Consider the following 288,358-nt stretch of genomic DNA (forward strand, 5'->3'; position numbering starts at 1 on the left):
ATAGAGTGTGTGTGTGTGTGTGTGTGTGTGTGTGTGTGTGTGTGTATACACTTGTAAGTATACAGAATATTTCTGGAGGGACATCCTCCAGGGCTTCAAGGTAAGAACTGGGAGGATTTTTTGTGGGGATATTATCTACTCAAAATTTATTTTGTTCAAGCAGATAAGTTTTCAAGGCGTTATGACACCTTGAAAAAAAGTAACTCCTGAAAGGTGTGCTGTATATTTAATACATATTCATATTTACTGATTGCCTACTAGATGTCAATCACTGTGCTAGAGGCTGGGGCAGAATGGAGAATGAGGTATAGTCCCAGGCTTCAAGCTTTTCTTTTCCCAGGTAACACGAATTATAGCAATAAAAAATATTTTCAGTTTCCAAATTTCTCTTGTCCTTGACCTTACCATCTCAAATTATGTGCAGAAGTTGAGGGACGATAAGGGTATTATCTTTTTCTTTCTAGGGTAGGAAAAACTGAAACAAAACCAGGCTTTGGGGCTCACAGTAATAGCTTCCATCTATTTAGGTTTTTTTTTTTTTGCCTTTTCTAGGGCCGCTCCCGCGGTATATGGAGGTTCCCAGGCTAGGGGACGAATCAGAGCTGTAGCCACTGGCCTATGCCAGAGCTACAGCAATGTGGGATCTGAGCTGAGTCTGCAACCTACACCACAGCTCACAGCAACGCCGGATCCTTGACCCACTGAGCAAGGCCAGGGATCGAACCCGAAACCTCATGGTTCCTAGTCAGATTCATTAACCGCTGTGCCACGATGGGAACTCCACCTTCCATCTATTTAGTGATGGACCTTGAAACAAAATTGTTATATATTTGTTTTTTATAATTACAAATGAGATGTAAACTCATATTAATTCAAACATTACAGATACACATACCAAAAGATAAAAATCTCCCATTAATCTCATTCTTCAGAGATACCTGGTTAACAGTTTGGTGAATTTCTCCAGCTTCAATTTCTGTATTTACTAAAATGTGTATTTTTATTCACAAGGTAATACTTTTTTTTTTTTTTTTTTTTTTTGTCTTTCTAGGGCCATACCCACAGCATATGGAGGTTCCCAGTACTAGAGGTTGAATTGGAGCTGTAGCCACAGGCCTATGCCTCAGCCACAGCAACTTCAGATCTGAGCCGTGTTTGCGACCTATGCCACAGCTCACAGCAACACTGGATCCTTAACCCACTGAGTGGGGCCAGGGATTGAACCCAAGTCCTCATGGATACTAGCTGGGTTCGTTACTTCTGAGCCACAGTAGGAATTCCCAAAATAATACTTATTTTGTGCTTTTTCACTTAACAGTGTATCTTGGCCAGTTTTCATTTTACTTTGTATTTTATTGCATTTTATTTTTAAAAAGCAGATTTTTAAAAGAATTTTATTATAGTTGATTTACAATGTTCCCTCGATTTCTGCTGTACAGCAGTGACCCAGTTATACATATATATTTTTTCTCATATTATCCTCCAGCATGTTCCATCACAAGTGTTTAGATGTAGTTCCTTGTGCTATACAACAGGACCTCATTACTTATCCACTCCAAATGCAATAGTTTGCTTCTACTAACCTCAAACTCCTAGTCCATCCCACTCCCTCCCCATCCCACTTGGCAACCACAAGTCTGTTCTCCATGTCCATGAGTTTATCTTCTGTAGACAGGTTCATTTGTGCCATATGTTAGATTCCAGATATAAGTGATATCATATGGTATTTGTGTTTCTCTTTCTGACTTCAGTTAGTATGAGAGTCTCTAGTTCCATCCATGTTGCTGCACATCTTTTCATTTTAATACATACACATCTACTTCATTCTTTTTAATGGCTACTGAGTCCTCAGGTACTCCATTGCATAGATCTCCCATGGTCCATTTTCCCTATTAGTGGGCATTTGCATTGTCCCTATTATTATATGAACATTGCAATGGATACCTTTTTTTTTTTTTTTTCTTGGCTGTGCCTGTGGCATACAAAAGTTCTGTGGCCAGGGACTGAACCCTCTCCACAGCTGTAACCAGAGCCATGGCAGTGACAACACTGGATCCTTAAACTGCTGAGCCACCAGAAAATTCCTGCAGTGGATACCCTTGTACATTTCTCTGGGCACCTGTGGAAATGTTTTGTGGGATAAACTCCTCAAAGTATTAGAAATATAAATGCTCAGTTATAGGCTATGGATGTACAGAATTTTAATAGGTATTGTCAAATTACACACTAAAAAGATTATAGCAATTTGTGCTTCATTCCTGTTTTTCATTTGTTTGTTTGTTTTTTATGGCTGCATCCCCAGCATATGGAAGTTCGTGTGCCGGGGATTGAATCTGAACTCCATCTGCAGAACTCATGCCTCAGCAGTGACCCAAGCCTCCGCAGTTGGATTCCTAACCCACTGTGCCACAGTGGGAACACCTCATTCCTGTTTTTTTTTTTAAACAGTGTTACCAATATAAGTTACTTTCAATCTCTGAAATGCTTGTTGAGCAAAAAAGAATATCTAAGTTTTTAAAAACATTGCATTTCCCTAAATGCTATGGTATTTTAACTTCTATTGTTTACACATCTTTTGTAGATTTCCTGCACCCATCCTTTTCCTTCTTTTGATTGGGCTATTCATCTTATTGAGTTGAAGAAGACATATATATAGACATATTAAAATATATTTTTACATATAACTTTTGCGATTTGTGCTGTTCCCGTTTCCTATCCTCTGCCACTCTCACTCCCTCCCACGGCATGTGCAAGTTCCCAGGCCAGGGATCAGAACCACGCCACAGCAGCAACCCCAGCCACACCAGTGGCAACACCAGATCTTTAACTGGCTGAGCCACAAGGGAACTCCATTACTCCCTCACTTTTGAATCTGCTCTTTGTCAACATCAGCGCCCAGATTTCAAGCCTTTTCTTAGCCTAATAACCTCTTTCTGGCTTCTCTTGTTTCCCTGACCAGTCTCATCCCTTTCCACACACTTTTTTTTTTTTTTTTTGTCTTTTTGTCTTTTGTCTTTTGTTGTTGTTGTTGCTATTTCTTGGGCCGCTCCCGCAGCATATGGAGGTTCCTAGGCTACGGGTCCAATCGGAGCTGTAGCCGCCAGCCTACACCAGAGCCACAGCAACACGGGATCCGAGCCGCGTCTGCAACCTACACCACAGCTCACGGCAACGCCGGATCGTTAACCCACTGAGCAAGGGCAGGGACCGAACCCGCAACCTCGTGGTTCCTAGTCGGATTCGTTAACCACTGCGCCATGACGGGAACTCCCTTTTCCACACACTTTTAATTGTCATTTTAAAAATTAATTTTTAAAAATTAAAGTACAATTGATTTACAATGTTGTGCCAATTTCTGCTGTATACAAATATGCTAAGTGACGCACACACTCTCTCTCTACACACACACACACATTCTTTTTAATGTTCTTTTCCATCATGGTATATCCCAGGAGATTGGATATAGTTCCCTGTGTTATTCGGTAGGACCTTGTTGTCTATCCGTTCTAAATGTAATGGTTTACATCTACCAGCCCTAAACTCCCAGCCCATCCCTCTCCCTCCCCCTCCCCCTTGGCAACCACAATCTGTTCTCCATCCTCATTTGTGCCATGTTGTAGATTCTACATATATGTGATATCATATGGTATTTGTCTTCCTCTTTCTGATTTACTTCACTTAGTATGAGAATTTCTAGTTGCATCCATGTTGTTGTAAATGGCATTATTTCATTTTTTATGGCTGAGTAGTATTCCATTGTATATATGTACCACACCTTCTTAATCCATTAATCTGCCAATGGACATTTAGGTTGTTTTCATGTCTTGGTTATTATGAACACTGCTGCTATGAACATAGGAATGCATGTATCTTTTTCAATGAAAATTTTGTCCAGAAGTGGGATTGTTAGATCATATGGTGGTTCTAGTTTGTTTTCTGTTTTCCATAGTGTTTTCCATAGTGTTGCACCAGTTTACATTCCTACCAGCCACGTAGGGGGGTTCTCTTTTCTCCACACCCTCTCCAGCATCTGTTATTTGTAGACTTATTAATGATGGCCATGCTGACCAGTGTGAGGTGGTAGTTTTGATATGCATTTCTCTAATAATTAGTGATGCAGAACATCTTTTCATGTGCCTACTGGCCATCTGTATGTCTTTGGAGAAATGTCTGTTTCAGTCTTTTGCCCATTTTTTGTTTGGGTTGTGTTTTTGTTGTTAAATTGTATGAGTTGTTCCACTCCACGCACTTTTAAATTTTGTTTCTTCTGCAGCTCTAGAATTGTCCATCTCCAAGATACTGATCTAATTTGTCAATCACTTCACCAATCCTGGGTAAATTGTTCTGTTCACTTTCTTTCCTCAGGCTTCTGATTGGCAGAAAAAGTAATAACAATGCTCCATAGTTTCATGAAAATTTATGCCTTCTCACCTTGGACCCTCAGAGCATTTGACAATCTTTGCTTTGTTTGTTGTTGTTGTTTTGCTTTTTAGGGCTGCACTGCACCCACAGCATATGGAAGTTCCCAGGCTAGGGATGGAATTGGCCACAGCCACAGCCAGGGTGGGATCTGAGCCACATCTGCAACCTTATACTACAGCTCATGGCAACACCAGATCCCTGACACACTGAGCAAGGCCAGGGATCAAACCTGCATCCTCATGGATTCTAGTTGGATTCATTTCCCTTGTGACACGAAGGGAACTCTTGACAATCTTTGTTTTCATACTTTTTATTCATATACTTCCCAATCAGTTGCCTACAGTTGTACAGCTATATCTAACACCATTTCTGCCGTTTACTCTCAGTGGAAGTTTCAGCTATTATTTCTCTTTGAGAATCAAAGCCATTGAACATGAGTTAAATTCTCTTCTAGTTCAAACAAAATGTCTATACATTTTCAGTAAAATGTTGCCTTGGTCTTCCTTTCTTCCTTCCTTCCTTCCTTCCTTCCTTTCTCTCTCTCTCTCTCTTTCTTTCTTTCTTTCTTTCTTTCTCTGCCCTGAGGCATATGGACTTCTGGGGCCAGGAATCAGATCTGAGCCGCAGTTGAGACCTAAACCGTAGCAGCTGCAATGCTGGGTCCCTAACCCACTATGCTGGGCCAGGGATCAAACCTGCATCCCAGGGCTCCCAAGACATCACCAATCCCATTGTGCCATAGTGGGAACTCCTGCCTTGGTTTTTCTGAGAGTAACATTTCCATATGCAGCCCTAACCTATCTTCTTGTTCCTGCTAGGACCAGTCCTACTTGTTTTCTTCCTTCATTTCTACCTTTCTTTCATTTAATTTAATTAAAAAATTTTATTGGAATAATGTTGGCTTACAAAGTAGTGTTGGAGTTCCCGTCGTGGCTCAGTGGTTAACGAATCCGACTAGGAACCATGAGGTTGTGGGTTCGATCCCTGGCCTTGCTCAGTGGGTTAACGATCTGGCGTTGCCATGAGCTGTGGTGAAGGTCACAGACATGGCTCGGATCCCGCATTCCTGTGGCTCTGGTGTAGGACAGCGGTTACATCTCTGATTTGACCCCTAGCCTGGGAACCTCCATATGCTGAGGGAGTGCCCCAAGAAAATGGCAAAAAGACAAAAAAAAACAAAAACAAAAAACAAAGTAGTGTTAATTTCAGAAGTTCCTTACTTATTTTCTTGATCACATATATTTTGTTGCCTTTTTTTTTTTGGCTGTACCTGAGGCATGTGGAAGTTCCCAGGCCAGGGATCGAACCCATACCACAGTTGCCACCTGTGTCACAGCTGTGGCAATGCAGGATCCCTAACTTGCTGCACCACATGGGAACTTCCTATTTTATTGCATTTTTAAGTTGCCTCTTTCCACAAGTTCAATCTATAGATATATTTTTCTATTTCTACCCCCACCCTGCTCTCACCCCAGTTCCTGATCTATTACTTTCTCTTCATTGCCATACTTCTTGAGAATGTGGTGTATGCTAACTACCTGCCTCTATTTACTCACTTTCTGTTCACGTCTCACTCATTTGAACTATGGTTTTCACTCTCTCTACTCAGATTTGTTCATTCTCACCTCTGAACGTTATGCTGTTCTTAGACTCTTTTGTTTATTTATTTGTTTTTTTGTCTTTTTGCCTTTTCTAGGGCCGCTTCCCACAGCATATGGAGGTTCCCAGGCTAGGGGTCTAATTGGAGCTGAAGCCTCTAGCCTATGCCAGAGCCAAAGCAACGCAGGATCCAAACTGCCTCTGGACCTACGCCACAGCTCACAGCAACGCCGGATCCTTAACCCACTGAGCAAGGCCAGGGATCGAACCTGCAATCTCATGGCTCTAGTCGGATTCGTTAACCACTGCACCATGACAGGAACTCCCGACTCTTTTATTTTGAAACTCCTTTGGCTTCCATTGCCCTGCTCTCTCCAGGTTGCCTCTTCCTTCTTCCTTAACACCAAACAGGCATTTCTTGAGGCATTCTTTGCGTCCATTTCTTTTTCTTTTCTTTTTTTTTTTTTTTTTTTTTTGTCTTTTTGCTATTTCTTGGCCTGCCCCTGCGGCATATGGAGGTTCCCAGGCTAGGGGTCAAATCGGAGCCATAGCCACCGGCCTACGCCAGAGCCACAGCAACGCCAGATCCGAGCCGCGTCTGCAACCTACACCACAGCTCATGGCAACACCAGATCCTTAACCCACTGAGCAAGGGCAGGGACCGAACCCGCAACCTCATGGTTCCTAGTCAGATTCGTTAACCACTGCGCCACGACGGGAACTCCTTTGTCCATTTCTTTATCTCTTTTAGTTTTGGTGCTATCTTTCCTGCAACCACAAGTCTCTTGCAGTTGATGCACAAATTTAGGTCTAGGTCCCATTCTTTTTTGGGGGGCAGATGCCCTATGATTCCATTTGCTTAACAAGCATTTTTTACTTGGTTGTCCCACCAACCAATCCAACAAGTGAACTTCTACTGAAGAGAGCTGATCTTTCAGTTAGCACTCGCCTCTGTTACCGATATCATGCAAAAGCCTTCTTTCCATCCCATATACAATTACATAGTAAGTCTTGTTGGTTGTTCTGTCATAACTGTACTCGTGGCACTCGTTTTTTTTTCTGTTACATTGACCTATGTCAAGTACTTATAATATAATCCCCTGGATTTCTACAGTAGCTGTTTACCTAAGTGGATTTCCTGCTTCTAGTCTATCCCCTCTGCAAAACAACCTGGATCAGTGTTACTTAAAATTTTAATCTCCAGGAGTAGAGTTTCCAGATAAAAGATGAATTTTTTTTAGTATAAATATGTAATATTTGGAACATACACTAAAAATTATTTGTTGTTGATCTGAAGTTCAAATTAACTGGCCAACTTATACTTTTATTTGCTAAATCTGGCAACGGTATCTGGAGAAACTTAATAAAACTGATGGATCTGCAGACCATCATTTTAAGTAATTAAAAAGACTGGCTTACCATAATGATTAAGGTAACCAAAAAACTTGAGACAGTTTAAAAATTAATACTAGGTGTTTCCGTCGTGGCTCAGTGGTTAACGGATCCAACTAGGAACCATGAGGTTTTGGGTTCGATCCCTGACCTTGCTCAGTGGGTTAAGGATCTGGTGTTGCCATGAGCTGTGGTGTAGGTTGCAGACGCGGCTCGGATCCCAAGTTTCCGTGGCTGTGGCGCAGGCTGGCGGCTACAGCTCCTGATTAGACCCCTAGCCTGGGAACTTGCATATGCCGCCAGTGCGGCCCTAGAAAAATACAAAAAAAAAAAAAATTAGTAGTAGCAATGGTAACTGTTTAATGTGGTCAAGATGAAAATGTGTAATAATTCAGGCTTCACAATCAACCTCTTAATTTTTATTTAAATCTGAATGCACAATGAGCTTGTCAGATACTGCAATGAGTTCTTGGCAGCTACCAGATAATTTTGACTGTTGGATCTGAAATAGATCTAGTATCCTGGGGAACTTCTAATTGAAGACAGCTTTCAAGCATGTCAGATCCCAAGGAGAAGAGCATGTGGCAACCTCAAAAGTTGAAAGTTTCTACTTGGAAGAGTGCAGGATTTGTATTCAATTGCATGGGTTGCATTCATTACTGACGAGCATTTTTTTTACACTCGGTTGCAACATTTGGATGTGGTTTAAAAGATGTTTAATAATGTGTCATCCATTTTTTTCCTCTGATGAAGAAAGAAAATTTTCATGTATTGGGAAATAAACTTTTGGCAGTTAAGGCATCTGCATAACAGTCTGGTTTTCTTACAAAATCCTGATACTTTTTCTTAACATTAAAAATCATGGCCAGAGTTCTGGCTGTGGTGCTGTGGGTTAAGGATCTGGCGTTGTCTCTGCAGTGGGTTGGATCGCTGCTGAGGCGCAGGGTCTATGCCTAGTCTGGGAACTTGCATATGCTACGGGCACAACTGAAAAGGAAGAAAAAAAAAATCATGTCATTTAGAATTTGAAGTAATAAGTTCAGGTTAATAAATAATGAAAATAGGAGTTCCCGTCGTGGCGCAGTGGTTAACGAATCCGACTAGGAACCATGAGGTTGCGGGTTCGGTCCCTGCCCTTGCTCAGTGGGTTAAGGATCCGGCGTTGCCGTGAGCTGTGGTGTAGGTTGCAGACGCGGCTCGGATCTGGCGTTGCTGTGGCTCTGGCGTAGGCTGGTGGCTACAGCTCCGATTCAACCCCTAGCCTGGGAACCTCCATATGCCGCGGGAGTGGCCCAAGAAATAGCAACAACAACAACAACAACAACAACAATAACAACAACAACAAAAAATAATGAAAATATTGCTCAGCTAAGGCATTTGAATAAGCCTATTTAGGAAAATAAAAATAGTTTTTGTTAGTATTATCTGTATAGTAAAATGGGATTTTTACTCCAGCCCTTATTTAGAAACCTTCCTCATTACTGGCCTCCATACTTCATTGTGGAAAAAGCAGTCTTCTATTATTCGCCTGTTTCTTCTTAAAGATTATGCTTACTGGCTGCTATTTACTATTCGTACAGTTTGCACTAATTTGTTCTATGTTGAATCATAATCAGAATTATTGTTTGACTACCAACTGTTCTCTGAATAAAACAGAAAGTAGACTCATCTTTCGTTCATTGTAGGAATAATATCCTTTGTACATCCAAAGCTACAACTCCATCAGTTTTGATCACAAGCTACCTTTTTCAGATTTCGTCATACCTCATAAAATATTTTTTTTCCTTTTTTTTCGGCTGCACTCAAGGCATGGGGAAGTTCCTGGGCCAGGGATCAAATCCATGCCATAGCAGCAACTGGAGCCACAGTAGTGACAAGAGATCCTTAACCTGATGAGCCACAGGAGAACTCCAACAATAATTTATTTTTTCTTTTTAGGGCCATACCTGCAGCATATGGAAGTTCCCAGACTAGTGGTCAAATCAGAGTGGTAGCTGCTGGCCTATACCACAGCCACAGCAATGCCAGATCTGAGCCACAACTGTGACCTATACTGCAGCTCACCACAATGCTAAGCAGGTCCAGGGATCGAACCCTCATCCTCATGGATACTAGTTGTGTTCTTTACTCCTGAATCACAACAGAAACTCCCCCGAAGTAATTTTTTTTAATGAAAAATTTTCTAAATGAAAATTTCTTCTGCGGTAATTTGAATTTTTAATAATAAACCAAACAGTACGTTTCTGCGCATTTCCCCCTGCATATACACTGTGAAATTATTCATATTGTGTACATCAGTTGTGTCCACTCATATTTCAAAAACTTTTTTTTTTTTTTTTTGTCTTTTTGCCATTTCCTGGGCGGCTCTCATGGCATATGGAGGTTCCCAGGCTAGGGGTCCAATTGGAGCCATAGCCGCCAGCCTACACCAGAGCCACAGCTTCACAGGATCCAAGCCGCGTCTGTGACTTACACCACAGCTCACAACAACCCTGGATCCTTAACCCACTGAGCAAGGCCAGCGATCGAACCCGAAACCTCGTGGTTCCTAGTTGGATTCGTTAACCACTGAGCCACGAAGGGAACTCTGACAAACAACTTTTTTAGCAAGTGTTGGGCTGATATAGCCCTTTCATGTTGTATAGCATGATTTCATATGATATTTGATTAGGGATTTTTGCTAATAGTTCATTATACTTTTTCCAAGGAAAACATTTGCTATTAACTTTGTAGCAAGTATTTCTGAAAAAAAGTGACTTTTACTTTTTTTTTTTAATGAGGGCTGGAGTTCTGGTGCAGTAGGTTAAGAATCCCACTTCAGCTGCAGCAGCATCCCTGGCCCTAAGCAGTGGGTTAAAGGATCTGGTGTTGCTGCAGCTGTGGCTCAGATTCAGTCCCTGTCCCAGGAACTTCCATATAGTGCGGGTGCTGTCATAAAAAAAATTAAAAATTAAAAAAATGAAGCCCATAACTTGCTATTTTTCATCCACAAATTCATCTGTTTCATTCTGGAAAACACTACTTTGCATTTGTTCTGGAAAAGTGTATTTCTTGGCAGTGAGGTTATTGTATTTGGGCCAAAATTGACTTGAAAGTTTTGATGTCTTTCTAAGTCACTGGCAAAATTTCCCAACAATCAAGGTGTAGTGGGCAATGGAGAAATGGATGGTAGCCCAATAAAACCTATGTTTTTGATATTCATGGTCATACTTACTATTTACTTAAAATTTTGTTGTTTTTGTTGCTTGGATGAACTTACCACATTTAAAGGCACATAATAATATATTCTATATCGGCACTGCAGTCTTTTTAAGAGCTAGCTATCTTTAAGATGTAATTTTATTTTTTCTTTTTTAGGGCCACATCTGTGCCATATGAAAGTTCCCAGGGTAGTGGTCAAATCAGAACTGCAGCTGCTGGCCTACACCACAGCCACAGCCGTACAGGATCCTTAACCCACAGAGTGAGGCCAAGGATCAAACCTGCATCCTCGTGGATATCAGTAAGGTTCATAACCTGCTGAGCCACAATGGGAACTCCTACAATATAATTTTTTTTTTTTTCTTTTTAGGGCGGCATGTGGAAATTCCCAGGCTGGGGTTGAATTGGAGCTGCAGCTGCTGGCCTACGCCACAGGCACAACAACAGCAACGGCAACGTGGGATCCGGGCTGCATCTTCGACCTACATCACGGCTCATGGCAATGCCAGATCCTTAATCCACTGAGCGAGACCAGGGATCGAACTCATGTACTCATGGATGCTAGTCGGGTTCATTAACCACTGAGCTGGGACAGGAACTCCCTACAACATAATTTTGAACTGAAGTAGTTTTTACTTTTTTCACCATTACTTTTTGTTTGTTTTTGTTTTATTTTTTTATCGTGACATACGTTTAGATTCACAGAATTACAAAGATAGTACAAGGAGTTCCTGTATACCCTCACTCAGTTTCCCCTAATGCTAATATCCTGCATTATAACGTTACATTTACAAAACTAAGAAATTAACATTGGTACAACTCTATTTAACTAAACTATATACTTTCCTTTGGATTTCATCAAATTTTCCATTAATGTCCTTTTTGTTTTTTTTGATCCAACCCAGGATCTTGTAAGTAGTCCTCATGTCCTCCAAACTATGACAGTTTTTCTCTTTGTTCATTTTCTTTTCATGATCTTGGCAATTTTAAAGAATACAGATCAGGTATTTTTGCAGACCATACCTCAGTTTGGGTTTGTCTGATGTCCTCCCATGTTTAGGCTGAGGCTATAGATTTGGTGGAAGAACACAACAGAAGTGAGGTGCCCTTCTCATCGCATCATGTCAGGGGTATGTGAAACAAAATACTGACTGCCATATCAGTAAGCAAAGGATTTCACAGTCATTAGCAATTGCAGCCACCTCCAAGGATGAGCCAGTGAACTCTGAGGAAAATTAGGATGTGAAACTGGCCCTATATCAAAGGAATGATTTCAGTGAGCCCAGACCTTTGTATCTTCCCATACACAGAAAAGCTCTAAATTCCTTAATTTCAGATATCTAGTTTTCTGTTATTAACAGTAATCTTTTGTTTATACTAGGTAGGTAGATAGTTCCTACTACTTGCTCTTTGTTGCAAAACTCCTCTATGTCCTAGCTCCTCCCAGCCTCCTCAGAGCAATTTTCTCAGGGTTACTTGAGATGCTGCCTCCAGGGCTTTGGAGTTCTGTCCACCGAATAAAATATAACAATCAACTTTTAGGATGTGCAGATATTTATTTAGTCCTCAATACATAGTTTTAATATAACTTACTATTGGCGAAGTTAACCTTGATTATTTGGGAAAGATGGTATCTGTCAGTTTTCTTCACTGTAACATTACTATTTTCCCCTTTCCATATCCTATTCCTTAAAAGCAAACTCCTAAGCCAAATTCACAATCAAAGGAGGAAAATTAGGGAGTTCCTATTGTGGCTCAGTGGTTAAGGAACCCAACTGGTATTCATGAGGATGTGGGTTCAATCCCTTGCCTTGCTTGTTGGGTTAAAGATCCATCGTTGCTGTGAGCTGTGGTATAGGCTGCAGACACGCCTTGGATCCTGCATTGCTGTGGCTGTGATGTAGGCCGGCAGCTGCAGCTCTTGATTCAACCCCTAGCCTGGGAACTTACATATGCCAAGGGTGTGGCCCCAAAAAGACAAAAAAAAAAAAAAAAAAAGGAGGAGAATTAAGCTCTATCTCCTTGTAAATTTTCACTGCTACTGGTTACACTTCAAGGTACTTTTTTCATCAATGCATTTCTTTTGAGTGAGTGATTTTTCTCTTTTTGGTGAACTGGAAATACAACACAACAAACTGATAGCAAAGAAAATTTTAATTTTAACAAATGTAACAATAATATTCAAAATATGTTAAAATACCTTGGCTGAGTTAAACTATACTGTTAACTGAGAAAAGTGGATCTATGTAATCTTTGTAGGATACATACAAGAATTCAAAGATGCTCAAGAGTGTAATGGGATTTCTGTTAAAATTAGAATTAAATTTCTAATAGACAATTTGTGAAAGATATGTGAAACGGCAGTATGTTGCAGTGCTACACAAAGGGGATGAAGGGAAAATATTCCCAGAGTCAGACTTCTTCAGTTTGCCTCCACCGCTACTTACCAGCTGGGTGTCCATAGTTTAACCTCTTTGCTTCTGTTTCCTTATCTGCAAAACGGAAAAAATAACAGAATCTACCTCACAATGTTGTTATGAGGATTAAATGAAATACTATAAAACGGTTTGGACAGTGTCTGGCCCGAAGTGCTCAATGCTTCCTATTTTTTGAAAATAAATTTGTGCAATATTCATCTTATCAGTTCTCTGCTAAAAACCCGTCACCATGTCCCTTTCATTGATCAGAGGAAGTTATCCCACTCTTAATCAAAATATTTTCTTTATACATTGCCTCTTGTTTTGGCTGCCGATATCTCCCCTACCACACCACAAGCGCCCAGATACTCGAACACCACCAGTTCCATAAAAAGCATTCAAAACTCACTTATCTAACTTTTTTCAGCAGGTACAAAGGTCCTTGAAATAGGAAAAAACTAGGAAGGATTGCAAATCACTAAGTGAAGTTTAAACATATGAGCACCTGAAGAAGATCTACAAAAAAAATTGTCTGCAGAGTGGCCAGCCAGGCGAATCCACCACCCAGCGAAGCTTTTTAGTAAAATTGTTTTTCACTGACGTCACTGGATCTCTGACCTCTAACGCACTAGAGGCGGGATTAAAGAGACAGCTGGACTTCTTCCTTGCCCTCTCTCCTCCTCCGGACCCGCTGGCGGCTCAGTGGCCAGCCCGCCTCCGGTCGATTTGGCATTTCCATTGGCCAGTTTTCCAGAGGAGGCGGGCCTTGGGGGTGACCACGCCTCCTGGGCGGGGTCTCTCCGCCGTAGGGGTTGGGGACGGTGGGGGTTGCTGCAGCCGCCATCTTGGATTCCGCGGTAGCGGTGGCGGCATTACGGCGCCGCGTCTGGGGAGTGGCTCTCCCCTCCCCCTCCCCCCGGTTCGGTGGCGGCGGCTCCTCCCACTGGGGGGGTGGTACAGCGGCGGTGGCATCTGCGGCCATGGCGGCGACTACTGCTAACCCCGGTGAGGAGACGGAGGACTGGTGTGCCTCTAAAGAAGGAGGGGCTGAAGGGGTTGGCAGCTGGGGAGACCCAGGGCTGAGGGGCCGTAGTTGGGGTGAGAGCGCTGGGACGCGCGTAGGCGGTTAGGGGACAGTGGGGGAAGGGAGTGACCTGGGGGAGGGGCCCGACCCTGGGGCACTGGGGAGACCCGAAGTGGAGGGAGGGAGCAGGCGGGTGAGAGTTGGGGAATCCTTGCCCCGAGTTCTGTTGGAGCGGCTCTTGGCGCGGGGCTGGCCCGCCTCCACTCTTGTGGCGGCGTTCTGCTGTGTGGTGTGGTCCTCTTTCAACCCTCTGCCCACTGTGGACCTGCTTGATGCCGAGTAACTGTGGGCAGAGTGGCTCTTTTTACTTTAAAAGTGGTTTGGACTCTTAAGCACTGGACCACGTTGTTGTTTAGCTGAGGTGTGCTTCCAAACGTTTAGGTTATAAAGCCTTGAATTATACTCAATTTCTCTTGAAAAATAAAAAAGCTGTGCCCCTACCCCTCGCCCCGGGGGCTGTCCTTTGAAACTTACATTTGTGTATTAAAGATGCCTCTAGTGTCTGAAGGCGGAGGTTTGTGTAATGCTTGAGTTTCAGGATGAATCTTGCCAACAGCAAGCATCCAGGACCCAAGTTTAATTTGTTAGATGTGGGTCGAAGCAGTTCCCATTCTTTAAGAAAAGTTCAATTTATGCTATATCTCAATGAATATCTCTTCTAAAAGGAGAGCTTGAACATTTCGAAAAAATCTAGTCAGTCATGTCTAAGAGATGGAGTGGCGTGTAGTGCAGCATGTCTAGACAGATCAGGTCTTCACATTCCTAGTCCCAGTCCTCTTTCCACTATGTTACAGTTATTTCTCCCTGGGAAGTATTTCATTTTAGGGATCCCAGTTTACCTTGCTGACCTTGGCCATTTTCCAGAAATCCCTGTCTTTAATAGCCTTAAAAAAGAAGCCAGAGGTGGGGATGAATAATTTGGAAGTACCTTAGTGGGAGGGATTCACTGCCATTCCCTTGTTGAAATTTAAATTTTTTTCCGTGTCTCTGAAAGGGAGTATTATTTTGCAATACCAGGTTTTGCTATTACAGTTGAATCACTGTGAAATTTACTGTCTTTCCTACCATGTTTCTGGGAACAGAGCTATTTAAAGAAGTTAATTTGTCACATGTCAATATCATATTTTTAAATCTTGTTAATTTTTTAGAGGAAAAGGAGATAAAATTAATGGCTAAAATTCCATTGCAGAAAGTGCTGAGTGATGGAATAAAATTGAAAAGATGCGATGATTATGGCAAACCTGACCTTGGAGTAAAATAACCTGTTAACTAGGGAGTAAATAAACAAGATTTTAAACTGATAACACATTGCAAAATACTTACATAACCCTAGTCAAGTCGCAAAGCATTTCTCCTGTTAAGAGGTGGCCTGGGTAAACAAGTTTAGTGCATATGTCAGAAGTTTTTTTTCTAGCAGTGTGGGTGGGGTTGCTTTATTTTGTTTTGTTTTTTAAACAACAGTTACCAGAATGACAATTTCTTGACCACATTTTTATTAGCTGATCGATATCAACTTAAATCTGTAAGCAAAAAATAGCATTTATTTGTATAGAATCTTTGCTAATGATGAAACAGTTACTTTGTTTATTGCCCTTTGGCAGCCTGCTTTCTGCAACTTTTAGATTTCTTTTTTGATGTTGGAGAATTCTCCTATCTCTTCCAAGTTATTGATTCCAAGTTCAACACATGATAATTAAGTTAGAAAGTGCATTTACTTCCTTCATTTCTCCTTATGCCCCTTTGTATCACATGAAAGAGATCATGGGTGGACTTTTGGTAGCCTGTTGCATTTTGGGAAATGAGGACCAAGAATGTAGGGACACAGGGTGGAAATGTACTGTGCTCAGTGAAGAGAAAATAAATGATTTTCAGGTCAGAATTCTTCGTTGCGTGGTCAAACCTTTCTTCTTTTTCAGCTGCACCGGGGGCACTCGGAAGTTCCCAGGCCAGGGATCTAATCCGAGCTGCAGCTTAGACCTATACCACAGCTGCAGTAAATCTGGATCCTTAAGCCACTGCACCACAGCAGGAACTCCAAAGCTTTTTTTCTTTAGAGTCAGTTTAGGGACTGGGGCCATCATACCTATTTCCTTGAGTTTTTTTTAAATTTTATCTTTTTGCTAGTTAAGTTTTCCTGTAGTTCCTGTTTGTTCTGTCATATGTCTGCAAAGGAAATTTAACTCTTCTAAGCTTCATTTAAGCTAATTTTAACATTAATAATACTTGATGATCACTTTAGTTGTGTTTAGAGTATGATTTAGAGATTGTTGGTAGTCCTTCAGTATCTTGCAGGGGACTAGCAAGATTTCTTGCATTTTTCACTGTCTTAACATGGTGTTGGATCAAAAGAAGAGTAAGATATGGTTTATACTCCATTCTCCAGGAGTTATATTGAAGTAATATTTCTGGAGTTCCTGTTGTGGCACAGCAGAAACGAATCCGACTAGGAACCTTGAAGTTTTGGGTTTGATCCCTGGCCTCGTTCAGTGGGTTAAGGATCCTGTGTTGCTGTTAGCTGTGGTGTAGGCTGGCAGCTGTAGCGCCTATTCACCCCCTAGCCTGGGAACCTCCATATGCTGCAGGTGTGGCCCTTAAAAAAAAAAAAAAGTCATAGTTATAATGTGGTAGTGGCTTTCTTTCTGCATAATTGATAATTCTTCATATTCTATTGAATTTCACTACTTCTCCTTACCATTGGCAAGTAGAAGTGGGTGGGTAGGTGGTCCATGAAATATTAAGCTGTATCTTTCTTTTCTCTGGAGTGCTAACAATATTGGGAAACACATCTTAAATTGCATGTGTGATTTGTATGCATTGGCTAAGGCACTGGTTGGAAACATTAATTCCTTGATTTGTAATTCAGTATTCAAGCCAGAAACATGAATGCATTTATTGGAGTGCAGGTTTTTCCTCCCTTGATTTTGTAGAGACCTCTTTTTCTTCTATTAGATATCATTTATTCTGGATGGAGAATGGGTAGAAGGCAAAAGAAAGAACACTTGTTTGGGTTTGTAAGGCTGACATTTAGGAAAACTTGTTTGTTTGTTTTGTTTTTTGTTTTTAGTTTTTGACTGCACCCATGGCATGTAGAAGTTCCCAGACCAGGGATCAAATCCATACCACAGCAGTGACAGTGCTGGATCCCCAACCTGCTGAGCCACCAAAGAACTCCTAGGAGGACTTTTTCTTTTCACATAATTTTTACCTTCATAAATTATATTTTAAAGCATCAATTAACAAAATTCTTACCCATTACCTTTACTTACCTTCTTTGGATATGGGAAGATAGGCATTTATGCAGTATATAAAATTACTATGACAAGATACTTTAAAAATTGTGTTCTATTGCAAAACTTTTTTCAAAAGTGTTTACATATATTTTAGTAATTCATCAGTTGAAATATAATTAACATTTTGGGAGTTCCTGTGGAGGCTCAGTGGTAACGAACCCAACCAATGACCATGAGGGCTCAGGTTTGATCCCTGCTCTTGCTCAGTGGGTTAAGGTTCCATCCAGCATTGCTGTGAGATGCTGTGTAGATCACAGATGTGACTTGGTCTCAAGAAGCTGTGGCTGTGGCGCAGACTGGCAGCTACAGTTCTGATTCGACCCCTAGCCTGGAAATTTCCATGTGCCATGGGTGAGGCCCGAAAAAGACCAAAAGAAAAGAAAAGAAATATAATTAAAATTTTGGAAAAAGACCCTTAATCCACATACTATTTATGCTATTCAATTTGTGGTACCAACCTGAATCTTTTCTGTATTCTTAGAAATTAAGAAGTAGATACTTCTGCATTCTTGGAACTCTAGTTTTGTTTTTGTTTTGAAATAGTTGTCTCTCACTTTAGTTTTTTTTGCATTCCAGTCCTACTCCTCTATTCATTCAAACAAGCCACTAACAGATGAGAATAATATGTTGTTTTATGTATGTTTTGTGAAAGTCTTTTGTGGTTCTCGCTATGGATGACTTTCTTCTAAGGCAGTAACAATAGAGATTTCCATAGTGCCAAGAGGTGATTGATCTTCAAAAACTAAATTGCAATACTCAAGGAAACTAAACCCTTTCTCCTTCATTTTACTTAGTCTGTGACATTTGGGGAATATTTAATTTCAAAACTAGTGAAATTTGAATCCTTGATTGTGGAAACTGTCTTTGGAGCCATCTTTTTTCCCCTTCAGGCTATTTACTATATTTATTTTAAATGTTGATTCTCTGGTGGTATAGTTCTGTATAAGGGTGCAAAGGTGACTTATCTGTTGATGTACTTCAATGTCTCTGTGGTTGTATAGCTGATTTCATTTAGGTATTTCAGTGAAGGAACATTTAAAGCACTTGGGAAATGCAAGGCCTGAGGAGTGGAGTCTATTTGGGCCCATCTTCCATACCCAGTGATAGGCTCGGCTTGTAGAACCATCTGTTTTTAAGAATGCTGCCTGGGAGTTCCCGTCGTGGCGCAGTGGTTAACGAATCCGACTAGGAACCATGAGGTTGCGGGTTCGGTCCCTGCCCTTGCTCAGTGGGTTAACGATCCGGCGTTGCCGTGAGCTGTGGTGTAGGTTGCAGACGCGGCTCGGATCTGGCGTTGCTGTGGCTCTGGTGTAGGCTGGTGGCTACAGCTCCGATTCGACCCCTAGCCTGGGAACCTCCATATGCCAGGGGAGCAGCCCAAGAAATAGCAAAAAGACTAAAAAAAAAAAAAAGGATGCTGCCTAATATGCCACGATGACTTTCATAAGTAAATATCAATAAATGTTGGATTTGGAGAAAAGATAACCTCTTTCAGTTTTATACCTAAGAAATCAAACAGACAGAGGAACGGGCACAACTATTAAATATCTATTAAGTTCCTACTATATGCCAGGCAATATACTTTGCTGTTTTGTTGGTTATTCCATTTGTTAGAAACCATTTCTCAGTTTCCAAATAAATTCTCTAAATTTTCATCTCTTTTCATCATTTCTTCATTTTGTATTTTCCCCTTCACATTTTCACTGTAGTTGAGTAGACAAGCTAAGTTTTAATGACTTTAACAACCTAATTAGAATTTAAATTCCTTGAGAGCAGGACCTTTATCTCCTTTGTTCACCACAGCACGCCACTGCTCACAGAGGTGCCTAGTATATAGGACTAGAGTTCAGTAAATATTTGTTGAATAAGTGAATATTGTAAAATCTGGCATCGGAGGTTCATATCTTTATGCACTGTTAACATTAAAATACCTTTGAAAGGATAGCACTAATTAAGCCTCCCTCTCTTTGCCCTTTGGTAGTCATAAGTTTGTTTTCTATATGTGTGTCTGTTTCTGTTTTGTAAATAAGTTCGTTTATGTCATTTTTGTAGACACCATGTATAAATGATAGCATGTGATATTTGTCTCTTTCTGACCTCACTTAGTATGATAATTCCTAGGTCTGTTCTTGATGCTGCTAATAGCATTATTCTTTTTATGGCTGCGTAATATTCGTGTGTGTGTATACATACGTACATACTTATATACATATACTATATCTTCTTTATCCTTCATCTGTTAATGGACACTTAGGGTGCTTCCTTATCTTGGCAGTTGTAAATAATGCTGTTGTGAATATTGGGGTACATGTAACATTTCAAATTAGTGTTTTCATTTTTTTTGATAAATACCCCGGAGTGGAATTACTAGGTCATATAGTAGTTTTATTTTTAGTTTTTTTGAGAAACCTCCATATTCTTTTCCATAGTGGTTACAACACTGTATATAACATTTTGTATTTCCTCTAACAGTGTGTGAGGGTTCCTGATTTTCCATATCCTCACCAACATTTATTATTTGTGGTCTTTACACGGTCAGTATTCTTAATTTCTACATCGTAAGATTTTCTCCACTGTGACCTAAAGTCACTTCCTACAGAAATGTAGCACAATGTATATATACTTTTTGAGAAGGAGGAGGGTGGGGTGTTATCTTTTTTTGGTAGATGAAGAAGGTGAAATGCTGCCTCGGGCAGCCAGGATGGCACAGTTGTTTGGATGGAGAGGTGAGCGTATGTTGGTAAAAAGAGCTGAAAGTATTGCAGTTCCTAAAATCTTTTCTATAACTTGCTATATTCTTCATATTTGTTTTCAGCTCTTTAAATAACTTTTAAGGTTTTTACTGGAATCCTTCTCCTAGTTCTTCATACTCCATAGTTGTGCTTTCTTGAATTTGACTCCAAAGACGCTGCATTGCTTGTTTTGTCTAACTGACTTAGCTTTTTGTCCCTTTGGCCTGCTCATTTTCATTTTCTTCTTCCTTATGCTTCTCCTTTTCTGGTTTCACTCCTGGGGCTGAAATTCATAATTGATTAATTAATTAGTAAGTCAATCAGCTTCCTTTCCATTTTCTCACCTATCTGGCAATAAATTAAACATTTATTTGTTAACTACTGTATCTCCTTTCCTTCATTTATGTTTTATATATTGAAGACTCTAAAATTTTTATTCCTGTCTTCTCACTTAAGTGTCTTTTTAATGTTTTCATCTATTAGGGAAAAAAACCTCTTTAGGCATTCCCATCATAATTCAACAGTTAACGAACCCGACTGGCATCCCTGAGGTTCTATCCCCGGCTCAGTGGGTTAAGGATCTGCTGTTGCCTTGAACTGTGGTGTAGGTCGCAGACATGGCTCGGATCCCACTTTGCTACTGGCTGTGGTGTAGGCTGGCAGCTATAGCTCCTATTCGACTCCTAGCCTGGGAACCTCCATATACCATGGGTGTAGCCCTTAGAAGACAAAAAATAAAATAAAATGGTGCATACTGAATAAAGCTGATGTATATTAAAAAAAAAAAAGACCTATATTTAAAAGCTATGAGTTTTCAAATTGAAGGAGCCAGATCAGGAATTTCCTAGAGGATGAGCTTTACTAGTAGGAGAGAGTAAATTAAGAAAGGAAACAATGGAATATAGGAAAGAGGCAATACAGCATGATGTATCTATTTTGTATACACTGGTATTAGTTTCCTTGTTTTTAGTATGGTACCCTTACTTTCAACTTTGCCAGATGTTCCCCAGATCAGAGGACCTTTGGATTTCACTCTCTGGAGAATAAGTTGGTCTTTTAACTGTAAGGTGGAGAAGGAGGCACTTTTCCTGCTGGAAGGAACAGGGAAAGGGTCTGCTTAAACATATATTGAACAAATCTTTTTTATTTTAGCTTTCATTTGCCCTGCCTGTACACTCCCCCACAGAAGTACCTAGAATCACCAGTTCCTCAGATTGGAGCATTCCTGTGTGTAAATAGGGTTGATTTTCTGCTTTTTTCCCTCCTGCTGGCTTAGAATTTGGTTCTTACGGGTCTCCCAAGGCAGTGGTCCCTGTTTCCAAAAATTTATTGTTCTTTTCTTCCTCCCATTTTGTTCTGTTTACGTGGTTTCATATCTTGTATAAAATTGTTTTTCTTCTTAATATAATTTTGGGAGGGGCAAAAGCGAATAAAAGCAGAGTATTAGGGAGTTCCTGTTGTGGCTCAGTGGTTAACGAATCTGACTAGGAACCATGAGGTTGCAGGTTCGATCCCTGGCCTTGCTCAGTGGGTTAAGGATCCGGCATGGCCGTGAGCTATGGTGTAGGTCACAGACGCAGCTCGGATCCCCCGTTGCTATGGCTCTGGCGAAGGCTGGCGGCTACAGCTCCGATTATACCCCTAGCCTGGGAACTTCCACATGCAGTGGGTGCAGCGCTAGAAAAGACAACAACAACAAGAACAAAGAGTATATAGGTAGGCGCTAGAAAAGATAACAACAACAAAGAGTATATAGATTTAATATATTCTCCTTCTTCAGAAATTGCATAGTTGAATTTTTTAGAGATTCCTTTACCTTTTCATTTTGCTATCATATTAATTTAGGCCTTTATCACCTCATTTTTGGTTAGTCTAATTCATTTCCCTGTTTCTGTTCAGATTTTAAATCTGTCAGGTTCATCTTTTAATTTACATTTTCTTCTCGTCATTCTGACTTAAAGGGATATTTTGCCTTTCAGCTGCTTATTGAATCACATTTAAGATTTCATCTTGGGAAGTTCCTCTTATGGCTCAGTGGAAACCAACCTGACTAGTATCCATGAGGACGAAGGTTCAATCCCTGGTCTTTCTCAGTGGGTTAAGTGTCCGGCATTGCTGTATGCTATGGTGTAGGTCGCAGATACGTTGCTGTTGCGGTGGCTGTGGCTGGGGCCAGCAGCTGTAGCTCCAGCTAGCCCTCTTAGCCTGGGATCTTCCATATACTGCAGGTGTGGTCCTAAAAAGCAAAAAATAAAATAAAATTAAATTAAATTAAAAAAAATAAATAATAATCTTGTTATTCAAGGCCTTCTTACCTTTGGCTAGCATTTGACATCTTATATTTTCTCTGAAGTACAGACTGTGCTCTTTATAGGCCTATTTCCCTACAGCTCCTCACAGCTAGTTTCATATTTTCATACCTCCCTCTACGATTTGCTCATGTTCTTTTGTCTATGTGGAAAGCCTGTTTCCTCTCCTTTACTTTTTCCACGGCCCAGCTTGACCTACCTTTTTGAAACTTGCTGGCTGGTTGGCTGGCTGACTGCCAGCTTTGTTTCCTTTAGTTTTTCCTTCCTATTGAGTACCTTCTCTGTGCTAGGGACTGTATCAGATCTTAATTTAAGCCATCTAAGAATTAATTTTCTTTTTCTAAATTCCTGTCTCAGTTGCCATGTAAACCTAAAAGTATACAGTTTATTTTTAATAGGAAATTAAAATTTTTTTTCTTAGGAAATTTGCATATACTATTTAAAATTTATGGGTGAACTAGAAAAGGTTAATAGTAATAACTTATAAAATATACTCAGTCTTACTAATAATAGAGAAATCCACATCAAACCAATAATGATAATCATTTTATACCTAGAAAATTCATAAAAATCTGAAGGATTGCCAAGATCCAGTGCTTTTTGGAGGTATGGATAACTTGATACTGTTAGTGATGTTCTTAATTGGTATGACCTTTTTGTAGGGTAATGGGTGAAGTTTCCAATGTGCTCCCTTAGATCCAGCGAGTCATTTTCAGATTTTTTTTTGGTGGTAATAGTGGCTCAGTGCTTAAATATATTCAATTGATATTCATTGAAACATTATTTATGATAGTGATAGATTAAATGTCGTAAATATATACATTTCTACTATGAAATATTGTATAACTATTAAAGAGTTAATGGTGTTTATTGACATGACACACCTTCCAAGATATATTGTTATATGGAAAGAAATAGAAGTTTCAGAATAAATATATGTAGTCCCTCCCCTTGGTTGTGTAAAAATTACTAAAAGCCTGTAATATTCGATGTATATAAGAAGATCTGGAAGGATCCATATCAAAATAGTAACAACAGTTTCCCAGTTGCGGTGTATGTGTGGAGGATTTTACTTTTAACTGTTTGCCTCTGTATTGTTTGAAAATTTTTAGAGACTTCTAAATTTGATTTTTTGCATATCCATATTTTAATATATTACTTTTGTAATGTAAAAATTAGTAATGGCAAAATCAGTTAACATTCTGGTGTTTGATATATTTATATTTAAGGAATACTTAGAGTATGTCAGGCACTATGCTAAGCACTTTTCACATGCAGTATCTAATTTAATCATCACCAAAGGTAAGTGCTCTTATTAGCTACATTTTACAGATAAACTCTGAGAGATTAAATAATTTGCCCAAGTTCACACATGTAGTATATGATAACCCTAGGTTTGGAATCTAGATTTATCTAACTTTAGAGTTTGAGCCATATACTTTCACATTTTTCTTTTCTTTCTTTTTTTTTTTTTTTTCTTTTTTGCCATTTCTTGGGCCGCTTCCGAGGCATATGGAGGTTCCCAGGCTAGGGGTTAATCGGAGCTGTAGCTGCCAGCCTACGCCAGAGCCACAGCAACGCAGGATCCGAGCCGAGTCTGCAATCTACACCACAGCTCATGGCAACGCCGGGATCGTTAACCCACTGAGCAAGGGCAGTGATCGAACCCGCAACCTCATGGTTCCTAGTCGGATTTGTTAACCACTGCGCCACAACGGGAACTCCTACTTTCACATTTTTCAGTGCATGCCACATACAGGCATACACATAAATTTTCTTTTTAAAAAATTGGATTTTCTGGTTGTAAAAGTAATATATGCTTAATATAAAAGACAAACAAAATTTGTGTAGAAAATCAAATGTAGAAGTCTCTGAATGCCATCCTAGAGATAACCATTGTTAATAGTTTACTGTGTAACGTTTGCTCACTCCATTCCAGCCACCATGTTATCCACACTATTCCTAGAATTTAACAGGTATGCTCTCACCTCCGGGTCTTTGCACTTTGCCTGGAGTGCATTTCCCCTAGATACCTGCATAGTTTATTCCCTTACCTTCTCTGACCTTTCCTTAAATGTTACATTTTTAGCAAGGTCTTCCCTTACTATCTAAAATTGCTTGAACCTTTATATACTTCTGAGTTGACTTCCCTTAGTTTATTTTTCTCCACATTTATCTCTCTATATAATATATTGTTAGGTCAAACCAAATGAAATTACTGTTTATCCATTTTTTTAACCTATGTCAGTTACATACTGTCAAGCCATTTTATATTATTTCTCAAATTTTTTTCCACTGACATGTAAAATTCATAAGGGTTAGCATTTTTGTGTTTTCTATTTATTACTTTATCTTTAGGACCTGCAATAGTGGCATGTAATAGGCATGCAATAAATATTAAACGAATTCTTCTAGGCTTTTGTTATGTATATAAACTTCTAAAAGTATTATATGTAATTTTCCGTAGCTTATTTTTCCATTTGCCATTATGATATATGGTGGATAACTTTCCATTTCAATGATGTAGATCCACCTCAGAATTTTTTTATATATTAAAATTTATTTTATTGTGGCAAAATATACTTAACATAGAATTTGCCTTTTTGACTGTTTTTGAGTGTACAGTTCAGAGGCATTAGTAGTGTCACATCTTTGTGCTGCCATCACCACTATCGACCTCCAGAAATTTTTTCATCTTGCAAAATTAAAATTATACCTTTAAACAATTTCCACTCCCACATTTTCCAATCCCTTCAGTGTAATATTTTCAAGGTTCATCCATACTGTAGCATATTGCATACTTTCCTTCTTCTTTTTCTTTTCTTTTCTTTTTTTTTTGCTTTTTAGGGCTGTACTCATGGCATATGGAAATTCCCAAGCGAGGGGTCCAATCAGAGCTGCAACTTCCGGCCTATACCACAGCCACAACAATGGAGGATCTGAGCCGCATCTGCGACCTATACCACAGCTCATGGCAATGTTGGATTCCCAACCCAATGAACGAGGCCAGGGATCGAACCCACATCCTCATGGATACTAGTCAAATTCATTTCCATGGAGCCACAATGGGAACCCTTTTTTCCCCTTTTCTTTCTTTTTTTTAACAGCCACAATGGGCCATACCTGTGACAATGCCAGATCCTTTAACCCACTGCACCGGGCCAGGGCTTTAACCCAAACCACTGCAGTCAGATTCTTAACCCAATGTGCCATGGCAGAACTCCCAGGTCCTCATTCCTGACCAGTGGAAATGAAAGTTCCAGGACCCTCCTTGGCCTTCTCTGATGCCAGAGGTGTTTTGTTTGTTTGTTTTTAAGAGTTGAGCTCCAAAACCTTAATTTCTTCAAAGTAGTTTGCAGATAGTTGAGTGTCTTTCTATGTACAGTAGTTTCAGGAGCTAAATGGAAAGTCATCCATTTGCATATATGGTAATTTTTCAGCAAGATGCCACGTTCATTTTAATTTGTCTTTGCTGATACTAACCCTTTGATGTTCAAGATACATGTCTGTGGGCCAGCAGCACACACTGACTTTATCTGAATGTCGGAGACTGTTAACAGGACCTGGCCTCTCTGAGGTAGGGCTCTGAATCATGGATATGGAGCAAGTTTGTGCTTTGATGTCCACTTTCTTCCAGAAGGAGAGCACTAAACAAATGTCTGAAGAGTCTCTCATTTCTTCCCTCTGCAGCCAGATGTGCAAACCATGGAACATGATCCAGAAACTTTTAACTGTTGAATGTTCCTGTTTGTTCTCTAATCTGTTTATCGGTTAATTTTATCAAGTGGTTCTTTTTTTTTCATTTTTTATTTTTACTTTTTAATTTTTTTTTTGTCTTTTGTCCTTTTTAGGGCTGCGCCTGTGACATATGGAGGTTCCCAGGCCAGGGGTCCAATCAGAGCTGTTGCTGCCGGCCTACGCCAGAGCCATAGTAACGCCAGATCCGAGCCGCATCTGCAACCTACACCACAGCTCATGGCAACACCAGATCATTAACTCACTGAACGAGGCTAGGGATTGAACCCGAAACCTCATGGTTCTTAGTCAGATTCGTTCCCATTCGCCGTGATGGGAACTCCTTTTTCATTTTTTAAAGTTTTATTGAAGTATACTTGATTTACAAGGTTGCGATCATTTCTGCTGTACAACAAAGTGATTCAGTTATGCATATACACACATTCATTTTTTCAGATTCTTCTCCCACATAGATTATCAGAAAATATTGAGTAGAGTTCTCTGTGCTATACAGTAGGTCCTATACCACAGCCACAGCAATGCCAGATCCGAGCTGAGTCTTCGACCTACACTGTGGCTCACAGCAGTGCTGGATCCTTAACCCACTGAGCGGGGCCAGGGATTGAACTCATATCCTCATGGATACTAGTTGGGTTCATTACCGCTGAGCCACAACAGAAACTCCTGGAATTCTTTCCTATTAGATAATTAAAATCCTATTATTTTCAAAAGTGTTCACTATTGACATAGGGGCAGGAAAATATATTAATACAGAATAGAAGTATAGAAAGATCAGTTATCTATAGACACCTAAAATATAATAAAGGAGTCATTTCAGATAAGTGAGGAAAGGATGGACTATCCAGCAAAGGATATTAGAATAATCAGCTGTCCATTTGCAAGAAAATGTTCAGAGTCCTGTCTTATGCCAGGTTGGCATATGTAATAAATTCCAGAAGGTTTAAAAATCTATGGAGTTCCTGTGCGGTGTAGCAGTTTAAGGATCTTGGCATTGTCTCAGCTGTGGCGCAGGTCACAGCTGTGGTGTAAGTCTGATCCCTGGTCCAGGAAGTTCCACATGCTGCAGGTGAGGCAAAAAAAAAAAGAAAAAGAAAAGAAAAATCTAAATGTGAAACACAGAAGTATTATAAGAAAATACAGAAGTAATCTGGAGGATGGATAGCTTTCCTAAACAAGATAGAAATTGAACTATTTAGGAAAACTGATAAATTTAACAACATAAAAATGCAAAATGTATATTTAAAGGCTAACATAGGTGATAATAAGTACTTGTAATACATAATAGGCATATATTACCCTTTAATATACTGATAGGTCCTACAGATTTATTAGACAAAGACTTCCAGTGTAAAAATATCAGAGGTATGAAGAGCCAACTCAGTGATTTCAGGTGACTAATATAAAAAGACATAATGAAAATTAAAACAGGAGTTCCCATTGTAACTCCCTGGGTTAAGAACCCAACACAAGTGTCCATGAGGATGCAGGTTCGATCCCTGGCCTCCCTTAATGGGTTGAGGGTCCAGTATTGCTGCAAAGCTGTGGTGTATGTTGAAGGTGCAGCTTGGATCTGGTGTTGGTGTAGCAGTGGTATAGCCAGACACCTGTAGCTCCCATTGGACCCCTAGCCTGGGAACTTGCACATGGCATGAGCATGGCCAAAAACAAGATAAAATGAGGAGTTCCCATTGTAGCTTAGCAGGTTAAGAACCCAACTAGTATCTATGAAAATGCGGTTTGATCCCTGGCTTTGCTCGGTGGGTTAAGAATCCAGTGTTGCCACAAGCTGCAGCATAGATCGTGGATGCAGCTTGTATCTGGCATGGCTGTGGCTGTGGCGTGGGCTGGCAGCTGCAGCTCTGATTTGACCTCTAGCCTGGGAACTTATATGCCACAGGTGTGGCTCTAAAAAGAAAAAAGAAAAAGATAAAATGAGCTTAACTGTTAACAGTGATTACTTCTGGGGGATGAGATTGAATTGAAAGCAGAAAAGGATACAAAGGGGGCAGGAAAGGGAGTCATAATGAGGGACTTAGAGTTTCACTCTATATGACTGTTCTTTTTAATTTTTAAAATTTATCTTTATTTATATTAAATAAATAATTTTTTAAAATTTATCTTTATTTATATTAAATAAATTATTTTTGGCCGTATCCTTGGCATGTGGAAATTCCTGGGCCAGGGATCGAACCCATGCCACAGCAGTGACCTGAGCTGCCACAGTGATAGTGTGGGGCTCTTAACCTGCTGTGCCACAGAGAACTCCTGTTTTTATTATTTATTAAAGCATAGTTGATTTACAATGTTGTGTCAATTTCTGCTGTATACCATAGTGACCCGGTCATACATATATGTACATTCTTTTTCTCATATTATTTTTCATCATGTTCTATACAAGAGAGTGGATATAATTTCCTGTGCTATACAGTAGGACCTCATTAGTTATCCTTTTTTTTTTTTTTTTTTTTTGTCTTTTGTCTTTATAGGGCTGCACTCGTGGCATATGGGTGTTCCCAGGCTAGGGGTCTAATTGGAGCTACAGCTGGTGGCCTACACCAGAGCCACAGCAACGCCAGATCCCTGCCATGTCTGCGACCTGAACCACAGCTCACGGCAACACCGCATCCATAACTCACTGCGCAAGGCCAGGGATTGAAACTCGCTACCTCGTGGTTCCTAGTCGGTTTCGTTTCCACTGCGCTACTTCGGGAACTCCGACTTATCCTTTCTAAATGTAGTAGTTTGCATCTACTAACCCCAAACTCCACATCCATCCCACTCCCTCCCCGCCACATTGGCAACTGCTCGATTTTTTTTTTTTTTTTTGAGTTTTGAAATATAGGTGATTTTATATGTTGAGGTTTTTTTGTATTTTCCAAATAAAATAAATCAGAGGAGATGAGTTATATGTATCTGTTGCATGAGTGGAATATGTAAACCAATTTGTGTTTTAGATTAATATTATGTTACTATTACAAGCTTTTAAAAGTGAAGACTGCAGACTATAGTATCTCTTCAAACCTGTATGACGTCGGGGGAACTGAAGTTTAGGACAATCTTTTTTCAGTCTAAGAATTCAAGAAAAGCAATCTGGACATGAGCATTTGGGTTTTCTAGCAAACTATTGAGATCTTATCCCCAGCTTGAGCCTTCCTTTTTTTTTTTTTTTTTTTTTTTTGTCTTTGTTGTTGTTGCTATTTCTTGGGCCGCTCCCGCGGTATATGGAGGTTCCCAGGCTAGGGGTCGAATCGGAGCTGTAGCCACCGGCCTACGCCAGAGCCACAGCAACTCGGGATCCGAGCCGCGGCTGTGACCTACACCACAGCTCACGGCAACGCTGGGATCGTTAACCCACTGAGCAAGGGCAGGGACCGAACCCGCAACCTCATGGTTCCTAGTCGGATTCGTTAACCACTGCGCCACGACGGGAACTCTGAGCCTTCCTTTTCTAGTCAATTTGATGATGATGATAAGCAAGGACAGTCTTTTTATTTATTTATTTATTTATTTATTTATGCTATTTCTTGGGCTGCTCCCATGGCATATGGAAGTTCCCAGGCTAGGGGTCGAATCGGAGCTGTAGCCACCGGCCTACGCCAGAGCCACAGCAACTCGGGATCTGAGCCGAGTCTGCAACCTACACCACAGCTCACGGCAACGCTGGGATCGTTAACCCACTGAGCAAGGGCAGGGACCGAACCCGCAACCTCATGGTTCCTAGTCGGATTCGTTAACCACTGTGCCATGACGGGAACTCCAAGGACAGTCTTTTTAAAATCCGTATTTCTGTTTTTCTTTGACAGAAATGACAGCAGATGTACCATCACTGGGTCCAGCCATTACCTCTGGAAACCCTGGGCCTGGGATTCAAGGTGGAGGAGCCATTGTTCAGAGGGCTATTAAGCGGCGACCAGGGTATGTTTAACCAGGGTGGTGTCATGAATGTCTCTCCTTTGTACCAGACTGATTTTGTTAGTTGCTGGACCCTCTATTCTAACTCTGTCACCTTTTCTGGCTATTTACTACACTGCTGTTAGATAACTTTCTTAAGTCCCTGGATTTTTCTTGTTTGGAATTGATGTTTTTATCTAAGTTTCTTATAAGCATTTTTTTTTTAAACCAAAAATCTCTGCAGTGTAAAGGAATATGGCTAAGCCTAAAGATTTCACTGCTGCTGAAAATTTGCTGCTTTCATTAAACTTTATATCTGCATTCTCAAAATCTTTTTGGGAGGCTTCTTACTTTTCTGGATTTAGAGAATGCTAAACTCTAGAATATTTCTCTTCTAAGTTATTGATCTGTCGCTTCATTTGGAATCTAGATTCCATTCAGTTCCAAAATTATTTATTAAATGCCTAATTAGCATAAGGCATTGTGCTGGTTGCCGCTAGGTAAATAAGGCACAGTCCTTGTGTCTGAGTTGTTTATGTTCTGAAAGGGATAATCATTACACAGATAAATATAATTTAAGATAGAATACTCCAGGTTTGCTAAAAGGAACTACTGATACAGTCCTCTGTGTTTTAATGTGTAGAAATACCATTATTGGTTGGTAGAGGTTAGGAAAGACTTTAGGAAAGAGGTTGCTTTGGAAAGGCCTGGAGGAATGGGTAGTATTTGACCTGCTTGTTGGTATTTTTATTTTTTCTTTCTTGTTTTTAAAAATTATGTAGCTAATGTTATAGCTAGTTTTTAAGCTTCCTTCTACCAGTAGTAATGCAAGAATGATCCCTGGGTTAAAGTGGTAACATGAGTAACATATTAAGACTTGATTATCTCTGTGGGTTCTCTCTCTCCTTCTGCATGTTGCAGGTAGGGTGAATAAGTAACTTATGCAGGGTTCTAAAGCCAGTAAGTGGAAGATCTATGATAGGCACTTTGGGAGGTTAGCTTTAGAGTCTACTCTCTTAAACATGGTGTTGTGGTTATATATACTCAATATTAATTAGAAGCAATATTAATATCTAAATTAGGGGATTGGTTAAGTTATAGTATATTGAAAATGGAATACTCTACGGCTATTAGAAGTGAAAATATGTATTGGTATAGAAAAATGTTCATAATATATTGAGAAAAGGGGTTACAATACATGTAAACCAACTCTGTCAGAAAAAAATATGTGTAATGTGTGCATAGCAAAAAAACTGAAAGGATACTTACCAGATGTCTAGTGATGGGGTTATGGAAGACATTTGTTTCTGTTTTTAATTATTTCCAGATTTTCTAAAGCGAGTATTTTTGGTAGTCAGAAAAATATATTAAAAGAAAAAATACATGTTTTTTAAAAGAAAGATTGGTATGTCCCATTGTGGCACAATGGAAATGAATCTGACCAGTATCCATGAGGATGTGGGTTCAATCCCTGGCCTCGCTCACTGGGTTAAGGATCCAGTCTTGGCCATGAGCTGTGGTGTAGGTTGCAGATATGGCTCGGATCCCACGTTGCTGTGGCTATGGTGTAGGCTGGCAGCTGTAGCTCTGACTTGACCCCTAGTCTGGGAACTTCTCTATGCCTTGAGTGTGGCCCTAAAAAGCAAAAAATATAAAATTAAATTAAAAAAATAGGAGTTCCCATCGTGGCGCAGTGGTTAACAAATCCGACTAGGAACCATGAGGTTGCGGGTTCGGTCCCTGGCCTTGCTCAGTGGGTTAAGGGTCTGGCGTTGCCATGAGCTGTGGTGTAGGTCGCAGACGTGGCTCGGATCCCGCATTGCTGTGGCTCTGGTGTAGGCCGGTGGCTACAGCTCCGATTCGACCCCTAGCCTGGGAACCTCCATATGCCGCAGGAGCGGCCCAAGAAATAGCAAAAAAAGACAAAAAAAAAGATTGGAAAATATAGAAATTTATAAAGAAGAATAAAGTAGCAATAATCCTACTATACAGCCCATCTCCCATTATTTTTTTTTAGTGTATTTGCTTTATTCTTCTTTAAAATAATTATAATCATAATTAAGTAGGTTTATATAACCTGGTCTGTTCACTTAATTGTATAAAATAACCTTTTTTCATATTCTTATGTATTTTATGGGAACATAATATTAAATAGTTATATAGAGGGATGTATTTAATTCCTGTTTGGAGACATTTATTTATTATTTATTTATTTATTTATTTATTTATTTATTTTTGCTCTTTAGGGCCATACCCGTGGCATATGGAGGTTCCCAGGCTAGGGGTCAAATTGAAACTGCACCTGCCAGCCTGCGCCACAGCCGCAGCAACGCAGGATCCAAGCCATGTCTGTGACCTAAACCACAGCTCATGGCGACACCAGATCCTTAACTCATTGATTGGGCTTGAAACCTCATGGTTCCTAGTTAGATTTGTTTCTGTCGCGCCAGGACGGGAACTCTGTTTGGAGACATTTAAAATGTTTTGAAGATTTTGCTGTTTAATGATCAATGAATATCTTTGTATGTAATTTTTTTCTCTACTTCTAGTTATTTCTTTAGGATAGAGTTTTAGAAATGGAGTTATTAGGTAAATAGGTTTTGACAGATGATCGGGGCTAAGGGAGGAAGGGAAATGGACGTTTTCAGGATTGATGCTGTATACTTCATATATAACTCATTAAGAGGCTCATGATTGCACTAATAAAGATGCCACAATCACTGCATTAAGGTGATAAGTGAGTAATGTTTTAGTTTAGTGGAGTATGGAGATTAATGGGAGATTGGCCTATCTTGTTACGTATAATCTTCTCTAATCCCTAGAAATGAAAGTCACCTCTGCTTTTACTAAATGTTTGTAGCTTATTGATTGTGCTCCTCATGTGGCACTTTCTCATTCTCACTTATTGTATATTTGTATTTGTCTAGGCAAAGAATCCCTTGAAGGCAAGTCTCTTGTTATCACCTCACCTAGCACAGTATCTGGATTATAGTATATATTACATGTTTATTAGATGAATGAAGGAAAGAAATATTATTTAACAACCTTCGGAGGTCTTGAAGTTACTCCTTTATGGAACATCACTGTTTTGAGAGATGTTTTTAGAGAACTGGTAGCATAGCCTAGAGTAGACTGTACAAATGAGAAATGGACCTGAATTATTCATACTAATTTTTTCTTATCCTTTTTGAGTGGATTCCTGGTCCTTTTGTAGGGGTTGTACTGTGATATAAAACTTTGGCAAAGGTGGATATCTACCCTGAGAAAATGAAAGGTAGCAGCAAGGGGTACTCTCTTTTGATTATCCAATATCTGTGACCTGTTTGGTACAGTAAGGAAGAGGTAATATAGCTTTGCTTATGTCCACTTCCTCTTTTCCTTCTTCCATGAGTGGGTGTTCAGATAGCTTATGGATTTAGAATTTTAATTTTTTTAATGTTCTGTATTATCAGTAGGCTTACAGTATTTTTGTTGGCTTTCTCCAGATTGGATTTTGATGATGATGGAGAAGGGAACAGTAAATTTTTGAGGTAAGATCTTGAAAAACTTTCTCTGGATTTTTGATATTAAAAATAAGTTCATTATATTTCTTATTCATAATATTTTTGTCTGTAGGCCTAAGAAGAGTCTTTCATCCTAGAACTAAAATTTGTATTATATTATACCTCATAAAAATTTCAAGCATTCTGGTAATAGCTCCAGAGGAAGGAGCTCAATGAGGAGAGGGCATTTATAAGACCTCTATATCAGTTCTCTATTGTGTGGGTTAAAAAAGAACAATGATTTATTATTTCTCACAATTGGATTGACAATTTCTATGGATTGACTAGATGATTATTCTGCTGACCTTGCCTATACTTACTCATAAGACTGCCTTCAGCTGCCTTATCATCTGAAAACTAGGCTCATATGGCTGATACGGTATCTCTTTGTGGTCTTTTATCCTTAAGGAGGCCAGACTGAATTTCTGTACATGGTGATGGCTATAATTCAAAGGGCAAGTCCTGTCTAAGTGTTTATCAAGCCTCTGCTTTGCATTGACATTTGCTGTTATTCCATTGGCCAAAGCAAGTCATATGTCCAAGTCCAGACTCATTGTGGGAGCAGGCTGCACCAGGTAGTGAGTACTTCGAGGTGTAATTAGTTGGAAGGGGGATATTAATGTACTAATCTTTCATGCCCTCTAATAGCCATTGTCTTCTACAGAGCCAGAATTGGAATTTGTCTCATAGAGTAATGAATCTTCTAGAGCAGTGAAAATGGATTTTTCACTGTATTGATGGAGTTCTTTCAGAGAAGGGAAATTTTAATTCTTATTTAAGACCAATTACTTGGCTTTATTTTTAAGTAAGGAAAGCAGTAAGAGTCAAAGAATAGAAGATAACCTTTTTTCTTTTCACAGTTGAACACATTACCTAGGTAGTATCTACATTGCAGAGTAACAAATAATTGAGAAATAAAGGAGTCCTATTTTCACTTTATTTTTAATTTTTTTTTTTTTTGGTCTTTTTTTGCTATTTCTTTGGGCCGCTCCCGCGGCATATGGAGGTTCCCAGGCTAGGGGTCGAGTTGGAGCTGTAGCCCCTGGCCTACGCCAGAGCCACAGCAATGCAGGATACGAGCCGCGTCTGCAACCTACACCACAGCTCACGGCAACGCCGGATCCTTAACCCACTGAGCAAGGGCATTGACCGAACCCGCAACCTCATGGTTCCTAGTCGGATTCGTTAACCACTGCGCCACGACGGGAACTCCTATTTTTAAATTTTTTAAACCTTATTTTATCTTTTTTTTTTTATTTTTTAAAGTATAGTTGTTTACAGTGTTGTGCTAATTTCTGCTATACAGCATAGTGACCTAGTTTTTTATATATATTCTTTTTCTCATACTATCTTCCATCATGTTCGATCCCAGGAGATTGAATATAGTTCACAGTGCTGTGCATTAGCACCTCATTGTTTATCCATTCTAAAGGGAGCCCTATTTTTTTTGTCTTTTTTTTTTTTTTAGGGCCGTGCCCTTGACTTATGGAAGTTCCCAGGCTAGGGGTGGAATCAGAGCTGTAGCCGCTGGCCTGTGCCACAGCCACAGCAACTCCAGATCTGAGCCACGTCTGCAACCTGTGCCACAGCTCACGGCAATGCCAGATCCCTAACCCATTGAGTGAGGCCAGGGATCGAACCTGTGTCCTCATGGATACTAGTTGGGTTTGTTAACCACTGAGCCATGACAGGAACTCCCCACTGCCATATATTCTTGAAAACAACTGTGATTTGGCCACCATAAAAAAGAATTGTAGGAGTTCCCTTCATGGCTTGGCAGAAATGAATCTGACTAGCATCCATGAAGATGCAGGTTCAATCCCTGGTCTCACTCAGTGGGTTGAAGATCTGGTGTTGCCATGAGCTATGGGTGTAGGTCGAAGATGCGTCCAGGATCTGGCGTTGCTGTGGCTGTGGTGTAGGCCAGCAGCTACCGCTCCGATTTGTCCCTAGCTTGGGAACCTCCAGTTGCCATGGGTGTAGCCCTAGAAAAACAGACCAAAAAAAAAAAAGTTGCAAAATTTTGGAGAAAACAATTCTCTAAGAGAGATCTTGAGACTTAATGAGTGTCAACAAATGTGAAGAGGGGAAGAGATTTCAATTTCTGCAAAAGAATAGACTTTTTTAACATAGTTCTGTTGGGAATTCCTCCAGTTGGGAATCCCTAATTATAATGATAAATATTGTTAGTAGAACTGTGTTGTACTATGAATGGGGATAGTTTTATTTATATCTGTCAGTTAGCTGTAGCCCTGAGTCTTTGCTTCCCTCTTCCATTTCTGCAAAATCTAGTAGTCAAACTATATGCAAATCTAAAAAGTTTCATTTGTCCTTTCCCCAACCATTAAAAAAAAAAGATTGTCAGAATTCAGAATTCATCTTAACATGTAGGTCATTATGCCTGAGAGAGGCATCACCAAATTTTTCAATTTGATCATCAGTACTTTTTTTTTTTAATGCCTTTTTCTGGGGCCACACCCCACCCAGGCTAGGGGTCTAATTCGAGCTGTAGCCACCGGCCTAGGCCACAGCCACAGCAATGCGTGATCTGAGCTGCATCTGCAACCTGCACTATAGCTAATGGCAACACTGGATCCTTAACCCACTGAGTGAGGCCAGGGATCGAACCTGCAACCTCATGGTTCCTAGTTGGATTTGTTAACCACTGAGCCGTGATGGGAACTCCAGTACTTTTTTTTTTAATTTGAATTTTCTCACTTTGGTTGATGAGTGAGTCTTACTTGCATTGTATTTGTAAACCAATATTAAATCTCTTTGGTGGATGCTACTTTGATGCTTTTTATTACCTCTTTTCATTACTTTATTTAAGTGTCGTTTTGTTATATTCTCCAGACAGCATCTATAAAATAATTTTCAAGAACATTAAGGCTTTGAGGAGTTCACGTTGTGGTGCAGCGGAAACAAATCTGACTAAGAACCACGAGGTTCTATCATGGCCTCACTTGGTTAAGGATCTGGCGTTGCTGTGAGCTATGGTGTCAGTCGCTGATGCGGCTCAGGTCTGATGTTGCTGTGGCTGTGGTATGCCGGCAGCTGCAGCTCTGATTTAACCCCTAGCCTGGGAATCTCCATATGCCGTAGGTGCAGTCCTAAAAAAAAGAGAGAATATTAAGGCTTTGAAATTCAAAGTACAATATCAGAGTTACTAGTATCTAAAATAATGCTTCCAAAACTCAAACACATGCATTCACCGGGTGTTCTTGATAAGATGAAGATTATAATTCATTAGGTCTGGGGTAGTGCCGAAGATTCTGCATTCTAATAGATTGCTAAGTAATGTTGCTGCTTCTGGTCCACTGACCACACATTGAGTAGTAGGATCTAGAAGTTTCATTCTTGAGATTCACAGTTATCTTTCTCTCTTTCTCTTTTTTCAGGGCTGCACTTACGGCATATCGAAGTTCTTGGGCTAGGGGTTGAATTGGAGCTGCAGCTGCTGGCCTGTACCATAGCCACAGCAATGCAGGATCCTTAACCCACTGAGCAAGGCCAGGGATCAAACCTATGTCCTCATGGATACTAGTCAGGTTCTTAACCCACTGAGCCACAACAGGAACTCCCAAGATTCAAAATTAATACGTGAAGTATAGGCCTTTTTTTTCAGCTTAGGTAATTTCTTTTTCAATAAGAATTTGTAGCATCTGGTCTGTAGTATATTTTGTGTCTTAAACGATTTGTCCTTGAGCAGAAATTCCACCATACCTCCATGTTTGCCTTTCATTCTACTTCTGCTCTCCAGTTATTTTCAAAAACTTTTGAAAATTGTTGGGGTCAGATTAGTTGAGGATTTATAACCTATGAAGGAGCAGTATAAATTCTGGCTCTAATTTATTAACTGGTTTAACTGCAAAATTTGTCAGTCTTACCTATCTCCCTAAAGCACTCTCTGCCCAAAGTTGATAGATCTTTGCTATATCCTGTGGTAGTGAGAGGAGGAAAATTTACATCACCCAGAGAGTAGAGTAGTGTTTTTTTGTTTTGTTTTGTTTTTTCAGCTGTACCCATGGCATGTGGAACTGTCTGGGCCAAGGATTGAACCTGTGCCACAGCACTGACCCAAGCTGCTACAGTGATCACACTGGATCCTTAACACATTGCACCACAAGGGAACTCCTAGAATAGTGTTTTTTTTTATTTTATTTTATTTTTTTTTTGTCTTTTTAGGGCTGCACCCGTGGCATTTGGAGGTTCCCAGGCTAGGGGTTGAATCGGAGCTGTAGCCTCCAGCCTACGCCATAGCCACAACAACGCCAGATCCAAGCTGCATCTGTGACCTACACCTCACCTCACAGCAACGCTGGACCCTTAACCCACTGAGTTAGGCCAGGGATCGAACCCTCATGTTCATGATACTATTTGGGTTTGTAACCCACTGAGCCACAAGGGGAACTCCTCAAGTAGTGTTTTTAGAGTTAGGTTTTCCTCCTTCACCACATCCTCCTTTGTGGTTTCTGTAAAAGCAAACAGAATTTATCAGCTTGTTAAATAGAAGTTGTTGAGATGAATGGATTGTGTTTCCTTAATCAAAAGTATAACGTTCATTGCTAAATCATAATTTAAGACTATCTTTTAGAAAGTTTTGCACATCAAAGAAAACAGTGAAAAGGTAACCCATGGAATGGAAGGAGGTATTTGCCAGTCATATATCTGATAAGGGGCTAATATCTATTATACTTTTTTTTTTTTTTTTGTCTTTTTGCCTTTTCTGGGGCTGCCCCCTCGGCATATGGATGTTCCCAGGCCTATGCCAGAGCCACAGCAATGCCAGATCCGAGCCAAGTCTGCGACCTACACCACAGCTCACGGCAACGCTGGGTCATTTAACCCACTGAGCGAGGCCAGGGATGGAACCCACAACCTCATGGTTCCTAGTCGGATTCATTAAGCACTGCGCCACAACGGGAACTCCAAGGGGCTAATATCTATGATACTTGAAGAACCCGTATAACTCAGTAATAGAAAGACAACCTGATTAAAAAATGGGCAAGGGACTTGAATAGACATTTCTCCAGAGAAGATACACGAATGGCCAAAAAGCATATGAAAAGATGCTCAACATCACTAATCATTGGAGAAATGTAAATTAAAACTATGATAAGTAGGCCATTAGGATGACCACCATCAAAACCCCCAGAAAATGGAGTTCTTGTATGGCTCAGTGGGTTAAGTACCCAACACTGTTCGTAAGGATGTGGATTTGATCCCTGGCCTTGTTCAGTGGTTTAAGGATCCAGTGTTTCTGCAAGCTGTAGTGTAGGTCACAGATGTGCCTTGCATCTGGTGTTGCTGTGGCTTTGGCATAGGCTACAGCTGCAGCTCTGGTTTGACCCCTAGCCCAGGAACTTCCACATACTGCAGGTATGGCTGTAATAAGAAGGAAAAAACCCCCAGAAAATAACAAGTGTTGGTGAGCATATGGGGGCTTTGGAACTCTTGTGCACTGTTGGTAGGAATGCAGAATGGTATGGCTACTTTGGAAAATAGTAAGGAGATTCCTCAAAATATTAAAAACAGAATTATCATATGATCCAGCAGTGCCACTTATGACTATATATCCAAAAGAATTGAAAGCAGGATCTTGGAGAGATATTTATAGACTCATGTTCACTGCCCCATTTTTTGCAATAGCCAAGAGGTGGGAACACCCTAAATATCCATCAACAAATGAATAAAGAAAATGTGGGAGTTCCCTGGTGGTGCAGCAGGTTAAGGATCCAGTGTTGTCACTGCTGTGACTTGGATCCCTGCTGTGGTGCGAGTTCCATTCCTGGTTTGGGATCTTCCTCGTGCCACAGGTACAGGGAAAAAAAGGTGTGTGTGTGTGTGTGTATGTATATATATATATATATATATATATATATATATATCCAATGGAATATTATTCACTCTTAAAAAAGAAGGAAATTCTGTTGCATACTATAGCATGGATGAACCTTGATGTCATTATAATAAATGAAATAAGCCAGTCACAAAAAGATAAATACTGTATGATTTCACTTATATGAGGATCTAAAGTAGTCAAAATCAGAAAGAAAGTAAAATAGTTGTTGTCAGGAGCTGGGGGATGGATGGGGGTGGGGGTTTGGGAAGATGGTATTCGGTGGCTATAGAGTTTTCCAAGATGAAAAAGTTTTAGAGATCTTTTTGTACAGCAGTGTGACTCTAGTTAGCACTACTGAACTGTATACTTAAAAATGGTTAAGATGGGGGAGTTCCCGTCGTGGCGCAGTGGTTAACGAATCCGACTAGGAACCATGAGGTTTCGGGTTTGGTCCCTGCCCTTGCTCAGTGGGTTAACGATCCGGCGTTGCCGTGAGCTGTGGTGTAGGTTGCAGATGAGGCTCGGATCCCCCGTTGCTGCGGCTCTGGTGTAGGCCGGCAGCTACAGCTCCGATTCGACCCCTAGCCTGGGAACCTCCATATGCCGCAGGAGCGGTCCAAGAAATAGCAAAAAGACAAAAAAAGAAAAAAAAAAAAATGGTTAAGATGGGGAGTTCCCATCGTGGCGCAGTGGTTAACGAATTCGACTAGGAACCATGAGGTTGCGGGTTCGATCCCTGCCCTTGCTCAGTGGGTTGAGGATCCGGCATTGCCGTGAGCTGAGGTGTAGGTCGCAGACGCGGCTCGTATCCCGCATTGCTGTGGCTCTGGCGTAGGCTGGAGGCTACAGCTCCGATTGGACCTTAGCCTGGGAACCTCCATATGCCAGGGGAGCGGCCCAAGAAATGGCAAAAAGACCAAAAAAAAAAAAAAAAAAAAAAAGGTTAAGATGGTAAATTTTATGTTATATGGGTTTTGTGGCTTTTTTTTTTTTTTTTTGGCTGTAATTAAAGAAAAATGAAACAAAACTATCCCTAACTTCAGAGTGGTATTGACAGGATAGTCAGCCGTGCCCTCATTAGATCACCATCTTTTTTTGGAATGTCTGATAAGTAAGAGTAAAGGAGACATTAGAACCCTGACAAATGATAGTCATGGGTTTTTAAGTTCTATGGAATACTGTTATTATCTCTATTGCTTTGTGGTACCTTTTCATTAACTTTTTTTTGTGGAATATTTTTACTACTTTCTAGTTTTCCTTTAGGAGTGAAATAGATATAACAAGTGTAATGCTTTGGACTAATCCTTTTTTTCCCTCTTCAGGTGTGATGATGATCAGATGTCTAATGATAAGGAGCGGTTTGCCAGGTAATGTAGTAGAGCATCTTGGTCCTTGTCGTGGGACCAGACAATTCAAAAGTACTGAATTTTACCTCAGTGAGAGTTAGTTTCTCTATTCAGTCTCTTTCTTATTCTGAAAGCTGGTGAAACTTAATGTTGCAATTATCATTTATGTCCAGGTAACATAGCTTCAAACTAATGGTATATTTTACATAGTGTTTTTTATATACATCATAGATGCTATACAGTGTGCTTGCTGGGTGTCCACATGAACACCAAACAATATGAACTTTTTGGTTGCACTTTAAATAGATCTGCAAAAATCTATATAGATAATGGTTTTATTCTTCTAAAAATGACCAAGGAAAATTTATATGAAGGCTGGTGTTTTTGTTGAAATAAATTTGTTTAAATTATCTGTCAAGATGAAAAATACTTTGCTTTTTATTAAATCCTTCTCAACTCGAATATCAGTTTTTAGAAAGTTTATTCTACATATTATTAAGCAGTAAATTATTTGTTTTTTAAAAATTGAGTTTGCAGCCTCTTCAAAAATGAATAATCCAAAATCCAGTGTTTAAGCATATACTGTTTATTCATTGCTGATGCTGCTGGTCTGGGGCCTATATATTGAGAACCATTGATGTAGAGGGCTAAGAAATAGCAAAGTAGTTTTAAACTACTCTGAAGAGTGAGATGCCATCATAAGACTAGAATGAGATGATAATATGTAAAATGCATATGGGATTTTTTTTCTCTAGTAGAATTATATTGGAATGATTGGAGAGATGCACTATAGTGAGGGAGGTAGATGAGAAGCTGTTGAAACAGTAAGATAGCTATAAAATCATGCGTAACTGGGCTACAGTGGTGGCAATGGCTGAATGTACTTAAAAAATTTTTGAAGAATTTGGTTATTGAAATAGATACTTGTAAACACTTTAGGATGTGAATTACCCCTAAAATGAGAAATTAATGACAGCCATTTGGGGAGTAGTTTTTAAAAAGCTGCTTTAGAAAATGAAGCCATCAAATCGTGGTGGTGGTGTAGTTCATAGTCTCTTGACTGAAATTCCAAAAAGCTATGAAAACATGACCTGGACTGTCTTAGTCTTCATTTGTCCTGCTTATTTTGAATATTTTTACATTCATATGTTCCATTTGGAAATATTAGAATGGATAAGGAACTGTGGATCTGTAGTGATAGAAGTAAAAGGAATTTTAGATATTTAACTTTCTTTCAAACAACAGAACTCATTCCTTTAAGATATGATTTGTTAAGCTATTAACCTCCCATATCCTCTTTTGGAATTCAGTTAGAGGGTCTTCAAAAGCTGAATGAATTTTCCCAAGTTTTTGAATTATAATAACCTAATGAACATGAAACTTCACTTGTAGTGAAGGAATTATAACCCAGTGAACATGAAACTTCACTTAATTTCACTCAGTTTTCTTTCTCTTCTTGTTAATATACTTAAGTTTTCACATGGTTCTCATTATTATTGTGTTATTTTTGGTCACTTTTTTTTCCCCCGTTGACCATTTTATAGAAACTTTCTGATATATTGATAAAGTCATTTACTTGACATTTTAAGTAGTTAAGTAGCCTTTCAGCCTGTTAATATGTCATACTTAGACATGTTATTCTTTATTTATTCTTAATCACTTCATATATATTTAAGATAGAATTGATTACTGCTAAACTGGCCTACCAACACGTTGATGTTTCTTCAGTTGCCACCAACACATATCCAGTTTTCCAGAGAAACTTAGTGGTAACGCTTTATAGCCCCCTCCAGGGAAGGGGGGAGTTGGTACTGGGATCCAGCAATGTTGTGGCTTTATTGCAGAGAAATGGGAAAGTGACTGAATAGAAATTTACTACTTCAGGATCAAATCACTGATAGAGGCTGTACCAGAAAACTAGCTTTTAGTTTTGTTTATATAATTTCTCCAGTGAAGCCTGGTTGGTTATTTTGTCTGCACATGCATGTGTGCTATATGTGTGTTATTGAGAGATTGTATTTGTGATCCGTTGTTTGATGTTTTTGTCATGATTTACTGTTTGCCTTTTCCATTATAGAATAGCGTATGTGGATATCATTTTCTTTCCAGATTGGTAGCAGTGTGTGAGAATGGTCTTCCCTTGTTTGGTTCTTGTTCAAACTGTATATCCTTGGTCTCTACAGAGAATGATTGGCAAAATACTTTCTGTGCTCAGATTATGTTAATTTACAATGAATATTGGTCTTGCTTTTATGTTGACCTTTTTCCTGTAAGTTACTTTCTCTTTATCCTAACAGATGGTTTTGTAGAGTTACAGGCAAGGTTCTTGTTCATATTTCCATTTCCCCCTCTCTTCTCTGCATCAATTTTGTTCTATTTATTTTCCTCTCCTTTTTTCTCTGCCCCATTCCTTCCTTCCTCCCTTCTTTCTTTTTATTTTAATTTTAGCTTAGTTCATTAATTCTATTTTTAGGTCGGATGATGAGCAGAGCTCTGCGGATAAAGAGAGACTCGCCAGGTAGGAGAACGGTGTCTTTTTTAGCATGATGAAGCAGATGCTGCTGCTTTTTCTATCCTTTTTCTTATTCTACCCCTTTCTTCTCCTTTCTCTTCATGTTTTTCCTTGTGTGTGGCAAGAGAGGACAAGATTTTTAGAAGTTTTTGTGTAACAGAAACTTTGGCTTCCCCATTAGAAAGTGGGCGAGTTGAGGAACCTTTACTTAGTAATTTAAGAAATTTCTCTTAGTTTTATAGTTTTTTCAGCTTTGCCTTAGCATAAGTTTCACAGAATAAAAGCCTTTTAGAAAATGTGCAGTGTGCCAGTTGGTGCTTTATCAGGGAAATGCACTTTTATCAGAAAACCAATATATAGATATATCTGTGTTTACAATTAGTTTCCGATCTTTAGGCCTTATAATTTACTCCACATCTCTCTAGAAAGCTCACCCTTACTTTCCTATGTAGACTCACAGCCTAGATAACTTTGTCATAGCAGTACTGGTGGTGCTTTGGTGATTGAGTCTTTTGTGGTTTCCCAGTAAAGTTTAGTAGGCTTGATGTGTCTATTTAAAAGATCAGACTTCTGGATTTCAGTGTCAGAAATATTTCAGATAGTGGGAAAATGGGTGCTTTATGTTTGAGAGTAGAATTTTATGTTTCTTAGGCAAAGTAACTAGGAATGCACTATGTTGTGAGACCTTTTTACTAAAGGAGACTGTAGAGTTCTCTGTGGAGACTGTTGTCGATAATGTAGAAATACTGCAGAAGAAATACTGTGCCCAAATTTTCCTGTTTTTTTGGTCTTTGTGATTTGGGATGACACAGTAGAAGATAGATCACTGATACCAACACCTGTTTTTACTACTTCTCCCAGTCTTACCTCTTTCAGTGGGGCCACAAGCTCATTTTGCTGCTGTTTCAACTTATGCCTCCTACTAACTCTTTCACTCTTCAGAAAACTGATTGGTGTGGTATGGTGGGAAGAACATTGCATTCATTGGGAATGAGGGCAGGCAGCCCTTGGAAAAGTCACTTAACTGCTTGACCTTAGTTTGCTGTTATCCTTAAAAAGAAATTTATATTAGATTAGTTGTTTTCGTTTTGTTTTTTGTTTTGACAGAGAAATTTTATTTGAATAGAATCCTTAAACAGTAATAGAAGTCAAAAAAGATAAAGCGAAGCTGCTCAAATAGAAACAGAAATGCAGCAAGTTGTTTGGGCCTCTCCTTGAAGCATCTGCACAGAAGACACTGAGGAACTATTAGGCTTTTCAGAAATCCAATTTGAAAATTACTGGATTATTATTTTTTTGGCCATGCCTGTGGCATGTTAAAGTTCCCGGGCCAGCGATCAAACTTGCACCACAGCAGTGACCCAAGCTACTGCATTAACGACTGAATCCGTAATCCACTGTATCACAAGAGAACTCCTGGATTATCATTATTATTTGCTTTTTTAAGGACTGCACTTGTGGCATGTGGAAATTCCCAGGCTAGGGGTTGAATTGGAGCTGCAGATGCTGGCCCACACAATGTAGGAGCTGAGCCGCATCTGTGACCTACCAGCAGCTCATAGCAACCCCAGATCCTTAACCCACTGAATGAGGCCAGGGATCGAACCCACATCCTTATGGATACTAGTTGGGTTTGTTACTGCTGAGCCACAACAGGAACACCCCTGGATTATTATTTTTAACAGTGGTATTCTCTTTGATTTTGAGGAATTCAGTATTTGAGATGTGTTCTACTTATCCTGCTGAGATCCAGAGTGTCGGTTTTCAGGCATTTAAATATCATCCTCTCTATTCCACTCCTATCCTCCAATGTACTTTATCCCAAAATGAGCACCTACAGGGGACCTCTAGTAGATGGTATCTTATAATCTCTTGAGCTCAGTGCACTAGCACCACACCCAGGTGGAGAAGGGGCTTCGTCCATTAGTGGGGTAGATAGAACTTCCAGTTCTGTCTTCTAGTTTTGAGAATAGGAGAGATGCTTAGAACAAGCAACATTTTAGAGACCAAGAGAATCTATATTACTAGTTTTTTTCCGTGCACCCATGGCGTGGACAAGTTCCTGGGCCAGGTATTGAGCCTGAACCATGGCAGTGACACTGCTGAATCTTTAACCACTAGGCCACTGGGAACTCTCTGTACTATCAATTTTTGTATTTGCTCTTGAGCAGCATACTTGAATTGGAAAAACTGGTTATTTTTTGTGTTTTCAGCTTTCAGAAAGTTAATAAACATGAAGTCAGCCAAGCTGAGGAACTTAAGTGAATAAAATCAATAGGGAGTGGTAATTTATACAGGAAGTGAAGTTTCCAGGAATTAGAATTGCTATATCTGTTTATTTTCTATCTTGTTAGTTTCTATTCCATGCTTGCTCTGCATGAGGAGGTTGGCAAACCTTACTCTTAACTTTTGAGACTTTAAGCACCACTAAATCTAAATACCACATTTCTTCAGCAGCTCACTTGGTATTCACATCATTCTCTCTGTTCCCAAACGGCCAGATGTGACCACATGGATGGGGCTTCTCCTTTCTCTCTCTCCATGCAGGGAAAATCATAGTGAAATTGAACGGCGGCGACGGAACAAGATGACAGCCTACATAACAGAACTGTCAGACATGGTACCCACCTGTAGTGCCCTGGCTCGAAAACCAGACAAGCTAACCATCTTACGCATGGCAGTTTCTCACATGAAGTCCTTACGAGGAACTGGCAACACATCCACTGATGGCACCTACAAGCCGTCTTTCCTCACTGATCAGGTCTCTGGGAAGCACAAGCAAGAAAGTCTAGAATTTTTTGAAAATTTTGACCTTTTTAGGGTAGATGACCATAGTCCTGAATAGTGCATTATATTGGGAGTCAGAGAAGAGCTGATTCTGTAGATTCTTTAAAGGACAAGAATTCAGCTCTGAAGGAAAAATTCAGACCATGTGAAAGTGAGCTTTGATCCCTGAGTATAGCATTTATTAGCTTTGAAACAATGAGAAGTAGAAAAAAATTGTGAAAGCTTTTAGCAAGCTTATGGGTATTTTAGAACTTTACTCGTTGATCCAGCCTACAAGGTAGAAATAGAGCAGTGGAATCACAAGAAGAAGAGATGATGGAGTTCCCATCGTGGTTCAGTGGAAGTGAATCTGACTAGTGTCCATGAGGACACAGGTTTGATCCCTGGCCTCGCTCAGTTGGTTAAGGATCTGGCATTGCTGTGAGCTGTGGTGGAGGTTGCAGACGTGGCTCAGATATGGCGTGGCTGTGGCGTAGGCCAAAGGCTACAGCTCCAATTGGACCCCTAGTCTGGGAACCTCCATATGCCATGGGTGAGGCCCTTAAAAAGAAAAAGAAGAAGAAGAGAGGACTATGTCCATGAAACCAGTCCTTTTCCTTGGCTTTAGGGTTATAGAAGATGGAAGAAGTGTATTTCTTATTCTGTTTTTTTTTCTTTTCTTTTTTTTTTTTCTTTCTTTCTTTCTTTTTTTTACGGATGCACCTGTGGCATGTGGAGTTCCCAGGCTAGAGGGCAAGTCAGAGCTGCAGCTGTTGGCCCGCACCACAGCCACAGCAATGCCAGATCCAAGCTGCTTTTTGCAACCTATGCCACAACTTGTGGCAGTGCTGGATCCTTAATCCACTGAGTGCGGCTATGTATTGAACCTGCATCCTCATGGACACTGTGTTGGGTTCTTAACCCTCTGAGCCACAATGGGAACTCCTATTTCTTATTCTTTTTTTTTTTCTTTTGTTTTTTTTTTTGTGCTTTTTAGGGCCTCACCTTTGGCATATGGAGGTTCCCAGGCTAGGGGTTTAATCAGAGGTACAGCTGCCAGCCTACACCACAGCCACAGCAATGCAGGATCTCAGCTACGTCTGTGATCTACACCACAGCCTTTGGCAATGCCAGATCCTTAACCTACTAAGCAGGCCGGGGATCGAACCTGCAATCTCATGGTTCCTAGTCGGATTTGTTTCTGCTGCGCCATGATGGGAACTCCCTATTTCTTATTCTTGATGCAGCTTCCACTTTTAGTGATAAAAAGAGCCTCACAGGCAGTTGATGTTATTTAGAGATGTGCTCTTTTCATTTGATGCACTATGAGATAAATAGAGAAGTTAAAAGCATATCCACCCTTTCAGGAACTCAGTCTGAATATGGATATGTGAGTGGCAGGATACACACATAAATGAAAAATGACAGGAAAATGGATACAGAGAGGAAATGCCTCAAAAAACTTGTTAATAATTTATATAGGACTATATAGATACATACTGGAGGAATGACTGGCTAAAGTGAATAGAATGACCAGCCTTGAGTGAGAATTCAGCAAAGACATCGAAGAGTAAGGAAGCTGTGTTCTGTTTTGAATATTAAAAATAGCACTTAGGGAGTTCCCATTGTGGTGCAGCAGAAACGAATCCAACTAGGAACCATTAGGTTGCGGGTCCGATCCCTGGCCTTGCTCAGTGGGTTAAGGATATGTGCTGCCGTGAGCTGTGGTGTAGGTTGCAGATGTGGCTCAGATCTGGCCTTGCTGTGGCTGTGGCCTGCAGCTGTAGCTCCTATTAGACCCCTAGCCTGGGAACCTTCGTATGCCTTGGGCATGGCCCTAAAAAAGCACTTGGTGATGGCAGAAAAATTTGGAAAACATAGGAAATATAAGGAGGAAAAATATTGACCTGTAATGCCACCCTTTTATTTAGAGGATTAGAGGAAGGAATGTGGTTTGGAAGAAAACAATAAGAATTTTCCAAATAGGATGGTCTTTATGAAAGCACATGTAGCACAGATTTTAGATGTATATATATGTAGATAGGTAGATAGCTAATCAATTTGTTCTAACAGAATACATACAGATATTGATTCAACAACTCCAGTTATGTAACTTTTGTGTGCTTCGTGCTATGAGAAATTTAAAAGAATTGTAAGAGATAGTCACTGGTAAAAACAGACATATAAATAAGTAAATCATAATATAAACAGAATCAGTTCTGTAGTAGAGGTACAGTAATAAGTCCTATAGAAGTGCAAATATGGAAAGCAAAAAATAGAATAGTGTTGCAGTATTGGAAATAATTTGATCAAAAGCATAGTGAGATTGGTGATGATTGGGTTATTCAAGGAAAATCAGGGAGTTTAGCATGTCTTGGAAGATAATAATAGGAAGGTTGACTGGGACTTGATGGAATATTTAGGTGTTATGTTAAATAATTCACATTTTAATTTTTAGTCAATGGAAAACTATAAAAAAATATGGTAGCATTTTAAGGATGGATTGGAGAGAGTGAAAACAGGGAGACCATTAGTTTTAGCATGAGATGACTTGGGCAGTGACACTGTATTTGAAAATAGAATTGTTAAAACTGAATTATCTCTGGAGTGTAAGAGAGAGTAGTTACATTTTTGAGGCCTATAGCCTTAGAGAAAGGGGATACTTTTTGGAGGGGAAGATAATGAGATGTTAAAATTGAATTTCTGATAGAATATCTATTTGGAAATCCTTAATAGATTTTAGGCAAGTTTAGAGATGTAGACTTGGGTATTGTTTCATAGTGGAGAAGTAGAGATGATTTCTCAGGGAGAAAGTATGTATTAAATAGAGAAGAGAACTTAAGATAGAACCTTGGAAATGCCTACACTTGAGACTTAAACAAAGGAAAGAGAGCCTGAAGCAGAGAAGGGACATTTGGAAAGGAAATAAAAGTTGGAGTGTGGTGTCTTAGAAGCTAAGGAGAAATAAATTTTAAAGGCTAAAATGAACAACACTATCAGATTCTGTAGCAAGATTGGTATAGAGCCCAGGAAAGAGGGCTTGAGTTGTCAGTTAGGAAGATGTTAGTAACCTGAAAAAAACATGAATGTTGTAGCTTAGAGAGGATGACAGTGGGATGGAGAAATAAATGAAAGATTAAGTAGAGCCAGTGAGTGTAACATTATTCTTAGTTTAAGCTTGGCCCTGAAAGTTGAGTTGGGCAAAGTTGAGGGATGATGTGTCTAAAATTGAGAAAACTTGATCATGTTTAAGATACCAGGGGAAAGAGAGAGAAATGGGAATATTCGTAGAGCAAGATCCTAAAAAGAGACGAGAGAGGGTGAGTTTAAGAACTCAGTTATTGTTAGTGGTAAGCCTTTTTATTCCCTATCTTGAGTTCTCAGGGTTTTTTGGTGGTGGTTTTGTTTTTGGCTTTCCCGAGTCATATGGAGTTCCTCAGCCAGGTTCCTGAGCCACAGTTGCTAATTGCCTACACTGCAGCTGTAGCAACACTGGATCCTCTAACCCGCTGTGCAGGGCCAGGGAATATGTGTCCTGATGCTGCAGAGATGCTGTTGATCCCATTGTGCCACATCGGGAACTCCTCCCATCTTGAGTTCTGAGGAGGAGGTGGCTGGTGACGTAGACACACTGAGGAAATATCTGTTGGAAAAAACTATCTTGTCAGTTAAGGTGATTACATTTAGGGTGCAAAGCTGTGCCTGTGGATCAGACAGAAGCCAGCATTTGCTTATGGAGAGATACATATGGCTTTAAGTGTCTTACTTCTTTCCATTTTTGGTTTTTTCTGACTTCAGTATTGAGTTGTATTTCTCTTCTTTGGACAGGAACTGAAACATTTGATCTTGGAGGCAGCAGATGGCTTTCTGTTTATTGTCTCATGTGAAACAGGCCGGGTGGTGTATGTCTCCGACTCAGTGACCCCTGTTTTGAACCAGCCACAGTCTGAATGGTTTGGTAGCACGCTTTACGATCAGGTGCACCCAGATGATGTGGACAAACTTCGTGAGCAGCTTTCCACTTCGGAAAACGCCCTGACAGGTATGAGTTATGTGGATGGAAAATGAATGGGAAGTCCTTTCTTCTTTTTTTCTGAGACAGAAGACGTGTTTTTAACTCTAAATTTTTTTATTGAATCTGGCAAAGCTTATAGAATTTTCTCCATTAATGAATGTAATTGTTCTTTTATCCATATGCAGGTAATATGTTTTGTAGCTCATCCTTAGAAAATGTGCATTAATGACAATGCTCATATAAAGTTTAATCTTAATATTAGTATAATTACACAGTAAAAGCCAAACCTACGATGCCCCCTCATTATAAAAGAGTTAAATTATCCATGTTTCTGTATCATTTGTGTAGGTACTTGCCTAGTATTTTTTTTTTACCCACTTATGCTTGGCTTTGTACCAGGTTCTGTGGTAATAGATTTTCGTTTTAGAGGGAAGTGGTTTTCAGTCAGTGTATAAGGGTTTTTTGTTTTTTGTTTTTTTTGTTTTTTTGCTATCTGTGCTATTTTTCTGTTTTGTCTTTGTCCCAACCCTGTTTGCCCCTCCCCCAATTTAGTGTTATTCAGTCCTTTTGCCAGAGTTTGGCTAAAGGAAAAAAGTCACATCTGCTCCCAAGCAATCTGGAAAAAATTTTAATGTGGAAGCAAATTAAACAATCAATTAAATCCATTATGGTCATATTAATTTTTTAAAAAATTACTTAATGAATTTTATTACATTTATGGGTGTACAACAATCATCACAACCAAATTTTACAGCATTTCCATCCCAAATCCTCAGAGCATCCCTTCACCCCCCAACCTGTCTCATTTGGAATGGTCATATTAATGTTGATATTTAACTTTCCCTTCATTTATGTTTTTATGGATTTCATTTTTCTAGTTCTTCTTTTTCCCCAAAAGTTCTCGTTGGTTTCTATATAATAAAGGGAGGAACACTTTTAGCATGAGACAGGTGGCTGTTTCTATAACATATAAAATTGTTTTTATCTATTTATTTATTGATCTTTTTAGGGTCGCACCTGTGGCATGTGGAGGTTCCCAGGCCAGGGGGTGAATGGGAGCTGTAGCCACCAGCCTACACCACAGCTCACAGCAATGCCGGATCTTTAACCCACTGAGTGAGGCCAAGGATTGAACCCACGTCTTTGTGGATGCTAGTCAGGTTTGTTACCCACTGAGCCATGATGGGAACTCCTAAAATTGTTTTAAACCAGTGATACTCATTTCATGTTTGTGTGCATGTGCATATGAATGCATGTGTACAACATTAATCAGACCTAAGAATATATAATCTTGCTTGCCAACTCTACCTACTTCCACTCCTGTCTTCCCTTTCACAAGGTTATTTCCAGTGCTGCCTTTGAACTGAGTAGTAAGATTCATTGATGGGAATCAAGGTGCTTTAGGCTTGGGAAAAAAAAAATACATCTCCTACTTGGCTTATTCCGTCGTAAGCAAGGAGATTGGAGAGCATGAATAGGCTATGTATCTTTGCTTCCAGTATCTCTCCCCCTTTTCCCCACACACAAGAATGCATTCCAGACTGCTCTTCACATCCTTCTTCAGGGCGTATCCTTGATCTGAAGACTGGAACAGTGAAAAAGGAAGGTCAGCAGTCTTCCATGAGGATGTGTATGGGCTCAAGGAGATCGTTTATTTGCCGTATGAGGTGAGTGTCTGGAGGATTGTAATTTGCTGTAGGAAGAATTAAGAGCTGATCATCTCATTTCTGGTCAGAGGAGTTAAACTTTTAAATCCAAGCTTCGTTTAGGTAAAATTTAACTCTCAAGACCCACATGGGTTGTAACAGAATAAAGTGATAAGGAAACTAACTGAATTCTTTCTATGCCACACATTATGATAAGTACTTTGGGTCTGTCATCGCATTTCCTACAACTGTTCTGTAGGATAGAATTCATGGTTACTATTTTGCTGATTAAAAAAAAAGCCCCAAGCAAGAGTTCCCACCGTGGCTCAGCAGTAACAAACCGGACTAGTATCCATGAGGATATGGGTTTGATCCCTGGTCATTTACAGAAAAAGTATACTGACCCCCAGTAGAGAATCTGCATTTGAAGAGCATTTAGAATATTTTGACTTACAATTCTGGGACAGTTACAAGTTTTAGAAATACCAAACCTGACTTCTTTATTCTTGTTAGGAGCATTGTTAGCAATTTTCTCTGTGACATTGTATCCAGAGCCTGTAATCTGGCTGTTAACTGATGGCAACAACTTTGCTAATTACTATTAATCTCTCCATTCATTGAAACAGGTGTGGCAGTAGTTCTGTGGACCCAGTATCCATGAATAGACTGAGCTTTGTGAGGAACAGATGCAGGTGAGATTCTAAGCAGTGAAAAGCCAAAGGGATGGCTAAGTACCTATAGAGTTCATCTCATTTTCAACTATCTTACTTTAGTACTTCCTTCAGCAGCCCTCACCCTCATCCCTTACTTCCCAGTTACTTTTTTTTTTTTTTCTGGCAATATTTTTCTCAATTTCTACAGCTTCTTTTGCTCATTCTGTTTAAGGAAGTTGTATTACCACTTTACCTACTTTCTTCCTCCTGCAGAACAGCCTTTTAGTTGCTTTACTTTGACAAGTGTCAAAAATATGATGGTCACTTTTGGGTGGGAAGGGTCTGAGTACAGTCATTCTGTGTTTCAAACACCCAAGAGCCTAAAGTTAAAGTTACTAAGTTAGCATTGCCTTTTAAATGTTATGGGGTAGGGTTTTCTCCTCACACTTGTAATTTTTCTAGGAATGGACTTGGCTCTGTGAAGGATGGGGAACCTCACTTCGTGGTGGTCCACTGTACAGGCTACATCAAGGCATGGCCTCCAGCAGGTAGGAATGTTGAATAGTGATTTTTCTCTTTGGTACAGCAGGTACCTCTCAGAGTCCAAGAAAGTTAGCTAACGTTTATCATATAACTATTGTATATGAAATGTACTTTGGTATAAACTGTAAGAAAACAGAAAGAAAAAGCAATTCCGTCTCTCCCTTATGTATCTTATATTCCAGTTAGGGAGATGGATTATTTAGACTTGAAAATGACTCAGTGTTGGCTGTGGCACAGACTGTAGTTTTAAAATATGGGAATAATAATGTATACTAAATGCCTGTGCCTAAGTAATTGTGTGCAGAGAAACAGTTGGCATTGAATGCAGTTGTTTGGGAAAGCTTTCTAAAGTAGGAGCAAGACTTGGATGGAGAAGAGGAAAATGGCTTGATTGTAGTAACTTATAAGGGGGATATTCTCTGCAAAAGCTTTATTTTTTATTTATTTATTTATTTTTTGTCTTTTGTCTTTTTAGGGCCATACCCACAGCATATGGAGGTTCCCAGGCTAGGGGTCAAATCGAAGCTGTAGCTGCTGGCTTACACCACAGCCACAGCAACTCGGGATCTGAGCCTGGTCTGTGACCTACACCACAGCTCACAGCCATGTGGGATCCTTAACCCATTGAGCAAGGCCAGGGATTGAACCTGAGTCCTCATGGATACTAGTTGGGTTTGTAACCACTGAGCCACAACGGGAACTCCATCTCTGCAAAAGCTTTAAATCAGGATGTGAGCAGATTAGCTTTGCTAGAATGTGAAGTCAAAAAAGGAATGTGAGAAAAGTAGTTGGGGTATAAGGATCAGCTTTTTAAACTGGCTCATCAGAATTTCCAAATTTTAGCACTTTGTTACCTCCCCGCTTGATTGGTAATGACTGGGAAGTAGGGGTTGTAGGGAGACAGAAACTAAGAGAGGCCAGGTGGTATATTTTGATAAGGTTACACTTTGTATTTGTGAAAACCTGGGTTTGATTTTGGCATTGTTATTTAATAGGGGTATGTAACTTAGGGTAAGTTGCTTGATTTTTATTAAAAAAAAAAAACACCTCAATATTCTCATCTATAATTTGGAGATAATGTGTGCTAAATAGTTATTGGGAGGGTTAGATTTAATGTGAGAAAAGCATCCAGCCTAGTGTCTGGCAAATGGCAGGCCCTCAGTAAATAGTAGTTAAATGTAATTAGGAAAAACTAATTTGAAATTATAGTGATGTTTGAACTTTTTCGTATATGTACTGTGTAAACCATGCATTTGAGATATACATGGTCTTTTATATCCCTATATGGTTCTCAAAGAAATACTGTTTTCCTTGTTAAAAAGTAACTATGCAAACAGTAGGGAGAAAACCTTTTTTCCTTTCCATATAAAACATTGAAACACTGGCTTCTGTCTTTTCCACAGGGCATAAATAACTATTGGTGTTTCATTGAAATATATTTTTGTTTGTCTACATACCTTGAAAGTCAAAGGTTGACAAGACACCTGTTCTTTGCCTGTGACATGGTCACAGAGTAAATGGCTCTCTTCATATGTGTTTGGTTTGGCCAGCATAATCTTTTAGAATACTTAGGGTGAGACCTGTACCCAGCTTGTTATAATTAATGTGAGTAAAATATATGAATAATATGTATGTAAATAACTTAAAACAGTACCTGATCTATTTGGTAAGTTTTTTGGGTTGTTTACCTTTATTCTTCGGGCATTCTCCTGTTGTTTTTAATAAACAAGATTTCTCACAAGAATAGAATTTGCCCCCAAATGGAAAAACTACATGTTGTTTTTTCTTTCTTTTATTGTTTTATACCTAGTCTTTTCATATCTACATGTATTTTAAGTCTTTATACGTACCTGGCTTTTGAAGGTATTTGAGTTTGAGATCCCTGTTAAACCTTTTAACTTCACCTTCCTAAAGGTGTCTCCCTCCCAGATGATGACCCAGAGGCTGGCCAGGGGAGCAAGTTTTGTTTAGTGGCCATTGGCAGACTACAGGCAAGTATGAATTTTCCACATCTATATCACCCCTTTTCATTGAGAAGAAACCCCTTCAGATATGTTCATGTAATTTTTTTCTTTTACTCTCTGAATATAATTGAAGAATTCTATACAACTCCAAATATTTGGGGGAATAGGTATTCATAGTTAACTTTGCTTCACTTGGATTTAGCAGAAGCTGAAGAGGGTGAGAGAGATGGGGAGATCTTTCTTTGATATTTTTACCTTTGCAATGTCAAATTTTCTGTTTTCAACTAATTTCTTTTGCTCCTATACAATAGGAGAGAGGTGTCTTCATTTTGTCATTACATTACTAACAATAGATAAGTGGAATTATTTCTATTTTCTTTATAAGTAAAGAAGTTTCTTGGTTACTTGAAAGTATAGTTTCCCTATCTGAGTAATGAACACAGCTTGGCTAAATGAAAATAGGTGGATTTTGGGTTGAATGAATTTTTATCTTTCTTTACAAAGTTCATAAAGAGTGCATGTGTAGGAATGGAGCGAGGCCTCGTGCCTCTCTGTAATTATCATTTTTTCCCTTTCTAGATGAGATATGAAGGTTTAGAAATTCCTAAAATTGTGAACTTCATGGGAAATGCATCTGTAAAGGATGGTGTGATTTTTATCTCATTTTTATCTCTTTACTTTCAGGTAACTAGTTCTCCTAACTGTACAGACATGAGTAATGTTTGTCAGCCAACAGAGTTCATCTCTCGACATAACATTGAGGGAATCTTCACTTTCGTGGATCATCGCTGTGTAGCTACTGTGGGCTACCAACCACAGGTGAGGAGCTTGAGCTATTAGACCACTGATATTTAGGCCTTTGTTTTCCCTTGGCTGTGCTGATATTGTTCAGTCATGTAATTCTGACTGTAATTCAGAGATAGCCAAAATATATATGTATGTCTGTCAGAAAAAGGTATGATCCTATTCTATCAGGTTGGTTTTTTTTTTGCTTTTTAGGGCCGCACCCATGGCATATGGAGGTTCCTAGGCTAGGGGTTGAATTGGAGCTACAGCTGCCGGCCTGTGCCACAGCCACAGCAATGTCAGATCGTAGCCGAGTCTGCGACCTACACCACAGTTCACAGCAACGCTAGATCCTTAACCCACTGAGCGAGACCAGGGATCAAACCTGAAACCCCATGGTTCTTAGATTCTTTTCTACTGCACCATGAAGGGAACTCCCTATTCTATCAGTTTAATATCAGCCTCCTATCAAGGTTATCATCTATTCTAGAAAAATAGGGACTTATGAAACCAGGTGGGAACAGTGGGTACAAATATGTATTTCTTTTTTTTGTTATTGACATTAATACAGAAAATGATACAAAAGTGCTTATTTTAACCAGTTATAATGATATGGCCACCTTTAGTTAATTCATATAATTATCTAGTTGCATAGTAACCCATAAAATATGCAAATTTAACACCAATTATGATGATTTATTTAGATAGCTTGTTCAGCATACCTGGTAACTATATCTGAGTTGAGAAGCAAGTCGTTACATAAACTTTCAAAATTACAGCCACTAGGAGGGACCTCTGGCTGTGGCTGTGTAAAGACGATGGTGAGGGAGTTCCTGTCATGGCTCAGTGGGTAACGAACCTGACTGGTAACCATGAGGACACAGGTTTGATTCCTGACCTTGCTCAGTGAGTTAAGGATCTAGCGTTGCCATGGGCTATGGTGTAGGTTGCAGATGCAGCTCACCTCCTGCGTTGCTGTGGTCATGGGGTAGGCTGGCATCTGCAGCTCGGATTTGATCCCTAGCCTGGGGACTTCCATATGCTGTGGGTTCAGCCCTAAAAAGACAACAACAACAAAAAAAAGGCTGGTGAAAAAGAGGTCTTGAAAAAGAACAACAAAGTTGGAGCATTTACACTACCTGGTTCAACACCTTTTACAAAGCTCTTGTTACTACAACATGTGGCATCAGTGTAGGGATATTTATATAGATCGTTAGGCCAGAAGGGAGGGGTTCCTGCTGTGGTGCAGTAGGGTCAGCAGCATCTCTGTAGCACTAGGGTGCAGATTTGATTCCCAGCCCAGCACAGTGGGTTAAAGGATCTGGCATTGCTGCAGCTGTGGCATAGGTCTCAACTGTGGCTTGTATTTGCTCCCTAGCCAGGGAACTCCATATGCGATGGAGCAGCCAAAAAAAAAAAAGGAAGAAATAGATGGAAATAGTCTCTTCTCACATTTACAGTCAACTGATTTTTAACAGAAATGTTGAGACAGAAGACTTTCCAACAGATGGTGATGAGACAATTGGATATTCATACTCAAAACAAAAAGATCTTAGATTCTTATTCACACCATATACAGAAATCAACTTGAAGATGTAAAGGTGTAAAACTTCTAGAAGAAAATAGAAAATCTGTGATCTTGAGTTAAGCAAAATTTTTTTTTATATAACACTAAAAGTATGATTCTCAAGAGAAAAAATTTGGTAAGTTGGGTTTCATAAAAGTTAAAATTTTCCCATTAAAAGGACATCATTAAGAAAGTAAAAAGAGGAGTTCCCGTCGTGGTGCAGTGGTTAACGAATCCAACTAGGAACCACGAGGTTGCGGGTTCGGTCCCTGCCCTTGCTCAGTGGGTTAACGATCCGGCGTTGCCGTGAGCTGTGGTGTAGGTTGCAGACGCGGCTCGGATCTGGCGTTGCTGTGGCTCTGGCGTAGGCCGGTGGCTACAGCTCCAATAAGACCCCTAGCCTGGGAACCTCCATATGCCATGGGAGTGGCCCAAGAAATAGCAACAACAACAACAACAACAGCAACAAAAAGACAAAAAAAAAAAAAAGAAAGTAAGTAAAAAGAGGAGTTCACATTGTGGCTCAGCAGTAACGAACTCGACTAGTATCCATGAGGATGCAAGGTTTGATCCCTGGCCTCACTCAGTGGGTTAAGGATCCTGCGTTGCTTTGAACTGCAGTGTAGGTCACAGACAAGGCTCGGATCCCGTGTTGCTGTGGCTGTGGTGTATGCCAGCAGCTACAGCTCCAATTGGACCCTCTCCTGGGAGCCTCCATATGCCATGGGTAAGGCCCTAAAAGACAACAACAACAACAATAAAAGACCAGCCACAAACTGGTAAAAAATATTTGTAAATCATATATCTGAAAAGAGATTTGTATGCAGAATATGTAAGGAACTTTTATAACTCATTAAGACAATCAGCCAATAAAAGGGTACAAAATTTGAATAGACATTTCATTGAAGAAGAAATATGAATGGCACATAAAAAGATGCTCATCATCAGTAGTCATTAGGAAAGTACAGATTAAAACCCTAATGAGATACCACTGTGTGTCTATTAGAATGACTATAATCAAAAAATATTGTCAACATGGAGAAACAGAACTTTCACGCGTTGTTGGTAGACAAACAAAAATGGTATTACTATTTTGGAAAGACATTTTGTCAATTTCCTAAGAAGTTTAATATACACTTACCCTACAGATTAGCAGTTCCACTCCTAAGTATTTAACCCAAGAGAAATGAAAGTGTATATTCACACGCAGATTTATATACAGGTGGTCATAGCTATAATATTCATAACAGCCATTAAGTGAAAACAGTCTAAGTGGCCATTAACTATGGATACTAAATCCATGTTAGAATACTTACAAGCAATAAAAGGGATATACTATTTTTTTTTAAAGTTTAATTTTTTTTTAAATTTTAATTTTTATTCTTTTTACTTTTTAGGGCCGCATTCTTGACATATGGAGGTTCCCAGGCTAGCGGTTGAATTGGAGCTACAGCTGCCAGCCTGTACCACAGGTGCAGCAACGAAGGATCCGAGCTGCATCTGCAACCTACACCACACCTCACAGCAATGCCCTATCCTTAACCCACTGGAGCGAGGCCAGGGATTGAACCTGCAACGTCATGGTTCCTAGTCGGATTCATTAACCACTGAGCCACAACGGGAACTCCCCAATATATACTATTGATACATGAAACAGCATAGATGAACTTCAGAAATATTATGTTAAATGAAAGAAGCCAAACCCAAAGACTACCCATTATATGATTCCATTTATAAATAATTATAGGAAAGGCAAAACTAAAGCAGAAATCAGATCAGTGGTTGGCTAAGGGATTGGGAGCGGGGATTGACTACAGATGGACACAGGGAACTTTTGGGGGCAGTAGACATGTTCTGAAACTGAATTGTGGAAATGGTTGTACAAATACATAAATTTATTATAGATCATGAAATTAGAATTAGAAAATTCACTAGAAATTAGTGAATTTATCTAAGTTATACCTCAGATTGTAAAAAGTACAGTTAAAATAAATGTACGATATCCTGAAAAAGAAAAATGCTCTGGAGATAGTTTAGCAGATTTTATCTTTTTGTTTGTTTGTTTCTATCTTTTTATTTCTTCCACTCTTATATATAATCCTAGAATAAAAACAGAAAGAAATAAAATTCCAAGTTCCCTGCTAATGGGCCAGGAAAGTTAGATAATCACAAGAGTGTCAGTTTTACTCTTTTAAAAAAAATTACTGAGGTATAGTTAATTTATAATATGTTAGTTTCAAGTGTACAGCGGAGTGATTCAGTTATACATACGTATATACATACACATACATATATATATATATATATATATTTTTTTTTTTTCCCCCTCTTTTAGGAACTCTTAGGAAAGAATATTGTAGAATTCTGTCATCCTGAAGACCAGCAGCTTCTGAGAGACAGCTTCCAACAGGTAACTTTTTTCCCTCGTTTGAGTCTGAATAATATTTTTGTCTAATACCTATTGTCTCATTCATTCTACAAATATTTATCGACCACTGATTAATTGAGTACTGTGGCAGGCCCTGCAATTTTACTATCTTTAGTACTTGTGTTTTTTAAGGAATAGAAAAGATCCAATACTTTGAAACTATGGATAGTGTTCAAGATATTTTTGTTTGGTTTTGGCTACTCACTGTCTTATCTGAACTATTTAAAATATACATTTCAAAACCGGATAGTAGTGGAAAATTCATTTCACTGTTCTTTTCTTTCTTTTTTTTTTGGCCACACCTGCAGCATGTGGAAGTTTCTGGGCCAGGGATCAAACTCGAGCCATATTAGCAACTGAAGCTACTGCAGTGACAATGCTGGATCCTTAACTTGCTGCACCACAGGAGAACTACCACAGTTCTTTCATAAATAAATGAAAATTGATTCTTAATTGTTACCTAACTCTTGTAATTTTCTGGCTCTAGGTCCTAAAAGCATCTGGTGAATTTAATTTCAGGACAGACTTGACTTAGGAGTTCTTTCTTTATATTAGACTGGCTCATTTCCTTCTTTAAGACTCATTAGTGTTTTAATGATACAGCAGGTATATGAGATAAAGTATTTAAAGCACACAGCCCAAATTCTAGAGGAAATGAGACAATGGCAATAAAAAGTCTCTCTGTCTATTGATTCCATAGTATCACCTATTCCATCTGCTGAGAAGGACCACATTCCATGTATATGTGGTCTTAGAAAAGCTATTTTGACTCCTATTAAAACCATTCAGAGCCAAAGGTATGACCTTAGGCAGTGTGAGAAGATATTGTACAGTATATTTTAAATCCATGAAATTCATAATTCTGATGCTTTTGACCTCAGAGTATCATTTCTAGAAAATGTTTATTCCAAAGCAGCTTTAATGGGCCATATAATAACCTCTGTAATTTCAAGGTTTTTATTCTGACATCCAGTTGCTGCTATGATTTTAGAGTACATAAAGCAAGGGTGCTTTTTAATGTGTGGACTAGCTGCTTGCCTAGTTGCTTATTTTTAGATTTTGATGTTTCTTAAGTCTAGATGGATTTATATTTCTTTTTGCTTTTCAGTACATAAATTTAGTTACTATTTACTTTTTTTTTCTTTCTTTCTTTTTTTTTTTTTAGGGCTGCACTTGGGGGCATATAAATGTTCCTGGACCTAGGGGTTGAATCAGAGCTGCAGCCACTGGCCTACGCCATAGCCACAGCAATGCCAGATCTGAGCCACATCTGCAACCTGCATTGCTGCGCATGGTAGTGCTGGATCCTTAACCCACTGAGCAAGGCTAGGTATTGAACCCACATCCTCATGGATACTTGGGTTCTTAACCTGCTGAGCCATACCAGGAACTCCTAGTTACTATTTCTAATGAAGCTTATTTTCCTTCCCATTTTGGTTATTGCCATGCTTTGTTTCACATTTGATTTGTAAAAGTTTGATTTATATATTTAAAATATGCCATTTTATTATTGCTGAGTGAAGTATGTCTCATTTTCTGCTGTAATTATTTCTCAGTCAGATTGTAATGTCAGCAGTTAACTGCCACACTCTTGTCAACTTAAAAATGTTATCACATAGCTTTTCCTTAAAAAGCAATTTAAAGTGTAGGTATTTTGAATTGCTGGGCTTATACTTCAGTGGCATGGATATATATAGCAATAAGCAGGTTTTCAAATCCAGTACTTAGTTTGCATACAAATGTAATTGTATTCACAGTGAATACATATAGGTATTAAAGACTGCTTACTATTGTTTAAATGCAAATGTTCGTATCTTGTTTCTTTTTTATAATGTTATATAAAGGATACTGTTCCTTATAAAAAGAAAAGCACGTAGCCTTGCACTTGATGTGTAGTAAATACAAAATAAACGTTAGCTGATAATATATTTTTTTTTTTTTTTGCTGTTAAGGGGAATTCAAAAGATTGTTTTGTATTCTATGAGATTAGGAACTAAAATAATCTAAAATTACTTAAAAAAAAAAAAAACAACAAAAGCAGGAGTTCCCTGGTGGCTCAGTGGGTTGAGGATCCAGCTTCGTCATTTCCATGGTTCTGGTGACTGCTGTGACATGGGTTCCATCTCTGGCCTGGGAATTTCCACATACTGCGGGTGCAGCCAAAAAAAAAAAAAAGAATCTCAGGGTTGTACATGTCTGAAGAAAATTATTTGTGGGTTGCAACTGATAGCATGAAAACTTTTTCAGGTGGTGAAATTAAAAGGCCAGGTGCTATCTGTTATGTTCCGGTTCCGGTCTAAGAACCGAGAATGGCTGTGGATGAGAACCAGCTCCTTTACTTTCCAGAACCCTTACTCAGATGAAATTGAGTACATCATCTGTACCAACACCAATGTGAAGTATGTACCAAGAAGACCTTTTCCAATGTTGAGATTTCTCATAGGCTAAGTCTTAGCAAGTTACCTTCTCTTCTATTTTTCTTGTAGTAGACACCATTAGTTCCTCATCCTCCAGCTTTTTAGAATTTGGGGTCGTTCATCTGGCTAGTAGCTTGGAGACTAGATTCTGAAATGTGAAGTGTTTGTTCAGTTGACCCGTGAACAACATGAGTTTGAACTGTGTGGGTCCACTTACACTCAGAATTTTTCAGTAGCAAATACTGCAGTGTACTACATGACCCGCATTTGGTTGAACTGTGTATACATGGATGGCCGACTGACTGTAAGTTATACTCAGATTTTTGACTCATCAGAAAATCAGCACCCCAATCCCTGCATTGTTCAAGGGTTAACTATATTTCATTTGTATGTTTCAAACCTTTTGCTTATCTATTTATCAGTTGATGGATATTGAGTTGTTTACACTTTGGGCTATTAAGAATGCTGCTGTGAACATTTGTTGACTAGTTTTTGTGTGGATATGTTTTTATTCTCGAGTATATACATAGGAGTAGAATAGTTGAATCACATAACTCTTATGTTTAATCTTTTGAGGAACTTCCAAACTGTTTTCCAAAGCTGCTATACCATTTTACATTCTTATCAGCAGTGTATGAGGGTTTCACTTCTCCACATTTTTACTGTCTTTTAAAAATTGTATCTGTCCTTGTAGGCGTCAGTTGTCAAGGTACTTCTTTTCTATTTAATCTGTTTAGAATTGGCCTTTAACCTATCTCTTGAAGATCTCATAAATAATTAGCCAGTGTGAAAATATCTGGTGACAACATTGAATCTGTATCCTCCAGTTCAACTTTTAGGGCTTGTAAAATTTAATTCTTTGCTAATTAACTCAGTGTATAACAGAGTGGATTGAATTAAAAATTTTCATTAACTGAGGACTCAAGTCATTGTAGTTTGTTTTTTTTTTTTTGTTTTTGCCTCTTTATATTGCAGAACAGTTGTTTTGTGTTTTTGTTTTGTTTAAATTGAAATGTTTAAGTGTTTTTAAATACTCGTCTCTGGAAATAATGGCTTTTCCCATTTTTACATACTACAGTTTTTCCTACCACAGTTAGTTTAATTCATTCTTAATGTTTTTTTTTGTAATATTCTTCATAGAAAATTTGCAAAGTATTAAAAACAATAAGGAAAAGGAAAAATTTTTTCACTGCACAGAAATAGTCTTTGTTAATTTTTAGTACTTTTTTTTTTTTTGGTCTTTTTAGGGCTGTACCAACAGCATATGGAAGTTCCCAGGCTAGGGGTCTAATCGGAACTGTAACTGCCGGCCTACATCACAGCTACAGCAACGTGGGATCCGAGCTGTGTCTGCGACCTACACCACAGCTCACAGCAATGCCAGATCCTTAACCCACTGAGTGAGGCCAGGGATGGAACCCGCATCCTCATGCATTCTAGTCGGGTTTGTTACCGCTGAGCCACAATGGGAACTCCTGTACTTTGTTTTTTATTTACACTTTTAAAAAACACAGTGTATTGACATGCAACACACACATACACAGCAACTAGGTATTGAACACCTAAAAGGAATTAGAATCCAAAGAGGATGAACCTTGTGCCATGAAACATAGTTTCTGTTTGTACCACGTTGTCCATAGTGTGAATTATTTGTTGAATCTGAGGTTATAGGTTACTTATAGAATTGGATTGGAAAGGGGAATTTATCAGTAATTACCCACCTACAGGTGAATCTGTAGAGTTTTATGTGCAGAATCAGATACTTTTTGTTTTCTTTGTTTCCTCTACTCTTCATTTTCCCAGGAACTCCAGCCAGGAGCCACGGCCTACACTGTCCAACACAATTCAGAGGCCACAGCTAGGTCCCACAGCTAATTTATCCCTGGAGATGGGCTCAGGGCAGCTGGCACCCAGGTGAGAAATGGTGGGAAAATCATTTATTGAGCAGTGACTGGCCTGGGGGTTGGCAGTCTATGTTCTTTCTCATTTTTTATTTATTTCCTTGTTTGTTTTAAGCTCTTTCCCCAAAAATGTTTTTTTTTTTTTTTTTTTCCCCCCGATTTCTCTCTTCACTTGCCTTTAACATATAGGCAGCAGCAACAGCAAACGGAATTGGATGTGGTGCCAGGAAGAGATGGACTAGCTAGCTACAATCATTCCCAGGTTAGTATGTCTTCTTTGATGGATGGTGAGCATTTCCTTAACAGATGTCTGCCAGAGCCAATTAGAGTGTATGTGTGTCCTTATATGGATTTTAGGGTTATTGAATTGTCATGTTAAACCTTTCATTTTTATTTTTATCATTGTGTTCCACAGGTTTCTGTTCAGCCTGTGACAACCACAGGGCCAGAACACAGCAAGCCCCTTGAGAAGTCAGAGGGTCTATTTGCCCAGGATAGAGATCCAAGATTTTCAGAAATCTACTCCAATATCAATACAGGTATGTTTCTTCCTCATTCTCATTTTAAATTCTCATTTTGATCACTTACTGATGGGCCTGCAACTGCCCAATCAATAGTCTCCCAGCATATTTCCACTTAATTCTAATACCTCATAAATAGGAACTTGCTGAACTAATATACTACAGCCCCTTGACTGGCCCTCCCCCAACTCCTTTTGGTCCACAGATCAGAGTAAAGGCATCTCCTCCAGCACTGTCCCTGCCACCCAACAGCTATTCTCCCAGGGCAACACATTCCCTCCTACCCCCCGGCCGGCAGAGAATTTCAGGTGAGCCCCATATGTGTGTGCTGCTTTATAGGGCAATTGAGGGATTCAGTTACTGAATCCAAGTTTTTTTCTTCCCTAGCTTTCTCTGGTTATATCAGACAAAGCTGTGGAACTTGTAGGACTAGGATGAGACAAGTTTGCTTTTTGTCCCCCTTTTTCTTTGCACCTGTCCTGTTGCCATGTTCTAGGTTCCATTTCTGTGTATTCTGATCAGTGTGTGACCGTCAGTCTTTCTTGTCTTTTCCAGGTTGCGTTATCCAGTTTTCCTTAACCCCAGGGAGTCAAGGGAATCTAGGAATAGCTAGATTGTCCTGCAATTTCTGGATTTTATGATAAACCCATCTTTTTAATCCTTTACCTCACTATTTGTTCACTCCTAGAAATAGTGGTCTGGCCCCTCCTGTAACCATTGTCCAGCCTTCAGCTTCTGCAGGGCAGATGTTGGCCCAGATTTCCCGCCACTCCAATCCTACCCAGGGAGCAGCCCCAGCGTGGACCCCTAGCACCCGCCCAGGCTTCTCTGCCCAGGTAAACCTTTTCATTTATCTGTCCTTCGTGTATTTTGTTTGTTTGATTAGGTTTTTTTTGCACATGTGAAATTATTGTTGTCTGTTTTAGACACCTTCTCCCCACCCCATAGCCCCTACCTTCCAATTTTTATTTCTGTTGGGAGCAATTAGATAATTAAAAATAATCCAGATATCTCAAGAGTCTGTGGTTTTCACATTCACCTTAAATTAGAATTGCTCACAAACATATTGATTAGGTTTGAGTTCCGCATTTGTTTTGGAGTAAATCCTAAGAAATTTTAGACTTTGGTTGGGGCCACAAAATAGACCAGGGAGAAAATTAATTACTAATTTATATACAGTGATGTCTACGAAAAAAAATTGTTGAAAAATCTTCACAAAATGTATAATATTTAACATATGTTAAGGTTAAAGCTAATATCCTTTCGTATGTTGATATATACTTATATTGCATAGATTTTATAAATATATATATATATATATATTTTTTTTTTTTTTTTGGTCTTTTTAGAGCTGCACTCGTGGCATATGGAGGTTCCCAGGCTAGGACTCAAATCAGAGTTGTAGCTGCTGGCCTATGCCACAGCCACAGCAATACCATATCTGAGCCACATCTGCGACCTACACCACAGCTCATGGCAATGCCAATCCTTAACCCACCAAGCGAGGCCAGGGATGGATCCTGCGTCCTCATGGATACTAGTCAGATTTGTTTCTACTGAGCCATGACGGGAACTCCATGCATAAGTAGTATTTTAAATAAAACAACCAAAACCAAAAGTAAACTCTAGTATGATTTATCTCAGTATGATTCATTGTATAAAAAAATGCAAAGCAGGAGTTCTCCTGTGGTGCAGCAGGTAAGGATCCACTGTTGTTGCTGCAGCATCTCGGGTTGCTGCTGTGGCTCAAGTTCAGTCCATAGCTCAGGAACTTCCACATGCCATGGGCATGGCCAAAAAAAAATGGATGGCAAATAAAAACTGTTAGAAATTATCTAAAAATGTTAACCATGGGACTTTGGTGGTAGAATTATGGGTGGTAGAATTATGGGTGAAATAAGTAATGAGCTTGGCTAAGAAGAATTCAGTGATTGACAGGATAGGAATGGTTTGTGCAATAATGTTAATGTTGAGCAAATATTCCATTTGCTCTCTGTCCCTTTCTCTCTTTTAGCAGGTGGCTACCCAGGCTACAGCCAAGACTCGTTCTTCCCAATTTGGTGTAGGCAACTTCCAGACTCCATCATCTTTTAGCCCCATGTCCCTCCCTGGTGCTTCTACTGCATCACCTGGTGCTGCTGCCTACCCTAGTCTCACCAATCGTGGATCCAGCTTTGGTGAGTTCAGACCTAAAGGACTGTGACAGAAAAAACCACACCACTAAGGAGAAAAGATTTAGTAATTAAAATGGTTTGTTCATGTCCTGGGTGCACTGATCTAATTATGGGGAAATTTAAGGTGATAATCCATTTGGAATTTATTTATTTAGGATCTTTTTTTTTCTTTTCTATTCTTTTTTTTTTTAAGGGCCTCACCTGTGCCATATGGAAGTTCCTAGGCTAGGCATCAAATTGAAGCTGCAGCTGCTGGCCTGTGCCACAGCTACAGCAGTGCAGGATCTCAGCCATGTCTGCAAACCTGTGCCACAGGTCACAGCAATGCTGGATCCTTAACCCACTGAGTAAGGCCAGGGATCAAACCCACATCATCTTGGATACTAGTCAGGTTCTTAACCTGCTGAGCCACAAGAGGAACTCCTTTATTTAGGAATTTAAAACCTACCCACATGAAAAAGATTTTATTAGCACATATAATAAAAAGCATGTAAGATATTATAAATTTAATAATATGTAGATTTAGTCTGAATGAGCAAAGGACTCTGGGAAGGGGAGCTAAAGAAGAAAAATTAATTTGGGACCAGAATTTGAAATAGAAGAGGCATTGATTAGCCAAAAGTAGAGCAGAAGTTATCTAGGTAAAATTAATGACTTGCATGTAGTTATGAGGTAGTTTCCTCTCTAGTGGGGTTAGCAGATTGAAGTTGTTTATTCTTCCTTGCTGTATTTCTAGCTCCTGAGACTGGTCAGAATGCAGGACAATTCCAGACACGGACAGCAGAGGGTGTGGGTGTCTGGCCACAGTGGCAGGGCCAGCAGCCTCATCATCGTTCGAGTTCTAATGAGCAACATGTTCAACAGTCATCAGCACAGCAACCCGGCCAGCCTGAGGTCTTCCAGGTGAGAGGGTGAAAAGACCAGAGAACTAGAAACTGAGAGAGAAGGAGTCAAGGAGGAGAGACATAGAAAAAAGCATGCATGGACTGAGGTGTTTGGTTGAGGTTATTATTAAGTGGAAGAAGACAAGAGTGGGGACATGTAGAACTAAATGTCATTAATTGGAAAGATTGTGAAGTAATATGCTTCATAGCCTCTAACCAGACCATAGTTGGTAACATGAAGCACCATGTAAAGATGTCAAAGAAAGTGATTTTGGCCCTTTCAAGGAGAACCATATGCCAAGTTCTTGGTAGCTTAGGTATAAACATAACCAGTGTGTTTATACCTAAGCTACTTATTTACATAAGTCCTGAGGGCACTGCAAAAGTCAGTGGATTACTCCAGGCAAGACAAAGGAGGAACTTAGTTTAAAATATGGGTTGGAAGAAGGCAAAACAAGGTTTAGATGGAAAACAAATAGGATAGGAGATACCCCATATATATCTATGGTGGGGGGAGTACATGAAATGTGGCATACAGATTTTTTTCCCTTTGAAAATATTGAGGATTAGAAAAGAGGAGAAATGTCAGAGGAAGACAGAGAAGGAACTAGGAAAAAAGGTTGTCATCTAAAGGGGTCAGAGTTGCTGGAGTAAGAAAGGCTAAGAGAACTCAGCACAGCAGACATTCCTTGGAGCCAGGGCTGTTTCAGGGGAACGTTGGGAGGGAGCTCGATAAGTATAAAGGCTCAAGGTGTTTGACCCAAACGTATGCTTTTTCTCTTATTAGGAGATGCTGTCCATGTTGGGAGACCAGAGCAACAGTTACAACAATGAAGAATTTCCTGATCTAACTATGTTTCCCTCTTTTTCAGAATAGAACTATTGGGGTGAGGATAAGGGGTGGGGGAGAAAAAAAAATCACCATTTGTTTTTAAAAAGCAGATCTTTCTGTAAACAGAATAAAAGTTCCTCTCCCTTCCCTTCCCTCACCCCTAATATATACCCTCTTTCCCTTCTGACCTTTCCCTTGTCTTCCTGCCTCTCTGAGATAACATTTGTAGAAGAAACGGAGTGAATCCTCAAGGCTTTGGGGATCCTTTGAGGCTGCATTAGGTTAAGAATGCCTTTCCTTATGTCTCCTGAATGGAAATTTGTGCCGAGGTGATTTGTGCTAGGGTCAAGGAGCAGGTTAGAGAACCTGACATCCATTATTTGCCTTGGATACAATGGCTTATTTTTGAAAAGAAATTCAGAATAAGGTGGGGGAGAGGAGAAATGTCCTTATGTTTGAGGACCATGAAATATGGTAGGTATACATAGGGCTTTAGGAAGTGAGCATAGGCTCTTTCTGCTGCCGGTGAGCAAATGCTCTGGAAAGAAACATGAGTAAGGAAGTGTGTGTGAGAGAGGATGTGTGTGTGCACACATCCGTGTGTGTGTGTGTGTATGCATGCGTGAGTGTGCACATGTTTGTATCTGTGTTTGTTCCTTTCTCCCTATTAGGGAGTTATGCAAAATTTGTCCCAGATTTTATCTTTGTCTTTCTCTGTGTTTTTCAAAGAGTCCTAAGGAGTTAAATCTTCCAGGTATTTTCCATTTAGTATTGCAGCCAAAGAGTATTTAAATAAATGTCTTTGCTGCACTTATATATATGCCCAGCTGATATGCAACTGTAAGCAAATGTGTAAAGTCTTCTGTTGGTATGGTTGGTTTCTCATTGAACATATGTAATGATAAAGCTGGGTCACTCCTGCTTTTGGTGCTCTCACCTTATATGGAAGATCTGCAAACATTACAGAAATAGGCTGGCAAGATAAACACTTTCAGAAACCCTCTACTTGCCCATAAGGGTAATGCTGCATTTTTCTGTCAGAGTCACATATGAGGTGTGTTCTGTAGAGGTTATTTCTGCATGGAAACTCAACTTCTTGGATTAGCAGTCCCAGTGAAAATCCTCACCGCTGGAGTTTAAGCCAAATACCAAGCCTTCTTGCAAAGTATCCAGTCTGCCAGAAACTGAGATTTAGGTCTCTTTGGGCCTATGGTTCTTTCCTCTTTGCTCCCTCTCCAGTCTTGAGATTGGATTTTGCTTTCTAGTACAAGTGTAACGAATCCATGTGATAGATGGGAATTTCACTCCCATCTCAACAGGGTCACTTAGTCATTAACTATAGCCATATAAATGCGGATACAGGTTACTACTCTCACTTTTTACCTTCCTCAGGTAACAGTCATGTGTATCAGCCTGGTTTTTTTTTTTTTTTTTTTTTTTTTTTTTTTTTTTTTTTGGCTCAGGCCAGTATCTTAAGTGCAAGACTGAATTAATAAGGAGAAGACATTAAATGTAGCCATAGAGGACTGAGGAGCACAGGTGGCCTTGGAGAGGCTGAGAGAATGTTGTTAGGTTTCCCTCCCTTTTGTCTCCAATTGGTGCCACGTAGAGGAATGGAAAGGAGACAGTTTATTTTTTTATTCTATGTGCACACATACAGTATACATATATATTTATATCACAATTTAAGAAACCAAAAAGTTGAGTTTCCAATGAGATCCTTGTTTTTTTAATAATTGACTTTTTAAATGTGATCAGGACTATAATATTGTACAGTTATTATAGGGCTTTTGGGGGTGGGGAGGGGTGGGAGAAGATGCTCTGGGGGTTTTGTTTCTGCTTTTCCTTCAGGGTTTTATTTTTGATTTTTTTTTTTTCTTCTTGTTGGCCATTTCTGTACTGCTGGCATCTGTGCTGAGCCTTACAACAGTGGCAAAAATAATGACATGTAGCAAAGATTTTAAAACAAAATATTTTTTCCTTTTGTAAACTCTCTTGTGTTGTGTGATCTTGATTTCATCTTTATTATTCCTTCCCAGCTCATAAAAAACAAACACCCACAGCCAGTTGAGTCCATAGCATGATCTTCAGATATACAAACATAAAGCACAGCATGTCTATAATTTCAGGAATCAGAAATCATAGGGCTCTGATCACTCAGCATTCCTTGGTTGTCCTCCTGATCCTGACTCATCCTGAGTAAAATCATCAGGGACATCTGACCATGGGATGAGGGTTGGGGGATTGCCCAGGTCCTTGGGAGAGGGGGACAGTTGGGACCGGAGATCAGGAGGCACATCTAGATTCCTTCCCTCAGTATGTCCTCTCTTCTGAATTTAAAGAAATTAGGGATGGGGAGATTTAAAACTACTCAAGTCTAGACCTGGTCTCCCTCTAGGACAGTGTTTTTATTAGGAAATCTTAAAACCTGTAAGTATAAACGCGTGTTCTTGAGGGTCTGTGTATGTAACCCAGCTAGTAATGAATCTAGATTCCATGTATTATCCTTTTTCCAAAGACCCTCTTTACTCTCCACCCCCCACATATTTATGGAAGAAAACATTTGGGGATGTGGTTTGGGAATGAACTAGATTCTTATGATCTGTCACATGCCTGGGTGTTGGGGGGAGAAGCATTTGGAGACACTCATATGACTGGACCTGGATTGGGGATTTTAATAATTGAGAGAGACAAAGTTCATCAGGCATCCTACCATCAGAGTTTTAGCAACGAAGAAGTCACATGTGAATTTGTCAGTGCTTGTGTTGATTCAAGTGCTGTGATAAATAACCAGGAGTACTGTTTTTGGTTACTTTTGGAACTGGTTTCATCTGGCCTTTCTGGGCGTATCCTTCCTCAGCAAAACCGTGTTAATTTGGGAAAGCTTTTCCCTTTCCTGAAAGCAATGACAGTTTTTAACCAACTGATTACAAATGATTTTGGAGCCTGTGGCTTCCCTTACATACTCTTTTCTAGTCTTTTGTGTTCATTTCCTCATTCCTGATGTGAGGGTAATACACACATTCAAAAATTGAGGTTTAAAATTAGGAGAGAAGGATAATAATAGATGTAATCCCCAAATATTATTTATAACATATATATATACACATATATATATATATATATCATGTAATAAAAGTGAAAGATGGGAGAGACTAGGACTGTATTTGTCCCCCAAAGAGAAGGTAACCCCCAACTTGGGTAATATGTATTGAAGCCTTTTTTTTTGGTCTGATCTCAAAGGCAGACAGCAATGTGAAAGTAAATACCTAACAACTCCGCACCCTGGCCCACGTGCTCCACATTCACACAGAAACGATGCAAATCCCCTGCCTCCTTCCCTCCTCCCTAATCTCTCTTTCAGCATTTCTATCCCTACTGCCCTCCCCTATCCAAATTTTCCAGCCAGCAGCTAGAGCTGACTTCCGCAATCCTGATGGAATAAATCCAGCGCCCCTAGTCATCCGTCCACATTATCCACACTTCCCTGCCGCGACGAGCCCAGAGAACAGATCCCCATCAGCAGGTAACGTTTTCAACTTACTCTGTCTTTTAGCTTCTCATTCCTGCTAGCTCTCCATTTTTAGGAAAATTAGGAACATAGTGACTTGGGGATCAAAATGAACTTTATAGGCTTTGTGGATGAAAACTAATGCCCTTCTTAGGTCATTTCCTGGACAAATAAAATCTGTCTGGAAATCTTTAGGACTCCTTTTATGATTTGTAAATACGTATATGTGGTTGCTAGTGAAAGCAAAAAATATAGAGGATCCTTTGCCCAACCCTCAAAGAGTGGCCTCTTGGGGTTTTTGTTTGGGCCAAAGATATCAAAGGGTTAATTTACTAACAGGAAGAGAGGTTTGGGAGGTGGTAGCTCAGTACTTCCTACTCTTCAAGACATTTCAGTGCCCCTTAATACTCCAGATACTAAATGTTGTGCTGGACATTTTGTCAGTTTGCAAAGATCGCACAAAAATGGACGTAATTTGAAAATTATGCAAGCTGTGTGACTTGCTACAGACTAACTTGCGCTTAAAATGGAGGACACATAATTACAAGCCACCACAAGAAGTGAATGAAGCTAAACTTCTGAAAAGCTGTGTCTCTAATGATCATAGAACATTCCTTTTCTGTCTAACGTTCTTCTAGCAAACTTTGGTTCTGAGGTTTTTTGTCCTGTGAGGCAGATGCAGAGGGTTTTGTAGGGGTTTTGGTCGAAAAAGAAAGAAAAGCTTTCCTGCCCACAGCAGCTGGTTGAGATTAGGACAGTTTCCTGAAGAGAAAGGAGGAAGAAATACCTAAGAAGACAGAATACACCTGAGAGAGAAAAGGAAATGCTGTCAAAATTTCCCTTGTCCTCTCCTGGTAAGATCAGAAGCATCAGAATTTAGGCAAAGAACAAAAGAATGCCTAGAAATGATCAGGAAGCAAAAACTTAGCTGGAAATCTCTCCTTTGTGTATATTCTCCAACCCATTCATCCCATCCTGCATTTGTTTTTTCCATCTCCTTCAAGTCTGCATGGACATTGGAGCAGTTTTTGTGCTCATCCTGATTGTCCATTTTCTAAACCTTTTCTGGTTGTCTGTGCAAGTGTGTGTGTGTGGAATCTTCCTAGGTCAAAGTACTTGGAACCAGAGGTATCAGCACTCCATCCAAACCCAGACCCTTCCTATCACTGTTTGTTTTATCATATGGAAATCACCCTCAATTTTTCTGCTTTCCTTACAAAGCCTAGTTTTCTTCTGCCTCATGTTTCAGAGAAAGGGGTTTTTAACTTTGGGTTCATAAACTCCCCAGAATTATTGTGTGTGCATTCATTTTTCTGGTGAGAGGGACTACAGTGGGTTGCAAATTTTTGTTAGCTTCTCATGGAAGTCTGTGACCTAAAGATTAAGAATTACTGGTCTGAGAATATGGTTCCAGCTATTTCCTCATTCCCAAGCCAGGTTAGGAACCCCTTGGCAAATAGAAGTGTCTCCCCTAATTATCTCCTTCCCCCAGGATGTGGGGGCTCAAGGTTGTACTACTGCTGCCTGTGATGAGCTCTGCTCTATACCCTGAGGAGATACTGGATACCCAGTGGGAGCTATGGAAGAAGACCTACAGGAAGCAGTATAACAGCAAGGTGCCTGGGAACCTGGAGGGGAACATGGTGGGAGGGCTGGAACCTGAGACCTCCAATCCTAGGTTCCAGACTCCCTTCCTCAACCCAATACCTTAATTACCTCAAGCAAATCTGCCCCTGTTCCCTGACTATTAACATACACTTTTCTCTTTTTGGCCACACCTGTGGCATGTGGAAGTCCTGTGGGCCAGGGATTGAAACTGTATCATGGCAGTGACAATGCTGGATCCTTAACCACTAGGCCACCAGGGAACTCCTTAACATATACTTTCCATTCCTAATCCTCTATTCACCCTCCATCAAGTCTTACCCTTCCTTTTCTTTATAACTGCCTTATATTTCTCTTTCGGGAAGGCTTCTCAGATTAATGCGATTAATCCGTAAGCAGTTTTTTTTTTTTTCTATACATCTCTCTAGAGGTTTGTATCCTATTATTTGCATTTGTTTACGTATTTCTCTTTGTATGCTCTCAATCCCATGATTATTTCCCCAACTAGATTGTAAACTTCTGTGATTTTAAATTTAATCTCTTCTCCTAAAAACCTGCATGGTATTAGGTATGTAACTTTCTACACAGGATACAGTCTATGCCAATACTGACAATGCTCTGTGTAGGTGGATGAAATCTCTCGGCGTTTAATTTGGGAAAAAAACCTGAAGCATATTTCCATCCATAATCTTGAGGCCTCTCTTGGGGTTCATACGTATGAACTGGCCATGAACCACTTGGGCGATATGGTGAGTTGAGCCTCAGCTCCTGGTCTATCTGCCCTGTTTGCCTTGGTTCCTTTCTTATGCCTGGCTTCTTTCTTCTTTGTACCAGACCAGTGAAGAAGTGGTTCAGAAGATGACTGGACTCAAAGTACCCCCCTCTCATTCCCGCAGTAATGACACCCTTTATATCCCAGACTGGGAAGGCAGAACCCCAGACTCTATTGATTATCGGAAGAAAGGATATGTTACTCCTGTCAAAAACCAGGTACCCTCTTTTTTCTTGGGTGTGAGTATATAAGCTGGCATGACTGCTTCCTTTTTCTGTTTCTTTATCTTAAGGTAGGAGGACACCAGGAGAGAGGGCAAAGAATTAATTTACCTCTTCCCCTGCTAAGAGAATAAATAAAGCCTATTCTGTTATTTAACTCATCAGCATTTTTTTTTTTTTTGGCTGTCCTGTGACATGTGGAGGTCCCTGGCCAGAGATCAGACCTGACCTGAGCCGCAGCTGCAGCAATGCCAGATCCTTAACCTACTGTGCCTGGCCTGGGATTGAACCTGCATCCCAGGGTTCCCAAGATGCCACAGATCCTGTTGCTCCACAGCAGGAACACCTCATCACCTATTTTTGTACATTTAAGTTATTTCTGGTTTGTCTATTTTTATAAGTGGTATTGCTGTAAGCACCTGTGTGCATATATTTTGTACATATATACAAATATTTATGCAAAATAAATCCTAAAATTGGAATCAATAGGTCAGAGGGAATCATCCCAAAAAAGTTTTTACAATCTTACATTCTTACCAGCGTGAGAATGTCAGTTTTCCCACAACCTTAACTATGCTGATTACATCAACCAGATGAACCGCTGATTTAGCATTTATTCAACAAACTCATTTTTTTTTCAGAACCTACCAGATATAGTTCTAGGCAACAGAGCTTCAAGATGACTAAGAATATAACCAGTGTCCTCAAGAAATCCCCAACCTTAAAAAATAGAAAGGACAGGAAAGAAAGAAAAATGGATAATCTAGCTGAGCAAACACTAATAACAATAGCTAGCACTTTTTGAGAGACTATTATTATTATACGTAGTAGTTCATCCTTTATATGAATTAATTTTTTAATCCTTATAATCCCATTAAGTATATTGTTATTATCCACAATTTACACATAAGGAGAGTGAGGTACAGAGATGTTTAGTAATTTACTCAAGGTCATATTCTATTGCACAGGCAATGCAGATGGCCCCCACCTTCTGATGGTTCACCTTATGATTTTTTTGTCTTCATGATGGTGTGAAAGTGATAGGCATTCCACAGAAACTGTACTTCAAGTTTTGAATTTTGAACATTTCCCAGGCTAGTGATAAGTGGTATGATGTCATCTCTTAATGCTGGGCTGTGGCAGTGAGCCACCACTCCCAGTGAGTCACGTGATCCTGAGGGTAAACGACCAGTACCCTTACAGTCATTCTGCTTCTCACTTTCAGTACAGTATTCAGTAGATGACATGACATAGTCAACATGTTATTATAAAACAGTCCTTATGTTAGATGATTTTGCCCACCTTTAGGCTACCCTAAGTGTTCTGAGTATGTTTAAAGTAGGCTAGGCTCAGCTATAATGTTCAGTATATTAGAGGTATTAAATGCATTTTCAAATTACTATGTTTTCAATTTATAATGGATTTATTGGAGGAAGATCTGTATTCTCTTCTGCTTTAGTACAGCTAATGGGAACAATAGTGACAACAATAGAACAATAGAACAATGCAATAAATGCTAAATGAAGGGAAATAGGAATACTTCATAGCAAAGGGGACAGGTGCTAGAATTTATAAAATGTATAGAATTTCATAGGACAGGTAGAAGGAATAAACAAAGTATGACAACAATGACTGATAATTTCTCTGCTATGTCTCTCAGGGTCAGTGTGGTTCCTGTTGGGCTTTTAGCTCTGTGGGGGCCCTGGAGGGCCAACTCAAGAAGAAAACTGGCAAACTCTTAAATCTGAGTCCCCAGAACCTGGTGGATTGTGTGTCTGAGAATGATGGCTGTGGAGGGGGCTACATGACCAATGCCTTCCAGTATGTGCAGAAGAACCGTGGCATTGACTCAGAAGATGCCTACCCATACGTGGGACAGGTGAGACTGTCCCTCACAGTCATAGAGCTCTGCAATGGCTCCTCCTTCCCCAGCACGGCATTTTGTACTGGAAACAGTTACAGAAATCAGATTTTGTTACGCTGTCCAGCTTTCTTTTCTTTCTTTCTTTCTTTTTTTTTTCTTTTTAGGGCCATACTTGTGACATATGGAAGTTCCTGGGCTAGGGGTCATATAGGAGCTACAGCTGCCAACCAGCACCACAGCCATGGCAACACTGGATCCAAACTGCATCTGTGACCTTTGCTGCAGCTTGTGGCAACACTGGATCCTTAGCTCACTGTGTGAGGCCAGGGATCGAGCTCATGTCCTCATGGATACTAGTCAGGTTCTTAACCTGCTGAGCCACAATGGGAACTCCTCCTGTCCAGCTTTCTTGATGGGGATTATTTCCCACAGAAAGCAAGATTCCCACAGGCTGGGGGAATTTGTGGAGCTTAGGCTACCATGGTTCTTACCTGCCTCTCTGCCCTGGAGTGAAAATGGAGGACAGGTTATCCCATAGACTCTGAGTAGGTCTCTATAACTCTCTGCTTAACTCCTCTACTCCCATCACAAAACACCAGACCCACCATGCTAATTTCATGAATAGTGTGACTTTATTTTGTATCAACTCAGTGTGGGTTTGGGGAACATTTAAGCAAATTGTGTAAATTAACATGCTAACATGTATAAAATGAGGGAAAAAACAAAATTGCTTCAAAGTTATTGCAATTTTAGAGCTCAATTCATTTCTTCTTAAAAGGTCCTTTAGTAATAGGAACATCTTCCTTATCTAAAAAGAAGATCTGATGGCTTTTTATATACACGGGGTTGATAATAAAATCTGAGGCCTTTGCAACAGGTGCTTTTGATGCAGGGATAGCAAGTTTGAGTAATACAAGTGATGGCTACCATGCTAAGCCAGGTACTTTGTGCATGTTCTCATTTAATCCTCATGAAAGCCCTGTAAGGTACCCTTACCCTCATTTTATAGGTGAGGACGTTGACACTCAAGGAGATAAAATAGCATAATTGAATTCACACCACAAGTTATGTAACAGAACCAGGATCTACCTTTCAGATCTGTTTATCTCTGCAAACATTCCCAGGCAGGTCTTCTATGCCTACATACAAGAATTTCCATACTAGAATATAATACCTTGGAACAGAATTTTCTGAGTCTTGGGGTATGCACATCTTCAAATTTACTAGATAATGTCAAATTGTTTACCAAAATATTTGGAAAATTTTATATTCCCACCTGCACAGTATAAGAAATCTCATTGAGGAGTTCCTATCATGGCTTAGCAGAAACGAACCTGACTAGTATCCATGAGGATGCAGGTTCGATTCCTGGCCTTGATCAGTGGGTTCAGGATTCGGCATTGTGTGGCTGTGGTGTAGGCCGGTGGCTACAGCTCTGATTTGACCCCTAGCCTGGGAATCTCTGTATGCCCTGGGTGTGGTCCTAAAAAGGCAAAAAAAAAAAAAAAAAAAAAAGAAAAAAAAAAAAGAAATCTCATTGACTCATATTTTCATCAATATGCTTATCTGGCCATCTGCATTTCTTCTTCAGGGAATTGTCTGTTTATTTTATCTGTTTTGCCCACTTTTAATTAAGAGTGTTGTTATCTTTCTGATTTTTAAGAATTTTTAGGAAGTTATGTGGATACTAATGCTAAGTGTGTTGCAGGCTTATTTTTCATTTCATTCTCTTTATGATGTCTTTCAATCCAGAAAAGTTCTTAATGTTGGCACAGAAAAATTATTTTTTTTTACTTTGGTAATTTGTGTCTTTTAAAAATCCAATAGCAGTAGTTTTTTTAAATTTGTGTTTAGTCATCTGAAATGATAGCTGCTACAATAAAATACTCACTAATTTAAATGACTGAACCAACTAGATACTCAACAACTTACAGAGTAAAGTCACTTCAACACATCCTCACAACACTGGCCACATCAAAAGTACTGTACTTCATAAATTTCATTGCATTATTACTTCATGTTACTGTTTTTTAGCTGCCAAGGTATACAAGGCAGAGAAATTGCAAGTTGTACCTGGAAACAATTTTCTTTCATCTGTATATAATTTTTAGAACTGCTGGGTCCTGAAACCATGTTTGAACTCGGGGGCTGCCTTAACAGGTTAGCTTTTTAATTCTCAATACATCAGGTCATTTAGTGAGATAACTCAAATGTGGCAAAATATCCTTTTTTAAATTGTCAAATATTCTTTTGGCAACTTTTTGTTGTCACGTGATATTTAAAAATTAAATCCCATCAGTGTGTACAAAAAAACTGATTCATGTTTGCAATTTTTTCCGTGTTGATTAACCTAGGCAGCCAATGTAAAGTCTGTCTAACTTTTTTTTAAATAAATATTATTAGAACTAGTAGTTAATCACTTATCCTTTGAAAGCTTGGCTCATTTATTCGGTACCATATTAACCAGTTTGTTGAGAGATAGTTTAATAGCTTAGAGACTGAATAATTTAGATGAAAATGATATAATATTTAAACCCTATTTTGCAATTGAAGGAGCAATTGACTTATAATTTTTTTCTCCTATCTCCTCAAATGATCTCTTCAGCATTTTAGAGCAAGGTGGAATGATTTTGGTCTCATAATCAATTAAAGTGAAGAATTAGCCATATAATATATGTGTTCCATTTTTTAACATCCTGAATCTTAGACAGCTGTTCTCTTTATCTACTTTAGAGTTTTTAAAAGCAGTCATTGTCCAAAACTTCTCTTCTCATATGAACATGTAAATGAACAGAAAGAGCTAAAGAAAAACAAAGTTTTATAAAAAGAGATCTGATAGAGCAGTAGCCAGATAACACAGTTAATATAAGTTGATTCCAGCCGTAAGGGACATTATTTTTACTTTAATGTGTAATCACATGATATCTTTCCAAATCCATTCCCTATATATTTTCTTTTACTTATAGTTATGCAATTTTTGGCACTAGGCAGCATCAAAGGTTTAGATCATGTGGTAGAGGACAAAATAATCTTGAGAAATTATTGAGAGAGCAGACTACTGTAATCTTAGAATATCATATCAAATGCTGCCATTATTGTTAATATTTAGATAATGTGTTTTTTTTTTTTTTTTCCTAGGGCTGCACCTGCAGCATATGGAAGTTACCAGGCTAGGGGTCAAATCGAAGCTGCAGCTGCTGGCCTACCCCACAGCCATAGCAATGCAGGATCTGAGTCGCATCTGCAGCTTACACTGCAGCTTGCAGCAACACTGGATCCCTAATCCACTGAGCGACGCCAGGGATCGAACCTGCAGCCTCATGGATACTAGCTGGGTTCTTAACCTGCTGAGCCACCATGGGAACTCCCAGATAATGTATTCTTGTAGATTTAACTTTTATTTTTTTTTAGGGCCACACCCCTGGATACTAGTTGGGTTTGTTACTGCTGAGCCACAACAGGAACTCCTAACTTTAGTGTTTTGAAGGGGTAGTCTGTAGGGAAGTGACCTGTCCAAAAGAATACATGCCTTGACATGGTTTACCATTAGATTCTATAATTGTGGCTTGACAATGAAACATATCATTTTAATGAGACCTGTAAAACATAATATTGGAAGTCATAGGCTAAATTGCTAAGTTAATTTGTTTATTTGTTTTAGTTAATTAATTTGTTTTAGTGTCATTTTATGTGCTTTTGCCTCTATCTCTCATGAAAGTACAAGGGTCCAGCCAAAACTTTTGGCCTGATATATGTGCATGGGGCCAAGGTCCTCCCTCTAGCTAGGCCTTGTCCTCCTCCCCACACAGCGGCTCGTGCCTCCCTGCCTCCCAAGAAACACACATGCTACATTGCCAGAAGATAGTTGTGCTTTCAAAAAAATCTCATTTCAGAAATCTTTCTCTACCTTTAGGTAATAAAAATATTCTCTTTTCCATGCTTTAAAACTACCTGGGAGTTCCTGTCATGGCTCAGTGGTTAACAAATCTGATTAGCTTCCATCAGAATGCAGGTTTGACTCTCGGCCTTGCTCAAGGGTTAATGATCCGGTGTTGCTGTGGCTGTGATGTAGGCCAGCAACTGCAGCTCTGATTCAACCCTTAGTCAGGGAACTTCCACATGCCATGAGTGCAACCCTAAAAAGCAAAATAAATAAATAAATAAAATAAAACAAAACCACCTGGAACTAATTTTTGTGTATGGTGCAAGGTATCCATTTTTTTGTTCTTTTTTTTATAGTTGTCGAAAATGGTGAGAAGGGAACAGACCCTCTCTAGAGACTCTAGTCGCTGCCCCTATTAGTGCTCTGACATCACCCAAAACATTGGCAGAATTTCTCACTCACTGATTCACTACCTGTTGCTGAGTCCTAGTTCTATTTCAACCTTTCTGGTTTTTTCCAGGATGAAAATTGTATGTACAACCCAACAGGCAAGGCAGCTAAGTGCAGAGGGTACAGAGAGATCCCTGAGGGAAATGAAAAAGCCCTGAAGAGGGCAGTGGCCCGAGTGGGACCTGTCTCTGTGGCCATTGATGCAAGCCTGACCTCCTTCCAGTTTTACAGCAAAGGTAAGGAGCTGTTCCTATAGTGCATAATTGACTGTCTCTTATGATGTGGGCCGGGCAGCTTCTTGAAGGCTACTGAGCATTTTTAGTACTTGTTTCCATATTCAGACGAAGTCTGCCAGAGAGAAACAGCTGCCACAGCACAGAGCCTTAAACCCTCCTGACGGGGACGGGATTCTTTAGAAGGTCTCCTAGTGTGGGAGACCCACAAGGTGACTCTTGGATTGCAGAAAGCTTCACCTTGATCGTTTGTTTCCTAGGTGTGTATTACGATGAAAACTGCAATAGCGATAATCTCAACCACGCGGTCTTGGCAGTGGGATATGGGATCCAGAAGGGAAAAAAGCACTGGATAATTAAAAACAGGTAATGATGGGAACACAACGTTTGTCACTCAATCAACTTCTTCACACTCAACTTCAACTCCAACTTCCCAAAATTCCTTTCTTTCTCTCAAATCAAGAGAAAGTTGGTGTTCCCATTGTGGCTCAGTGGTAATGAACCCAACTAGTATCCATGAGGAAGCGGGTTCGAGCTCTGATCTTGCTCAGTAGATTAAGGATCTAGCATTGCCATGAGTTTGCAAGGCTTGGATCCTGTGTGGCTGTGGCTGTGGCTGTGATGTAGGCCAGCAGTTGCAACTCTGATTTGACCCCTTAGCCTGGGAACCTCCACATGGCATGGGTGCAGCCCTAAAAATGGTTTAAAAAAAGAGAGTTTTCTCAGACATTTCAGTTCTTCTTTCCCAACCAGAGGCTATTAATTCTAACCTTGAATGGCCAGACAGCAGTACTAAAGGTACATGTTGGGCAGCTGCTCTATGTTCAAGGTGGTTAGTCATGTACACAAACAAGTGAGCAAATACCTGTCTTTGGTGAACTCACAGCCCCGTAAGAAAGACAGACCTAGCTAAGGAGAACATAAAGTAGCACCAAGGACCAGCAGGGGATTGGTATTATTTTTTCTTTCTTTATTCTCCAGTGTAATCAGTTTTGGGGGTGGTTTCCATCATTAGTCTGTCTAAAGCAGTAGGGAACAATACAAAAAATATGAAGTTTTAATATCCTCTTGTGCAGCTTTTTTGCCCTCCCGGATATATTTAGGAGAGACATATATAAGAACTGGCCAAAAATTTTGAAATCTGGGAGTTCCCATCGTGGCACAGTGGTTAACAAATCTAAGAACCATGAGGTTGCAGGTTCGATCCCTGCCCTTGCTCAGTGGGTTAAGGATCCGGTGTTGCCGTGAGCTGTGGTGTAGGTTGCAGACGGCAGCTCGGATCCCGAGTTGCTGTGGCTCTGGCGTAGGCCGGTGGCTACAGCTCCAATTAGACCCCTAGCCTGGGAATCTCCATATGCCGCAGAAGAGGCCCTAGAAAAGGCAAAAAGACCAAAAAAAAAAAAAAAATGAAGTCTGTAAAGAGAAACGCTTGTCAGAAAATAGATATGTACTAACCCCAACCTTCTAGTAGTAGATGCAAACTATTGCATTTAGAGTGGATAAGCAATGAGGTCCTCCTGTGTAGTGCAGGGAACTGTATCTAATCACTTGTGATAGAACGTGATGGAGGATAATGTGAAAAAAGGAATGTAGATATATGTATAACTGGGTCACTTTGCTATACAGCAGAAATTGACAGAACATTATAAATTCAACTATAATAAAAATGGGAATTTCCATTGTCACTCAGCAGTAAGGAAACCAATTAGGATCCATGAGGTCACAGGTTCGATCCCCGGCCTTGCTCAGTGGGTTAAGGGTCTGACATTGCTGTGAGCTGTGGTGTAGGTCATAGACACAGCTTGGATCTGGTGTTGCTGTGGCTGTGGTGTAGGCTAGCAGCTGCAGCTCTGATTAGACCCCTAGCCTGGGAACTTCCATATGCTGCGGGTGTGGCCCTAAAAAGAAAAAAAAAGTCTTCTTGATCTGAAAAAAAGAAAATAGATATGAACAACAAAATTTAGTGTTTCCTTATCTATTATTGGGAAGAAGTAAAACTACAGAGTACTTGACTCCTCATTTCGCTTTAGCCCCTTGTGAATCTGGGGGGGGCAGATTGGTGGGAACTATTCTTTTCCGTTCCTATGGGTCACACTACTCTGGCAGTAGCACTGATTAAATTTTCTGTCCTTGGTGCCCTCCAAGGAGCAGGAATTGAGGACACAGGCCATGGTAGTATGTAACCAAATTGGGCTTGCAGCCTGGAGGGTTGGCAGGATAGGATGTACGAGGCAAGGCTGAAAGTTGCTTCTAACCCAAAGCAACTTTGTTGTTGTTGTTGTTGTTGTTGAGCCTGTAGAAACATACAGAAGCTCCCAGGCCAGGGATCAAATCTATGCCGCAGCAGTGATCTGGGCCAGTGACAATGCTGGATTCTTAACCAACTGTGCCAGGAGGGAACTCCCAAAGCAGCTTTTTTATATGAGTTCCAACAAAGAGTGAACTGAGCACCTTTCTAAGAAGGTGTTCCTTTTCCCATAGCTTCTGTCTTTTGTGTTCTTCCTTTCTCAACTCTCAGCCCAGTCCTTTCTTGATCAAGTGCCAAGGATGGGGCTACAACCAGAGATCCAAGAAGGATAAAGGACACTCAGAGTTGCTGTCATGGCTCAGTGGAAATGAATCTGAGTAGTATCCAAGAGGATGGGTTTGATCCCTGGCCTCGCTCAGTGGGCTAAGGATCCAGTGTTGCCATGAGCTGTGGTATAGGTCACAGACGTGGCTCAAATCTGGCATTGCTGTGGCTGTGGCGTAGGTGAGGGTGCGGCCCTAAAAAGACAAAAAAAATAAATAAATAGAAAAATAAAGAACACACCCAGGCAGGATCAGGATCATTGGCGACCCCTGGAGAAGTGAACCGATACAAGTCTCAAGTAAAGGTACAAATCTTAAGTAAAATGTACCGGGTAATTGGAGAATTTTCTGGTTGGGGGAAAAAGGACAGAAAACTCATTAAAACAATTTAGGAAGACATGTAGACCAATCTCTCTTCTCTCTCTCTCTGACTGTCTCTGTCTATCTGTATTTAATCTTTCAATCTCTACTTATCTCCTTAGCAATCTCATCCATTCTCATAGCTTCATTCATCTCTCCTATGGATTTACTTCCAAACCAGGTTCACTAGTTTCAGCTTCTCTTGCCTCTTTCTTATACTCTAGACTCACATTTTCAAGATTACTCTGTATAAAACACAAATTGAATTATTTCACTCTCCTTATCAGAAAATTTCAGTGTCTCCCCTACTATGATGGGCCACAGAATCAAACTTGTTTTTGGCCTTACCCATGGCATATGGAAGTTCCCAGGGCCAGGGATTGAACCCGCATCTCAGCAGCTGCAGAGACAAAGCTGGATCCTTAACCCACTGCACCACAGTGGAAACACCTCAGCTGTATGATCTTAACACATGTCCGGTGCTTTCTTGCCTCTATTACTCATATCACACTCTCCTGCTGGCTTCCCATTTCCATAAGTCCAAATTCTATCAGCCTTTAAGGCTCAATTCAAATGCCACCTCTTTTTTTTATAAAGGCTTTTTTTGATCCCCTTGATCAGAAGCAATCTTTCCTGTAGCACTGTACCATCTCTCCATTTCTTAACTTTAAACTCTTTAAGGTAAAAACCATCTTTTTCATTTTTGTAAACATTTGTACCTAGCGCAATACTTAGTAAATATTTTAATGAATAAACTGAAGGTACTAAGTATTTTCCTTGATTGGTCCCACAGCTGGGGAGAAAACTGGGGCAACAAAGGCTATATCCTCATGGCTCGGAATAAGAACAACGCTTGTGGCATTGCCAACCTGGCCAGCTTCCCCAAGATGTGACTTCAGCCAGGCAACCTCATCCTGCTCTTCCATCCCTTCCATGATGGTGCAACTTACTGATGTACTTCAGAAGGGAACTGGTGTGTCTTTCCTGAAGCAGATGTAGTGATACAGAGCTGGTCCATCGGTTTCCCTCCTTGTTAGTACTTCAAGTGACACTCCTACTACTTTTCTGCTCTCCACCCCAAGGTCTTTATTTTTTCATTGTGGCCAGACCAGAGCTTTCCCTAACAGGTATACATTCTTAGGCTAGGAGATGTGACCACAGTCTGCCCTGTGTTGTCCTGGGCTGATGCTGTGTAAATAGAAGCTAGAGATCTTCAGATAGGCTAGATTCTCATATACAGGGACTAGATAGCTTTAACCACTCTAGAGGACTAAGGTGACCTGACTTCTCAGTCTCCACATTTACTTCTCTATCTTCAAGATAGAAATTGCCCCTCAATTAATAAATCTAGTCATAAATCTTTGGTACAAGCTTACATATACAGCAAATGTGTTTTCTTTTTCCTTCTTTGCATTTTTAAAGTAAACTGTATTTATCTCTTGTCTATAATTTAATAAATAGCTCTTTAATAAACATTCATTTTGTGTTGGATACTGTACTAGGTGCTGGAGACAAAAAGATGAACAAAGCATGTTCCTTATATTTGATGTGCTCACAGTTTGGAAATTCTATTGCATAAACAATTCATCCTAATTCATTTATTTGTTCATTCCTTCAGCAAACATTTATTAAGCGTTTACTCCATATTAAGAATTGTACTAGGAGTTCCCATTGTAGGTCAGTGGGTTAAAAACCTGACTAGTATCCATGAGGATATGGGTTTGATCCCTGGCCTCACTCAGTGGGTTAAGGATCTGGTGTTGCCACAAGCTGCAGGGTAGGTCTCAGAGGAAGCTCAGATCTGGCGTTGCCGTGGCTGTGGCATAGGCTCCAGCAGCAGCTCTGATTCAACCCCTAGCCTCGGAACCTATATATAACACAGGTGTGGCCCTAAAAAGAAAAAAATATTGTACTAAATTTGAGGGATTAAATGGATATAAAAAGATTTCAATATTTAATTCTGCGTAGGGACCAGATTAAGTGACACATAAACCTGAGTCTTGAAAAATATCTTAATGCCCTTTCTAGGTTCTAGAACCTAAAATTTTGTTGTCACCAAGAGAGGAAATCGAAACTCTTTTTTTTTTTTTTTTTTAAATCTTTTTGCTATTTCTTGGGCCGCTCCCGCGGCATATGGAGGTTCCCAGGCTAGGGGTCTAATTGGAGTTGCAGCCACCGGCCTATGCCAGAGCCACAGCAACAAGGGATCCGAGCCACATCTGCAACCTACACCACAGCTCACGGCAACGCCGGATCCTTAACCCACTGAGCAAGGGCAGGGATCGAACCCATAACCTCATGGTTCCTAGTCAGGTTTGTTAACCACTGCGCCACGATGGGAATTCCCCGAAACTCTTTATAATGATTCCCAAGCAATGTCAATTCTAAAAGAACTTAGCTAGCTAATAGTAAATCAGCACAATTGTTTTTGGCATTTTTTACAAAATGTTTATTGAGCACCTATTATTACCACCAGAAAGAGTTCATATTTACTGAATGCTTGCCATGTGTCAGATACTACTTATTTCATGCTGTGCAAAAGCTATTTATTTTTTTGTGTCAGTATTTAACACCATGTGTATTTAAGGCTACAAGGATGAAAGAAATCAGTAAGAGATGGCCCTAGGAGTGTTATAGACTAATGATAGAATAATATCAACCATAATTAATCATGGATGCTCAGGAACAAGTCTTTAATTCTTAATGGATTTTAGATGCAGTTTCATTGAAAATAGAGATTTGAAATATCTGAATGGGCAGAGAAGGCTGGGCGTTAGTGGAGATGACGGAGTGAAGAGATGGGGCTGGGGTGAAGAGTAGGGTTAGGGGAGGGAGAACATATCAGGCTGAAGGGTCTGGGTGAACAAAGGCCCTGAGAGAGCAGTGTGTAAATGGTAAGGGCTGTAGTGGCTCTAAGTATAGGGTGCAAATGCATATTTGCGGTAGAGCTGAGGTGAGAAAGTTGGTTGGAGGTGAGTCCTGGAAGACCTTAAAAGCTTCTCATGTCCCAAGAAGTTCATATTTTATTTTATAGGCATTCAGGCATTTAGTAGGCATCAAATATTTTTGAATAGGAGAAAGGCATGATCATACCTATATTTTAGCAATATTCTTCTAGGGGTGGTGTAAGAAAAAATAAATAATGAAGAACAAATGGAAATGCAAGAAATTAGAAAGGCAACATTTAGGAGACATGGCACACACTATTTCTTCTCAGAGAAAGAATGCTTAATGGGGAGTTCCCGTTGTGGCTCAGTGGTTAACGAATCCAACGAGGAACCATGAGGTTGCAGGTTTGATCCCTGGCCTTGCTCAGTGGGTTAAGGATCTGGCGTTGTCATGAGCTGTGGTGTGGGTTGCAGACTCAGCTCGGATCCTGCGTGGCTGTGGCTCTGGTATAGGCCAGCGACTACAGCTCCGATTGGACCCCTAGCCTGGGAACCTCCATATGCTGCGGAAGCGGCCTTAGAAAAGGCAAAAAGACAAAAAAAAAAAAAAAGAATGCTTAATGGAAGGATGACTCCTGAAGTTTTTTGAAGCTTGGGTCTGAGTCTGGCAGACCAGGAGATGTGAAACAGCATTCCAGATCCGAAGAATAGCATATTTAAATGTGTAGACATGAGAGAGCGCAGTGTTCAGCAAGTAGTTTCGGTTGAGCTTTGGAAAGACCAAAGACAAGCTTGAGAGATGTCTGATTCCCCACTATGCAAATCTACACACTTCCTATTATTTATTTATCTATTTATTTTGGCTGCCCCAAGGCATATGGAATTTCCAGGCCAGGGATCAGATCCAAGCCACAGTTTCAACCTAAGCCCACTCTGCTGAGCTGGGAATTAAACCTGCATCCCAGTGCTCCCAAGACACCACCGACCCCTTATGCCACAGGGGGACCTCCACACTTCTGTTATTTTGATCTGGGTTTTATTTTTCCTTCTGCCTAAAGAGCATCCCTTAGAATTTCCTTTTGTATGGGTATGTGAGCAAAAATTTATTTAATTTTTGTATGTGTTTGGGTTTATACTAGATTTTTCTCTTTTGGTACATTAATATGTACATCTAGACTTGACTAGTATCACACATTTATGATGTTTTAATATCTGATAGGGTTAGTCTTTCCCTTATTATTCTCCTTTTCTAGTTTTTTTTTTCCCATGAAGATTCTTGCTTTTTATTTTTTTCAATGTGACCTTTAGAATTAGCTTGTCAAATCATCTAACATTCTGCTATTATTTTTATTTGGTTCATATTATATTTATATCTTTAGGGAAAATTAGCCTCTTTATACTATTGAATCTTCCTATCTAAGAATAAGAAGTGCCTTTATATTTTGTCAAGTATTTTGTGCCCTTCTTACAGATATTGGCCATTTCTTGCTAATATCTTTTCTAGGAAGTTTATCTTTGATTATTATTATGATTTTGATTATTTTGCTTTTTAAGGCTGAACTTGCGGCATATGGAGGTTCCCAGACTAGGGGTCAAATCAGAGCTACAGCTGCTGGTCTACACCACAGCCACAGCAACGCAGGATCCAAGTCATGACCTGCACCACAGCTCAAGGCAATGCCGGATCCTTAAACCATTTAGCAAGGCCAGGGATAGAACCCACAACCTCAAGGCTCCTAGTCAGATTTGTTTCTGCTGCGCCACAACGGGAACTCCCTTTTATTACTACTTTTGCAGGTTAAATGGAGTCTTTTCCAATATAATTTCTAATTGGATATATCTTTGAAAGGTATTGATTTCTAATATATTTGTTTTTATACTCAGCTACCTTACCTTGAATTCTCTTTTTATCTATACATTTTTCAGTTGATTCTCTTGGATTTTGGGGTTTTTTTTTTTAGTATATAAGCATATCATTCACCATATCCACCATATCACTATGATGGTAAATATAAAATTTACCATCGAGAGGTAAATTTTACCTTTTCCTTTCTGATTTTTACCTCTAATTCCTTTCTTGTCTGTTTGTATTAGGTAATCTCTCCAAAATGATACCATGCAATATAACTGATCTTGACTTAGGAATGTGATTATTTTTATAGATGCATGAAATTCCCTTATAAAAATATACATAGGAGTTCTCTGGTGGCACAGCAGGTTAAGGATCCAGCGTTTTCATTGCCATGGCTCAGGTTGCAGCTGTGGCTTACGTTTGATCCCTGTACTGTACAATCAAACTGTCATTCTATATACATTTTTTCTTTCATAATAACAATATTGGCTAACATTTATTGAGCTTTACTATGCATCCCATACTGTATTAAAAACTTTACATACAGAGCCCTTATTATTGCCATTTTATAGATATCAAAGAGCTTGCTCTAAGTAACCTAGCTAGTAAGTGGCTGAACCAGGATGCAGACCAGGTCTTTTTTTGGTTTTTTTATCTCCTTTTATAAATTTTGTTATTTATTTTTTATTTTTAATTTTTTTGGCGGTTGGGGGGGCAAAGGAGAAAAAATAGCATTGTTGCTTTGCCAGGCAAAGGAGGGTTACAGCAGGCTAATGCCCTAAAGACTGTGCCCCTCTTTGGGAGAGAATAGGAGGTGGTTTTATAGTTTGGGAGTAGAAAATAGGTCCACAGATAAGGATCAGGGTAGATGCAAGCTTTCATTGCTTTTCAAAGCTGATGTTAAGTGGTCCCGGGACTGGTCCTTCTTTCCTGTGTCTGAGTGATCACTGAGGTTCAGATTCTTCATGCCTCTGTGCAAAAGGAATTCAGCGAGAGACAAAGTGATAGGCAAGAAATAGATTTATTATGATAGGACGCTTGTGAGAGATGCAAGTTGGCAGGCAAGGAGGCTCTGCCAAATTTTATTATTTATTTATTTATTGTTGTCTTTTCATCTTTTCTGGGGCCACACCCACTGCATATGGAAGTTCCCAGGCTAGGGGTCTAATCGGAGCTGAAGCTGTAGCTGTAGCTGTAGCCACCAGCCTTCGCCAGAGCCACAGCAACAGGGGATCTGAGCTGTGTCTGCGACCTACACCACAGCTCATGGCAATGCCAGATCCTTAACCCACCAAGTGAGGCCAGGGATCGAACCCATAACCTCATGGTTCCTAGTCGGACTCGTTAACCACTGAGCCACAATGGGAACTTCCTATTTATTTTTATTTTTAAATTTATATTGGAGTATTTTAAACATATATACAAAAAGAGAGAGTAGTAGAGCGAAGCCCCACATACCCATCATCCAGCATCAGCAGTTATCAACATTTTCCAATCTTATTTCATTTGTCCTTCCTCCATTTTTTTCAGTATTTTAAAGCAAACCTCATATATCATTTTACTCATAAATACCTCATTATACATCTCTATATAATAAGTGGGAAAAAAATTTAATTTTTAAATTTTTTTAAAAAAATAATTTTTAACCTAAAAATTAATAATTATTTCTTAATATCATTTAGTCCATTAAAAATTTCTCCAGTTATTTAAAGGTATCTTTTTACTGTTAGTATACTCAAACTAGTATCCAGTTTTACACATGGCATTTAATTGTTATTTAGTCTTCTGTTTTCTTTGTCAGTTACCTCCCCACTCTGCACTCCCCCTAAACACATATACTTTTTTTTTCCCTTGTAATTAATTTCATAGAGAAGCCAGGTCATTTGTCCAGTAGAATATCTTGTACTCTAGATTTGGCTGACAACTTGCTCTTTCTGAATCCATGGTCTTAGTGCTCTTAGCTACTACAATATACTCTACTTCATATTATTCTTGTAGATGTTGTGAGGAAGAAATGGAAACCTACAATGGATAGCCCATTAATCTTTAGTGGCACAGGTAATATGGTACTCCTGTATAGTTTTATTCTTTTACAGTACATACTCTTTTTCCTGAACTTGCAGGCTCTTCTGCCTTTGAAAAGCCTTTATGAATCACTGGCAGCCTTCATAAGCTACATTTGTCCCCAGACTTCAGAAATCTATTTCTTCACCTCTGGGCATTTATAGTGTAAAGGTCTGCTTTCCTGTGTGGACATAAAGAAAAAAACAAAACCATACACACACAAGGTAAAAGTTGTAAGTTAAAAAAAAAAAGTTGTAAGTTAAGTTTTATTCAAGGACATTACTGAGCACAGTAGCTTGGGAGACCACCTCTTAGTTGCTCTAAGGTGGCTGCTCCAAACAGGTAAAGGAGGAAAAAATGTATGATCTTTTTTTTTTTTTTTTTTTTTTCGGTCTGGGAAATACATGTAGTCAAACACACATCTCGGTTAAAAAAAAAAAAATTACTGCTACTCACAAAGAACAGATATCTAAAGTTAATGATTTTAGTGCTTTTCTAATTCTCCCTTAGATATGTATTTTAACTGTTTGTTAACCATAGAATCTTTCTTTCTTTCTTCCTTTCTTTCTTTCTCTTTAGGGCCACACGCATGGCATGTGGAAGCTCCCAAGCTAGGGGTCAAATTGGTTCTGTAGCTGCTGGCCTATACCACAGCGACAGCAATGCAGGAGCTGAGCCGTGTCTGCTACCTACACCACAGCTCACAGCATCGCTGGATCCTTAACCCACTGAGTGAGGCCAGGGATCAAACCCATGTCCTCATGCATACTAGTTGGGTTTGCTACTGTCGAGCCACTAGGGGAACTCCAAGCATAGAATGTTTCATTCTGTTTTTCCATCCTAATTTCCCCTCAGAAAGCACTGTTTGTAGGTGGATGACTGCACTGTGTTTCAATTTAATCCTTTGTGTAACGGGATGATGAGTGACACTCTTTGTTCTTTTTGTTTATACCTGAGACTCGGTATATAGATTTGACAAGGTAAAGATGCTATGCTTTTGCAGATGACAAGATCTTGTTGTTAGAAAGTTCTAAGGAATTAACTGAAAAACTATTAGAGCTGATAAATGAGCTCAGCAAATTTTCAGGGTACATTATCAATATACAAAAATCATTTGATTTCTATACAGTAGCAATGAAGAAACTGAAAATAAAATTAAGACAATTCCATGTACTATAACATCAAAAAGAATAAAATACTTAGTGGAGTTCCTGCTGTGGCACAGTGGGTTAAGAATCCAACTGCAGGAGTTCCCATTGTGGCACAGGGGTTAATAAATCTGACTAGGAACCATGAGGTTGTGGGTTCGATCCCTAGCCTTGCTCAGTGGGTTAAGGATCTGGCATTGCCGTGAGATGGCTGGGATCCCATGCTGCTGTGGCTCTGGTGTAGGCTGGCGGCTATAGCTCTGATTAGACCCCTAGCCTGGGAACCTCCAAGTGCCGTGGGTGCGGCCTTAGGGGAAAAAAAAAAGAATCCAACTGCAGCAGCTCAAATCACTTTGGAACTATGGGTTCGATGCCTGGCCTGGAGCAGGGGATTAAAGGATCTAATGTTGCCACAGCTTCAGCCCAGGTTGCAGCTGTGGCTCAGATCAGTCCTTGGCCTGTGAACTTCCATATGCCGTGGGTGTGGCCATTTAAAAAAAATGTACAACAGAAATTGACAGAACATTATAAATCAACTATAATAAATTTTTTTAAATACTTAAGAAAAAATTTTTAAAGTGCAACAAATTTCAGTTATAAAATAAATTATGCAATATAATGTACAGCATGTCAATACTACTGTATTGAATATTTGAAAGTTGTTAAGAAAGTAGATCTTAGGAGTTCTTGTTGTGGCTTAGCAGAAGCGAACCTGTCTAGTGTCCCTGAGGATGGGGATTCAATCCCTGGCCCTGCTCAGTGGGTTAAAGATCTGGCATTGCTATGGTACAGGCTGGCAGCTGTAGCTCCAAATTAGACCCCTAGCCTGGGAACTTCCATATGCTGCACCTGCAGCCCTAAAAAAAAAGAAAAGAAAAAGAGAAAAGAAAGCAGATCTTAAAAGTTCACGTCACTAGAAAAAACTCTGTAACTATGTATGGTGATAGATATTAACTAGACTTATTGCGGTGATCATTTTGCAATATATACAAGCACTGAGCCATTTTATACCTGAAGCTAATATAATGTTATATAAGTTATACCTCAATAAAAAAGTAAAGTTCAAAACATATAATCTAAAAACTACAAAATGCTGTTGGAAGAAATTCAGAGGATCTAAATAAATGGAAAGATATCACATGTTTGTGGATTGAAAGAAAATATTGTTAAGATGGAAATACTCCCCAAATTGATCTTTAGATTCAAAACAATCCCTATCAAAATTTTAGCTGACTTCTTTGTAGAAATAGACAAGTTGAAAAAAAAAAAAAAGAAAAGAAATTGACAAGTTGACTCTAAGTTTCATATGGACATTTAGGGGGTCCACATTAGCCAAAACAATCTTGGAAAAGAATAAAAAAAATTTTTTTTTTTCAAAACTTACTACAAACTGACAGTAATAATCTAGAGAGTGTATTGCTGGCATAGGGACAGGCACATAGATCAAAGGAATAGAACTAAAAATATAGAAATAAACTCACTTATGTTCAGCTGAGTTTCAACAAGGATGCCAAGACACTTCAACAGGGAAAAGAATATTTTCAGCAAATGGTGCCGGGACAACTGGATAACCACAGGTACAAGAATGAAGTTGGAATGCTACCTCATACCATGTACAAAAATTAATACACAATAGTTTAAAAACCTAAATATAGGAGCTAAAACTATAAAATTCTTAGAATAAAACGTAGAGATCTTCCTGACCTTGTCTTAGACCTGACACCACAAGGACAAGCAAAAACAAGAAAATAAATTGGACTTCATCAAAATCTAAAACTTTTGTGCACCAGGGAGTTCCCATGGCTCAGCTGGAACAAACCCAACTAGTATCCACAAGGAGGTAGGTTTGATCCCTGGTCTCGTTCAGTAGGTTAAGGATCTGGTGTTGCCATGAGCTTTGGTGACTCAGCTCGGATCCCACGTTGCTGTGGCTGTGGTGTAGGCTGACCGCTTACCGCTTTGATTCGACTCCTAGCCTGTGAACTTCCATCTGGCACAGAGTCCTAAGAAGGCAAAAAAAAAAAAAAAAAAAAAAAAACGAAAAAAAAACAAGAAAGTTCCTCAGAGAAACTTGAAGTAGCTAACTTTCAGGGTGCATATGGCTAAGGAGATGGTGACTTTAAAACCTGGAGGGCCACTAGGCTTCCTTATTCTGCTTTCATTTCCCCTTTCGACATCATTCAGGAGATGTTTCCCAATCTGTGATAGGCAGCAATCTAGATGTTTTAGTAATGTACTATTACAGATTTCCTCTTAAAAAACCCCAAAAACCTCTCTAGTTAAGCAAATTTGCAACAGCAAGTGTGCCTCATTTCAAAGGAGACCTCTGTGCAAAAATCCAATTTACGCCTTTAGAATGTTGTAGGATGGGTTTTCATTTTATAAAAATTTCATTTTATTAAGTATACACGGGAAGGGAATTCCCATCCTGACTCAGCGGAAACAAATCTGACTAGCATCCATGAGGACACAGGTTCAATCCCTGGCCTCCCTAAGTAGGTTAAGGATAAGGCATTTCTGTGAGCTGTGGTGTAAGTCAAAGATGCAGCTCAGATTCCATGTCGCTGTGGCTGTGGTGTAGGCTGGTAGCTACAGCTCCGATTCAACTCCTAGCCTGGGAACCTCATGCCTCGGGTGTGCCCCTAAAAAGACCAAAAAAGAAAAGGAAGTATACACGGGGATAGACTATGTAATGGCATGTTCCCCTAATGCTTTCCCCCCCCCCCATTTTTTATATGTTTTATTGAAGAATGGCTGATTTGCACACCCACAGCATATGGAGGTTCCCAGGCCAGGAGTGGAATCAGAGCTGGTACAATTAGTTTCTTAAAAGTATATAGGCATAGAAGGTGACAAGGTAGTCAAAAAAGGCAAAAAGACAAAAAAAAAAAAAAAGGAGAGAGAGCTCCTAAAAAGACCAAAAAAAAAGAAAAGGAGAAAAAGTATACATGGGGATTGACCATGTAATAGCATGTTCCCCTAATGCTTTTTCTTTTTTTCGTTTTTTAAGTTTTATTGAAGTATGGCTGACTTACGATGCTGCAATAATTATTTTTTTTCTTTCTTTCTTTCTTTCTCTCTTTCTTTCTTTCTTTTTCTTTCTTCTTTCTTTCTTTTTTTTCTTTTTTTGTACTTGAAGTGGATCTTGCAAGGTAGAGAGGCCAAAGAATGGAGACAATGACTGGTCAGTGTGGGGGCCCACGAGACCAGCTTGACTACAGCAGAGGGTGACAGTTTAAAAAAAAGAATCCATTCTCAACTGAGTAAAATGCTTTTTAGGATGGACCAGATTATGGGGAAATGCAAGAGCCAATAAGAAGCATTTGTAGGAAATGACACGATAAAAGTGTGTTTTAAGAGAACAATTTGGGAGTGATATACCGGGTGAGATTACAAGGCAGACCGAATTGAAAAATGTTGGAAAAATTTAAATCATGCCAGTAAATATTTATTGAATGTCTACTCTATCGTTGCATTCTATAGTGTGAAGGATACAAAGATGAGTAAGAGATAATATAACTCCTGTACTTAAGGGGCTAACAGGTAGATTTGTATGATGAAGACATAAATAATTGTAGTATTAAGTCACGTAATAAGAGGGTGATTTTTCTGTTCTCAGAATCTATGAGTCCACCACAAAAGAGCCTCAAGTACTACAGGGGTTCGAAAAGAGATTAAGTTGGGGATAAAAAAAAAAAGTTTTTTTGAAAGAGGTATCTTTTGAGATGGACCATGAAGGAGGCATAAGATTTCAAGAGGCAGAGATAAGGGAAGGAAGTTAAAGACAGTGGGCGGCAAAATGATTCTGCTGGGTAAGTACTACCTTTTTTTTTTTTTTTTTTTTTTTTTGCAAGCAAGCAAAGTCTTTATTACAGGAAAGCAAATAGCTCCCAGGACAGCTGGGAGCAGGGGGAAGAGCCCCTCTCTATTGCTTTATAGGGGTTTTTATCCCTTAAAGACGGCGGGTACCAATGTGGGGTCCAGAAAGATGTGTTTTCTCCCATTGGCCTTGCCCCATGACCTGTATCAGTCCTTCTCCAATAGGGGTCTTACGGGTGGAAATGTCCTATAAGTCTCATGGTTTCTTTGTCCTTATCTTCCTGTAAACTGAGTCATAGGGGGTTAGAGATTAATGTCCATCTGGGCTTAGGTACACTCCCTAGAGTAAACTAGGGGGAAAGCACTACTTTAAAACTGTGTTCAATCCCAGGTTAGCCACCAGTTCTGTCCTCTTGAACAAGTTATATAACCTCTCAGAACTTTAATTTCCCCTCTGTAAAAGTTGGATAATTATTGCATTTACTTTACAGTGTTGTAAAGGTTAAATAATAATATGTGAAGGGTATAGCACATTCACTAGCATGTAATTGGTGCACCTTACAAATCTTAGCTAGGACTCATAATAATAGAGTTAAAAATGCAGAGACTAATAAGCATAAATGTCCTGGAAACATGAAGAAAACTAGCTGCTTCGAGTGTAAGATTCATGTGTGAGGATAGTTGACTTAGTTTTTTTGGACTGCTATAACAAAATACCATAAACTGGGTGGCTTTTAAATAACAGAAATTTACTTCTCATAGTTTTGAAAGCTAGGAAGTCCAAGATCAAGACTCTGGGAAATTCAGTGTCTGGTGAGGCCCTCTTCCTGGTTCATAGATTAGTTGCCTTTTTGCTGTGTCTTCATATGATGAAAGGGCCACGGGAGCTCTCTGGGGCCTCTTTTACAAGAGTCCAGGTCTGGGGCAGGAACTGTTGAACATAAGCCAGCAGTGGCTTGTGGTATCAGAAAGAAAAGCTATGAAAGAGCACTAATGTCATAGCAAACATAGGGGTTCAGGACTCAAAAGCCAATTTGAATGTTTCTACCAACCACAGATGGGACAATATGAGTATCACTAAGGATAAAACTGCATTGAATTGAAGCACATAAAATATGTTTAAATCCATGAATTCATAATGATACGCAAATAACTCAGTGCTTTTGTAATGTATGGACCTTATTTAGATCTCAATTCGAACAAACTGCTTTTTAAAAATGAATAGGCTAGAGAAATGTAAATACATCTTTGATGACATTAAACAATTATTGTTAATTTATTTTAGAGGTAATAATGGTATTGTGGTTATGTTTATTTCAGAGTCTTTATCTCTTAGAGATACACACTAGAATATCTCTATATGAAATAATCCAATGTCTAGTGTTTACCTCAAAATAATCTGGGTAGTGGGAGTGTAAATAAAGCAAGATTGACCAGAGAGTTCCTGTCGTGGAGCAGCGGAAACTAATCTGACTTGGAACCATGAGGTTGCAGGTTTGATTCCTGGATTTGCTCAGTGGGTTAAGGGTCTGGCATTGCCATGAGCTGTGGTGTAGGTCGCAGACACCGCTCGGATCTGGCGTTGCTGTGGCTGTGGCGTAGGCCAGCAGCAATAGCTCCGATTGGACCCCTGGCCTGGGAACCTCCATATGCCATGGGTACGGCCCTAAAAAGACAAAAAAAGATTGACCATATATTGTAATTGTTGAAGCAGGATAATGGTTTCATGAGGGCTCATTTTAATTTTATCTCTATTTTTATACATGTTTAAATTTTTCCGTAATAAAAGTCTTTTTTTTAAAAGCGACATGGCCGCAAACGTGAAATGAATACAGTATTAAACATCATAATGATATAGACTCTCCACAAATTTGTATATTTTTGTGGGAGGGGATATAATAACTTTATTTATAATATATATAGTAATTCAATATCAATATAAATATATCAATTTAAATAAAAACTGACAGAATTTTTCAGGAAACTCGATAAATTGATTTAAAACCCTATAAAGAAAAGTTCACAGCACAAAATGTTGAGACAACTTTGAATAGAAGAACAAACATAGCAGTGGCAGAGGTGACTTATCCTGTTAGACATCAAGGCATATTTAAAGCCATTTTCATTAAAAATGTGTGGAATTGAAGGGGCAATAGGTAAGAGAACAGAGGAAGGACCTCAGATACTGACTCATGAATGTGTGGGAATTCTCAGCTGGGTGAGAGTTAGGCAATAGCAGGTCTTGGATGAGTTCTGTTAAAAAGAGTAGGTTGACTTTTCCTAGGAAATCAGAGGAAGCTGGGATTTCAGGAACTTAATCCTAACCTTTCCATAACTAAATTTTTCTACCTGAAACTTGGTGTTTTTAGGTAAAGTGAATAAACAAAACGATGAGGGATTAAAGGGTACCCTTGTACTGATGTTATTTTGTTGAGTTTTTTTCTATTGATCTCCTCTATTGGGGGCTCTTTTTGATGATTAACTGTACCCACTTTTCTCCAAAACCGTAGGGAGAGAGCCAGAGGTTGCTCATCTAGTTACGTTTTAAATGAAACTGAAATGAAAGTTCACTTCCTCATTGTGGATACCTCATGTGACAAGTTCCAATTTCTTTTTAAAGTCTCTTTAACTGAAGTCTCTTTGCTGCCTTTGGAATCTTTGGAGAGAGCCCACTGTCACGCATTCTTTGTATAGGAGCACCTGCTGGTTCTATCATGTATGTACTGTCTGTTCTTTTTCTCCTATTTGGTCCTTAAACCCTTCATTTGTGTTTTTAGCTTGCTCTGCCTGCTAGTTTTTATATCGTTTGTTTCAGGAAGTAAATTACAAAAAAATTATTGTTCAATTTACTTCTTTTTTTTTTTTTGGCTAAAAAGAATCTATTTTTGAAAAGTTAATGTCTGCTTAAACATCTAAAACCTGGGGCTGAAAGGTAACTTTCTTTGGAATATGAAGATTTACATGGTTCAAAAGCCAGCTGTTTTGTATTTAAAAGAAATGGAAAAGAAAGTAAAATACAGTTTGAGGGAGTTAGTCACTGAATTTCTGTTAAGTTCTCTTTATATTACAAATAGAAGTGATGTTTTCAAAAGTACTTAATTTCTTCTTTTGAAATAAATATTTTGATTATTGGGGAAAAAAAAGGTAAAAATGGTCCAATAATGTAAAAAGGTAAAAAGTTAAAACAATCCAATGATCCTCCTCCATAACGGGAGTTGTCTTTTAACTGCCTCCCAATTGCGAATATTTAAACAGACCAGTTAAGAGCTTGTGTATTCAAAAATTATGATGATAAACTGATTTTTCAAAGTTTGCCTTCTTAAGGATTTTTTTTTTTTTTTTGAAAGGAGGGAAGAGGATTTCTCTTGAAAAAGAGGATTTGTTGTCAAATCCCAAAGTCTCTGCTTCCCTCATCACCACATGCCACCTACCTTGGATGTAAATTTGGTTGGTCAGACATTGGGACATTTTTGAAAATCACTTTGAGAGTGCCACTAAGTATTGGAAGTGGTATTTCAGACATAAGTCTGCAGTTACTTCCTGTGATTTACATAATCCAGAGGTTTCCTGGATTTGTAATACTCTGATTTGTAATATCCTATCCCTTTGACAGACTCTGCATTGCTACTTTTGTGATGAAAAAACATGGTCACAACATATGCGGCTAATAGCTTCTCTTCCTATGTTAACTTTCCTTTAACAGAATGAAATGCCTGGTTTGGGTGCTCCTCCTGTGCTCCTCAGCGATGGCACAGCTGCACAGAGACCCCACCTTGGATCGTCACTGGGATCTCTGGAAGAAAACCTATGGAAAACAATACAAGGAAAAGGTAGATGGGTTGCCATTTGAACAATCTGCTTTTCCTCAAGTACCTGATATATTCTTACAAGCAGTACTTTCAGTAAATGATACATGCTCACATCTTGCCAGATACTATTCGTGAGGTGTTAGAGACACATCAGGAAACAAAGTTCTTGTTTTTATGGCGCTTATATCCTAAAAAGGGAGACAGGAAAGAAAGAAAGAAGCCGGATGTAAACTATGTCAGATGGTGATAAGGGCAGCTGAGAAAAATAAAGCAAGTTGTGGGGGCTTGGGCGGGGCCCCAGGTGAGGGCTGTGAGGGGTTGGGATTATTCTATGTATGTGACAGAATGGTCTGGAAAGGCCTCCCATATAAGGTGACAGTTGGGCAGAGAACTGATAGATGCCAGGGAACGAGCAAAGTAGATAATGGGAGTGAAGGTCCCACGCCAAGAGGGAAAGAGTGCACATTTGAGGAACAAAAAGGCCCATTTCAGTCCCTGACACAGACACACATGGGCAGATGTTATTACTTGACTTTCACTTCTCACTTTGTACTTATGTTTTTATTTTAAAACATACCCCTTGATTGATTTTAAGACCTTAACCTGGTGCTTCAACTAAGTCCTACAACTGTATAGCATTTTTGAGTTTGTAAGCAAGGATTATGTATTAACTTACTTGATGCCTTATTTTTATATGAAAAAGCTCTTAGTTCTTAGTAGCAATGAATTTCACCCTTGCCCACTCCCCTTTAGCACCAGGCCTCTAATTTCAGTGTTAACTAGAGTTAGATGTGCAGTTAACACTACTATTGGTTAAATTAATACTATCTTGCTTTTTTTTTTTTTTTTTTTTTTTGTCTTTTTACGGCTGAACCCGATGCACATGGAGGTTCCCAGGCTAGGGGTCGAATCAGAGCTACAGCTGCCGGCCTACACCACAGCCACAGCAAAGCGGGGTCTGAGCTGCATCTGCAACCTACACCACAGCTCATGGCAACGCCAGATCCTTAACCCACTGAGCAAGGCCAGGGATCGAACTTGTGTCCTCAAGGATGCTTGTCAGATTAGTTTCCGCTGAGCTATGATGGGAACTCTGCTATCTTGTTTTTTAATTATTCCAGTCTGTCAGGTGGAATGAAAATGACTTTTGATTAGTATCCTACCATTAAAATGTATCTCAAAGTTCTCTTCCTTTTTTCCTTTCCTATACATCATTGGATTTATTTTTTCTTTATTCCACTTTCCCCCTTTACTGGTTTGGAGGTATATCTATACATGTCTATTATGGGTAAAATCTTGCTCCAGGACAGAAGGACTGCATCCAGACTTACTACCCAGAACCAGGGCCTAGGTCTTGGTTCTAACACTCAATGAAATGAGTCAGAAAAGAATTGTTGCTGAGTGCTCATTGGGCTACAACTTGTTGGAAATGATGGCCTTGGGGGTGGGAGTGAGCATCAGTGACTCTAGGAGACACTTTGTACATTTTATTCTTTGTAATGAAGCTCTGGGGTGGGGACGACAAAATCAATCACTTGAATATGAATGCACTCTGGATAAAATTAAGATAATAGGACCGAAAATTATTTTTAAAAACTATGTATAGGGAATTCCTTGGTGGCCTAATGGTTAAGGATTTGGCATTGTCATTTCCATGGCTCAGGTTCAATCCCTGGCCCCAGAACTTCTGCATGTTGTAGACGCAGCCAAAAAAAAGTGAGGGGGTGGGGGGAGTAAGTTAAAAATCTAAAAATTCCAAATCCTGGTGAGGATACAAAAAAAAAAAACAACCCAACTATGTATAATAGAATAACATATACACAAATGAACAAGAAATTATGAAATATATTAGCAATTCAACTAGAAATCTCAGAAATGAAAAATATAGTCATTGAAACAAGAACTCAATAAAAGGGATAAATTCTAGACTGGGAAGAGCTGGATAGCACCAGCAATCTAGAAGATAGTACTGAGGCATTCAGCAGAAAGCAGCACACCAAAATAAAAAGGAAAAATTATGAAAACGCAGGTAAAAGAGATGAAAGAGAGTTTCAGACCTCAAAATACATGTGATAGAATGGTGGAGAAGCAATATTTGATGAGCTATTGGTTGAGAATTTTCCAGATATGATATTTTCCCAGAAAAAACGTCCTGAGTACTGTGATCAAAAGTACCTAGGAGGAGGGAGTTCCTGTCATGGCTCAGTGGTAATGAATCTGACTATTACCTGTGAGGATGAGGGCTCAATTCCTGGCCTAGCTCAGTGGGTTAAAGATCTGGTGTTGCCATGAGCTGCTGTGTATGTCACAGATGTGGCTCAGATCCCGTGTTGCTGTGGCTGTGGTGTAGGCTGACAGCTGCAGCTCTGATTTGACCCCTAGCCTGGGAACTTCCATATGCAGCAGGTGCAGCCATTAAAAAAATGGTATTTAAAAAAACAATACCCAGGAAAGGAAAATAAAGACACCCACACCCATGAACATGTAATGAAGCTACAAAACATCAAAGAAAAAGAAAATCACAAAAGTTATCAAAGTTAAAAACAGTGCAACAATTAGACTGACAACAGACCTCTCATCTGCAATAATAGATACCAAAAGACAATGTAGAAACATCTTCAAATAACTGAAGAAAAAGCTAAAAATCTATAATCAACTCAACAATTTTTCAAGTGATGGTAAAAAAAAAGCATTTAAAAAAGCCTATGATGATTGAGTTTACATTTACAAAAGATATACTTCAACAAACTGCAATTTCTAAAAAAAATTTAGCATATTGAAGTTCATTATGTATATCTAAAATAACATTAATCATCATCAGTGCAATTAAGGACAAGAATTAAGGCATTCCCATTGTGGCTCAGCAGTAATGAACCTGACTAGTACCCATGAGGATGCAGGTTTAATCCCTGGCCTTGCTCAGTAGTTGCTGTGAGCTGTGGTGTAGGTGGCAGACATGACTCGGATCCCGTGTTGCTATGGCTGTGGCTGGCAGCTGCAGCTCCAATTCGACCACTAGCCTGGGAACTTTCATTTGCTGCAAGTGTGGCCCTAAAAAGCAAAAAAAAAAAAAAAAAAAAGCAAAGAATTAAGATTAATATGTGATTTTACCAGTTAAATGGGATATATTCATTTATTTGCATGCCCCCAGACAGATCCACATTTAGTAGAATGCCTCATAATATGTTTATTTTCATTATTGAACAATTATTTGTGCAGGATTCACAATGGTCTTTTTCCTTTTATTTTAGAATGAGGAAGTAGCACGGCGTCTCATCTGGGAAAAGAACCTAAAAACTGTAATGCTTCACAATCTGGAGCATTCGATGGGAATGCATTCATATGATCTAGGCATGAACCACCTGGGAGACATGGTAGGGAAGTTATAAATAATTCTACTTTATCTGTGGGTAAACAGGCAATCTGAAGGTAAACAATAAAGGAGTATTATCTATATGTGCACAAAATTTAAAAACAGAATTTAAGGACATGAGAATTTGTATAGATTCCTTATTTAGTTCTGCTGTGGCAACTTTCCTTAACAAATTCCTTCTGAAGAGGAATGTTTTAAACTCACAGACCACTATTACTTTGATTTTTTTTAATTCTAGAAAGCATTACCTAAAAATGACTCAGTCTTTTATAGTAAGTTACCATACTTATGTCAGTCTAAACTGACAACTTAATATGGTCCATCTCTGCCTTCTTAATGGGGGGATGTGGGTATTTAATATCACAAATAATCTCCCATTAGTTATTAGATTCTGTTCTCCCCTACAAAAGGTGATCACTGTGGCCAAAATTAAGTATCCTTGGAAGGGAATGCTCTAAATAGATTAAATTCAGCCATCTCCTTATAATTCTTTCTCACAAGGAAAACCAGATCAGTTCACTTTTTAGCCAGCCCTTTTATAAAATTCTGCCTTGCTTTGAACAAAACTCTGCCTCCCTCTAACCTCTCGTTTTTACCATTCCCTTTTTCTCCTTCCCAATGCCTAACTGGGAGGCTAATGTAAAGTGAGAGACTAAAGAGATTCGGATAATTCACCTACCAGATAATTACCTGTGTTAGTCACAGTTACCACAAGTTTTTTTCAGTTGACAAATATATTCACAGTTAGAGTTTGGGGGATATTTAAAGAAAGAAAAAACTGAAAGGAGATATGTGTATATCTTTGTAGACCAGTGAAGAAGTGATATCATTGATGAGTTGCGTGAGAGTTCCCAGCCAATGGCCGAGAAATGTCACTTACAAGTCAAACCCTAATCAGAAATTGCCTGATTCTATGGACTGGAGAGAGAAGGGGTGTGTTACTGAAGTGAAATACCAGGTGAGTATTTTGTGTGTGTGCCCCAGGTAGAGATCTCTCCTCTCCATTATTATTATTTTTTGGCTTCCGCCCACAACAGAAGTCCCCAGGCCAGGGATCGAACCCGTCCCACAGCTGTAACCAGAGGCACGGCAGTGACAATGCCGGATCCTTAACCCCTGAGCCACGAGGGAACTTCAAGATCTCTCTTCCTTATATACGTAGTCTAGCTATGTAATTTGGTAGTGAATATCATAGTTCCTTGGGTTACTTTCTAAATATGTTTGCTATTCTTGTTTTCCCAACTACCTTGTGAGCTCCTTGAGGGCCAAGACAATACATCATACTTTTTTTGTATTCCCCACAGTGCTTAGAACAACAGTGGTTAGAGCCACATTAGACTCTAAAACTATGAACTAAGCAAACAGGTCTTTAAGATAGACTTTTAGGAGTTCCCGTCGTGGCGCAGTGGTTAACCAATCCGACTAGGAACCATGAGGTTGCGGGTTCGGTCCCTGCCCTTGCTCAGTGGGTTATCGATCCGGCGTTGCCGTGAGCTGTGGTGTAGGTCGCAGACGCGGCTCGGATCCCGCGTTGCTGTGGCTCTGGCGTAGGCCGGTGGCTACAGCTCCGATTCAACCCCTAGCCTGGGAACCTCCATATGCCGCGGGAGCGGCCCAAGAAATAGCAACAACAGCAACAACAACAACAACAGACCAAAAGACAAAAAAAAAAAAAAAGATAGACTTTTAGTGTTCGTGCTATGCATCAACTGCACCAAGTCAATTACATGTGTATGAGAAAATTTCAATCAGGAAGTTTTACCTCTCACTTATGAATTTCTAAGTGCAGAAAGAGAGGAAACAACTAAAGCTGAATGTGGTCTATAAGTTATACCAGTCAAGTTAATTCATGACTAAGCGTGCATTGTTAGAAAGAAATGTGGGCTTTATTTTTCTTTTGGGGGCTGCACCTGTGGCATATGGACGTTCCCAAGCCAAGGGTCCAATTGGAGCTACAGCTGCAGGCTATGCCTCAACCACAGCAACATGGGATCCAGCTGCATCTGGGAACTACACCAAAGCTTGTGGCAACTCTGTAACCTTAACCCACTGAGCTGAGCCAGGCCGGGAATAAAACCCACATCCTCACAGAGACAAAGGCGGTCCTTAACCCACTGAGCCCCAACAGGAACTTCAGAAATGTGGGCTTTATAAATTTGTTCCTATCTTTTTGTATTTCCTTTAATTTGTTTGTGAAAAAAAAAAAAAAGCTACAAAAATCCTAAATTAGTTAGGGATAACTAAGGATAAAACACACGTATCATCTTGGAGGTCAGGATATGAGAGAAGAATTAGTGTTCTGATCAGCTGCTCTGTCTTGTGATCAAAGAGGAAAGTAAAAATTTGGAAGTAAATAATATTGCTAATCTCTTATTCTTTTCCACCTAGTTCTTTTTCTTTCAACTAGTTTTGGGTTTTTTATTGCAGCTTCTCTAAACTAAGTTTGAGAAGACTCAATAAACTACATACGTAGGTGCTAACTATAAAGAATTTAATGAGCTCCTTTCTCTGGGTGCTCGCATTGTAATGGGTGAGTCAGCTTTAGCCAAAAGCAAACTGAATTTGCTTCCTTCCAGTAGGGGGCAAAGTGGGATGAGGGGAGGAGAGAGAAAGCAATTCTGATGTGGCTCTGCACCCTTTTTACACTAAAGTAGCTTCATGTTTTTTGGTTTGTTTATGCTTCCCTGTAAAATAGCTTATGATGGAAAAAATTCTAAAGCTAAAAATATCTGAAAAATACTAACCTTATGTTTCAGGCATTGTTTGATAGGAGGAAGGGTATTTTAGGTCAAGGGAATCATCCCATTTCCTCTCAAAATCCCTTTACTGTTGGCATCCCTCTCCCTTCCTATGGGGTGAACATAGCTGGGATTTGATACACGCTCAATAAGTACTCTTTCTTAATCTATGCGAATGTGACAATTATGCTCTGAGCTCAGCCATTCGTAAATATTTTTTAAGGTTGGACCTTGTCCAGAGAACAATTAAGTGTTTAGTCTTCATTCCCATGGTCTAAGAAAAGAGGAAACTGTAGAGGGGGGAGCTCTTCTAGGAACTGCTGACAGTGCTGATATGTTGGGGGTTGCCCAACTGGTGCTGTGGAAGTCAACCTTAGTGATGCTATGACTGCCCTTGTGACTTTGTCTCTGTTTTAGGGTTCTTGTGGTTCTTGTTGGGCTTTCAGCGCTGTGGGAGCTCTGGAAGCACAAGTGAAGATGAAAACAGGAAGGCTGGTGTCTCTGAGTGCACAGAACCTGGTGGATTGCTCAACTGAAAAATACAGGAATAAAGGCTGCAATGGCGGCTTCATGACAGAGGCTTTCCAATATATCATTGATAACAACGGCATCGATTCAGAAGCCTCCTATCCCTACAAAGCCGTGGTGGGTCACAAGCAAACTTTTTGTGCTGCCCCTTGACCTTATGCTGTCCTGTACTAAACTTATTACCAAGCCAACTGCTCGAAAAGCAGTGCTGTGTGGGGACGTGGGGTGTGTAGGGTTGGGGGCATGGAGAGGAGAGAGAGAAACCTCAATCAGAGATTCTTTTTTTTTTTTTTTTTTTTTTTTTGTCTTTTTAGGGCTGTACCCATGGCATATGGAGGTTCCCAGGCTAAGGGCTGAATTGGATCTGTAGACACCAGCCTACACCGCAGCCATAGCAATACCAGATCCAAGCCACGTCTGTCATCTATACCATAGCTCATGGCAACACCAGATCCTGGATCCTTAACCCACTGAGCAAGGCCAGGGATCAAAACTTTGACCTCATGGATGCTAGTCAGATTCATTTCCGCTGAGCCACCACAGGAACTCCTCAATCAGGAATTCTTAAATTCTTGAGTTCTCTTTCTTATGCAGCAACCTTCTTCATTTATCAATGGCACAATGATTTTAAACAAGCAAGCAGAGTTTATGGAGTTTCAGCAAATCTTCCTTAAAATTCTTTCTGTGTATCTGCCTGGTATCTAAAGTTTTTTGTCTCACAGCCTCCTATGCTCAACCTTATTCTCAGATCACCAACCATACAATTCTTCTACCTACTAAAAAGCTAAATAATGTTCTCCTCCCCTCGCAGGTTCATCACATTTTGTTAAATGACATAATATGTCTGTATTACAGGAAATTTAGAAAACGTTCTCAAAACCTCCCACCTTAACCACTGTTATTTTGGTTTATTTCTTTCAAGTTCTTTTTCCTATTAAGCATTTTAAAAACATAGTTGTATACACAACAAATGTGAATTTGTAACCTCCCCTTTCTCATTTGAAATAGGGTCTTTTTAAACCATTGTTTAAACTGCAGCTCATCTTGAAGTCATTATATCACCAAAAGTATTTTAAAGCTGTAGTCTAGAGTTTATGACTTTGAATAGTTACTCCCCTAAAAATCTACTTCAAAGTCTTCAAAACATTTTCTTGGCAACTTTTGTGCACATGAAGATGTTCATACTTTTAAACAATAGTATTTCCTCTGTTGTTGGTGAAACAGAATATTAAGTTTTGAAAGATTTTTTTTTCTTTTTTTAAAAGAAAGAAGGCGGGATTCCCATTGTACAGCAGAAACAAGCCCTGATAGCATCCATGAGGACTTGGGTTCGATCCCTGGCCTCACTCAGTGGATTAAGGATTTGGCATTGCCATGAGCTATGGTGTAGGTCGTAGCTGCAGCTCGAATCTGGTATTGCTGTGGTGTAGGCTGGTAGCTGTAGCTCCAATTCAACCCGTAGCCTGGGAACCTCCATATGCTGTGGGTGTGGCCCTAAAAAGCAAACAAAAAAAAAAAAAAAAAAAGAGAAGAAAGAAAGGAGACAGATATTTGAAAAGACTAAATGAGGAAAGAAAACATATTTGAAATCCAGACTTAGGATACTGGTGATTTATATAGGCAGTCGAATCAGAGCTGTAGCCGTCAGCCTACGCCAGAGCCACAGCAATGTGGGATCCGAGCCGCGTCTGCAACCTACACCACAGCTCACGACAACGCCGGATCCTTAACCCACTGAGCAAGGCTAGGGATCGAACCCGCAACCTCATGGTTCCTAGTCGGATTCGTTAACTACTGCGCCACTGACGGGAACTCCTGAAGCACACTTCTTTATCTGATTTACCATTTTTTTCACAGGATGGAAAATGCAAGTATGACTCAAAAAATCGAGCTGCCACGTGTTCAAGGTATACTGAACTTCCTTTCGCCGATGAATATGCCTTAAAAGAAGCTGTGGCCAATAAGGGACCTGTGTCCGTTGCTATAGATGCGAAGCATTCTTCTTTCTTCTTCTACAGGAGTGGTAAAAACCCAAACATACTATCCTCATGCTTTATACTGCCCTTGCCCTGTAAGAAAGAATATTCTCCTTCCCCATCACTCCACCTCTGAATGCTTAAATTAGGTTAAACGGAATCGTCTATCGTACATCGTTTCATATGTACTTTTATACCCCATTAATTACTAAAGTAATGCTTATCAGAATTTACTAACCTACATGTCAGGTCCTATGCTAAATTCTTCCCATGCATTATGTCATTTAATTCTTATAATAACCCTCTTTTACAGATGAAAAAACTAAGTCTTGGACAGGTTCACTCGCCTAAAGTCACACCATCTGCAAGTGATCGGGAGGGTTAGAACCATGCTGTCTGACCCAAGGCCTGTGCTCCTAAGTGCTGTAGCCGCTGTGGACTGTAGGTGCAGCGGAGCAGGTTAGGGTTAGGGAACTGAGCCATGACGGGAACTCTGCTATGGCAACTTTAATTAAAGAAACTATGCAAGGAGGGTGCTCACCAAGAGGAGAGCATTGTATTAGACAAAGTAGAAGCTTATCATTTTTTTTAACATCACCTTAAAGATCATTTAATCTAAAAATGTATAGAACAGGAGTTCCCGTCAAGGCTCAGTGGTTAGCGAACCTGACTAGCAGCCATGAGGACGGGGGTTCAATCCCTGGCCTCGCTCAGTGGGTTAAGGATCTGGTGTTGCCATGAGCTGGGGTGTAGGTCGCAGATGTGGCTTGGATCTGGCGTTGCTGTGGCTGTGGCGTAGGCCAGTGGATACAGCTCCGATTCAGCCCCTAGCCTGGGAATCTCCATATGCTGCAGGTGCGGCCCTAAAAAGATAGGGGAAAAAAAAAAAAAGAAAGAAAATGTATAGAACAAACAATTTAGGGATGTGTACAAAGAAATACAGCAATATAAGTTAACATATTAGAAAAAGGTGTCATGGAGTTCCCTCATGGCTCAGTGAGTTAAGGATCTGGTGTTGTCACTGCTGTGGCTCTGGTTACAGCTGTGGCAAGGGTTCGATCCCTGGCCTGGGAATTTCTGCATGCCACAGGCACAGCCAAATCATCAAAGAAGATTTCTGAAGGAGCTGTGATTAGATTAATGCCCAACTTGGCATAACAAAATAAAACAAAACACCCTGACATATACAGCATTGATGGCACAGAATTGTACACTCTAAATAGTTTAAACCTGAGCGTATATTTTCCTTACATATATCCAAAACAGTCTAATAAAATAGCATCTTCAAATGTCCTTCATTGCCACATACCACTTAGGCTTTTTCTCCACCCATATTGTATTCTTAGGTGTCTACTATGACCCCTCCTGTACTCAGAATGTGAATCATGGTGTACTAGTGGTCGGCTACGGTAACCTTAATGGGAAAGACTACTGGCTTGTGAAAAACAGGTAATGTATACTTAATTATCAGGAATTTGAGGGAGGCTCGACAAATGCTTTTTTGTGATTATGATCATCATCATCATGATGCTGACGGTAATGAACACTTACAGCCTCTCACAAAATGACCATTCTCAATCACTCAGCGCCTCCATTTCTTTACTTTCTATTCTGCGGTCAGCACTTTGTTTTCATGATTTATCCTGCAATACTTCTCCTATCATGCCTTAATCAGTCTTCTTTATGAATACCCATGGCTCTGCTTAGCCGCCCAATTGTTGGTCTTTCCTCCAGGACGCCATCCTCTGTCCCTTACTCTTCTTATTCTACATCTTTCTTGGATACAAGCATTCCATTCTTAGGATTTCAGCTATACCTATATGCTGATGGCTTTCAAATCTCTAGCTCCCGCCCTGACCTCTGCCCCGAACTTCAAACTTACTTATCTGGACACATCACTTCAATGTATCTTTGTTTCTTCAAATTCAATATGTCCAGGAACTCACTACTCTTCCCACCATATTATTCCTTCCCAGAACTTCCTATCTCACTAAAAGGCAACACCACGCAAGTCACCCAACTAGATATTATGGATTTGTCTTAGACCCTCCAGATCAAATCAAGCAACAAGTCAAACTAATTTTACATCCTATCTGTCCCTGATTCTGCCCTCTCTCCGTTTCTTCTATTGTTGCTCTAGTTGAGACATCTTCAGACTGGACTATTACTGTAGCCTTCTAATCGGTCTCCTTTACTCTCAAATCTGTGTTGTGTAAAATATAAGTCTGAGCTTATACCTCTTCTATTTCGTACCATTCAGAGTACGATGAATGCTCCCTGGTAGAAATGACAAATTGTGTATGTTGGGACCCTACCTGCCTTGCCAGACTCAATTCCTGGCACTTGTTGTCTCACATTTTTCAATCTATTTATATTGAACCATGCACAGTTATAGTTCCCATACATATCATTTGATCTTTAATATCTTTATACCTTGGTTATGCTGTTCCTTCTGCCTAGAGCATCTTTTCTCCTCACTTGGTTTATTCCTCCTTTTCCTTCAAAACCAGCTCAGGTATTCAGGTACCAAAACCAGAAAGTTTTCCCTAAATCCTTGGGCTGGGCAAAATGTCGTTTTCTTTTTTTCTGTGCTCTGAAAATGTCTTATGCATCCTGGAGTATTTTACCCATTATGTTTAAATTGTATGTTTACCTATCTATCAATCCAGTATTCTGTATGTGCCTCTGTGGCAGAGATTATGTCTTATCTTCATATTCTTAGCACAGTATGTGGCACCTAGCAGCCCCTCAATACATGAATTAGCTGACACCCTCACAACCCATAAACAAAAGGAATGTAGCTCCTGGAGGCAAAAAAGAGAAGAAATATGAAAAATATATTTGAAGATTCTCCTTGTATTAGTTTTCTAGGGCTCCTATAACAAAGTACCACAAACCAAATGGCTTAAACAACAGAAATTTATGTCCTACAGTTCTAGAGGCTAGAAGTCAGAGAGCAAGGTGGTTCCGAGGGCTGTGAGGAAGACAATTTTCGACGCCTTTCCTCTAGCTGCTGAAGGTTTCCTAGCAATTTTTGTCTTTCTTTGGCTTACAAGCATCTCCTGATCTCTGCCTTTATTTCCACATGATATTCTCCCAATGTGCATGTCTGTTTCTGTCCAGTTTTCCCTTTTATAAGTCATCAGTCACATTGGATTAGGGCCCACTCTAATGATCTCATCTTAGCTAATTATATCTGCAACCCCTCTATTTCCAAATAAGGTCACATTTTGAGGGCTAGAGTTTAGGTTTCCAACATTTGAAAATGGAGGGGACACAATTCAACCCAAACACCCCTCAAATATTTACTGGAAGTGCATAGTCTACAAATCATAAATAAACACACAAAAAGGTGCTTTCCTTTTTCACATCGTGGCTCACAAAGAAGATGGTAAAATTTGTATGGCTCATTGGGAAAGTAGTTGAGGGGATTAATATCTTGGTTCACTTGTAACCCATTCACAGCACTGATCAGCTTGGGTCGAAACAAGTGATAACTTTTTTAAAATGTAGCAACACTTTCTCATATATCTTGTTTACTCCCTACAGTAGATATTCTAAATTACCTTCTCTGGTGAAACTGCTTTTCTTGAAGATTATATGTTTAGGGTTTTAATTCAAAACCTCTTCTCAGCACTTATTCATTCAACAAGCATTTATGAAGCATTCACAATGTGACGGACATGGAGATACAAAAATTAACAAGACAGCATCCTATCTTGAAGGGGCTCACAGTCCAATGAGGAATGAGATATATTTTTAAACAATAAAATACGACATGGGAGTTCCTACTGTGGCTCAGCAGAAATGAATCCGACTAGTATCCATGAGGACACGGGTTCAATCCCTGGCCTTGCTCAGTGGATCAAGGATCTGGCGTTGCTGTGAGCTGTGGTGTAGGTCAAGCAGGTGTGACTCCAATTCGACCCCTAGTGTGGGAACTTTCATATGCCGTGGGTGTGGCCCTAAAAAGACCAAAAAAAAAAAAAAAAAAAACCCACAATAAAATACCACACATCATGGTGTAATAAGTCTAAATAGTTCTGGAGCCATAGAGGAGGAGATGCCTAACTGCCTGAAGCCCCACCAAGAGGGCACTACTTGCACCATTTCAGATGAATGAAATTGCTCATGTGTTGGAGGAAGGAAATAAGTTGTTTGTTTAATTAATTAATTAATTAATTTGTCTTTTTGCCTTTTCTTGAGCCATTCTCTTGGCATATGGAGGTTCCAGGCTAGGAGTCTAATCGGAGCTGTAGCCATCGGCCTACACCAGAGCCACAGCAACTCGGGATCCGAGCCGTGTCTGCAACCCACACCACAGCTCACAGCAATGCCAGATCCTTAACCCACTGAGCAAGGTCAGGGATTGAACCCTCAACCTCATGGTTCCTAGTCGGATTCGTTAACTACTACACCACGACGGGAACTCCAATAAGTTGTTTAATGACCCAAAAAGGATATGCAATGATACGGAAATGTGAGAGATTTCTCTGCTTTATTAACTCTCTACTACATTTATTTCTGTAATATCTATGACATATCACTTTCCTGGTTTGTTTTGCTGTATCAACTTTAGCTTCATTATGTAGATTATTTTCTTCCTCCTGTCCCTTACACTCTAGTTCCAGTATCCAGGCAAACTCATCTGTTCCTTGAGTTGCATCGATTGCCATTGCGTGAATGATACCCAGTTCACTGTTTCTGAATATTACCTTTCTGCTAAACAACAGACTTCCATGTCCAACTTCCAACTTTAGTTCTACTTGAAAAATCTAAATTTCCTACCCACCTACATTCACACATTCATTCTCTCTCTTTATCTCTCCTGTTTCTATTCAAGTCCTATTCACAAGTCATTCCCTCTCTCTCGTCATCCCACCTCCCTTTACATCCTCCATCCCTGAAAATGATTTTAAAATAAGCTCAAGGGGAAATTATTCCCTTAGTAATACATAACCATCTCCAGATTATCAAAGCCAAGGTATCGTCTTGAGCTCTTCCTTCTCAGCCCTTTCCTTTAGGCTGCTGAATCATATTTTATATGTATTTTCTCTTTTCCATTCCTAATGACCTTACCTAACTCAGATTCCATTCTCACCCAGCTATGGAAGTATCTTCTAAAACTATAGATCATGTACAGAGTTCCTGTCATGGCTCAGTGGAAACAAATCTGACTAGCATCCATGAGGATGCAGGTTTGATCCCTGGCCTTGCTCAGTGGGTTAAGGATCCAGCGTTGCCAGGAGCTGTGGTGTAGGTTGCAGACATGGCTCGGATCTGGTGTTGCTGTGGCTGTGGTGTAGGCCAGCAGCTACAGCTCCGATTAGACCCCTAGCCTGGGAAGCTCCATATGCTATGGGTGCGGCCCTAAAAAGACAAAAAAATAAAAATAAATAAAAAATAAATAGAAATAAAAATATAGATCATGTAAACCCATGATCAAAATTCTAGTAGTCTACCATTTTCATCAAAATAAAGTTCAAACTACCGGCTAGGAATGTGAGGGTCCCCATTAGGTAGTTTCCAAGATAGCATTCTAGACTTTTCTTCCTCTATATTCTCATGTACCCACGTTCACACTCTGGCCACAGTGAACTACTTACTCATCATTTCCTAAGTTTTGAGACACTCAGCTATTTCTATTTCTTTACAAATGGTGTTTCATCTTTCTGAAATGCCCTTAAAGCCCACTGCTGTCTACAGAAATGCCTCTTGTCTGTGATGAAATGGGCACCCTCATACATTCTGGTGGAAGAGTAAATTTTTCCATCCTTCTTGAAGGCATTTTGATAATATGAGTCAAGAACTTTTAATTATTTTATTTTATTTTATTTTTATGTGTGTGTGTGTGTGTCTTTTTGCCTTTTTTCTAGGGCTGCTCCCACGGCATATGGAGATTCCCAGGCTAAGGCTCTAATCAGAGCTGTAGACGCCAGCCTACACCACAGCCACAGCAATGCGGGATCTGAGCTGTGTCTGTGAGCCACAGCACAGCTCACGGCAACTTGAGATCCTTCACCCACTGAGCAAGGCCAGGGATCGAACCCGCAACCTCGTGGTTCCTAGTCGGATTCATTAACCACCTAGCCACGACAGGAACGCCCAAGAACTTTTTAAATGTTCATATTCTTCATTCAATTATTTTCATTTCTTGGAATCTATATAAAGAAAATAATCCAAAATTTTGGGGAAACTTCATACCAATTTATGTAAATTGTAGCATTCTTCTTTATGCACAGCATACAGACATTCCTAGGCCAGGGCACAGCAGTGACAATGCCAAATCCTTAATCTCTAGGCCACCAGAGAACTCCTTCTTTAATAGTGAAAAACAGTGAGCAACCAAAAATTCCTAACAATAGAGATTGGTATTAAACAAACTATGACATAATTAAGTCCACATATTAGAAATTATATTTATTCAGACCATTATTAGTAGCCTAATGAAATACTTGGAATATACGTTTAAATGGAAAAACATATATAAATACAAAATTTATAAACAAATATTAAGTTAAAAATAGTATACCCAGTTTCTTACGTATGTTATACTAAAGGACTAGAAGGAGTTATACCAAGTGTTAATAATGAACATCTTTGTCTACCTGTATGTATTTTCAAAATCATTTTTAACAAACCAATTATTACTTTCGAAATGAAAAAAAAAACATTAAAAATCCAGTTAATTCTTTAACACCTACTTCAAATGCTCTCTCCTCTATACCACATTCATTTACTCAGATTTTTTCCTCTAACTCTTAGCTTTAGGAATGCTTTATAAGTTCTATTATAATATTTAACACATCCTGCCTTGTATTATAGCTATTTCTATAAATCATGCTCCATTCACGGAAATGCAAACTCTGTAAAGGTAGAACAATCCCTTCATTTTTGCATCTTTGTTCACATATTGATTCAAGAAATGTAAATTGAGTGCCATACTATGTGCCAAGCAATGAAAATTACAGTCTTTCTATCTTCCTTCAAGGAACTCATAGTCAGATACATAGAATCAAGGAAACAGGTTGGTGCAGCACAATAGAATGTAATAAATGCTGAGATGGAGGTGTGTGGCGGAGGCCTGGAGAGTCTGGGAAGGCATTTTAGCCAGGTTATTTGACTGAATCTTGAAGGACAAGAAGTAATAGCCAGACAAAAAAGGGCAAACAGAGAAGAGGAAGGCAAATGTATCAAAGCCAAAAATTGAGGAGAAAGTGAGTTAAGGGAATGGCATGTTCTTTTGCAAAGGCTGTGGTATGAGAAACTTTTTAGAGAGAGATGTGAGATAGGAAAGGAATAAATTATGAAAGACCACAGTTTGCTTGGCCCTAAATCCTAACAAGAACAGACTGGACATGGACATGAACTCTAGATGCCACAGAGGTTGACTCAACAAAATCCTCTTAGATCATCAAACTTTTTTTTCTTTTTGTCTTTTTTTGTCTTTTCTAGGGCCGCACCTGCAGCATATGGAGGTTCCCAGGCTAGGGGTCTAATTGGAGCTGTAGCCACCGGCCTACACCAGAGCCACAGCAACTCGGGATCCGAGCCATGTCTGTGACCTACACCACAGCTCACGGCAACTCCGGATCCTTAAGCCACTGAGCAAGGCCAGGGATTGAACCTGCAACCTCATGCTTCCTAGTTGGATTCGTTAACCACTGAGCCACGACAGGAAATCCCTTTTTTCTTTTTTTAAAAAAAATTTTATTAGAGTGTAGTTGATTTACAGTGTTGTGCCAATTTCTGCTGTACAGCAAAGTGACCCAGTCATGCATATATATACCTTCCCTTTCTTATATTCCATTATGGTCTGTCTCAAGACACTGGATATAGTTCCCTGTGCTGTACAGTAGGACCTCATTGCTTATCCATTCTAAATAGAATAGTTTGCATCTACTAATCCCAAACTCCCATCCCACTCCCTCCCCCTTGGCAACCATAAATCTGTTTTCTGTCTGTGAGTCTGTCAATCCTTTCTACAGTAGCAAGAATGATTTTTTTTATTTATTTTATTTTTTTATTTTTATTTTATTTTCCCACTGTACAGCAAGGGGATCAAGTTATCCTTACATGTATACATTACAATTACATTTTTTCCCCACCCTTTGTTCTGTTGCAACATGAGTATCTAGACAAAGTTCTCAATGCTATTCAGCAGGATCTCCTTGCAAATCTATTCTAAGTTGTGTCTGATAAGCCCAAGCTCCCGATCCCTCCCACTCCCTCCCCCTCCCATCAGGCAGCCACAAGTCTTTTCTCCAAGTCCATGATTTTCTTTTCTGAGGAGATGTTCATTTGTGCTGGATATTAGATTCCAGTTATAAGTGATATCATATGGTATTTGTCTTTGTCTTTCTGGCTTATTTCACTCAGTATGAGATTCTCTAGTTCCATCCATGTTGCTGCAAATGGCATTATGTCATCCTTTTTTATGGCTGAGTAGTATTCCATTGTGTATATATACCACATCTTCCGAATCCAATCATCTGTCGATGGACATTTGGGTTGTTTCCATGTCCTGGCTATTGTGAATAGTGCTGCAATGAACATGCGGGTGCACGTGTCTCTTTTAAGTAGAGTTTTGTCCGGATAGATGCCCAAGAGTGGGATTGCGGGGTCATATGGAAGTTCTATGTATAGATTTCTAAGGTGTCTCCAGACTGTTCTCCATAGTGGCTGTACCAGTTTACATTCCCACCAACAGGGCAGGAGGGTTCCCTTTTCTCCACAGCCCCTCCAGCACTTGTTATTTGTGGATTTATTAATGATGGCCATTCTGACTGGTGTGAGGTGGTATCTCATGGTAGTTTTGATTTGCATTTCTCTTATAATCAGCGATGTTGAGCATTTTTTCATGTGTTTGCTGGCCATCTCTTTATCTTCTTTGGAGAAATGTCTATTCAGGTCTTTTGCCCATTTTTCCATTGATTGATTGGTTTTTTTGCTGTTGGGTTGTATAAGTTGTTTATATATTCTAGAGATTAAGCCCTTGTCAGTTGCATCATTTGAAACTATTTTCTCCCATTCTGAAAGTTGTCTTTTTGTTTTCTTTTTGGTTTCCTTTGCTGTGCAAAAGCTTTTCAGTTTGATTAGGTCCCATGGGTTTATTTTTGCTCTTATTTCTATTGCTTTGGGAGACTGACCTGAGAAAATATTCATGATGTTGATGTCAGAGAGTGTTTTGCCTATGTTTTCTTCTAGGAGTTTGATGGAGTCCTGTTGTATATTTAAGTCTTTCAGCCATTTTGAGTTTAATTTTGTGCATGGTGTGAGGGTGTGTTCTAGTCTCATTGCTTTGCATGCAGCTGTCCAGGTTTCCCAGCAATGCTTGCTGAATAGACTTTCTTTTTCCCATTTTATGTTCTTGCCTCCCTTGTCAAAGATTAATTGACCATAGGTGTCAGGGTTTATTTCCAGATTCTCTATTCTGTTCCTTTGGTCTGTCTGTCTGTTTTGATGCCAGTACCACACTGTTTTGATGACTGTGGCTTTGTAGTATTTCTTGAAGTCTGGGAGAGTTAAGCCTCCTGCTTGGTTTTTGTTTCTCAGGATTGCTTTGGCGATTCTGGGTCTTTTGTGGTTCCATATAAATGTTTGGATGGTTTGTTCTAGTTCTGTGAAAAATGTCATGGGTAATTTGATAGGGATTGCATTGAATCTGTAGATTGCTTTGGGTAGTATGGCCATTTTTACAATATTGATTTTTCCAATCCAGGAACATGGAATATCTTTCCATTTCTTTACATTAAAGAAAGATTTCTTTGATTAAAGTTTTATAGTTCTCGGCATATAGGTCCTTTACGTCCTTGGTCAGGTATATTCCGAAGTATTTGATTTTGTGAGGTGCAATTTTAAAAGGTATCGTATTTTTGTAAGGAATGATCTTTTTAAATCGGAAAGTAGATTATGTTACTCTCCCCTCCAAACCCTCTAATGACTTTCCTCCACACTCAAAATAGAACCTATAACATATAAAAGCATGACGTTTTCTGGTCTCAGCCTGCCTCTGCAACCACCTCGGCCACTACTTTCCTCTCTCTCACTATAGGTAGTGATAGGTACATGAGGCTTGTTGCTGTTTCTCAGGAACACCCAGATTTTTCCCAGCTCTTTTCCCAGATTTTTGCAACACTTATGTCCTTATTTCACTTAGGGATCTTGTTCAAATATTTCTTCAGAGAAGCATCCCCTGACTACATCATCTAAAATGTAGCCCTGATTCCCAACACTTTGTATCTCCTACCCTGCTTTATTTTTCTTTATATTACTTATCATATTATGTATTTCTTTGTTTATTATATGTTTCCCCTACAGAATGTATAGGCTTTAGAAAGACTTTGTCTACCCTGTCTACTTCCATAATCCTAATGCCTAGAATAGTATCTGGCACAGCCTAAGGAGTTCATGGCTGCACTTTATTAAAAGGAAATTGGCATATATTTTAGAAGGGATACGTAGTAAGTTAGTTGTCTATAATATGCAAGGAGAAGGTAAGAGGACCAACCATTATGCTTTGTCAAAGACTAAGGGGTTTTCCAGGCCACAAGACTATATATATATTTATATATTTTATATATTTATAAATATATATATATATTTTATATTTTTTATATATTTTATATATTTTTATATATTTTATATATAAGATATTTATATTTTATATATTTTTATATATATATATATATATACTTTTTTTTTTTTTTTTTTTTTTTGCTTTTTTAGGGCTGCACCCGAGGTGTATGGAAGTTCCCAGATTAGGGGTCGACTCAGAACTACAGCTGCCGGCCTATGCCACAGCCACAGCAACGCCAGATCCTACACCACACATCACCAGATCCTTAACCCACTGAGTAAAGCCAGGGATGAACCCGCATCCTCATGGATTCTAGTCAGATTCTTTAACTGCTGAGCCCATGAGGGGAACTCCCAGGACTGTATTTTTATTTTTTTATTTTTTTTATTTTTTTTTATTTATTTATTTTTTTGTCTTTTTGTTGTTGTTGTTGCTATTTCTTGGGCCGCTCCCGCGGCATATGGAGGTTCCCAGGCTAGGGGTTGAATCAGAGCTGTAGCCACCGGCCTACGCCAGAGCCACAGCAACGCGGGATCCGAGCCGAGTCTGCAACCTACACCGCAGCTCACGGCAACGCCGGATCGTTAACCCACTGAGCAAGGGCAGGGACCGAACCCGCAACCTCATGGTTCCTAGTCGGATTCGTTAACCACTGCGCCACGACGGGAACTCCCCAGGACTGTATTTTTAAAACTAGAACAATCCCAGGCAAATGGAAACAGTCACCCTAGAAAAACAACACATATTTTTTAAAGGGTATAGGCACAACTTGAATCCAATCAGATGGACTCATACTTGGATAATAACAAAAGCAGCTACCTTTACTTGTTGAGCACTTACTACAGACACTGAGCAAGTACTTTAAATACATTTTCTCATTTAATTTTTAAGGTAATCTATGAAATAGGCATCTTATCCCCATAATACCGAATAGGAAACTCCTGATACTGAGAGAGTTAGAAACTTGTCCAAAGATGGGAGTTCCCGTTGTGGCTCAGTGGTTAACGAATCTGACTAGGAACCATGAGGTTGCGGGTTCAATCCCTGACCTTGCTCAGTGGGTTAAGGATCTGGCGTTGCTGTGAGCTGTGGTGTAGGTTGCAGACGTGGCTCAGATCCCACGTTGCTGTGGCTCTGGCGTAGGCCGGTGGCTACAACTCTGATTGGACCCCTAGCCTGGGAACCTCCATATCCCTCAGAAGTGGCCCTAGAAAAAAGAAACTTGTCCAAAGTTTAACAGTTTGAGTTAAAAGTCTGTAGAGTTAATAAAAATAAGTAACTTGGTAAGGATTGGTAGGAATATTTGGAGCTGACCTTGTATGGTTCTGAAGACAAGAATTTTTTAATCAGGGTTTTTTTTTTTTTTAGTTTTTTGTTTGTTTGTTTGTTTTGCTTTGTTTTGTTTTATGAAGGGTTAGCAGTACTCAGCCAAAAAGAGGTCTGGGATCTTCTACAAAGTTTGTGATAATTGATCTTGCCCAGATATTGAATGGGGAGTTCCTGTCATGGCTCAGTGGAAACAAATCTGACTAGTATCCATGAGGACACGGGTTCGATCCCTGGCCTCGCTTGGTGGGTTAAAGATCCAGCGTTGCATTGAGCTGTGGTGTAGTTCACAGACGTGGCTCAGATCTGGCATTGCTGTGCGTGTGGCTGTGGCTGCGGCTGCGGCATAGGTCTGGGCCAGGTATCGAACCCACACCATAGCAGCAACCCAGGACGTTGCAGTGGCAATGCCAGATTTTTTTTAACCCCTGTGCCACAAGGGAACTCCGAAGCATAACTATTTTTAAATTATGTCACTTGTCTTCTTCCAATAAGCCAGCACTTAGTTTCTTCACTGCATGCAAAAACACAACTTTCCTTTGAATTCTGAGCAAAACCTTGCAACAGCTTCCCTTTGCCTGTGGAATTAAACAAGTTCTTCAGTCAGCTTTTCTAAGCTCTGCACAATATGGCCCCAAACTGTTTTCTATCTTCTTTTTCCACTAATCTCTTAAAGATGTTTAATTTTGCTTTCAACTAAATTTCGTGCTGTTCTCCACATTCAAACACAATAGGCATTTCTCTATTTCATGCTTTTATTCACATCTTAGTTACAGCACAATTCATACAGAATATGAATGCTGCCTCAAATTATAATTATTTGTATAACTACAATTATAAAATCTCAGTGTCACAAAGAACTTCAAAGTCATTTCTCTTACACGGATTTTGTCATTTTTTCCACTGGTATGTGAAAAAGGGAGGAAAAAAAGAATATTTTGGTGAATATTTCATTAATCTAAATTTATTTGACTCAAAGAACTACCCTTAAATTAGAATTATGCCCTTTTAAGTTTTCCTTTCGGTGTTAAAATATCCTTTCATTTATAATATGATGGTGATAATAAAGATTTTTTTTTAATATCTGTACTTGCTAACTTAAAAGTTGGTAACTTTATATCAATCTATGCAAAATTTTTTAAAATTCACAAAGTCCATGAAATAAAAAAGTGAGAGAACTATTGATCTTCTCTAATCCTTATTTGACCCACGAATTCCCCTGTAACATCTCTGGCAAGTTATGTAAACCCCTGATTGACTCTTTTGAATACTAGGGAGCTCATCTCCTTCTGAGGTAGCAAATCCCACTTTTTACAGCATTAACTATGAGCAAGTCTTTTTTTTTTAGGTCTGCACCTGAGACAAATGGAAGTTCCCAGGCTGGGGGTCGAACCAGAGCTGCTGGCCTACAACACAGCCACAGCAACGCAGGATTGGAACCATGTCTGCAACCTACATCATAGCTCACAGCAACGCCCAATCCTTAACCCACTGAGTGAGGCCAGGGATTGAATCTGCATCTTCACGGATATGTTTGGGTTTGTTACCACTGAGCCATAACAGGAACTCCTATGAGCAAGTCTTATCTCATCTCTACTTCCAGGTCAAAAGGCATTTGAGGAGTTCCGTTGTGGCTCAGGGGTAATGAACCTGACTAGTATACATGAGGAAATGGGTTTGATCCCTGGCCTCACTCAGTGGGTTAAGGATCCAGCGCTGCTGTGAGCTGTGGTGTAGGTTGCAGATGCGGCTCGGATCCCGCGTTGCTGTGGCTGTGGCATAGGCCAGCAGCTGTAGCTCCAATTTGACCCCTAGCCTGGGAACTTCCATATTCCTCAAGTACAACCCTAAAAAGACCAAAAAAAAAAATTGTTTGAGAACTGCATTTTATTGATTATTTTATAATCCCCTGCCCTGGGATTTCCCATAGTGGCTCAGCAGAAGCAAATCTGACTTGTAACCATGAGGATGCAGGTTCGATCCCTGGCCTCGCTCAGTGGGTTAAGGATCCTGTGTTGCTGTGAGCTGTGGTATAGGCTGCAGACATGGCTCAGATCCTGCATTGCTATGGCTGTTGTATAGACCAGTGGCTACAGCTCTGATTCTACCCCTAGCCTGGGAACCTTCACATGCCTCGGGTGCGGTCCTAAAAAGACAGGAAGGAAGGAAGGAAGGAAAGAAAGAAAGAAAGAAAGAAAGACAGACAGACAGACAGACAGACAGACAGAAAGAAAGAAAGAAAGAAAGAAAGAAAGAAAGAAAGAAAGGGGGGGGAGAGAAGGAAGGAAGGAAGGAAGGATATGAATCCCCTGCCCTATGGCTTTTCCATAGTGGTCCCTCAAAAATATTTCTTTTTTTCTTTTTTTGCCTTTTCGCCATTTTTGGGCCGCTCCTGCGGCATATGGAGGTTCCCAGGCTAGGGGTCTAATCGGAGCTGTAGCTGCCGGCCTACACCAGAGCCACAGCAACACAGGATCCGAGCCGCATCTGCAGCCTACACCACAGCTCACGGCAATGCTGGATCGTTAACCCACTGAGCAAGGACAGGGATCAAACCCACAACCTCATGGTTCCTAGTCGGATTCGTTAACCACTGAGCCACGATGGGAACTCCCAAAAATATTTCTTAATTGACAACCTCTGAAGAAATTAAAGTTTGATAGGAAATCATCACCTATGATCCTATTACACAAAAGCACTTGAAGATGGGGCCTTGAAAGGATAATAAAACTCTTTCCCTGTAGAAATAGGAAGATTAAAGGTTTGGGATGGACTCTATATAGTTTTCCTTATATATTAAATCAGTTCATCAATAAAGCATTAAAGCTTTCCAAAAGTGATCTGAGACAAAAAGTTGATAATGTGATTTGATTCTCTTCACTTGTAATTTTGTGTTATTTCCTTTTCCAAAGCTGGGGACTCAACTTTGGTGACGGAGGATACATACGGATGGCAAGAAATAGTGAAAATCACTGTGGGATTGCTAATTATCCCTCTTACCCAGAAATCTAGAGGATATCTTCATTTTATAACATTTCAAGAAAGAAAAACACTTTCTCATTATTTTACCTGCTGTAACTAGAAGAAACAAGTGTGTCATGATCAATGTATATCTACCATACTAACAGAAAATATAGTTTGACGCATCTACTTTTTTTACTTTGCAGATCTTGAGGGAAAGTTTGCTAAGTAAATTAATAATGTACTATAGATATAACTGTATGAAAATGGTCAACCTGAAACAATATGTCATGTTTGTCATTGTCTTATTTTATTTGTTCATTTTAGTCCCCTGATTTCCTGTTGAACCTTAATGGCATATAAATGGTTAATAAATATTTGTCTTTTCAATTTTGTTACCACATACCATTCCTTTCTTATTTTTAGGTAGCTCTTATAATCTATCATGTGATTGTAAATTATAATATGCTTGTGACATGCTATGGCAACTTTTTTTTTGTCTTTTTAGGGCCACACCCATGGTACATGGAGGTTCCCAGGCCAGGGGTCAAATCGGAGCTGTAGCTCCTGGCCTACACCACAGCCACAGCAATGCAGGATCCGAGCTTCATCTGTGATCTACAGCACAGCTTATGGCAAGGCCAGATCCTTAACCCACTGAGCGAGGCCAGGGATGGAACCCGCATCCTCATGGATCCTAATCAGGTTTGTTAACCACTGAGCCACAATGGGAATTCCAATGGCAACTTTAATTAAAGAAACTATTAGGTTATTAATGTCTTGAGGACTCAGATTGTATCTTTGCACATAAAAGAAATTAGTAAATTTTTTTAAATAATGATGTCAAAGTAGACAAATGTTTGGGAGTTCCTGTTGTGGCTCAGCAGGTTAAGAACCTGGGTTAAGGACCTGGGTTAAGAATCCATGAGGATGCAGGCTCGATCCCTGGCCTTGCTCATTGGGTTAAAGATCTGGCATTGCCACAAGTTACGTCCTAGGTCGAAGATGCAGGAAGGATCGGCTTGGATACGGCATTACTGCAGCTGTGGTGTATGTAGGTCAGCAGCAGCAGCTCCAATTTGACCCCTAACCTGGTAACTTCCATATGCTGCAGATGCGGCCCTATAAAGCAAAAATACATAAATAACATACATCATATATATATATGCATATATATATATGATAATAACTTTCCCAGTTGTAACCATTCAGTAATTCCCACTATATCTTAAATAAAACACAAATTCCTTAACACTAACTACTAAATTCTGCATATCCTGCTTTTCCTGTCTCATCTGGATGCAGTTTTCTGTATTCGCCATGCTTTGCCATACTGGCCTTCCTTCAGTTTCTGAAGCACTTCTTACTTTAGGGCCTTTGCAAGTGCTGTTCTCTTGCCCAGAATATTTCCCTCGTACCTCTTTTCTGACTATAATTCAAACGTCATTTCCTCAGAGAGGCCCTCCGCAGCCCACCTTCCTACTAAATTAGATTTTCCCACCTTTGACTTTCTCTTTGAATCCAGTGTTTTTATGTCATAATTCTTATATCAAATTGTAATTATATATGTATTTATGTATTTATTTATGTAACATCTCTCTCCTTCATAAAATTGTAAGGTCAAGGAGGGCAGAAATCATGATACTTTGTACCTAGAACATAGCATGGTGCCTGATTTAGTCAGTTACTGTTTGTTGAAAGAACGAAAGTGCTGAATGAATACAAGAGGATGACAAGCACACTATAAACGTTAGAAGTAAAAGCATATCCCAGTTCTTTCACAATAATGAAAATCTAACACTTTTAGAAAATATTTTAAAACTTGTGTTAAAATTTAAAGGAGGAGTTCCGGGAGTTCTGGTCGTGGAGCAGTGGAAACGAATCCAACTAGGAACCATGAGGTTGTGGGTTCGATCCGGGCCTTGCTCAGTGGGTTAAGGATCTGGCGTTGATGTGAGCTGTGGTGTGGGTCACAGACACAGCTCAGATCCTGCGTTGCTGTGGCTGTGGTGTAGGCCAGCAGCTACATCTCCCATTCAACCCTTAGCTTGGTACAGCCCTGAAAAGACAAAAAAAAAATGTAAAGAAACCCATCATTCAAAACTTTCTTTCCCCTCTTCCCTCTCTTTCCCATGGCTCCCAGGCCTGTACTTTGATCTAGCTTTTGTTCCTCTCTCCTTTCTGCTTCACCAAGGTAAGGATAATAAATAAAAGTGCTTTAATAAAACAGTAAGTTAAACTTTTATAATGTTCAGGTAAATATCAGTTCCTGAGGGTTTTTTTAAATTTAATTTTTAATAGAACTAATATATTCACATGGCTCAAAACTCAAAAAGTATTATAGGGTGAGCTTCCCGGTGGCTCAGCGGGTTAAGGGTCCAGCACTGTCACTACTTTGATCCCTGACTAGGAACTTTTGCATGCTGTGGTTGTGGCCAAAACAACAACAACAAACAAACAAAAAAGAGAAAATATTGTAGGGGAGGAAAAATATTTTTTCCCACTACCTTCCTAGGTTCTCCAGCTGGATCCCAGTAAATAGGATTGATAAAAGGCAGATTAACAAGAAAAAAGCATACAAATTTATTAGATACAATTTTCATGACATGGAACCTTCATAAGGAAATGAAGACTGGAAAAACCAGTTAAACAGGTGTTTTTATACTAGGTTTTAAGAGTGGAAAGTCCTGGAAAAATGTGACATGACAAAATGATATGAGCTAAAGGTGGTAAACTGGGGGAAATTTAGCAAGTCCTGCTAAATTCGGAAATGTTCGGAAGCATCCCTATGTCTTTGCAGATAAGGATGCTTCTTTCCTCCAAGTAATGGGACCTCACCACTCACCTGAGGGTCTTATGACCTGCTTCAGAGGAGAAGGGGGGAGGCCAGGGAGTCATTTCAGCACCTGCTGTTTCTGTGAACTGCTTCAGGAAGAGAGGGATGGATTAAAGAGTTCTTCTAGCACCTTCCATTTCTCAAATCCCTTCAGCTTAAAACAGTCAATATGCCAATGTGTCATAGCATGTTCTGAACATTAGCAGTATAAAACAGTCAATTATCTTTATTTGCAGGAGTTATGGGCAAATAATACCATGAATAATGTATAATCAAATACTGAACTATTATTTCTAGGGGAAATACAGGGTTAGAGTCCTATAAAACACTGGTCACAACATTTTCATTAACTGAATAATACATAATATTCTTTTTTTTTTTTTTTTTGGCTTTTCTTTTTAGGGCCGCACCCGCAGCATGTGAAGTTTCCCAGGCTAGGGGTCTAATCAAAGCTATAGCTGCTGGCCTACACCACAGCCACAGCAACACCAGATCCAAGCCACATCTGTGACCTACACCATAGCTCACCGCAACGCCGGATCCTCAACCCACTGAGGGAGGCCAGGGATCGAACCCACAACCTCATGGTTCCAAGTCAGATTCATTTCTGCTGCTCCACAACAGGAACTCCTACATAACATTCTTTTATATATGTTTCTTTCCTTTTTTTTTTTTTTCTATTTGGGGCTGCACTTGCAGCATATGAAGTTCCCAGGCTAGGAGTCAAATTGGAACTGCAGATGCCACCTATGCCACAGCCTATGCCACAGCAACGCAGAATCTGAGCAGTGTCTGCAACCTACACCATAGCTCATGGCAACTCCGTATCCTTAACCCACTGAGCAGGGCTAGGGATCAAATCTGCATCCTCATGGATACTAGTTGGGTTCATAACCCGCTGAGTCACAACGGGAACTCCCTGTATGTTTCTTATTCAATATATTTTGTTGCTTCATTAACAATGAACTCACAGCCAATAGTGCTATAACTTGCCTGAACAAAGCTTATCTAATACATATATTTTCTCTGTAAGGTACAACACAACTTTCTTAGGTTTAGGAACATCATTCAGGACTACAGCACTATTTTTTTTAAAGAGCAAAATCACCACTTACAACAAAAAAGGCACAAAAATGAAAAACATGGTACTAGCTAGACCCCGAAAAGTACATTTGTTTACAATACATGAATTGAAACAAGAAGGCAGATCATCAACTTATTCAAGAAGTCAGTAGAAGCCAGCACCTGGTTAAGAAATCACCTAAGCAGATGTTGTCATAAAACTATCATATATCCCATCTACTCTCCTAAGGGCCCGTTTATTTTTTTCCTGAAAGTCATATGTTCTTCCATGAGCGCCCATCTGCTCTTCCCTATCCATTAAGATTGCATATAAACTTCAAATTCTAACCGCATCCTTGAGTCACATTTCTTTGTGAATTCCCATGCAAACATATTGATTCAATCTGGTTTTTTTCTTGCCAATCTGACTGTTATTTTAATTTTCAGACCCCCAGTATTAGACCTAAGAGGGTAGAGGAAAAGCTTTTCCTCAACAATTTCAAATAGCAAACAAATTGTACAAAAATTGATCCATATTATATAGATATGCGTATTTTGGCACTGCTTCTAATGCCAACTTTTAGACAGCAAAAGGGTCTACAAGTGTCTGAAAGTGCTAAGTTTCTTACATTACCTAGCAGCTGTTATTAAACAATTTAGAGGCATATTCAAAATGGTATGATTGGAGTTCCCGTCGTGGCGCAATGGTTAACGAATCCGACTAGGAACCATGAGGTTGCGGGTTCGGTCCCTGCCCTTGCTCAGTGGGTTAACGATCTGGCGTTGCCGTGAGCTGTGGTGTAGGTTGCAGACGCGGCTTGGGTCCCGAGTTTCTGTGGCTCTGGCGGAGGCCAGTGGCTACAGCTCCGATTCGACTCCTAGCCCGGGAACCTCCATATGCCGCGGGAGCAGCCCAAAGAAATAGCAAAAAAAAAGACAAAAAAACAAACAAACAAAAAAAAACCCAAAATGTTATGATTAACACAGTGCATAGTGGAAGACTTTTATGGTGAATTAAAAAACCTAACACCCTAGTCTATTAACCAATATTTTAAAAATCAGTAGTAGTTTTAAGCCAATGATAGTTCTTTTACCTGTTTCTTCTAGTATTACCTTTATGTTTATGATATCTTTGTATTGCTATTTTTTGACTTACCAACTTTAAAAGGTATCAGTATACTGACTACTATGGTAGTTGATATTCCAGATCTCTTGCTCTGATACCACCTATTTCTCCACTCTCATCCTCAAAGATTGTGAGCGATATAGTTGGTGAAATCAGTAGTTATTTATTGCATTGAAGGAGTTCAGAACACACGACCCCAAAATATGCTTCTCTGGCAAATGGACTGTTTGGAGTTAAAGGACCCTTGAAAAACAACCTGCAAGAAGGACATGGTGATCTTCTTCCTTTTTCTTAAATAGCAGATTAAAATCCCATGTGAAAGTTGTCCTTCCTACATCAGAAGGAAAGAGACATTCTTATCAACAAGGATGGGCAGTCAAAGCTGAGATAAAATCTGTACCAACAAACTTTGTTAAATGAACCATCAACTTACTAGTCAATTCTCCACTCGTTGAAATGCCCCAGCCTGAACCCCTTTGCCTAGTCACATTTTACAATTTGCTACTTGCTTAATTCAATATATAAGCATTCAACTCTGCTTCTTTGGGTCTTCGCTTTTCTTGTGAAGACTCCCATGTACAAGTAAAAAGTATATAATTAAAACTGGCATGTTTTCTCCTGTTAATCTGGCTTCTGTCAGTTCAATTCATAGGCCCAGCCGGAGGTCCTAAGAAAGTGGAGGAGAAATTATTCCTCCCCTACAGCATTATGATTCTATCATTTATAGATGAAGCATTTACTTTTTCACATTGTTTTATGGTTGTTAATGACAAAAATAAATTTAACACAGAGCAACATAACATAATGCATCATCATTAAGGGGGTGTAATGACACCCACTCTGCCAGTGCTGAAATTACTTGTGATCTTATTTCAGGAAACCAATTTTACCTGAATTGTTTTTCTTTTTTTTTTCACCTCTAAAATAGGGTAATAGTTGTTTTCCTCACAAGGCTCTGGAAAGAAGCAGAGTAGGAGTAACTTAGAAGAATGAGATAGTGAGTAGGTAAGCTCATTGTAAACTGTTGACCTGAAACAATTCTTTATTTTTCCAGCAAAAATGGATTTATTTGGGATTAGCAGAAAATTTCAATTTGAGGTCTGCAACTGTGGCCAGCCATGTGCAAGTCCTTGCAGGGCACAGGAAGGAAAATGCTTTTATAAAGAGGAAAAGGAAGTTGGGAGGGCTAGAATAAACAAAGAGACTGTGGTTTTTCATTGGCTGAGTCCTTGCCAAGAAAGAAGAGTCTTTCCTGTTTGGCTCTGCTATCCCCCAGAGCATGAGAATTCCCCTGGATTCTATCTCTCTGTTTAATTTTTTTTTTTTTTTTTTTTTTTTTTTGGTCTTTTTGCCATTTCTTGGGCCGCTTCTGCGGCATATGTAGGTTCCCAGGCTAGGGGTCATATCAGAGCTATAACCGCAGGCCTACACCAAACCCACAGCCACGCGGGATCCGAGCCGTGTCTGCGACCTACACCACAGCTCACCGCAACGCCGGATCGTTAACCCACTGACCAAGGTCAGGGCTCGAACCCTCAACCTCATGGTTCCTAGTCGGATTCATTAACCACCGCGCCACGACGGGAACACCTCTCTGTTTAATTTTAATTGAGGTTTCTGTTTAATTTTTGTACAAAACTTTAAGTGTGAGTGCAATATAAAGCAATATCTTTGACCCTGACAACAGTTCTAGTCTTCATTCTTCTCCTAATTGACTCTGGGAAAATCTTTTCATATCTTGGGTGGCTGTTTTCTAACTGGTAATTATCAAAATTAACGAGTAATTAATGTCTATACTATTAACAATTTATTTGGATATAAACAATGTGGAAAATACCAAGTTTGTATTACTAGCCAATCTCTAACCTACGAGCTCTGACGTTATTATTTTGCCTCTAAATGAGAATTAATTACATTCAAGCTATCACTGTCCCCACGAACATAGCACAGCAGAAACATCTAAGTAGGAGACTGCTAGAGCAGCCGGTTTTTTGAAGATATAGGAGGCTGTAAGCTTGGGAATGCAACATGTGGTAGATCCAATAACAGAATCAAAAATTAGAAAACAATCAGAAATTAATTAAATGGTGATTAAGAATGCTTTGGTCCCTATAGGAAGGCTACATATATACTGGGAGGGCATGTGGCTTTTCTACGCCAGAAACCGTCAGAAGCCGCTTTCAGGTTCTCGGGTTTCCCAGAGGCCCTTGCGCAGCTCTTGGCGGGGAAACGTGACCTGGCCCCAGGGGTCAAAGGGCTACTGTCGCTCCTCCACAGGCGACCGTTGAAGGAAGGAGCATGCGCATTAGGCAAAGCAGTTCTCCTGGTCGCTGCCGGGGGACCCTCAGGCGTTAGGTATTACATGTTTGTTTCCCTTTTGGTTTATTTTCTCTTTTTTTCTTTTCTTTCTTTCTTTTATTTTCTTTTTTGCTTTTTAATGTCTTTTTCTGTTGCCTTCACCTACTTTTAAGTTTTTTTAAGTTCTGAATGGTGAACTCTTCGGGCGGAAAATGCATAGCTACTTATTTTTCACAGGAGGTTCTTGAGTGTAGAGTAACTCTAGCATGTAGTCCAGGCTTTTTCAGGATAAATGTAAATGTTTACGATAAATAGATGCTTCTGTGAATTCTTCTAGATGAATCGTCTGGTTAAGAAAAATGAAATTGGAACCAAAAAAAATTGAGATGTACATCAGAATATTAAAGAACCAAGAAATCAGAATCAACCCCAAAAGTCCAGAATATTTTCTGTTGCTCTTTTATGGTGTTCCACAGAATAGGACATTATGTCACATCCAGAGCCATGTTCAAGTTCAGTGAAGGAAAGTTAACCTGATTTGGTCATTTTGAAACTACAAATTTAAAACAAAAATTAAAAGATTATTTTAAAGAATTTGACAGAGCCAGTTTTTCATTACCCACTTGTGCAATGTTGTTAATGTTTAAATACTGTGAAGAAAAATAAATTATGCTTTTTTAAAAAGGTCATTTAAAGAGTTCTCTTAATAACCATTCTATGTGAGGCTTGCTGGTCTTGCTAGGCTTAATATTAGCACTTGACTCAAAAGAGCTTTGGAGCAAAGTGAATCTGTTTTTGAAAATTCCATTTTAAGTAAAACAAACAAACCTTGTCATTTATTCACATAAAATTCTGACTTTACATATAATAAACCAGATTAGAGATAAAAATAAGATCTGAAGTTAAAGCTTGTATTTGTGTCACAAGGTTGAATTAAAGAAAATATCAGAAGATGGCCACTGCACAATTGCAGAGAACGTCCATGGTATGATTTCTTATATTTTAATTTTAATTTAGCTAATTTAGTTGTTTCTTGAAGTCTCAATTATTTTTTTTAATTATTACTATTATTATTATTTTTTTTTTTTTTTGTCTTTTTGCCTTTTCTAGGGCTTCTTCCTGCGACATATGGAGGTTCCCAGGCTAGGGGTCTAATCGGAGCTGTAGCCATCAGCCTACACCAGGGCCACAGCAATGCAGAATCCGAGCCATGTCTGCAACCTACACCACAGCTCACAGCAACGCCAGATCCTTAACCCACTGAGCAAGGCCAGGGATCGAACCCGCAACCTCATGGTTCCTAGTTGGATTTGTTAACCACTGCACCTCAACGGGAACTCCTCAATTATTTTTATGTTTGAAAGTTAGAGTCATCTCTGAAGGTTTAATGATATCAGTAAACTCCGTATTTTAAGAAATGAAAACATTTGCTAAACTAATTTGAATTAATAAAAAATTCTGTTGGGTGCTCGATGTTTGCTGTAAATTGCTGGTTCAAGTTTGCTTTACCTTAGGTATCAATCAGTGCTATTATGTTGCTTTGATGAAATTATAATTCACAGCAGTCACTCCTAAAAAATGAATTTTTATGCAGCACAAAGGTTAAAATTACAGTTATCTGTTAAACCTAGTTAGTAACTAAAGAGAATTTCAATGTTATATATCCTTGTATTATGCAGTTACAGTTACCTGCAAGGGGATTTCTAACACTTAAGCACTTTTTTGCATGTTACCTTTAGGCTACCACCCTGGAAACACCCTCACGTTTTGGAAGCCATCCTGATTTTCTGGGAATTACTAACTACTGTGGTTAAGAATTATTTGGGAAAGTACTGTGCTTTCTTATGCAAAAAAAAAAAAAAATAGATCTAATTTAAGTTCCAGAAGATTGTATTTTTAGTAAATCTAAATGAAATGTTTTAATCTCCCTTGAATTTAGAGTGCTTTGGTATTTCCCAATAAGATATCAACTGAGCAGCAGTCTTTAGTGTTAGTGAAGAGGCTCCTAGCAGTTTCAGTATCCTGCATCACGTATTTGCGAGGAATATTTCCAGAATGTGCTTATGGAACAAGATACCTAGATGGTAATATGTTTATTTCTCTAAACATGTTATTTTTATTTTTGGCTTGCTCTAAAACAGTAACTTTTGACATAGAGATTTTTTTTAATAACAGTTTTATTGAGTTATATTTTGCATACCTAACAATTCAGTCATTTAGAATGCACAATACATTGATTTTTGGTATATTCAAAGAGGTGTGTAACCATCACCACAGTTAGTTTTAGAACATTTCATCACCTCAAAAGGAAACCCCAAACCCTTAAGTCACTCTCTACTCCCCCCACTTCCCAGTCCTAGGCAACCACCAATCTGGTTTCTGTCTGTACAGATTTCCCTATTGTAGACATTTCAAATAAATGAAGTCATACAATATGTGGTCTTTTGTGACTGGCTTCTTTCACTTGCCATAATGTTTCATCCATATTGTAGCAAGAATTAGTACTTCATTCTTTTTTGTTGCTGAGTAATATTTCTTTGTATGGATAAACTACATTTTTTTAATCCACTCATTAGTCGATGAACATTTAGGTGGTTTCCACTTTTGACTATTATAAATAATGCCAAATTTATGTACAAGTTTTTGTGTGGACATTTAAGTGATTTTTTTAAGTGTATATTCAATATTTTTGAAAGCATTTAATCATAAAAATTTCCCTCAATCTCTCAAGTATAATATTACTTGACATTACTCTTATAATAATGAAGTTAATAAGTAAAAACATTACTTAAAGCCTCGTACAATGGTAGTGTATGTTTACATTATTTTGAAGAAGTAAAAGTAATACAGCCAGTTTATACTTCAATAATAACTTATTGCCTAGAACATAGTATATACCTAATGTTATGCACCAACTCTTTTGGCAATATATTAAGCACTATGTCATGTATGGTATCTTATTCATTCATTTCACAGGCCTGTGAGTTCAATATTATCCCTGTTTTCCAGATAAGGAGCCTGAGACTGAGAGATCTCGGTGTTTTCCACTGTTTTACTTGTTGTTGTTCCCTTGCAGTACACTATCTAATAGCTCATTACCTTCTTAACCTTTATAAGTATTTTACTGGGATAAGGGTCCATAGCAAATATTCTAAGATTCTTGGATAACAATGGCATGAAAGTATGATATCTAACTTGAAGTGTCCTATAGCCTTTCTTTGTTTTTGTTTTATGGCCCCACCTGAGGCATATGGAAGTTCTTAGGCCAGAGATCGAATGTGAGCCACAGCTGCAACTGCAGCTGTGGCAATGCCAGATCCTTTAACCCACTGTGCTGGGCTGGGAGATGAACCCAGCCTCTGTGGTGACCTGAGCTGCTGCAGTTGGATTCTTAACCCATTGCACCACAGTGGGAACTCCATTCTTATATAGCTCCTAAGGTGGAAATTTTTTTTCTATCCATCAACATGCATCCTCATCACTATGATGCCATTTTATAGTAAAGATAAAAAGATTGTTTCATATAATCTTTCTTCCTTTAATTATATTAACACCAATCATCTGGAAGTTCATTGCCGTTAATATATCATTATTTTTGTATTTAGATCTTTGTGTCAAAATTCTGAGAGAAGATAAAAATTGTCCAGGATCCACACAGTTAGTGAAGTGGTAAGTAAAAGACCTTAATGAAAGAAAATTTTTTCTTAAATCACATTTTTTGGGGACCTTTGATACCTTTAAGTGTTAAACCCAATTTAGTGATTTCCCCCTTTAACACTGGGTACTGTTTTTGCAGGTCTTTGGATTACTGCAGTAAAACTTTCCTTTATTTCATGCTCCATGTGAGCAGGCTTCATTTTCCTATTATTATTCCTCAAAAACAGATGTCAGATATTTTCTATCCTCCTTTTCTTCCAACTCCATTGGCATTTTATATCACTGCCATATTTTTGTTTCATTTTATTATTTAAGCTAGGTAATAGGAAGGGAGCTTTAATAATAAAATTGTGTATTATTTAGTAATGAGATAATATGGAGACTTATTAAAAACTGTTTTCTGGAGGTACATTCAGTCTAAAAATCCTTGATTATTTTTTAGGATGCTAGGATGCTATGATGCTTTACAGAAAAAATATGTAAGTCAATATCTCTTTTTTTTTCCTATAGTTTATAGTCTACAAATGTAACAGCAGTTAGCATGTAGTAAAACAGTAATTAGCATGTAGTAAAAGGTTGATTTAAACTAACTTGGGCATGTGCCAGTCCAAATTACTGAAAATCTGAATATTTTAAAGACTGATATTCAACTCATTTAAAGCTATTAGAGGAGTTCCTGTCGTGGTGCAGTGGAAACAAATCTGACTAGGAACCATGAGGTTGCGGTTTGATCCCTGGCCTCGATCAGTGGGTTAAGGATCTGGCATTGCCGTGAGCTGTGGTGTAGGTCGCAGACATGGCTCGGATATGGCGTGGCTGTGGCTGTGGCTTAGGCTGGTGGCTACAGCTCTGACTAGACCCCTAGCCTGGGAACCTCCATATGCCGTGGGTGCAGCCCTGAAAAGACAAAAGACTAAATAAATAAATAAATAAAGCTATTAGAATAAATACTTAACAGATTTTGCCCAGTCAGTTTTGGTTAACTGTTAACAGTCATTTGTATTTATCACATGTTAACTTACAAAAACTTAATGAATTAAAAAGTCTTTTTAAATAGTTTGTTCATTAGTTTCATATGCCTTCTACAATTTTGTTTATACTAATAACAGTAATCTCTTCATGAGAGTTCAAAAATAAATTGTGACAAGCCTTTTTGTATACTTAGTTTATGTTATATCAACATATACAGAGAAGTCTGACTCAAAAAAAAATCATAAAAAGGATACAATTGTATCCATGGTCACCAGCTTCCCTCATTAAGACATTGAATATTTAATACTCATTAATTATTGAGTGCCTGCTCTGTGCCAGGCACATATTCTAGGTAGGAGCTGAGTAAGCTAACAATGGTCAGCACAACAAAGAGGATCCCTTCTATAGTGAAAAAATAGTCAGTAAAACAAGGAAATTAGATAATATCCAATAGTGTTAAATGCCAGTAATACTTTTAGGAAGAGTATGTGGTAAATGGAGAGGTTGGTAACTTTAGGTAGGGTAGTCTGAGGAGCTCTCTAAGGAGGTGATATTTAAGCTGAGACTTGAATTAGAAGAAACCAGTCAGGCATTGATTTGGGGAGAATATTCCTGACAGAGCAGCAGATGCAGAGTTGGGAATTTGGAGAGTTCAAGGGACAAAAAGCCAGAATGATTGCAGTGTGATGAGCAGTGCAGGAAGGTGGCAGGAAATGAACCTGGGAAGATAGACAAGGCCAGTGCATTCAGGGCTGTGTAGGTAGAGTTTGTGTGTGGGTTTTTTGTTTTGTTTTTTGTTTGTTTGTTTGTTTTTCTTTTTGGTCCTCAGCTGTGGCATTTGGAAGTTCCCGGGTCAGGGATCAGACCTGTGCCACAGCAGTGACAATGCCAGATACTTAACCCACTGAGCCACCAGGGAACTCCTGGATTTTATTTTAGTGAAAATAAAAGTCATTTTGAAGGTTTTGAGTAGAAATGTAACATCATTTGATTTATCTTTTCAATTAAAAGAAAAATCTCTTTGACCACTATTTAGAGAATGTACTGTAGAAGGAGAACAAAATTGGAATGAAGAATAGCACTTGATAGCAGTACTGCAGTGCTGGTGAAAAATAATGGTGGCTTAGAGAAGGATGGCAAAGAAAAATGAAAAGATTCAGGGTATATCTGGAAGAACTAATTGGACTTGTTTATAGATTGTCTCTTATAAGGAAAAGATTTAAATCAATAATGATTCTTAGATTTTTGGCAGATTGAGTGAATGATTTCCTGTGATTTTCTGTTCCTGTGGGTCTCCAGAGCCTCTTCCCTTTACTCAATGAGCAGGGCCCTAAACTCTCTTTGTCTCTTTTCAAAATCAGTTCTCACAGTGGTAAGGTTTAATGTGTTATTTCACAACATATATTTTCCTTGTAACTGCCAATAATGCCCCTGTTTGCTTAAGTCAGTGACATGAATTTAAATCTTCAGTAAGACAACAAAAAATAGATATTTGGGGGAATAGAGCGAGATATCCAGGGTATTGCTTTACATGCATCAAGTCTATTTTCTGTAAGATTATTTTTATTAGGAGTAAATGTTGAAATAGGACAAAGAATTCTAATGATCCATCATGCAAAAATATTTTACAAAATAAAAGTAAGATTTTTGTTCTTTGTTATGTTTCAGCTAAGGATGGTTGTTCTAGCTGTAAGTATTTTTAAATTGTATGTTCTTTTAAAAAAAACTCAAATTCGGTCTTGCTTAATTAAATAACACTAAAACCATTTATTGATTATGTCACTTGATACAAACAACTGATCTATTCAATGGAAAAAAGTAACTGATATTTTGGGGGGGGTCATTTTGTGTTTTGTTTTACTAAGTTCTTTTAGTAGTTTAGTCTAAACATCCAGTGTAGTTCTCATAGAATACTTAGCCTTGTATAACTCAATCGTAAATTATTTTAATAGGTATACACCAATCCAGAAGACCCTCAGGTAAGTATGTTTAAAGTAATAAAGAAACATCATGCTTCTACTATCTGTAAGTAACATAAAAATGTAATACCTTATACTTTTAATTATGCTTTTATCTAGGTACTGTCATGTGTATTTTCACATTTGAACCTCATAAAGACTTTTTTTGTTGTTGTACGCATGACATGTAGAAGTTCCTGGGCAAGGGAGTGAACCCTTGCCTGCACACAGCAGTGACCCAAGCCACTGCAGTGACAATACCAGATCCTTAACCTGCTGCACTGCAGGGGAACTCCCATGACTTTGTGAGTTAACCAAGATCTTAAGATAGGTCTTGCATTGTTATCTTTAAATAGATTAATATACTTATTACAAGAAAGGTTATGTGACTGATCCTAGGCCACAAAGACACAAAGCATTATAAATAAGCTAAATCTCCTGATTTCTGATTCTTTACAGTATTATTTTTTTCACAATATTCTTTTTATAGAACCATAAAGGGGGTTAAGTTTCAGAAAAATAAAATTCTTATCCTTAATCTTTGAATATTCAGTCCAGTCCAGTCACATTTACATGTTCATCTGACAATTAAAGGAAAGAAAAGGTTACAAAAAATAAAGAGAAATCCAGAAGACAAGAAACAAAGGGGAAAGATCTGTTGAGTGCTTACTATTCTTAGGCTTCATTTCTAGGGGCTTTCTGTTCATTATCTCCTTTATCCATCATAACCATCATGAGGTAATATGTCATTATCATCTCCAAGTTGTAGATGAGGAAACTTAGATACAAGGTTTCTTGTCTAAGGTCACAGTGGTAGAACCAGAATTTGGACCTAAGAAGGCCAGTTCATGATCTGAGTGCTTAACCATTAAACTTTAGCTGTTACAATATAGTGTTTCATTCACTTATGAAAAAGCATATTTTTTAAAAAGAGAGAACTAACCCTATCCCTAAGTGAGCAATGGGACATAAAGAAAACAGTAAAAGCATTAAAACTTGAAGAGAGCTTGAGGAGTTCCCATCGTGGTTCAGCGGAAATGATTTTGACTAGCATCCATGAGGAAGCAGGTTCAATCCCTGGCCTCGCTTAATGGGTAAATGATCCGATGTTGCTGTGAGCTGTAGTATAGGTCGCAGATGAGGCTTGGATCCCATGTTGCTGTGGCTGTGGTGTGGGCTGGTGGCTACAGCTCTGATTCATCCCCTAGCCTGGGAACTTCCATATGCTGCAAGTGTGGCCCTAAAAAGACAAAAAAGAAAAAGAAAAAGAGCTGGGGATGTCTCTTCTTTGATATTCATGCCTGCAATTAATGCTTAATATATGTCCACAGTGACAAAATCATATGGGCAAAAGCTGTGAATTAGTTGATTGTTCAGACACTTAACTATTCAGAAAAATGTGCATTTATTTTCAGATATTTAATAATTGCACATTTTTTCTTTTAGTAAAAGAGCAACATTGCTAATACATTAATATTAATTGAATGCTTAATTAACAGGCATTTTATTAAAAGTGCTATATGAATTACCTCATTTGATAAATATTCATAGGCACCAAGGAGGTAGGTACTATTTTCAGTTTCTTTTATTAGCTGAGAAAACTGAGACTTAGAAGGTTTAAATGATTTGCTTGTGGTTACCATGTAACAAGGTTATAAGCTCTAAACTTAGCCATTAACTTAGCCTAAACTCAGCTCCCTCTCATCCTGCCTGCTAATGAGTTCCCTCTCTCTGATGTGTAAAACATACATTGCAATGAGTGGGGGAATGACTATCTCTCCAATGCTGAAGCCCCGAATCCCAAACTGTGGAAACTGACTATTAGAACTGGAAAGTTTCAATTGATGAATGGAGGTTAATGTGCAAAAAAAAATAAATGTTGAGTCATATAAAGCTTTATATAGCTACTTGGCAGCCAGTACTGTATATCATATGCATAACTGCAGTATTTTCTATTTAAGACAATTTCAGAATGTTACCAATTTAAATTCAAGTACACCAGTAATGGACCCATCATGGACTTCATAAGGTATTGTTCTATAGTTTTCTTTTTGTATTACAGATTACTGGTTATTCATATTAGTACTAGATAGCTAAACTTCAGGAATAATTCTGAAACTTTTCAGTTAACCATCCAGGAAACAAAATATCCTCAGAGCAGCTGCAAGCCAGAATTCTGTGGCTAATTATACATTATTTTAATTACGAAACAATGCCAAAGAGTAGGAAAACTATTGTATGCTTGAGTGATTAGAAATATAATTAAAATTCATCATTTGTTTCCTTTAAACATATTAAATGCATATTAATTAAGTAAATTAGTTTATAATAATGATAACATATTAGTGATATTAAATTTTCGTAATAGTGGCATTAAAACATATTATAACTTTTAATTTAACAACTTAATGCTTTAATAGGAATAAGACTCTCAAGTAGTAAAATGTGAAGTTACAGTATTAGAAGCCATGCTTGTCATAAGAGAAATTAATTGTGATTCTCTTCTAGTAAAAACCAAAGCAGTGAATCTAGTATGTCATCTGCTGACACAAAGAAAGCAAGTATTCTCCTCATTCGCAAGATTTATATTCTAATGCAAAATCTGGGACCTTTACCTAATGATGTTTGTTTGACCATGAAACTTTTTTACTACGATGAAGGTACTATTTCCGGTTCATCATGTTTCTTTTTCTTTCCTTTTTGCTTTCTTTTTAGGGCCATACACATGGTATTATGGAAGTTCCCAGGCTAGGGGAATCAGAACTGCAGCTGCCGGCCTATGCCACGGCCACAATAACACTGGATCCGATCTGCCTCTATGACCTACACCACAGGTCACAGCAATGCTGGATCCTTAACCCACTGAACAAGGGAGGGCAAGAGATCGAGCCTGCTTCCTCATGGATACTGATTGGGTTCGTAACCACTGAGCCACGATGGGAACTCCCAGTTCACCCTGTTTCTGTTGGTACTTGTATATTTTCTTATTTATTCAACCAGTTGGTTTCCATCCCAAGCGTTTTTAAGCACTTAAATTGTTATATATATTTTTGAAATTATAAAGTTTACATTTATTATCAATATTTGAAAAATATACACAAATTCTCTAGTAATATGAATATGACCATGTGAAACTAAACTTCATTCATAATTAAAGAAATGAAGGAGGAGTTTTTTTTTTGTTTTTTTTTTTTGTCTTTTTGCCTTTTCTAGGGCCGCTCCCGCTCCTGCAGCGTATGGAGTTCCCAGGCTAGGGGTCGAATTGGAGCTGTAGCCTCCTCTGGCCTACACCACAGCCACAGCAACATGGGATCCGATCCGAGCCGTGTCTGCGACAGCTCACTGGCAATGCCGGATCATTAACCCACTGAGCAAGGCCAGGGATCAAACCCGCAACCTTATGGTTCCTGGTCGGATTTGTTAACCACTGCACCACGACGGGAACTCCAGAAATGAAGCAGGAGTTCTTGTGTGGCTCAATGGGCTAAGGATCCAGTGCTGTCACTGCAGTGGCTTGGGGGCTGGCACAGAATCGAATCTTGTCCCAGGAACTTCCACATGCCTCGAGAGTGGCCAAAGAAAAGAAAAGAAGAAATGAAGCAATGAGATACCATTTTTCACTTACCAGATCAGTAGAACTTGTAAACTGATCATTGGCAAGGGTGTGGGGGGAAGCAAGCACTTTTGTATACTCTTGAGGAAATGTATGTAGGTGCCATGAAACATTTTAGGAGGACAGTTTGACAGTATCAAAATTTCAAGTGCATGTTCTCTTTAATCCAGAAATTCTATAGTTAGAAAAGTATCTTGGGAATATACTTAGATGAATATACAAGGTTATGTGTTTATGAGAATTTTCATTATTGCTTTGGTTAAACTAGGAACAAACTGGAAACAACCTTGAGTATCCTGAATTGGGGGATTGAATAAATAAATTATGGTGCATCTATATAATAGAATGCTGAGCAATCTAAAAGAGTGTACTGATAAATCAAGTTACAAAAAATATTAAAAACATTAAAAAGTGCTGTTAAAAACAGCTAGATACAGAAGAGTATGACCTCATTTGTGTTTTTTAAGGACAGATACATGTATATGATATATATATTTTACATACATAGTATCTTTAGAAGAACATAAAGCAGCAACAATAATAGCTAATATTTATTGAATGCTTATATTGTGCTATTTCTGTTCTGAGCATTTTATAGACATTAATACCACAATGACTCTCTGAGGTAGGTACTAATATTTTCTCCATTTAACAGATAAGGAAACCAAACCAAGAATGACAAATAGTTTCTTCAGGGTCACACAGCCAGTCAGGTGTAGGGGAAAAAAGTTACCTTTAAGGAATAAAATAGGAACTTGGAGATGTAGGAGAGTGATTTTTACTTTTTAATATATGCCCTTTTGTACTATTTGAAGTTTCTTTAATCTGCATATATTTTATAATAATAAAAATTAATGTATTTTCTTCAATTTTGTGAGCAGCACAGTTTATACTTACTTTTCTGCAGTTACACCCCCAGATTACCAGCCTCCTGGTTTTAAGGATGGAGATTGTGAAGGAGTAATATTTGAAGGGGAGCCTATGTACCTAAATGTGGGAGAAGTCCCAACACCTTTTCACACTTTCAAAGTAAAAGTGACCACTGAGAAAGAACGAATGGAAAATATTGATTCAGGTATATTATCACCAAAACAAATAAAAACACCACTGCAAAAAATTCTCATGGACAAAGATGATTTAGAAGATGAACAGGAGCATTATATAAATGTAAGTAAATTTACAGAGTTATGAAGTACAATAGTAATGAATATTTGATTCAATTCTGAGGACTTTAATAGCTATAAATACTTATAAACTCAAGTTTGGAAGGAACTATAAAGAAGATATAGGCTTGGAGTTTTAAAACTTTTTACCTGGAGCTCCCGTTGTGGTGCAGCAGAAACGAATCCAATTAGTAACCATGAGGTTGCGAGTTCGATCCCTAGCCTCACTCAGTGGGTTAAGGATCCTGCATTGCTGTGGCTGTAGCGTAGGCTGGCAGCAGTAGCTCTGATTCGACCTCTATGATGAGTAAAGTAGGAAATGGTCCTGGAGGCCCAGCCACTGGCCACCCCACCTACCCTCTAAGTAGACTCTAGGGAAACCCCTTGGTCTGGAGCATAATTTGAAAACTACTGAACTACTCTAATCCCCTGACTAATGTAGGAATCTTTTCTACAACATCTCTAATAAGTGCTAATCTAAACCTATGCTTGAATTTCATCAGGGCCTGGAAAGACAGTGTCCTGAATCAGTCTGGAAGTTCCTGGAAGGCAGGAAGAGTGTCTTATTCATCTTTGTATTCCTGTGCCTTAGATTTGCAAAGTGCATTCTTGGTATTAGTTGAATGAATGGATGATTGAATTCGTAGCCTCACGCCCAGAATATCTGTCATCATTAACATGACCATCCTTTAATCTCGTTTTGTTGTTTTCTCTTTTATTCATTTTATTCTAAATTATGACCACAGTTCTTAGTACAGAGACTGATGCTTCTGATTTAGGCTCTGTGGCCACATCCTTACAAATAGAAAATTCAGTTTTTATCCAGTTTGGTCAAAAAAGAAGGAATCTTTTTACTAAAACCTAAATCTCAGTCTTGCTTTATAAACAATATGGCTGGGATTTATGTAGCAGTCTTTAACATATTTAAAGCTCTTTGACTTAAGTCACAAAGGAAATAAAAATTATAAAGTAGACATTAAACCTTTGCTATTTCTTCCATACCATGACTGAGCTTTCTTTAACTTCCTGAAGCAGGTTGGGGCTCATTCAGAGTGTATGCTAACATCTATACAGAAATTCCAGGGCTTCAGATGCTATAGCTTGTTGTGTGACCATGTCTAATTCAGTGCTCTCAAACAATAGTAAGAGCTAAGAATTTTTAGAACCATCATACATTTTTGAGAAAGTTGTTGATTTTTATCATTTGCCTTTAACTTCAGAGTAAAGAAAAGTAGGATTTTATACTTTGGATAAATAAGTTGCCTTATTATAGTAATTACAGGACCCCTTTATTTCTAGCAAGCACAAAGTCATTGTAGTGTTATATTTAACCTTCACATAAAACAAATTTGTTCATAAATACTTCTACCCAGTGTTTTATTTTGAAATGTGTCCATTTTTTCCCAATTATGTAGGATGATTTTGACATTGAAACTAAAATGGAAGAGCAGAAAAAAAAACTTGGATCTTCTGAACTTGGAGGTAAGAAGTTAATGAAAATGTAAATTAATTCACTTCCGATTCAATGTTATACCACTTTAACCTTTTTTTTCTTTTTTAACAGAGCCAAATTTAGTTTGTGAGGAAGATGAAATTATGAGGTCTAAAGAAAGTCCGGAGCTTTCAATTTCTCATTCTCAGGTATAAACTTGATAGTTCTGTCTCACTTTTTTTTTTTTTTTTTTTTTTTTTTTGTCTTTTTGCCATTTTTTGGGCCACTCCAGCGGCATATGGAGGTTACCAGGCTAGGAGTTGAATTGGAGCTGTAGCCACTGGCCTACACCAGAGCCACAGCAACGCAGGATCTGAGCCGTGTCTGCAACCTACACCACAGCTCAGGGCAACGCCGGGTCCTTAACCCACTGAGCAAGGCCAGGGATAGAGCCCACAACCTCATGGTTCCTAGTCAGATTTGTTAACTACTGCGCCACGACGGGAACTCCAGTTCTGTCTCACTTTTAATTTGATTTTTTTTCCAAAGACAACTGCTTTTATATTTAGATAATTATCAGATTTTCGTATATTCTAGGTCTTTTAGAAGAAAATTAGGTATTAAGAATGCTTATTAAAATCTGGGAACTATATGTTGAGAAGTTTTTAGTATGTTACTCGTTGATTCGTTTAGTAATATATCTAAATACTGTTCCTAGAATCTTAGAATTTCAGAACTAAATAGAATCTTAAGCAGTTATCAACTTCAAATATTAATTTTGTTTTTACAGATGGAGCATATAATACTGCCTTACTTTGAAGGTTTTCTTTAAGGCAAATGATAAAAATAGGCAACTTTCTCAAAAATGTGCGATGGTTCTAAGGACCCTTAGATCTTACTGTTGTTTGAGAGCCCTGAATTAGACATGGTCACACAACAAGCTGTCACATCTGTAGCAAATATTAACTTTGTATTTATAAATGGAGTATATAATACATTTCTGTTGCCTTGGAGTAGAACACGTTTAATTTTGTTTTCCATATACAGTAAAATCCTGAAATAACATTTAAATAAATGAAAATAATGGGACTGATGATTGTCTGTCTTCCTCTGCACAGCCCTTCTCCAGTGGGAGTGGGCTGAAGTTCTTATTTTTTGGAAGAGTGGTGTCTAGTGATAATTTGGGACTTTCTGAGTTCAGTGAATGGTCAATTGTATACAGTGTCAGTTTCATGTCTTAAACTTTGCACTTCTTATGACAGTAAAAACCAATGCAAAATTAATGGTATTCATTAATTCATTGTTGCAAGATCTTAAATTTTATGTAACTGAATTTTTGAACCCCATTATTTTGTTATGAAAAACTTTTATTATATTATTTTCTTTTCTAGGTTGAGCAGTTAGTCAGTAAAACATCTGAGCTTGATGTGTCTGAAAGCAAAACCAGAAGTGGAAAAATCTTTCAGAATAAAATGGTAAAAGCATCTCTTTAGATTTGTTTTCCATTCTAACTTTGTAATACCCCCCATATTTGAATTTATTTTGCCTTTTTTTTTTTTTTTAGGGCCGCACCTGCAGCATATGTAAGTTCCCAGGCTAGGGGTAGAATTGGAGCCTTAGCTGCAGGCCTACACGACAGCTACAACAACACAGGATCCTAGCCATGTCTTCGACCTACACCACAGCTCATGGCAATGCCCAATTCTTAACCCACTGAGCAAGGCCAGGGATTGAACTCGTGTCCTCGTGGGTACTGATTGGGTTCATTTCCACTGAGCCATGATGGGAACTCCGAGTTTATTTTGCTTTTAATACTTCATTTATTGACCCAACATTTAGTAAGCATATACTATATGTCAGGTACTTTATTAGGTGCTGGAGATAATAATATGAGTGATACTTCCTGCTCTTACGTCTAGCAATTGGAGGTCAACAGGTAGTGATATAGGGCTGCAATAGAGGTCTGAATTGGCACAAAGAAGAAAGAATGGTTAATTTTCCTGGAGGAGAGCGGAACCCAGGAAAGGCTTTGAAGAGTGACACTATCATCCAGACTCCCAAGGAAATTTCCTAGAATGCCAAAATGTTTCATGTTCTATCTTGTTAATGGATTATCTTGTTAGGAAGACATTAAAAATTACTGATAAACACATACACACGTATATACACACACATATAACACACATATATATCTGTATGTATATATCTTGCACAAAGTGAATCTCATATTTTTAAGAAAAAATAAAAGCACTGCTTTATTTTAGTTTTTGGTTTGAATTGTACTAAATAAAAATTTATCCTTTATGTTAGACCTTTAAGTTACTCTCAAAGGTTCCAGAGATGAAGAAAAAGCATTCTGTAAAATGTTTAAAATAGTATTTACAAAGTTAGGAAACAAATAGCACACTGTTAGTGGTATGCTAGAGTGTTTCTTTTCAAATCTTCATTCAGTGACATCATGTTGGTTGCTTGAAATTGGACATGATGAGAGTATTCATAGCATGGAAATCAGCAAATGCCTCAACTCAGTATTTGTTTCTCCCAGAGAACTAGTTGTTAAACATTTACCAACACACCACAGATGATAGTGCCATTTTTAGGTGTCCTTTTTTGCCACATTCTCAATGGAAAGTTAGAATTGACCGAAGGCAGAATTCAAACTAGTATCCTAAAGAAAACAAGAGATAACAGAATTCCAAAAATTACTACCTCTAGCAGCAAAATGTCCTTCCTAGGTAGCTTCTATTTAGGATGAGTATCCTTTACTATCCTTTGCTCCACCAAAGTACTCCTGATTTTGAGAATGTAAACTGAATTATGGTTGGAAAAGGGCAAGAAATGAAAATATTTAATAATCTATATACTAAGGAAGTTGTCATTGAAAAGTACGTTTCAATGCAAACTGTTACATTTAGAATGGGTAAGCATTGAGGTCCTCCTGTACAGCACAAGAAACTATATCCCATCTCTTGGGATAGACCATGAGGGACAATAATATAAGAAAGGAAATTATATATATATATATATATATATATATATATATGGATGGATGTTTGTGTGTGTATATATATATATATGAGACTGGCTCAGTTTGCTGTACAATGGAAATTGGCACAACATCATAAATAAACTATACTTTAATTAAAAAAATCAACCAAAAAAAAGTACATTTCAAGCATCAGAAAATAAGTATGTACTTTCAGAGGATTGTACTATGACAGCTAGTAATTTGCCACCCAGTATTCATTTTAAAAACTGCATATATGGCATTATTCACAATAGGCAAAAAGTGGAAAAAACTGCTATCTCTAACAAATGAATGGATAAATAAAATATAGTATATCCATACAGTAGATGATTATCATTCAGCCATAAAAAGGAATTAAGTATCAGTACAGACTACAGCTTGGATGAATCCTAAAAACATGCTAAGTGAAAGAAGCCAGACACACACACACACACACACACACACACAAATCATATTACATGGTACCATTTATGTGAAAGTCCAGAATAGGGGTATCTGTAGAAACAAAAAATCTTGCTGGTGAGAGGTTGGTATAGGGGAGTGATAGATATAATTGTACAGAATTTCTTTTTGGAGGATGAAAGTGTTCTAAAATTGACTGTGGTTATAGTTGCACAACTCCTTAAATATACTTAAAATCATTGAATTTTGTACACTTTTATTTATTTATTTATTTACTTATTTTTGTCTTTTTGCCATTTCTCAGGCCGCTCCCACGGCACATGGAGATTCGCAGGCTAGGGGTCGAATCGGAGCTGTAGCTGCCAGCCTACGCCAGAGCCACAGCAACTCGGGATCCTAGCCGCCTCTGCAACCCATACCACAGCTCACGGCAACACCGGATCCTTAACCCACTGAGCAAGGCCAGGGATCGAACCCTCAACCTCATAGTTCCTAGTCGGATTTGTTAACTACTGAGCCATGATGGAAACTCCAGAATTTTGTACACTTTTAAATGGATGAGGAGTTCCTTTGTGATTCAGTGGGTTAGGATCTGGTGTTGGCACTGCAACAGCTTGGATCACTGCTGTGGCGTGAGTTCAAACCCTGGCTAAGGAACTTCCACATACTGCAGGCACAGCGAAAATTAAATAAAAATAAAATAAATGGATGAATTATATGGTATCTGAATTATATCTCAGTAAAGTTTTTTTTTAACTGCATATAGTTGCCTGTAATTGAAAAATTATGTTGGTTGTTCTTTGAGAAATAACCAATTTGTAATTATTCTGTCTTTGTGGAGGCTAATGGAAATCAACAAATAAAATCTAAGGAAAGTCGGAAGAGAAGTCAGCTTGAATCTGGGAAAACAGTAAGTCTCCCTTTTTTTTCCCCTTTTTTGGCCGCCCTATGGCATATATGTAGAGTTGTCCTGTGCCAGGAATCAGAGATCAGATCTAAGTCATAGTTGCGACCTAAGCTGCAGCTGCAGCAATGCTGGATCTTTCACTGGGCTGGGCTAGGGATTGAACCTGCAACCAGTACTCCCAAGAAGCTGCTGATCCTGTTGTGCCCAAGTGGGAACTCTGAAGACACTGTCTCATAGTAATATATATATATGCTGAATAAAATGGCAAGTTTCAGATTATAGATTCAATTTAATGATAAATATGATATTCCTGGATATACCTCAGAGCTCTGATATCTAAGTTTTGTTTAAATATATTTGATTCTAAAAAATGGGGTAATTTTAAAATAAAATATGCTATTGGGTTTTTTTTTCTTTTTTTGGTTTTTAGGGCCACACCCGCAGCATATGGAGGTTCCCAGGCTAGGGATCAGAGCTACAGCTGTCGGCTTACACCACAGCCACAGCAATGCCAGATCCGAGTCATGTCTGACACCTATACAGCTCATGGCAACACCAGATCCTTAACCCACTGAGCGAGGCCAGGGATTGAATCTGCAACCTCATGGTTCCTAGTCGGATTTGTTTCTGTTGTGCCACAACGAGAACTCCAAAATATGCTATGTTAGCTTATTAATTTTTCCCTGTAAACATTTACTGTTGTATTCCATGAATGCTTTGAGGTGGTTAGAGGAATTTATAAAGTAAAAGTCAATATCAACAAAAATATGAATAGAATGAGTGAGAAAATGAGAGTACAAGAATATTCAGGCAATTTTATTTATATAGAATTAAAATTGAGCCACAGATTTGATCTGAGCTTTCTAGAGATCATAACTAAAGTAGAAACAAGATAAGATAACCAAAACCACATGTGTAAAAATACAGTATCTCCTCCTACCACCTTAGGAGAAAGAAAATTTTCCTGACCTAAATCCTGTAACAGTTATCTTATATTTGGAACCTTATTTTACCAAATCAGATAATTGTATTTGTCACTTCTGAGATAGATACTAATATTTTTAAGCCAGAATTTTTAGTATTATTTGTAGGTTAAAATTAGATAACTGAAAAATTAGGACTGTTTTTTAAAATTCAATGTTAAAGAGGTAATCTCAAAAATATAGTTGGTTAATCCTGTTTTCAGTTTACATATCTTAAGAAGGGAATGATGGAGTTCCCTGGTGGCACAGCAGGTTAAGGATCCAGTGGTGTCACTGCTGTGGCTCTGGTCGCTGCTGTGGAGCAGTTGAGTCTTTAGCCGTAGACCTTCCACATGCTGCAGGTGTGGCCCCAAAAAGGGGGGGATGGAATAACTTGAGGTTTCATTAATATATTATTTTTCCCTAGTGTATTAAGCCTTGGTTTTCTTCTACAAAATCATATTCCAATTTTGTCACTAGTTTTTACCAGAAAAATAAAAGTTCAATAACTCAGAATTTTGTTAGCAATTTTCCTAAGTCATCCTCCCATTCATTCAAGGGTGCATTGAATGTCTAATATTTATCAGGCACTGCTGAGCACCAGTGATACAGAAGCAAAACATGATGCCAAAGTGGAATTTTTCTCTATTCTTAGGTTATTTTTTAATCTTTCCCCTCTCATCCTACCCAAAAATATTTTACTATTTTGAGGACATAATGTCTATCTTTCTAACTACTCCAGCACCTCTAATGAAAACCTTACACTTAGAAGGATGTACTTTCAGCAGTCATCAAAAGATATAAATATGTCAATAATAAAAGTTACCCTACTTTTAAAGAACCCAGATATCCTATCTTAGTGGGAAATAGTATGCTAGGTTTAATTTTTTTTTGAAGAAAGAAGAGAGGAAATAAGGAAGAACTGAAGGAAGGAACATCAGATGTAAAAAAGCTCTAAAATTAAAAACATTTAAACTGGAAAGTATCTATTCTGAGTAGTTGTTTTCTTTTAATAGGTTCTTCATCACTTTGATTCGTCTAGTCAAGATTCAGTGCCAAAAAGAAGAAAGTTTAGTGAACCAAAGGAACATATATAAAAAAATGATTTTCTTCATGTTTGCAAAGTTCTTCACAACATTTAAATGAAAGGACACTATATTACTATTTTAAGGTGTGTTTGCCCTACCACTGAAAACTTATAGGTAGTCTTAAGCAGTTAGTACACTGAAATGAATTCTTAGCTATCATATGATGATCTTTAATCTTATCTGAGACAAATTCAAGAGAACTTTTGAGTAAGAACAAAAATAACCAGTGTTGTAATTTATTCTGTTAATTATCTACTCAATTTGATCTATATTCCATTTGGTGGACATTTCCTTTAAACTTATATTAACTTTTAAGGCCCTCTTAAGCCATTTTTTGAAGTAAATAATGTTTATTTTGGTATTAAATTTTGATAGGAATTCATTTTTTACCTATGTTAAAACCATATAATTTAACTGCCTGTGTTTGTCATTATGTTGTTAAAACAATGTTATTCAGTACTTTGATATAGTGTATTAACATAATAATATATAATGTGCAATTAAAAATTGGTGCTTACTTTTTTAGCATTTTTTACAAGACAAAAAAGACTAAAAGTCTGACATTTTGGGTAGCATAAATAAAACATTGTTCAGCATCTAGACTCGTTCATGGCTTCTAATTTTTATTTAAATAGCAGAAAATGTTTAGGCACTAATTTTGACATCATTTCAGTAGATGTTACTTAAGAGTTGAGCACACTTCCTAGAACTTTTGGTAGTGTGAAAGAAACTGTGTTTTTAGTGAGAAATCTGGGATCTGATTTCAGACTTGACTGTTTCCTGTGCTCTACAAAAGGAAGACTTAAAACTTGTCTGTTTGCCTCTTGCAGTTTCAGCAGCCATATTCTAAAAACATACATTATCCATGAGCTCGCCAGTAGCAAGCACTAATAGAGAAAGTATGAATGCTATGGTAGAAATGTGCCTACCCTGTTTAATATAAACCAAATAAACGTCCACAAACTAACCCAGATCAGGTTTTTCTGGAGCAGGAAAGTTAGGGTTAAGCTAATTGTCGAAAACAGCCAATTTTTTAAATGTGTTCTTAGCTTTATTGGATCCCCAACTATCACACCTAATTGTCCCACTATACACTGCTACAGTAACACACCTGCTACACTGAAGTCAGTTGACCAACAGAAACCTTTGTAGATGGGCAGCTGGTGATAGCTCACGGAAGGCTTTGATTGGCCGGATTAGTGGGGGTGGGGAGTGCAGCCCTCTTTCCTCTCTCTACCAAGGTTCCTTCATTGGATTGACCAGCTGTCAGGTTAAACCCAAACCTGCCTCCTTTCGGTGGTGTTTGTCTGGATCGCAACACAATAGCCGGGGGGGAGAGCCTCCTCTTGTAAGCTCTGATTGGCTGAACTCAGCTTTGGAGCTTTCTGATTGGTCTAATGAAGAAACACCAAGGTAGGTTGCCTAGTGATCCTGAGGAAGCTGATGTGTTATTCCTTCTTTGCATCGAAGGATCAGGAAGTTTGTTCCCTTTGCGTGGCTGAGAAGTTTTTCACCTACTAGGACGGGGGTGGGGGGTGGGGGTGGGGACACGTGTCCTAAAATTGAGCTCAAGCTGCAGCCTGCCTTTGGCGGTAACCCAGGAGTAACGTCAGGTAAGCAACGGGGTGAATACATTTCCTAACATCCAAAAAAACCTCCAAGTTTTTTATTTTATGGGGTGAGGGAGGTTTTTATTTAATTTTGGAGCTATTGGTTTTTTGATTTTTTTTGGCTTTTTCCAAATAGTATTTTTAATTAGTAAATGCCCAGGGGCGATTAACTCCTCAAAGAAAATTTTTTATTTTTTTCCCCCAAAGATTTAAAATTTTTTGGATTGGATTAGGAAATAAACCTGTTCCTTATGCCAGATAGGCTTAGTGCTCTTAAGCAATTGTTTCTTGGTTCTCTTCCTCTTTCACTCTTCCCGCCTCCCACCAAGAGTTATTTGAAATATAGCCTTGTACAGAGAATCTCTTGTAAGTCACTTCATTTGTATTTCTTTTTAAATGTTCAAATGCTTTTCTGAGTATTCATTTTAATCAGTATATATTTATCGAGCAGTTACAACGTTAAAGACATTGTGCTAGTTGCTATGGAGAATATAAAAACCCAAGAAGACAATGTCCCTGCCCTCAAGAAGTTTACATTTGAGAGACAGCCATACCAAATGAAAGACTATAATAAATACTTTAAAGGAAGTAAGTATAAATAAAATTGTATGAAAGTACAGCTGAGGGAGAGACCTGTCCTGGCGATGGGACATATGGGTAATGAAGAAGCAGATTCACTTAAGAATAGGCCTTTGAAGAATGGGTAGAATTTAGAGAGGAAGGGAAAAGGGAAAGAACTTTAGCTTGTAAGAATGAGCGGAGGTGGAATTTAAGGGACATGTTTGAAAAATGGTTTAACAGTACATAATTGGGAATAATGGGAAGATTGCTAGAAGGTAGAATGGGATCCAGTCAGAGAGGCTTTTGAATGCATTCTTTTGATCTTGAAAAAGCTATTCTTTTCAATAATTGCTAGTTTAAAATATTATATTTCATCTTAAAAATTGGCATTTAGATTTATGTGAAGTATACTAACTTTATCACAGCTGATAATGCAGTTACTCTTGACTAGATTTTTACAACTGTAGTGCATGGTATAAAAAGGCTTGTACTTTCATAGTTTTGGTAATTGAGAAAGAATATACTAATCTTTTTTTTTTTTTTTTTTTTTTTTTTTTTTTGCTATTTCTTGGGCCGCTCCCGCGGCATATGGAGGTTCCCAGGCTAGGGGTTGAATTGGAGCTATAGCTGCCGGCCTACGCCAGAGCCACAGCAACGCTGGATCCGAGCCACGTCTGCAACCTACACCACAGCTCATGGCAACGCCGGATCGTTAACCCACTGAGCAAGGGCAGGGACCGAACCCGCAACCTCATGGTTCCTAGTCGGATTCGTTAACCAGTGCGCCATGACGGGAACTCCAGAATATACTAATCTTTTAGCATTTTCTTGCCAGTACTTTTTGTTGGTAGCTGTTTGTGTATTCACAAGATGACTAGCCTAGGGATAGAGACAAAAGTTTTCTAGCTATATGGAGTTACCATACATGATCTTCTGAATGTTATTCTCCAGACTAGCACTCTTCCAAAGTGAGTGCATGAAATGAGTTATGGTCTTGGAAGGAAATATTAGAACGTGTATTTCTATTTAGTTTTTCTGAAAATTTTTTACTATTTTTGTGTATGTTTTATAATGTACCATTGAATAGTACATTATATGTAGAAATATAGAAATTATATGTAGAAATTATTGTATACTCTTCGGGGCTGAATGCTCCATAATTTTTTCTGCCCCATATTATTTAACTTGGGGAGAATCCATTATGTGAAAGAGGAATCACAATGATGGACATTCCCCCGGTTTATAGCTTATACCAAGAAGTCAGCTGGCTTAGAAGGTGATCATTTCTACTGATTTTTAAAATTACTGATTTGATTTCTTGTCAGTGCCTCCTGTAGAGTTCAACCTGTTGTACTTTGGAAAAGATATTGTGTTACTAATTTTCTGGTCATTACTGCTTTCTTTCTCCATTAAAGATTGTAAATATTTATTATCTGTATACATTTTAAATATACACACATGAATATTTAGATGTTTATTTACATAAGCACACATATAGATATATTTTCATCACCTCCAGAAACAGGTGAGAATGACCACTTTAACTCACCGGGCCCGTCGCAGTGAAGTAGGGAAGAACAATGAAAAGAAGGTGGAAAGTGAGGAAGACACTAACCAAGACAGAAGTCAAGACAATGAGGACTCTGGAGACTCTAAGGATATCCGCCTCACCCTTATGGAAGAAGTATTGCTCCTGGGACTGAAAGATAAAGAGGTAATGCACTTGGGTTTGCTAGGCTATCTCAAAGACTTAAATATTGGAATGTTTTTAGGAAGTAATCTGACAAAATAGTTTCATTATGCTAAATTTTCCTTAGAATTGTGTTTCAGCCATCTGGGGGATAGGGGAGTCTGGGAGGGTGGCTGATACTTGAAGGGTAAAATCCAGAAGTATAATTATGTGAAGTATAATTTAATTACAAAATTACCCTATAATTTTAGGAGCTATACACAGTGTCAATTGTTTATAGTTGTAGTTTCCCAAGTGAGATTGATGGTGAAATAACCTCTTATTAAACTAAGAAAGAGCACCACACACTGAAGTCTTCTTGAGCTTTGGGGAGAAAAATCTTTTAAATTAAAAGACAAGGAATGTGTATGATTAATTGTCTTATAAAAATAAACGAGTAGGTTTCTTATGATATAATAAGAATAACTTATTCTGTTCTGTGGATCTTTAGAAGTTAAATATCAACAACTGATGAGAATTATTAGAAAATGTTTTATGGGAGTTCCCTTCGTGGCGCAGTGGAAACGAATCCGACTAGGAACCATGAGGTTGTGGGTTCAATCCCTGCCCTAGCTCAGTGGGTTAAGGATCTGGCGTTGCCATGAGCTGTGGTGTAGATCGAGGGCTACAGCTCGAATTAGACCCCTAGCCTGGGAACCTCCATATGCTGTGGGAGCCACCCAGGAAATGGCAAAAAAACAAAAAAAAAAAAAGAGGAAGAAGAATACCCTTGTTTCTTAGACTTTACATTTTATTTTCTTTATCACTCACTTTTTCCTTCTCTTTATCTGCCATATCAAATCACCAATTTGAAGAAAAATTACAAGACTTGCTGTAGCCTGTGTGTTGTTAAAACTAATATTGGAAACATGCCCACATGTACTTGGCCAAGACACAAATATATCAGAAAATCTTGCCCGGAAGTGTATTTTCCTGTTTGCTGAGAAAGTTGGTGAGGCTCACTTTTATCAAACTCAGATAAATGAAAAAGCAAAATTGACTATCTCAGAGAATATCAGGGTAGGTCTGAAGATTAGGTGGTATAAATATTATTTTGAGATGTTTACACAGTGCCTAGGAAACACTCACTGACTATAAAAGAAGAGCATGTTAGAACTAAAGAGCTGTTTGGTTTGTTTTAATTTTGAATAAGAACCATTAATTTCCTGCTGAATCTAGAGACTAGAATTTTTGCTTTTATTCAAAGAGAAATTGTCTTTGGACTTGTCTTTGTGTATTTCTAAATTTATACTAGTTAATATAAAGATATAGGATTAAAAAATGAAGCTTATTTGGGGCTATGACCATAGTGGGTGCTCAACTTTTAGTGAGATACTGGGCAGATAATAAGCACTTTTTGAATTGTTCTAATTTTGTTTTTGGAGATAGTTGATAAATTTTGTTAACTTTCGTTTGGCTCAAGAAAAATGAGAAAAGATAAATCCTCAGGCATACATAAATAGGAGAGGTCAAATCTTCTTATTTATTAAAGTACTAATAGCTATTCCAAAATGTCAGTTACATAACTATCTCTAAAAATATTACATTGATTTCCAGCTCATCTTACTTTCTTATCTCCCAAACTACTTGTTGATTTAGTTAATCAATATTTAATGTGATTGGGGCGCTCATTATGTGCTTAGTATTATACAACTACAAAATAGTATAACTGGAGTTCCCGTTGTGGCTCAGCGGTTGACAGCTAGGAACCATGAGGTTTCGGGTTCCATCCCTGGACTCACTCAGTGGGTCAAGGATCTGACGTGAGCTGTGGTGTAGGTCGAGGCTCACATCTCATGTTGCAATGGCTATGGCCTAGGCCCGAAGCTACAGCTCCAATTAGACCCCCAGCCTGGGAACCTCCATATGCCGCCGGTGCGGCCCTAGAAAAGACCAAAAAAAGACAAAAATAAATAAATAAATAATAAAATAAAATAAAATAGTATAATATATGGTCCTGGCCTTCAAGAAACATGCATTCTAGCTGGGGAAATAAGATATACATGTTTTTAAAAGTTAAGTAATCTAAAGCTCCATAAACAGCAGAAGGAATAAAAATGAGTCGTCTTGGAGTTCCCACTGTGTTGCAATGGGATCTGCAGTGTCTCTGCATCGGCATGGATGTGGGTTCAATCCCTGGGCCTGGGGCAGTGGATTGGGGAACTGACGTTGCTGCAACTGTGGTATATCTTGCAACTCTGGCTCAGATTCAGTCCCTGGCCAGGGAACTCCATATGCCATGGAGCAGCCAAAAAAAAAAAAAAAAAAGAGTCTCCCTTTATATAAACGAATATAAATATGTTCTCTACATAGAATGAAAATGAGCATTATTTCAAAATGTGTATGATTCTCCTGTAATATTCAGTAAAGGAAGCCAGACACAAAATAATACATATTGTATGATTATGTGTATATGAAATTAAAAAAGCTAAACTATGGCATTTGAGGTTGTATATTTAAGTGGTAAAACTATGAAGAAAGCAAGAAGGGGATTACCATAATTGTTCAGATAGTGGTTACCTGTTTGTGAGGGTAGGAGAGGAGGAGGGAAGTATTAGTGATTAGAAAAGAGCATGAGAGGGCTTTCTGAATGCTGACAGTTTTCTGTTTCTCTCCTTGGGGGAAGTTCCGTGGATATTCACTTAGGGATAATTCATTGAGGCTTTCGCTTTTGTGTTTTCTTCTGTATGTGCATTATAGTTCACAATTCAAACGATTTTTAAAGACGTAAACAACAGTTAAAAAACAGCAAGTTTGGAGTTCCTGTTGTGGCTCAGCGGAAACGAATCTGACTAGCCTCCATGAGAATGCAGGTTCAATCTCTGGCCTCACTCAGTGGGTTAAGAATCCGGCATTGCCATGAGCTGTAATGTAGGTCGCAGACACCGCTGGGATCTAGCGTTGCTGTGCCTGTGGCATAGGCCAGCAGCTACAGCTCTAATTCAACCCCTAGCCTGGGAACCTCCATGTGCCATGGGTGGAGCCCCAAAAAGACAAACAAACAAATTTTTCCAAGTTAGAACAGTAAGAGTAGAAGAATTTCAAGGGAGGAGAGATCATCATGGGTTGGAATAATATGGAATATTATGGAATATGGAATATTATGGAATATGGATATCCATATGGAAGGTAGTGAAACCAGCTGGGCCTTTAATGGGTAGGATTGGAGTTCCTGCTGTGTTGCTGAAACTGTGGCATAGGTCACAGCTGCTGCTCGGATTTGATCCCTGGCCTGGGAACTTCCATATGCCTCAGGTGTGGCTGAAAAAGAAAAAAAAATGGGTAGGATTAACATCAGTGGAGAAAAGGGAACATTCCAGATGAGCCAGATGAGCGAGCAAAGGTATCATGAGCTTGATGAATTTAGGAGATAACTGAATACCAGTATGACTGAAGTAGATGGTGGCCATTGAAAACAATGAAATTCAAAATTAACAAATTAGAGTCAGACCAGAGAGGAATGATTTGAGTGCCAGGTGACTCTTTCCTTTAAGTAAATGATGATCAGTCCAGTGAAAACAGCAACTTCCGTTTCATTTTTGCGTCAAATTTGAAGACAATTGTATTTTTGCTTGTTCTTTGTGAGTATATGTTTTGGTGTGTATATACATACACACACACACACATATATATATTATAATTTCTTATTTTTACATGATTTAAGGTTGGTGACAGGTCAGAAAAATTCCTAAATGTTATACTTTGCATCCCAAAGTTCCAAGTTAACTTTTGCTGAAGATTTCCATAAAATTTTCTGTGTAGAACCCAATGCTATGATATTTTTAAATTACATGTTTTTTTAAAAATCTGTAAGAAAAAAAATATCATAAAGAGACTAATATTTCAAGAACTGTAGGCCTAGGGAGTTCCCATTGTGGTGCAGCAGAAACAAATCTGACTAGGAACCATGAGGTTGCGGTTTAGAGCCCTGGCCTTGCTCAGCAGGTTAAGGATCCAGCATTGCTGTGAGCTGTGGTATAGGTCACAGACAAGGCTCGGATCCTGCATTGCTGTGGCTGTGGTGTAGGCTGGCAGCTGTAGCTCCAGTTAGGCCCCTAGCCTAGGAACCTCTACATGCCACGGGTGGGGCCTAAAAAAAGCAAAAAAAAAAAAAAAAAAAAAAAAAATTGTAGCCCTAGAAAGGAATGACAGGTCATATAGTCAAATTGCTTGTGAAATATTACTATCATCCTTTCTTAAGATTCTTCTGAGAAGTAGCTGCCACAGACCGGTTTAAAAATATTAAGATTCAGGAGTTCCCATCGTGGCGCAGTGGTTAACGAATCCGACTAGGAACCATGAGGTTGCGGGTTCAGTCCCTGCCCTTGCTCAGTGGGTTAACGATCCGGCATTGCCGTGAGCTGTGGTGTAGGTCACAGACGCGGCTCGGATCCCACGTTGCTGTGGCTCTGGCGTAGGCCGGTGGCTACAGCTCCGATTAGACCCCTAGCCTGGGAACCTCCATATGCCGCGGGAGCGGCCCAAGAAATAGCAACAACAGCAACAACAACAACAAAAGACAAAAAAAAAAAAAAATTAAGATTCATTGTCTTGTGAAAATAATCAAGAATTTAAATATATGTTGAAGAGTCTAAACCTTTCATGTACATTTAAAATTAGGTGTTACCTCAGTTCAATAATACTGCCCTCAACTGAGAAGATTAAATTTGAGCATCAGCCTGACCAAAATAAAATAGATTTATTTCCTGCTGAAATCAAGATCCTGTTTATTTTTCATTACTGCCTTCATTAAGAGTTTTGATATGGATGTTAGCACTGACCCATGGACAGTTAATGCTTTAATTAAATTGCTAATATGTTTAAAACTTTTCCCTTATGAAAATCTTTATAATTAAGTTACCAGTAAGAGGGGTGAACATACTAATGCTTTTGACTTTTAGCCACAATTGTTTAAACTTGGATAGCATTTTTTTAACCCTCTTCCCTTCCTTGCAAAACTTTCTCTCTTAATAATGCCATTTATTGAGTACTTACTATGCATCATGACCTAAAAACTTTTCACCATATTTCTCATGTCACAGGAGTAAAGATTGACAAGTATTGTTCATTGGTAGTAGGGAAATATATTTTCATTCATTCGTTTAGTCACCAAAAATTTATTGAATGTCTCATATATGTCAAGCGCTAAATATTGAAAGAGAGCAAAAACAATAGTCCCTGCTTTTGAGATTATTTACAGTCTAGTGGCCTGGGAGTGGCTAGAGAAGTTAGGAGGAGGGTCAGGAAAGTCAGCAGACCAGTGCAGTACAGTGTGATATATGCATAACTATGTTCTGAGTACTGAGGGAGCAAAGAGGAAGGACAGCTAACTTGGATGGGTGGTGGAAAGAAATAGGTAGGAGAGGGAAGAAGAAGAGATAATAGGAAAGACTTCTGGGAGATGATAAATCTTAACCTGGATTCTGAAGATAACCAAAAGTTAGTATATGAAGAGAGACAGTTTCTAAGAAAAAAGAACATCAGCTGGATGTTTGTAATAATTTCGGTGATTTTCAACTGGAGCAACCTCAGATATTTGAAAGCATCTCATCTCCTTTAAATGAACTCGGATGTTTTGAAACTTAAGTACCAGAGCTTGACATCCAGTTGTGTGTTTTATTGTTTAACTTTTCAAAAATATGAAACATAGCATATCCAAAAAAGTGTGTAAAACACACATGTAAAGGTTAACAAGTAATTTTTAAGCAAACACTCATGTAACCACCATCAGTGGAACACTGCCAGCATCCTAGAGGCATCATCTTGAGCCCTTCCCTAATCACATGCTGCCCTAACTCCCTGTAGTTTTAACACATGTGTATATCTCCAAACAATCTGTTTTAGTTTTCCCTGTTTTTAAACTGCATGTAGTTCCCATTGTGGCACAGCAGAAATGAACCCAACTAGTATCCCTGAGGATGCCCGTTTGATCCCTGGCTTTGCTCAGTAGTTTGGTGATCCAGCATTGCTGTGAGCTGTGGTGTAGGTCTCAGATGTGGCTCGGATCCTGTGTTGCTGTGGCTGTGGTGTAGGCCAGCAGCTTAGGTCCAATTAGACCCCTAGCCTGGGAACTTCCATGTGCTGTGGGTGTGGCCCTAAAAAGCAAACCAGAAAAAAACGAACAAAACCCTGTGCTTTTTGGGTTAATGCTATCACGTTTTCTTTTGTTCAGGATGAAACAAAAGAAATTCATCCATGTTATTGCATATCATCTAATTCAGTTCATTGAGTTATATAGTATTTCATTATATCAATAGAGGACCATTCATTCTACCAGTTAATGGACATTCAGGAGTCCGTTGTGAATAATGCTGCTAACAATATTCTTGTGCTTATTAGTTATGTTCTTTCAAACAATGTCTCTATTCATACATAAAAGTGGTACATTTAAATTATAATTATAAAATATGTTAATGCTAAGCTTTTTCAATCTTACTAGCGATCCTTTATCAATTTTAATTTACTCATTGTAAACTATTAGCAGTGGGAGAGAGGAAGTGCAAAACTTTTTTAAAGCTGGTAAAAAAAAAGTCTCAGTGAACAATAAGTTTAAAAAAATTAGTGATGATAAGTCAGTACATACTTTGTCAATGAATGGCTGTAGATGGAGAAAACTGTTCCTCTTTGAAAGTTACTCAGTCCTAAAACGTTTTATTAAAGTCCAAAGATTAAGTCTCATATGTAATTTAGGTCACAACCTGGTCTTTTACTTTCCTGATTGCACAAAATGAACAGTAAATCTCTTGTCATTAGATATTGCTGTTGTGAATAGGGCAAGTGAATCAGAAGGACTCGTTTGTCAGGTTTTGTGGTTTATATTAGCCTGTTATAAACAGAAAAAAAGAGAACTTTTTTGCTTTTTAAAAAATTATATCCAATCATATAACTCCAAAGAATTATTTACTATTGGTACAAAAGGAAATGAACTACGAGACCAAAGTCCTGTTTTAACAATAGGAAAATATAGTTTAAGCTATTTCATTGAGACCCTGCCTCTCTTGATACTCCCCCAACCCCCAAATGCACACACTTATTCTAAAATATCTGATGTTGATATTAAGACAAAATCACCCACTTAAATTCAGACTTTTAACAGTGACCACTGAGCTCGTAAACTTCATGTGGGCCATTTTATCTCTTTTGCCTCCTTCTTCATACTTTATTAGTGTAACATAGGGTTTTCAAAACATTTTGCACTTTCTCTTGCTTGATCCTGCAAGGCAAATATTATCCTCCCTTTATGGGAGTGAAAATTAACTTAACCAACAAATTGTGGAATTTATTTTCAAACTGACCCTGAGATTTACAAAAGGGCGTGCTTGCAAAACAGATATCAGGAGTTCCCGTCGTGGCACAGTGGTTAACGAATCCGACTAGGAACCATGAGGTTGCGGGTTCGATCCTTGCCCCTGCTCAGTGGGTTAACGATCCGGTGTTGCCGTGAGCTGTGGTGTAGTGTAGGTCGCAGACGCGGCTCGGATCCTGCATTGCTGTGGCTGTGGCGTAGGCCGGCAGATGCAGCTCCGATTGGACCCCTAGCCTGGGAACCTCCATATGCCGCAGGAGCGGCCCAAGAGATAGCAAAAAAAAGCAAAAACAAAACAGATATCACATATTTTTCTATATTTCTTGCTGAACAAAGAAAATTGTTGAGGATTGTTAAACTGTTTGGTATTACCCCAAGACTTTCATCTCCTAAAATAGCTTCATATGGAATTTAACCTATGTCTCCTATTAAGATAAAAGATTATTATGTTCTGCAGTAATATTTGACCAAGTTAAATTTTCAAGTATTTTCCATGACTTTCTTATTGTAATGTTTAATACCCTAGCAAAGCTTGCTTCTGAAGATTTGGGGATCCCATAAAAATTGTAAGATGACCTCAATAATGTCAGAATGAGGGGAAAGTACCACTGTAAGCAATTTTTTTTCTTTTCAGGTCTGCACCTGTGGCATATGGGAGTTTCCAGGCTAAGGGCTGAATTGGAGCTGCAGCTGCTGACCTATGCCACAGCCACAGCAACACCAGATCTGAGCCATGTCTGTGACCTACACCATAGCTTGTAGCATCACTAGATCCTTAACCCACTGAAAGAGGTCAAGGATCAAACCCACATCCTCATGGGTATTAATCGGGTTCTTAACCCACTGAGCCACAATGGGAACTGCCTAAGCAATTCTAAAGGATTTGATTTTGTTAGTTATTTTTCATCCTATTATAAAAAATAGGGAAATAAGAAAGTTTTATACATTTTTTTTTCTCTTCTCTCTTCCTTCAAACAAGATATTCTGGTCATGAGGTCAGTAAGCCCAAGTAAGTTAAAAGGTTAAATAACCTGATTTGCAAAATGAAAAAAAAATTTTTTTTTGATCTTTTTTTTTGCTGTTTCTTGGGCCATTCCTGCGGCATATGGAGGTTCCCAGACTAGGGGGTCGAATCGGAGCTCTAGCTGCCAGCCTATGCCAGGGCCACAGCAACGCAGGATCCGAGCCACGTCTGCGACCTACACCACAGCTCACGGCAACGCCGGATCGTTAACCCACTGAGCAAGGACAGGGATCGAACCCGCAACCTCATGGTTCCTAGTCAGATTAGTTAACCACTGCACCACGACGGGAACTCCTGAAAAATATTTTAAAAGGCAGTAAGTAATATTTAATTTGTTATAACCCTAATTTCAAAGAGCCTGGTGCATAAACAAATAGGCATTATATTTTTTTCAGTTCACTCTGACAGCTGTAGGTTATAATCAATATCACATATCCACCAATGAATGGATTAAGAAGATGTAGTATTGGAGTTCCCATCATGACTCAGTGGTTAACGAATCTGACTAGGAACCATGAAATTGCGGGTTCGGTCCCTGCCCTTGCTCAGTGGGTTAACGATCCGGCCTTGCCGTGAGCTGTGGCGTAGGTTGCAGACGTGGCTTGGATCCCGCATTGCTGTGGCTCTGGTGTAGGCCGGGGGCTACAGCTCCGATTCGACCCCTAGCCTGGGAAGCTCCATATGCTGTGGGAGCAGCCCAAAGAAATAGCAAAAAGACAAAAAAAAAAAAAAAATAATAATAATAATGCCATTTGCAGCAACATGGATGAAACTAGAGACTCTCATACTAAGTGAAGTAAGTCAGAAAGAGAAGGACAAATACCACATGGTATCACTTATATCTGGAATCTAATATATAGCACAAGTGAACCTTTCCACAGAAAAGGAAATCATGGACATGGAGAACAGACTTGTGGTTGCCAAAGGGGAGGAGGAGGGAGTGGGATGGACTGGGAATTTGGAGTTAATAGATGCAAACTATTGCCTTTGGAATGGATTAGCAATGAGATCCTGCTTTATAGCACTGGGAACTATGTCTAGTCACTTATGATGGAGCATGATAATGTGAGAAAGAAATGTTTATGTGTATATCTGACTGGGTCACCTTGCTGTATAGTAGAAAATTGACAGAACACTGTGAACCAGCTATAATAGAAAAAAATAAAAAGCATTAAATAAAAAATAGAAAAAAATAAAATAATAGAAAAAAATAATAGAAAAAAATAAAAAACATTAAATAAAAAATAAATAAATAAAAATAAAATCTTTCCACACACCACACAAAATCACATATCCTCCTTATAGAAGGTGGAGGGGACTATTATATTAAAAAGAGATAAATATGAGTAGGTATTGGGGTTTCTTTTTCCTTGAATTTCAAAGCTTAAAATCAAATGAGTAAACAAGTCTTTTCTAGATTTTTCTGTAGGAATTTGATTGTATTAAGCTAGCTATGGCTGCCATAAAATAATGTCACAGACCAGGTGGCTTAAACAAAAGAAATTTATTGTCTCTCAGTTCTGGATGCTAGAGGTCCAAGATTAGTTTCTTCTGAGGCCTCTTTCCCTGAAGCAGATGACAATCCTCTCACTGTGTCTTTTTTTTTTTGTCTTTTTGCTATTTCTTGGGCCACTTCCGTGGCATATGGAGGTTCCCAGGCTAGGGGTCCAAACGGAGCGGTAGCCACCGGTCTACGCCAGAGCCACAGCAACGCGGGATCCGAGCCGCGTCTGCAACCTACACCACAGCTCTTGGCAACGCCGGATCGTTAACCCACTGAGCAAGGGCAGGGACCGAACCCGCAACCTCATGGTTCCTAGTCAGATTTGTTAACCACTGCGCCACAACGAGAACTCCTCACTGTGTCTTTACATGGTTTTTCCTCTGTTTCTGTGTTGTCCAAATTTCCTTCTCTTGTAAGAATACCAGTGAGACTGGATTAGGGCCCACCTTAGCCCCATTTCAATTTAATCCACCTCTTTAAAAGACCCTTTAAGAGTTCCCTGGCTCAGTGGAGTTAAGAACCAGACTAATATCTATGAGGATATGGGTTCTATCCCTGACCTCACTCAGTGGGTTAAAGGATCCAGCGTTGCTGTGAGCTGAAGTGTAGGTTGCAGATGTGGCTCAAATCTGGCCTTGCTGTGGCTGTGGTGTAGGCCAGCAGCTGTAGCTCTGATTTGACCCCTAGCTAGGTAACTTCCATATGCCACAGGTGCAGCCATAAAAAATAAGTTAAATATAATAATAATAAAAGGCCCTATATCCAAGTATAGTCACATTCTGAGATACTAGAGGTTAGGGCTTCAACATATGAATTGGGATGGGGGTGGATATAATTTGACGTTTCTAAATCATAACAATGATTATAATCAAAGAAAATAACAATCACTCATAATATCACCACTGAAAGATAACTGCTATTAAATTTTGACATGCGTATATCCTAAAGACTTTTTTCTATACATATATATACACACACACACAGATGCAAAATTTCCAAAAAAGTTTATCACATGAAACAAGTTATTCTATAGCCTTCTTTTTCTATTTAGTATAATGTGAACATCTTTCATGTCAATAAATAAAAAATATACCCTATTGTTTTTAATGGCTTCATAGGATTCCATTTAATGAATGTATATATTATCAACTTTTAAGGCTCGTCTGCAACCTCCCAGAGGGCAAGACAGTGTTTTCCTGCCATTCATGCCACACCTTATCTATCTACCCTTCTCTCTCTCCAGGCAACACGTCATTCCAATTCTATTTATCTTTTTTTTCTTCTGATTTTTTTATTATGGTAAATTAACATATCAGAATATTTATCACTCTAAGCATTTGAGTGTACTATTCATTGGTATTAAGTACTTAATACATTCATATTGTTATGCAACTATCACTACTGTCCCTCTCCAGAACTCTTTTCATCTTACCAAACTGAAACTCTATACTCATTAAACAATAGCTCCCCACTCCCCCCTCTCTCCAGCCACTGGCAACCACCATTCTACTTTCTGTGATTTTGACTACTGTAGGAAGGTACCTTATATAAGTGAAATCATATAATATTTGTCACAAATCTGTGATCAACTTACTTTGCTTCGCACAATGTCCTCAAGGTTCATTCGTGTTATAACATGTCAGAATTTCCTTCCTTTTTAAGGCTAAATTGTTATATCTTCTTGCCGTGTTTAACTTTTTATTAATATGCAGTGTCTTTCTTTGTCTCTTGTAATCTTATTTGATTTAAAATCTATCTTTTCTAATATTAGTAAAACCACTCCTGGTTGCTTTTGGTTACTATTTGCATGGAGTATCTTTTTTTTTCATCCTTTAGCTTTAAATCCATTTGTGTCTTTGGATTCAAAGGGTGCTTTCTCTTATAGATAGCATATAGTTTGAATGTATTTTTAAGTCTATTCTGCCAATCTGTCTTTTCATTGGAGAGTATAATCCATTTACATCTAAAGTATTTACTGAGAAAGGAGTATTTCCATCATTTTGCTATTTTCTATGTCTTAAAAGGTTTTTTTGTCCCTCATTTTCTGCAGTACTCTCTACTTTTGTGTTTAGTTGATTTGATATGCTAAAATGTTTTAATTATCGTCTCATCTCCTTTTCTGTATAGTCTATGACTATTTTCTTTTTTCCTTTTTTTTTTTTTAATTGCCATATTTTCAGTGTATAGAAGTTCCTGGACCAGGGGTTGACTCTGAGCCACAGCTTCAAACTACGACACACCAGATGCTAAACCCATTGCACCAGGCTGGGGATCAAACCCATGCCTCCAAAGAGACAATGCCAGATCCTTAACTTGCTGTGGCAGTGGGAAGTCCTATTTTCTTTGTTGTTACCTTGGGGGTTACATTTAACATCCTAAAGTTATAACACTTTATACCAACTTAACTTGAATTACGTAGTAAAATTAGGCTTCTGTACAGCTCCATCCCAACCCTTTTAGTTATTTTACAAAATAACATCTTTATACATTTTGTATCCCAAATGTAAACTAATTATAATGCATTAGTCTCTTAAATTATGTACAAAACAATGTAGAACAACAAACCAAAGTTATACTAATACTAGCTTTTAGACAAATGTTTTCAAGTGTATTAGTCTCTAATCATGTAGAAAACAAAAAGTGGAATTACAAACCAGTTTAACTATAATACTGGCCTTTGTAATTCCCCGTGTTTACATTTACTGACATCTTTATTTCTTCATACTGCTTTGCGTTACTGACCAGTCTTCTTTAAGTTCAATTGGTAGAACTCCCTTTAGCATTTCTTGCAGGGTAGGCGAGTGGTAAGGGACTCCCCAAGCTTTTGTTTATCTGGGAATGTCTTAATTTCTCCTTCTCTTTGAGAGATATAGTTTTGCCAGATATAGGATTCTTGGTTGACAGGTTTGGTTTTTTTTCTTCTAGCACTTTGAATATATCAGCCCATTGCTTTCTGGCCTCCAAAGTTTCTGATGAGAAACCTGTTGGTAGGAGTTCCGTCGTGGCGCAGTGGTTAACGAATCCGACTAGGAACCATGAGGTTGCAGGTTCGATCCCTGCCCAGAACCATGAGGTTGCAGGTTCGATCCCTGCCCTTGCGCAGGGGGTTAACGATCCAGTGTTGCCATGAGCTGTGGTGTAGGCCGCAGATGCGGCTCGGATCCTGTGTTGCTGTGGCGCTGGAGCTCCGATTTGACCCCGAGCCTGGGAAGCTCCATATGCTGTGGGAGCCGCCCAAGAAATGGCAAAAAGACCAAAAAAAAAAAAAAAACCTGTTGATAATCTTGTTGAGGATCCTTTTTATGTGACAAGTGGCCTCTCTTATGCTGCTTTTAAGATTCTCTCTCTGGGAGTTTCCATTGTGGCTCAGCAGGCTGAGAACCCAACAGTGTACATGAAGATCTGTGTTCAATTCCTGGCCTTGCTAAGTGAGTTAAGTATCTGGCATTGCTTAGGTCACAGATTCAGCTTGGATTCAACATTGCTGTGCCTGTGCATAGGCCAGCAGCTATGGATTCCATTCAGCCACTAGCCCTGGAACTTCCATATGCCACAGGTACAGCCTTAAAAAGAAAAACAAAAATCTCTCTTTGTCTTTGACTTTCAAAAGTTTGATTTTTTTTTTTTTTAATGGCCACACCTTCAGTATTTGAAGCCAGGGATCAAATCCAAGCTGCAGCTGCAACCTAGCCACAACTGTAGCAATGCCAGATTCTTAACCTACTGCACCACACCAGGAACTCCCAGTTTCTTTTTTGGCCACATCCATGGCATGTGGAAGTTCCTGGGCCAGGGATCAAACCCACGCCACTACAGCAACCCAAGCCATAGCAGTGACAACACTGAATCTTTAATGCAGTGAGCTACCAGGAGACTCATCAACAGTTTGGTTTTTTTTTTGTCTTTTGTCTTTTTTGTTGTTGTTGCTATTTCTTGGGCCGCTCCCGCGGCATATGGAGGTTCCCAGGCTAGGGGTTGAATCAGAGCTGTAGCCACCGGCCTACGCCAGAGCCACAGCAACTTGGGATCCGAGCCGCGCCTGCAACCTACACCACAGCTCACGGCAAGGCCGGATCGTTAACCCACTGAGCGAGAGCAGGGACCGAACCCACAACCTCATGGTTCCTAGTCGGATTCGTTAACCACTGCGCCACGACGGGAACTCCAACAGTTTGGTTTTAATGTGACTTGGTGTGTGCCTCTTTGAGGTCATCTTGTTTGGACTTCATTGAGATTTTGGATTTTTTTTTTTTTTTTTTTTTTTTTTTTTTTTTTTTTTTTTTTTTTTGGTCTTTTTGCCATTTCTTGGGCCGCTCCCACGGCATATGGAGGTTCCTAGGCTAGGGGTTGAATCGGAGCTATAGCTGCCAGCCTACACCAGAGCCACAGCAACTCAGGATCCAAGCCACGTCTTCGACCTACACCACAGCTCACAGCAACGCCGGATCGTTAACCCACTGAGCAAGGGCAGGGACCGAACCCACAACCTCATGGTTCCTAGTCAGATTCGTTAACCACTGCACCACGACGGGGACTCCTGGATGTTTATATTCATATCTTTCATCAAACTTGGGATGTTTTGGGCCATTATTTCTTCAAACAACCTCTGTCCCTTTTGCTCTTTCTTCTGGGAGGCCCAAAGTGTGTATGTTGGTTCATTTTTGTTGATATCCCACAGTTCCCTGGGCTCTGTTCATTATTCTTCAGTCCTTTTTCTTTCTGTTCCTCAGAGTCAATAATTTGCAGTTTGTCCTATCTCTAAGTTTGTTATTTCTTCTGCCTGCCCAAATCTGCCTTTGAAACCCTCTAGCAAATTTTTTATTTCAGTTATTATACTTTCAGCTCTAGAGTTCTATTTTGGTTTCTTTTTAGGTTTTCTACCTCATTACTAATATTTTCATTTTGTTCATACATCATTTTCCTGATTTTTTTCCACATCCTCTTTTAGTTCTTCGGAAATCTTTAAGATAGTTGTTTTAAAGTCTTTGTCTACTTGGTCTGCCATATGGTCTTTCTGGGACAATTTCTTTTCTTTTTTTTTTTTTCCTTTGAATGGGCAGACTGAACTGTTTCTTTATATATCTTGTGATATTTCTGCTTGAAAATTGAACAGTTGAATCAAATGATGTGGTAAGTCTAGAAGTCAGATTATTCCCTTTCCCTGGAGTCTGCTGAGGTTTGTTTGGTTTTGTTTTGGTTGTTTTTTTTGTTTTTTTTTTTTTTCCAGCTTTATTTAGGTATAATCGAAAAAGTTGTAAGATATTTAAAGTATATAATATTATGATTAGATATATGTGTACATTGTGATGATTCCCCCCATCATGTTTTTGTTTGTTTGTTTTCTTTCCTTTTTTTTTTTTTTTTTTTTTGTATTTTTGCCTTTTCTAGGGCTGCTCCCACGGCATATGGAGGTTCCCAGGCTAGGGGTGGAATCAGAGCTGTAGCCTCTGGCCTACGCCACAGCCACAGCAACGCGGGATCCAAGCTGCATCTGTGACCTACACCACAGCTCAGGGCAATGCCAGATCCTTAACCCACTGAGCAAGGGCAGGGACCGAACCTGCAACCTCATGGTTTCTAGTCAGATTTGTTAACCACTGTGCCACGACGGGAATTCCTGTTTATTTTCTTTTTGATGATGCCCATGGCATGTGGAAGTTCCTGGGCCAGGGATCAAACCCATGCCACAGCAGCAACCCAAGCCACTGCAGTAACACCAGAACCTTAACCCACTGTGCCTCATGGGAACTCTACCCACATCATGTTAATTAACACATCCATCACCTAATATATATTTACCTTTGGTGTGTATGAGGGAACATTTAAATTCTACTCTCTTAGCAAATTTCGAACGTAGTACAGTGTTATCAGTACACTACCATATATAAAATAAACAATAAGGATTTATTGTATAGCATAGGGACCTATATTCAATATCTTGTAATAACCTGTAATGGAAGAAAATTGGGGAAAAGTGAATATATATCTATATCTATTTATCTGTATAGCTGTATCTATCCATCTATAACTGAATCACTTTGCTGTATACCTGAAACTAACACAATATTCTAAATCAACTATACTTCAAAAAAAGCAGGTAACAATACCATATTATCAACTATAGTTACCATGTTATAATTAGACCCTCAAAGCTTATTCATCATGTGACTGAAAGTTTGTGCCCTTTTACCAACTTATTATTTCCTTCTCACCCTCCCAGCCCCAGGCAACCATTTTTCTACTCTCTGTTTCTAGGAGCTCAGGTGTTTTTTTTAGATTTTGACATGTAAGTGATACCATGCAGTGTTCATCTTTCTCTCTACTTTATTTCACCTCCAGGTGAAATATCTGCAGGGCATAATGCCCTCCAGATTCATCCATGTTGTTATAAATGACAGGATTTCTATCTTTTTTTTTTAAGGCTGATTAATTTTTTTCCTTGATCCATTTATCCATTGATGGACACTTAGGTTATCTCTATACTTTGACTACTGTGAAAAATGCTGCAATAAACATGGAGTACAAATATTTCTTTGAAATAATAGTTTTGTTTCCTTTGGATATATACCCAAAAGTAGGATTTCTGGATCATATAGTAGTTCTATTTTTAATTTCTTGAGGAATCTCCATACTATTTCCGCAGTGGTTGTACTAGCTTATATTCCCACCAACAGTGTACAAAGGTTCCCTTTTTTTCACATTCTTGCTAGCATTTGTTATCTCTTATTTTTTTTGATAATAGCCATCCTAACAGGTATGAGGTGTTATCTCATTGTGGTTTTGACTTGTATTTCCCTGGATGATCAGTAATGTTGAGCACCTTTTTATGTACTTTTTGGTCATGTGTATGTTTTCTTTGGAGAAATGTCTGTTCAGGTCCTTTGCCCATTTTTTAATTGGATTATTTGGGTTTTTGTTGTTGAGTTATAGGAGTTCCTTGTATATTTTGGATGTTAACCACTTATCAGATACACTATTTGCAAATATTTTTTCCCATTCCATATGTTGCTTTTTCATTTTATTGATGGTTTCCTTTGCTATGCAGAAGCTTTTTGGTTTGATGTAGTTCCACTTGTTGATTTTTTGCTTTTGTTTCTTGTATTTTTGGAATCAAGTCCAAAAAAAAAAAAAAAGCCATTGACAAAACCAATCTCAAGGAGCTCACCCTGTGTTTTCTTCTTGTAATTTTACTGTTTCAAGAGTTATGGTCAAGTTTTTAATCCACTTTGGGTTGATTTTTGTTTATGGTGTAATGCTTTTTTTTTTTTTTTAATTGTTTTAAGCTGTCTCTGTGCTGAGGATCAGCCTAAGGTGTAAAATTAAGGTATTTTCTGGATTTCCCTAGTGGCGCAGTGGAAACAAGTCTGACTAGGAACCATGAGGTTGCAGGTTCGATCCCTGGCCTTGCTCAGTGGGCTTAGAATCCAGCATTGCTGTGAGCTGTGGTGTAGGTCATAGACACAGCTCAGATCCTGCCTTGCTGTGGCTGTGGTGTAGGCTGGCAGCTTAGCTCCAATTCTCCCATATGCTGCAGGTGTGGCCTTAAAAAGCAAAAAAAAAAAAAAATTAAGTTCTTTTCTGGGCATTTGCAATAACCTTCTAATTTCCCCTGTGTATATAGCTGCTTTTTCTTTTTCTTTTTTTCCTTTTTTTGCCATTTCTAGGGCCACTTCTGTGGCATATGGAGGTTCCCAGGCTAGGGGTCTAATTGGAGCTGTAGCCGCCGGTCTACACCAGAGCCACAGCAACGCGGGATCCGAGCCGCATCTGCGACCTACACCACAACTCACGGCAACACTGGATCTTTAACCCACTGAGCAAGGGCAGGGATCAAACCCGCAACCTCATGGTTCCTAGTTGGATTTGTTAACCAATGAGCCATGATGGGAACTCCTGTAGCTGCTTTTGAACATCCTATTCTTTGGTATCTGGCGCCAAAAAGCAGGGAAAAGAAAATGAAGAGGAGGAAAAGGGTATTAGCCCTTTAAATCACCTAGAAGTCACTTTAGCCAGAAGGGGCAGGGCATTTCCTTTCGAAGTGCATCACAAATCATTGATCTTCTTTTTCTCTAAATTCCCTTGCATTTATCATACCTCTCAATGTGTTTCATTCCTGCATTTTCTGATTTTCTCATAGGCATTGTTTAATAACACAGGCTTTGGAAGCTGTAGACATAGCTAACTTCAAATCCAAAGTCTTTTTTTCTTTCTTTTTTTTATTTTATAAGTCAATGAATTTCTTTTTTCTTTTGTCCTTATAGGGCCACACCTGCGGCATATGGAGCTTCCCAGGATGGGGTCTAATCAGAGCTGTTGCTGCCAGCCTATGCCAGAGCCACAGCGACACAAGATCCGAGCCGCGTCTGTGACCTACACCACAGCTCATGGCAATGCTGGATCTTTAACCCACTGAGCAAGGCCAGGGATCAAATCTGCAACCTCATGGTTCCTAGACAGATTCATTTCCACCGTGCCACAACGGGAACTCCTACTCAATGAATTTTATTACATTTATAGTTGTACAACAATCATCACACTTATTAAATATATGACGACGTCAGTTTCCACTTTTTTTCTTTGTACTTATTTTGGAGATAGTAAAATTGACTTCATATTGCTATTGTGAGAATTAAATTACTTATATAAAATGTTTAACTCAGCCTGACACATACAAATGCTCAATAAATAATAAGTCAGACAAAGATAAATACTGTATAATCTCCCTTATATGTAGCGTTAAAAAAAATTAACACAGAGAACAGATTGATGGTTACCAGAGGTGGAGGGTGGGGTGCGTGGGTGAAATGAGTGAAGGTGATCAAAAAGATGCAGACTTCAGTAATAAAATAAGTCCTGGAGATATAATCCTCAGCATGATAACTATAGTTAATAATACTGTATTGTATATATGAACGTTCATAAGAGAGTAGATCTTATAAGTTCTCATCACAAGAAAAAATTATAATTAACTATGTTTGATGATGGATGTTCGGTAGATTTATTGTGAGGATCATTTCGCAATATATACATATATAGAATTATTGTACACCTGAAGCTAATATAAAGTTATATGTAATTATATCAATAAAAATAACAATATCTGTATGAATTTATAATTTAAAAATTGGGAAATAAAAGAATAAAGGTGGAAGGGCGTTCCCATTGTGGCTTAGCAGGTTAAGGACCCGACTAGTATCCATGAGCATGTGGGTTCAATCCCTGGCCTTGCTCAGTGGGTTAAAGATCTGGTGTTGCTGAGAGCTGTGGTGTAGTTCACAGATGCAGCTCAGATCTGTTGTTGCTGTGGCTGTGGCTCCAATTTGACCCCTAGCCTGGGAGCTTACATATGCCATGGGTGCAGAACTAAAATGAAAAAAAAAAAAAAAAAAAAAAAAAAAAGGGAATAAAGATGTGAGAAAGTGTAGGATATGTATTTATTTTTATTTGTTTTTTTACAATAAGTCAATTAGATATTGTCTAAAAGTGAAGCATTTACTTTAAACAAAAAACCTCTTAATAATCTATTAACCTTACAAATGAGCCTTTTAGGAAACTATTTTGTAATAAGGAAATAGGTGAAGTTCAGTAATTCCTTCAGTTTTACTTCATTTTCTTTTTATGTTAAATTTAAGTAAAATTATAATTTTACATTTTACTTTAAAAATAGCATTTGTAGTATGATTTATTCCCTTTTTTAAAAATATGATGAGTGGAAATTCCCTGATGGCCTAGCGATTAAGGACTTGGCGTTGTCGCTGCTGTGGCTTGGGTTACTGCTGTGGCTTGGGTTCAATCCATGGCCTGAGAACTTCCGCATGCCATGGGCATGACCAAAAAAATGTGATGAGTGTAATGTTACTTGAATTTGACATAAAAAGGAAATTGAGGTTAAACTGAATATTGCTTTTCTTCATCACAAGACATCATTTACTAAAAGGCCCCAGTAACATTTAAAAAGAGCTTGTGAAAAACATAAGACTGTGTAGAACTTGTTTGGCTCCTAATTCAAACAAACCAACTATTCTAAAAATGTATTAAACAATAGATGGAATTGAAGGCTTACTGAATATTTGATAATATTAAGGAATTGTTCATTTTTTTAGGTGTGATATTAGTATTGCAGTTTTTTTAAAACCCTTATCTCTTGGGGAGAGTATTGTAATATTTTATAGATGACATGTTACAGTATCTGGGATTTGCACTGAAATAGTCTGGAGGGGAATTCCCGTCGTAGCGCCACGAAACGAATCCGACTAGGAACCATGAGGTCGAGGGTTCAATCCCTGGCCTTGCTCAGTGGTTTGAGGATCCGGTGTTGCCTTGAGCTGTGGTGTAGGTTGCAGACAGGGCTCGAATCCCGAATTGTTGTGGCTGTGGCGTAGGCCAGCAGCAACAGCTCTGATTAGACCCCTAGCCTGGGAACCTCCACATGCTGGTTCTATGGTTTTGCCTATGTTTGGAAACGTTAAACCCCAAAATGTATTTTAAAAAGGGTGTTGGGGTCATGTTTTCTTAAACCACATGATTCTATTTTATACAATATCTTATTAACTCCCCATTATGAAAGATTATAAAATTACCTCTCTCACAGTTTCTTCTACCCCTACTCCTCAATATTTTTTGAAAATTTGCAGTGTATACATTCTGTTCCATAATTCACACAAAGCTGCTCTGTGAAGGAAAGCTTCAAAACTGAAGTGGGGGAAGAAGCTACGTGTATTGTATATGTTAAGAAAAATCTGGTCTTATATACACAAATAATAGGAATGATAGAATTTATAAGTAATTTTTATTTTATTGTTTATGATTTTTTCCAAAATTTTCTAAAATATGTGTATACTATTTTTTAATCAGAGACCAAAATCTATTTGAAAACAAAAAATGTATCTGCATTTACCTAGTTTCATTCTTCTGAGGTTTAAACATACAATAAATACCTTTGTGTTTCCAAATCCTTTTTTAAATCATTTGAGGAATTATATGGAAATAGATTTAGAGCCTTAGACACATTTCAGATGTTTTTGCTTCCATTCTCAGCTCTCTTTTCTTCTATTTTCTTTGGATAGTGTGTAGCAATGAAAATTCCATGTTCTCATACAGATTGTGGGAAAAGAAAGGCATATAAGTTACTGTTACTGGAGTTCCCATTGTGGCTCAGTGGGTTACAAACCAGACTAGTATCCTTGAGGACGAAGATTTGATCCCTGGCCTCGCTCGGTGGGAAAAGGGTCCAGCGTTGCCGTGTGCTGTGGCGCAGATGCATCTTGGATCTGGTGTGGCTGTGGCGTAGGCTGGCAGCTGCAGCTTCAATTTGACCCCTAGCCTTGGAACTTCCATATGCAATGGGTGTGGCCCTAAAAAGAAAAAAGGAAAAAAAAAAAAAAGAAAAGAAAAAAGTTACTGTTACCGTTTTGGTGCTACGATCGTTTTTAAATTTTTTAAATAAAAAATTAACATTTTTCCTGGCCAGAATGAGATTCGAAGCTTATGTAGGAATAATCAAAGATTACCAGTTGTGTTCTTTTATTTTGGATTTCTTTTTCACTGATAAGGCATTACCGTTTGTTTTTCTTTTTTGAACTTTTGATAATGGCTTTTATTAAAAACAAAACAAAAAAAACAACAAAAACCAAGAGTTCCTTGGTTGCCTAGCAGTGAATCATTCAAGATTCACTGCTGTGGCTCAGGTTTGATCCCAGGAACTTCCGCATGCTATGGGCACAGCCAAAAAATAAAACAAAACCAACCAAACTAACTAACCTTAACTGACAACCATTAGAAGACTAATAAACTGATTATTATGATCAGCGTTGTATCTTCCCACCCAGTGTTGTAAACAAGCCTATAAAAGGGTATAATAATCTTCATGTAGTTGAGAAATTATATCCATTTGTCTAGGTTTATAGTCCATTCTTCCCAGTCATGCTGAAATCATCTGTTAAACCAGAATAACAGCCAGGTCACAGTTCCTTATTCCCCATTCCCCATTACAATTAAGCAGAATGAGCTTTTAATAATTAAACTTTTTTCTAAAATGTCTCTGTTGGCTATATGGACATAGAAATATTGAGTTCCGGAGTTCCCGTCGTGGCGCAGTGGTTAACGAATCCGACTAGGAACCATGAGGTTGAGGGTTCGGTCCCTGCCCTTGCTCAGTGGGTTAAGGATCCGGCGTTGCCGTGAGCTGTGGTGTAGGTTGCAGACGCGGCTCGGATCCCAAGTTGCTGTGGCTCTGGCGTAGGCCGGTGGCTACAGCTCCGATTCAACCCCTAGCCTGGGAACCTCCATATGCCGCGGGAGCGGCCCAAGAAATAGCAACAACAACAACCAAAGACAAAAGACAAAAAAAAAAAAAAAAGAAAAAAGAAAAAAAAGAAATACTGAGTTCCAATGGATCACATCAATTTATAAAAGAGGAATTTAGATCAAATCCACTATTTTAATAGAGCACTTTTTAAGGAAAATCATAAACTAACCCTCTTTAAAGTAATTTTTTTAGAGGAAAAAAATGGGAAAAAATCTCATTTTTCTTGTATAACTTTTTTTCTTGTATAATTTTTAATAATCCTGGAGATCATCATGCAGACATTGGGCTTTGGAATTGGACATGTAGAAAAGGTTTCAAGAAGACACAGTAAATTTCCTTTTCTCATGGAAAGTGAAGCAATTTTAATGCTGAATCTTCAGATTTAGCGGGAGGGAAAGATTTTTCTTTTGAGATTTTTTTTCCTAACAAAATGATATTTTTTCAGTGTAGATTATTTGGAAAAACAAGAAAATCCTTTTTAAAGTAGACAGAATTTTATATTATTGTAATAATCTTAAATATACAATTATGTATTTGCGTAGTTTTTCATTCAATGTTGTCATAAGGATTTTCTAACTTTTTTTCTTGGTTTTTTTTTTTTTGCTTTTTTTTTTTTGCTTTTTAGGGCCGAACCCACAGCATATAGAGGTTCTTAGACTAGGGATCAAATCGGAGCTGTAGCTGCCAGCCTACACCACAGCCACAGCAACACCAGATCCAAGGTGCGTCTACGACATACACCACAGCTCAGGCATCACTGGATCCTTAACCCATGGGGCAAGGCCAGGATCCTCATGGATACTAGTTGTATTCGTTTCTATGCACCACAACGGGAACTCCCTAACGTTGTTTTTCTAAAACTTCTTTTAATGATGCTTTAAATTTCTTTGCTTTCTTTCTTCTTCTTACCCCAAGCAAGCAACTTTAAAATTTTTAACCTTCAGAGTTGTTTTAAGGTGTGTCTTCAAGGAAGTTTGCATAGCAAACTCTTGACTAGGCGGAAATTCAGTGTAAAGTGTTGACAGTCTGAATTTATTGAAATCTCTCTTTTTTTTTTTTGGCCATGCCCACAGCATGTGGAAGTTCCTGGGCCAGAGATTAACTTTGCACCACGTCAGTGACAATGCCTTATCCTTAACCTCTAAGCCACCAGGGAACTCCTGAATTTATTGAAATCTTATTGCCCAACCTTTTACAGGAATAAAATGGCTTTATCAAAAATTTAAATATGGGAGTTCCTGTTGTGGCTCAGCAGAAACAAATCCAACTAGTATCCACAAGGATTCGGGTCCAATCCCTCGTCTTACTCAGTGGATTAAGGATCCCACATTGTCATGAGCTGTAGTGTCAGTTGCGCACATGGCGCGGATCCCGCATTGCTGTGGCTGTGATGTAGGCTGGTAGCTGCAGCTCCAATTTGACTCCTAGCCTGGGAAATTAAGAATGCTGCAGGTGCAGCCCTAAAAAAAAATAAAATTCAGTATGTATAATCTTTGTCTCAAAAATTTCTTCTAGGAATTTATTCAATAGAAATACATACAGGAGTTCCCGTCGTGGCGCAGTGGTTGGCAAATCCGACTGGGAACCATGAGGTTGCAGGTTCCGTCCCTGCCCTTGCTCAGTGGGTTAAGGATCCGGCGTTGCCGTGAGCTGTGGTGTAGGTTGCAGACGCGGCTCGGATCCCGAGTTGCTGTGGCTCTGGCGTAGGCCGGTGGCTACAGCTCCGATTCAACCCCTAGCCTGGGTACCTCCACATGCCACGGGAGCGGCCCAAGAAATAGCAACAACAACAACAACAAAAGACAAAAAGACAAAAAGGACAAAAAAAAAAAAAAAAAAAAAAAGAAATACATACAAATTGATATTTCTGTGTAGCATTTTTTATAATGCCAAAAAAATTATGAGCAACCCAAACATCAATAAGGACTTGGATAGATAAACTGTAGTGCATCTAAAATGCAATACTAGGCGTTCCCATTGTGGCACAACAAGTTAAAGGTCCAAAGTTGTCTCTGTGGCTGCACAGGTTTTATCCCCAGACCAGCACAGTGGGGTAAGGATCTAGTGTTGCAGCAGCTGTGGTGTATGTCCACAGCTCTGGCTCAGATTGATCCCTGGCCGAGGAACTTTCATATGCCACAACTGCAGCCAAAAAAGGAAAAAAAAAAAAAAATGCAGCCATTACATTGATTGAGGTAGCTTTTGTTTAGTGATGTGGAAAGATATCCAAAATAATGGGTAAGTGGAAAAATTCCCACTCAGCATGATCTCATTTCTGTATGTAATATCGGTAAGTATATAATAGTCTATGTAAAATCTAGAAAATACCCACTAAACTGTTACATGGAGATGATTATAGGAGACTTTTATTTTCTAAATTATGCATTTCTATAATATGATCTTTTCCTTTTTTTTTTTTTTTTTGACATTTTTTTTTTCTTTTTGTCTGCATCCACAACATGTAGAAGTCCCGGGCCAGGGATCAAACCCAAGCCACAGCAGCATCACCACCAGATCCTCAATCCACTGCACCACCAGAGAGTTTCAGTCATATGTTACTTTTTTAATCAAGACTATGTCTGCTATCCAAAGATCTCATTCTGCCAATCCTCCAGTATTCTCTGTTGGTCATGAGGCAGTGTGCAATTTCGGTTTTTTAAATTTTTCTTTTTCTCTTTTCACTTGTGTATATAACCTTTGGTAATTAAATTTAACGAATGGTGAACTTCAGTATGCATGTGGTAAATCATACTGCATCCTAAAGCACTGGCCCTTCAATGCAGAATCTTTATTGTAGATGGTTTGAGAATTCACTAAAACAGCCAGATAGATTTAGAGGAAACTAGATTTTAGAGTTATAATTATTTTTAAAATGCTTCTGTGTATTTTTTTACTTATTCTGTTATGGCATATGATTCAATAAAAAGAAAGGTAAAAATCTAAATTGAAGAGTTTTGTATATTATGAGAGACTATGATGGGAAAGGGTGATATGGAATATATACGGTTTGTACGTCCTGGTCTCCATTATTTCTTTATTTACAGTGCTTCGCATTTCTAGTTCTGTTTACAATCCGACATCATTCTTGCTGAAACAGAAGTTACATGGTTAGGCAGAAATGAAGACAAGGAAAACTTTCCTCTAATTGCTTTAATCCTGGATGAAATGTTTGCACACCTGTTGAGATTCATAAACTCACCAGGATTATATAAAGGTTATGCCTAAGTAAATTATATATCCTAAAGTGAAGTTATAGTTTAACCTTAACTAGGCAGCGAACTTGTATGTAACCAAATATTGGTAGGAAAAAAAATGGCTTACTCCCTCCTTAAAAAGGAGTTACAAGTATGACTCTTGAAGTAGCCATGAGGCAGGCTCAGTCTCTCCATGCCTTGCTCTCAGCAGAACTAAATGCAGATCTTCCTCTCTAGAGGAAGACATCCTCAATCTAGACCTCCAGAATTTCATAGATTCACAAAAAATTAAATATGGACCTGTTAACCAAGTATCATAACCATACAAAGAAAGACACCCATGAGAATGAACCAGTAGAAATAACAAGGACCTCAGGTATTAAAATGATCAAACAGTATGAGATATCTGTGATATTTTTAAAGAAACAAAAGAATCTTGAAGTTCTCTGGTGGCCTAGTGTTTAAGGACTCAGCAATGACACTGCTGTGGTTTACTATTAGTTTACTACTGTGAGTCAGGCTTGATGGCCTGGCCCAGGAACTTCCGTGGTCAAAGAAAGAAAGAAAGAAAGAATCACAAAATGAAATACAAGAAGAAATGATCACAAATGACCAGGCAAAAGTGAAAAATAAGTAAAACTTTTGCAGATGACAAATAGTTGAAATCAAAAGCTCAGCATTATTTTAACATATTAAACATAAAAAGTAAATTAGAGCCAGGTACAAACTAACTCTTGAGAAAGCAATATAGAGACAAAGGAAATTGAAAATATAAAAAAGAGGTTAAAAGACATGGAAGTTAAAGAGTTCTCGTTGTGGCTCACCAGTTAACAAATCTAACTAGCATCCATGATTCCTGGCCTTGCTCAGTGGGTAAGGATCTGGTGTTGCCATGAGCTATGGTGTGGGTCACAGATATGGCTTGGATCCTGTGTTGTTGTGGCTGTGGCATAGGCCGGTGGCTACAGCTCTGATTAGACCCCTAGCCTGGGAACCTCCATATGCCGTGGGAGCGACCCTAGAAAAGGCAAAAAGAAAAAAAATAAAAATAAAAAATAAAACATGGGTAATAGTAGTACCTCCTTTGTTGTGAAGATGTAATCATATAACACATGTATAAAAGCTTATTTAACACAAATCTACTATGCAATAAGTGTTCAATAAATATTAGACATTACCATTACTGTGATTTAGTCTTGGTGATGCTTTAAGGCCAGGCTTGAATCTCCCTACCAATGTCACACCCACCTTCTCTCCAGTGAGAGGGAATGCTGCACCCAAGATAGTTAAAGAGTGTTAAACAGTTCTGATAATGCTGATGGGTCTTTCTTGTGTTAATCATAACTCCTTGCTCAGAATCTTCAGAATTCAGTATTTCCTTCCCATAAAAAATTGAGAGCATCAAGATTTTCCATAGCCTAGCCTGGCCAACTTGCTCATGAGTTCTCTTTGAATCCTTGAGTTATATCTCTATATGTATTTGAGGTCTCCTTCCTTGACACTTTTGTTAAAATGCCCTTTTGAAGATTACGTAGAATTTGGATGGTTTCCTTCATCTGGAAAACCCTCCCTCTCTGCTAAATTCAGCCTATTCTTCAAACCCCAGCCCATGTCCTGTAAGAGTTCCTGACTACTCTAGCCCAAAAGTCATTTATAATTTGAAAAACTGTCATCTAAACCATACTTCCTATAATCATTTATGCCTTATCTTCTACTCCATTTTCAACTGAACATTTATTTAAATTGTATATTATCACAGAAAACCTTTCCTTGATTTTGCATGGTCTTTCTGGCTAAGTTTTTAGCTCCTTAAGACTGGCTGTTAATTATATATCTTTTTATTCCCTATAGGTCTTAGAGAAGGGAAGCTAAATATTTAAGTGCATAGAATATGCCAGGGACTATAGTAAAAGTTTTCTTACATATATCTCACTTATTCCTCACCAGAAACTTATAAAGATAGATATCAGTGCCCCCATTTTACAGATGAGGACATTGCACTTGAGAAAGGTTAAGTAACATACCCAAGGCATTTAACTAGTCAGTGGCAGAGCTGGGTTTCTACTATACCACCCATCAAAAGAGCTTGCAACTAATACATTTCTTGGCAATGTAAAAGGCTTAAATGGTTTATACATTTTTTTAACTTGATTTACCTGTATCCTGCTCTGAAATTTAGAATATCATGGAAACAGATATCAAGGAAGCAAAAATTCTTCTCAGAAATTAAAATTTGGCATGCCAATTATTAACTAACAGCCAAAGCATAGGAATTCACAAAGAGATTGAAATTAGACAGAAAAATCATACTTTGAGGGATTTAGATTAAGGGAGTTAGAGATTATTTTTTCTCTTATTCTCCCCTTGGCCTTGAGTTCATGTAATGTGACGTGAAATTAATCACACAGCACAGTGGACCATTTTTCAGGTGCTTGTTGCAAGTCCATATCCCTTTCAGAACATTCTTTCTCTTCTCTTTTCCCCTTTCCTAGGGTTATACATCTTTCTGGAATGACTGCATATCATCTGGCCTTCGAGGGGGCATCCTGATAGAGCTGGCCATGCGAGGTCGAATCTATCTAGAACCCCCCACCATGCGTAAGAAGCGGCTACTAGACAGAAAGGTAGAGCATCCTCTGTGAACATCCTCTTATGAAAGGGCAGATACCAGTGGTCCATTATGGAGGAATAGGAAGGTTTGAGTAGTGAGACAAGACAAATATCACAGACTCAATTGTCCATTGTCTAACAGGTTTAATTATCCTGTAGTAGGGAAAGAAGTGTAAGTACTCATGGTCTAAAGAAGTTCATGGTTTTATCTTACTTTTTTTTATGCAGAAAAAAATCACATTTAGGATGGCGTTGATTATTTCTTCCTCTATGTCTGTAGCTATAATATTATGAAATAGAGTATTATATGTGAGGAGGCAATTATGTGGGTCAGGTGCAGTTTTTACCAAAATCTGGTCATCCTCAGCTAACCATTCAATTTCCCTTCTTCCAATTATTTTGCAAGTCCTCTCCAGCAAATGAGCTATATTGCTATCTCCATTTTCTGACTATTCATATTTTCCACTCACAACTTCATTGTCATACTCCGCACTCTACTGAAACTACCTTCTTAGGTATCACCAGCCAATTTTCAGTCTTCAATTTATTTGCCTCTTTTAACCTATGTGTGGCATTTGACACTTTTGACCACTTCCTGCTTCAGACTTTCTCTGTTCTTGACCTTCGTTTCTCTGGCTATTTCTTTTCCTTCTACCTACCTTAACATCTAAGTCTCAGTTTGTGCTTTGTATAACTTTGTATCCTTTTGGAGATATCATTTACCTTTACAGCTTCATCTATTACTCCCCATGATATTAACTCCCAAATTTCTAGGCCTGTCTTCTTTTTCCACCCCCTGGAACATAGTTAACTATTGGCCAGACATTTCAACATGGCTATCCCATATCAGTTAAAAGCAAACTGTGTCAACTTTTCCCCTAAATTGATTCCTTTTCCTGACTTTCCTACCTTAATTTGCTTTACAAGTTGGTTTTCCAGACTCAGAGAGTTATTACTGAATCCTTTTTCCATTATCATTTATATCCAGTTTGTCACTAGGGCCCACTTCAAAGGTTATTTTTATCTCTCCACTATCACCTCATACTAGATTTTAAATTGCTTGAGAACAGTGGCAGTGTATTATGCTGCTTTGCATTTCCTACCACACTGAATCAATAATGTATATATAGCGTATTGAATGATTTTAATTTAAATGAAGTAAATGAACCAGGGTCCCGTGTTTCTTCTTTTCTGAAAGGTACTACTAAAGTCAGACAGCCCAACAGGAGATGTTTTACTGGATGAAACTCTCAAACACATCAAAGCAACTGAGCCCACAGAAACTGTCCAAACATGGATAGAGCTACTCACTGGTAAGACGACTCAGAATGATTTTAAAACCCCACATTTTGGAGTTCCTATGGTGGTGCAGCAGTAATGAACCCAACTAGTGTCCATGAGAACACTAGTCATGATCCTCAGTGGGCTGAGGATCCGGTGTTGCCGTGAGCTGCAGTGTAGGTCTCAGACATGACTTCGATCTGGCATTGCTGTGGTTGTGGCGTCGGCCTGCAGCTACAGCTCTGATTCAACCCCTAACCTGGGAACTTCCATGTGCCGTGGATGCGGCCCTAAAAATGACAAATAGATAAATAAATAAATAAAAATCCCACATTTTATAATATTTATCCTATTCTTAAGGTTGGGAAAAGAAGTATAAAAATTCAGGGTGCTGCGTAAGATATATGCAATAGGTCACTGTTTATACTAATGAGGGACAAAAAAGGCATGATTAATCAATACATAAAGTTGTTGAAAGCTTTATTTCTGCCACCACACCTCATAAGCTCACAAGAAATTTTTTAATGTCTGTTGATATATAATTCACATACCATGAATTGATGCATTTAAAATATACAGTTAAATGGATTTTAGCATATTCACACAGTTGTGCAACCATTATCACAATCTAAGCTTATTCTGGGGATTTTCATCATCCCCAGAATAAACCCCATACTCCTTAGAAGTTCTTCCCACATTTCCACAACTCTCCTGACCAGCTCCAGGCAACCACTAATCTACAGTCTATCGCTGTAGATTTGCCTATTCCGAATATTTCTTATAAATGGAATTATCCTACCTATGGATTTTTGTGACTGGCTTCTTAGGATGTTTTCAGGGTCCATCCATGTTGGAGCATGTATCAATACTTCATTCCTTTTTTTCTTAAGGGCAAGTTCAAAAACTTTAATGTGAATAACTAAGTCGGTGGCATAAAATTTTAGGAGACCCTTCCATAGGGCACCTTGAGGTCACAACCAGTGTCACTTTCTGGAACAGTTTTTTTAATTAAAGTTTGTATTGAGATATTTGTATATTCACATATAGGTATAAGAAATAATACAGAGATCATTTTAACAAAATTAGAATACCAGTGAAGAAATAGAAACCAAAAGGAAAGTCTAAGCTTAAATACAATACACTATGTGGATTCAAAAACAGATTTAATCAGGCAGAAGAAAGAATTAGCAAACTTGAAGATAGCACAATTAACGTAATAAAGTATGGGGAGGACTTTGTCCATGTTTTCATTTAGCTATTTGCTAAAAGAAGCATCATAAAGAAACATCTTTAAGACAGTCGTTTTCCAAAACTTTGTGTAGTAAACTTGACATCCGGGCTTCCTCGGGTATATATTATATCACTTGCTTTTGTTCCTTTGAATGGACTGTACCTTTCTGTTTCTCCATATGCCTTGTGATTTGTTGTTGTTGTTGAAAACTGGATGTTTGAATCTTGTAATTTGGTAATTCTATATTTCCCCCTATTTTCCTGGTGTTTTTTGTTTTTTTGTTTGTTTTTGATTGTTGTATGGGGTCTCTGTGTTATGGATCAGACTGAGGTGAAAGCTTTCAATTTCAGGTCTTTCCTGTGGTTATGTCTTTTCTTGAGCAAGCATAGTGGGTCTCTAAAAATACTGTGTATATGCAGTTATTTTTGAATCTAAAAAAACAAAAACAAAAAACCTTCTCTTTTAAATCCCCAAGCAGCTGCTTCAGTTGGTGGGGATTGGAACGATGGCAGCCTTTAGCAGCATGTCAGCCATCAGAAGCTGCAATCTATAATCAGAACACAGATCCTGATATTTCAAAGATAAGGTCCTTATTGCCTACCCTCACTCCAGCAAGCTACACCAAAATTACAAATTACTGTCTCCACGGATGCCTATCATGGTACTGGGGTCTGAGGACTGAATAGTCACTACTGCACTGAAGGCTAAAATTGACTGATATTACCACATTTTGCCAAGTGTTCATATAGACTCAGAGTTCTAAAATAGTTATTTCAGGTAGTTTCTACTACCAGTACAGTTTTTGTCTAGGTAGAGAGATGCATCTCTGTTGCTTGCCATTGTCCCAGAGGTAATACCTTAATAATTAACATTTTTAAAAACCTTATGAACTATACCCAGTGTCATTAGGGCCCATTTCAAATATTATTTTTGTATCTCCACTATCACCCCATATTAGATTGTAAACTTCTTGAGGACAGGAATAGGGACTGCTTTTCACAGTGGTTATATTGTTCTACATTCCCACCACCAGTGTGTGAGAGTTTTAATTGCTCCACATCCTCTTTAATACTTGTTTTTCTCTGTCTTGGTAATTTTATTTTAGCCATCCTAGTGCGTATATAGTATTTCTCATTGTGATTTTTATTTGCATTCCCCTAATGACTAATAATGTTAAGCATCATTATATGTGCTTATTGGCCATTTGTGTATCTTCTTTGGAGAATTGTCTATTCAAATCCTTTGCCCATTTTTGTGTGTGTGTGTGTGTGTCTTTTTTTTTTGTTTTCTAGGGCCGCTCCTGCGGCACATGGAGGTTCCTAGGCTAGGGATCTAATCCGAGCTGTAACCGCCAGCCTACGCCACAGCAACGCAGGATCCGAGCTGCGTCTGCAACCTACACCACAGCTCACGGCAACGTCGGATCCTTAACCCACTGAGCAAGGTCAAGGATCGAACCCACAACCTCATGGTTCCTAGTCGGAATCGTTAACCACTGAGCCATGACGGGAATTCCTGGATATTATCAAATTTTTTTGTGTGTCTTTTGAGGTGATCATTTGGTTTTTGCTTTTTATCTATTGATATTACTTGATTTTTGTATTTTAAAACAACTATGCTCTTCTGGTTGAAGGCCTACCTGACCATATTACATAATCTTTAGTATATGTTGCTGGATTTGTTTGCCAGTATTTCATTGAGTATTTTTTGTAACTATTTTCATAAGGGATATTGGTCTGTGGTTTTTTTGTGATGTCTTTAATTGGTTTTAGTATCAGAATAATACTGTGTAGACTAAGGAAGTCTTCCCTCCTCCTCCTCCTCTTTTTTTAAGCATCTGTGAAGGATTGGTATTAATTATTCATTAAGTATTTGGTAAAATTACTGGTAAAGCCATCTTGACCACACTTTTCTTTGTGGGCAGCTTCAAAGTTACTTATTCAATTTATTTAATTGTCATAGAGCTATTATAATTTTCTGTTTCTTGTTGAATCAGTTTAGGTAATTTGTGTATTTCAAGGAATTTGTCTGTTCTAGGTTGTCTAATTTGTTGCCGTGCTGTTTTTCATATATTTCCTTATAACCCTTTTTTTTTTGTCTTTTTTTAGCTATTTCTTTTTTTTTTTTTTTTTTTTTTTTTTTGTCTTTTTGCCATTTCTTGGGCCGCTCCCTCGGCATATGGAGGTTCCCAGGCTAGGGGTCTAATTGGAGCTGTTGCCACCAGTCTACGCCAGAGCCACAGCAACGCGGGATCCCAGCCGCGTCTGTGACCTACACCACAGCTCACGGCAATGCCAGATCGTTAACCCACTGAGCAAGGGCAGGGACTGAACCCGCAACCTTATGGTTCCTAGTCGGATTCGTTAACCACTGCGCCACGACCGGAACTGCTTTTATAACCCTTTTTATTTTTTGAAGGTCAGTAGTGATATCTCCACTTTCATTCCTGATTTTAGTAATTTGAGTCTCCTCCCTTTTTTTCCTTGGTCACTCTAGGTTTATTAGTTTTTTCAACTTTTCATTAAACCAAGTTTTGATTTCTTTTTCTTTTTTTTTAATTGTTATTTCCCCAATACAATTTTTTTTTCCTACTGTACAGCATGGTGACCCAGTTACACATACACGTACACATTCTATTTTCTCACATTATCATGCTCCATCATAAGTGACTAGACATAGTTCCCAGTGCTACACAGCAGGATCTCATTTCTAATCCATTCCAAAGGCAATAGCTTGTATCTATTAACCCCAACCACCCCACTCCCTCCCCCTTCTGCTTGGCAACCACAAGTCTATTCTCCAAGTCCGTGATTTTCTTTTCTATGGAAAGGTTCACTTGTGCCTAGATTCCAGATATAAGTGATATCATATGGTATTTGTCTTTCTCTTTCTTGACTTACTTCACTCAGTATCAGAGTCTCTGGTTCCATCCATGTTGCTGCAGATGGCATTAGTTCATTTTTTTTTATGGCTGAGTAGTATTCCATTGTGTATATATACCACATCTTCCTAACCCAATCATCTGTCGATGAACATTTGGGTTGTTTCCATGTCTTGGCTATTGTGAATAGAGCTGCAATGAACATGTGGGTGCATGTGTCGTTTGCAAGGAGAGTTTTATCCAGATATATGCCCAAGAGTGGTCTTGTTGGGTCATATGGTAGTTCTATATATAGACTTCTAAGTTACCTCCATACTGATCTCCATAGTGGTTGTACCAGCTTACATTTCCACCAACAGTGCAGGAGGGTTTCCTTTTCTCCACACCCCCTCCAGCATTTATTATTTGTGGACTTATTAATGATGGCCATTCTGACTGGTGTGAGGTGGTATCTCATGGTAGTTTTGATTTGCATTTCTCTAATAATCAGTGATGTAGAGCATTTTTTCATGCGCTTGTTGGCCATCTTTACATCTTCCTTGGAAAAATGTCTATTCAGGTCTTTTGCCCATTTTTCAATTGGGTTGTTGGCTTTTTTGCTGTTGAGTTGTATAAGTTGCTTGTATATTCTAGAGACTAAGCCCTTGTCAGTTGCATCATTTGAAACTATTTTCTCCCATTTTGTAAGTTTTCTTTTTGGTTTCCTTTGCTGTGCAAAAGCTTGTCAGTTTGATTAGGTCCTATTGGTTTATTTTTGCTTTTATTTCTGTTGCTTTGGGAGACTGACCTGAGAAAATATTCATAAGGTTGATGTCAGAGAATGTTTGGCCTATGTTCTCTTCCAGGAGTTTGGTGGTGTCTTGTCTTATATTTAAGTCTTTAAGCCATTTTGAGTTTATTTTCATGCATGGTGTGAGGGTGTGTTCTAGTTTCATTGATTTGCATGCAGCTGTCCAGGTTTCCCAGCAAGACTTACTGAAAAGACGGTCTTTTTCCCATTTTATGTTCTTGCCTCCTTTGTCAAAGTTTAATTGACCATAGATGCCTAGGTTTATTTCTGGGTTCTTTATTCTGTTCCTTTGGTCTATATGTCTCTTTTGGTACCAGTACTATGCTGTCTTGATGACTGTGGCTTTGTAATATTGCCTGAAGTCTGGGAGAGTTATGCCTCTTGCTTAGTTTTTGTTCCTCAGAATTGCTTTGGCAATTCTGGGTCGAGTTTTGATTTTATTGTTTCTATTCTTTTCATTTTCTCTATTTCCTCTTAATCTTTATTATTTCCTTTTTCCTACTTGCTTTGGGATTAATATAATTTTCCTTTTCATGGCCACACCTGTGGCATGTGGAAATTCCTGGGCTGGGGTCAAATCCGAGCTGCATCTGTGGCCTATACCACAGCTTGTGGCAACGCCAGATCCTTAACCCACTGAGCAAGGCCAGGGGTGGAACCTGCATCCTCATGGACACTGTGTCAGGTTCTTAATTTGCTGAGCCACAGTGAGAACTTCCAGAATTAGTATGATCTTTTCCTAGTTTTTTAAGGTAGAAGATTAGGTTATTGATTTGACAATAACCTAATATCTAACTACCTTTGGATGTCTCCCTAACCTTTTCTAATATCTCATTTGGATCATAAATTTCTGTTACTTGGCCAGTGGTGCACCATGATCATGTAGTGGATAGTACCCTGCATTGTGGATCATAAATTTCTGTCTTAGCACTGCTTTATGCTGCATTCTATATGTTTTAATATGTTGTGGAGGTTTTTATTTTTTTCATTCTACTCTAGTGTGTTTTTTAAATTTTCCTTGTGATTTCTTTGACTCATTGGCTATTTAGGGAGTCTGTTGTTTAATTTCCACATATTTTCTAATTTCTCAAATTTCTTTCTGTTATTAATTTCTAATTTAATTCCACTATAGTTGGATAGCATACTTTGTATGTTTTCAGTCCGTATAAATGTATTAAGGCTTGTTTTATGGCCTAGCATAGGGCATATCCTGGAGAATGTTTCATGTGCACTTGAGAAGAATATGTATTCTACTGTTATAGGATAGAATATTCTACAGATGTCTGGTTAGGTCTATTTGGTTTATAGTGTTGTTCAAGCCTTCTATTTATTTTCCCCATAGGTGAGACCTGGAACCCTTTCAAATTACAGTACCAGCTGAGAAATGTAAGAGAGCGAATTGCAAAGAACCTAGTAGAGAAGGGTATTCTAACCACTGAGAAACAGAATTTCCTCCTATTTGACATGACTACTCACCCAGTGACCAATACAACAGAGAAACAACGACTAGTGAAAAAACTTCAAGATAGTGTCTTAGAGCGGTGGGTAAATGACCCTCAGCGTATGGACAAGCGAACACTAGCACTCCTGGTGCTAGCCCACTCCTCCGACGTGCTAGAGAATGTCTTCTCTTCTTTGACAGATGACAAGTATGACGTGGCAATGAATCGAGCCAAGGACCTAGTAGAACTGGATCCTGAGGTAGAGGGGACAAAGCACAGTGCCACAGAGATGATCTGGGCTGTGCTGGCAGCCTTCAATAAATCCTAAAGCCAGCAGGTATTTTTCCTTTTCCCTTGCTGGCCAGTGACTGTGAGAGACACCATCACTGAATTTTGTGTGATGAGATGTTTTTCATCATTCTTTTTTCCTTCTGTTGAATCAGACTCGTGATTTGGGGACAGCAACTTCAGGGCTTCTCCATAGACCTTGACTTATCAACAGAATTTATTTCACCTTATTATACTTCCACTCCAGAGGTGAATAAACTGGGTTAGAACCCACACACCCCTAGGAAACATTTTCTCTCACTTCTAGGTTTACTTCTATCCCGTGTTCCTTAGAATTAGCAGGACTATCTAAGTGAGATTTGGAGTTCTCTAGCCACAGAATGCAAATGAGATGTAGAGTAAACCATTTATCACATTTTTAAAGCCTGTTTTCTATCTTAAATACGTATTTTCAGGCTGTCTCTAGGGCTCTAAGTAATATAGCTTATTGAAGTAACTGTCTCTCTGAATAAGGGGCAATGGAAACAAAACTAATTTTTGGAGCAGATGGTCTCTGGGAGGTAAATGTATGTCCCACTAGTGATTTTCTTGTCTTTCCTTTTCTAACCTAATGAGAATTCCAAATTTGATTACCTGGTTCTCACAGCCCTAGAACAAGAAATATATTCTATACTGTCTCTTAGCATTATCCTACCCCATCATTCAGTAGAACAGAAGTCTAAGTGGAAAAAATGTCTGTGTCAACCACCTCCTTCATGCAGTCAGCATTGAATTTTATGAGGAAGGGAAGTGGCATCAGAATTTCCACTCTTTAGCACATGACTGTCCAGATGACTTTGAATGTCTCCACTTTGACCAAATTTAGGGAGTTGTAAATGTCAGTTGCTGAATAGCAGCAACCTGAGTCCAGACAATATAACTAAACTCTAGATCTTCTGGTTCCCTAATTTGGCTTCCTAAATAAATTGATAGATTTTTCCCTATGTTTAAGGATTCTGGAAGTAGTTTTGTCTATTTTTAGTCCATAGATGCCCTCCTAGTCATTAGTCATGTCTCAACATAACCATCTTTCTAACCAAACCTCTAAAACATTTTTCACTTCAGTAGTGAGTACAAAGAGAGCTTATTAAGGAAAATCCTATTTAGAAGGGCAATTTGATATTAAAAGCATCCTGATATAAAGTCTAGAATTTGGGAATATAAAGAGGACAGGCACCAAACTGCTAATGTCAAGCATTTGTTAGGCTGATACTTTTAATGCATCTTGCCTCTTGACAGCTACAGAGAAATGGACTATCAAATCGTTAATACAGATGACCCAGACCTGATACCAGATCTTCATGATCAGAAGTAATTAAATGAAATTATAATTCTCATCTCCTCCCCTAAACCTGCCTAGCCCCACAAAATTCCCCAACTCAATTAACTTTTTTCACTTCAGGTTATATTTAAATGACTAGAGATACAAATTTTAAAGTGAAGCAAATTCTTAAATGAGAGCGTCAGTCTAGCTCTCTAAAAGTATAAAAACCAGTGCACATCTCTACCTGACTTAGTTTTTCTTTCCATTTGAACAATTCGGCATGAATTGAAACCAGGTTTTCCTGTGGAAAGTTTCAGCTTGATTGGGTTGGGGGGGTAGGGTGTAGAAGTTGAGTTGAGTTCTTTCTAGTAACTCTTGGTCAGTGTTTATTTTTATATTATATCTCAATAGGATGAGGATGTCTTCAGTTTGAATCTGCATAATGTTTACTGCAAAACCGCTTTTCATTTAATGCATATGGCCTTCACATTTCTGTATAATAAAGATCAATTATTGGCTCTCTGGTCTCTCCGTGCAGTTTTACAACCTCAGTTATTTTACCTGGAAATAAGAACTTTCCACATCAGGCCGGTAACACTTCCCCTTTACAGGGCACACATTAAGGTAAACCTTAACCCCAACTAATGTAAAGTCTGAATAGTGTCTCCATTTCAAGCAAAATAAGTTATTCACTTATACCATTATTACCATGAAGAGAATAGGTATATTCTGTCCTCTTAATAACTACTTGTAAGTGGCACCTGAATTTACTGGAAGAGCTGAAAGTCTTAAGTTCCAAATGTAGGTAACATATCTAACTATAACAGTTAACTGCATATGAAAAGTAAGATAATCGTGCTTATAATTGGCTTGGTGTTCTTCATTTCTTTATGATGTCTATAGCACAAGGAACAATAGGAATATTTACTATAATTGTTTATACTTTATTTCTTTTCTTTGTTTTTGGTTTGTTTGTTTGCTTTTAGGGCCACACTTGCAGCACATGGAGGTTGCCAGGCTAGGGGTCAAATCGGAGCTGCCCACCTGCACCAGAGCCACAGCAACTTGGGATCTGAGCCGCAACTGTGACCTACACCACAGCTCAAAACACCAGATCCTGGGATCAAACCCCCATCCTCATGAATACTAGTCGGATTCGTTTCTGCTGCACCACAATGGGAACTCCCTAAACTTTGTAATTTTTTATTTTAGACAAAGCATTGTTCACATAAGTTACCCTTTAACAATGTTTCTCAAAGTGTGGTGCATCAAAATAACCTTTGGGGGGAGTTCCTGTAGTGGCTCAGTGGTTAACGAATCCGACTAGAAACCATGAGGTTGAGGGTTCGATCCCTGGCCTTGCTCAGTGGGTTGAGGATCTGGTGTTGCCGTGAGCTGTGGTGTAGGTCGCAGACGTGGCTTGGATCCCGTGTTGCTGTGGCTCTGGCGTAGGCCAGTAGCTACAACTCTAATTGGACCCCTAGCCTGGGAACCCCAAAATGCCATGGGAGCAGCCCTAGAAAAGGCAAAAAGACAAAATAATAATAATAACCTTTGGGTACTTGGACAAAATACAGGATCCTAATAAATCAGTCTCTGGGTTTGGGGTCTTAGGAAGCTGCATTATAAACAGTCTCTAAAAGCTTACATGTTGAAAGTTGAGAATACTGCTTTATATTTTATTGCCTATAATTCATTCATCCAATAACTGAGTTCTTACAAATTAACTGGCATTTGCTAGGTGTGACAATAAGACGGTATATAGGACACAATTTCAGCTCCCAAGAACTCACATTTAAAAGTGAGAAGATATTTTGTGATTTAAAAAAGGCTCAAATAGATGTACAAACTTGATGTATGGAAGCACAGAGAAATGGCATTCTTCCTGGGAATGTTAGGAAGGACTAGGTCAAGGGGTTGTATTTATTTACAGTGGCTTTCATGTATTGATCACTTTTCTTGTGAGGTACTATGCTTTATATAGTTTCTTGTTTATACCTTCCAACTCTAAAGAACCCTAGATGGTTATTTTAAAGAAAACTCAGAGAGGTAGCGAAGCTTGCCTAAGGACACAGTGCAGAGCTTGAGTTCAAATACTTGATTTTAACCACTACCCTCTCCTGCCTCCACTTAAATTCAGCGTTGAAAAATCTCAGGCTGAGGAGGAGGAGCTGAGCCTATTCTGGGCTAAGGAAACAATACAAAATGTACAAAATAATTTGTGTTAGAATTTCATGAATGTGTGTGCTTTTCACATATGTCTAGATTTCCAAAAGAGGGCATTCAAGTTGTAGACTAAAGAAGGGTTTTTGAAACCAGCAGATTATTTTTGTTTTATTCCTTCTCCGATGCTTTTTTATATAAAACTTTTCTGACTTAGCATGTTCCTTCTTCCTAATAACCTCTTTTAACACTTTGTACAGGGCAAGTGTGCTGGACATAAATTACCTCAGTTTTTGAGAAAATATTTATTTATCCTTCACTTTTGAAGGATAATTTCTCTGGATATAGAATTCTAGATTGATGAGTGGTTTTTTGGTTTGTTTCTTTGTTTTTATTTTTATGGCCACGCCCACAGCACATGGGAGTTCCCAGGCCAGGGACTGAACCTGTGCCACAGCTGCAACCCAAGCTACTGCAGTCATTATTATTATTATTTATTATTTTTATTATTTTTTTTATTTTAGGGCTGCACCCGCAGCATACAGAAGTTCCCAGGCTAGGGGTTGAATTGGAGCTGCAGCTAAGAGCTTTGCCACAACCTCAGCAACACCAGATCTGAGCCATATTTATGACCTGTGTTACAGCTCATGGCAATGCTGGATACCTAACCCATTGGGTAAGTCCAAGGATCAAACCCACATCCTGAACACTATGTTGGGTTCTTAACCAGTGAGCCACAATTGGAACCATGAGTGTTTTCTTTTTCTTTTCTTTTTTTGTTTTTTTGTTTTTCGTTTTTTGTTTTTTAGGGCTGCACTTACGGCATATGGAAGTTCCCAGTCTAGGGGTCAAATCAGAACTAAAGCTGCCAGCCTATTCCACAGCTACAGCAATGAAGGATCCTAGCTGCATCTGTGACCTATACCACAGCTCACAGCAAGGCCGGATACCCATCACACTGAGTGAGTCCAGGGATCAAACCTGCATCTTTATGGATACTAGTCAGATTTGTTTCCGCTGTGCCACAACGGGAACTCCCCATGAATATTTTCTGGTAGCAGGTGTTAACAAAACCATAAAGAAAAGAATTCTAATTGAAAGATATTATTCTTCCATTTCCTGATGGGTTAAAGATCCTGTATTGTCACTGCAGTAGCTCATTTGCTCTGTGGCATGAGTTTGATCCTGGCCTCAGAACTTTCACATGCCACAGGTGTGGCCAAAAGAAAAAAAAATTTTTTAGGAGTTCCCGTCGTGGCGCAGTGGTTAACGAATCCAACTAGGAACCATGAGGTTGCGGGTTCGGTCCCTGCCCTTGCTCAGTGGGTTATCGATCCGGCGTTGCCGTGAGCTGTGGTGTAGGTCGCAGACGCGGCTCGGATCCCACGTTGCTGTGGCTCTGGCGTAGGCCGGTGGCTACAGCTCCGATTCAACCCCTAGCCTGGGAACCTCCATATGCCGTGGAAGCGGCCGAAGAGATAGCAACAACAACAACAACAAAAGACAAAAAAAAAAAAAAAAAAAAAAAAATTTTAAATGTCCATGTTTTAAAAATTAGATGACCCCTAGCCTGGGAACCTCCATATGCCACGGGAGCAGCCCTAGAAAAGGCAAAAAGACAAAAAATAAATAAATAAATAATAAAAATTAGATGGCTTAATTTGGCCTCACTTTTCTGCTTCATCTTACTCTTCCTATTAGATACCTTTTTAAGCTTTTTATTGAATCATACACAGGGAAAAGTACATAAATCAAAATAAATGTAAAATGTACAACTCCCCAATAAATAGTGAGCATTCCCATGTAACCAGCACCCTGGTCAAGAAACAAAACATGACCAGTTCCCCAAAAGCCCCCTTCATTCCCTCCAGTCCCTATATACCTTTTTTTTTTTTTTTTTTAAGGCCAAGACCACAGCATGCAGACCTGAACCACTGCAGTGACAACAACAGATCCTTAACCCACTAAGCCACACAGGAACTCCCCCTTAAAGGGAAACACAATCCTGACTTTTTTTCTTTTTGGCCACACTTTTCGGCATATAGAAGTTCCCAGGCCAGGGGTCAAATCCAGGCTGCAGGTGCAACCTACACCACAGCTGCAGCAACATGGATTTCTTAACCCACTGTGCCACAGTGGGAACTCCCCAAAATCATGACTTTTTTTTTTTCTTTTTATGGCACACCTGCAGCATATGGATGTTCTCAGGGTAGGTGTTGAATCGGAGCTGCAGCTACAGGCCTACACCACTGCCCCAGCAACACCAGATCCTTAACCCACTGAGCTAGGCCAGGAATCAAACCCACATCCTCACAGACAATATGTTGGGTTCTTAACCTACTGAGCCACAGTGGGAACTCCCCTGACTTTCAATAGATTGGTTTTGCTTTTGAACATTATATTAATGAAATCATACAGTATGTATTTTTATGACTTGATTATTTTACTTTGAACATTTGAGTTGTTCTAATTTGGAGCAATTATAGAGCTGCTATGAACACATGTTTCAATGAACATGAGAATGCATTTCAGTTGGATATATGTACCTAAGAGTGGAATTGCTGGGCTATAGGGTTTTAATTTCATTTAGCTTTAATATATAGTGCCACCAGTTTTCCAAAGTATGGTTGTACCAATTTACTCTCCCACCAGCCATACAAAAGAGCTTTTAAATTGTTAAGTCACAGGTTTGGGGAACATGATTGGACTGAACACAAATCTGAATAAATGAAGGCCACTGTTCACTCCTGTGACAATGCTTTAATTTATAGAAACTGGACTTCTTCAGTGGGCTTCAGAGGGTCTCTGCATACCCTAAAATATGTACAATATTTTTGCTTGCATGCATGCATATTCTGTATATATGCATTTTGGAAAGAGAAGAAATATAGCTTGCATCAAGTTCAAAAATCAGATTTCCGGGAGTTCCACTGTGGCTCAGCATAACAAACCTGACTAGTATCCATAGGATGTGGGTTCGATCCCTGGCTCTTCCCAGTGGGTTAAGGATCTGGCATTGCCATGAGTTGTAGTGTAGGTCACAGACTTGGTTCAGATCCTGGGTTGCTGTGGCTGTGGTGTAGGCTGGAGGATACAGTTCCAATTGGAACCCTAGTCTGGAACTTCCATATGCTGCGAGTGCAGCCCTTAAAAAAAAATCAGATTTCCATACTTTGGAAAACTGGTATCAGTATATGCTAAAGCTGAATGTAATCCAATACACAGAGACACATTAAGAATATCTGCTTTAAAGAAAGAAAGAAAAAAAGAATGATTGCTTTATGAAGTCCAACAACCAAGAAGCTATTTGAAAGAAAAAGAAAAAGCTAGTTGCTTGCTATTAACAAACTCTTTTACATTGGTTATGGTGTGTTGACATAAACTCTGAATAGCTATGTTTGACCTCTTCATTTTTCTTTCATTTTTAGCAGGTTAAAATTCTCTATTAAAATAGCTTCAGGAATTCCCACTGTTGCATGGTGGGTTAAGAATCCAGATGCAGGGAGTTCCCTTTGTGACTCAGTGGTAACGAATTCAACTAGTATACATGAGGATGTGGGTTCAATCCCTGGCCCTGCTCAGTGGGTGAGGGTCCTGGCATTGCCCTCAGCTGTGGTGTAGGTCACAGATGTGGCTCAGATCTAGCATTGCTATGGCTGAGATGTAGGCCAGCAGCTACATCTCCAATTGGACCTCTAGCCTGGGAACTTCCATGTGCCGCAGGTGCGGCCCTAAAAAACAAACAAATAAATAAATAAATAAATAGCTTCAGGGTGTTCCCTAGTGGTCTAGTGGTTAGGAGTCAACGCTTTCACCCCTGAAGCCCTGGGAACTGAGATCCCACGTCAAGCTGCTGCATGCTGTGGCCAAAAAAAAAAAAAAAAGCTTCATAACGTGTTGATAACTATCTATTTTGACAACAGCTTTACTGAGATATAAGGCACATACCATAAAATATACCTATTTAAAGTGAATAATTTGGTTTGGGGTTTGTTTTTTTTTTAGTATATTCACAGCACCATGCTATCATCACAATTTTAGGACATGTCATCATCCTAGGGAAAAACCCACACCCATTAGCAGTCATTCCCCTTTTCCCCCCAGTCCTTGGCAAATACTAATTACTTTCTATCTCTACAGATTTGCCTATTCTGGCCATTTCATATAAATGATATCATACAATATGTGTCTTTTGTGACTGCTTCTTTCACTGAGCATCTTTTCAAGGTTCATTCATGTTGTAATACATATCGGTGCTTCATTTTTATTGTCAAATAATGTTCCACTGTATAGATATTTTAAATGGTTTTTTTTTTTTTTTTTTGGAGTTCCTATTGTGGCTCAGTGGGTTAAGAACCCAGCATAGTGTCCGTGAGGATTCAGATTTGATCCCTGGCCTCGCTCCGTGAGTTAAGTATCCGGTGTTGCCACAAGCTGTGGCGTAGGTCACAGATGCAGCTCAGATCCCGAGTTGCTATGGCTGTGGTATATTCCTGCAGCTACAGTTCTCATTTGACCCCTAGCCTGAGAATGTCCATATGCCACGGGTGCAGCTGTAAAATTTAAATTAATTAATGGCTGATTAATTAATGACGTCTTTATAGAATATGATGTGTCCAAAACAAAATCTATCATTTCCTCTCCTAAACCTCCCACTTTCAGATGTCCCCAGATCATTTACCTCGTTGCTCAGGCCAAGCAAGTTATCCTGGACTTTTATAACAGCAAATTCTGGTTGTACTTACAAAATCCCACATCCAGCCATTATCATCCTTCTCTATAGCTACTACCTTCTCGTTCAAACCACTCTCATCTCTCCCTTGAACTGTTATAAAAGCCTAATTGGTTTCCTGCTGTTGCTTCCATTCCCGTTCCCCACAAAGCAGCCAGATTGATCCACTTAATACTTCAGCTTGTGTTTCACCCCTGCTCAACACCATCTAAAGACTGCCTAATCACACACAAAGTAAAATCCAAAGCACCGAAAGCAATCTGCTCCTTGCCTGCATCTCCTCTTTTACTCTGGCTATGGCTACACTGACCTTGCTCTCCTCAAATACGCTAAAGACCTAACCCTGCTTCAGGAGTTTGCACCTGCTGTTCCCTCGGTATGGATCAGTTTTCCTCCCGACAGCTGCTTGGTTTGCTCCCCACCTCATTCAGATCTCTGCTCAAATATCTCAGATCCTCCCTAATCACTCCAAAGTATCACCTCCTCCCACCCAGTCACAAACAGAATCATTTCTGAGCACATCTTATACCTCAGACATGGCGCTAGTCTTAGTGAAGCCACACTTTTTCAGCTTTACCCTCATTCTAAGTTCCACCCTTCCTAATGCTCAGCAATTTAGCTATCTCAAGGGTAAATGATGTATAATTTCAATCATTCCCTAAGTAATCCTAATTTTTTCTTTAGTAATCATAATTCTTATATATTACTCTTAAGCAGTGCTTAGAGTTAGAAATAGCTTGTATCAGAAAGTATTTTCCGAGGTTCCCGTTGTGGTGCAGTGGTTAACGAATCCGACTAGGAACCACGAGGTTGCGGGTTCGATCCCTGCCCTTGCTCAGTGGGTTAACGATCCGGTGTTGCTGTGAGCTGTGGTGTAGGTCGCAGACGAGGCTAGGATCCTGCGTTGCTGTGGCTGGGGTGTAGGCCGGTGGCTGCAGCTCCGATTGGACCCCTAGCCTGGAAACCTCCATATGCCACGGGAGCAGCCCAAGAAAAGACCAAAAAAAAAAAAAGTATTTTCCAAAAGAACTTGCTTATCTTTTAGATATCTAAAATAACCTCTAAATACATTCATAATATATTTTCACTATATTTGCCCAGATCTGATTTGAACAATAGTTTCCATTTCCTTTCTCCATATGCCCTAGCTTAAACTTAACCTGCCTTATCCCTTTCCTCTCTGTATGAAATTGAGCCATATATCAACTGGTTACCAACTTCTGTGAGTCTGCATTCTAATGTCTCATTCCTCTGTGCCCCTCCATTCCTACTGCCACTGCCCCTTGTCAATAAGACAAAATTGGATACATTAGACATTGGAAAATTAGCAGTGGTTGGTGATTCTGGGAAAAATAAGATCATTTTCTACACTCCTTTAAACCTGTTTTTATTATCCACGCACTTCCCTGAAGCAGGTGAAACTTAAATGGAGGTGGGGGGTTTGTTTGAGCTTATATTTGTTTTTGCTTGTTAGGGCTTAAGACCTTTATTGATTTTTTTATTTTATTTTATTTTATTTTATTTTTAAATGATTTTTATTTTTTCCATTATAGCTGGCTCACAGAGTCCTTTACTGAAACTTAATATACATCTAGAAAAGTGCACACATCTTAAGTATGCAGCTCAGTTTTCACAAGCGGAACACATTCCATGTAACCAGCACCAAGAATAAGAAACAGAACATCACCAGTACTTCTGAACCCCCTTCAGGCTCCCGTCCAGTCACTACCCTCCAAGGGTAACTGCTCTCCCAACTGCTAACAATGCTGACCAGTTTGATCTTAACAGAGTTTTTCAAGTAAGTGGGAAAAGCTTAGATGGGGAAATATTTGAGGAAAAGCGTACCTTAGACACCTGAAAGGAAAATGAAAAATTGGTAAGGAGAGGTCTAAACCATCTACAAAGAAAGAGGAAGAGAAGAAGGGAAGAGGAAGAGAGAAAGCAGAAGTTTTAAGAGAAAGAATCTGGTTCTACCTGGTTGGCTGCCCAAGGAACCCTGGCCCCACCCACAGCATATGGAAGTTCCCGGCCAGGGATGTACACCAGCCACAGCTGTGGCAACCATCGTGCCAGGCCAGGGATCGAACTGCCAAGCTGCTGCAGTTAGATTCTTAACCCACTGTTCCACAGTGGGAACTCCCTACAGGGATCTTCTTAGGCTTTCCTTCTCCTCTCTCCCGGTCAGCCTCCCACCTCCTCCTACCCACCCCCACTCCAGTGAAGTGATTTTAATATGGAAAGCCCTCTGCTCCAACCCTGCCTCATGAGATTTTAAGAGACACATTTCATTCCATTCATGATCCATTCTTTTGGGTTAAAATTGCCCTTTTTTTGGCTGAGTACTTTTGAAATACAAATACTACAACAAAGAGTTAAGCTGCTATCAGTGGCTGACATGCAACAGGTGCTATGTAAATTTTCTTCTTTCTCTTGTTGTGATTTTTCTAGGGCCTTCCCTGGGTTAATATTTCACAGTATAACTATTAATTAAAGTTGGTCTGATTACTTAATCCTTTTTTCTTTTTTTGCTTTTTAGGGCCACTCCCGTGGTATATGGAGGTTCCCAGGCTAGGGGTCAAATCGCATCTGCGACCTACACCACAGCTCACTGGATCCCCAACCCACTGAGCAAACCCAGGGATCACACCTGCCACCTCATGCTTCCTAGTTGGATTCGTCTCTGCTGAGCCATGACAGGAAGTCCTAATCCAATTTTAAAATGGCAACTGATAATATTGATTAGGTATCTTCTGGGTAATATATTTGCACTTTAACCAGGAACTTCAATGCAATGTAAGGCAGAGGTGAGATATTTATGAGAGGAGAGGCTTTTCTGTTCTCAGGGGGGAAATTATTTTTAAAAACATTGAAATGGGTATTGTGTAGTCTCTGGTGTATTAGTCTTAGTCTCTGACATAATCTGATCTATGCTTTTCATTGTCTTTGAGCAAAATTTGTTTTACAAATTGTAAGCTGAGAAAACTGATGGCAATGCAAATGATTCTTATACAAAAAGAGACAAATGAATTTTGGCCAGTGAGATACAATCTCCACCCTGGGTAAAAAGATAACTCCAAATATAATATTTGATGCCCTAGGAGTTCCCGTTGTTGCACAGCAGAAATGAATCCAACTAGTATCCTCGAGGATGTGGGTTCGATCCCTGGCCTCACTGAGTGGGTAAAGGATCCAGCAAGCTCTCGTGTAGGTCACAGATGCAGCTCGGATCCCAAGTTGCTGTGGCTGTGGTGTAGGCCAGCAGCTGTATCTCCGATTTGATCCCTAGCCTGGGAATTTCCACGTGCCTCAGGTATGGCCCTAAAAATAAGAAGAAAGGATGCCCTGTAGGTATCAGCCAATTTTACACCTATTAGAAATTACAGCATTCTTAATTGCCTATATGTGTGTCTATCTTCCCATTCTCTTTTAAACCAGTTTGAGATCTTAGTAGTTCCCTCATTTGTATGAGTTATGATTTTACTTTTTTCAAAATTATCTTCAACACTGTGTTATTCTGATCGTGTAGCTATTTTCATTAGGCTACACATAAGACCAGCCCTGAGAGTATAAATTTGTAAAAGAGGCAAGGAGAGGATAAAGCTTGGTTAACTTCCTGGTATTCTCAGTCTGGTCCATCAGAGGGTGCTAATGGCAAATGCCTTAAACCCAGATACTTCAGTTTCACTTGTTTTCATGGCCATTCTTCTGGCCAGTCTTACTTAAGCATTGACGAATTCTACAATGTTATTCCCAGATATCTTTCTCTTATACTCTGAAAAGATTTAGATCTTGCCCTGAAAAATTCAGACATAAGCAAGAAAAAAGACCGAAAGACTAGGAATAAAGACGTAAGAAGTTCAAGTCCTCTTCTCTCCTTACTTTCTCCCCCCTCCGATCCACTCTACTCTGCTTAAGGATCCTGCATTGCTGTAGCTTCTGCCTGCTGGATCTGATCCCTAGCCCACGAATGCCATATGCTGTGGAGCTGCCAAGAAAGAAAGAAAAAGAAAGTCTTGCTTGGATTACCACAATCTAGAATCTCCCTCTCCACTCAATCCAATCTCCACATGGCTACCACAGTTACAGCTTTCTGAATCCCACATCATTTCTCTGCTGAAAATCAGAGATTCCCCCTTTGTTTTCATGAAACCCCAACACTTAAGCACGACTTACAAGTCTCCCCAGGATCCCAGCAACCTGAACAGCCTCATGTCTTGCTGCTCCGTAGGGGTTCCCAGATCAGGGAGCATTTTAGAAAATACAGATTTCCAGGCCCCAGCCCAGAGATGCTGACTTAACTGGGGTGAAAGACAGCTGAGGAAATCTGTATTTTAATAAAGTTCCCTGGGAAATTCCAATCAACTGAGTCTGAGAACCAAGGATCTAGTACTTGGAGTTTCTTATGGCTCATGTCTTTTCACATGAGGTTCCTTCTATCTCTAAAGGGCTTCTCCAACTCCTTTTTTTTTTTTTTTTCCCTTTGAGTATTCCTGTACTTCCTTTAAATGTTACTTCATCCAAGAAGCTGCTTTTAACAGTCTTCTCTAGCGTGAACTGCCGTTATCCCTTATCTCCTTACTCTTGTGTGAATAACTTGAAGGCAGGGACTGACTTTTATCTTTCTTCCATCCAGGGTGCCTGAAACTGAGCAGGACCTGCAGGCCCTTCCCAAAGACAGATTCCACTGCGTCGCTCGCCTCTTGTTTGTAGAAAAGCTTTAGCCTCCTAAGCCTTCTCCTCATTCCAAAGAGCAAATTTAACCAAGAGAAGTGAGAAAAGTCAGAAACGAAGGAAATCTGGAGTTCCCATTGTGGCTCAGTGGCTAACGAACCCGACTGGCATCCATGAGGATGCGGGCTCGGTCCCTGGTCTCGCCAGTGGGTTAAGGATCCGGTGTTGCCATGAGCTATGATGTAGGTCACAGACTCGGCTCGGATCCTGAGTTTCTGTAGGCAGGCAGTTGTAGCTCCGATTTGACCCCTAGCCTGGGAACTTCCATATGCCTCAGGTGCGGCCCTAAAAAGACAAAAAAGTAATTAAAAAAAAAAGAAATCTGTCAAGAAAGACAAAATAATAATAGTTTAGCCATAAAACAAAGTCAAGGACCTTTAGTTCTTCCTCAAGGGCTATGGATAATATCCTGAGCCATATCCATGAGTTATTTTGCAGATACTAAAACCTCCACTAGGGGGAGAAAGTTAACTGCATGCTGACCACCTACACCCAGACTTCAGACCAGTTGGAACCAAGTTAATGACTGAGACTCTAGAAACTTCACCTTGTTACCTCACCATCACCAGTTAGAGAATTGTGTACAAGCTAATCACACAATGTATGACCCTCTCCCTTGCACTGGCTTTAAAACTCTTCTCTGAAAACCGTGGGGGTTGGGGGGGGGGGCCCTTCTGGTCTTTTGAACACTAGCTACCCACTTCTTGTGTTTGGTGCCCTGCAGTAAACACTGTACTGGAGTTCCCATCATGGCTCAGCAGTAAGGAACCTAAGATCCATGAGGATCGGGTTTGATCCCAGGCCTCGCTCAGTGGGTTAAGGATCCGGTGTTGTTGTGAGCTGTGGTGTAGGTCGCAGACAAGGCTCAGATCCCAGGTTGCTGTGGCTGTGGTGCAGGCCAGTAGCTACAGCTCGGATTTGACCCCTAGCCTGGGAACCTCCATATGCTGTGGGTGCGGCCCTCAAAAGACAAAAAAAAAAAAAAAGACAAAAATAAATATATACTGTAGTTTCCTTCACCACAACCCAGCGTCAGTAGATTGCCTTTGCTGTGTATCCGAAAAGTAGAGCCAAGTTTGGTTCAGTAACATCCCCAGCACAATACGTAATATATAATGAGTCCTTGATGAAATTTGTTAGATGAAAGAGGAGATTGCTGGGCTAGTAGGATCTCACTCCCTCTAGAAACTCTTGCTATAGTTTCTTTCTCCTAGTCAGGGGTCAGTCACCCTCTAACCTTTCATAAGATAGGATGATCCTCTATTGTCTTCCTTTCCTACCCCTTCCTGCTAATCTCCAGCTTTCCTATTCATCCTCATGGTCCCAGTTTACGTTCTATCACAGCTCAGCCAGAAATGACCTTTGAAACTTAGAAATACAACTCATTGGGTAAATGTCACACATTACCTAGTATTGTAGTTAGTTCTACAGTGTGATACCTTAAATACTTAAGTACACGTGTCAGTGACCTCTAGCTCATTCCCAACATATGGGTCACAGTCACCCTGTCCTAACCACCTTCCTATCATGCTCTGGGACTTCAAATTTTGTGACTTCACATTTACCTGATTATATTAACAGCAACCACTATGGCCATATCTGGCACCAATTATTATAGGCTAGAGCACATCATAATGTCTCCACTGTCCTAGATACAGACTAAAATTTCCCTCCAACTTTCTATTCTTCCGCCTCTCTCAGCCATTTCCCCCAAATCTGACCATCTATCTTTTGACCAGTTCTTCAACTCCTTTCTATTCCTCCCAGTTCATCAGTTTCATTGTCTTTTTTTTTTTTTTTTTTTTTTTTGTCTTTTTTAGGGCTGCACCCACGGCATATGGAGGTTCTTGGGCTAGGGGTCTAATCGGAGCTGTAGCTGCTGGCCTAAGCCACAGCCACAAGAGCGCAGGATCCGAGCCATGTCTTCCACCTACACCACAGCTCACGGCCATGCTGGATCCTTAACCCACTGAATGAGGCCAGGGATTGAACCCACAACCTCATGGTTCCTAGTCGGATTCGTTAAGCACTGAGCCACGACGGGAACTCCCATTCTGTCTTTCTTAAAGAACCTAGATGCCACTGTCAGCTATCTCAACAAACTGGCAAACCACTTTAGACTTCCTCATTGTCTCCTGCCCCTGTCCCTTCTTTACCAGTCCTTTGTCCTGGTTAACTCAGGCTGTCTGTTTTCTCCATCCCAAGGCAGCCAGGAGTTACTGACCAAATTCACAAAGCTGTGCTGACTGGGACTACTATACATTCCTTCGTATCTGATCTCAGGTAGATCTTTCTTGTTATTCTGCATTATTGCCCCCCTTTTTTCCTTTGGCCTCACGGTGGCATGTGGAAGATCCAGGCCCAGTGATCTAACCTAACCCGTGCCACAGATGCGACCTCAGCCACAGCAGGGACAACACCAGGTCTACGCAGAAATTCCTGGGCCAGGAATCAAAACATGCCACAGCAGCGATCTGAGAGCCATAGTAGTGACAACACCAGATCCTTTAACCACTAAGCCACTGGGGAACTCCTCATTGCCCTTTTCTCTAGCACTGTTTCCACCTCCATTTTTCTTAGATCCTCCATCCCACCCATCATCCTTTTTTTTTTTTTTAGGGCCACACTCTTGTGGCATACAGAGGTTCTCAGGCTAGGGGTCAAATCAGAGCTGTAGCTGTTGGCCTACACCACAGCCACAGCAATGCTAGATCCAAGCCATGTCTACGATCTACACCACAGCTCACGGCAACACCAGATTTTTAACCCACTGGTCAGGGCCAGGGATCCAACCTGTTTCCTCAAGGATGCTAGTCAGATTCGTTTTCCGCTGAGCCACAAAGGGAATTCCCCATCATCTTTTCTATTCTCAAAAGATCAACCTCAGAAAAGCAAGTCCATTCAACGTCACTTCCCTAAATGTCTAGCTGTTTCCAAGTCTCTCTGTACATTTCCCCTCCCATTCTCCCTTTTCAGTTGTCAGAGCCAACCTGTCTGCCTCTCCCCTTGATCTAATGATCTCCTCTAAAACTTACATCCTCTTTTTTTTTTTTTTTTTTTTGTCTTTTTGCCTTTTCTAGGGCCACTCCCATGCCACACCTGTGGCATATGGAGGTTCCCAGGCTAAGGATTGAATTGGAGCTGTAGCCACCAGCCTACACCACAGCCATAGCAACACGGGACCCGAGCCCCATCTGCAAGCTACACCACAGCTCATGGCAACACTGGATCCTTAACCCACTGAGCAAGGCCAGGGATCGAACCTGCAACCTGATGGTTCCTAGTCAGATTTGTTAACCACTGAGCCAGGACGGGAACTCCCTAAAACTTACATTCTTTATCTCCTCTTTAAAGTAGATAATTACATTTTTAATTTTTCTCTCTCAACTTGTCCCTTCCCCTTTTCATGCTTGAGCCTTGCCTACTCTCCAAAAAAGAAAGTCCTCTGCTGCTCTTCTTCAACTGGTTATCCTTATTCCTTTCTGTGCTTTATTGTTATATCGCTATCACCATATTTACATTTATGTGAAGAAGCCTAAATTTTATTCACATTTGGCTTCTTTTTTTTTTTTTTTTTTTTCCTTTTTAGGGCCACACCTGCACACATATGGAAGTTCCCAGGCTAGGAGTTGAATAGAAGTTGCAGCTGGCAGCTTACGCCACAGCCACAGCAATGCCAGATCTGAGCCACATCCTCGACCTACACTGCGGCTTGCAGCAATGCTGGATCCTTAACCCACTGATAAAACCCACATCCTCATGGATAATAGCCAGGTTTTTAATCCCTGAACCAAAACGGGAACTCCCACATTTGGCTTCTACTTTTATCCCAAACTCCAGATCTGTATTTCCTAGAAGTCTAAAATTTCGGTTGTAGAAATCTCAGAGGTCATTTATCCTAAATCTTCAGTGCCTGGATATCGCCACCAAATGGCTCACTGGCTTTTAAAAAGTCAATGTTTTCAAAATTGAACACCTCATTTTCGTCTGCTTCCAATTCCATTTCCAACTTGACTTCTATTTTTAAGTTCATTGTTTCTACACCTTAAGGCACATGGCCTCCTCAGCCCCTATGTTCAATCATCTGCTAACCTAGTAGATTCCATTGCCGTAGACTCTCTCAATTAGGTTTATTGTTTTCTATTCTAAACTACCATGTTTCTAGTTTAAATCCTATCTCCCACTTAAGAGTATCACAATGGACTCCTGGCTGGACTGTCTAGTATCTCTCTACCTAGAATTCTAAATGATTTTTATTCATTACCACTAGGTTAATCTTCCTAATGAACTGTTCTGATCTGCGATCTCTGGTCTAAAACCCTGAAATCTCTCTCCTGTTTTATTAAATTATTCACTTATTTTTTGTTTTGTTTTTCATTTTTTATTTTTAGGGCCATACCTGCAGCATATGGAAATTCCCCAGGCTAGGGGTTGAATCAGAGCTATAGCTGCCAGCCTACACCACAGCCACAGCAACTCAGGATCCATGCTGCATCTGTGACCTATACCAAAGCTCATGGCAACACAGGAACCTTAACCCTCTGAGTGAGGCCAGGGACTAGACCCTCGTCCGCGTGGATACTAGTCATGTTGGTTACCGCTGAGCCACAACGGGAATGCCGCCACTTCTTTATCCTGGCATTCAAAGCCCTCCAGGTTCTGGACTCAATTCTATTTTTTTGGCCTTCATGCTGACCCCATCACCTAGAATACCCTTTCTTCCTTCACCTTTACCTGGCAAACTTCTAAATTCTTTAAAGCTGTTCAAATACTCACCTCCATCACAAAGTTTTTTGTTTTTGTTTCTGTTTTGGCAGGGACTCTGAACCTTCCTTTGAACCCCTATACCACTTTTATTAACAGTTTTATTTTAATGCTGACCAGACTTTGCCTCATATGATAAAAGCTGTGTTTTCTATGCTTCTCAAACTTTTCCATTAGAAGTATATCTAATTATACAGAAAAAATGAACGGAAAGCCCCAGGGCTGTCACAATAGGCTGCCTGGAATATTAATTTTTTTTTAGGGCCACACCCACTGCCCACGGAACTTCCTATGCTAGGGGTTGGATCCGAGCTTTAGCTGCCAGCCTATGCCACAGCCACAGCAATGTGGGGTCTGAGCTATATCTGCGACCTACACCACAGATCACAGCAACCCCGGATCTTTAACCCACTGAGTGAGGCTAGGGATCGAACCCGCATCCTCATGGATCCTGGTCAGGTTTGTTACCACTGAGCCACAACAGGAACCCCAAAATTAAATTTTAATGTGAATTTTTCAGTGTTATTATTAGACTGTTTTAATACTTAAATATGCTTTTTGACCAACACTCTAGGAAGATATGTCTATTTAACCTCAAGGATTTAGGGTACACCTGGCACTCTGTGAAAAACCTAACCCTCCCCACATGCCCACTAAACTAAGCTTTCTAGAGCAGACACTGCCTTACTACATATGTATCCCCTGTAAAAACAATACAGTGCCATCTACAGATGCTAAAAAAATACGGTTGAACTCTGACCCAGGATAGGTTAGCAAGTGTTAACTGTATTTACTAAATGTTTACCATGTACCTAGACATTTGTTGTTTCAAAAGAAGCTTATTCTTCATGGGACGACCCTGAACAAGTAAAAAAAACTGTACATAAAAGTAAAACCACGGAATGTAAGCCATCTGTGTTCTGCAAGGCGACTCAGTCTCTCCACATGGCAAGTGACACACTGGAGTAGTGTGGAGTACCACTTTAAAGTCCACTCTGACCTCTAAATTAATTTCTGGAGATTGATCATTTTCTGCTAACACTGAGCAAAGTTTAATCCTCTTTAACTGACAATAAAAGGCTTACATCCTCTCGCCCTGCATTTTGAAGCCCAGCAAAGCCTACTGCGCGCGGGGCGGTGGAGCGGAGGAAGCCTGACCCCACCAGAGCAGCAAAAAAAAAAAAAAAAAAAAAAAAAAAAACCTAGCCGTACCGCCCCCTAACAGCCCCCACGGGTTTCCAATTGGTCCCTGTGGTTCATTCCCTTGGCAGATTGGCCTTCCAGCTTGCCCGTCGCTTCCACAGACCCCACATTTAGCTAGCAACTATTGGTAGATCGTTACGTCATTGCCCCATCTATCCTGCTCCCATTGGCTCGCACATGAAGGGGCGGTCATAACGTCACAGGCAAGAGCCGCCATTTTGACTGAGCAACCCTAGTGACAGGAGCCGAACAAGCCGCGCAGGTTGTCCCGTGTCCCCTCCCCCTTCCCTTCTCCAGTTGACTTCCCGGGTCCCCTACACTCCACAGTCCCGGCCCCGCCATGTCCCAGAAACAAGAAGAGAACCCTTCGGAGGAGACCGGCGAGGAGAAGCAGGTGAAATGGAGGGGGTGCGGGCGGGCAAGCTGGGCGACCGTGATGGGGCGGGAGACGATCTCCCACCGGTGCGGATTGGTCGCCATGGTCTCCGGCTCTGCAGGGGTTGGCCGCTTCTTGCGTCGTGCAGGGTGAGCCTCAACAAGGCCTGCTGCTTTGGCGCTGGTTAGTTGGGTGGCTTGTCATTCAGTGTTGTAACCTTTCTGATTGGCCAATGGGTCTTCGGCTCAGCCCTTTGGAGCTGTACTATAATTGGCCGAGCCTGGGCGCGGGGCGGGTGTTTGGAAAGACTCGGTGAATGAAAGGGGGCTGGTGGTCCCAGGATTCTGTGTGTTACTGGTTAGTAGGGGTAAAATGACCCAACATCTAGGCAGGGGCCCGCATTCTAAATCCTCAGAAGATACAGGTCGAGGGAAAGAAGTTTAAAAAGGACCACATTGGGAGAAGGGAGAAGCGGAATTATTATCATGGCTAGTTTAAGACAGCAACTTTCTCGAGAGACCTATTTTGACCACTGGGGATGGCCTGTTGCCCACCTTCAAAGAAGACCGAATAAGATTGAAGAGGACTAGGGCTCTGAACAGAATCACGGAGGTTAATCCTAGAAAAGACACCGAGACAGTAATGACAAAGAAAGACGCCACAATATTCTCCCCAGACTTCCAACTCAGGGGGACTTAGTTCACCCGCAGTTATGCGATGAAAACACGTCAACCTCTTTGGAGATTTGTATTTGACATAACATTTAGTATTGGACTCGGGGATTCATGATATATACCTGGTGTTGTATCTGCCAGTTTTCCAAGAGAAGTGAAAGTAAATCCATTTTAAAAAGAGCCACAGATTGGCTTCAAATCTTTTTTGAAAAGTCACTAAAGAAAAGGGCAGCAGGGCCCACGAAAAGTAAGAAGAGTAACAACGCAGTAAGAGCCCCTGCAAGCTAATTGGGCTCTTGGCATGTTACCCAAACTTCCATCACTTGCCCCACTAGGAAAGATGTTGATTTTTTAGCAAAGCTGGTGGGTAAATGCTAGTGGACCTACTGTATCATGATTTTCCTGAAGTTAAAAACTGTCATTTTAATCCGTTTACTTGTCACCTTCCTATGACAATGTTTATGGAATTGCTGAAGCAATGCTGTCTTGTTACTAAGGTGAAGATTTCTGGAGAAGGCCACAGAGTTATGCTCCTCCAAAGAGAGACTTTTCAGATAACCAGCTTAGAAGGGAACATCTCAGGAGAGTTATCCACTTTGATATCCCATTTGACCTGTATTACGTGTTAGGGACAGCCAAGGAACTTTCCTGTTCATCTTGTATCACCAGAAGCCCTGCTAGCTTTCTCTCTGTCTTTCCTAGCTTCATGTTGAATGAGCTATGACTCGCTCCTTGATTCAAGTATCGTGCTTATATATTACCTTTAACCCAGTACTCACAGGTCACTGGTGTGGTTCCTTGGGTGTAGTGTGAGAAGGAGCATATCTTTCTCTTCTCACAATACAGTCATCTTGGGCTTTAGGGATTTGAACAAAGGTTAGCTTCATTTAAAAATAGAGTGGAGATAGCATATTTACAAGTGGGTAGATCTCCAGGAAAAGGTAAGAGTATAAAAGTTATCAGTATTAGAAGCAGTTGCTTCTCAGTGTTTAATTTTATTGGCCCATTTGTTTCCTCCAGGACACGCAGGAGAAAGAAGGTATTCTCCCTGAGAGAGCCGAGGAGGCAAAGCTAAAGGCCAAATATCCAAGCCTAGGACAAAAGCCTGGAGGCTCCGACTTCCTCATGAAGAGGCTCCAGAAAGGGGTATGGGGCATAATATCTTACCCTCTTTGGAGCCACAGAAAGCCTTAGGGATGAGACCTATGGACGTTGTAGTGAATACTGATTTGGAGGTTTTGTTTGGGGGAAGTAGTAGAGAAGAATTAGAAACTTGGAAAAACAAGGCAGATACTGTAAATACCTGATAAGTTATCAGCTATCTTCTGATCTCCCCTGTAGGAAATTAGGGCTTAATGTAGGGGCATTTGGGCACAAGGTTGGGGGAGTGAGGAAAGGATGTTAGAGTCTGGAATGCTGACAGTTTCCAGACATTTGCCTGTTTAGATGGTGGGAGTTTTAGGACTACACATTTAGGATTTGAGCTAAATTTTAGGATGCACCATTTCAGAAAAAGATCAGACCATCTGTCCTGCAGATTTCCTCAACTTGATATGAATAGCAGATTTCTTCAGACATTTGAAGAGATTTATTTTTCCTGTCCAGTGTGGTCCTTCTCACCAAGGGAGAATCTTACCCTCATAGCCATCTAGCTCCTGATCAGGTTTCTCAGTCCCCAGACGTACCTAAAGCTGACTAAGGGATCGTAAGTCATTAACCTGGAGGGTGTTTCTCCGTGAGGATGAAATGGAGAGGGAAACAGATCCCTGTGGAGAATCCCAGTTATTGTGTCTTAGTCACAGATGATAATGTGATGCTGATTTGCTGCTTACCTTGCTGTCGGCAAGGCAGGCGTGGGCAGGCTGTCACAGCCATGGAACATGTGTGGGAGTGGTAGGAGTCAGAGGAAAGTACATTATCCTCATGAACAAGCCCAGTTTCTATTCATAGTCTGAGAGAATAATTTTTAATTTTGAGGTTTAGTTTGAGACTGATCTGCTGATAGCCCCAGATCGACCCTTCTATGTATGTTACTCATTTCTGCTCCCACAACACCAAGCCCACTAGAGGCTAATAGGTCCTCAGTAAGCCTTTATGAATAGTCAGTAATTTGGTTGAACCTTCCTGTACTCGTGGGGCTACAAAGGATGTAGGAGCTGTCTCTTAACTCCAAAAATATGTACTCTAGCTGGGAAATTGCTTATATACCTGAGAAAGAACACGATGGGGAGAAGACAGGTGTTTGTAATTAATGCTAAGCTATGTATGTATGAGGTAAATAAAGACTTGAAAGGAGTCCCCTCATGACTCAGTGGGTTAAGGATCTGGCGTTGTCACCGCTGTGGCTCTCGTTACTGCAGGTTTGATCTCTGACCCAGGGGACTTCCACATGCCACAGGTGCAGCCAAAAAATCAAAAAAAAAAAAAGATTTGAAAGATCTGAGTGTAGATGAAGGTTTATAATGGATACGAGTCTCCTTGCTTTTGAGGAAGACCAGCGTGCCTCACTCACCTAAACCTCCCTCTTGTCTCTTAGCAAAAGTACTTTGACTCAGGAGACTACAACATGGCCAAAGCCAAGATGAAGAATAAGCAGCTGCCAAGTGCAGGACCAGACAAGAACCTGGTGACTGGTGACCACATCCCCACCCCACAGGATCTGCCCCAGAGAAAGTCCTCGCTCGTCACCAGCAAGCTTGCGGGGTAACCTGGGCCCCCTTCTCCTCCCCTTCCTCACCCACTGGACTTCTATATGTCATAGGCAGGGATGGAATGGGCACCTAGTTCTGTCTTCTCAGCTGGCTAGCCAGAAATGACTGGGAGTCTTCTGGGGGCTGCTGAGAAGGTAATGTGGGCTGAAGAGGGGCTCTGAGTTCACTTCTTTGGTTAAATTGGGATTTCCACACCCTCTCTATTGCCCAGGTAGGAGTTCAGAAATAGGACACTAGGCTTGGATAATGCTGCAGACTCTTTTTCTTTTGTATGAAAAGCTGGGGAGATGAGAGTTCTCGTTTTGGAAGAGAATATCCCAAAATTGGTTAGGCTCAGCCTTGGGAATAATACAACAGGTTTAACATCCCAAGCCTAACCTGACATGGTTGGGAAAGGTAGATTGAATGAGATCTGTTTTCTGTGCTTCTAAGTGTTTTGTGTATTGGGCTGCTGTTGCTTCATGTGTTCATTATGGCAGGTTTAATGAATCCTCAAAAAGAAAAACTGGTTTGCTTGCCTAAAACTGTAATGCCCACTTAACCTCCTTCACTCAGTCAGTGTCTTTTATGGTTTACCCTGGCTCTTAAATAATGTAAAGATTTGAGAATGTTATTCACATAAAATGGGCACCTTCTCTCTCTCCCTTCCAGCATGTTGCTTTTGAAACTATCATGTGATAATGGAAAGAGCCCTGAGTTAGGAGTCAAGATATCTGGGTTCTGGTTCCACTCAGTCTAGGCAGAACCGACATGTAACCTTGGTCAAATAATTTAACCTCTCTGGATTTCTATTTCCTCCTCTGTAAAATAGAGTTGAATTTAGATAAGTTGATTCTGATTCTGAAGTCCTGCAAAACTCTTGTGAGGAGGGCCCATGGGTGAGCCTACAGAGGGGAACCATTTGAAGACGACATGGGAAGAGAAGTTGGGGTTTGGGGGTTATAAATTCAAGCAGGAGGGTCTTATAAGTGTCATGGTCTTGATCAAGAAAAAAAATTCTGAGAAGCCAGCCATGAAAGCTTCTTGCCTCTGCCCCCACCTGCTTTCCTGGCCTACAGTCTAGGCCCTTGCTGCTAAAAAGCTGCTCTGGCAGCCAAGCTATGGCCTGAAGAAACATGCTCAGTCATGCCCATGTGGAGTCCCACATTTTAGATGTTACCAGCTGCCAGGTGTATTGTTAGGGAGACAAGAAAAGGGATAAACTGAGCAAGGCTTCGGGGCTTAGTGATACTGCAGTAAGGCTGGAGCAGCAGGTTCTCAGGAGATGACTCACCTCGGAGGAAGCGGGGAAAGGTGGTTAGGGAGAAAGAGAAGGAAAACTGAGAAATCTCTGCCCTCCTAGAGCTCAGTAACCTCGCTCCTGGGCACTGAGAAGTAGCAGTGCTGATCTTGAACCAGGTGGAGGAAAGGGGTTGCAGGTGGCCAGCATCCTCAATCTAGTTTTCCCTGGCTTGGCCGACTGACTGAATGTGGCCTGCTAGTTATAGGCAGAGTGCGCCAGGGTAAGAACTGGCTGTTGAAGAGAGGAAGCTTCTGTAATCCTCTCTTGCCTTCTCACCTCACCAATTCTGATATGCCACACATCTGGCCCAATGAGAATGCCTGATGAACTTGCTGATGCTCCTTTGGGGAGATGGAGTGTGTCTGTACGTCTTTCCTGACCAGCCATTCACTTCTCAGGCCATCTTTCAGATTGGATAGGAAAAAGTTGGTGAGGGAGGAATGGAGAGAGCAGGATCCAATGATTCCCTGGCTCCCAAACTCCTTGACTGTCCCTTGTAATTGTATATAATTTTTGTGTTTCTTGCTCCATTTGCTCATACTGTCTTCCTTAGTCTAAGGTCCATGTGGGAAGGGGAGATGCTGAACATCCTTGTATAGTTTCCTCAACTGTCCCAGACATGTTGTACATAGATATGTCATGTTATTATATATATAAATATATATATAATTTTGTACGTTTTCTTCATCTCCGATCTTCTCGAATTTTGTATTCTTTTCTTTTCTGTCTGTGCTCCTTTCTCTATTGGTCAGTTTGAATCCTCAAGACTGAGGTCACAGTGAGTTTGGTTTTTAGAAAGGAATAGAAGAAAAAGAGAAATCAGAAAAACTGTTGGTCTCTCTCTCCACCTGGTCATCTTCAGTGATAAGAAAACAAAGAAACTAGCTACAATCTGTATGCCACCTGTTTTCACAGTGTGAAGTCCATAGCTTCCATGGCAAAGAAGGGTCATTTCAAAATCCAAATCTAAATTGCTTTGATTAAACCAGATTATTGTGAGTTCCCCAGTGGTCTAGTGGTTAGGACACAGCACTTTCACCACTGCACCCCAGGTTCAATTCATGGTCTGAGAACTGAGATCCTACATCAAGCTATACCCCATGGCCAAAAACAAAAACAAAAAACCTAGGAGTTCCCGATGTAGCATATAGGTTAAGAATCCAACTGCAGCAGCTAAGGTCGCTACAGAGGTTTGGGTTTGATCCCCAGCCCCACACGGTAGGTTAAAGGATTTGGCATTGTTGCAGCTGCAGCATAGGTCACAGCTGCAGCTCAGATTCAGTCCCTGGCCTGGGAACTTCCATATGCTGTGTGTGTGGCCATAAAAAACAAAAACCTGGATTATTAAGTCCAATCAAAACAACGTGTATGGGAGTTCCCATTGTGGCACAGCGATAACGAATCTGACTAGTATCCATGAGAATGTGGGTTCAACCCCTGGCCTCACTCAGTGGGTTAAGGATCCAGCACTGCCATGAGCTATGGTGTAGGTGGCAGACATGGCTTGGATCTGGTGTTGCCAAGGCTGTGGGGTAGGCCGGCAGCTGCAGCTCTGACTCAAACCCTAGCCTGGGAACTTCCGTGTGCTGAGGGTGCGGCCCTAAAAAGCAAAACAAAAAACAACAACAACAGGTATTGTCTGGCCCTGACCCCCATGCAGTTACCACTCATCCCCTCATCGCTGTGTGCCCCTGGGCTGCCTCCATTGCTGCAAGTGGCTTTTGCAGCGCCTCTGAAACCAGGCCTGCTCTGAGCCAGGCAGCTTATACCCCCGTAAACCACCACTAACTTTGATTTTTGTCTGAAGAGATTTTGTTTCTGTCTTTGTTTTCATGGGTATCTCCAAAAAGAGAACACTTTGTTTTATAGATAGGAAAAGACGGAAATTCTCTTTCTTTTTTTTTCTTGACAACGTTCTTTGGATAGGATTAAGGCTTGTGCCATGTAGCCCTAATGATTAAGTGCGAAAGAGTGATGGGATAGAGACTGGGATGGAACTTAGGGTTTTTTCCCTTATTACTTGACAGTGTTTTCTTTTTCTTCTTCTGTGTTCGTCCACAGTGGCCAAGTTGAATGATGCTGCCCGGGGCTCCGCCAGATCCTGAGACGCTGCCCCCCTGGGTCCTGTGCTGGCTCCTGCCCCTCCCTGCTTTTGCAGCCAGGGGTCAGGAGGTGGCTCGGGTGCGGGCTGGAGAGGCAGAAGCCCCTGCCCGTCGGTGTCCCAGCGCATGGAGCCCCTTGGGCTGAGCACCAAGACCTTGAACCTTTTTTGTTTCTCCTTTTTTTTCCAAATAATTGTTGGGAGAAATTTCAGTGAAATCTTGGGGGTGGGGGAGGGTTGAGAGGGTGGAGTGGGAGATTTGGGAGAATATGAATTAGGGCTTGGAGCTGATAAAAAGGCATTCCTGACTATCCTCCTTCTTAACCAAGTGACTGGTGTGGGGTGGTTAGGAGGGGGAGGAAGTGAAATGGACGAAGGATGGGTTCTGGTTCAGCTCTGTGGAAGAATGCCTTGTTTGCTTAGATGTAGCTGGGGACCTGGTGTCAGAAAAAAGAAACTGTCCATCTAAATTTGAAAGATGCAAACAGCTTCTCTGGTTCTGCAGAGCAAGATGAACACTTGATGTTAAATGTTCTTAAAAAAAGAAAAAGTTCTGTCCTTGAAATAGATTGGCTGTGGGAAGAAGGGCAGTGAGGGTCGGGGAAGGGGGCCATGAGCGTGGGGAGCCCCACAGAGCCCAGGGGACTTTTTCAGTATGTGAAATAAAAAACAAACAAACAAAAAGAAGACCCACGAAAAAACCCAACCCAGAAATACTCTGAAGCAGTTGGTGTGTTTTATTGGGGTTTGGGAAAAGGGAAGAAAATAAATAAGACTGAAGACACCTTTCGGGGGAGAAGCTGGTGTGGGTCTCTGAGTTTCTAAGGGACAGGGGCCCTTCATGTGGGATGTTTGGGTTGCCCATTTCCATCATTTAGGGGAAAGGGAGCAGGGGTGTTGGCATATAGACCAGGACTTTCTCTGACTTTCATCCATGCTGTTGTTTCTAAAGCTAATGCAGAAGATGGAGCGATCTCAGGTTTTGACTCACAAAATGAGATATTTGAGGTATTTGATCTAAATGGTTTATTGACACCTAAAGCTTAGTCGAGGCTAAACAAAAAAGGAAGCCCACTCTTTTCCCATTCAGTTTTCCATCACTTCACAAGATCCCAAGTCTATGAAGGACAGATGGGAGTTCTAGTAATAAACCAAAAGAAACTCACCCCTTTCTGCTTGTGGCCAGCAGGAGGCAGAGTCACTTCTTTCTTCATGATGTCCTAACCATTGCTGAAATCCTGCTACTGAAAGAAGTTTAAAACTACTTATGAACATAATATACAAAAGAAACATTACCAAGGAGAAATAAACTCACACTTGTCTCCTCTCACATTCAGACCAAACCTACCACGTGTAAAGATTGAAATTTGCCCAGGTTTGATTAGGAGAATTTATCATGGTATTTTCCCAAATGTGAGAGTATGCATCAAGAAAGAGAAACAAGGTCCAGAGAAATAGACATGCAAGAGAAATTTCCATCGCCTAGAGAGGGGGGAGTACTTCTAAACTAGAGAAGGAATGCTGTGGGAGTTCCCTGGTGGCTCAGATGGTTAAGGATCCAGCAATGTCACTGCTGTGGCACAGATTTGATCCTTGGCCCAGGAACTTCCACATGCTGCAGGTACAGCCAAAAAAAGAGAGAGAAGGAATGTTGTTTTCAGTATCTAACTTACTCTTTCTCTTTAATCAGAAACTTTCCAATAAGTTTTTAGCTCCTCAGGATGTTACTGACTTGCTCTCTCCTGATTTAAACCAGGCAATGAATTGTGATGCCACCTAACCATCAGCCTTGCCGAACAGCATGCTAGACACTAAGTGAGCCAGGTGGTTTTATTAAAGAAAGGCAGTCCCAAAGTTCCCACTGGCACTCAGCAGGTTAAGAACCCATTAGTATCCATGAGGATGCAGGTTCGATCCCTGGCCTCACTCACTGGGTTAAAGGATCCAGCTTTACTGTGAGCTGCTCATAGGTCACAGACTCAGCTTGGATCTGGTATTGCTGTGGCTGTGGTGTAGGCCAGCAGCTGCAGCTCTGAGTCTGCTCCTAGCCTGGGAACTTCCATATGCTGAGGGTGTGGCCATTAAAAAAAGAAGAAGAAAGATATCCCCTACCTTTGTGGGGTTTATTGTCTAGGTGGAAGAAAATACATGAAAAAGTTCACATACTTCCGAAGGTATAAACTTAAATCTTAAAGCTCGAATATACATATGTATGTTTACATGTGTGTGTGACTGTTTATCGTAGTGGGTTTATTGAGCTTTCTCATCCTTATTCCCCTTAAACCAGTCCACGGCTTCTTTGAGCATGTTTCCCCTAGTTTATGTTTGCCGGGTGGCTACAGTTGGGGAATGAGGTCAGCTAGGCTCAATGTGGGATCATCTAGTTAGTGCATTTTCTTCTTTTTTTTTTTTTTTTTTTTTGTCTTTTTGCTATTTCTTTGGGCCGCTCCCACGGCATATGGAGGTTCCCGGGCTAGGGGTCGAATCAGAGCTGTAGCCACTGGCCTACACCACAGCCACAGCAACGCGGGATCCGAGCCGCGTCTGCAACCTACACCACAGCTCACGGCAACGCCGGATCGTTAACCCCCTGAGCAAGGGCAGGGACCGAACCCGCAACCTCATGGTTCCTAGTCGGATTCGTTAACCACTGCGCCACGACGGGAACTCCTGCATTTTCATTTTTAAAGAAGGAAGTTGATGCAGAAATAAATTACTTAAAAGGTGGCAGTGCTAGTTTACCAAAAAGCTTGAGTTTGTATCTAGGCTTTTATATGATTTTTTTTCCATTATTCTTGGCTTCCCTGGCCCTTAGGTTTAAGCTGTAGTATAGGAATTCTGGAGTGCCATGAAATGTTCATCACTATCTGTTTCAGTTTAAAACTTGCAATCCCTTTTCCTTCCCTCCCTATACCATAGAGCTAGGCAATCAGGGAAGACTGATTCTGCAGTGCTTTAAATAGCAGCTCATGCCAATTATTTTAGCTAGGTGTTTTCTAAAATCTTTAGTCCAGGAGTTCCCGTCATGGTGCAGTGGTTAATGAATCTGACTGGGAACCATGAGGTTGCAGGTTCGATCCCTGGCCTTGCTCAGTGGGTTAAGGATCCGGCGTTGCCATGAGCTGTGGTGTAGGTCGCAGACGTGGCTCGGATCCCGCGTTGCTGTGGCTGTGGTGTAGGCCAGTGGCTACAGCTCCGACTAGACCCCTAGCCTGGGAACCTCCATATGCCGTGGGAGCAGCCCTAGAAAAGGCAAAAAAAAATCTTTAGTCCAAAGTGTGGATTCAAAGGTTTTTCCATTTCTCCAACATGATTGAGTGATAAGTGTGCTGACAAGCCTCTCAGTTGAGCCATTTAATATGCAGGGTGGCAGGGATGAAGTCTCCATTATTATTGTCCAGCAGCATTTATTTTAAGCTGATGTGGCCTGAGCATGGAAAACTCGGGCAAGAGAAAAACAGCTCAGAGAATTGTCTTTGAGGATATACCATCAAGCCAACGGCATCCTCACAAGCAGTCCTCATGTGTATAGTGCCCTCTACTGGGCTTTGAGGGAGGTTAACAAGGAAAGGAAAGATCTCTTCCCTTGGAAGCTAAGGCATGACAGTGGCATACAAATAAAAGCAAATCAAAAAAATAAAAATAAATTTTAAACAAAAAAGCAAACCAACGTAGTTCTAAGAAGAATCCCCATGGGCTAAGAGAAGGAGAGTCAGGAGTTCCTGCTGTGGCACAAAGGTATCAGTGGCATCTCTGCAGCACCAGAACACAGATTTAGTTCCCCCAGCATAGTGGGTTAAAGGATCCAGCATTGCTGCAGCTCAGATCTAATCCCTGGCCTTGGAACTCCATATGCCTGCCTCAGGGTGGACAAAAGAGAAAATAATAATAAGAGAAGGAGGATCAAGAGATGAGTTGTTAGCTGAATTTTCTTAGAGGCAGGTGACTGACTAATAAAGATAAAATGAGGCCTTCTGTGCTTGGGCAACAACATTGTAATTCACAAGTAATTTCTGAACTCTTAATTTTGTGATTGGAAATATTAACTGCTGTTGGGCAAATAAACAGTGTAAGACATGGCGTTTGCCCTGGAAAAACTTGAAGCCTCATTGAGAAAACACTTCTACATATAATGCAAGGCAGTGGTGAAAGAATTCTGAGAAGGGGAAAGTCAAAGGGCTGAGATCATTAGGTAAATACTAGTGGAGGAAATGAAAACTGAATTGGGACTTGAAAGATGGGTAGTATTAAATGGTCCAGTTCAATTATTAGTTAATAAGTGCCTAGAATATACCAGGCATTGTGCTAAAGTATGAATGATATGTGGGTGCTTCTTTCAAGGAGTTTCCATCCTGGTGGGGAAGTTACATATGAAGAAATCATTGCAGTGTTAAACTTGCATCAGTAGGAGCCTAGCTCCATAAAGGAATAGGGATAAGTAATAATAATAAATGCAAATGTTTTTAGTGCTTGCTGTGCATCAAGGCCATTTCTAATGTTTTAATTTACATCATCTCATCGAGTCCTCACAATTCTACGAAGTAGGTAGTCTTAGTATTGCCATTATACAAATGAGGGAACTAAATCAGTAACTTAAACAAGCCACACTGCTTCTGAGAGTGGAGGCAGATTCCACTGCCTGCAGAGGAATGGGGAAAAGAGTGACCAGGAAAGGTTTCATGGAGTAAATTCTGAAGGATGAACAGGATTTCTCCAGAAAGGTAAGGTGAGAAAGAGCCTTTTGGTAGGACCAATACTTAGAGAAGGATGAGACAATGTGGAATCTGGTGTTTCCACAGTAACAGTGTCACCAGTCCTGGGAACGGCTGGAGAGCGGGCCTGGAAGGTAGACAGAAGGATATGGCTTGTGGGTAGACACAGGAACACTGAGGGTCAGTTCTGAGTTTTAGATAGGTCATGGACAAATTGTGTGGGGAAGGCATTTAAAGGTGACAAATTTAGTGGTGGACTGGTCCTAGTATCAAGTTGCCTGGTTTTAAATCCTGATTTTGATATGCTTTGATAATTCAGGACAAGTTTCTTAAACTCTCATTATTTCAGTTATTTATTTTGTAAAGTAGGAATGATGTAGTACCTACCATAAAGGTTGGTTGTGATGATTAAACAAGATAAAGCATGTAAAGCCCTTCCCTCTGGGACTGCAACAGCACCTAAGATATGGCTCCTGCCCCCAAGGAGCTTACAGACTATAAGGGGGGTTAATAAAGATAGGTAGACTGGCAATTAGAATACAAAGATTCAGTGCTAAGATAGCGATAAGCACAAAATGCTCTGGAAGCATAGAGAAAGGGCACTCACCTAATTTGGGCAGGTGGCAGAAGAAGAGTCAGGAAAATCCTTTGACAGGAAATGGCTTCAAAGCTGATATATGATGGAGTAGTAGGACTTAGGTAAAGGGGTTAGGCTGGGAAAGGGGGTCTTCCGGGTGGAAGGAACAATATGTGAAAAGATGCAGGGTTTTACATTCTGGAAACTTGAAATAATTGAGATTGACTGTAGCATAGAATGAAGGGAATAAGGCCAGGATGGGTGGAGGGAAGCAAAGGTTAGATCACAAAGGGCCCTTTAGACTTTACCCTAGAAGCAGTGAGAAGCTGTTGTGTAAATATTTTGAGCAAGAAAATGACATGATCAGATTGGCTCCTTAGGATAACCTTTCTGACTGCAATGTTAGGAAGAGATTGGAGAGGGTAAAATTGATGTATTGGAGATGCTGCTAATGGTATGGAAAAGTCGGGGAGATGTATGGCTCTTCTGAAGAGGAAGATGATGAATTCAATTTGGGGCATAGTAAGTTTGAAGTAACAAAACCTACGTGGAGAAATCTGTACTAAGTAAACTGTTACCATGTGGTAGGTGAATTATGAATAAAACTGTTATGTTGCTCTAGTTCTGTAGATTAGATGTGATGAGGAACTAAAGAAGGTAATGATAGTGGGGATGAAAAAGAGTGAACAGATTCAAGAGATATATGAGAAGTACAGTCAACAAAACTGGGTGTGGGATGTGGGACTTGGGAAGAGGCAGGACTTTAATAGAATATTCCTATGTTTCTGGCCTGAGTTACTGGGTAAATGATGATGCTACAATTCAGAGATTATAACCGAAGAGCAAGTGTAACAAGGAAGATGGCTCAGTTTTGCAGAAGGGTTGATATGAGGTGCCTATAGGACATCCAACAGTGGATGACCACTAAGTTATTGGATTTATGAGTCTAGAGGTTGGAAAAGTCAGGATAGGAGATAGATTTTGTGGACTTCAAGATATACTAGTAAAGGCGTGGAAGGGAAGTACAAAGAGCAGAAAGACTGAAGAACTGACCTGGATGAAGGCTAACATCTGCAGGAAATAGAGAAAAGGGCCCAACGAAATAGGAGAATCAGGAAAATGTGTCCAAGGATAGAGTTTAATGGGTTAAATTGATTCAGTCAATATTGTAAAATGCTATTAAGGGTTACCTTAAAAAATGAGACCATCAGAGTTCTCTGGTGGCCTAGCAGGTTGATGATCTGGCCTTAGCACTTTTGTGGCTTAGGTCACTGCTGTGGCACAGATTTGATCCCTGGCCTGGGAACTTCCACATGCTGTGAGCATGGACCAAAAAAAAAAAAAAAAAAAAGAGACTATCTCACCTATGTAATAAAAAGTGACCCAAAATTTCAGGAAAGCAAGGTGCCAAAATCGTGAATAACTATTTGTCAGGTTATGGTTTTAAGTGGTGTGTGTGGGACTTCCTGTGAGGTAAGGATCTGGTGTAGAAGCATGTGTTCCACCCTAGCCCAGCACAGTAGGTTAAAGGATCCAGCAGTGCCACAACTGTGGCTTGGATTTAATCCCTGGCGCAGGAATGTCCATACGCCACAGGTGCAGCCATTAAGAAAGAGAGTTAGGGGACAGTGTTGAAGGCCTAACAGATTAGAAACCATGAATGTGTAATCCTTGGAATACGTAATCCATTGGAATAGTATCAATCCATATATTTCTGCTGTTTTCTCTAGCAACACCCAGCTGCCTGTACAAGAGCAGAGAACACTTACTATTGTGCAGTTCCTGGATCATGATTTATAGACAGATGAAGAGCACTGACAAGGGAACAAGAGGATTGAAGGTGCTAGTGAAAGGAAATTCAAGGAATCCACCCAATTATGTCCGGGTAAAGGAGTTCCCATCATAGCTCAGCAGTAATGAACCCAACTAGCATCCATGAGGACAAAGGTTCCATCCCTGGCCTCACTCAGTGGGTTAAGGATCCAGCATTGCCGTGAGCTGTGGTGTAGGTCACAGACATGGCTTGGATCCCTCATTGCTGTGGCTGTGGCGTAGCTCTGATTGAACTCCTAGCCTAGGAACCTCCATATGCCACAGGTGCATCCCTAAATAGACTGGGTAAAAAGGCAGGCTAAGGAAGGTATGATAAACTCTGGTCAAGAGAAGTCTTGATAAGGTCAAAGAGCAGATGATTTAGAAGTGAAAGAAATGATAAAGCTGGAAGTTCAGGCCATGGCAATCAGAAAGATGTTAGAGTTTAAGATTTCATAGTTGGAACTCTTCCATGTAATGACAAGAGCAGTTGGAACTGGTGTTTTAAGTGGGGTAAAGGTAAAGATCATTGGAGTGTTGAAGAACCAAGGGAGTTCCCGTATCCAGCTGCCAAGGTAGGTGGCACGTGTGTTTGAGGTTTTGTTCTGTTTTCTCTTATTAATCCTAAGTGTGTAAATATTTTTTTTTTTTTTCTTTTTAGGGCCACACTTGCAGCACATGGAAGTTCCCAGACTAGGGGTCAAATCAGAGCTGCAGCTGCCAGCCTACGCCACAGCCACAGCAATACCAGATCCAAGCCGCATCTGCAATCTACACTGCCCCTTGTGGCAACACTGGATCCTTAACCCATTGAACAGGGCCAGGGTTCAGACCACATCCTCATGGATACGAGTTGGGTTCTTAACCCATTGAGCCACAATGGGAACTCTTTTTCTTCTTCTTTTTTTTTTTTTTTAATAAAAGGAAAATTAGAAGTTCTTTGATGGCTCAGTGGGTTAGGATCTTGCACTGTCATTGCTGTGCCTCAGATCATTGCTGTGGCAAGGGTTCAGTCCTGGCCTGGAAAGCTCCATATGCCATAGGCACAGCCAAAAAAAAAAAAAGGAAAATTAAAGTGTCTAGGTTAGACGACAACACTGCTATATAGCAATGGGAACTGTATCTAGTCACTTATGATGGAGGATAATGTGAGAAAAAGAATGTACATATGTGTGTGTGACTGGGTCACCTTGCTGTACAGTAGAAAATTGACAGAACATTGTAAACCAGCTATAATCGAAAAATAAAAGTCATTTAAAATAAAAAAATAAAAACAAAAGAATTATGGGCTTGGAGTGTTGGATCAGTAAATCAAGGTGTTTAAACAGATCCAGAATTATATATAAGACTGGAGAGGACAAGATGAAGCCAAGCACCAGTCCTAGTATTGGAGTGATCAAGAGTAACAGAAAATATGAAGGAGGGTTTAGCTGGATAGAATGAACCCCAGAGCAGGAAGGGTTGCATGCAAATATCTTGGAAAAATAAGGGCCTGAAAATAACACTGTGGAGCCAGGAGTATCTCAGTTCCCCCACTTTATGATATAGGAGGAAAAAACCCTCTAGGTCTGCAAATAAAGCTGAGTCCAAAGATTATAGAGATGGGAACCACTTGTGCAATGAATTAGCCTTAAGTTTCCCAACTTTGATTCAAAAGTGATATCATTCTTGGAAGTTCCTGTTGTGGCTCAGTGGTAACGAGCCTGACTAGTGTCCATGAGGATGCGAGTTCAATCCCTGGCCTTGCTCAGTAGGTTAAGGATCCAGCATTGCCATGAGCTATAGTGTAGGTCACAGGTACGGCTCAGATCTGGCATTGCTGTGGCTGTGGCGTAGGCTGGCAGCTACAGCTCCAATTTGACCCCTAGCCTGGGAACTCCCATATGCTGCAGGAGTGGCCCTTAAAAAAAGATAAATAAATAAATAAGTGGTATCATTCTTGACTGAAGACCCCATGGGGCTATGGAGTCCAGTCTCCTCAGGCCTGCCTCTCAAGGTATGAGTAGAATGTTGAGCATTCCATCTCTGAGAAGACATTCTAGGAAAAAGAGAATGGAACAGTAGTTTAAGTAATGATTACAAAGAGGAATGAGTAAGCTAGACTAAAGTGAAGAACCGGAGGAGGGTCCTTCATTCATTCGTTCATCAAGTATTTATTGAACTCCAGCCAGAGCTTTGTCTTGTTCATTTCTATATCCTCAGCATCAGGAATGGTGTTTGGGGAGTGCCGGTTGTGGTGCAGTGGAAACAAATCTGACTAGGAACCATGAGATTGTGGGTTCAATCCCTGGCCTCGCTTAGTGGATTAAGGATGTGGCATTGCCTTGAGCTGTGGTATAGGTTGCAGACGTGGCTCAGATGCTGCATTACTGCAGCTATGGCATAGGCTGGCAGCCGTAGCTCCAATTTGACCCCTAGCCTGGGAACTTCCGTATGCCACAAGCATGGCCCTTAAAAGCAAAAATAAATAAATAAATGAAAATAAAAGAATGGTGTTTGGGGGAGTTCCCACTGTGGCACAGCAGGTTAAGGATCTGGCATTGTCTGCAACAGCATGGGTTTGATCCCCGGTCTGATGCAGTGGGTTAAGGATCCAGCATTGCTGTAGCTGTGGTGTAGGTTGCAACTGCAGCTTGGAGTCAGTCCTGGCCTGGGAACTTCCATGTGCCACAGGTCCCCCTGCCTCAAAAAAAGAATGGTGTTTGGCACATATATTTTCAATAAATATTTATTTGAGAAATAAATTGTTCACTAATTTGTGTTCAGATTAATCTAAAAAGGAGTTTCATTCATCTAAAAAGGACTCTTTTAAACAGTCTCTAAATGGCAGCAGTAGTGGAAAAGCAGGAAGATGAAACCTCTAATGAGAGGACAATGTTGAAAGGTTACTCCCCACACAAAGCTGGGTTTCTCTTTTGGAAAACTTTTTTTTTTTTTAATGACCCATTCACAGCCAGGTCTTTATTTTTTGGCTGCTTCAAACCATATGGAGTTGCTCGGCCAGGGGATCAGTTAGATCCCCAAGCCACAGTTGCAGCCTATGCCATGGCTGTGGCAATGCCAGATCCTTTAACCCATTGTGCCAGGCTGGGGATCAAACCTGCGTCCTCGCATTGCAGAGACACTGCCAATCCTGTTGTGCCACAGGAGGAACTCCTCTTTTGGAAAACTTCTAGATGAGCCACATGACTAAGAAAGAAGAGGTACAGGCCAAGTGCTCAGAATGTCAACCAAGGATAGCTTTTTCTGTAAAACATTAACGTATGACAGGAAAAGAGCACTAAATACCGGTAACCACATTGTGGTAAAGTGGCCCCTTCAGGTAAGAGAAACATTTTGATATTAACAGAAGTTTAGTGACAGAGGCACTTGGTATTTTTAGATGGACATTTCTTGAACCTTCTTCTGACATATTTATCATGGGTAGATACCAGAAATTAATGTAAAATATGAACTCTTAGTTATTAACTCTTTATTATAACATTTAGATTGAAAAGATTGAACTGAATAGAATTTATACAGTATAAGAACTTTTCTCAAATGATATTGCTAGAACTCCATACCCATTAACAGGCATCATTCTTTTTTATTTTTCCTGCACTCATGGAATGTGGTAGAAGTTCCTGAGCTAGGGATCAAACCCAACCACAGCAGTGACAAGACCAAATCCTTTACTGCTAGGCTACCAGGGAACTCCATATAAATATCATTTTTTTTTCTTTTTCTTTTTTTGGCCGCACCCATGTGATATATGGGAGTTTCAGGGCCAGGGATTAAATCTGAGCCGCAACTGCAACTTACACTGGAGCTGGGGATTGAACCCACACTTCCACAGCGATCTGAGACACTGCAATCAGATTCTTTTTTTTTTTTTTTTTTTTTTTGGTCTTTTTAGGGCCGTACCTGTGGAGGTTCCCAGGCTAGGGGTCAAATCAGAACTGTAGCTGCTGGCCTACACCACAACCACAGCAATGCCAGATCAGAGCTGCATCTGCGACCTACACCACAGCTCAGCAAGGATGGATCCTTAACCTACTGAGCAAGGCCAGGGATCAAACCTGCAACTTCATGGTTCCTAGTCGGGTTCGTTAACCACCGAACCATGATGAGAACTCTGCAGTCAGATTCTTAACCCACTGTGCCACAGCAGGAAATCCATGAACATCATTCTTGATCACGTGCCAGCTACTTAACTTACAGTCCCAAACCCAATTAGTAACATTAAACTGATAATTACGCTAGTTTTTGGCCATGCTAACACCACATGGAAGTTCCTGGGTCAAGAATACATCCTATGCCACAGTAGCAACCCAAGCCACAGCAGTGACAGTGCTGGATACTTAACCCAATGAGCCACATGGGAACTCCTAGAATATTTATATTTTTAACTGCAGATAAAACTCTTATGGTAGAGAAGTTCCCGTCATGGTGCAGTGGAAACAAATCCAACTAGGAACCATGAGGCTGTGGGTTTGACCCTGATCTCGCTCAGTGGGTTAAGGATCCGGCGTTGCCATGAGCTGTGGTGTAGATCTCAGACGCAGCTCAGATCCTGTGTTGCTATGGCTGTGGTGTAGACCAGCAGCTGCAGCTTGGATTCGACCCCTAACCTGGAAACCTCCGTATGCTGCAGGTGTGGCCCTAAAAACGCAAAGCAAACAAAGGAGGAGAGTCCTGGTTTGATATTAAAGTCCATGTCTGAAACACCTTTTATGACTAGGAAAGTCTGAATCACCCTCAGACTTCCCTCTATTGCACTTCTGAGTCATTTCCTTTTCCAATGACCCAAACTGGGGGGTATAGCCTCATGCAAGAGTTTTGCAACTAAAAGGACATTGAAGATCATTTTGTTCAGTGAAGCTGTGGCCAAGAAATCTGTTGGCACAGCCTCTGTCAAGCAGGTTTTCCTATATTCCAGACCCTCTTCTCTAGAAGCTGACTTCACAAATTGGGACTCCAGCTTAAAAATTATTTTTGTTAGAAGCAAACAGACAAAATACTTGAGTTGGGGAGTTCCTGTTGTGGCTAGAAACAAACCCGACTAGAATCCATGAGGACTCATGTTTGATCCCTGGCCCCACTCAGTGGGTTAAGGATCTGGTGTTGCCATGACCTGTGGTGTAGGCCAGCAGCTGAAGCTCCGATTCAACTCTTAGCCTGGGAACTTCCATATGCTGCGGGTTCTTGAGTTGGAAGTTTGAAAGGCACTCAGAGCCCAAGGAAACAAGATGATGTCTATGGTATTCCCTTCAAGTAGTTTGACCTTTCCTGCAATGGACCCAAGAGAGGACCCATGTGGGACTATCATCTTCTAACTTTCAACCTTGGGACTGTTGACATTTGGACCAGATATGTCTTTGTTAGGGGAGCTGTCCTGTGTATTTCAGGATCTTAACAGTATCTCTGGCCACTACCCACTAGACGCTCAGTCAGGACAATCAAAAAAATCCGCAGACATTGCCACATGTCCCCTGGGATCCCCCGATTGAGAGCTACTGTGCTGACTAAAGGAAGAGGCTCTTGTAACTCAAGCCTGGGGCAGTTTAATCCCCTCAGCAAAGCCTGTCCTTACTCCTGCACCCTTGTGCCTGGTTTCTCTCCCTCACTTTCCCTCTGAGGCTACCATGCCTTCCTCAGATGGGGTCCTCCAACTTCTTTCTACCCTCACTAGCCCTGAAAGTGGCACCTGGGGTGAAAATGGGAAGCAGCAGTTTCTGCCCTTCACCTCTTGTAGCAAGGGGATCCCCCTGGCTGGATAGGAATTTACATAATTGGTTAAAATAAGTATGCAGGGCTCAGCTCTTAACTGTAACTGCTGTGAATCAAGGAGAGAGCAGGACTTTAAGCCCTTTTCCTACCTTGAGGGTGGGCTGTGAGGAAGAGATGAGGACATACCAAAAGAATCTGCCCTTTCTGCACAATTTCCCCTTGACTCAGCAGTCCTACTTCTCCTCTCCAGCCCATACTCATACTCACCAGGGCCCATATTTAGACACTGCAGGCCTGTGTTGTCATAGAAAGACAGATGGTTGCTATGAAGATTTGTTTACACACACACACACACACACACACACACACACACACACACACACACACACCCCTAGAGCAAGTCTCAAGCTGAGCAATGGGGGTGAATGGCAGTTCTTCCTGGGACATGCATTTTTCTTTCTCTTAATTTGCTGCTACCCCACCTCTTCTATTCCTCCCACATTTCCATGCTTCTCATTCCCAGATGACAATTCTCACTGACCTGTACTGTTCTTCAACATTTCCTTTGCCTCAGGAAGTCACAGGTTTTTGTTTTGTTTTGTTTTTTGGTCTTTTTGTCTTTTTTAGGGTCACAGCCTTGGCATATGGAGGTTCTCAAGCTAGGGATCCAGTCGGAACTGTAGCCGCCAGCCTATACTGCAGCCACAGCAATGCCAGATCCAAGCCGCGTCTTCGACCTATACCACAGCTCACAGCAACGCTGGATCCTTAACCCACTGAGCAAGGCCAGGGATCGAACCTGCATCCTCATGGATGCTAGTCAGTTTCGCTAACCGCTGAGCCACAATAGGAACTCCAGGAAGTCACAGTTTAAGAGAATTACGTAACTTTTTGCAGCTTAGTCCTTAATATGAGGATAATTATAATACGAACCTTATATGGCTCTTGTTAGAATTAAATTAGAGATATGTAAAGAAACTCGTATCATGGCTGGCAAAGTACATGCTCAATAAATGGAATGTGTTCTTATGCTAAAATAAAAGCCTTCTCCGGGACACCTAGGAACTAGCCACTGGTTCCTTTGGATATCTTGGCTCGTGCTTCTTCCTTGATAGTAGAAAAAAACTATCGTGGAAGTGTTGCTTATCCTGTGAAATGATAGAAGAGCAGAATTGCGTGGAAAGGGAGGATTGCTATGGTTTTGCCTTTGTTGTACTCACTGGAAAGCTGTTTTAGGAAGACAAATCTGGGTATATGATCTCTTCCTTTCTGCAGTTTGAAATGAAAGCCATGGGAAAGAAAAGACACAGGACATAAAACTATCATTTCCTGGCTGAATGGAAGAGTATAAAGGAGGCACAATGCTCTATGGGCCTTTGGTTCTGGCTACCCTTCCCCAGCAAACTCCTACCCAAGAGGCTGGCTGTGTCAGGGTAACAGGCTCAGGCTTGTTCCTACAGGAGAATCTGTGCATGATGTCTTTGAATATTTTTGGAAAAAAAAGAAACAAAAAATTGGAATGTTCTAATACCAGATAGCAGGTAATTCTATCTCTGGAAATAGAGAAGATTTCTCTTCTTCAGTTTGAATTTACCATAGAGCTAATTTCCTGCAGGAAGTCTCAGTTCCTCTCAACACACTGAGGAAATAAAACATGCACCTTGCATTTTCACCTCTGTTCTGCTTCACAGAATAGATATTACTATCCTATTTTTACAAGTTAAAAAAAAAACAGATTTGATTGAAAAAGGACTGGAAAGATAAATTCTAAACTGAGAATTTTGGCTACATCTGAAAGGGAGTTAGGGGAATGGGACTGAAGGTAAAATTCAAAGGAAAGTTAGTCTCATCTGTAACATTTTGCTTTGTTACAATGAGTATTTTTATATTGTTAATTGTTAATTAACACATGAATAAAAATTAAATTTTGAGGAGTTCCCATTGTAGCTCAGTGGTGACAAACCTGACTAGTATCCCTGAGGATGCAGATTCAATCCCTGGCCCCACTCAGTGGGTTGAGGATCAGGCATTGCTATGAGCTACGTTAGAGGTCACAGATGAGGCTTGGATCCCAAGTTGCTGTGGCTGTGGTGTAGACTGGCAGTTACAGTTCCAATTTGACCCCTAGCCTAGGAACTTCCATATGCCACTGGTGTGACCTTAAAAAGAGCAAAAATTTTTTTAATTAATTAATTAAATTTTGAATTAGAAGGTAAGGCTATTTTACAAACTTTAAATGAAGCTCAGAAAGGTAATTTATCTAAGGTAATTTGGTAATAGACTCCAAATTTCATGGCTGCCCCCCCCATACCAAAGCACAATGGTTTATGTACCCCTCATGAAGAACTAAGTTTGGAGCCAAGAGGGAGTCCTGAGCTTTCCCTCTCATGGTCATCAGGATCATTGTAGGGGGTATGAGGCCTTGGTTTGGCTTTTTTATTACTAAAGGGAGACATGACCAGACCATATCAGACCAACTTGATGACTGCCTATGACTTGGCCTGTGACATATGACTAAACCACATAGACTCAAAGGTAGGGAATGGGGAAGGATGTAAAACAAGACTGATAAAGGAGATGATCTTTGGAGTCCTTGTCGTGGCACAGTGGTTAACGAATCTGAACTAGGAACGATGAGGTTTCAGGTTCGATCCCTGGCCTTTCTCAGTGGGTTAAGGATCCGGCATTGCCGTGAGCTGTGGTGTAGGTCACAGATTCAGTTCAGATCCCATGTTGCTGTGGCTCTGGCATAGGCCGGTGGCTACAGCTCCGATTAGACCCCTAGTCTGAGAACCTCCATATGCCACGGGGAGCGGCCCTAGGAAAGGAAAAAAGACCAAAAAAAGGAGATGATCTTTTACTCTTAATTAGATTTTAATTGGATGTTTCAGCTGGGGTACCAAGATATAATAGAAATGAAATTCCAAAGGGAGATACCAGACAGAAATGCAAAGTTTTAAAGGAAATTACCACGGACCAGTTCCACAATTCTTGAACTCTCTCACTCATTACAAGGGTATAAAAAGTGGGGATAGGGTTTACAAAAGAGATTTCTTTGGAGAAAGCTACTACAGGGTCATAAGCCACATCTAATCAGGAGACGAGGTGAGGAATATGTCTCTCTCCTCAAGCCTAGAAAGAGGGGCGGGGCCACTGAAGCATTTGCTATTTGTTCCTGGGTAGGAGGTGATCATTAGACTGCATGACTCATGGTAGAGGAGTTTCAAGGCTAAGGCTGGCTAACCACAGAGCCTGCACGCACAGAGCAGACAGCTACATCTTGGAAGTAACTGCAGTCCCCTCTGACAAAAAGACAAATAAACCTGAATCCTGGGGACCAAGTACGGAGCCAGTTTAAAACCTGCTCAGAGAACTTCATTGACGCACAGTGGGACTCTTCACAGAGAGTTCCCTGTAGAATGGACCTCTGGAAAACAAAAGGTTGAGAGAGGGAGTGGTGGCCACAGAAATCTAATGTATCCTCTCACTTCAGGGAAGCTGACCATTGGAACAGGAAAGCTTCTGATGGATCCATGCAAATGCACATGAGCCAATCAGCTATCAATATCAGTAAAGCCTAGAGAGCATGAAGCCACCCACCCAGAACATTCCTCCCCTTTCTTTCTGCTGCATTCCTGAGGGTATCAGTATCAGCAGCTAGGAAGTAGAGAAGCCAACTACTGCTTTTCCACAGAGGCAGGCTTGCAGGCTCTATTGATCCTAGTTATGGGGTGGAGACCATTTTATTTTATTTTATTTTATTTTTTAATTTTATTTTGTCTTTTTGCTATTTCTTTGGGCCACTCCCGCGGCATATGGAGGTTCCCAGGCTCCCAGGTCAAATCAGAGCTGTAGCTGCTGGCCTATGACACAGGTGCAGCAACAGCAACATCAGATCCAAGCTGCGTCTGCAACCTATACCACAGCTCATCGCAGCGCCGGATCCTTAACCCACTGAGCGAGGCCAGGGATGGAACCTGTGTCCTTATGAATGCTAGTCAGATTTGTTTCCACTGAGCCACAGTGGGAACTCGGAGATCATCATTTTAAAATAATGCACTATGCTACATTCTACTTAAACTAATTGTGGGAGTTCCCATTGTGGCTCAGTGGTGAGGAACCCAACTAGTATCCATGAGGCTGGTTCAGCCTCTGGTCTCACTCAGTGGGTTAAGGATCCAGCATTGCTGTGAGCTGTGGTGTAGGTCACAGACACAGCTCAGATGTGGCATTGCAGTGCCTCTGGCTTAAGCTGGCAGCTGCAGCTCTGATTCAACCCCTAGCCTGGGAACTTCCATATGCTACACTTTCTGTCCTAAAAAGCAAAAACAAACAGGAGTTCCCGTCGTGGCACAGTGGTTAACGAATCCAACTAGGAACCGTGAGGTTGCGGGTTCGATCCCTGCCCTTGCTCAGTGGGTTAACGATCCGGCGTTGCCGTGAGCTGTGGTGTAGGTCGCAGACGAGGCTCGGATCCCGAGTTGCTGTGGCTCTGGTGTAGGCCAATGGCTACAGCTCCGATTGGACCCCTAGCCTGGGAATCTCCATATGCCGCGGGAGCGGCCCAAGAAATAGCAAAAAGACAAAAAACAAAACAAAACAAAACAAAACAAAAAAAAACAAAAACAAACAAAAAAACTAATTTCAAGACTGTTACCTAAAGATAATATTAGGGGGATGCTGTAATTTTTAATCCAGATCAGAGGAAAACCTCTCCCACTGAAATAAATTTTGCAGAGGCAGAAGACAAAATTGAATTTTAACTTTTACTACATCTCTTCAATTGTTCTTGTTAAGCATTTCAACTATAATCTTTGTATTCTCTGAGGCTCATGGAATGAGATTATGCCTTCCAGTTTGTAGTATGCCAAAGTGTCTTTGAAAGGCTAACATTCCTCCCCACAATAAAAACAATTCAAAAGAAAGGAGTTTTGGAGTTCTTTTATGGCACAGTGGGTTAAGGATCTAGCTGCAGTTGAGGTCCCTCCTGTGGCACTGGTTGGATCCCTGGCCCAGGAACTTCTGCATGCTGTAGACATGACCCCCCACACAAAAAAGAGAGAGAGAGAAAGAGTTTTAAGGATTTGGGGGTTGGCTGAGACCAAGGGAATTTAAAGTAGACTCTGAAAGTTAGTTAGAACCTTGAGGTCATCTAGTTATAATTCCTCTTGAATTAATCTTTTCCATAGCATCCCTGACAAATGACAGTTTAGTTTTTTCTTAAATAACTCCATAGAATTTACTACTATCTTCACTCTCATTAAAATGCTTTTAGGAGTTCCCGTTGTGGCTCAGCAGCAAAGAACCTGACTAATATCCATGAAGAAATGGGTTCCATCTCTGGCCTCGCTCAGTGGGACAGGGATCTAGCATTGCTGTGGCTGTGGTATAGACCGCAGTTACGGCTCCGATTCAACCCCTAGCATGGGAACGTCGTATGTAATGGGTGTGGCCCTAAAAAGATAAAAAACAAAAAACCTCTTTTGAGTATTTGAGGCCCACTGCTCTCTATACCCCATTTTATTAGTCTAAACATTCTCTCTTCCTCAGTTATTGCTCCTTGACATGGTGTGGACTCCTGGCATCTCCCTGACTACTTTCTGGATGAACACAGATGTGTCACTGTATCTAGGTGTGAACTAAGTTAAATATAAATAAATCATCACCTGCTTGTTGTACACTTTACTTGTGAGAGAGCCTTATTGACTCATTAAAAATAACTAGGAGTGAAGTTCCCGTTGTGGCCCAGTGGTTACCGAATCCAACTAGGAACCATAAGGTTGCGGGTTCAATCCCTGCCCTTGCTCAGTGGGTTAAAGATCCAAGGTGCCATGAGCTGTTGTGTAGGTTGCAGACTTGGCTCGGATCCTGCGTTGCTGTGGCTCTGACGTAGGCTGGTGGCTATAGCTCTGATCAGACCCCTAGCCTGGGAACCTCCACATGCCACAGGAGCGGCCCTAGAAAAGGCAAAAAGATAAGGAAAACAACAACAACAACAACAACAACAACTAGGAGTTCCTGTCGTGGCTCAGTGGTTAATGAATCCGGCTAGGAACCATGAGGTTGCTGGTTCGATCCCTGGCCTTGCTCAGTGGGTTAACGATCCAGCGTTGCTGTGAGCTGTGGTGTAGTTTGCAGAGGTGGCTCGGATCTCGAGTTGCTGTGGCTGTGGTGTAGGCCGGTGGCTACACCTCCGATTAGACCCCTAGCCTGGAAACCTCCATGTGCCACAGGAGCGGCCCTAGAAAAGGCAAAAAGACAATAAATAAATAAATAAAAATAACTAAAACTTTGGAGTTCCCATCATGGCTCATTGGTTAATGAACCCAACTAGCATTCATGAGGATGCGGGTTCAATCCCTGGCCTTGATCAGTGGGTTAAGGATCCGGCGTTGCTGTGAGCTGTGGTGTAGTTCACAGACATGGCTCGGATCCTGAGTTGCTGTGGCTGTAGTGTAGGCAGGCAGCTACAGCTCTGATTGGACCCCCTAGCCTGGGAACCTCCATATGCAGCAGGTAAGGCCCTAAAAAAAAAAAAAGAAAAAACACTATAATTTAGAGGTATAATTTGAGGGATGAGATAGGGTTGTTTGATTTTTTTGATTTCATAACAAATATATGATTACATTTACTTTAAAAAAAAAAAAACTTGTAAATAGGGCTCTGGTAGCCTAGGAGGTTAAGGACCATCCAGGCATTGTCACTGCTGTGGGACTGGTCAACTCCCTGGCCCAGGAACTTCCATATGCTGCAGACGTGGCCAGGAAAAGGGGAAAAAAAGAAAAAGAAAAAAGAAAAAAACACTACAGACAAGGACAAAGTCTTTCCTGATCATTATCCCAAATCCTTATCCTTTTGGTTATATATCCCTCCAAACTTTTTTCTGTGTATTTACATGGATATATATATAGCTACCTGTAGAAATATGTAGTTGACAAGGACTTTTAAGACGTAAATGGGGTGTTCCTGCTGTGGTGAAGCGGGTGAAGGATCTGATGTTTTCTGCAGCAGCTCAGGTTGCTGCTGAGGTACAGGTTCAATCCCTGGCCAGGCACAGTGGGTTAAGGATCTGATGTTGCTGCAACTGTGGCATATGTCACACACACACACACACACATACAGGTCGGATTTGATCCCTGGAACTTCCATATGATGCAGGTGCAGCCATAAAAAAAAAAATGGTATCAGGTTGTTTGTGTTATTCTGCATAGTCTTTTTTCATTTAACATTTTTCAGAGAATTTTTCATATCCGTACCTGTAAAGCTATCTCACTCTAGGTACATGCTATAGTATGGAACCCATTATATGAATGTATCACACTTTATATTACCATTCTGTTGTAGGACATATAGATTGTTTCCAATTTTTTTGCTGTTACAATGTTTCATTGAAAATTGAACAATTGTAGGCTCCATTGTCAGACTTTACAGAAGAGAATACTGAGTTAAATATCCCAAGCCAAAAGGAGAAAAATTGAAATTGAGCAGTAAACCAAGTTTATTACACCTTTCAGGGCTAGTGCCCTCGTTTTTTTTTTTCTCTTTCAGGAGTGTCTTGGCTAGTCTTGGCCCTTTGGTCTTCCATGTAAGTTTTAGAATCAATGTATCCACTTCCTTATTTGGAATTGCATTCAATCTGTACATCAGTTTGAAAGAGAGTTGACATATTTACAATTATGAGTCTTTTTTTGCTTAATGATTTCAATAGAATTTTGTAATTTTCTCCATATAGTCTTATATATAGTAGTAGAGACTGCTGGTTGTGCTTCCTTTCCTCTATGGTAACAGAATCCCCAATTTTTTTTTTTTTTTTTTTTTGTCTTTTGTCTTTTTGTTGTTGTTGTTGTTGCTATTTTTTGGGCCGCTCCCACGGCATATGGAGGTTCCCAGGCTAGGGGTTGAATCGGAGCTGTAGCCACCAGCCTACGCCAGAGCCACAGCAACAAGGGATCCGAGCCGCGTCTGCAACCTACACCACAGCTCACGGCAACGCCGGATCCTTAACCCACTGAGCAAGGGCAGGGATCGAACCCGCAACCTCATGGATCCTAGTCGGATTCGTTAACCACTGCGCCACGACGGGAACTCCAGAATCCCCAATTTTTAACTGGATACATGGACGCTCAGAATAAAGACTATATTCTTAGAATAAAGACTCCCTTAGGAGTTCCCGTCGTGGCGCAATGGTTAACGAATCCGACTAGGAACCATGAGGTTTCAGGTTCGGTCCCTGCCCTTGCTCAGTGGGTGAATGATCCGGCGTTGCCGTGAGCTGTGGTGTAGGTTGCAGACGCGGCTCGGATCCCCACGTTGCTGTGGCTCTGGCGTAGGCCGGTGGCTACAACTCCGATTGGACCCCTAGCCTGGGAATCTCCATATGCTGCGGGAGCAGCCCAACAAATAGCTAAAAACAAAACAAAACAAAAAGACTCCCTTAGAGTTCCCGTTGTGGCACAGCAAAAACAGATCCGACTAGTAACCATGACATGGTGGGTTCGATCCCTGGCCTCACTTAGTGGGTTAAGGATCTATCTAGTGTTGCTGTGAGCTGTGGTGTAGGTCGCAGACTCGGCACAGATCCTGCATTGCTGTGGCTGTGGTATAGGTCGACAGCTGTAGCTCTGATTCAGCCCCTAGATTGGAAGCCTCCATATGCCAAGGGCATGATCCTAAAAAAGCAAGGAAAAAAAAAAAAAGTCTCCCTTACAGTTAGGAGACCATGTATCTAATTTCTAGCTAACAGGATATTAACAAAAAATGTATGCAACTTCCAGGAAATGTCATTAAAGAAAGCTATATCCCCTTTGCTTTGCTTTTGTACTTCCTGCTGGTTGTAATGCAGATAACATGGGTAAAGCTAGCCTTCTTGGACCATGAAGTAGTAGAGTATGTATGAAAAGAGCAGAACAATGCAATAGAAGGAATGCGAGTTCCTGATCATTACAGAACCACCATGCCAATTCTGGATTTGTCAGAAAAGAAGAATGAATGTTGGATAAGGTAACTGGCAATGTTTTATCACACCTTCTGAAAAGCCACTGAGTTCTAGTTATATGCTAGTGTTACCTGTGGAGACTAGGGCTTAAAATTATGATCTTATAAGCAAAGATGATAGATTACAGTGTAATGTTGGGAAAGTAGGAAGATACTGATGCTGGTGGCATCAGTATGAAAGAGTATGGTATTCAGTAAGAAGTCTAGAAAATGGCCAACTAAGCAGTAAGTTCAATAATTTTTTTTTTTTTTTTTTTTGGATTGTATCTGCAGCCAGAGATTGAACCTGCACCATAGCACCAACCTGAGCTGGTGCAGTGACAACGCCGGACACTCAACCCACTGTGCCACAAGGGAACTCCTCAATTAATGATTTTGACATAAAAACATGAGCTCAGCCTTTATAGTGTGTAATCAAGAATAATTTTTAGAGGGAGTTCCCATTGTGGCTCAGCAGTAATAAACCTGACTAGCATCCATGAGGATGCAGGTTCGATCCTTGGCCCCACTCAGTAGGTTAAGGATCTGGTGTTGCCATGAGCTGTGGTGTAGGTTGCAGATGCGGCTCAGATCTGGTATTGCTGTGGCTGTCACATAGGCCAGCAACTGCCGCTCTGATTCAGTCCCTAGCCTGGGAACTTCCATGTGCCATGGGTGTGGCCAAAAAAAAAAAAAGAATTTTTAGAGATTATTTATGGTCACAGGTGGGACTGTTTAGGAAAAATTATGTATATTTTAGAAATAATGCAAAAAGATGACAACATGATCTTTTAATATCACGTTAGAACATTTTTAAAGAAGTCCACCTGATTGATGGTCACTAGATTACCTTGGGGAATGTAATTTAGTTTGCTTAGCACCCAGAGATTTTACAGCTCTCAAAAATTAGAGAGTAGGAGTTCCCATAGTGGCTCAGCAGTAATGAGCCCAAAGCATATCCATGAGGATGCAGGTTTGATCCCTGGCCTTATTCAGTGGGCTAAGGATCCAGCGTTGCCATGAGCTATGGTGTAGGTCACAGACATGGCTTGAATCTGGCATTGCTGTAGCTGTGAAGTAGACTGGCAACTGCAGCTCTGATTCAACCCCTAGCCTGGGAACTTCCATATGCTGCAGGTGTGGCCTTTAAAAGACAAAAAAAAAAAAAAAAGAGGATAATGCAATTGAGTATGGTATGAAGAGGCCTTAGAAACAGCTTAAAAGAAAAAGATTAGCCTCAACCTAAAGAGAGCAAGATGCTCCAGCAGTTCTGAAAAATCTATCAGCCAAGTAGAGTCTCCCCAAACTTGAGTTACATACAGGGAAACAAAACAAAACAACTCCATGCCCCCCCCCCCCCAGCACACATGCTGCTTTACCAGGCTGAGGAATAAAAGAGCTGAATAATCAAGAGAGACAGTGAGGATAAGAGCAAAAGTTTTTTTAAATGGGGAGGTTGGTAAGGCAACATGAAATGTTAAGTATGCCCAATTTCAGGCCCCCCAAAACTGGAGAACAAGGCTCTGAGAGTACATCTTAGTTCCTATACTAGGACTTAATTTTTTTTTTTTCTATTTTGAAAGAAATGATGTAAATGAATTCTCTGAAACAAAGGCATGTTTTAAGGAGGAAATGTGCTCACAGTTTGAGAAAGTTTCAAAGGATTCAATACATGCCTACAAAAAAGAATGGCATAGTCGGGATGTCAACAATGCTTTTCTTTTGCAGTTCAGGACTGTGGCCAATATCGTTATCCTAAGAACAAGAGCCATTCTTGATATGGAGTGTGCACATATCCAGAGGTTTCTCTGAGTAATACCAGATATCAGAAGACCTTCTAAGCGAACTAAAATTCCCTGAGGACAGGACCCCAGACATCCTGGAAACATGCTAACTCCTTGCCTCTAAGCTGTAGACACTCTTTCCGCTCATTGTGAAAGCAGAGGTTTTCTAGCACTCAGTCCATAGTAGTCTGGAAGGTGGTTTACCTGTTAACCGTGTATAATATGGATGTATGTTTTATGATAATGTCACACTCCACACTTTCATCTCTTAGTCATCAAGCCCTCTAGACTCTGCCTCCACAGTGTCATTTTATCTTTTCCATTTCCACTACCACCACCTGAATTCAGGTCACCATTAACTTTTTTTTTTTTTTTTGGTCTTTTTGCCTTTTCTAGAGCCGCTCCCTCGGCATATGGAGGTTCCCAGGCTAGGAGTCTAATCGGAGCTGTAGCCGCCAGCCTACACCAGAGCCACAGCAACACAGGATCTGAGCCGAATCTGTGACCTACACCACAGCTCATGGCAACGCCAAATCCTTAACCCACTGAGCAAGGGCAGGGATTGAACCCGCAACCTCATGGTTCCTAGTTGGATTCATTTAACCACTGAGCCATGATGGGAACTCCATAGGACACCATTAATTCTTGCCTATCATATTGCAGTAGCATCCTAACTTATTTACTTCCAATCCTTTCTTTCTTGATCCATTCTAAAACCCACAATTAGAGCAATGAACCCAAAGTAGAGCATATATCATGGTACTCTAGTTCTCAGTGGTTTCCCAACTGCCTAGAAAAGTTCTAAGCTCTTCAACTGGCTTTCAAAACCATAACCCCAACCCACTTTTCTAGCCTTTATGTATTCCATATTAGTAAACATTTAGATTTATCCATTCAGCAATTGAGTGTCTAAGGTGTGGCTAAGGTTACAAAGGGAAACAAGATAAGTTGCCTCATCAAGTGGATAGTCCTTGGAAAAGATGACTAAAACTGAAGAGAGTAGCCAGTGCAGAAGAGGGAAAACCAGGAGAGGTGGTGGCCTAAAAGGCACCTGAAGAATGTGTTTCAAGAAGGGAATGGTTAGGAGTTCTCCTGTGGCTCAATGGGTTAAGGACCCAGCATTGTCAGTGCAGCAGCTCGGGTCACTGCTGTGGCGTAGGATCAATCCCTGGCCCAGGAACTTCCACAAGCTGTGGGCTCGGAAAAACAAACAAACAAAAGGAAATGATTGAACACCTGTTAAGTTCTGCTGAGAGGTCAAGTAAAATGAGGAATGCAAATTAACCACTGGAGTTTAGCCAAGTGGAGGTCATGATAACACTGACAAGAATGGGTTCAGTGAAGTGGTGAGAAGTGGATTCAAGAGAGAAAAGGAAGGAGGTTGAAGATTTTTGTTACAAAAAGGGGATCAAAGAATTTAGGTTCTAAGGAAGGCTTTCTAAAGATGTGAGAAAGAACATCAAGTTTGTGTGCTGATGGAATGATTCAATAGGGAAAGAGAGGAGCTCCCTGGTGGTCTAGTGGTTAAGGATTCATCATTGTCATAGATCGTGGAGTGGATTCAAGCCCTGGCCAGGGAATTTCCACTGCCTCGAATTTGTGTGCTGATGTAATGATTCAATAGGGAGAGAGAGGAGCTCCCTGGTGGTCTAGTGTTAAGGATTCATCATTGTCATGGATTGTGGAGAGGATTCAATCCCTGACCAGGGAATTTCCACTGCCTCAGGCATGGCCAATAAATAAATGTGAGTAGATTGAGAGAAATTGATGGTGCAAGGGATAACTGCAAGGACTTGAAGAGACAAGGAGATGCGATCCAGTGCACAAGTGAAGAGATTGATCTGGGATGGTAGGGAAGGTTTATTCATTTTAACTGTAGTAATGGCAGACAGAATGGAAACGGGAGAAAATTCACAGATTTGCTGATGAGAAATGAAGTTTTTTTGGAGTTCCTGTTACGGTGCAGCAGAAATGAATCAGCCTAGTATCCATGAGGTTCAATCCCTGGCCTCGCTCAGTGGGTTGGGGATCCGGTGTTTCCGAGAGCTATGACGTAGGTGGAAGACGCGGCTTGGATCGGTATTGCTGTTGCTGTGGTGTAGGCAGGCAGCTGTAGCTCCAATTCGACCCTAGCCTGGGAACCTCCATATGCCACAGGTGCAGCCCTAAAAAAGCAAAAAAAAAAAAAAAAAAAAGAAAGAAAGAAATGAAGTTTTTCTCCTCTGATTGTTTCCATTTTCTCAGTAAGTTAAAAGCTTAAAGTGAGGCTGGGAGAAGGGAATATGGGACGTTTAAGGATATAAAAGAAGGTGTTCAATAGTCATCTTGGATCACAGGAGAGTGAATCGATTAAGGAACTGCAATAGGATTACTGAACACTTGAGATTTCTGGCTATAAGCTTAAAGTGAAACCAGCAATGCACTTCCTTCTACAGCCTCTGAAGAAGAAACCGCTTTTGCACGCAAATTTGCTCAATCTCTTTCCCCTAAATAAAATCGCGTTCTAGAAAGCAGAGCAGAAAAAGCTACCTCTTCCATAAAGTCTTCCCCTAGCTCTCCTAGCCGAAAGTGAATTTTCCAGCCTCTTAATTCCAATATTAAGTTGTTGATGCCTCCTATATTCCATCTCACATTATGGTTTGTTGCTGTGCAAGATTTTACATTCCTTAAATAGATAAACCATTTCTTATTCACTACAACCGCAGGATGTTTCTCTCCAAACTTTCTGCCCCTTATTATAAAGCTCCATGCTTCTAGGTCTTGCCCAAATACATAATCCTGTGGTACAGGTGCCCTATTTCCTTATTAAAGTGATGTTTTCAGGAATAGGAACCATGCTCACCTTTCCTGCTTCTGTCCCTCAAATACTTTGCTCTTGAATTTTAGCTATTACTAATTTTACAGATCTTTTAGGAAAAACAGGTTGCTTCAATTAATGTTAACTCACATATATGGTATATAACAAGATCCATGTCCTTAAGGGGTTTACCCCTAGATTCAAATGTCTCTTATCAACGTAAGTGGTATCAAGAGTCTCAGAAGATGTAGTGAACGAGTAAGACATATATAAAAAGCATGAGAGAGATGGCGATGGGAGAAAGCAAATAGGGAGACAGGCATAAAATTTAGCTGGAGCAGAACAATTTCGCTTTGCGAATTTACGTAAAAATGATTCTATAGGTCAGTCCATGGAGCGTCCCCGTTTCCACACAATGTTGGAATGAGAGTACAGAGCTGAGGTTGCGCAAAATAACTACATTTTCCCAACAGTGTCCTCATATTCATCCATCCTAAGGCTGTGGTCCCGCATCCGTGGCAGAATTTACTCATCCCTCTTCCTCAATCTCCGAGTGACTCGAGGGTTAGGACTGTGGTGTGGGGGAAAAAAAAAACAACCCTCCGGTACAAAAGCAACAGAAGGGGCTTGCAAATCAGCACTCAGGGAAGCGACGAGGTAGCAATCCCCAGCCGGCCCAGACCGGCACGGGTGAAGAGCGCAAGCCCACCTTGCAGAGGGCTGGAGCCAAGGTTACGTAACGGGCCGCGAGAGGTTCGGAGAGCCGGAAGCCCCGCCCCCCGAACCGCCGGTTAGGTGCCGTGCGGTGCTGCATTCTCCGGAAGCTTCCGCCCCTTGCCCTTTTACGGGGGTTCAATTTTTTTTTTTTTTTTTTTAGAGAGTTGCTGACGCCACTGCGGACTGGTTCTAAAACTGCGATCTAGGAGTGCCTCTCTCAGACCTTACTTCCGCTTCCTTCCCGTAAGGAGTCGGGCCTCCCCCATTTTTCTGCCAAGGTGGTGGCGGCGGCGGCTTGCGATGTTTGGCCTCCAGAGAAACGCAGTAATCGGACTCAACCTCTACTGTGGGGGGGCCGGATTGGGGCCTGGAAGCGGCAGCAGCGCCTCCGCTCCGGGAGGCCGTCTCTTGGCTACGGGAAAAGAGGCCACGGCCCGGCAAGAGGTAGGGGGAGGGGAAGCCGGCATGGTGATTGGCGGAAGCGCCGGCGCGAGCCCCCCGTCCACTCCTGCGCCAGACGCCCGGAGGGTCGCGCGGCCCTCGCCCATTGGCGCCGAGGGCCCCGACGTCACCGCGACCCCCGCCAGACTGCTGTTCTTCGCGCCCACCCGCCTCGCGTCGCCGCCTGAAGAGATGGAATCCCCGGCCTCCGACGCCATCATGTCTCCCGAAGAGGAGCTGGACGGGTACGAGCCGGAGCCCCTCGGGAAGCGGCCGGCCGTCCTGCCCTTGCTGGGGTTAGTCGAGGAGGCCAGTAGTGGCCCCGGCACGGACGGCTCGCTCCCCTCGACGCCGCCCCCGGCAGAGGAGGAGGAGGACGAGTTATACCGGCAGTCCCTGGAGATTATCTCTCGGTACCTTCGGGAGCAGGCAACCGGCGCCAAGGACGCGAAGCCAATGGGCGGGTCTGGGGCCGCCAGCCGGAAGGCGTTAGAGACCCTGCGACGGGTCGGGGACGGGGTGCAGCGCAACCACGAGACGGCCTTCCAAGGTAAGGGGGTTAGTCGTGAAGGCTGCCCTGCTTTTTCTTTCTCTTTAGCTCTCTGGACTCACGCACCTTCGGTGGGTGGAAACCGAAACGAGTCCATGTTGAAACGACTCTTATCCCATTTCTGAAACCAGAATATTCTGGCCGTGAGTCATTGTTTCCGCCCACTTGATTCTTTTGGAAATGGCAGCTCTGTTCAAAGCCCGGAAAGGGTGGGATGTCAATTTTCAAGTGGGAACGGCCTAAATTCTATAGAGCTCAAATAGCGATTTCCCCCGTCGTGGGTGGGCAGGCGAATCGTGCCCTGGTTTAGACAAAGGAGGCGGTGAGAACCTGCATGCTTTTTTTCCTCTCAGGCATGCTTCGGAAACTGGACATCAAAAACGAAGACGATGTCAAATCTTTGTCTCGAGTGATGGTCCACGTTTTCAGTGACGGAGTAACAAACTGGGGCAGGATTGTGACTCTTATTTCTTTTGGTGCCTTTGTGGCCAAACACTTGAAGAGTATAAATCAAGAAAGCTGCATCGAACCGTTAGCAGAAAGCATCACAGATGTTCTCGTAAGGACAAAACGAGACTGGCTAGTCAAACAAAGAGGCTGGGTAAGTTTCATTTAAGGTTGAAAAGGGGACTTGAAGAAGTGGGGATGGAGTGGAGGGTTTTATAGAGAAAGGGGATATCTAGAGGTTTTTACAGATGCACAACTCAGTTTTCGGGCTCTAACTTAATGTACCTCTGAATACGTTGCATCAAAAATTCTAGTTTTATGAAAAGTTTAGGCTATTTTACTGATTGAGTCTTTCGTTTTGGGTTATTTTACTATAATTCAGCTGGATACTCCTCACACCAGTGGATTCAAATTATGAAGAAACAAAAAATCACCTGGAGATAATAGAAAAAATTATTGAAATTGCTCCTCCCTTTTAATTGCATAATCTGTCTCCTTTGCAGTCTGGGGGTAATAATTGGTTCCTGGTTGTGTTTTGGGAGGAACCTTAGCTATTTTAATTCATCTCTTTTTTTGTGTGGCCACACCCAAGACTTGCAGAAGTTTCCAGGCCAGAAATCGAACCCGCACCACAGCAGCAGCCCTAGCCACTGCAGTGACAATGCCGGATCCTTAACCCACTGAGCCACACGGGAACTCGTAATCTTTTCTTTATAAACAGTGTTTTTAAGCCAGTGGAAGCCTGTACTTGAAAATGTGCTTTTCTTTTTTGTTTTCTAGGATGGGTTTGTGGAGTTCTTCCATGTAGAGGACCTAGAAGGCGGCATCAGAAATGTGCTGCTGGCTTTTGCAGGTGTTGCTGGAGTAGGAGCTGGTTTGGCATATCTAATAAGATAGCCTTTTAAGTGCAATAATTGACTCTTAACCAACTCCAGCCACAAAATCCTACGTCTGTGAAATCAAATGTATTTATGAAGTTGGACTTCAGACTGTCTAGGCCATAATCTCCAAGAGGTCTACTCTAGCAACAGAGAAAAGCAAGTGGCAAGAGGATTATGACTGAAATAAATACCTGGGAAAAGTAGTTTCCTTTGAAGAGTCACTGTCTGAAAGAAGCAGAATTCAGTTTCAGCAAAGTCAAACTTTGGGAGGCCTTGAAGAGTACTTTTTAGACTTAGGGTCGATAGTAGGGTAAAGAGACTTTAATTACCTTGTCTAGAACAGGAAAGAGGCCAGTAGCCAGGCTAGTCCTAGAGTTCATTAAATATGCCCACGGACTTCATTAACTTTCTTTAGTGTCAGAAGAGAAGCACTAACAACACCACTGGTGTGTGTAAAGTGGATTTAAGCTACAGGTAATAGAACTATGATCTGAAGCCCCAATACTGTACAACAGCATGTGAAGGGAAGCTTTTTCCTCTCTATAACTAGCTTTTCCCAAGTGTTCTTCTTGAATAGAAAGTCCAAGTGCTCAGGACATTTATACCTGTTCTGCTTTGGCTTGTGGTTTGAGGGATTCTTTATTAGCCTCGTTTTAAGACAAAAACTTGTAAATGTATTTGTCTGTAAAAATTGTATATATTTTTACAGAAAACCTTTCTTTCTCCCTTTGGAGAAAAGTCTCAAATTTACATTAGTTTTTTCATACCCTTTTGAAATCTTTAACCTCTGTAGTTAGGAACCTGTTTCTTACAGCTTTTCTATTCTGAACTTTGTTCCTGGTCGGTTCTAGATTGTATACAGAACCAACTGTTGTAATTGTATGCACCCTGTTATAGTGGAACAATTCTGACTCATAACTATGCAGGCTTTAATTTTCCTGATTTTGATAAGTATTTCTTAAGGTTTTTTGTTGTTTTTTTAAACCTGGGACTGAAAAATTGAGAAATGAAAATTAATTCTTTCACTTTATTACGTAATAGGTTTGCAATAATTGAGTCAAGATGGGGTTTTAAGATTTTATTTTGGGGGGTGGGACACATGGGCTGATGACTTAAAAATAATGGGCTCTGATTGGGCAACTACTCATTTGAGTTCCTTCTGGTATGATTTAACTAGTGAAATATAAACTGAGTTCATGAGCTCATCTTCAAAGCTTCTACTAAAAGATTTTCAGCTGTTCCAGATGGGACTTATTAGCAGTATGTATAAAAAGATCACATCAGGTGGATGTGAGACATATAATCCCTTGTTTGCCTAATAAATTGTACAGTGATAGCTTGGAAAAGCAGACTATAGTTTAACCATGGTGCTATTATTAGGCTTGCTTGTTAAACACAGGTCTAAGCCTACTGTGTCAATAAAACAAATACTTCATTTCTGTTAATAATGTTCAGACTTTGTTTCAGACTTTTGCATTGGCATCCATAGAGATTTCAGACTTGATGTTTTTATCAAACGTACCATATATTTCCTGTTTTTCTTTGAAATATTTGCTGCTTGTTGTGCTCCCTCAACACATATTTATATCAGTTCCTATAAATTTGCCATCCCTGAACTCTTGCTAGCCCTTTTTAGTTTTTGGCACTAGGAACCCAAGTGACCACCCAAGGAGTCCACAGACTTTCATCCTTCATGAATTTTATCCTCAGGAGGAGGTAGTACAGTGAGCTCTAACCTAACAGTTAAGAGGTGAGAAGAGTCCCTTTTCCTTGAACTGGTTTCTTTTTTGGTTGTTGCTCAATCCTGTCTTTGGGGAGATAAAAGTCCCCTTAGGGATTTTTCAGAGGAAGAGACCTTTTATGTGACTCTAGGTTCTTTTGCATTTGAATATGTTCACTTAAAATTATAGAAATTAATGGGCTCTGTTAAACCTCAAACCTCAAAGAGTTATTTAAACTGGTAAGCTGAAGAAAACTTGTGTAGTGGAACCATGGTCATTTGAAAGCTTCAGCCTCAGAATGTGACCTTTAGTGTGTGGACTCCAGACAAAAATAGGCATGAATAATATGACTAAGAATGTAATAGGGAAGAATTGCCCGGCCTGCCCATCTCCGAGCCATAACATCATCCAGATAGAGTTATTTTTACCTGTGTATTTATCGTTCTTGACCATAAACCACTTATTTATATCATGTCTCTCTCTAAGGACCTAAAAGCACTTTATGTAGTTAATTAATCTTAAGATCGAATTAAGGTGACTGAAAGGCCTGTCTCCCCATAGCCACTTGTGGAAATAAGCACAGAGATGCCAATTGGTGGAGTTTAGGGTCCCCACTTCCCAACTTACTGGGTGTGACTGCTGAAATGCAGATGAGAATCTTAAGTTGATATTTGGGGCAGGTTGGGTGATTCTATAGGGAAAGGAGGCACCTGTTTTAAGTGCTGACTAGCTGTGTAGTTAGGCAGCTCCTCCAAAATGGAAAGGGAGGAGCTGCTTGGAAAGATGTCTCTCTCAGCAACTGTCTGTCTGATGCTTCTCTCAGGGAAAAACCTGCAGTCCTCTAGTGTGTCTGTGGTCTGTGTACATTCTGTTGGGGGTGAACACCTTGGTTCTGGTTAAAACAGCTAAAAAGCTGTTGACAGCTGTGCCAGGAAGGGTTAGGACCAACTACAAATTAATGTGGGCTGTAAAAAGTAGTGTGTTTCCCTAACTTTCTGTTTTTCCTGAGAAGAAAATAATAAATCTTTTATTCAAATACAAGGTGTGGTATGGGTGTTTTCTAAACATTGCTTGTTTTCCTTCCCCCTCTTAGGCAAGCACCTGAGGGAAGTCAGCTGAGCAAATAAGTATAGGTGAATTAACCAGCAAAAGCCCCATAAAGCTGATTTGCCTTAGAACAAAGGTCAGTTCCCTTCAGAATAACCCCTTTTCATCCAAATTAGATACACTGGGGTTTTAATTAAATGTCTTATTTGAAGTAGTTCCTGTTCATTTTAACACAAAAATCAAAATCAAAGTCCTGATAAAAGTCTTCAAGTATTAGTATATCGTGGCAGGTAAGAGGGTTTATTACAGCAGTTCTCTCTCCACCTCACTCAACTTTTTGAGGTGAATGAAGGAGCTAGAAGAAATAACACCCGAAGTTAAGGGTTCTTGGTACTAATGTTTGGATGCTTTTCCCCTTTCCTCCCAAGAAGGTGAGAATAAACAAGTCCATTTCAGAAGCCTCCTTCAGGGTCTTTATTTTCAGCTACCTTGAAGGGGAACAGAATCACCATGGAAATGTGCAAATATGAGGTTTGCATATTGGTTTTAAGCCCTGAACACCAAATGCTAATCATGCAAATAGGATTCTGTGCTTTTCACCCTTCAGCTTTTGTGCCTTTCTACTTGGCAGTCCCCCTTTTCTCTGGAGTCTAACCACCAAAAAATGGCAGCTTTTTATCAGTATAAAGAAAGCCATTTTGTACAAGTGACCTCCCAAGCAGAGGGGTGGAAGGAGAGTAGCACAGGATTTAAGGGCCCAAATCTTGGTCAGGGTCCAATTCTGCACAGTGCTTTTGCTCCTGTTGTTATGTTGTGATGTGAAGCCATTACTATGGCAATATTCCTTAGTTTAACACCTTAAAAACTTGGGTCAGATGGTAACCAGTAACACAAGTCACTGAGGGAGTCAAAATAATCAACACTTCCTCTCAGTTGAACCAACCAGATTTTTTCTTTCAGTTCCTGTTTTTCGACTTTAGTGCCAGCTCTTGCTCATAATATTTCAAACATTTTTCTTTAAAGCAGTTGTGGCAACTGAAGGGTTTTAAGAAAAATTAAACTGAAATAACTTGTATAACTGGTGTGTAACATGGCTCCAACCAGATGCTCAGAGCATAGGCCATTCCCCGAGTTTAAGATAATCAGCTGAATTTGTCTCATTTTGTTCTAGTTCTTTTTGGCCCTACTTGTTCAGTGATAACAGAATTTTGTCTTCGTGAACCTTTTCTCTACACTGTTCAAAGGCCTTTCAGTTGTAAGATTTGAAAATTTAACTCTGTCCGTCCTTAGTTTCAATGTTGTGACAGTGTTATCTTAGTTACGTGAAGCATGTGGAAAGATGACTGGGAATTGCCTCCAGGCAGATGTAATCAGTGTTCTTAATTAATGATTCTTGTGAGGTAAAAAAAGAAAAAATACATATGGCAGACTCTTGATCCCACGCTATACCTGGTATCTCTTTTGTGATTCTTTACCTGCAGGGAATAATTGTTCTTGACTGTTGGGAAATGTGATTGGGCTAAGAATACTACTCAGGATTTTACCTCTTCCATTTCCATAGCTTATTTCTGCCATGGATTTCTATATTCTTACTACTTTGCCTTTTCTCCTCATCCTCTGTTCAGGGATTACTTTATTAAAAATGTTTCAACACCGCAATGATCTAGTACATTTAATGAGCTTAAGGCGGCCAGATGTTTCCTGAGTCTCTTCCTTTGCCCATTAGCAGGGTCTGCTGCTTACTGTGTACCATGCACTGTTGAAGGCTGGAATTATAAAGATACTAATTCTGGAGTTCCCGTAGTGGCACAGTGGTTAGCGAATCCGACTAGGAACCATGAGGTTGCAGGTTCGATCCCTGGCCTTGATCAGTGGGTTGAGGACCCGGCGTTGCTGTGAGTGGTGGTGTAGGTTGCAGACTCGGCTCGGATCCTTTGTTGCTGTGGCTCTGGCGTAGGCCGGTGGCTATACCTCCGATTAGACCCCTAGCCTGGGAACCTCCATAGGCCATAAGTGCGGCCCTAGAAAAGGCAAAAAAAAAAAAGATACTAATTCTTCCCCTCAAACTCAACCAAAAAAGACTAGTTGAGGGAGTTCCCCTTGTGGCTCAATAGTAAGGAACCTGACGAGTATCCATGAGGATGCAGGTTTGATCCCTGGTCTTGTTCAGTGGGTTAAGGATCTGTTATTACTGTGAGCTGTGGTGTAGGTCACAGACACAGCTCAGATCCTGCACTGCCGTGGCTGTGGTATAGGCTGGCAGCTGCAACTCTGATTCGACCACTAGCCTGGGAACTTTCATATGCCACACCTGTGGCCCTAAAAAGCAAAAAAAGAAAAAAAGACATGATAAATAATGCAGGGTCATCTTTGATTGGATCCTAAATGAGAAAAAGCTATAAATGACTTGGCAATTGGGAAAATTTTAACATGGGCAAAATGTTAGTACTGTTTCAATATTAAATTTCTCGAGTGTATTGTGGTTATGTAAGAGAATCCTTGTTTTTAGCACACACATCTGAGGAATTTATGCATAACAAATCTATGGAAAGAAAGCCATTGTTGCCCAACTTTAAAGGTTACAATCTAGTAGTAGGAGTGATAACATAGACAAAAATAATTAGAATATTTCTGCTATGATAAAGGTATAGGACAAAGCAGAGTGACAACTTCTGGAAGTAGAAGGTGATAAGGAGGACTTCAAAATAAACATTTGAGGTTGGATCTTAAAATGAGTAGGAAAAACAAAAGCATGAAGTTGGGAAAGAACCTCTGGCAGGGGTAGGAGAGGGAGGAGAAAAAAGTAGTGGAAAACACTGGTAGAAAAAAGATGTCTGGTCTTAGAGGTTTGAATTTGGTTAAAATGACCTACAGCTGGGTGGATTGTGTTTATTTGGGAAGTTAAGAAGATAGATTCTATTGATTGTTTCCCCTGTCTTGTTAAAGTAGTGCCCTAAAGAAACACAACCTGGAGTTCCCGTCGTGGCGCAGTGGTTAACGAATCCTACTAGGAACCATGAGGTTGCGGGTTCGGTCCCTGGCCTTGCTCAGTGGGTTAACGATACGGCGTTGCCGTGAGCTGTGGTGTAGGTTGCAGACGCGGCTCGGATCTTGCGTTGCTGTGGCTCTGGCGTAGGCCCGCAGCTACAGCTCCGATTCGACCCCTAGCCTGGGAACCTCCGTATGCCGTGGGAGCAGCCCAAGAAATAGCAAAAAGACAAAAAAAAAAAAAAAAAAAAAAGACACACAACCTAAGGATCATAGACATTATTGGATCTTGGTGTAGGAGCTGGCATGGGCAGACCTGCTTTAAATAAAGTCGTCTTAAGAGCATCACCTCGGTTAGGTCACTCACATCTCACCAGCCAGCTCCTTCACCCACCCAGGTTCACATAATCAGGGAAAGAAACCAGGGTTTTGGGGGTTTTTTTGGTTTTTTTGTTTTTTTGCCACACCCACGATGTGTGGGGAGTTCCCTGGCCAGGGACAGAACCTTTGCCACAGCAGCAACCCAAGCTGCTGCAGTAGCAACACCAGCTCCTCAACCCACTGCACCACATGGGAACTCCTGAGGAACCAGGTTTATAAACAGACCTGAGACTGCTATGCCCTCTACAGAATAGAATTTACTTTTTTTTTTTTTTTTTTTTTTTGGCAACACCCATGATATGCAGAGGTTCCTGGGCCAGGGATGGAAACTGAGTCACAGCTGTAACCAGAGCCACAGCAGTGACAATGCAGGATCCCTGACTTGCTGAGCCACGAGGGAACTCCCAGGACAGACTTTAATAACAGCCCCCAAAGTTGTTACTGAACAGTGGCTCCACTCTCTCTAATCCTGTTCCCGTGGGAGACTCAATTATAGCTATTCCCATCCTGGTTCAAAAAATTAGTTTGCTCTGACTGCCCAGACTTCCCCACAGGCTGCATTCTTGCCCATGAGCTCATTGTTTTGGCTTCTCTGCCTGTGTAAATCCACAGCCACTGCCAGAATTCTCAGTCCTGGCCCCCTGGCTAGCTGGGGCTGCATTCCATTCAGAATTTCACCACCCCCACTTGGTTTTCTTCCTGCCCTTCATGGTCACATGTGTATGTTTATTCAAGTTATCCTGGAACAAGGTGTGCTGGGAAAGAGCCAGCGAAGCGGACAAGGAAAAGAATGTTTAGCCGTTACGTTTCTACTTGAATTAGGGAAGTTTTCCACTTTAAGAAATGTCATCAATTCTGTGCCTGTAAAAACAGTTTCTTGTCTACCAGGAGGAGCTGGTTTCAAAAATTTTTGCTTCACATTTCATAGTTTCCCCTCCAGAGCTGGTATGACTCAGGTGATCTGGAGGAGAGGGGTTTTCCCCAAGAAACTGGACTTTCATAAAGTTATTCAGGAATCTCTGCTCAGACCTTTCATGCATTCCATTCTCAGCTCACACCTCCATTCCTGAGGTTGCCTAGAGTGGTTCCCATCCATCTACTGTCCTTGGTGGGAATGGGGGAGACAGCTGGGCTGCTACAAGGAGCAGCTGTTAGGTTTCACTGCTTTGTTGCTGAAATTTCCTGAGAGGAGGGCTTGTTTATTTCCTTAGACTCTGAAAGTCCAGATCTAAAGCAAGGTGGGGCCCACTTGGGCTGAAGGAAGGGCATTCCTCTTTGTAAAGTTTTGGTTAATACCATATGGCCAAGCAACATACTCCCTTCCTCTCTCCACTTTATCATTACAAAAAAAAAAAAAAAAAACCTGCAGATTGAGACTGTGGGAGGTGACATTTTTTCATTTCTCAGAAATCCTCCATAAGGCCGAGTAGAGAAACAGAAAGAGGGAAACAGCTTAGTGTCGAAATGAGGTTTTCTCTCTGTGTTTTGAAATGAGGTGGCTTGTTTTCAGCTTTAAGGAACAACAGCTCTGTAGAGGAGAGTGGTAATGGTGGAGGGAGTGGTTGGTTACCTGCTTTCTTGACCCTTTCCCCCACCTCAAAGTTTGGTAGTTGGGGTCAGGTCTGAAACAGGATAGTGGTTTTGTGTCTTCCTTTCCTTCTGGTGAACCACGGTAGATACATCAACCCATCATGGTGCTACTGAGCAAAAGAAAACTTCTACTTCAAAATAAGGATTTGATGAGCAATCGCAGAAATAGTTTTTTTTGTTTGTTTGTTTTGTTTTGTTTTGTTTTTAGGGCCACACACGCAGCATATGGAAGTTCCTGGGCTACGAGTCCAGTCAGAACTGCAGCTGCTGGCCTTTGCCACAGCCACAGCAGTGCCAAAGCTGAGCTGCATCTGTGACCTACACCACAGCTCACGGCAACACCAGATCCTTAACCCACTGAGCAAGGCCAGGGATCGAACCCACATCCTCATGGATACTGGTTAGATTTGTTACCACTGAGCCACAACAGCAACTCTGAAACGGGTTGTTTTAAAAAGGAATGGAGGGAGTTCCCATCATGGTGGAGCAGAAATGAATCTGACTAGGATCCATGAGGTTGCAGGTTTGATCCCTGGCCTTGCTCAGTGGGTTAAGGATCCGGTGTTGCCGTGAGCTGTGGTGTAGGTCGCAGACGCAGCTCAGATCTGGCGTTGCTGTGGCTGTGGTGTAGGCCGGTGGCTACAGCTCCAATTAGACCCCTAGCCTGGGAACTGCCATATGCCACGAGTGCGGCCCTAGAAAAGGCAAAAAAAAAAAAAAGAAAAAAAGAAAAAATATTTAGACAGGATTTTCCTAAAATGAGGAAAAGTCTTGAAAGACATTTGAAAACAACAAAAACACTTAATCCCATCCAAGTTATGGATCACTGTCACCCAGAAAACTGTGTATTTTGATAAAGGGTGATCTATGGGACTGAAATTGAGTAACAGAACCAAGGATTTAGAATTTTAAAATTGAAAAAGACTAGGTCTCAGGCCCTAATTTTCTCCCCTGTAAACTGGATTCAGTTGTCTTCCCTATCTTATTGTGAAGATTTAAAGAAAGAATACATGGCAAGTGCTTTACCTTAAATCGCTGCACAAACAGAAGGAATTTTGGGAAATGTCCCTTAAAGCTTTGCTCTATTAGCAACCTATTTTTGCTATTATTATTGCTATTATTGCAACCTATTATTGTTATTATTAAACCTCTATTAGCATGTTCAAGTCCTTGAATTCCCAGGGAGAATACCCTTAGAAGCTGACGTCAATAGATAGCATGTTGAATTAAAAGGTTCTACAGGAGTTGTCTTTGTGGCTCAGTGGTTAACGAACCCAACTAGGATCCATGAGGATTTGGGTTCAATCCCTGGCCTTGCTCAGTGGGTTAAGGATCTGGCATTGCCGTAAGCTGTTGTGTAGGTAGCAGACGTGGCTCAGATCCAGTGCTGCTGGGGCTGTGGTGTAGGCTGATGGCTGCAGCTCCGACTCGACCCCTAGCCTGGGAACTTCCATATGCCACAGGTGCGGCCCTTTAAGGAAAAAAAAAATAGGTTCTACAGCCTACAGCTGTATTTTGGAGCAGAGGAGACACAACGGGACTTCTGTGGCTGGGCAGAGGGAGAATTCAACCAGATGGAAGAAACCCCAGAGGTAAGTAAACTCCCTGCCTGCCAAACCTGCCCTTTTACCTGTTTCTGTACAGCTTAAAAGCTAAGAATGCTTTTTGCATGTTTAAATGGTTGAAAAAAAGAATATTCAGGTGACACGAAGTTAAAATTTCAATGTCAAATAAAACTTGAAACCCAGCCATGCCCTTTTGTTTACATGTTGTCTCTGGCTGCTTTGGCGCTGCACAGCAGTCAAGTAGTTGCGATGGAGATTCTGTGGGTTACAAAGCCAAAAATATTTACTCTCTGGTCTTTTAGAGAAAAAAGTTGCCCCCTCCTCTACTAGAGCTAAAAAGGGAGTCTTATGATGTCATGAAAGAGGCACCAACCAAGAATCAGTCGTGTCAAGGGGAGGGAGGAAGAGATGCAAGAAGGAGTGTGGTTCTGGGGAGGCTAACTCTGCCCCCCCCCCCATCAAAAGGGCAGGGCCTTTGCCACCTTGCTTTTTAGCCTAGGGATCCCAGGGACACACAGAGTCTTTTATGAGTAACCTCACTCTCTCTCACCCCTAGTTTCTTTTCCTCCTCACTCTATAGCGCTGTCTCTTAGATTTCAGCAAGGCTCAGAAGAGAACAACACATTCACACATCCCCAAATTGGGACCTTCCTGAAACTGAACCCATCCCTCTAATACTAGGATTCTTTCCCAGGAGTTCTCATTGTGGTTCAGCAGTAACAAACCTGATTAGTATCCAGGAGGATGTGAGTTTGATCCCTGCCCTCAATCAGTGAGTTAAGGATCCCGAGTAGCCCCAAGCTGCAGTGTGGGTCGAGGATGTGGCTTGGATCCGCTGTGGCTGTGGCAGAGGCTGGTATCTGCAGCTCCAATTTGACCCCTAGCCTGGAAGATTCCGTATGCTGTGTGTAAGGCCCTTAAAAAAAGAAAAGAAGACTCTTTCCCAGGGGATTCACACACAGCTCTCTGGTGCTCGCTGGGAAAATGCTGTGGTCTGCTTGGTTCCTGGCCTGAGCCACCTCTCCTTCAGCTGCTGTGGCCAGTCGGTTCCCTAGGATCAGACCACCATGGCTTGTGCATACGTTGTTTTAGACTAGTTTTGCACATTCCTCCCTCCAGCCTTGTCTACCTCCTGTCCTTTCTACCTCCAACCATGAAATGCCCTCCTCTAGAGCCTTCCCCAGTCTCCAGGGTCAAGGAGCCCAAAGTCAGATTGAAGATTGGTGCTGTCTCGTTTGAGGTTAACCCAAACTGTTTATATCTCTTGTTGACAGACTTAGACTTAGGTACTTTCCTGAGGCTTTCTACTTCCTGTAGAAGGTGCTGCTCCCCCTTTAAACTGACATCTCTTCAACATCTGCCTGTGACAAATAAGCCCCTGCTGCTCTAACTTCCCCACCCAGCGGACTCCCAGAACCAGAGATGTCAGATTGGAGAGTAGGTGATGTAGGAACCCCACCTGCACTCCACCTCCAAACTGTAATCTCTGGTCTAGCACAATTCTCCCTGCCTTAAGGAGAGGGGAGGTCTCCCTGATTCAGCTTACCCCGGTGGGGAGGGCTTCAAGTTCAAATCAAGTCTCTATTTGTAAAACTGGGGAGAAGGACAAAGCAAAAAATGAAAGAGGATCTGGTTGGAGACAGTCTGGAGGAGACCTTCTTGCCTTTTGTTCTCTAATCCCTTTGCCCTCCTACTGCGCTATCTCGGTCTACCTGGATCCCCACCTCAAGGGCTCCTACGTGGGTGTCTTAAAATTGAGACACCCCTGCCTGGGCCAGCAACTGGGGCCCTGTGCTCCACTTCACTCCTAGTTACCAGAGAGGTTGACTCTGGAGGAGTGAAGAGAACAGGTCTCCTCAGACCTGCCCCTACAGCTGTGAGCACCTGCTTGCAGGAAGGGCCCCCTCCTCCTTGGGGAAGTTTAGGAGCTAAACTTAGACTGAAGGCTGTAGCTTCACTGGGTGGGTAATTACCCTGGGTAAGCTGCCAGGGGGGAGGGGAGAGGAATTCTGACCCAGCTGAACTGACATCTCAGTTCACCCCTAAGTCCACTGATACAGAACCACAGCCGCCTTCCCCCAGCAAACACCCAGAAATGAGAAGCCCTAGCAATCTGCTGGCCTTCTGCACGCTTGATCTCTCTCGTGCACGTGAAGATTGTGCCTATCACCACCCCACCCCCACTTCAATTCTCAGGGGTCCAGTTCCTCTGAGTCCTTCCTTAAATTCCCCCCAGAGAACCAAACCTAGGGGCCCCTCCACCACATCTCCCTGACCTTGGGTTGCAGCTTCCTCTCTCCCAAGTCCCTCCAGAGGGTTTCAGAGGTCAACAAAGAGGTATCTGGCCACACTACTCCCCTCTAAGGGGCCAGGAAAAGGGGTGCTTGGGGTCAGGTTCCCCTTCCTGAAAATTTTCATACTGACCCCCATACTGACTTCAGTGACCAGAGGAAAGAACCCTTAGGGCTGCATAGAATCTTAGCTTTAAAGCCCGAGGGGAAAGGGAGCAACCCCCACTCCCACCCAGATGAAAGCCTGCATCTTGCGAAGTCAGAAGCTGGAGGCTAAGAGGGAGTTGGGGGCTCTCAGAAAGAGAAGGGAGGTCCTGAAGCTGGGGGAGCCCTAGAGGGGCTGTGGGGGCATTCCCGCCTGTGATTGGTTCTCAGGCTCAGGCCAAACTCCAAGCCCGCCCAGCAACAGCCCTGAGAGGCCCTCAGAGGGAGGAGGAACTTCGGAGAAGTCAGCTGAGCCAGGGCCACCGCCCAGCCTTCAGTTTCCAGGAATCGCTGGGAGGGCCCCAGCTCACCACACCCCTCCCCCAGGCTCAGGACTCCACCCTCAGCCCTCAGTGTCCACAAGGCTGGCTTAGGCCCCACTTCCCTGGTTCCCCCCACATCTTTGATCCCCTCACAGGTTCACCAGAGAGCCGAACACATCTGACACCTTCTCTTTAGACTGAGGGCAGACACTGAGACTGGTCGTTGCCGGTACCCTCTTCCTCACTCCTCTCCCTGGACTAAAGTCAGTTTCATTTTCCTTTCCCTCAGCTTTCTTTGGCCTCCTTCCTCATCCACTCTCCTCCCAAGATGCTGTCTGGAGTCTTCCTTTTCAGCCATTTCCAACCCAGGGAAGGCCTGTGTCCCAAGGCAATGGTATGACGTCAGGGAGCTGCTAGAGCAGAAGTGGAAGGCGGCTCTGAGGTCCTTCTCAGGGTCTGGGCGTGCGTGCTCAGGGAACAGCCGTCACTGAGTCCAGCTGTTGCTGAGTCCAGCTGTTTCTGCAGGCCTTTATTTATGGTCTTAGACTTGTGGAGGTGCAGGCATGGGGGAGGGACGCTCCCAAGGGGAGAGCAGCTCCCTTCCACTGCACTCCCCCTTGGGCCCTAGGAAGTCTGCCTTCCACAAGTGGAGACCTGGACTCAAACCTCAGAAGTGTAGGGGTCAGGAGAGGACCCGTGTTATGGAAAAGGCTGCCCGCTCTCCCAGCACCTCCAGCAGGCTATTTACCTTGAGAGTAGCTATGGGTGGGGGAGGGAGAAGGGAGGAGACGAGGGTGAGACATCTCCGAAGAATGTCTTTGGCAGGACATCCAGTACTGCCTTGGCTCCACCCTCGACTCCACCCCCGAGTCCCCTAGAGCCAGGCCAGGCTCCTCCTCCGGTTCTGCGGAGGGAAGTGGGGGTTGAAAATCATTTCCTTTCCTCCCGCCCCACGAAGAGCAATAAACCAAGAGCTTAACAGGGAAATGGATAACAGCAGAAAAAGACGAGGGAGGCAGGAGGCAGGGCCAAAGGAAGGGAACAGGAAAAAGGAGCCATGAAAAGGCAGCTGCTATCGATTATAATGGAAAAAATAAAAATCATATAAACTTAAGAAAAAAAGGCAGCTGCCATTCATTTCAGCCCCAGATGGAAAAAAGTACTATTAGATTCCAAGAGACTTTACAGAAAGACAGTCCACCAAGAAAGCCACCATAGGCCATGTTTCCTCTGCTCCAGACTCAAGGGGCGAAACTCATACCTATACTGGGGGAAGGGGTGACCTCTAGTGGTCAATGACCAAAGTGCAAGGCCCAGAGTCGGCCAGGATCCTCTCTGAAGGAGGTGCCTGGTCTCAGGTGACTGTGGCTCGTTCATTAGCATTTCTGGGCCCAAATGCTCTCCACGTGGGCTTTAGGGCCTGTTCCCCTTCCCGTCCTTCATTCTAAGCTCACACAGCTTGCTTAGCTGGCCTATATGGCTGGGTTTCCATGCAGACAATAAAGAGCCTGTTTCTCATTTGTCATAATCATTTTTAATAAAAAATAAATTAGTTCTGGGTGGGAACCACTTTAGGAGGTGGGGCACAGGGTCTAGGGTGTTTTATGCTAACCTTTCTCTTTTCCTTCCTCTGTCCAGATGGTCCCTGCTCTGGGGAAATAGTGTCTCTCTTCCTGGGGAAAGGCAGGATGGCTGACCCCCTCCCTAGCTTACTGTGAGAGGGAGGGATAAAGAGACTGGGTAATGGGAGAAGGAATCGCAGGGCGAAAAGGTGGTTCAGAAGATGTGAGGCCTGAACGGGAGAGATGAGGCTTAGGATACAAAGTTGGGATTGGTGGGGAGGCCAGACTCTAAGTAGCTCAGATTCCCAAGAGCTTCAAACTTGCTTTCATCTTAGCCTAGAAAAGCCTCAAGGAAACAGTCGTCTCCTCCCCCTTCCTTCTCAGTCTGTGTCACTCCTTCCTGAGAAGTGACACAGATGCTTGATGCACACACATCCACACAGGCCCAGATACACATTTGGAGGCCTGTGCGCACACACACCATCACACCATCACACCATCACACAGACACAACCACAGGTCTGGTCGGGCACTGTCATCTTGCCACCTTCAACCACCCTGGGGGACGTCCCCAGTGAGACCAGGACAGGCTGGAGATCCAGAAGGTACAGAGTGGGCTGGTTGATGGGTGACTGATGGTGGCATGAGAAAACCATGAGGAGAGGGTCTCCTGGACCCATTTCAGGCGGGCTCCGGGGGAGACCGCTCCAGGACATGGGCGCAAGAGCGGCAACAGGTGGATGTATAGTAGGGATAGACGCAGAGCCGGGCCTGCACCACCAGGGGGCAATGTGGAGAGCTGTCCTTGCATTGATCATCTGGGGACAGAGGAGGCCAGTAGGCACAAGAGTGTCACCAAGACCCATCCTGCTGGAGGTGCGTTGCCCACGCCCATTCGGCCTTCCTAATCTCCACCCACACGTCAACTAACTCCACTCTGCTGGGGACCTGGGAGAGGGAGCTCTTTACCAGGGCGCTGGCTGCAGGGCTGGCTGTTACAGGATCGTTTCCTGGAGGGCCGCAGGTGAGGAGGGCATCGGGTGCTGAGGGTCTGGTTGGCAGTCAGGCACTGGACCTCCCTTGTCTGCACGCCCCCCTGGCAAGAGCGAGAACACTGGGGAGGCCCCAGCTATCAAATCAGACCTTTGCTGTGTCCCAGGCTCCTCATGAACCCCAGGCCTCGTCCTCCTGGGCAGGGGGTGGGGGCGGGGTGGGCTTCCTGGCACATTATGAAATCCCACATGGACGGGGCCACCCATCCTCCAAGTCTAGGGAGTGGGACAAGGTAAAGTGCAGCTGGCCTTAGCCTGGGACCCAGAGGGAGAGAAGTCCATGCTGAACAGGGCAAGGGAGGCAGGCACTCACCGGACTCCAGGGTGTAGAAAACCATCGGTCCTGGCAGTTCTGCCCCTGACAGGGCTGCAGGGCAGGGGGCCTGGGCAAGTGGGAACAGTTGCTAGGAGAAGTCACGTTGAACTCAGTCCCCAGTTTGGACACACAGATGATGTCTCTACGCTGTGTGCCAGAGCCACATTCCGAGGAGCACTGATGGGGAGGAAGGGAAGGGACAACAGGGGTTAATCCTACCTCCCCACAGGGAATCCACTGACGGGCCCCCTCCCAGGTTCTCAGCTCACCTCAGCCCAGGGCCCCGTGTACCAGCACCACGTCACCTCGCAGGGCCCCAAGCTGCAGGCACGCATGTCAGGGGGGCGGCTTCCTGGTGCACAGGTCTGCTCGCTGGCTCCTGCCCCTGCTTCCTCCTGGCCCACCCCATGGGCCTCCCCACTCCCAAGGCAGACCACAGAGCGTCGCTGGATTCCCGTCCCACACTCGGCTGAGCACTGTTGGGAAGCAGAGAGGGCTGTGACAGGTAGGGGAAGAGGAGGGGGCTGAGGACAGACACATTCTGGACCGGGGATAGGGAATGCCCCCAGGGGTACCAGCCAGATACAGGGAGACTTTGCCGGCAGGGGCAAGGGTCTTAATGTAAGTTTTCCTCACTTAGCTCCAAGTTCCCGGCATCAGCAGCATCTAGCATACAGCAGGTGCTTGCTCAATAAAAGTTTATTTAACCGAGTTGGAGAGGCTCTGAGAGGGTGTGGTGGATGTGGGGCACCAGGGATGGGGACTTGGCTGAGGGGGTGTGGGGCCCACCTTGGAGCTCCAGTCGCTGTGGAACCAGGCCGTGGTGCAGGGCCCCATGTCACAGGCCTCTCTGCTGGGGGGCCTCGGAGGGCCTGAGGCACACTCTTGCTCGCTCACTTCATCACCGTTGTTGCCCACACAGCGGACCTGCCGGCTCCTCTGGCCTCGCCCGCACCGCACGGAGCACTGATAGAATCAGGGGCAGCGAGGGCTGAGCTTCCCTGGCTCCATCACCAGCCTCCAGCTCTTTTGATTTTTGGTCTTTTTAGAGCCGCACCCGGGGCATGTGAAGGTTCCCAGGCTAGGGGTAGAATCAGCGCTGTAGCCACCAGCCTACACCGCAGCCACAGCAATGCCAGATCCGAACCTACACCACAGCTCACGGCAACACCGGATCCTTAACCTACTGAGCGAGGCCAGGGATCGAACCTGCGTCCTCATGGATACTAGTCAGATTCGTTTCCGCTGAACCATGGCGCGAACTCCATCTCCAGGGCTTTTGAAGCAGGATCTGCCTCTGCTCCCTGGCTCAGCAGTTACAGGGTTTGTGGGCTGAGAAGCGGGCAGAGTATGGGGCTCTGGGCCCCCAAGCCCTGGTTCAGTCTCTCAGCTGACTTACTGGTGAGATCTCGTTTGAAAAAAGTTGCTACTGATTAAAATGGGGATGGAAAAACCACTGTTCTGGCTCACTGGTACCTACTCCTCTAGGCTTCCGGGCCCAGGTCCACTCACCTGGCTCCAGGGGGATCGGACCTCCCAGTGGCCACAGAGGCGCAGCTGGCAGGGCTGGGTGATGTTGGGCCGGGGCAGATGTCCGCAGCGCTCTGGGGGCACCGAGGAGCCACCGCCCCCAAACTCCTGCCGGCAGCGCAGCTGGCGGTGCTGGGTACCAGGGCCACAGGAACGGCTGCAGGATGTCCACTCGCCGGTCTCCCAGCTATGGGTATGGGCAGGGCGGGAAGAGACAGAGAGACATGGATGGCAGAAACAGCCGCGTGTGGGGCCACCACATTCAGGGAAAGGGTGGACAGACGGGGTTGGGAGGAGAGGACAGAGGGCATATTTAGCATTTGGATTGTGGGGCTCCTGGTAGGACTCAGGCTGCCAGTTTTCTTGCTATCTATGGAATGTCAGCCTTTCTAGCTGAATAATATCTCTGTGTTGCCAAGAAATCTTGTGTTGAGCACAGAGTCCAGGTGTGATTCTGCAGGTGCGAGGACGTGTTTCCCCAGGGTGGCTGTTATGTTCCCAACCCTCCCGGTGGATTATACGCACTATGGTGGGCACGGGGGGCCATGGCAGGGTTCCTGGGAGGCTGGGGGCCTGGCACCCATGGCACAGCTGCGTTCATCCAGTTCCTCTCCCGATTCACGAGAAACGCAGAGGAAGATGGGGCGCCAAACACCTGAAGGGGATGAAAGCCAGAGGAGGTGGGACGGCTCAGCATCCAGTGTCAGGGGGTCCTAGTCACTGCAGGCTGATTTGACAGAGTCAAGGTGTGGACCCACCAGCCAGGCGATGGGATCGGGAGCACCAAGTGAGGGATTTGGGCTAAGGGTGCCAGGATTACAGGCTGCTATATGAAGTCTCACCTTTGCCGCACGATGCCGAGCACTCAGAGTGTCCCACCCGTTTCCAGTATCCGGTTGGAGACCCCAAGTGTGTCCTGGGATGGGACGGGGCAGGCATCTGGGGGATCCGCACCTGCCGCTGGAGGGTACCAGGGGTCCGGGCAGGCCGGGATGCCGAAGCGGGTGGGGGCTCCACCCTGAAAATCTCTGTGCAGGGAGAGTCGTGTAGACAAATCAGATGCATCCCCACTGCCTCGAGCTTCCCCCTTGGCCTCTCCTCCTCCTTCCGGGTCTGGGGATCAACATCTTACCAGGCTGGAGCTGGGGGAGATGGGGCTCTGGGGTCGGGTTCTCAAGGTCTGGGGGAGGTGAAGAGATGACATACTGATAGAAAACGCCTGGGCTTTCCTCCTGAAAGATCATCTGAGGAGAAAAGAGAGAAGCCAGTGGGTGCTTGCGGGTGGCTGGGGTCAGGGGCATCCAACAGCCTTCTCCCCATCTGAGACCCAGAGCTTTCCCCTCAGAGGAGAGGCCTCCCCCGCAGGGCCGCTTCCCCAGACCCAGGCCCCACACTCACGTAGACATCCACAGGCTGGGTGGTGGGGCCTTCAGCAGACAGACTCTCCCCTGCGCCCTCCTCTCGAGGAGGACGGTTGTACCGGAAGACAGTCCCGCCGGCCGTGTAGGACCCGGGGGGATCCACAGCCCAGTTCCCATTGATGATGGACTGGCCCCCAGGGCCTCGAAGCGCTGGAGGTGGCAGATCAGGACATGCGAGGTTAGTCCCATCACCCTCAGCCACTGCTTCCCTAGACACCCCCAGACACCGCCAGCCCTTGCGCTTCCTCACCATCCCCACGAGGGAGGGCAGAAGGGGCGCTGACTCGCTGGCTGGGCTGCATGGAGGTGTGAGGGGCAGAATCAGCAGGCCAGGAACTCACCAATGTAGTTGGAGCTGGGCCGGAGCTGGGCGATGTGGAGCCGGGAGGCTCCAGCAGGAATCACCAGGATCTTCTGATAGCCCAGAGAGCCCCCTGGGTCAGTGAGGTTCCCCGAGACCAGGCGGCAGGTAGAATCATCACCCCCGCAGACTCCACAGCCATCTGGACGCCTGCCGGAGCCCAGGATCCCATCACAGCCGGGGCTCTGAGGGAAAGTGGAGGGAGGTGGGGGCTGCTGGAAGCCAGCCCCCACCTCACACCTGGCCCAGTTCTCTTGGGAGCCTTCAGCTCGGTGAGTGTCTTGACCTTAGCACTCAAGTGAGACTGTGTTTCTTTGTCAGTCCCACCAGCCCCAGCCAGCCTCCGAGAAGCTCAAGGGGCCTGGGGGGGGGGGTCTGTCTTGCAGTTCACCCCTTGGGTCTGCTCGGCCCAGCTGGGCAGGTAAGAACTTCCCTCTTTGCAATCTCAGCCGAATATTTCGCCATTGTGATACTGAGCAAGGAGACTGGGTGTGTGCCTGCAGTACTTATTAGGAAATGAACACTGCCCACCTCCCCAAGCTCACGCCCCATCCTCCCTCACCAGACAGCGGCCAGCCACGCAGATGTCTAAGGCTCCAGGCTGACACAGGGTTCCGTCCTGGACCTTTTCAGTGTGACGGACATAGAAGCGAAAGCCACGGGGACGGCAGTTCAGTTCACAGCGCTGGGAACCCTGAACTAAGAGACAGGGTAGAAGGGTAGTTAGCTGGGGTCCCAGGAGGGGATGTTAACTAGGAAAGATCCCAGGGCCCTGAGAGCAGCTTGGCTTATATCAGCTACAGAGCGTCCTGAGGTTGCCAAGGTCACTGTGGATGAAGGAAATGCGACAATTCTGTCCTCTGAAAGGGCAGCTTGAGGGTCACACAAAAGTTGGTTCAGGAGTTCCCGCTGTGGCTCCATGGAACAAACCCCTAGTATCTATGAGGATGCGGGTTCTATCCCTGGCCTCACTCAGTGGGTCGGGGATCCAGGGGAGCCATGAGCTGTGGTATAGGTTGCAGACGTGGCTCGGATCCCAGGTTGCTGATCCCAGGTTGCTGTGGCTGTGGCGTAGGCTGGCAGCTATAGCTCCAATTCGACCCCTAGCCTGGGAACCTCCATAGGCCACACCTGCAGCCCTGAGAAGCAATAAATAAATAAATAAATATTTTAAAAGTTGGTTCAGATCAACTGAGGTTACTGAGACCAGAAAAAGGGTTGTGAACTCTGAGAACAGAGATGCTTGAAACCATGATTATGTGAGTTCACAGCTCAGGAGGGGTTGTCTTGATATCAAGGTGACAGGGCTTAAAATCAAATGGATGGCCACTTGGAAGAAAGTGATATAACCCTGTACAGGATCCATGGGGCGCCCGCACCCACCTTGTCACCACTGGACAGGATCGCTCTGCCCACACCCAGCTCATGGCGTGTCCACCCCATCTCCTTCCTCTCCCCAGAGGACACCAGCCAAAGGGCACCTCTGGATACATCCCTCTCCCAGACTGACCCCTCCGCTGACCATCTGTCCCCCCTCCGACAGCTGGGGCCCTGTCTGAAACCTCGCCCCCTTCTGGGCCCGTTCTGTCTCTATTCCCCAGCCCTGGGGAAAAGAACATGGCTCAGGAGAAATACAGAGCCTACAGAGGCGAACAAGAAGGGCTGAGTGTCTCGCCCGCCTCCTCCCCCAGCCTTAAGTCCCCCTCTCCGGGGGGGTGGGCTAGAAACCTCACCTTCGGTGAAGGGCTCCCACTGGTACAGCTGGCCCATGAACTCCTGGGAGTCAAAGGCTGCACACTGCAGGGCCCGGGGATCTGGCTGCTCAGGGGGGCAGGGCTGAGGTGGGGGATACAGAGGAGTCAAAGCTGGGGAGGAAAATGGGGGTGTGGGTCAGGGCTGGATTTGGGGGATAGGGAGGAAGGTCAGGTCTGTGGCAGAGCTCCAAGGCCCCTACCCCGAGGAGGCCGGATGCCAAGGCCCTTCTCCCTCAGGTCCAGCTCCGACAGGCAGAGAACCCAGACTCAAGGGCAGGGAAGCAGAACGGAAGTCTGGGAGGGGTCCAAAAAGAACTCACCGCTTGGCTGCAGGCTCTCAGCTGCTCACTCTCCCCAGAACATCTTGGGACAGGGCTACTGGGAGCAAAGAGACTCCAGAGAGAGCTGGAGTGAGGGCCGGTACTCAGCAGAGGCAACCAGCCATGGGGGTGGTGAGGGGCAGACTCGGTGAGGGACCTGAGCCGATCCCCCCCAGGTCTCCAGCGCTCCGGGCTCTGCTGGCCTCGGCCCGGAGGGACAGAAAGGAAAGGATGAGGGTGTCTCTCTGCCAGCTGGGGACTGGCCCCACCCTGGGAACCTGGCCTTCTTGGCTGAGGAGATGCGTGAAAGGAGCGCCCTTCTCCTGGGGGTGGTGGAGAAGAGGGCCCTGTGACTGAGGCCCGGGTACTGGGGTGGGGCCCTGTGGGGGCAGGCTCGGTTCTAGAGGGCACCTCTGTCTGAGCAGCTTCGGGACTTGGGGAGTCCGCTGGGGGGGACCGGGCAGGGGCAGACGGTGCTGTGGGAGGAAGTTCAGTTTGCGGGGTGTGGTTTGCAGAGGATGGCACTGCTCTTGGCATCAGGGATGGAAGGTCTGAGGTCTGCGAGAGCTCAGATCTGAGTGGTCTCCGCGGGTGCCTGCGGTTCCGATGGAGCGGCAAAGCAAAAGGCACTCTCCCATAGCCAAACATTCCTGGCTTGATGGGGTCTCGAACCCGGGACCTGAGAAGGTGTTTGCAGACACGGGGTCACAGAGCTGGTCATCTCCGACGCTGCCTCCCCAGTCTACTTCCTAGCACCAAAGATAAGCCTTTCTCAGCCTGGATCTTTTGCTCCACTAGCCTTCATCCCAGGCCCCGCCCCTTGCCCAAGGCCCCGCCTCTCCCCTCAAAGCGCCACCCCTCACCTCCTGGCTCCTTGAGTCTCCCGGGCCTCCTCTCTCCCTAGTTGAGAAGCAGGACCTCGAAAGGGGCCACCTCTTCCCCGAGGCGGTGGCCTGTACAGGGGAAGGGTTTCTCGGGAAGTCTGAGGTCTAGGGCCTTGACCCCGGGGGAGCAGGCCTTCTGGATGTCTTGGGGGCCGGCCCTGGTGGAGGTGAGCTGCAGGGAGCTGACACTTCCGGCTCCTGCGCTGCACCCCCACCCCGCAGGGCTGGGAGCAAGAGGCCCACTGGTCCCAAGGACCCCAGACACCCTCGGGGCCCTGGCTCTCCTCAGGGGGTGTCTGAAGTGAGTGTCCAGACAACACCTGTGTAGACCAAAAATTTAAACGAAATTAGAATGATTTTCGAGGGTACAGAATATCTGTACAGAATATCCAGTCCAAAGCTGGAGGTTGGGGCAGTTGTTACTGGCCCAAGGTCACATTCAGTGGCAGAGGTAGGACTTGAGGTTATTTGGCAAGGAGTTAGGGTGTTGGGGATGCTGGGAGGGCCAAGCGTGAGAGAAAGGGGCCATGGCTTGCCAGAGGCTTTGGAAAATGGAGACGTGGTCTGTCTGGAGACTGCAGGGCTGGGGGGGGACAGGGAGAGGAAGGTTCACAGCCTCTAGTCCCCTGCTCACCTCCTGATCCAGGCAGAGCTGAGGGAGGGACAGAAGCAGCATCAGACACAACCCGGGCCTGCAAACCAAAGGCAGGAGTGAAGGTGCTGTCTGACACCACCCCTCACCCCTAGTGGGCTCCCCACATCCTGATGCCAACTTCTCAGAAAGCAGAAGTTACCACCTCCCACGGCTCCACCCTGAGATCTCCTTCCTCTTACTTCCAGAGACAGGGGGACAGAGCCATCCCTCCATTAGAGCAGCCCCAACCTCTTACCTGATCGCCTGCTTCTCCATCACTCCTCCCTTGGTGGCCCCAGGGCAAGGGAGGAGGGGACCCAAAGGAAACACTCTACTTGGGCATCTAGGCTTCAGAGGACTGAAGACGGACCCAGTCTCGGGAAGGCTGGGGACTGGGAGGGATGACCCCTCAGCAAGACATGTCAGAGTGAGGAGGGAGGCGTGGAGAAGACTGGCCCAGCTCTTTAAGATCCTAAGGGTGGGAAGAAGAAGGAACACTTCTTTGTCCGTCTGCCCAGGCTAGAGGGTGAGGGTCTGCCCTCAGCCTCCAGACTCAGGCTAAATCCCCTCCCTCAACTGTAGGAAGGTCTCAGCTCCTTCCAGTCCTGACTAGGGACAGTCTCAAAGCCAGCCCAGGCACATGCATCCTTCTCAAGTTGCTTTCCACCTGGCTCCTCCTGGAAAGCTGAGAAAAGAGGCTCAGCAAGCACTTGCCAGGCACCCCCTCTGAGCTGCTGACTGGAAGCCCCTGGGTTTCCCCTGCCTGTCTCCCAGCTTTCTCTTCCTTTCTTTTATGGAGGTTCCCAGGCTAGGAGTCTCATCGGAGCTACAGCTGTGGCAACACCAGATCAGAGCCGTGTCTATGACCTACACCACAGCTCAAGGGATGCCGGATCCTTAACCCATTGAGCAAGGCCAGGGATCAAACCCGCATCCTCATGGATCCTAGTTGGGGTTGTTAACCGCTGAGCCACGACAGGAACTCCATCTCTTCCCTTCTTAGCTAAGCTCCTTCTGGAACCCTCAAGCACATCTCTGCCTGCCTCAAATGCTTTTCAGCCAAGGGATAAACTAAATGGGCTGATGGTTTAATCTCTAGAGAAGCAAGTGATTTTTCCCACTGAGACTTCACCTCCCTCTGGGGGCTGGCGTCCAGCCCTGGATCAGTGAGGGCTTACTTCAGGCGAGATTCTGATGGGCTTGGAGAACCTGGGAAGGGGAGATGCAGCTAGAGATGTCGTTGCTCCCCAGTCCCGCATTGGTCTATCTTCTGAAGAGCTGGGAAGTCCATCCTGAAGTCTAGCCTTGATCATCTGGGAAGCAGAACTTAGTCCCCTGGTCTAAGCCTGACTCTTCCACCGCTCCCCCTTGCCCCCCAACCCCTTCCTGCTCACAGTGAGGCCTTTCCACCCCCACTCCTCAGGCTGCTTGGAGCTCTGCTTTCCAGGAAAAAAAAAAAAATGTTTCTGTTGGATCTGAAAGGCACCCGGGAGAGGAATCCAAGGAGCTAATGCCGAGGTGGGCCAGCTCAGGGGCAGGAAAATGACAGCGGGAAGGGCAGGAATGTGCTTGGGGGTAGCAACTCCCAGCCCGCACTCCCCTCCCTGAGACCCCAGGACTTGGGAAGTTGAGGGAGGGGTCGCAGTGGTTGAGCCCGAGCTGCAGGGTCTCTTCAGCTCCTTGGGGTTGGGAAGGGGTTGCTGATGTCTGCTCCTTCCCTTGGCTGGGCTGGCCACTGAGGTCAGCAACTCCACCCTGATGGGGGATCGGGTAGGGGCTCCAGAGAAGGGCCAACGTTCCACCCAAGCCTTCAGCTCTCTGCCTGCCTCTCACTGGAGGGAGGTTGAAGGGAAGGAGAGATGGGGTGATGGTCACTGTCTACCCCTTCTTGCTGCCAGGCCCCTCTCCAATCCCTCTCTGCTTCTGCTCGCAGCTACCCCAGGTCTGTATCTTGCTTTCTCTCTCCATGGGTCTACCCAGTACACATAATCCTGTCCTGAGCTGAGTTTGGCTTTGGCAGTTCCCTGGAGAAGTGAGGGGTGGGGGGTGGGGTGACGTGAGCTCCTGGGGCCATGGCCAGGCCTGGCTCCCTCTCTGGAAAAGTCCTACCCCACCTCCTGCATAGCTGGGCAGGGGGCCGACACCCCCTCCACTGCGGAAACAGACACACATTTGTGTTTTTCACCCTTTTCATGTTCCTCATCTGGTGTGTCTCACCGCCCAGGGTGAGGAAAGGAGAGGTCAGAAGTGGTCACCCTTGGGCCAGGCTAACATTGGTCTAGACGAACCTGGGCTCCTCCCGGCCACACCTCCACACTGGCCAGTGAAGATTAAGGAGAGACTAACCCCTTCACCCCCAGGGGACCCACCTCTGGGAAATGGGTGCCACGGAGGGGCAGGAGGCTGGACAGCAGGTTCCAGGGCTGGCTGGAGAGTCCCTATGCTGAGAGAAAACACTTTGGTTCTCCTTGCACCTTCCACTCCTGAGTGAGGGAGGCCCAACCCGACAGGTGTCCTTCCTTTCCAATCAGGCTGAGTTTGATCACGGGCACCCACCAGCACCCCTCCCATCGTCCCTATCCCCCAACTCCAGGGCCAAAGGACGGGGGTGGAGGGTGGGATACACATCCTCCAGGAGCACCCTTTCAGATGAGGGCAGGTGGCGCCCGGCGCATGCCGCGAGGTCCTGCGTATGTTTTCCGACTTTATGACTTAGTAGGAATTTTGGCCGGGTGACGGGGCCAGCGTTCCAAGGGATCAGACCCCCTCCCCAGGAATCCGGCCCCAGGGACTGGAAGATCTTCCGAGGCTCTAAGAGCTGGGGCCGGGGTCGTGGCTGGGGCGCGACCCTGGGGAGCAGGGAACTCGGGTGGCGCGGGCGCGCAGGGCCGGTGGTCTAACGGGACCTGGGAGAGAGGGCAGCCGGGGCCAGGGGTCCCAGGGAAGGTCTGTACCTGCTCTTCGAGGCCCCGGCGGCCCGTTAACCCCTCTGCGCCCGGGCGCTCTCTCGAGACAGCTTTGCTCCGCGGCGGCCACGGCGGCCCTTGAGCCGGGCTCCGGACTCTGCCGCCTCCGGCCGCGGCTCCGCCCCCGCCACGCCCCCTCTCCGCCCCCACTCCGCCCTCCCGCCACGCGCCCGGCCCGCGCCCCTCGCCGGCCCCCGGGTCTGGGCGGCCCACCCCGAGCCCCCGGCTCGCTAAGGCCACCCACCCAGAGTAGCGGGACTAGCTACTCCCGCCCGGCGCCCGCCGACGGCTCGAGGGGGCGAAGCCGAAGGGGTCCCAGCCCTGTTCGAAGACAGCCATCGCCCCCGGGCACTGTCTCCCGGCCTGGCTGCGGCTCGGGACTCCGGGACCCGGGCCTCCCAGCCGGCTCCGAGTGGGCGGTGCGAGTGCTGCGCCTGCCCTGGCGGGGCGGCCGCGAGGGGCGCCAAGGGGCTGGGTGGTTCCTGTACACCAGCGGCGTGGACGAGCCTCTGGGCCCAGATCTGGGCACTGCTGGGCCGAGATAGACCCGCACGATCCCAGATGCCCCATCGGCGGAGGCCCTCTCCTCCACGCAGCCTCTGGTGCAAGCACACTCTCATCCCTGCCTCTCCCACGTTTGGCTGTGAACCATGTGGTTCTGGCTGCTCAGGGGACCTCTATGAGCCTCGGTTTCTTCTTTTTCTTCTTCTTCTTCTTTTTTTTTTTTTTTTTTTTCTTCTTTTCTTTTTTGGTCTTTTTAGGGCCACACCAGGGGCATAGGGAAGTTCCCAGGCTATGGGTATAACCAGAGCTGCAGTCCCGGCCAACACCACAGCAACGCAGGGATCCGAGAAGCTTCTGAACCTATGCCACGGCTCATGGCAAGACCAGATCCTTAGCCCGCTGAGCGACGCCAGGGATCGAACCCACATCCTCATGGATACTTGTTGGATTGATTACCGCTGAGCCAGGAGGGGAACTCCAAGCCTAGGTTTCTTCATCCATAAAATTTGACACACAGGGCATAGCGGGAGGAATGCGCTGACTTAGGAGTCAGACGATTTAGATTTGAATCTCTGCTCCAGGACTTGTCAGCTCTGTGGTCTTGGATGAGTACTTCAAACTTTCTGTGCTGCAGTTTCCTCATCTGTAAAATGGGCTTATCTGATTCATATGACAGGCTTGGAGATACGTCTGTCTATTTATGGAAGAATACATCCCAGACTCAAAATTGGAGACAATACCTGGGGAGGGGTTGTGGGGTTAGGAGGCTGTCACTCTATGCTTATATGTTTTTGAATTTTTAACCATGAGCATTATCTATGTCATTAGTTAAAAACAAAGAAAAATAATATATACAAAATGGCTGACAGTAGATAACAAATGGACACTACGATTTAAATTTTTATTTGCCATTTATTCATCAACCGCAGTCGTGTATTATTGAGTCTATTCAGTTTGTTTGTTTGCTGTATTTTTTTGCTTTTTCTAGGGCCACTCCCTCGGCATATGGAGGTTCCCAGGCTAGGGGTCTAATCAGAGCTGTAACCGCAGGCCTACACCACAGCTCATGGCACCGAGCAAGGCCAAGAATCAAACCCGAAACCTCATGGTTCCTAGTTGCATTTGTTAACCACTGTGCCACCACTGGAACTCCTGTTTGTTTGTTTTTGTTTGTTTGTTTGTTTCTTTTTGTCTTTTTGCCATTTCTTGGGCCGCTCCCACGGCATATGGAGGTTCCCAGGCCTAGGGGTCGAATCGGAGCTGTAGCTGCCTGCCTATGCCAGAGCCACAGCAACGCAGGATCCGAGCTGCGTCTGCGACCTACACCACAGCTCACGGCAACGCTGGATCGTTAACCCACTGAGCATGGTTCCTAGTCGGATTCGTTAACCACTGTGCCACGACGGGAACTCCTGTTTGCTTTTTAAGGCTGCACCTGAAGCATATGGAAGTTCCCAGGCTGGGGTCAAATCGGAGCTGCAGCCGCCAGCCTACACCACAGCCACAGCAACGTAGGGCTCCTATTCAGTATTTATTATTTATTTATTTATTTATTTATTTATTAGTATTCATTTATTTATTTCAGTATTTTTAAGCTCTTGGTTTTTTTTCAGTGACTTGTCAATATTTTAAAACCAGGATATTTTTGGGAGTCCTGTTGTGACACAGCAGAAATGAATCTGACTAGTATCTGTAAGGATGCGGCTTCAATCCCTGGCCTCACTCAGTGGGTGGGGGATCCGGCATTGCTGTGAGCTGTGGTACAGGTGGCAGATGTGGCTCGGATCTGGGGTTGCTGTGGCTGTGGCATAGGCTGGCAGCTGTAGCTCCGATTTTCACCCCTAGCCTGGGAACTTCCATATGCTGTGGGTGCGACCCTAAAAAAGACAGGAAAAAAAAAAAAAAAAAAAAAGCACAAGAAGAAGAAGCTCTAAGTGTTCACTTGTGGCATAGCGGGTTAAGGTTCAGGGGCATTGTCACTGCAGCAGCTTGGTTCGCTGCTGTGGCTTGGGTTCCATTCCTGGCCCAGGAACTTCCACATGCAGCAGGTGCAGCCCCTTCTCCCAAAATAGAAGCTCTAGCAACATTCCTGCATCCCCACAAAATAACTGGGTCTCAGATGTGCCCACCTATCATTTCTTGAGCACTTGTGGCACTTGGTGCTGAAGGCATAGTTAGAATAGTCTCTGGCCGCCAAAGAGTTGGGTCTAGTTGGAGAAAGAGCCCTGGGGAGGTAACGGGACTCAACAGAAGCAAATGTTATCTAGGAATTCCTCGGTGGCTCAGAGTTCCAGCATTTTCTATGCTGTGGCTCAGTTGCTACTGTGTCTTGGATTCAATCCCTGGCCCCCAGAACTTCCACAAGTGTTGATCAGAGCCAAAGGGGGAAAAAAAAAATCTCATCTCTAAAAGATGAGGGAAGTGAAAATATAAAATACTTTTACAATAGAAGCATTATATCCTTATATGAAGTTTAATATCTGTATTTTATTTTTTCAATAAATCCCTAAGTTCTTTTGAGACAGGACCAATTTAGGCTACTTTGTGTCATCTATTTTTTTTTTCTTTTTCTTTTTTTAATGTCTTCACCCTTAGAATATGGAATTTCCTGGGCCAGGGATTGAATCCAAGCCACAGGTATGACCTACGCTGCACCTAACATAGCACTGGATCCTTCAACCCACTGCACCCCAGCAGGAACTCCCTATTTCATATTTTGTATTTGTGGGTTTTGTCTGTGTGTTTTTGTATTTGTAGGGTTAAAAGAAATATTTGAGAAGTCCCCACTGTGTGGCCAAAAAGAAAAGAAAGAAATATTTGAATTGAAATGATATAGAACAGGCAAATGAGTCCCAGGCTCCAGTCCTGCTTTCCAACTTTTTTACCCAAGCTCAGACCCATAGCGTGGTAGGTAAGCTGGCAGGAAATGGCTGAGACCCCTGTTATTTTGTGGGGATACAGGTCAGGGTTGCTAGAGCGCTTTTTTTTTTGTCCCGCCCAGGGCGTGTGGAAGTTCCTGCGCCAAGGATCGAACCCAAGCCACAGAAATGACCTGCGCTGCTACAGTGAAAACACCAGATCCTTAACCCCCTGAGCCACACAGGAACTCCTAAGTTTTCTTTTTTAGGACACATTATAAAATATCCTAGGTCTAAGATATTGACAAGTTACTTTGAGAAAAAAAGCAAATTTAAGACACCAAGTATAAACTCCAAAACATGACTGTTACTCGAATTGTCTGCAGGCCTCAAGTTTGTACCTCTCCTTAAAATATCTTTAGCCTTGGAGTTCCCGTTGTGGCTCAGGGGAAACAAATCTGACTAGTATCCGAGAAGCTGCAGGTTCGATCCCTGGCCTCGCTCAGTGGGTTAAGAATCTGGCGTTGCCGTGAGCTGTGGTATAGGTCACAGACGTGGCTCAGATCTGGCATTGCTGTGGCTGTGGCGTAGGCCAGCGACTGCAGCTCCCATTCAGCCCCTAGCCTGGGAACCTCCATATGCCACAGGTGCAGTCCTAAAAAAGCAAAAATAAAACCAAAACCCCTTAATCTTGGTCTCCTGCTCCTAAAGAGCTTGTGAAGATAATGGGTTAATGCCCCCTCCCAACAGGGGTGGTTTATCTTGGGACTGTTAGTGACAGGCAGTCCTAACCCAGAGGCGTATTTATAGTCCTGGATTTGGAGCGGGAAGCCCCTTTGTTCCGACCTCAGAGTACAATGCTGATGATGAGACGACCAGCCCACACGGGCAGAGGAAGATATTTCAGGGCAGGGTGTTTTCAGAGCCCCCAAGTCACACCCCATTGGTGTTTACTTATCTACTGGGAGGCAAGCTGCAGGAGCAGAAGGTGTGGCCAAAGAGAGCAGAGTGGGAGCGGAGCGTGGGAGGAGGGCAAGGTCCGCCTTTGCCATTTGTAAGGCCGGCACCGAAGGTCAGAAATAGTCCTTTCCATTAAGAAGTGGCTGCGGACCAAAGAGCTCACGAGATTGACTACAGCTGTCACCTCCTGTGATGTGGTGGTCTGAAAGTTTTGTATAAAGAAAGGAATTTCCTACGCCTTGGCAATATGCAAAGTACCAGATGAAATTTGTGGACCCTATCTCAAGGATAAAAGGAGGTTTCTTAGGAGTTCCTGTTGTGGCACAGCAGAAACGAATCCGACTAGGAACCATGAGGTTTCGGGTTCAATCCCTGGCCACACTCAGTGGGTTGAGGATCTGGCGTTGCCGTGAGCTGTGGTGTAGGTTGCACACGCGGCTCAGATCCCAAGTTGCTGTGGCTGTGGTGTAAGCCAGCAGCTACAACTCCGATTCAACCCCTAGCCTGGGAACTTCATATGCTGCAGGTGGGGCCCTAAAAAAAAGGCAAAAAAGAGGTTTCTTAAAAGCTTCTGTAAGTAGATGTTCACACAAAAGTACCTCTTGGGTTAGGACAAAGGAGGATAAAAAGATGGGATAGGTTGAATGTTCTGTGACTTCGAGCTTAACATACTAATTTAATAATAATAACATAGCTAACATGGATATAACTCAGTGTGCAGGCCTTGTGGTAACAGATTTGGAAACAAAGACACAAAGAGATATTTGGCAATACACCACAAATCTTACAGTGAGAAGCTATTACGGATGTATGTTGTGTGTATGTAAATTTTTTTTTTTTTTTTGGTCTTTTTAGGGCCGCACCTGTGGCAAATGGAGGTTCCCAGGCTAGGGGTCGAATTGGAGGTGTAGCCGCTGGCCTGCGCCAGAACCACAGCAACTAGGGAATCCCAGCTGCATCCACCATCTACACCACAGCTCACGGCAACGCCGGATCCTTAACCCACTGAGTGAGGTCAGGGATCGAACCCGCAACCTCATGGTTCCTAGTTGGATTCATTTCCACTGTGACATGATAGGAAATTTTTGAAGAGCAAAAAAAAAAAAAAAAAAAAATTAAAAAAAAATTGAGGAGTTCCCTGTGTGGCTCAGTGGTTAATAAACTCGATTAGGATCCCTGAGAATGCTGGTTTGATCCCTGGCCTTGCAGTGGGTTAAGGATCCGGCATTGCCATGAGCTCTGGTGTAGGTCGTAGATGCAGCTCAGGTTCCCGAGTTGCTGTGGCTCAGGTATAGGCTGGTGGCTACAGCTCCGATTCGACCCCTAGCCTGGGAACCTCCATATGCCACAGGTGCAGCCCAAAAAAGAAAGAAAGCAATTTTTGAGAAATTTAGCTGAGTTCAATTAATGATTATTCCCCCGGTAATAGATGAAGGAAATTTTTTTGTTTTGTTTTGTCTTTTGGCCATTTCTTGGGCTGCTTCCGCGGCATATGGAGGTTCCCAGGCTAGGGGTCGAATCAGAGATGTAGCCGCCGGCCTACGCCAGAACCACAGCAACTCGGGAATCCCAGCTGCATCTACGACCTACACCAGAGCTCACGGCAATGCTGGATCAGAGCCCCATCTGCAACCTACATCATAGCTCACAGCAACGCTGGATCCTTAACCCACTGAGCAAGGCCAGGGATCAAACCCACAACCTCATGGTTCCTAGTCGGATTCGTTAACCACTGGGACACGACGGGAACTCCAGATGAAGGAAGTTTTGTGTTGCACTAAAGAACACTAGTGTTCACACTAATGTTTGCTATGAGACACTGTCCCTACTCTAACATGATGCCAATACCAGTGTGTACAGGTGGGTCCGTGAAACTGTCTGGCTTTGGCTTGTAGTCATAACACCCATTTTCAGAAAGCCCAGTGTTTACCTTTCTGCTTCTGGGAAGCACGGTTTGCTCAACTCTTTTGTTCTAGAAGAACCACTCTATTCCCAGTTGCTACACATCAGGCTGGTCTTTGGCCGTTAATTCCCAGTGTCCTGCCACGTTGCTCCGCACTGTTTTCTTCCGCTGATGCCATTCTTCTGACCTTTGGCCTAATTAGCTCAGTCCCCGAAACAGTTATGAAACCGGCCTAATGTGACGTGTTCTCTACAAGGAACCTGGAGGGTGGGGACCACCCAACCAGGTTTACCTTTGTATCCACCACCTCAGCTTGCACACAGTAGGCATTTAATAAATGCTTGTGTGATGAGCAGTGAAAAAGAAATGGTGAGCCCTGCCTCAGCGCTGGCTGCATTCCAGCACTTCCTTATTTTGGCTGAGCGGGCTAGGATGATGAAATGATGAAGAAACAGGATGTGACCCATTTGGTAAGATAAAGACCAGGACTAGGATGAGACATTCTGGGCTCCCAGTCCCTGCTCTGGAGACATTAAATTTGGTCAGAAACTCCCAAAGCCAGGACTCATCTTAATTTGATTTCCATATTTCAATCTTTCAGGGCCTCTTGGGCAGGTCTTGGGATCCTTGGTAACAGATCTTGCCGCTGTACTGCCCTGAGCCGTGTGTCTGTCTGTCCATCGGCATCCCCAAAACAGGAAGTACTTGATAAACGTTTCTGGAATTAAATGAACTGATTGAACATAAACTTGGCAGCCATTAAGTTTACAAAATCGTCAGGTCCCCCCCCCCCCACCTCCCACACCCACTGCCTGTGGAAGTTCCCCAGGCAGGGATCAAACCCAATTTAGCAAACAATGGATATTCAGGAGACCCAATCCAGAAGCCCTAGCTTATAACTGTCTGTAAGAACTGACAATTTGGGAGCTCCTATTGTGGCTCAGTGGTAATGAACCTGACTAGAATACATGAGGACGCAGGTTTGATCCCTGGCCTTGCTCAATGGATTAAGGATCCGGCATTGCCCTGAGCTCTAGGGTAGGTTGCAGACTTGGCTTAGATCTCATATTGCTGTGGCTGTGGTGTAGGCTGGCAGCTACAGCTCCAATTCGACACCTAGCTTGGGAAACTCCATGTGCCCCAAGTGCGGCCCTAAAAAAAAAAAAAAAAAAAAAAGAACTGACAATTTTGGTGTTCCTTTGTGGCGCAGTAGGTTAAGGATCTGTCATTGTCACTGAAGCATCTCGGGTTGCTATTGTGGTGCATGAAGGTTTTCAGATGATACTCTTCCTCTGTGATAGTCTCAACATAACGGCTTTACAGATTTCATAAAATGGAACTCATCACCGGGGTTGGAGAACAATTAGCCAGGACCCGTTACATCACCACAAGCCTCCATTTAACCCTGTCCTTAGCATCTTGGAGAACATTCTCAAATAGCCACTCTCCCTCTCAGCTACCAGGGCCCCGGGGAGCCTAAGGTAGTCCAGTTCCCGATGCTGGTGCTCTGCAAGATTCAGCTCTGGGTCCTAAAGAGATTTGCACTTAGCAAGAGAACTGGCACGGATGCAGATTCTGTCCCATCTCTGCCATTTGGGAGCCATGTGACCTCAGGCATGCTGGGTGTCAGACTTCGTATCTCAAAAATCTGAGTCACAGGAGTTCTTGTCGTGGCTTAGCGGAAACGAATCTAACATACATGAGGACACAGGTTTAATCCCTGGCCTCACTCAGTGGGTTAAGGATCCAGTGTGGCTGTGAGCTGTGGTGTAGGTCGTAGATGCAGCTCGGATCTGGCGTTGCTGTGGCTCCCTAGCCTGGGAGCCTCCATATGCCATAGGTGCAGCCCTCAAAAGAAAAAAGAAAAAAAGAGAGGAAAAAAAAATTGGAGTGACAACACTACCCAGTTTATTTACTTCATAGATTATTGTAAAAAAAAAAGCAAAGAAAAATGAGCATGTGTGTGAAGCTGTAGAATCATATAGAAGTCAGCCATGATTAATATGTGATTTAAATTTTATTTTAGCTGATGTGCCACGTAGATCAAGACACTCCACGGCGTGAGGACTTAGACCTGCCCATCGTGATGCCCACGTTCTGAGCTGAGGATGCTCTCAGAGTCCAGAAAAGCTCACAAGGAGGGAGTTCCCGTTGTGGCTCAGCGGTAACAAACCCAACTAGTATCCGTGAGGACGAGAGTTCAACTCCCTGGCCTTGCTCAGTGGGTTAAGGATCCGGCGTTGCTGTGAGCTGTGGTGTAGGTCGCCGGCATGGCTTGGATCCTGTGTGGCTGTGGCTGTGGTGTAGGCCAGCAGCTGCAGCTCCAATTCAGCCCCTAGCCTGAGAACTTCCATATGCATTGGGTGCGGCCCTGAAAAAGAAAGAAAAAGAAAAATTCAGCAAGGATTTGCCAGTGACAGAACAAAATAAATCTGTTTGCACAGCGAGTTGGCAATGGTGGCCCAGCCTCTGTGCCAGGGATTGGGGAAAAAAGTTATGTTGCTGTCTGGACAGAACGGGTCTTTCCCCATTAAGAACTCTGGCAGCAGATTGGCCGCCAGGACTGAGTTCCGTGCTGTCCTCCCAGCTTGGCGGGCTCCTTGTGCCTTGGGGTTCCTGGCCCAGCAGGTGAGGTGCGCTGGGCTGAGGGCAAAGATGCCCTGGGAAGACATCTTCCCAGAGTCACAGAACGAGGGGCAGGCCCTGCCTGGTGGAGGTGGGGTGAGGCTTGAGGGCTCCAAGCATTTCGAGAAGACAGAGCAACCTATTGTTTTTGTTCTTGAGTCTGGAATTGCACTTAATGTACTGGCCACACATAGGACTGTGACCAATTCCAAGATCAACTGCAGATGTGAATTAAGAGCAGGAAATAGTGCATTTCATCCCAAGTAAGGAAGGTGGCAGAAACCCATTTCTGCCCGCCCCCCACGCCCACCCCCGCCTCCCCACAAAGAGGCCCCTGCAAGAGAATAAAAGTCCATAATTGGGTCCAATGTCTAACCCCTCACCTCATTCCAGAAGTAAATTAAGAATTTCTTCAAGCATGGGAGTTCCCGTCGTGGCACAGTGGTTAACGAATCCGACTAGGAACCTTGAGGTTGCGGGTTCGATCCCTGCCCTTGCTCAGTGGGTTAACGATCCGGCGTTGCTGTGAGCTGTGGTGTAGGTTGCAGACGCGGCTCAGATCCCGCGTTGCTGTGGCTCTGGTGTAGGCCGGTGGCTACGGCTCCGATTCAACCCCTAGCCTGGGAACCTCCATATGCCGCGGGAGCGGCCCAAGAAATAGCAACAATAACAACAACAACAACAAAAAAAGACAAAAAAAAAAAAGAATTTCTTCAAGCAGCGCAGAGCCGAACAGAGACGCAGGCCCTGGAGGTGATGCAAGTCCTGGTTGCAGTTTGAAGAAGGAGTCCCTTTCAGAGTCACACGGCAGAGGTGGGGAACAAGGTGGCCTGCAAGACTTCACGGGCCAGAATCCGAGCAAGTTATTTCTTACACCTGAGCCACAAGAAATGGCTTCTTTTTTTCTTTTCTTTTTCTTATTTCTTTTCCTTTTTTTGCCAGGCCTGAGGCATGCAGAAGTTTCCAAGCCAGGGATTGAACCTGCCCACAGCAGTAATCTGAGCCACCACAGTGACAACTGCCAGATCCTTAACCTGCTGATCCACCAGGGAACTCCAGGAAATGGATTCTTTCTTTACTGGGTTGTCACTGGAGATGGAGGACTCTAACCACAGGACTCCCCTAAAGGAGCCATTCTCCCCACATGCCTAGACGTTTCCCTGACTTCCGAGAGAAAGCCGGCTTGGTGTCAAATTAATCTTGACAGATTGTGCTGCAGGCCTAAGAAAGGCAGACATAAAAGGGTAGGAATCAGGGTACAAAACTCAACACTGTGGCCAGAGAGACGGGCAGGGCAGCCAGAGGAGAGGCACGAATTTTGTACATACCAAGGACTTGAGGTCAGAAGTGGAAGAATCAGGGCACGATGTAAGGGAGACACGGGCGAGGCGGGAGGTGGTACGGGCTTTCCCCTCTGACCACAGGCCCAGGCTCATCTCAGAGACCTCGACCACCCTGCATGGACAAACTGGGGGCCCCTTCTGCTCCTCAGGCTGGAAAGGAAAGGATCTCCCTTCTCTGCTCACAGCCTTCCCTGTTCCTGTGGCTTTAGGATCTAGTCCAGCTCTTAGCTTGGCTTTCAGAGCCTTGCCCTCTGGCCTCAGCAGGTGTCACAACCTAGCCAGGGCCTGTGCGCCTCCTTACCTGAAATGCCCACCCCCATTTGTCTCCTCTGAGCTTGTCTTTTTTTTTTTTTTTTTTAGGGCCACACCCGTGGCATATAGAGGTTCCCAGGCTAGTGCCCAGAACCCAGTGGAAGTCAGAAAACTAAACATAGAACTACCATTTGATCCAGCAATCCTACTCCTGGACATCTATCCAGAGAAAACCACGACTTGCAAAAACACATGTACTCCAATGTTCATTGCAGCACTATTTACAATAGCCAAGACATGGAAACAACCTAAATGTCCATCGACAGAGGAGTGGATCCAGAAGATGTGGAATATTACTTAGCCATTAAAAAGAACAAAATACCAGCATTTTTTGCAACATGGATGGACCTAGAAACTATCATGCTAAGTGAAGTCAGCCATACAATGAGACACCAACATCAAATGCTTTCACTGACATGTGGAATCTGAAAAAAGGACAGACGGAACTTTGTTGCAGAACAGATGCGGACTCACAGACATTGAAAAACTTATGGTCTCTGGAGGAGACAGTTTGGGGGGTGGGGGGATGTGCCTGGGCTGTGGGATGGAAATCCTGTGAAATCAGATTGTTATGATCATTATACAACTACAGATGTGATAAATTCATTTGAGTAATAAAAAAAAAAAGGAAAAACAAAACAAAAACAAACAAAACAAAACAAAAAAAGAACCCAGTGGAAGGAAGGCTCAGCTCAATTTATTTAAAACTGAAATTTTCTCCTCCAACCTGCTTCCTCTCCTGACTTGTAGCTTCCTGCTTTGGGGACCGTTTCTCAGAACCCTTGAGTTATCTTTACTCCTTTCTCTCCTTATTCCAGAATAGTACAGAATTTTGGAGGTCTTCTTGCCCGGTCTCTTCATTTTCCAGGTGAAGAGATTGTGGCAGTTTTTGGCAAACCCAGAATTAGATCCCAGATCATGTCATGGACGTGAAGTCCAGTCATCTTAGCACAAAGACTTCCTGCCCTTCACATGGTTACGTGCCCTCGTACATCCTGTGGCCACTGCCTGACTAAGCTCTCCTTCCCTTCTGCGGGGTGAATCACGGAAACAGTGACCAAGGCAAATACGTGACACTTTGCTCCTAGCATCTGTGGGATGCCTGTTCTCCTTCCCATCCCCCACGTCCTATGCATCCTTCAAGGTCAGCTCAAATGCTACCTCTTCCAAACAGTGGAAGAGGTGTTTGGAAGAGGTTGTTCCAGCCTGCCCTCGCCCGCTCCAGCCCCGTTCAGCCCCACACTGTACAGCTCCTGGCAGGTGGGAAGGCCAATAGGCTGCACATTTACACTAGTGAGTTTTCAGTAATTAGACTGTAAATTCCTAGGAGCAGGGGCCTTGCCTTACTCATCTTGGTTTCCCCTACAGGGCCTGGCATTGAGGACTACATGATATATTTTCTTTTTTCTTTTTTTTGCCTTTTCTAGGGCCACACTCATGGCATATGGAGGTTTCCAGGCTAGAGGTCTAATCGGAGCTGTAGCCACCGGCCTACGCCAGAGCCACAGCAACAAGGGATCTGAGCCGAGTCTGCAACCTACACCAAAGCTCTCGGCAATGCCGGATCCTTAACCCACTGAGCAAGGCCAGGGATCGAACCCGCAACCTCATGGTTCCCACAAACCCGCAACCTCATGGTTCCCACTGCACCACGACGGGAACTCCCCTACATGATATATTTTCAGCCACGGCTTGCTTGGGGTAAGCTAAGAGGGGACACTTTAGCAAATGCTTAGAGATGTCCAGAGCCACTGGCCCAAGTGAACTGGGAACACAAACTGTGAGAGAAACGCTTGATTTCTGGGGTAAGTGAGCTCCAAGAGTGGCTGAGGGTGAGGGAAAGATGTGGTACATCCGTCCAGCAGGCGTCTTGTTCCAGGACAAGAGGAAAGACTCCCTACATACCAAGGACCTGATGTCAGAAGTGGGAAGACAGAGGCTCGCTGCGGGGGAGGCGCGGCCTGAGGCAGGAGGTAACCCGCTCCCTCTGAACTCAGGTCCAGGGTCACTTGCCCCCAGAGGCACAGACGTGCCTGGACTCTGGCTGTCCCACTGGCCCCACCGGGACTTCTGGGGCTCTGAGGTGCCTGCTCTTCCTGGGGCTGGAAAGCATGGTGGTCCCTGCTCTGCAGCCCCATGTTCAGCCTGGCTCCCCAGCTTCCCTAGTCTGGCTCCTGCTGCTGCTCCAACCTGATTCTCTTCGGTCCATGCTCCAGACAGGCCAGCAATGTCCCTCAGCTATGCTGGCTCCCTCAGCTCGCAGAGGACTCCTAGACTTGATCTCCGAGAGACAGCAGTGAGTGATGCGTGAAGTGAAATCTTAATTCCCTGCTCAGGAATTGAATCTGGGCAGCCTGGGAGAAAAGCAGGAATCCTAGCCTCTCAACCAGCTAGAGGTTAAGAGCAGAATTGCCCTGATTCTTGCCCCCTGGTGAAAGCAAGAATGTTTCGAGGAGGCAAAGACTGAAAACAGGTGTAGAGTTTATAGTTAGAGTCAGTACAGCCTGTGGGAGAGCACACAGAGAAGTAGTTTAAGTCAGAAGCAGAGCAGTAATACACACCCTAAAGAGGAGCGCGGGTGCCGGCTGCCCCTGAGTGAGGAGCCCGGCAGAGAGGCGATTTAAACCATTTACATGGGAGTTACTGCTGTGGCTCAGCGTGCTACGTGCCCAACTAGTATCCATGAAAATGTGGGTTTGATCCCTGGCCTCACGCAGTGGGTTAAGGATCCGGTGTTGCCATGAGCTGGGGTGTAGGTCGCAGACGCGGCTCGGATCCTGTGTTGCTGTGGCTGTGGTGTAGGCCAGCAGCTGCAGCTCCCATTCAACCCCTAGCCTGGGAACTTCCATACGCCGCAGGTTCGGCCCTAAAAAGAGAAAAACAGTCACTTACCTAGCACAGTTCTTGTTTTCCTTTAGCTGATTATCTTGTTTGAGTTCCCACACCTGACTAGATACAGGACCCTCCCTGATATGCATGAGCATCTTTTGGCAAAGACAGATTTCAAAACAAAGGGTGCCCGGATGGGCTCAGGACTTCTTGTGGCCTGGTGCCCCCTCCCTTTTTGACCCTTAGGCGTCTTATAGCACATGTGCAATTGGGGAGCTCTCCTTGACCCCAGGAGTGATTGAAGTGGTCATCTTAGCTGTCTACTCCTGCAGAGCTCAGCTCCTGCCAGTAACTTTCTCCTTGAAGCATCAAAGCCAGGCCCAATTAACTCAGCCTGACAGGTCCCAGCTGTTCTCAGCCCGGGGGCCCATTTACCTACTAGCTCAGACTTACCTGAAGGGCATCCACCTTGGGCATTTGGGAACCCATTGTTTTCCAGTGCCTGGTATCCCACAGGTGATCAATTACATTGTTGAATGAGTGAGTTTCTCTCTCTCTCCTTTTTTTTTTTTTTTTTTTTTTTTGTCTTTTTTAGGGCTGCATCTGCAGCATATGTAGGTTCCCAGGCTAGGAGTGGAATCAGAGCTACAGCTGCTGGCCTACACCACAGCCACAGCAACGCCAGATCCAAGCCACATCTGCGATCCACACCACAGCTCACGGCAATGCCGAATCCTTAACCCACTGAGCAAGGCCAGGGATCGAACCTGTGTCCTCATGCATACTAGTCAGATTTCGTTTCCACTGAGCCGCAATGGGAATTCCGAGTGAGTCTCGTTTTGAGGTCAGCTCCCTGAGCTTCCTCTTTGAAGCCCTGACCGTCAGCCCAGCATCAGCATCAGAAGGGAATGCACTCCTTGTGTCTTCTCCTCACCTCAGCCCCAGAGAAGGTTCAATCCACCATCTAACTTTCCTCCCACCACAGGGAAGGTCCTGCTGCCCCAGGAGGGGTGGCCTGGCAGAGAGAACAATGGTTGTGTGTATGGGGGGGTGGGTGCGGCTATACCCAGCATGACCTGCTGTTGTCTCAAGTCAGGTCCTGTCCTTATCTCAGAGGTGGAAACACCAGGATGCAGAGGGTAAGAAATGCACCTTGGCCCCAGTTCCTCACCCAACACAGAGACTTGGGTCTCCAATGGCTTTTTAGATTCATCATCTCACTCGATCAACCCCAAACCTTATGAAGTGGAGGTGAGCTGGTAGACATTACTTTCATTTATCAGACAAGAAAAATGAGGCAGGAGATGACACCAAGCACTTGACTTTGAGAGCAGAACTAGAGAACTAGAGCCGGAACCCAGGTTCCCCGCACCCTGGCCCAGCACCTTGCCTGCATCCTTCCAAGCCGGCCCAGCGTGGTTTTCACAGCCAGCATCCCTGCAGGAGGAGCTCACACTTTTCTCAGAAGTAACACGCAGCCTTTCAGAGCTGGGAGCTCAGGCCGCCCCCTTCTTTTACAGAGGAAACAGCAGCCTGGGTCCCCTGACTCCAGGCTGGCAGCACCCACTGCAAGCTTTGCACAACAGTCAGGACCTGCAAGATTGTTTTCTGATTACTGGGAGCAGACTGGATCCTATTTGATGCATGACTGTGGGGCCCTTCCTCCAATCACTTTGTTTTTATGGAGGCAGCTATGAGCATAGTGTTTCCAGACTGCCTGGTTCACATCCGGGCTCCTTGACCAGTTTTGTGACAGAGGGAAGTGACCATGCCACCCACTTGGGGCTCTGTGGGGTTTTTTTTTTTTTCCTCCTTTTCTTTCTTTTTGGCCGAGCCTGAGGCATGTGGAGGTTCCCTGGCCAGGGATCGAACCTGCACCACAGCAGTGACCAGAGCTACTGCAGTGACATCGCCAGAACTTTAAACCACAGAGCCACAGAGGAAGTTCCCTGTGGGGGTTTTAATGGGGTGATACCTGTAGTCTTTAACTGAACTGATCCCAGTAAGTAAGTAAATATTGGCTGTTATTATTATTTAGTTTAGAGTTAGAAGATTGAGCAGTAAAATTCTATTCAGCTACACACACACAACTCTAAGTGCCTGTGCTGAAACTCCAGAGGTGGCCCCAGGGGGAAGCTACTGAAAGATCTGAATTTTTCCCCAGCAGGAGAGCAGCTCCTTGGTTTAATTGGCCTGCACAAAACCACCCTGATACCATCTACAAATGTGGACGAGGAGGCCTGGCCGCCTGCTCTGCACCCTGCCAGGGACCTGTCATCAGTAGCTGATTCCATTCCAGGACTCGTGGACCAAGATTACTGGGGATCTGAACACCCGAGGGTGGGGGCAGGTCCCAGCCCACTTGCTGATTGCTGAGAACAGGTGGGTCCTAAGGGCCGGGCCAGACCTATTTGCAGGGAGGCAAAGCAAATTCAAGCCAAGATTCTGATGAGAACTACAGAATACATCCCCAACTCAGCCTCCATCTGCTTGATGAAGGCTGGGCGTGGATGCCAGGCAGTGTGAGGGAACTTTTACTCAAAGCAAAATGACCAGCCAAGATGTTATAAAAGCAGCTGAGAGAGGCGTTCAGATCTGAGTTGAGCCCAGAGCTCCTGGTGGGGTCAGAAGTGAGCTCTGCTCCCGAGGCCCTGGCTTCGGTGCAGCCTCCCCCCCCCCCCCCCCCCCGAGGAGTCTGGGGCTCGTGCAGAGGACAGTGGCTTCAGGTCCTGAGCAAGGGCATCTCTGTTCTGGCCATTCTCCCAGAGCAGCCAAGCCCCCTGCCCCCACCCACTTCTCTCCTACAAGCTCTTCAGATCTGAGGCTGTGAGCACAGGTTAGGGGCTGGGAGGGTCAAGTTAGGACCAGTAGGTGTGTTACTGCCCTGGCCACACCAAGGCTTTTGCACCTTCCTCCCTACTCTATCCATTCTTCTCTAGCTTCACTCCTTTACACTGGAGTGGGTTTGTATGTGTTTGGCTTTTAGGGGTTTTTTTGTTTTGTTTTTGTTTTGCTGCACCCAGGGCATGTGAAGCTTCCTGGGCCAGGAATCCAACCTGTGCCACAGCAGAGACAAATTCTTAACCACTAGGCTACCAGGGAACTTTTAAAATGGATTTTCAAAAATAGATAAAGCAGTGGGGATCATTGTGTAATGTATAAAAATATTGAATCACTGTTGTACACCTGCAACTGGTATAATATTGTAATTCAATTATACTTCAAATATTTTTTTGTCTTTTTTTGCCATTTCTTGGGCTGCTCCTGCGGCATATGGGAGGTTCCCAGGCTAGGGGTCTAATAGGAGCTGTAGCCGCCGGCCTACACCAGAGCCACAGCAGTGCGGGATCCAAGCGCGTCTGCAACCTACGCCACAGCTCATGGCAACGCCAGATCGTCAACCCACTGAGCAAGGGCAGGGACCGAACCCGCAACCTCATGGTTCCTAGTCGGATTCGTTAACCACTGTGCCACGATGGGAACTCCTTGGGGAGTGGTTAACGAATCCGACTAGGAATCATGAGGTTGCGGGTTCGGTCCCTGCCCTTGCTCAGTGGGTTAACGATCTGGCCTTGCCGTGAGCTGTGGCGTAGGTTGCAGACGCGCTTGGATCCCGCACTGCTGTGGCTCTGGTGTAGGCCGGCGGCTACAGCTGCGATTCAACCCCTAGCCTGGGAACCTCCATGTGCCGCGGTAGTGGCCCAAGAAATAGCAAAAAGACAAAAATAAATAAATAAATAAATAAATAAATAAATAAAATAAAAAATAAAAAATAAAAATAGATAAAGCACATCACACACAGTACAAGGTGCCTCTCTCTTCTCCACCCCTAACCCCCCCACTTCTCGGCTCATCCTCGGGCCCTTGCTAAGGCCACGCACTCATGCATAAGCATGCAAGGCAATAGTCTTTTTTTTTTTGGTCTTTTGTCCTTTTAAGGCCACAGCTGTGGCATATGGAGGTTCCCAGGCTAGGGGTCCAATTGGAGCTACAACTGCCGGCCTACGCACGCAACGCCAGGTCCTCAACCCACTGAGCAAGGCCAGGGATCGAACCCTCAACCTCATGGTTCCTAGTCAGATTCGTTTCCGCTGCGCCACGCGACAGGAACTCCAAGGCCATAGTCTCTTTTTCTACCTTCTTTTGGTTACAGAGACTCTAAGAGTCTGACAAAGCTTGGGTTCATCTCTAAAATAGGGCACGCGCGCGCACACACACACAAGATTAGTGCACAACTTCAGGGGTTTGCACAAACCCCATTTGTCTTCCTCAACAAGGGGTTCTGCTCCTGACTTAAAGCAACTGGGTCTCAGTGATGTTCAATCTCTTTGCCATCCCCCTGTGTACACACATCCCCTGACTGCTGGGATCTTGACAAGATCTCAGCAAGGGGCTCTCCGAAGGCTCTGACAAAATGGCCAAGGTAGGAAAGCTTTTCAGTGCTTCTCTCAATAGCTTCCTATTATATTTAGAATCAAATAAAATCTAAATTCTTTTTTGTTTGTTTGTTTTTTAGGGCCATAGCCATGGCATATGGAGGTTCCTAGGCTAGCGGTCGGTCGTATCAGAGCTACAGCTGCCAGTCTACACCACAGAGACACACACACCACATCTTTTTTATCCTTTTCTCTGTTGATGGACATTTAGGCTGCTTCCATGTCTTGCCTATTGTATATAGTGTGACAATGAACATTGGAGGACATATATAGTAGTCGATCCCTGGCCTCGCTCAGTGGGTTAAGGATCCGGCATTGCCGTGAGCTGTGGCGTAGGTCGCAGATGCGGCTCGGATCCCGTGTTGCTGTGGCTCTGGCATAGGCCGGTGGCTACAGCTCTGATTAGACCCCTAGCCTGGGAACCTCATATGCCGAGGGAGCGGCCCAAGAAATGGCAAAAAAAAGACCAAAAAAAAAAAAAAAGGAAAGGCAAAAAGACAAAAATAATCCTGTCATGTCTCAGCAGAAATGAATCTGACTAATATCCATGAGGATGCATGTTCAATCCCTGGCCTCGCTCAGTGGACTAAGGATCCAGCATTGCCGTGAGCTGTGGTGTAGGTCACAGATGCAGCTTGGGTCGGACATTGCTGTGGCTGTGGTGTAGGCCAGTGGCTACAGCTCTGATTCGGCCCCTAGCCCAGGAACCTCCATATGCCATGGGTACAGCCCTTAAAAAAAGACAAGTAGAAAAAAAAGCCAAAAAATAAAACAAACTTTTTTAAAGAATTCACTAGTACCCATGAGGATGTGGGTTCTAGGTTCTACCCCGGCCTTGCTCAGTGGGTTAAGGATCCTGCATTGCTGTGAGCTGTGGTATAGTCGCATACGCAGCTCAGATCCTGCATTGCTATGGCTGTAGTATAGGCCAGCAGCTGTAGCTCATATTTGACCCCTAGCCTGGGAACCTCCATATGCTGCGGGTGCAGCCCTAAAAAAAAAAAAAAGGCAAAAAAAAAAAAAAAGAATTCAACTGATATCCATGAGGATGTGGGTTTGATCCATGGCCTCAC

The 288,358-nt window shown here is 41.6% G+C and overlaps 8 protein-coding genes across 43 annotated transcripts; 7 read left to right on the top strand and 1 right to left on the bottom strand.

Moving 5' to 3' along the window:
- The first annotated feature begins 13,864 nt into the window (after positions 1-13,864).
- Positions 13,865-71,958, top strand: ARNT (aryl hydrocarbon receptor nuclear translocator). Of its 9 annotated transcripts, none has more exons than XM_021088678.2 (23): positions 13,865-14,036; positions 23,004-23,052; positions 30,006-30,117; positions 33,579-33,623; positions 40,800-40,844; positions 43,297-43,341; positions 45,883-46,096; positions 49,930-50,143; positions 51,681-51,783; positions 52,389-52,454; positions 52,878-52,963; positions 54,873-54,949; positions 55,607-55,741; positions 59,611-59,685; positions 61,951-62,102; positions 63,924-64,034; positions 64,211-64,283; positions 64,437-64,560; positions 64,748-64,850; positions 65,231-65,378; positions 66,557-66,719; positions 67,453-67,619; positions 68,388-70,422. In XM_021088678.2, exons 3-23 carry the CDS (start codon positions 30,008-30,010, stop codon positions 68,475-68,477), a joined length of 2,346 nt encoding a protein of 781 aa, XP_020944337.1. In that variant the 5' UTR covers positions 13,865-14,036; positions 23,004-23,052; positions 30,006-30,007; the 3' UTR covers positions 68,478-70,422. The 9 variants fall into 9 exon arrangements, with proteins under 9 accessions (XP_020944337.1, XP_084877001.1, XP_084877002.1 ...); XM_085020875.1 differs by having other exon boundaries at positions 66,560-66,719; XM_085020876.1 differs by lacking the exons at positions 23,004-23,052; positions 43,297-43,341 and adding an exon at positions 71,797-71,958 and having other exon boundaries at positions 68,388-68,487.
- Positions 71,905-85,377, top strand: CTSK (cathepsin K). 2 transcript variants are annotated; one of them, XM_005663466.4, is made up of 8 exons: positions 71,905-71,958; positions 73,436-73,559; positions 74,175-74,297; positions 74,383-74,538; positions 76,202-76,420; positions 80,809-80,974; positions 81,232-81,337; positions 84,696-85,377. In XM_005663466.4, exons 2-8 carry the CDS (start codon positions 73,437-73,439, stop codon positions 84,793-84,795), a joined length of 993 nt encoding a protein of 330 aa, XP_005663523.1. In that variant the 5' UTR covers positions 71,905-71,958; position 73,436; the 3' UTR covers positions 84,796-85,377. The 2 variants fall into 2 exon arrangements, with proteins under 2 accessions (XP_005663523.1, NP_999467.1); NM_214302.1 differs by lacking the exon at positions 71,905-71,958 and having other exon boundaries at positions 84,696-84,795.
- A 12,938-nt stretch (positions 85,378-98,315) lies between these two features.
- On the top strand, positions 98,316-123,353 carry CTSS (cathepsin S). Its single transcript, XM_021089893.2, has 8 exons — positions 98,316-98,389; positions 99,377-99,503; positions 102,734-102,856; positions 103,664-103,813; positions 106,011-106,238; positions 107,979-108,144; positions 109,444-109,546; positions 122,915-123,353. Exons 2-8 carry the CDS (start codon positions 99,378-99,380, stop codon positions 123,012-123,014), a joined length of 996 nt encoding a protein of 331 aa, XP_020945552.1. The 5' UTR covers positions 98,316-98,389; position 99,377; the 3' UTR covers positions 123,015-123,353.
- A 6,951-nt stretch (positions 123,354-130,304) lies between these two features.
- Positions 130,305-150,066, top strand: HORMAD1 (HORMA domain containing 1). Its single transcript, NM_001194981.1, is given in 15 exon segments — positions 130,305-130,342; positions 131,213-131,270; positions 132,225-132,369; positions 133,891-133,954; positions 134,385-134,421; positions 136,583-136,603; positions 136,867-136,893; positions 138,834-138,901; positions 139,381-139,532; positions 141,393-141,652; positions 143,064-143,130; positions 143,213-143,289; positions 144,472-144,555; positions 147,352-147,420; positions 149,396-150,066. Coding segments are annotated over 14 exon segments (1,185 nt in total). The 5' UTR covers positions 130,305-130,342; positions 131,213-131,237; the 3' UTR covers positions 149,477-150,066.
- An 816-nt stretch (positions 150,067-150,882) lies between these two features.
- On the top strand, positions 150,883-191,046 carry GOLPH3L (golgi phosphoprotein 3 like). 6 transcript variants are annotated; one of them, XM_085023084.1, is made up of 7 exons: positions 150,883-151,080; positions 151,529-151,665; positions 153,158-153,352; positions 181,195-181,326; positions 182,511-182,625; positions 188,838-189,036; positions 189,138-191,046. In XM_085023084.1, exons 3-7 carry the CDS (start codon positions 153,170-153,172, stop codon positions 189,139-189,141), a joined length of 633 nt encoding a protein of 210 aa, XP_084879210.1. In that variant the 5' UTR covers positions 150,883-151,080; positions 151,529-151,665; positions 153,158-153,169; the 3' UTR covers positions 189,142-191,046. The 6 variants fall into 6 exon arrangements, with proteins under 6 accessions (XP_084879210.1, XP_005663552.1, XP_084879209.1 ...); XM_005663495.4 differs by having other exon boundaries at positions 188,838-191,046; XM_085023083.1 differs by lacking the exon at positions 151,529-151,665.
- A 17,274-nt stretch (positions 191,047-208,320) lies between these two features.
- ENSA (endosulfine alpha) lies at positions 208,321-215,979 on the top strand. The gene is made up of 4 exons (NM_214174.2): positions 208,321-208,515; positions 210,192-210,317; positions 211,708-211,874; positions 215,226-215,979. Exons 1-4 carry the CDS (start codon positions 208,462-208,464, stop codon positions 215,239-215,241), a joined length of 363 nt encoding a protein of 120 aa, NP_999339.2. The 5' UTR covers positions 208,321-208,461; the 3' UTR covers positions 215,242-215,979.
- Positions 215,980-242,504: 26,525 nt separating this feature from the next.
- Positions 242,505-247,427, top strand: MCL1 (MCL1 apoptosis regulator, BCL2 family member). Its single transcript, NM_001348806.1, has 3 exons — positions 242,505-243,337; positions 243,691-243,938; positions 244,565-247,427. The coding sequence occupies exons 1-3, from the start codon at positions 242,647-242,649 to the stop codon at positions 244,679-244,681; spliced, it is 1,056 nt and encodes a 351-aa protein (NP_001335735.1). The 5' UTR covers positions 242,505-242,646; the 3' UTR covers positions 244,682-247,427.
- Positions 247,428-258,226: 10,799 nt separating this feature from the next.
- On the bottom strand, positions 258,227-269,898 carry ADAMTSL4 (ADAMTS like 4). 22 transcript variants are annotated; one of them, XM_085022980.1, is made up of 20 exons: positions 269,504-269,594; positions 268,919-268,992; positions 267,728-267,758; positions 266,806-267,021; positions 266,550-266,607; positions 265,895-266,235; positions 265,032-265,710; positions 264,691-264,793; positions 263,520-263,656; positions 262,938-263,142; positions 262,574-262,746; positions 262,308-262,419; positions 262,018-262,203; positions 261,701-261,830; positions 261,158-261,362; positions 260,435-260,611; positions 259,915-260,121; positions 259,643-259,822; positions 259,247-259,391; positions 258,227-259,095 (listed from the first exon to the last, which is right to left on the bottom strand). In XM_085022980.1, the coding sequence occupies exons 4-20, from the start codon at positions 266,823-266,825 to the stop codon at positions 258,959-258,961; spliced, it is 3,195 nt and encodes a 1,064-aa protein (XP_084879106.1). In that variant the 5' UTR covers positions 266,826-267,021; positions 267,728-267,758; positions 268,919-268,992; positions 269,504-269,594; the 3' UTR covers positions 258,227-258,958. The 22 variants fall into 22 exon arrangements, with proteins under 22 accessions (XP_084879106.1, XP_013852646.1, XP_084879105.1 ...); XM_013997192.3 differs by having other exon boundaries at positions 259,247-259,406; XM_085022979.1 differs by having other exon boundaries at positions 267,682-267,758.
- Between the last annotated feature and the right edge of the window lie 18,460 nt (positions 269,899-288,358).

Source organism: Sus scrofa, chromosome 4, assembly GCF_054392235.1.
Source record: "Sus scrofa isolate SSC_HxYL_T2T_F1_AM1 chromosome 4, Sscrofa_HxYL_maternal_Yorkshire_Landrace_v2.0, whole genome shotgun sequence".
Taxonomy (NCBI): Eukaryota; Metazoa; Chordata; class Mammalia; order Artiodactyla; family Suidae; genus Sus; species Sus scrofa.

Coding starts and splice junctions, on each gene's coding strand:
- GOLPH3L (XM_005663495.4), top strand. CDS start 153,170: ATGACCACTTTAACTCACCGGGCCCGTCGCAGTGAAGTAGGGAAGAAC. Junction 153,353..181,194: donor TGGGACTGAAAGATAAAGAG/GTAATGCACTTG, acceptor CCCCTTTCCTAG/GGTTATACATCTTTCTGGAA. Junction 182,626..188,837: donor ATGGATAGAGCTACTCACTG/GTAAGACGACTC, acceptor TTTTCCCCATAG/GTGAGACCTGGAACCCTTTC.
- ARNT (NM_001315687.1), top strand. CDS start 14,012: ATGGCGGCGACTACTGCTAACCCCG. Junction 30,118..33,578: donor GCTATTAAGCGGCGACCAGG/GTATGTTTAACC, acceptor GGCTTTCTCCAG/ATTGGATTTTGATGATGATG. Junction 59,686..61,950: donor TGAGAGACAGCTTCCAACAG/GTAACTTTTTTC, acceptor AAACTTTTTCAG/GTGGTGAAATTAAAAGGCCA.
- CTSS (XM_021089893.2), top strand. CDS start 99,378: ATGAAATGCCTGGTTTGGGTGCTCCTCCTGTGCTCCTCAGCGATGGCA. Junction 106,239..107,978: donor CCTATCCCTACAAAGCCGTG/GTGGGTCACAAG, acceptor TTTTTTTCACAG/GATGGAAAATGCAAGTATGA. Junction 108,145..109,443: donor TTTCTTCTTCTACAGGAGTG/GTAAAAACCCAA, acceptor TTGTATTCTTAG/GTGTCTACTATGACCCCTCC.
- CTSK (XM_005663466.4), top strand. CDS start 73,437: ATGTGGGGGCTCAAGGTTGTACTACTGCTGCCTGTGATGAGCTCTGCT. Junction 73,560..74,174: donor GGAAGCAGTATAACAGCAAG/GTGCCTGGGAAC, acceptor TGCTCTGTGTAG/GTGGATGAAATCTCTCGGCG. Junction 74,539..76,201: donor TTACTCCTGTCAAAAACCAG/GTACCCTCTTTT, acceptor TATGTCTCTCAG/GGTCAGTGTGGTTCCTGTTG.
- MCL1 (NM_001348806.1), top strand. CDS start 242,647: ATGTTTGGCCTCCAGAGAAACGCAGTAATCGGACTCAACCTCTACTGT. Junction 243,338..243,690: donor CCACGAGACGGCCTTCCAAG/GTAAGGGGGTTA, acceptor TTTTCCTCTCAG/GCATGCTTCGGAAACTGGAC. Junction 243,939..244,564: donor TAGTCAAACAAAGAGGCTGG/GTAAGTTTCATT, acceptor TTTGTTTTCTAG/GATGGGTTTGTGGAGTTCTT.
- ENSA (NM_214174.2), top strand. CDS start 208,462: ATGTCCCAGAAACAAGAAGAGAACCCTTCGGAGGAGACCGGCGAGGAG. Junction 208,516..210,191: donor AGACCGGCGAGGAGAAGCAG/GTGAAATGGAGG, acceptor TGTTTCCTCCAG/GACACGCAGGAGAAAGAAGG. Junction 210,318..211,707: donor TGAAGAGGCTCCAGAAAGGG/GTATGGGGCATA, acceptor CTTGTCTCTTAG/CAAAAGTACTTTGACTCAGG.
- ADAMTSL4 (XM_085022978.1), bottom strand. CDS start 266,825: ATGGAGAAGCAGGCGATCAG. Junction 265,711..265,894: donor GAGACTCAAGGAGCCAGGAG/GTGAGGGGTGGC, acceptor ACACCTTCTCAG/GTCCCGGGTTCGAGACCCCA. Junction 262,204..262,307: donor TCTCCCCCAGCTCCAGCCTG/GTAAGATGTTGA, acceptor CTCCCTGCACAG/AGATTTTCAGGGTGGAGCCC.